The following is a 218,353-nucleotide window of genomic DNA, read 5'->3' as shown; positions in this document are numbered from 1 at the left end:
TTGTACTCATAAACATTTGTATACTGAATCATGTTGCGAATCATACTTACTGTTCATATTCTCTGGTTTGTGCTCAAGGAGGATTTTAGATAATGTGTGTTGCATCTGCCATATTTTGTTACTATTAGTCATTTTGAATGACTAATTGCATGTTGGTACGTGTGTATATTGCTTTAATACCCTGTAGTAGACACTATACTAGAAATTTCAGTTGAACACAGCCTGACATAGTGTGACAATTTTTCAAGTGCGAGATGTACGTCAGCTTGTGCGTCTGTGCATGTGTAACGCAGAAGTGAATCCAACCATGCCAACATACTCTTGATTGGTTATTATCCTATCCAAGATCGGGCGTTTGCATTTTAGTTTGAAATACGCGATATACGATCGCGGTTGGATCATGGACAGCTGTTGAAAGCTGTGTTCATTCAGTTGAAACTTCCAGTCTAGTCTAGTCACTAGTCTGTCCACTAGTCTATTCAGTGACGAAGGCTAATACCAAGTTTTTGCTTGTTAAAGCTAAGTGGAAGTTTAATGGTTTTGTGCATCTCATTCAAAATGGATCAAATTTACGTTGCCTTGTAACAACACTTAATTTATTGTGAATAATTGTATTTAAAAAGATGATTGCATTCTGAAAGAAGTCTTGTGCTGAGTTTTATAAAATAAAGTGAGATGATCAATTCCATTTGGTTTTGACTAACAAAACTTGAATATAATTTGATTAGCATATCTGATGAATTCAATCGCTGATATAAAAAGTAACAGGGGGTACAACTTCATCAAGCTTTCTGAGAATCAACCTTGATCCATACAAGGAAATATACCAAGAACCAAAATATTCTCACTAATAAGTATGTGGCATTTCAATGGAAATTGATTCTTGCAAATCTGTTTTGAAAGAAATAGATTGTAAATTGTCTGAAACAGGGTTGAACAAATATTTAAAAACCAATTGCTATATATATTTACCATTTTCAATCATCTAATCAAGATGCATAGATGTTTACTTAGCGGATGAGGTAGAGTTCAAACAGAGGCCTCATCGTCACATCCCTATAAATTTATAGCAAGTCAAACTCAATAATACCAATCTAGTCACTCAATCTGCTTCATCTTTGTCTGCTGAAGGCTTGTATACACCCGACATTGTTTTCTCTGTGATGCTATGTCTTTTTATTCTCTGTTAGTGACTTTCCACTGAAAGAATCAACTCTGTTTTACTTCCATTGTATACTTCTGTTCACCTCAAGTTTGGTAGTGATGTCAAAGGGTTTTTTTGCAGTTGGGCTGCAAGCATATCAACAAACTGCCCTTGTACGTATACTCAATTCATTCATGCTATGTGTGTAATTTAATACTTGCACCAGTGAAATACACACCTGGGTCACTACCGAACTTGAGGTGAGCCTAATTTAAGATGGCAGTTGGAGAGAGCAAAGCTGATGACTGAATGACCAGCATTGATTCCACATATCTTGCCAAGTAGAACCCTAACTTGCATCTAGCTACATCTATTGGGGAAAATGTATCCAAAATATGTCACACATTTCAAAAGGTAAAGTTACAAATCATTGCAGTGATAATCATGCATAATGGTTCTATATTTAGTATTGGTACTGAGATTGTATCAAAATGGGTTTTACTTACTACAGTTCAAGAATGATAATTCAATATATATTCATTGAAGCAGTTAATACAGAATGGTTAAATATAAATTAAAACTCAATGAATGCTTCCTTTTTATACATAGTGTTATTTGGCTGAAATATGTAATTTGTACATAATTACATGTATTTGCATACTTTACATAACATGTTTTAGCTAATGATTACTAAAAGTATATATTAAAGTGCAGAATATCATTTTGTTAGTTACTTGAGGATAGTTTCAGAATTTAATATAAGCTCCACTGGCTTTGACACTTACACATGCCCTGTTTATTGTGTGTCACAATCACATTTAGTTATTTATTTATTGCGAATTTGTTACAAAAAAAAAGAAAGTCCCCAATTGATTGGGTATTCATAACTTTGACCACAGTCCAATAAAAGCAAGAAAACTGATGTGAATGTGAGGAGAATTTTGTTGGCTACAGTATGATGCAAAATTTGTGTAAAAGCAAATCTGACTGATTGAGAAATTAATGATTGAATGAGGTTTGGCAAGATCTGAAAAATTCAAAAACATTACGCGGTGTAAAATAATCCACCCATCGAAAGTCAGCAGTGGCAGGTGTCTGCTATCAATCCGTTAACTGACCATCATCGTTGGGCAGGAAAAATCTCCTATGTGCTTGTGTGGCTCCTGAACATGTTTAAAACAAAACTGCCAACAGGTTATGTAGGTTTTGCTTAAAACATGTTCAGGGGCCAAGAACACATTGGAGATTTGCCCAATGACACCATGCTGACTGCTCTTTTCAAACTGGAGAGCATTTTATGTGGTTAGTATCCATTTAAATGTATTCTTTGACTTGGTAAGTGGTGTAAGTTTTTGAATCGCATGAAATGTTATTCACTCATTAATTCCTTAGCCATTCCTACTTAAACAAGTGTAGGGGCATGTTGCAGCGAACACATTTCTCTATACACCTATCCAACTTCGCCATGACTGTGGTGTCTCCAATGTAAAACTGTGGTGTCCTGAGGTTGGGGGTTCCATCCATTATTTATTGTGTGCTATGCAGAATTGTACCCGGGAATTTACACAAAAGTGATATTCAATACACAATCATGAATATTGAATTACGAATTAAATCTCCCGCTCGGGTACATCTGTGTTGCCATTAAAAGAGGGCCAAATACAGTAAACGCTTCTCGGATTGGTGTATATGTTCATCTAGATTTGATTAATTGTGCTCAAAGTACCACCCAATCAAATGGAAAGTTGATTTTTTTGATGTCTTTAGAATCGCATTCCTCAATACTTTACCAACATGTTTAGGAATGAGAATAATAAAAAGGTGCATGCACTTGTTACAGTGCCCTCAACAAAGCTATCTCTATAGACTGAAATAGAAACAAAATTTTTGCAATAAAAGATCATAAATTAAAAATGCACCTTAATTATTTCTTAAAATCATGTTATTCAAACATACAGGTGTGTCATTAATCAAGGCTTGTTATTATAAAATGTCTTGTTACATCGGTTATTAACCAAGGTGATTTTTGAATAAAGTAGCAATATTTATTAAGGCCACTGTAAATTATAATATTTTAGATGAAATCTTTCTGAAAATGGGAATTCGATTATTTTCTTTTCATAATAAATCCAGTCTCCTTGTTTTTAGGCCATTACTTTTTCAAATAGCTCAATAGAGACCATATTTCCATGTGTAGGCAATAGACCATTTGACATCATTGTTTATCAACAAAGGCGAGGGACTGGTCTATCGATATGCTTGAACGAACTGCTACACGGTTCAATGGCTTTCTTGTACTATATGAAATGTGGTGGGTGATTTAAAATGCACATGCCCTGAGCAAACTACGATGCATACGCACACTGCAGGGCAAAGAACAATGGAAATTACCATAATTCGCGCGCATGCTGCTGGGCAATGACGTCACATGTCAAGAGGTCTATTATATACACTTCAACAAAAATGTTTAAAGGAATGTAGATGCAAGGTGTAGGCATCTAGCATGGCTGTACTAGTTCTGAACTATAACAGCAGATAAATCAATAAATGTATACAAGGACAAATATTACTGCAAGCCAAATTTCATGCATATCTCAGGTTTATTTTATTTACTTATTTTTTAAATGTTCTTTTTTTGTTTTGTTTTTTAATTGAAAGCAAGATTTTATGACATACATGTATGTGAATAAAGATAATTGGTTCAGGTGATTGTACCATCAAGAGAGTTGGAAAACATTTTCCCAACATGGGGAAATATTCATAAGCGTAAGGCCACATACAAAATTAGAATTTGTTTCATGTCCCCACCTTTGTGGACAGTGGAGGATGGAGGTGGAGGTACAGCGTTTTTTGTGTTTGTTGCTAAATTGATGAAATACAGCAGATTTACATTACTAGCAGTTTTCAGCATCTGCCAGGAAAACAGTGAGGCCATTTTGTTTGTTAGATTATGAGGGGTTAGACTCCTTACAGTTACTGAAAAACACCTGCAAGTGATTTATGCTGACTAGCAAACTTGTTTAGCAGCATTAACATTTTTCTAATGTATTAAAAACTTGAAAATTGAAAAAAAGAAAGATATGAACTGATTCCAGAAATTGAGGAGGGAGGCGGACATGAAACTAATTAATTATTTTATTTGGCCTAATCATATGTAATTGTAACATAGACTTAGATTTTCTTCATCTTTATGGTATTGGTCTTCAAGCTCAACATAATTTGTAAATACCTTCAAATGGAATTTACCTGTAGTTTTCAAAGAAATTATAAACTTCCCATCAAAAATACTGTGCATTGTTTATACTTCAAAAAGTTGTTTGTATTGAAAGAAAAGTTCAAGAATAAAAAGGGTATGAAACTGCTTCATCATGATTACACATGAAAACCACTTCTATAGAAAACTTTGTTCTTGTGTGGTTGTAGTTGATCTTAAAATTTGCTGTACCAGTTATAGATGTATTTATTAACAGATAAATTACACAAAATCAAACTTAATCCTTATCTGTTAATGATGGATGGCTTGAATTGTGACACAAACTGATCAAAGTAACAAGCAAAAAAACACAAAAACAAAACAAAAGACCCCCCCCAAAAAAAAAACCCCAAAACAAACCAAAAACAAACAAACAAACAAAACAACAAGAAGAAGAAAATGGATGTATAACTTCGTTTAAGTATGTCAGGGTCTTGGGGATTTCAATATCATGAAGCTAAGATTGAAAACTTGAAAACTGAGCAAGTTAGTAATGGAATAAGAAATTTGTTTTTGTTTGTTTTTTTTTTTGTTATTTTGGCCTATGTTTGCTTGTTATTTTGCCCTATATCTCAATTTCATCATTTCCTACTTTGGTTTGAATATATCAGATTGTATCCCAATTATTCAATGAAGGGGAAAGAACAACATTGACATTCTCACTTTGGCCATTTCTAAAATATAATCATAATATTCATGTAGGGATACACAACACTCGGCTGGGACTACCATTGTCGGGATTACTATTCTCTTGGTCGGGCTGACGTCACAAAGGGGAAATAGCCATGTAAAACCAGTGTGCGCATGTGTAGTTCCCCTTTCTCGAGCTGGTTGCTATGCGAGCGCTTGTGCAAAGGGGATGAAGGGGACAATGTTCCCGGATGTCCGACCGAGTGAATGGTATGGATATGGTAGTGGTGGGGTAAAGACTCCCCTTTCTGTGCCTTTTCTGTTCATAAGACCCCTGTTTCAGCTAGTTTCGGTTATTAAGCCCTCTATCTTGCACCTTTTTTTGCATTTTCAGGCTCTATTTGAACCAAATTTGCAGAAAGTTTCAGCTCTAAAGGCACTACTTTTGAAAACATGTGCAGCACATACCAACAAACAAATTGACTTATGAACTTCTCAATTAGGCGAAAAAAAAAAAAAAAGAAAATCATGTTCTTTTTCCTGTACAAATGAATGCCGACCCAAATTTCAGAAATTTTGGGAACAATTTTTTTTTTTTTTCTCAAATTGCAAATTATTTACAGATTTTGGTGATTTTTGGGTCACTTCAAAAAAAAAAAAAAAAGGCCAATCGACTGACCCAACTTGAAAGGTCTGTCTGCCCGTAGAACAGGGTTTCTTTTTTTTTTGTCGCCTTACTGACAAGTTATTCTTCCCACAAACGTACCATTTAACATCCATTATCGCTACTTACATTTTACATGTACATCATGGTTATATAGACTTTTGCTCAAGTCAATACAATTGTTTTAATTATATACTTAACAATATCGAAAATATATCGGATATATACACTGGTAAACTAGCATTCTCAATCAGTATTATGTGAATATGATGCTTTTAAATAATAAATAAAGAAATGGAGCTCAGACAAATTGGCATTATAATAAAGGAGAGAAAAATCGGAACCGTTCATAATGTGACATTCATGATAGTCACTCTACTATAATTTTTTTCTTGTAAACTGAATTCAAAGATGCACTGCAAGGTATTTAATATTCCGTATTACATTTAACGATATATTAATACGCCCATCACTAAAATCACATACTTTGATTAAACGAAATGTCTCTTGCAAATCGTGGTGCTATACTCATTGATTGCTGTCTTTGCATAGCTTCACCATCACCATCGTCAGCTTCATCATCTTCCACTGTCCAGGGACAACATACTCTCTTACACAGCTGATACAGTATTATACCAAACTCAAGGAAGGTGATGATTGAGAAGCCGATGTAGAGACCTGCTGTTCCTCCAATATCACTAATCATGCTGTATTCCTTTTGAAAATATGGTTAGACAAAAACAAATTAGTACTGACAGTATAGAGGCCATGCAGCCAAAAGTGCTCAGTTTAGTTTATGATGTTTTAGGTGGTACTACACCCCTGATAAATTTTGTGACTAATTTTGCTTTTTCTCAAAAATAACTACACACTGGTAACAAAGGTTATGTATATAATAGGGGCAAGGAATCCAATTACTTCACTGAAATTTCAGTGATACAAGACAAGTGGTTCATTATGTACCGGTATGTTAAGAAATAAGGTACATTCTAGCGGTACCTCTTTTCTTATCATAAATAACGCATCGCTTGCTGAAATTCCAGTGCCCGGTTCCAGTGTAGTAACTGGATTCCTTGCCCCTATAATATACATAACTTTTGTTACCAGTGTGTTATTATTTTTTGAGAAAAATGCAAAAATAGTCACAAATTTATCAAGGGTGTAGTACCACCTTAAATGGACAAATCATAATATCAAAATCAGAAGAGTCTGGAAAATCTTCTTTAAAACTAAATGGAGTAGAAACTTCATATTTTTTAATATCTGTAAATGAAGTCATCACTTCATTCAGTTGTGCAGACCCAAAAAAAAGGTAATTTTTAGCTCATTGCGTAAACGCAATGCACTATAAGCATAGTCCAAATTTCTGCATGTTTTTTTCTTTCTCTTGCTACATCGTTTGAGCAATGGATCTGGTAATTTGAGGGGGCGATCTTTGCATGATTGTTCATGATGGTTACTTATTTAGCTAGGAAAATTCGGACGGAAAGTGTCATTTTTGGAGCATTTTGTTACGAAAATTTTTACCAAATTTCATGGAATAGTCTCCTATGCAGACTGTTTGTGGTGCTTTTCATATTACAAACACTGTACAAACTCCTTGATCTGGCGATTTTGTAAAAGAGTTGTTGAACTTTACTGCTTCAGTGCGGCTACAATGTTTGCTTTTCAGTGTTGCTTTGCCTTCAATAGATAAAGCACCAATTGGGCTTGTGCTGTCTATAGGCCCTTACTTTTGTGCACGAGCCATGAGCAACTAGTGTCTCAAATTCTCCCAATTTGTGCATATTCAGAACTACTGAGTAAATAAAATGAGGGCTAATACACTTAATTAGGCCAGGCAAACATGTTGCAAAACTTGTAATGATATCGAGAAGGCCATTATCTGCAATAGCTACCCTATAGACATTTGACAATTTCTGCATTCTACATTGTACATAATCTTAAAATAAAGCACCTGGCAGCTATTGCATTTAACCCTAGATCTGTATGTGTTTTTACAATTTTGGGTATAAGAGATTAAGTACACAGAGGTTTAGGGCAAGAAAACCCATAGGGATAGCAAGCATGCAGAGAAAATATATTACCCTTCCCAGAATCCTTTGCAACATAATACATCCCCTCATTCCAACAAAGGCTCCCACTACTTTGTACAGGTTTCATTTTTTTCATTTTTCATGTTTTCATTTTGAGAATAGACTGGCTGAACAAGGGTCGCTAGTCAAGAATTAAACATATTTTGCAAGATCTGGATGTGCTCTGTTTACTGAGCTATATTTTGTAGACCGTGGCACAACATAGCAAATCAGTACAGAATATTGAAATGGAAGAAATGCATTATGGGAAGTGTAAGATAATATAGCATAATATATTCACCACAATGGTTCTAGTTTTTCAATTAACACATTGAATGCTACAACATGTAATGGCTTAATTGGTCTTGCACAGATCATGTGCACTGTAAATATAAACCAGAAATGCAAGGAAATTTAATCAATTGACTATTAGCATAGAAGAAATTAATGTCCAGACTCTGTGTCTTTTTAACATATTAACACCTACTTGTTAGGTCAAGTTGTTGTATCAATATCAATAAAATAACTGAGCAACACAGATAATGGAATTATGTGTGGAGCAAATACCCTAATTCCAAACAGTAGATGATCATACAATCTGATTTAAAAAAAAATACACTCATGTTTAAAGGGCTGTAACTACAGATCTATAATAGGCTGTAAATGAAAATAGCATTAATAAAAATTCCTTTAAAAGGAACAGGGCGGGCAAATGAAAAATTGTCAAGAGAAATGAAAGAATGAGTATTAAAAACAGGGAAAATATGACACAACATCAATTTCCAATGGGGAAATAACACAAAATGTATAAACAAAGTTAAAAGATGGAGAAAAGAGTTTTTAACTTTTATGACGCTTATGTTATTCCCATTGGAGGTTGTGTCATATTTTCCCTGATTTTTATAATCTTATCAATTGCTTATCCTTTGGTTCCCTGCTGGTCAGTTGGAACATATTTTCCCTGTTTTCATATCAACCCTTCACATCATAACAGAAGACGTTTTATGTTAACATTTTATTTAAGACATTGTTATTAAATTTGTGTAGATAATAGTTAAAACATTTTCGTAATCATACCCCGGGGGGCACTCAACTTTGGAAGTGACGGTATGTGCCTGTCAATAGGCCCCCTCATTTGAAGTCGACTATACCCGATGACCCCTTTTTTAAAAGCCATACCCGATGGCCCCCCTTTTTTTAGTTGCGGCTACCCAATGACCCCCTTTTTTTGGTTGCGGCTACCCAATGACCCCCTTTTTTCTAGAATAGCATCATCAAAATGCAACCAAAAAATGCCGAAACTGTCAAATGTTGCTCCATTTTTTCAAAATTATGCCGAAATTTTCAAAATTTTGCTCCATTTTTAAGCAATGAACTATAGGCATGGTCCAGATTTCTGTATGTTTTTTACTTTCTCTTGCTACATCGTTTGAGCAATGGATCTGGTAATTTGAGGGATCGATCTTTGCATGATCGTTCATGATTGTTACTTATTTAGCAAGGAAAATTCGGACGGAAAGTGTGCTTTTTAGAGCATTTTGTTACGAAAATGTTTACCAAATTTCATAGAATAGTCTCCTTTGCAGACTGTTTGTGGTGCTGATCATATTACAAACACTGTAGAAACTCCTTGATCTGGCGATGCTGTTTCATTTTGTAAAAGAGATGTTGAATTTTGTTGCTTCAATGTTTGCTTTTCAGGGTTGCTTTACCTTACATTGGCAAGTCCATAGATATTGCACCAAGGCCAACTAATAACTACATGGTGCTACTATGTGCTAATAATGTGTATGTTTCCAATTGGGAGGTTTTGGGGGGACCAGTAAACAACTATAAAGGCTTAGCAGTCATAAAATACTGAGTAAATAAACTGAGAGCTAATTAAATACACTTAATTAGGTCAGGCAAACATGTTGGGAAAGTTGTAATGATATCGAGAAGGCCGTATCTGCAATAGCTACCCTATAGACATTTGACCATTTCTGCATTCTATATTGTACATAATCTTAAAAATAAAGCACTTGACAGCTATTGCATAAACCCTACCTATTTGTTTTACAATTTTGTATACATTGTATAAGAGATAAAGTACACATTAGGGGTTTAGGGCAAGAAAACCCTATCTGCAATAGCTGCAAGGTGTAAAATGTGTACAATATAGAATGCAGTAATTACCCAAATGTCTATGGAGAAGCTATCACTGCAAACCCAGAACGTCTAAATTCAGCAAAACTTCTAGTATTGGAGATTAGATATGAATAGAGTATTAGCCTTTGTTAAACTGATACTGGACAAAGTTACTTATGGAAACAATTATAGACAAATTCATGGTCTGCTAGCTCCCTCCCAATTTACCAGCCCAAATGGTTTGTTTTACACTTTTTCTGAAGATCACTATAAATAAACTATTATTCAATGTTGATTGTTGTACAACTACGAGGGGCAGTCAGTATGTTTTAAGAGTTGACTCGTGACATCATTTGTGGATTGTTTTCATGGCATTTCTCAATGATTACATAAACACTGTACCTTTGTCTTTCAAACAACACGTGTAAAAGTTATGTCGCAACCATGATTACGTAACAGCATTAGCATAAAATCAATGGTCTAGAGTCACCTGGTGAAATTGAGTCGTTTTTGTTCAGGGAAATAAGAGGCTGAAATGAGGTATTGTTGTATTTTCTATATTTTCTCGGGAGTTAAAGTATGGAGAATGCTGCCTTTTGGAACAGTAATAGAACACAAACTACCAGTTCATTTAACCATGTTTGTTGGGCTGTAAAGGTTTTAGTTTATTAAAAATGCGTGGTCAAATGTGTCTTATTTTTGATAAAAACAAGGTTTTTCTTTCTATAAAAATCTTGATATTGCCAAAAATAGCAAACGTGGAAATTTAAATTTTTTTGCCAGTTCTGTTGACTAATCGCCAAACATTAAAACGGAAATCTCCCTAGAAAATATTTGAATCTGTGATTAAAATATAACCGTTATTCTACCATTGTTACATTTATACAAAAAGTAGTGGTACATAAAGAGAGAACATCGTTTGAATGAGAAATTTATTTTTAAAACTTTTCTGTTCATTTCAGGTTGAGATCATCCATAAAAATTCATATGAATATTTAAATTCAAATTTTCATAGCATTTTGTAATATTTTAGGCCCTATTTACATGGAATTGTGCAATTTTTGTGCATTTCCACCATGTTGTATCGGTCATCCTACCTACGCATGCGCAGATTGTTGTTTAATTTGCACCAGTTATCATTGCACTGAGTACCAGCTCTCACACGTGACCAGCCATTAAATTTTAGTCTGTTTCATTTTGGAGATAATTAATGTCATTTGTAATAACTGCTTTTTCATTTTCGCCATTTTTGCAGAATAATTTTGCTTCCATTCAAGCCCTAAAGTTGTTGAAGTTTCCAGACGTCTAATTTTCACCCAAGTTTAATGGCAAGTCTCATATTTTACCACATGCAAACTGAGGACCTAGTGTTTATTCCTGCCTAAAACTAGCCATATGCACCTTGTACTTTTGCTGTTCTCGGACATTTTAAACACGTGTTTTTTCTGTAATTTAAAAAGCCCGCCTTTTTGCGTGATTTGCCAGTGTCCCTAGTCTATTGATTTTATGCTCATGCTGTTACGTAATCATGTGTATGATATAATTTTACATGTGTTGTTTGAAAGACAAAGGTACAGTGTTTATGTAATCATTGAGAAATGCCATGAAAACAATCCACATATGACGTCACGAGTCAACTCTTAAAACATACTGACTGCCCCTCGTATATGTAAAATTACTGTTAAAATTACTATTAATAACTTAACGATTGAGCTAATAATGAATCCCTCATTGTTACTGCCAAACCAATTTTAGAGGATCTGCTGAAATATAGGCACTTTGGGTTTGCAGTGTATGGTCCTAAACCCTCAATATAATTGTTTCTTGTTTTCCTTCTCACCCAGTTGTTTGTCTCCAAGATAAGTACTTAGTGGTCCAATTAACATTATTGTTATCTTATTGACTATGCAGCTCAAAAATTTGGCCCTGCTTTATATTAAGGTGAGACAGGTGTAATCGGTTTTTGTGTGAAGATCATAGAAATTCAAAACTTGGTACAAAGTAACTGATATAAACAAAAAATACTCAAATGTTAAGCATATTAATTAGCTAATTTGCATATTTAATTAGGGAAAATGAGCTACAGCACCATTGGTGCTCTTGTTACATGGGAATTTGTGTGAAAACTGACTTATGCATCATGGAAAGTGTATCAATTTATGAAGATGGATGTTTGATTTGATAAGATGACCTAATAATTTGTGACAAAAATGGGTGTAAATGGCCGTTCTCATTGAATTAAGTGATAATACTGGGGTAATGAAGTAAATCATGGTATAATTTATCCTGGAGGGACACTCATATTATGTGAGAGTGAATCAAGCACTTCTGGACTTACATTGACACCCAGCAAACACAAAATGTTCTTACATTTTTAAATGTTATTTAAAAATATGTTGGGTTATATAAAGATTATATATCTTTGTCAATGGTTAAATAACATTCTGTTATAATGTTTTGCATCACATTTTCAAAAATGTTTTATGAATGTTATTAAAAGTTATAACCCAGCATTTAAACCTTTTCTGTAAAACGTTGTGTGTTTGCTGGGCAGGTAACAAAGAGTGCCGAAAAAAATATGGGTCTGTGTGAAGTTATGCTTTGCGTTTGTAGTGACAAATTGTATTGTATGAACGCAGGGTCTTTGAATGATACCTAATCGACTCATTTATTTAAATAACACTCTGCAGCTACCACATTAAATCCTTAAAATGTCAATTTAGACAGCCACGAGTCAACACAATCCAAGACAAAGAGGGGAACTGTCTCACAGAAGAGGAAGACATACTAAAGAGGTGAACGGAGTATTACTCAGACCTTTACAATCACCAAACGGAGATCCTAGTGTAACCATAAGCCAGGAATCATCAAACAACGATGACTTTCCTGTCTTGAGGAGGAGGTGGAAGAAGCCATTAAATCACTTAAGAATGGAAAGGCTCGGGGGGTATACAATATTACAGCTGAGCTCATCAGGCATGGAGGCTAAATGACAAAACTGGTGATTGGCCAACACCATGGACTCAGTCGCTCATCATCACGCTCCCCAAGAAAGGCAGGCTGCAACAATGCCAGAACTACACAACCGTCAGTTTAATCGGTCACGCCAGTACGGTCATGCTAAAAGTCTTACTGAATAGACTGAAACCCCAGGCAGAAGAAATTATCTCTGAGGAGCAAGCCGGTTATATGAGTGGAAGATGCACAACCAAGCAAATATTTAATCTGCGTGTCCTGGCTGAGAAATAGAACCAACACCAGCTGGACATCTTCCATGTGTTCATTGACTTTAAGAAGGCCTTTGATCGTGTATGGCACAATGCACTGTGGGCCACAATGAAGATCTACAACATGGGCCAGAAGCTAATCAAATCAATCCAACTGTACAGTAAAGCCAGCAGCGCAGTACTTGCACGAGGCAAAATCGGAGAATGATTCCACATGTCAGTTGGCGTACGTCAAGGTTGTCTGCTATCTCCTACCTTGTTCAACATCTTCTTGGAAAGAATCATGACTGAAGCACTAAAAGACCATTGTGGAACAGTCAGCATGGGAGGCCAAACAATCACATACCTAATGTTTGCTGACGACATTGATGGATTAGCAAAATGAAGAAGAGCTTGCAGACCTCGTAAAGTGGCTGGACACAACATCAACCAGATATCATGGTATGGAGATAAGTGGAGAGAAGACAAAGCTGATGAAAAATAACGATAGAGAAATAAAAACAGCAATCCCAGTCAGTGGCCAGCAACTTGACACAGTGAAGAAATTCAAATATCTATGGGCCATAATCAGCCAAGAAGGTTCCAAACCAGAAATCCTCTCCAGAATTGCACAGACAACAGCTGCCCTGGCAAAACTGCAACCGATCTGGAGAGACAAAACATTACTCTGAACTCCCAAACTAAGGTTATTTTGTACGCATGCGAGTCGTGGACCCTGATTGCAGAACTACAGAGAATGATCCAAGCTGTAGAAATGAGATGCTTACGAAGGCTCCTCGGCATATCATAACACTGACCACATCACCAACGAGGAAGTGCGAAGAAGAATATCGCAACACATGAGAAATTACGAGGTTGTCCACTATTAAAAAGTGGTATGGCCATGTAACAAGATCCAGTGGCCTATCCAAGACGATCCTACAGGGAACAGTGCAGGGAAAGAGAAGAAGAGGCCGGCAGAGAAAGAGATGGATGGACAACATCGCAGAATGGACTGGGATGAACTTCTCACTGACTCAAACTCTGGCACACAACCGAGACAGATGGAGGATGGTGGTGGAAAGGTATGTCATGCAGTGTCCCTACGACCCAGGAGGGTTATGGGAGCAGTAAGCAAGCAACATTTATGGCTTTAAATCTGTAGTGTTGGCGACACCTACAGTGATGAATAGACAGAAACTATAAAAAAGACATGCTTATTATTGGCTAAAGAGGGATCGTTTATAATCTAAGGAATAATAAGATTAATACTAAAATTTGAAAGTTTTGTTTTGTGGTTAAAATGGAAACAATATTACTGTTATAATTGTGATGTACCCTGCATAATCCTTTATCATGAAATAGGGGAATGTACCTTTATACTCATGCAAGAGTTTGTGTATTATGACATCATGGGGAAAACCCAGATGAATGCAATAACATGAATCAAGACTAGTTATGTCAAAGGGGAAATCCGCTGATATCAGTATGTTGTAATAATGAACAATGATGGCAATGCCTATTATTAGAACATTGGGAAATCCCAGGTGGATTGCTATAAAGCATAATGTTCATAATAATTACAGGCAGACCTGTATCGATGTGATAGTAATGTGTGGTTGATGTAGCTTACTCTCAAAAATGAGAACATAACAATTAATTATGGATACTCAGGGAGTATTACAAAGTGTGGCCATGGAGAATTCCTACAGTGCTACAAGTTCAGCATTGGCTGAAATTATGGTTATGATTTCGGAGCTACGAAAATGGACCAAAGTAAGACATAGGGTCTACTGCGGATTGTGTCGGACTTTATGGAAAAGGTTATAATTATTATCATCTGGATACAGATCTGACAGGCTGCAAAAGCCTTTATCATTGAGACAGTTTATAGTGTTGATCTGGTCTAGCTAATATGCTTACAGTCAAATTCCTTCAAATAAAGGAAATTGCTAACAAGAAATATTTTATGTTGTCAATGTACTACTGTGTTGTCGGAGAAGATCTAGAATACGTCAAAGAACATACTTCTTCCAAGAAAGGAATATATATTCTTCTGTCGACTTGCTGAAGTCTGGTTTATGAAACAACCGGGGAAACAACACATCTGTCAATATAAGTGGGGAGAACTGCATCGCAGTCCTGCTTCCTGTGTGTGAAAGGTGGAAATAGCACCATTTTTGGAGAAAGCAGCGCAAGGATAAGCGTTTGGAGAAAGCAGCGCAAGGAGATAAGTGTTTGGAGAAAACAACGCCATTTTTGTGTGAGGATTTTATTCGCAAGGATATTAATTTTTTATCAATGCAAGTGTACAATGGACTTCGCTGATTTTCGCAGGACAAGTGAATAAGGATATATACATCAGCCGTCTACAACATTGCAAGAACTCTATCTTACTATCAAGAAGAAGAATGCTGGCTAAGTACTGATTAGTTTAAAGAATAATTATATTTGATTATTTTATATGTGCATTTGTTGTCATATATTGAACCAATTATATCTTACTTTCAATTAAAGACTTAGATTTTGTTAGCTTAATCAAACAGTGTATTTGTGTTGTGCATTCGTGTGAATTTGGGTAATAGGTGTTTTTGGCCTTGAGTAAGTGCGGCTCGTAACAAAATACATACGTTATATTCTGGACTCTCAGACGTCGTCGCATAGTTCAGTTGCTCATAAAACACTTGCAAATTCACCAAGTTATCCCTAAGAATATAAGAACAACACCACACAAAATAGGTTTAATGCATGTTTAAGCGAATTGGAATGAGCGTTTTGAGCGTTTCGACAGCATTTTTTGTGGGACATGAGAGCACATCAGACCTATCGAATTGCATTCTGAATACGAAGAATGTCTTTCTGATATCAAATAATTTTCATTTTATGAAATTCACGATATAATACAAATTTTATGACAAATTATTAAAATTTGATATTTTTCACATTTGGAGATATAACAGTCCTCGAAGTAAATTTTATAAATTTAATGATATAGTCTTAAAGTGTATGTAGCTGGGAGGAAAAGCCGACGATCAATTGAAAATTTTGCTACCTTTCATATTGAAGATATGGATTTTTTCCCCAAAAGACCTATTTTTTTTGGTGTTTTGGGAGAAAAAATCCATATCTTCAATACGAAAGGTCAAAATTTTCAATTGATCGTCGGCTTTTCATCCCACCTACACATGCTACATGTACATACACTTTAGGTAGAAATCATCAGATTTATAAAGTTTACTTCGAGTACTATTAAATATCAAATATATCAATTTTAATGATTTGCCATAAAATGTGTATTACATTGCGAATTTCAAAAAATCTAAATATTTGATATCAGAAGGCCATTCTTCGTATTCAGAATGCAATTCGATATGTCTGATGTGCTCTAATGTCCCACAATAAATACTGTCCAAACGTTCATACCCCTTCCCTTAAAGAACCCCAAAGTAAGATGTTTTGAAGACTAGCAAAAAACTTGTCAGTAAATATGACTTACTCTATAGTGGCTTTGTCATTGATGTTAAGAGTGGTTTCTGGTCGAATTGCGTGAATGTATCGTAGTAAATGTGGCTATGACAAAAGAAATACAATCGTGAAAACATGATCAAAACCCTCCAAAATATACAATAGGGAATTCAATGTGGAGGAGTGAAATATAATAGTTGTTCACCTTTTCAGGGGATTTTAAAGTAATATTGTGTTATTTCCCATGTATTTTTCCCGATATTTGTTTTTTGATCTTTCTCGGAGCCAATTGCTTGGATAATTTTTGGTTCATTTAGAAAAAATTGGAAAAACATTTCCTAAAATTACCTAAAATTTTGTATCCAAAAAGACAATGTTTTGCTCACTTCATACTCTATCAAAATGGTAACGATGCATTTTGTACATTTAAATATAGCATGGAGTTAACACAAATTATAACTTTGCCCTTTTTGGATACAGAATTGTATTTTTTTGTAAGTATTTTTTTAATTTTCAAAAAATCAACCACGAATGATTTTAGAATTTCCCAAAACGTATTTGGAGCCAATCAACGTGATTTGTGCCGCAAATAAAACATTTTTAGTATTATTTTATAGCAGCCTACATAGATGCCTTTTATACTGGATTTTCTGATTTACTGGGCTCCCGGAGGTGCTGCTCTGCCTCCCGGACCCGCGCCAAAATTATGGAAAACTAATGAAACTTTATCTTTTTGACCGTCAATAGGGAAACATCTCGAAGCGGTGTTGGTAATGAGGGGGGGGGGTTAACAGCTGTAAAATCATACTTAATACAAATTGGTGAAAAATGTTGCTCTTCTTCCCCCGCCCACACTTTTTAGATTTTTGAGGGCCATCCTGGCTGGAAAAAATAGATCAACCTTTTCGGGCTGTTGCTGCAAGGGCCGGCAAAATTTACATTTTCTTTAGCCCCCCCAGGTAGGAGCGGCCACGGTACGCCACTTCGCGCCGGTGCGTTAACCCTTCCCCCTCCTCAAGTTGCATCTCGGTTACTTACCCTGTAGACATTAGATGGCCATTTAGATTGTGACGTAGTCTTGCTGTATGCCCTTGAGCTAGAAATGACAATGTGAAATTGGGGCACGATGTTAAAAAGATGTTTTGTAACATTTAAATTTTTTTTTATTTGGCAACATTTTGTAAATAAGGGTCAAAAACGTGCGTTTTTAGGGATTTTTTTGCATGCAGTGACAATCAAGCCCGAAGATTTGTATACACCTACCTACATTGCTGCGCACAATCGCATCCCAATAATTCAGCATTTTGTAGATAATACATCAATTGCTTGCATGCATCTGTATGAAGTGTAAGTATGGTAAAGCAAAGGTGAAAAAAGTTGCATACCCACATCCTCCTTACAGTTGTAACTCACCAATCCCCTAAAATCTGATACCACCCTAACAGGTACCCCATCCCGATAACCATGGGCGTCAATCCCGAGGGGACAGGGGCCTCCTCATTTCGACAAAATGGCCCACTGTTTTTGTTCTTTTCAGCCAGTTTTTGACAATTCAGGCCGAATGCCCCTCCCCCCACGTTTCAAGCCGGATTGCCACTAATGCCTATAATGGACATATGCTTCTTCCAAAATAGTCCAGTCTGTTCCCGTGTCTGTTCGTTCCTGGCGTGAGGGCGAGGGGAGTTGATATTGTGCCCCCATCCCAAAATTTGGAGGGGACATGTCCCCCTGCCCCCCGGGATTGACGCCCATGCTTTGTGCACAGTACATGTCGGCACAGGAAAGGTTCCTGTGCTGAACTATAAAGTGAAATAAACAAATTAAAAACATGTCCTACGCAATAAACCTGCGTAATGAGTCCACTAATTTCAATGTTAACTTATAATTTTAGGTCTACGTACCTTGAGTCACATTGGTTATGAGACACGGTGTACCCTTCAGCAGAATCGTATCACTGCATCCGCAGTGAGTCTGAATATTCTCGTGAAGGCACGATTGAAGACACACCTGTGAAACATATTAATTAAAGACCCATTCAGTGATCCCAGCACAGGTGTAAAAAAAATTAAAAATGTTTATAAATTGCATAAGTCATTCAAATTGTCATTTGGTATTTTTGAAATGACAAATTTGGCAAAAAAACAAAGAAAACAGCAGTACTGACGAAGTTGACGCCCCATTCAAATTCATGTAGCTAATTTAGATACTGTCGGTATCTAAATTACAGATTAATGTAAAATGTCTTATTTTATCTTAAATACACGGCTTTTGGCTGAACCACTCGCAGGCTATGTTAGCACATCTATGACAATGACAAAGGTACCAAAATCTGAATTTTGATGATTTTTACGATAATCCGGATGAGCAAATCACTGAATTGGCCTTGATCAATTTGAACTGTTGAACATGTTGAAAGTTACAACTTCTCAATATCTAAGGGGTTGTGCAATAATTATGTGCCCTGGGAGAGGGTAGAATTGGGAGAGGGGAAGAAATTTTTAGGTAGCCAAAATGGAGGGGTTCAAGCAATTTTTGGCAAGCCGAGAGAGGGGGAGGGGTAAGCGATTTTTGGCACACATTCATGGCTTGCCTTTTAAATAAAGGGCCCTAAAAAGGCTTAGGAAAACATTTAAATAATTATGCAAATTTTCATGCTCGCTGTGCTCGTAATACATATCTGGAAAGGTTTGCAAATTGGGATCCCAAAAAAGTTTTTTTTTTGGGGGGGGGGGCGTGATTTTTGGCGGGCTGTTTTGAAACTTTACCAGGGGGATCATAATTATTGCACAGCAGCTGAGAGCGAGTTAGTGGCATAAGAGTTAAGTCATATGGTATCAAAGTGGCATAAACATAATGGGGATGTCAAAAATGTCATATTAATGTTGTTATGTAACTAAAGTTTGTTCGGTTTATATAAGGCGGAAAAAATAAGACTCATAACACCGTGTATTGATATTGAATGGCATGCACGCAGTTGGGCGCAATGCTTACGCTAGTTGTGCGTTGCGTAATGCGTGACTGGCGCACGCTTATGTGAACTTACGCGAGCGTGAGTTGGGACTTTATTGACGCGCGTAGTAACAAAAGCCAAATAATTTCCGCCTTATATAAACTTTAGGCGGTGCTCCGAGTAAAGTTACTATGCATCCAGGTATCGCCAGATTTATCAAATCCACAGATTAATATAGTGTAGCGCAATAAAAATATAATCATATAGCTACAAGGAGTAGACCCTATAAAACTTCAGGATTAACTTTCACTTCTTCATGACAAAACTTGTTTACAAATATCATTATATTTCACGTCTGATGATCCTGTCAATAAAACTCCCTACGGACCGTGATTGGTTAGTAGCGCGTTAAAGGGCTGTTGATTGATCTGGTGCCTCCATCGGAGAAAAGGAATAGCAGAAAATGCCGAATTATTTTTGTACTTTTACAAGGCAAAAAAGCATATTTTCTAGGCATTTTTGACATGGTGCCTATTTTCTAACTTTTGAGGCGGTTTGTATGTCTGAAGGTGAAAAACTTACCACGGGGCACGCTGTTTCCAGCCGAGTTCAGAAATTTCAATTCGTAAACAAACCGTATCTGAGCTTGGTTGACAGATGATGTCAGACGTGAACAAGTATCTTTATAATTTCCGACTTTTATCATGTGGGCTGGCCATTGCCCTGTTTAACAAGTGATGTCAAGTTAACTACCCCTTGCCCACTGAAATTTGACGACTCTTAAAAATAATGTTGAAACTAGGTTGCCGCTTTCCAACTGAAGAGTCGGTTGCCTTGAAAAGAGCCGTTGAAGTGCACTGCCTCTTGTCCAACAAATTGCTCTATGGCTTTTTTTTGCGTTAATCTTTCAGTGAACAAGGGGCAGTTGATTTTAATGACTCGCAATCTTTTCGGAAATGTCCTGTTATCCACTAAAAGATTGAATAAGTCAACGGATCTTTTAAGGACCACCAATGTTTCAGTGGGCAGGGAGGCGGTATGAATAACCATCATACATCCCCATCGAACAATATGATCATGATAGTATTTAACAGAAAAACGCAAATCACACAACATGGATGGGAAAATAAAATTAGGTTTACCTGTCGATCGTAGGCTTCACGGTCACTGTCAACAATTTCTCCATTTTTGATGATCTTGAAAGTTGTGTCTGGCCCATAACAGTTGCCATAGCGACCGCCTAATCGCGATATATTCTCCTAGAAACTCCAGAGAAAAAGCTTTATCAGCAACATTCACTAATAATAAATCAGTTAGGTATCGGCCCTTTTCGACTGACCCTAAAATGTGGCCAAAAATGCCGACCGACCCCGACTTTATAGCTTTAAGGGCAAAACCAATTTGTTTGCTTTAGGCCTTATTGGGCGCTGAAACTTGTTGATGTGATTATTTATTATATGTTTTCTAACAAATTATTGTATAATTTGTAATTCTAGACTTGGACAATACCAACAGCTTTCACACAAAAATATTTTTTAGCTATTTTCAACATTGACGTTTCTTTCTTTATAAAAGTACATATCTTGTTCTACTTTTTTGTTGTAGTTTTATTTATATTATAAAGTGTGTGTATATTTGTGTGAACATTGAGGGCGCTATTTATATATATTTTAATTAAATTTAGCCAAATAATAGTGTGTTATTCCTTTCATTTCACGATAAAGATTATAAAGAAAATTTCCTTGCTTTTTGTTATTCATATACTGATATATTGATGGTATAAAAAGACGGCGAAATATTTAATATTTTGCCCTTGAACAACAATAAATTATCTTTTCACGATTATAAAAAATAGGCTAAACATACTTTTTATAGAGATTGTTACACTCGAAAGGCCCTTTTCCACGTACTTACTCTCTTAAATGGAAAGATTGGGGTGAGGGAAAAGTCCAAATTAAGATTGAGAAATCAGTCTTAAAAATTGAAAAATCAAACTAAATTCCATTGCATTTTCAATCAAATTTTAGACTTTTCCCTCAACACAAGATTGATCTTTGGGTTTAAGATAGTATGATTAATGCTCCCATTGGTATAGCGAAGTTGTGTTTTCAAGGATCTTGATATTCTTATGGTGACCCGGAAAACAAAAAACGTCTTAATTTTGTTAGCTTAACTGATTACATGTTGCTCCCTAGGTCTTCATCCGCACGACCATCAGCTGGAATTACTCGCACTTAAAGCAATCGTAACTTATGACGTATCATAAGTTTTATTTCACTAAACTGACTTACGATCAGTACCCTTTGTAAGTAATATGGATTTACTGCAGGGACACTTCATATAGTTACGTCTAGTAAAGGGGTATTCGTAACTAACGAACGATTATTTGAGTTACGAATGGTTTAGTGAAATGACCCTGAGGGTGTCAAGACTTCATATTTGCAAAGAAGTAGCAGATCTAAGATCCAATTCTGCTTTATATGACTTACATAGCGTAGTCCGAGGGATGTAACTACACCAGGTTTTATAGTAATGCCGTTTTCTCCCGGTGATGGTCTCACATTACGAGGCGTTAATGTCACTCGTATTCCGGCCTCGGGCCCTGTTAAACTTATGTATTCATCTTGCTGTAAATTCATGATCAGTCTTAAGCCTGCAAAATGATGCAAATAGTATAGGTATATAGAAATACGGAATAAAGAAAGAGAGAAGAATATCGTGTTTATGAATATGAAATCCCTTGGGAAAAGTTGTTTGTTTAGATATTACAGGGAAAACCATGACCCACATGTAATTGAATATACATATACATTATACATATACATACATTAATTTGTAAACAAAAGGTATTACCCATATTTTATTTGAATTGCCTTACCATAGTTGGGTCCGGTCTTGGTAGAATACACATCTCTACCAGAAGGGTTATAATTGAAAGTGTAGCAGTTCCCGTAGTCATCCGATTCAAGTAGTGTAAAGTTCCTTTGGCAGATAAAGTAGCAAGATGACAAATTAATATGAGTACAAAACATATAGGATGGTATCGTGCAGTTTTTATATTTCTAATGATTACAAATATGTATATTTTGAACTTAGTTAGTTTCGTTTTTTAATGTTTTAATGATATCTAAATACCTCTCATCACATCCAGATTCATCATAAGTACATTCCAAAATAAAGTCATCAAATTGGTGGCCATAGTCGCGTATTTCAGCTCTAGTAAGATGCAGTACGTCCCGTAAGTCTTGATAATCGGGGTATTGACTAAACGTAAAGAAGCTCTTCCAATCAACAGGATCCTCACCCTGTTTGTAAAATAACGAAGTAAAGGCGTTTACAAATAATAAACAGCAACCGGACCTGTACCCAGGGGGCGCAACACGTAGGCTATTTATGAATTTGTCACAAACAATGCCATACTAATTGCCAAGTCTGTATATATATTTTTTTATAAACGAAAAGCCTCTTAACTATATTGTACACGATTGTGTGAAGTAAATACCTTTACACGACCAAACATATTTTCCTTGTAAAAGTTTGATTGAAAATACTCGAAAACATTCTCATCAGCGACAATGTTCAGGTACGGCTCATACCAGTATGGATCAGCAAAAGGGTCGTCTGCTTCAGGGGCAGTAGTATCTATAAGGTGAAAATATAACAAAGTAATGGTAACAGAGCTTGTAGTATGTTGACATTTTAATAAAATTGTCAATCATAATTCATTGTTTTCTGTTCCAGCGTGCGGGGTCCAAGTGTGAAATTTACTTAACCATAAGACAAAAGTACTTTTGTCCTTCGACACAGACAGAAACAAGGATACACATCACAATTATATGCCAATTCGCCGTAGAACAACCGGATCAACTACCATAGCAATAGGTTAAAACAATTTTTGAATATATCGCCCTGCACTAGTACGTTCAAGTGGTACCTCTGCATTGAACCATATCATACTGATTCACTCGCACCTGTAAGATTAGTATCTTCGAAAAGATCGATATTGTATTCAATCTATGATTGCAGACATACACAGGGCAGGACGATATCTTCAAAAATTGTTTCCTATTGCTATGGTATTTAATCCTGTTATATCATCACTTCTATGGTGAATATACGCTACTGTCCAGGAATACTGTGCGAGCTATTTAAATATAATTATCTTAGCTATAAAGCGGATGGTTGCTTCAAATATGGGTTACACAATATATATATAAATATGTTGCCATTAAAGATTTTAAGAAATGGGATATTATGTTGAAGGCTGACATTTTGAGATACATTCCATCGGTGAGATCGATGTTTCGTAACCACACAGAACTTAATCCACATTGACCAAATTCGTATCTCAAAAAGCCTCAAAATAGGGGTGTGGTTGCTTCATGTATTATAGGCGTTATACATACCACCAACACATCCATCTTCATCCTGATCATCACCACAGTCATTAACCGTATCACAACGGTAATACTCGGGAATACACACAGGCCGACCAGGACATTTCCAGTATCCGCTTGGGCAGGCTAACAAGTGAGCAAAATGAAGTGTTACTAGCATGAAAGTGTCAATGTATGCATTGTTATATTAACTCTACCACCCAACCCTGCAGGCTAACAAGTGAGCAAAATGAAGTGTTACTAGCATGAAAGTGTCAATGTATGCATTGTTAAATTAACCCTACCACCCAACCCTGCAGGCTAACAAGTGAGCAAAATGAAGTGTTACTAGCATGAAAGTGTCAATGTATACATTGTTATATTAACCCTACCACCCAAACCTGCAGGCTAACAAGTGAGCAAAATGAAGTGTTACTAGCATGAAAGTGTCAATGTATGCATTGTTATATTAACCCTATCACCCAACCGTGCAGGCTAACAAGTGAGCAAAATGAAGTGTTACTAGCATGAAAGTGTCAATGTATACATTGTTATATTAACCCTACCACTCAAACCTGCAGGCTAACAAGTGAGCAAAATGAAGTGTTACTAGCATGAAAGTGTCAATGTATGCATTGTTATATTAACCCTATCACCCAACCCTGCAGGCTAACAAGTGAGCAAATTGAAGTGTTACTAGCATGAAAGTGTCAATGTATACATTGTTATATTAACCCTATCACCCAACCCTGCAGGCTAACAAGTGAGCAAAATGAAGTGTTACTAGAACGAAAGTGTCAATGTATGCATTGTTATATTAACCCTACCACCCAACCGTGCAGGCTAACAAGTGAGCAAAATGAAGTGTTACTAGAACGAAAGTGTCAATGTATGCATTGTTATATTAACCCTACCACCCAACCGTGCAGGCTAACAAGTGAGCAAAATGAAGTGTTACTAGAACGAAAGTGTCAATGTATGCATTGTTATATTAACCCTACCACCCAACCGTGCAGGCTAACAAGTGAGCAAAATGAAGTGTTACTAGCACGAAAGTGTCAATGTATGCATTGTTATATTAACTATACCACCCAACCGTGCAGGCTAACAGGTGAGCAAAATTAAGTGTTTTCATATTCATATTCAATTTATTTCCATCAAAACCTATACATAATAACACCAACAACTTTATATAAAAACAAGATGGAGGAGGTGCAACTAAAAGCAAAAGCCTGAGAAAACGTTGCACCACCTGACAATTAAACACTCAAAAAATAAACAGACATACAAACAAGACATGACAAGAGCGGTGACCGAGAACACACACACAAAGAAAATATATATATGAGAAAATAATCATTTATATTACAGACATTTTGATCAATTAACTCATTCAAATCCAAACTCAGGGACCGCCAGTGGAATCGGACAGGTAGGCCATGTACCACACAAGAAGGCAAATGGCCCCAGAGGCCACCAGCGTCAAAGAGACCAAGAGGAAAACTACGTATACGAATACGAAATATTGAAGCGACAAAATTAATGAAAAATTACTAATATTTTGATTTAAATTAATTTAAAACTGGTATTATTTATCTGGAGGAGAGATGAAATGCTTTTTTTCGGAAAGAAAGCATTACTAGCATGAAAGTGTCAATGAATTCATTGTTAAAGTTACGTGTAACTCTTGAAATATTAATCTAAGTACACTAACATGCGGCGGTTTAAACAACATAACAAGGTGTATAAACCTGGCACCTAACAGCCCGAGTTTATTGGAATTTTTAAACAGTTCTTTAAAATATTTTTACAAGGCCAAAAAAAAAAAAGGTTCGTCTCAAAGCTTGCGCGCGCGTTTGTAAAATCCCACGATTTGACAAAAAACAAATGCGGAAATTTTTTTTATTTAAAAAAAAAATAAATTTTTTTAGTTTTTTCCAGAAAAAAATCGGCGAAAATCAGAATTTTTCTCAAAATACCATAAAAAAGTCGGGAATAAAAAAAAAAAAAAAAAAAAAAAAAAATCGCATTTCGCATTTGTTTTTAAATTTATCGTGAGCTTTGAGACAAACCTTTTTTTTTTACCCAAGCAACGTGTGAGCAGCATGAGGAGGAGGTTCCAGGCTGTTGTGGCTGCTAGTTGTTTGGAATTTTTAAACAGTTCTTTAAAATATTTTTACAAGCAACGTGTGACCAGGCTGATGAGCAGCATGAGGAGGAGGTTCCAGGCTGTTGTGGCTGCTAGTTGTTTGGAATTTTAAACAGTTCTTTAAAATATTTTTACAAGCAACGTATGACCAGGCTGATGAGCAGCATGAGGAGGAGGTTCCAGGCTGTTGTAGCTGCGTATGTTTTTACTCCCTCTATTGAGGTTAGTGACTGATGTTGTTTGATCACAGAATAATGATCAAATGGCACATTCTGTTTGAGACCCAACTACATTCACAAGACATGTACTCAACCGCGAAAAATGTGATTGTTACAAATGCGGTGTCATTCATTTTAAGGGGGGGGATCTGAACATCTGAACATGTCATAAATAATCTGAGATATAGATACTTGAAAAAAATTCCAGACCTTTTTTTTGGAGTGGATTATTGTTACCTTTATTATTATTATTATTATTATTATTATTATTATTATTATTATTATTATTATTATTATTATGCTCAGTTCAATGCAGTTTAAAACTTTTTAAATCAGTTATTAAATATTAAAATATGTGGCACATTGAGCTATTCCAGTTGAAATCCACACTTCCCCATGGAAGACACAACATTAATCTCCCACAGGGGGTGTATATTTCAAATGAAGTCACCCATTCAGGTAACCCCATTTGAAATTCACACTTCCTGAATGGATTTCATCTTGAATAACCCAATAAGAGGCATATTTACTTGTGATATTACAGAAACGTTCATCGAGACCAAATTCCTTGCAATCACGGAATCCGTCGCATTCTAGAGCTGTTGGGATACACTGGTTTTCAAATCTACACGGACGGTAACCAAGGTCGCATACTATATTCAAAATGTAAGAACATGCTATTAAAATCAGAAAACAAACCGACTGCTTAGTGCAAGAACAGGGTAATTGCAATAGCTGCCTTGTGAACATTTGGGCAATTTACACACAGTATATTATACTCATCTAGACATGGCAGCTATTGCACTTATCCACTTCTGGCACTAAGCAGTCAAAATGTTGAATATAATGAAAGCAGTTTCATCATACCCGTGTATTAGTTACTTGTGCATGTTATAATTTAAATCCACAATTTAAAATGCCCAAGCAATTCTCTGCCAATCTGGGTTCTACTCTACTTTAGTAGACCATTTTAATTTATCATCCCTCTAATCCATCTGCCCATGAAAACACTACCTATGCTGTTCTGATCCAACAGCTATAAATCTTTAACTGCACCTGAGAACCGCACCACCCTTAAGGTGGTACTACATCCCTCAATAAATTTTTGACTATTTTTTCATTTTTCTCAAAAACTAATAACACCCTGGTAACAAAGGTTATGTATATTATAGGGGCAACGAATCCGATTACTACACTGGAATTTCAGTGACCCAAGACAAGCGGTTCGACACTTGTGATAGAAAATGAGATACCGCTAGGATGTACCTCATTTCCTATCATATTTACTGAACCGCTTGTCTTGATTCACTGAAATTTCAGTGTAGTAATTGGATTCCTTGCCCCAATAATATACATAACTTTTGTTACCAGTGTGTTATTAGTTTTTGAGAAAAATGCAAAAATAGCCACAAATTTAGCACAGGGGTGTAGTACCCCCTTAAAAATGACTTTTTCTCTGGGCACAGCGGTCACTGGGGATATGTTGTGTTTTATGCATGGAATGGTATGAATTGTTTATCAAAAAGGGACTGCAAAGCAGTCTAGGTTCTTACAACTTGGTAAATCAACAAAGTAAACTTACATGTACCACTACAGTAGATCTCATCTGCTCCACTCGGGCAATCAGGAATGTTATTGCAAGTTTGCCAAAGTGGCAGCTCTTCGTTTGTATCAGGACACGTAAATGTCAAGTGCTCCAGATCTATTTCATCTGCAATACAAAGTGTAGTATAGGTAGTTTGGTGAAAGCTCAAAAGCTATTGCTCGAAGAAAAAAAAAGTGCCAACCGAGGTTCTTAATATTCTCGTACATTCTTTGGAGAACATACAAAAGAAGATTATTCAGCGGCCAAATATCATTTAATGGTTTCTTCTAAAAACATTAAGGGTCCCCCTGATGAGGTTCAAAACAATCCTTTTGAGTGAATAGGTTTCTTGGGTATACTTATAATTGTGTTGTTCTTTACAGAACACTTAACCGGACATAAGGAAAAGAGAATTCCTACTTTATCGTTGCAGGCACAGACTTTGTTATTCTTCTTATAGCACCCAGCTAACCATATGACTGTGTCTATATCAAAAACGCCTTAAAACGCACTTTGTTCTTCAGGCTAGAGCTGGATTTTGCTTCTATTGTACCACGTGTATTGTATTGTTGTTTTTACATTACATCTTGTTTTTCTTGTATTGTATTCATTACCGTATATTAAACTGACATAAGTGCTGTGTGCTTCGTATCTATACCAAAATGATATAAGAGCAAGGTAGTATCATACCACATTCATTTAAATACCGTTTTGTGTGTGAAGATAGTCTTCATAATTATGGTTTTTTTATACTAAATATGGAGTTTCTTTCAACAAGAGATTTATGGATAATGTAAGTTGATAACGTTATTTTTGCGGGCTTTGTGTTGGATTGACTATAATTCGCCGTAGAACTGATGTTATAACAGGCTTTAATAGCTAGGTTAAAACAATTTTTGAATATATCGCCCTTCACTACAAGCAGGTGGCACTCATCACCTGTGTATGTCAGCAATCATAGATTGAATACAATACCGATCATTCCAGCATGATATGAATATTCTATAGCAATATGATCCATGTCTTTATGCTTTGACATGCAGAGGTACTGTGTGAACATACTAGTGCAGATCGATATATTCAAAATTGTTTAAACCTATATGATAGTTAATCCTGTTACGTCATCACTTCTACGGCGAATAGCAATATCTTGAGAGAGTACCGTGTTGTGAGTTATGTATTGGCATTGCATTTTAATGTTAAAAAAATAACCCGGTCTACATGTTGTTGATCGGCCAAAAATACGATCGGCCGCGCTAGCAAAGAACATGCACAACTTTTCCAGTTTAAACAACGCAACCGTTTTGCAATAAATTGATATAAATTGTTCTTGAAACATTAACAACAGTTCACCTTACCTAGTGTCCCTGCACTACCAAAGGAAATTTCTGAAACAAAACGAATTAAAATCAAACAAATATAATAAGATTTAGATAAATCGGCATACAAAATACAACCATAATAAATCATCATCGTCATCGTCATAAGTCGTCATCCTCAGTATCATCATCTGGTACTGATAACGTTTCTATCTGCAGCTGCTGCTATACTAGTACCAATATCTTACCGATGGGTGAAGGCTTTTGAAATACATGCATTTTAAATGTACTTTGCCTTTTTGTGGGACATGAGAGCACCTCAGACGTATCTAATTGCATTCTGAATACGAAGCATGTCTTTCTGATATCAAATAATTTTCATTTTTTAAATTCACGATATAATACAAATTTTATGACAAATTATTAAAATTTGATATTTTTCAATTTTTGATATATAACAGTCCTCGAAATAAATTTTATAAATCTAATGATATATTCTTAAAGTGTATGTAGCTGGGAGGAAAAGCCGACGATCAATTGAAAATGTTGACCTTTTATATTGAAGATATGGATTTTTCCCCAAAAGACCTATTTTTTGGGTGTTTTGGACAAAAAATCCATATCTTCAATACGAAAGGTCAAAATTTTCAATTGATCGTCGGCTTTTCATCCCACCTACATACACTTTAAGTATAAATTATCAGATTTATAAAGTTTACTTCAAGTACTGTTAAATATCAAAAATATCAATTGTTAATGATTTGCCATAAAATGTGTATTACATTGCGAATTTCAAAAATTCAAAATTATTTGATATCAGAATGACATTCTTCGTATTCAGAATGCAATTCGATATGTCTGATGTGCTCTAATGTCCCAAAATAAATACTGTCTAAACGTTCATACCCCAGCCCTTAAATTATTCATTTTACATTAAAATTATGAATTTGTACTTCAAATTATGAATATTTTACCTTATAGTCAGGAATTGTACCTTAACATTATGAATTTTTACCATTTGACCTTTAATTATTGAGGACCCTGTGGTACTTCAGCCACCAATGAAATTATGTTGGTGCAATTGACTACTAATATTAATTATCATAGAATACTAGTGATGAAATTAAAATAGGAATTTATATCAAAGGTTACCTGACTCAGTGAAATCATCCTCGTCTGAAAAAGAAGGAACGAATCGAAAATACATTATAAGAATATGATTGCTGTTTACTGCAATAATGGTAAATTATTATATTTGAAATAATAGATGAAATAAAAGCATATCAAGTTTTAGTTTGTCCACGTCCATTTTATGTGACTATATATATAAACGGTAGTCCTTTCGTTACAATGGAGGGTCATCAAGTCTGATTATGTTAGGAAAAACTAGCAAAATATCGGTCAAAGTTGATCTTTCGGGTAGAAATTCTCCACTTTTCACACTTACGTTTCAGGGAGGGGGTCAACCTCATAACGAAAGCACTTGCATTTATCATGTTTATAGGATATCGTCAACTTTTGGTTCACGAGGTGATTGAAACATCTATAGTACCTTTACCTTTAGTGACGTCAGCGCGAAATTCAGTGGTCGCAGTATTAAATCGCGCGCGTTAAATAAAAAGGAAGTTTTTTTTTAAATTTCAAAATCTAATGGTGACCCGCAGGTCAAATTGCTAGAATTGTACATTAAACACAACTAAACAGACACAATACAATTTGCAGGCAGCAGCTAAATCAGCGTCAATATTGCAACATTGAAACAAACAACTATACAAACATCCAACCCAACCAAACTCCCAGTAGGCAATGAGGATAAAGTGCCTTCCCCAAGGACACAACACGTTGGCACGAGCGGGGCTCGAACTCGCAACCTATGGATTATGAGTCGGGCCCGGGAGTCGGGCGCCTTATCCACTCGGCCACACGTGCTCCCACTAAATAAATAAAAGCACTAGCGTACTGACACTCGCGTTTAAAGACGGTGTGTATATACGAATCCGAAACAACGACCTGCACGCATTGATGACACTGACTCGGATGATGGTAAATAAGACTATGAAAGCACTCAATAGAATTTGAAGGGCTCTACGCGTAAATAAAAAAGGCCGTGTTATTATAAAAAAAAACTTAGAAAGTGAATCAAATTAAAATTAATTACAGAGTACAGAGGAACTGTTTCAAAATAGATCGTCAAAGTCATGCAGGAAACTCCAGGTCATGCATTGCATTGGTTTGAATGAGGACTACTACTGGAACCAGCTTCTTTTGTTAGAAGCCACACATGAGTGAAGTGGATAACCTCCATAGGAAAAAAAACTAGCATTACCCACTCGGCTGTATCGATACCTGGGCTGTAGTGACGTCAAAATGATCGAAAATGGCCGCCCCGTCCCAATTTCAAGATGTTCTAACTTTATTTCTTTATAACGGAGACGTTTTTGTGCTTTAAAGGAACCAGGTATGTTTATCAATTCATAAACAATGATAATAGGGCAAAACACAACATGACCCGGGTGATCCTTTTAAAAAAAATCAAAACAGGTAGAAAAAAAACAAATCAAGTGTCTACGTCAAAATAAACCCCAACATAACCACAGTAACACGAACGTCCATATAAAACGGACACCACATTATACACTTGCATAAACATTATTTTATTGACCATGTTGACCTACCGTAATACTCAGTTTCTCGCTTCTTTCGAATCAAATCTGAAACAACAAATTAAAATTAATGCAGACAAAGTTTATATTTCATACAATAGAAAAACAAACGGAGTCGTAACTACAGAACATTTTGAATATTTATTTAAAAAGGAATTTCCTTGCACACACCTAAATGTAAATTAAAACGCAATATTCATAAGAGCCACCATTTACAACAGGACGGCTCTTTTCAGAGCCATATCTAGTCTTCAGTAAGTGTTTGGCTATCTAATTTGAAGAATTCGTTTCAGATCCACTATTAAAAACGGGAATCTAATTGCTTTAGGGGAATTATCCAGGAAAAGTACAAAGTCTTTATACCGACTCTGATCATAGTATATTACATACTCCTTCGCACGATTAAACGACGAGCGAATAATCTGTCATGACAAATATATCAAGTGTTCTACTTCTGCAGCAGCTTTACAGCCCCAATGTTTGTAGACTTCTTTTATTCGCATACGTGTACGTTATTGGACTACCGGAATGCCACGATTGATTTGTACTAGATCTTGAGTGGACTTAAACGTTGAAGACTCCAAACTTTGTGTTAACACTGACATTTCTTCTCCTCCGTCTCATTGGAATACATTCTTTTACTTTTCTGCCGATTGACTATTATTCAATATCTCACCTTGTATTTCCGCTTCTCTCCTCTTTCTAAGTCCTCCTGAATAGAAAATAAAAATAAATCAAACCTGTTGTTATCTCAGCTACTGTATTTCTATATTACCCGTGTTACACCACACAGTAGCTATAGCGACCGCAAAAATCTGCTCATAGAGGAAATATAGGGTCCACAACTTATAAGTTCCCCCTAAATACTTTTGAAAATAAATCGAAAAATGCAAACGTGTAAAAAAGTATTGGTAGCCTTATTTGTTTTACACCTATGGACCAACTTATAGCGTCACACGTCATTGCGTTCAGTCACAATGGTTTATTATGTTAAAAAAGAGACCGTTTTAAACAGTGTTAAAAGTTGCGTCTGAGTCCATAGGAATCAGCTCTCAAACAATACAGTAGGCCAGGTCTATTAGCTGCTATTCATGTGTTTGAAAACCTGACTGCTATGGACTCATGTGCAACTTTTAAAACAGCCTCTTTTCTTACACAATTAACCATTGTGACTGAACCCAATAACGTGTGACGCTATAATTTGGTCCATAGGTGTAAAACAAATAAGGCTACTAATATTGGTTGGCATAATTATGATTAAAAATTATGCCGCGAGATTGCGTGTCTGGCTGATGCCATTTAGTTCTTGAATTAAAGCCATATTATAACATTTGCTGAGGAGGACGCCCTCACTGAATTTTTTTAATTCCTTTTTTTACACGATTAAATTGTACTTTATTAAACCAATATAGCCTGCAAAAATCAAGACTCTAGGTGCTGTAGTTTTGTCAAAATCAGAGATTTTGAATAAAAGGCTGATTCAGCCCTTTATTATTACGATGGAATTGTTAGTCGAACGCATACACGATGTTCATAACACACAGTACTACGCGGCGTGCGCGACGGTGATATACACAACAAAGGGTCGTACCACAACATGACCGAAGGAGTGGTACGTATTGGCGACATGTGCGCTGGTAGTAAATTCAATTTTCTTTGCTTTGAAGTAGTTGTTCGGCTCAAAAATAAAGGGATATATCTGACAGTAAAGCTAACATTTTATGGCAAAGAAATGCTAATCTATTTTGTTTGAAAATGTTATAATATTGCTTTAATATGACAAAAAAGTTAGTGTACAAACCCGGTCCGTTTACGCACACGACACCAACATCAACAGTATGATCTGCTGTGGCACCATTTTCATGTAATTTAAAAACACAATCCAAAAGTGTGCTCTCCGGGCCCTGGCAATCTACAAATGATATCAATACGGGGCCAGTACCGGGTTGTCCTGACTGCGAAACGGAAACGGCCGCACCAAGACCAAGCATGTGGCATATGACTCGACCATCGTGAATATCCCACGATCCAGACGCATCCTGGACTGTGCCCCATGTGTCTCCTCGTTGAACCTCCACTCTTCCATCTGTCAGACGGACATTCAGTGTGATACCTGATAATAATAAGAGTGATATTATCATGTATATAGTATGCACAATAAAGTTCCCGTTTGTGAACATGATCCACAGCCAGCATGGCCAGCTGGGTAGATTTTGAATATCAATGTGACCACAATGTGCGCAAGCTAGGATGATCTCTTTAATTTCAGATGGTAAATGATGTACAAATATTACCAAGTTATGAAACGAAACAAATTGAAGGAAGGTAACCTTTCGATTCATGATTGCATTTTTGCTACCATTAACGTTTACAGCTACCATTCAATATCGTAGCATGGTCCCATTGTCCGCACTCACTACACATGTACTTAATTGAGTAAAGTAATATTGTGATGTGCACTCACGATAGATACAAATCATTCAAGGTTTAAGATATGGAAGGCTCAGGGCCGTTCCTAAGGATTTTGCCGCCCTAGACAAAGCCTCTCCCTGCCGCCCCACCAAAGCATACCAAAAAAGTGTTAAGGGGGGTACCAGTTGCGGATCTAGAGCAGTCAGAGGAGGGGGGGGGGGGCAATTTTAGAAAAAAAAAGAAGTGGCCATCTCGTCGCGCTTGCGTGACGCAGAGGTGCCCACTCAAAAGTTAAAAACTTTTGGAAAATGAAGACAGAATTGAAGCCATTTGGTGGACTATTTTTGCACTATTATTGTTTAAAATTTTAGTATGAAGAAGCCGAAAATTTGCGAAATGACGGTCCAATTGAAGACATTTGTAGATAAGTTTTAACCTTTATTGTATAAATTACCCGGTATTGCTTTACATGTAAACATAAAGTTGCACCTATTGACAGGTCAATTGAAGCGACTTTTTTCACTGTTATTGTATGAATAATTTTTATTGGTTTAAAATCTTTCTTGGGTCACCGTTGAACGCAAATAAGTCTTAATCCGCTTAGCTTAGAGAAGCTATGTTCACCACTGGCAACAGATACGGGAATGGTCAGAAAAATGCCCCGTTTTGATATGGCCACGCCCATCTCATGAATATGCAAACCGACCTTTGACCCTTGATGACCTTTGACACGGAATTGACCTTTGACACGGAATTGACCTTTGACACGGAAATGACGTCATCGTGACCTTTGACTGACCTCGGTTGACCTTTGACCCGGAAGTGACGTCATCGCGACCTTTGACCTTGGTTGGCCTTTGACCCGGAAGTGACGTCATCGTGACCGTTGACCTTGAACTCGGAAAATAATTGAAACAAAAGTCACCGTACATGTTTTGAAAATTATTTGGTAGGACTTTTTCTAACAAAATCAAACAGCTTCGAGGTTAGAGCGGTTTTTATAATTTTGCATTAATTGATTAATTGTCAACACACAGAGCTCCAGGCCCATTGGGGTTCGGGTATAGTGTTGAGAGGAATGTGGTTTTAGCACAGAGTATCGAGTATTTAGAAACGTATTTTGGAGAGACCTGAAGGGGAGGATCACATTCAGATTTTGTAGTATCCCTATGTATTGGTCCATTACCCATAGACGCAATAGAGGCTGTGGAACAGTCGATTATATATGAAATAATATTCATTTATATTTGAACAAATTTGCTTTGTGGTAAAAGGGTTTGTGGTAACACACACTTACCTTGATGACATGTTGTTGGATTAGCAACCGGTACCGTGCAATAGTCCCAATGGTTCGATTCCCCGGCAGCTGGATTTCCTAGTGGTTGACCCGTCTCCTCAATGAAACACCATGGGCCATTCCTAATCCCACCAGGATTTCTGCAAAAGTTGTGGTTACCTATAATTATACACAAGGGGAAATTTCCTTTGTAGTGTAGTCGCTGATGTCGCTTGAGATATGCAATTATGGTTCAAACAGAGTAATCAGTAGTCAGTGACAATAGCTAATATAAGCAAGAATCCGAATGTTCAAGTTCCAAGTTGTTAAGCTTATAGCATGTTCAGGCATAGCATTCGGTGCGGCCACGAGGTAGTGGCCAAGGCTTTGTGGCCGCCACGAAAGTCAGTGGTTAAGTTATGCAGTAGTGCCTTATTGACTTTATTGATTATCCAAATGTCACGGCTCTTGTGCGCTAGCAGGGTAGCGTATTGGTGGGCCAGCAGTGAGGTCTTTGGACAGAGGGTCCGCCTTATTAATCATACTGCAGTTACTGTCCGTTTTCCTATACATAATACACAGTGCTCTTTCCCATTGACGCGTGACCTCTACAAATAGCCTACGTTAAAAGAATGGGGATATGCCTAGTTAACGTCGCTGTGTGAAAAATAACCGGCCAATATTAAAAGTACTCTTCTAAAGTTCTAGAAAATATAGTTTTGTAACATGTCCTAAATTTTTAGCTAATTTAGATGTTTGGAAATATTCGTACTTTGGTGTTTTAGTTAATGTTATAGGTAATAGTACATTGCCTAGTTAACGTCGCTGTGTGAAAAATAACCGGCCAATATTAAAAGTACTCTTCTAAAATTCTAGACAATATAGTTTTGTAACATGTCCTAAATTTTTAGCTAATTTAGATGTTTGGAAATATTCGTACTTTGGTGTTTTAGGAATGATATGTAAACGACAGATAACACCAAAAAATATGAAGAAATTATTTCCAAACCGTGTTAAGTCTGCAAACCACCATGTTTCTCATTTTCAAGAACGCTGGTTAACAATAAGCAGAGTTTTGTGTCATTTCGTAAACAAAAGCCCACACAGAATTGTTCTCTAGCGCTCGCTTTATAATCGTTCACCCAACTGAAACTATAATCCCAACCATTGCTCCATTGTACGTGTAAAAGCAGAAACATATGATGTGTGTATTTAACCAGAGAAGATATGATTTAATCATTGAATAAGTTCATCAGGTTTGTAGATTAAATAAACAAGACATTTTTGAGTGACAAAACCAAGTGAAAATTAACTCACTACAATATTTCGTCCTTCACGTCGGAGGACTTCATCAGGTATGACTGATATGGTCATCTGATCCACTTTCCCGGGAGATGGGTTTCCGGTTGGGCTTAGACTCTTTCGCAGTCTTCAAAAGCGGATCATATACGTGGCTAAGGAAATATGTGCCCTCCTCTCTGTTTAAGGTCTTGCTCCCCCTTCTAAGCCCAACCGGAAACCCATCTCCCGGGAAAGTGGATCAGATGACCATATCAGTCATACCTGATGAAGTCCTCCGACGTGAAGGACGAAATATTGTAGTGAGTTAATTTTCACTTGGTTTTGTCACTCAAAAATGTCTTGTTTATTTAATCTACAAACCTGATGAACTTATTCAATGAAGTTAGAAATTTACACGGTCAACCAACGGTCAAGAAGATACGTGATTTGGAAAATGTAAACAAGAAAATCTCTAGAGACAAAAATCATCTGACTTTCACGCACCGCTGCAAGGATCTAAATCTAACGCCGGTAAGCCTGAAAAGATCATTGAAAAGGCGGAAAAAGAACTTGTTCGGGAACGCATTCGCGTGATCAGTAATAAATTAGTTTCCTTAAACAAAAAACACGTCGCCATAAACAAAGAATTAGAAACACTTGAACCGGAAGTGAAATCGCAAGTTGAGTTTCATGTAAACAATGCACGTGTGACGGAAAATGAAAAATGCAAAAGCCGTCAAATTACGAAGCTCGAGCGTTTGAAAGACGGAAATGAGAGAAAAATATCACCGTTAAAACGCCATGACAATGTAGACCTGTCAGCAAACCAACTTAAGAAATGGGTGACAAATCTGTCCAAGCACAAATTAACCCAACCGGAGGAGAAACTTTTGCAGAAAGGCTTGAACTTCGCGGTAAGTTGTGAACATATACCAAATGAAGAATTCATTGTAGCCACCGAGAAAGCGTGTAGTTATATTTCCGCTAATGATCGTGCAGCCCTGAGAGCTGAAGTTGTAGGTGTGCTCCGGAATGCAAAGCCTCCCCAGTCCAATGTTTCAAAAGAAGAAAGGGCGGCGATTAAGTCTTTAAAGAAAAATGATTCCATTCTTGTTATGGGCGCTGATAAAGGCAGGTCAACTGTTGTACTCGATAAGGAAGATTATGAGGAAAAAGTACATGAAATGTTGAAAGATGATAAGACTTATGAAACACTAAAAGCCGATCCCACTGCCAAGTATAAACGCAAGTTAATAGCCATCCTCACTAGACTCCAGAAAGAAAAGAAAATTGATGATGCTCAGTATAGGCTCTTATATCCTACCACGGCCAATACTCCGAGATTATATTGCACCACTAAAATTCACAAACCAGGCAATCCTATTCGGCCCATAGTGGATTACACGGACTCCCTTGGGTACGAAACGTCGAAAGCTTTAGCTGATTTACTGAACCCACTTGTTGGAAACACAGAACATCATGTGAAAAACTCAAAAGATTTAGCGGAGGAACTTAGTGGCGTTTACATAGAAGAGAACGAAATATTCAATTCCCACGATGTTGTCTCTCTTTTCACGAACACACCTATCAAAGAGACACTAGATATTATCAAACAAAGACTCGTCGCAGATAAAGATCTGAATAAGCGCACAAAACTCGATGTTGAGGACATCGTAGAGCTCCTGGAATTTATCTTGACCACCACATATTTTGAATTCCGAGGCAATGTTTATAGACAGCGTTTTGGTGCCGCGATGGGCAGTCCGGTCAGCCCTATCATAGCAAATTTGTTTATGGAGTTCCTTGAACAACAGGCAATTGCGACCGCGCCTATAGATTGTAAGCCGCGGCTCTGGCGCCGATATGTCGACGATGTTCTTGAAATAATCAACAACGGTCAAGTGCAAAATCTAACGGACCATCTCAATACAATAGACCCAACAGACAGTATCAAATTTACTTTCGAAAAAGAGAAAGATGGAAAAATTCCTTTCTTGGACACACTTATTATCAGAAAACCAGACGGCTCCATAAAACTCCTTGTGTACAGAAAACCCACCCATACTGATCAGTATCTTGATTTCAATTCCGAGCATCCTCTCCATCAAAAAATGGGAGTTATCAGAACCCTTTTTGATCGTATGAACTCTGTCGTCACAGAAACAAGTGATAAAATCAAAGAAGAAGAGCATATTCGCACAGCCCTTAAAAACTGTGGCTACCCGAAATGGACGATGGACAAAGTAAAAGATCAAATGCAAAACAAAATCCAAAACGCTGAAAAACCAATCTCTAAGAAAAGTAAGACCACTGATGAGAAAAGCAAAGGCATGGTGGTTATCCCATATGTTAATGGCGTGTCGGAGCGCATTCAAAGAATTTTCAAGAAACATAAGGTAGATACGGCCATGAAACCTCACCAAACTCTCAGGCGTATCTTAGTACACCCGAAGGACAAACGCGAGAAAGAAAAATCAGGCAATTGTATCTATGAAATTGGATGCCAAAACTGCGATCAGTCCTATGTCGGTGAAACATCTCGCATGTTTGGAACTAGGATGTCAGAACACAAAGCTGAAGTCAATAAGGCCACCAACAAAAAGTACACTCGATCTGAACGCAAGTTATCAGAAAAGAACAGACCAAATCAGCAATTTCTGATCATGTTGCCCGGGCCAACCACGTTATCAATTGGGATGATTCAAAGATCCTTGGGCGGGAGCACAACAAGAAGTCTAGAGAAGTTCGAGAAGCCATGGAGATTAGAAGAAGGGGGAGCAAGACCTTAAACAGAGAGGAGGGCACATATTTCCTTAGCCACGTATATGATCCGCTTTTGAAGACTGCGAAAGAGTCTAAGCCCAACCGGAAACCCATCTCCCGGGAAAGTGGATCAGATGACCATATCAGTCATACCTGATGAAGTCCACCGACGTGAAGGACGAAATATTGTAGTGAGTTAATTTTCACTTGGTTTTGTCACTCAAAAATGTCTTGTTTATGATTTAATCAGTTGAGCTGCTTTCAATGAGTGTTATCTTGGTTTAATAGCTTTTAATGGGGTTTAAGTCCTGCAAAGGTCGAATTGAATTCTACTGTAGACATGACTGCATCATGTCACAGGTCTACTCACGATCGTTCCGGCTAGGTACATAGTACTCAACTTCTTTGACCAACTCATCTTTTCCTGTTGCCCATAAAAGGTAACAGTCTGATGTGATGAGTTGCTAGTCTGATGAAACCACTATTATAGTGGTGAAACGTCACTAAAATCTGAGTAAAACATTATCATTTTATATTATTTAATCATCTTTATTCAAAATTACAACAAAGTTGCCTATGCAGAAGTCTAATACACATCATACTTCAGAAAGCAAAGTCGGAATCAACTGAAATTTTTGGAATAGGCCTTTTTCGTGGATATCTACTGAAAAAATGTCATAAAAAGAGGATGCTAGAATAAAAAAATACTCCTTCAATCAAATGACGTAATAATATTACAAAAGGTGTGTAAAATTAGCATTTTGTCCTTTGTCCATAATTTGTCCTTACCTATCAACGGATTATCCGTCTCAATTCCATAGGCTACTGGGAGGGGCGCATTCCATTTTACACATGGATCATTATTGGCACTAGTGGCAACAGTGCCTTTGTAGTCAGCTCCATTGGTATTGACGTAGCAATCAGTGAACACTAAAATAATCCAAATATTGGTAATTGGTGAAAATGTAATTATGAATGCCTACATTATGGTAAAGATAACTCAACTCAAATTATGTATAGGTTAAAAGGGCATTTCGTGATCCACAGCCTCATCCCCCCACTTTTCTCCAAAAAAAGTTGAGGTTTTCATACCACTGGAAACCTCTGGCTACATAATGTTTATGTACCAAAAATTTCTTGCAGATTAATTTGTTGACCAAAAATATCGTCAAATTTGAATTTCGTTCTGGTATACTAGAACAAACTTACTGCAGTGGCCTATGGAGCAGTATAATGCACATAATCATGCATAACTCGCTAACGCAAAATCAGAATCAACTGAAATTTTGGGAATAAGCTATTTTCGTGGATATCTATTGATAAATGTCATAAAAAGAGGATGCTAGGATCACGAAATCCTCCTTTAATATATGTGCATCACTTGTTGGGAGTGAAATTGTACAAAATAATGCCGCATCAACATCTCAGTACAAATTGATCAAAATAATGCACGCGTACTGAGACGGTGATGCGTCTAATGCACGAGCCCCGTTTGCTCTGATTGGTTCTCGCTATCTTAAAGTGTACAAAGAAACATTACATCGCCGTTTGTGGCGCAAAATCATTGGTATACAATTCCATTTCCATCCTGGTCTTAAAGCCTTAATGTACGATCTTTTTAAATTTTTAGATTTTTCTTTTTTCTTCTAAAATGATAATATGCAATCATTATGAAAGTTCCCAATACATTTGGACGCGAAAAACATTGGGAATTTGCAAAGAAACTACATCATAAACTTCACCTCTATCACTCGAAACATCTCGCACGATTTGGATTAGGACAGCGAGTGCGGCCTCCTACGCGGCTAGTTTGGTTACGCTCCCTCCACATGTGGAGGGAGCGTAACCAAGCTAGTTTTGTAGGAGACTACGGTTTGCGATCGTGGCCGACATAAAGTCATAATTTAAACATTTATGACTTTATGTCGGACCAACAGAAAATCGTCCCGTTTTACTACAAATAGGACGAATTTGACAGTTTGCTCATAGATTTAAATTAGAACATGTGTAAGTATTACAAATATGCCAAAAAATCGGTTTTGAAAAAAATAAAGGTAAATTCTGAAAAAAGATCGTACATTATGACTTTAATACGAAAGGCGGCATAATTAAACTATCCGTAAGAAAATGATCAAAAACTTAAGGGAACTGGAATGAGCGTTTTGAGCGTTTCGACAGCATTTTTTGTGGGACATGAGAGCACACCAGACCTATCGAATTGCATTCTGAATACGAAGAATGTCTTTCTGATATCAAATAATTTTCATTTTATGTAATTCACAATATAATACAAATTTTATGACAAATTATTAAAATTTGATATTTTTCACATTTTGGAGATATAACAGTCCTCGAAGTAAATTTTATAAATTTAATGATATAGTCTTAAAGTATATGTAGCTGGGAGGAAAAGCCGACGATCAATTGAACATTTTGACCTTTCATATTGAAGATATGGATTTTTTCCCCCAAAAGACCTATTTTTTTTGGTGTTTTGGGAAAAAAATCCATATCTTCAATACGAAAGGTCAAAATTTTCAATTGATCGTCGGCTTTTCATCCCACCTACATACACTTTAGGTAGAAATCATCAGATTTATAAAGTTTACTTCGAGTACTGTTAAATATCAAAAATATCAATTTTTAATGATTTGCCATAAAATGTGTATTACGAATTTCAAAAAATCAAAATTATTTGATATCAGAAGGCCATTCTTCGTATTCAGAATGCAATTCGATGTCTGATGTGCTCTAATGTCCCACAATAAATACTGTCCAAACGTTTATACCCCTTCCCTTAAGATGAAGTGTCATTTAATAAATTCAATACAAGGGATGCAACACTTTTGCCTCTACATGAAGGCCCACTTACCAGAAGTGCATGTCTGCGGCATTTCGTTGCTTACATCTGCGCATGTCAGTTGACCATTACATTCGAACTTAAGATAGTGGGCATATGCTGGGATATTATCGTTCCGTCCGGAACACTTCACAAATATTTCCACTGTTTAAAAACAAAGAAAGATGACATCGATATTGACAAGTGAAAATGGGTGCTATCATTGTCAGGTACGTTTAGATAGCGCCTTCGCAGTTTTTTTTCAAACGATTTAGTTATTTCGTTATCACACCACGTGGCTGCAAATAACAACGGCGTCGATATGAATAACCCTAACAGCTCCATTTTATTATACATTTGGGTGAAGTGGAATAAGCGAGATAAAGTGTCTTGCCCAGGGTCCAGGACACAATAAGTTGGTTCTGACAGGGTTCGAACCCACAACATTGCGATTCGGATCGATCGACATGGATCCATGTGATACACCGTGATATCAACCTACGCCACTATGTGAATTTTATAATGTATAGCCTTTTGTAAACATCTACCAAAAAGTAATTACCACCCATTAAATAACGGCCATTATTCCAAACCGGTTGATCATTGTGTCAAATTTGGGATATGCAGTCGAAGCAGAATTTATTTCTGCGTATTATGACACCTCATTAATTCGTGTTGTAATGATCCCAATATTGGTGTCGCAGCGTACATTTAAATGAAAGTAGCCCAACATTTGGAAGAGGTCAAAACATACTTTAATAAATAAAAAATGTCATTATTCACACCAGTGGTCATTGTTTACTTAATCCCATATCAAAACATTACAAGTTCAATGTCTATGTTCACAAGAAGTGGAAGACCAAGGGTTACATTCTGTTGAAAACACCTCCAATCAGTAAATTTGGAATATAACAACTTGCAATTGTAGGCCATTTAGGACCTTGTTGGTCAAAAATATTTAAATATTCATCTTAAAATTCCCCATTACGTGTGAAATCATGACAATTGCTATTAATTATCACATGTTTTGATCCGCTCCAAATGAAGAATAATCCAATGAGAGCTGAACAGATTTCCTTCAATGGTTAATGAATACAGGGCAATAGGATTTTGCTGCAACTTTCAAATCTTTATTAAAATGTACGCTGCGACATCAATAAGGGAACCATTGTAACCCAGTGGGCACACCTGACGTTGAAATCACGATCAAGATACCTACGAATCCTAGAAAGGTTTCGAAGATGGTATGTCAAGCTACAGCAAAGGTTTGTAGTATGGGCAGAAAATGACATGGACGAATCAAATATAATACCTAAATTGCGATGGATTGATTAACATATCACCAACACACAATGACACAGGACCCACAAAATGTTTCAGGTGGGACGGAGTGGCTACAGAGAGCTCTGTCTTGCTGTCATTGAGCTTAAGCATATTCCTCCTCATCCATTTCCCGAGAGCATCAACACAGCAAGACAGGTTATTCAGAGCAGCCACAATAGAAGAAGGGTCCTGGGGTTAAAATTTAAAATCTGCATACATGTGTTAATTCAAATCGAATGATCTAACTATACGACCAAGCGGCAGAACATACAAAGTAAAGCCAAGTGGTCCTAAAATAGACCCTTGTGGTAAACCAAACTCTAAAGACAGAGGGTCTGAAAGCACACCATTGATTAACACACTGCTTGATCTATTTGGAAGGTATGACCTGACCCACTGACGAACAGTACCCTGTATACCAAGATCAAATTCAAGCATGTTAATGAGGGTTTCATGGCTGAGAGTGTCAAAGGCACTGCTTAAGTCTAGCAACACCTTGGCGTTGAGCAAGATTTTTCATGTCATCCTTAACTCTCATGAGTGCCGCCTCAGTGCTATGTGACCATTATCTAAGGGGGTAATTACTTTTTGGTAGAAGTTTATATTACCTACCCGCGTCAGAAGGCGCATTTTCAGCATATTGCACACTACCGGGCAAACTCATGGTAGCAGCACAATTCACTGCATAGAGAGGCGTCTCATCTCCAGTTTCGGCAAGACAAGCTGAACAGAAATGGTGTCATAAAGCTTAAATTAATAGTGCATTAAAATAAAGTAGTCTGGGTGATTATCTGAAGCGTTTACATTTAGCATGAAGGGATTTTGAACATGAAATTTACTAACATTTGAAACATAAAATATAAGGCGGCTATACAAAGACCGCTATTTTATGCAGTCAGATATTTTTTAAAGCGCATTTTAAAAAATATCAAAGAAGTACAAAGCAAGAAGCATTGGACCAGCGAAAGCAAAATATTTTGTACCATTAGATCTGGCTTGGCTCAGGGACACGGACCCTACTCTGCTTGGCATATAGGCAGAAAAAGCCCACTAATATATTGAGGAGCAAGGTAACGTTAACATTGTAAAACATAACGGAGCAGTTATGAATACGGTATTGCATGGGGTTGAGGTTGGAGGTTCTGGCTGAACGAGGAGTTGAACAAATCAACCGAGCAGCGCACTTTTGGAGCTTTTAAAGTATGTTTCTTTCACCTTGAGTGATACCATATGGCACTATCATACCCAAGCCAGGAAGATATGAGGAAATATACTGCACGTCAAAGGGATACTTGGGTATACGATAAACGTTGCGAAGGTGGAAGTTAATAGACTTAGAAAGGGAGGTACTATAATCACACACTGCATGCATGGCAGGATCAAAATATCCGAACTTCCAAGAATGGAGAGATCAAAAGCAGCATACAGTTGTGTATCATCGGCGTACACATGGTATCTCAAATGAGGACGCTTTATGATATCAGCCACAGTAACAGGTTTTGTTTAAAAATTGAATATGGGAGGGCCCACTACTGAACCAAGAGGAACCCAAAAGTTCACCACATATTGCTCATCAAAGTAAATGCCGGAAATAGTTATACCATCAGTACGTCCCATAAGGTAGCTACCCCCTCCCCTCAAAAAAGCCGCTGTGTTAATAAACCGTGGTAAATAGTTTCGAAAGCAGATACGAAATCTAGAAGGACAATACAGTATAATAAACAGCCGTGTTGTCATGTCGTCGTTAGCTTTATGCATTATGTCATTTCTTACACGAAGAATAATCGCATGCACTTGTATACAGGGTGTAACAATAAAATTTGTACAATTGCATTTTGCCTTCTCAGGAAAAACCTAAAACAGTTATGGCCCAAATGTTATATGCAATACAATCAGTAATATCTTGGCTAAAAGAAGACGTTTAGTTGGTTTCTTTACTAGCTTGGGTTCAAAAGTTATGTCCGATTAATTAAAACGTCCAGAAAACGTGTTGGGCCACTTTTGTCATTTTTGTGCACATCAAGTTTGTACCGCTTATCGTGCATTAAACATCAAAGAACTGACACAAAAGTCGTGTTTCTTCATATAATTAACATGAACTTAATGATAATATGATCTTTCTTTAAAATCTATTAATGAAGTCGTGAAATTTCTTTCAAATTATCTTATAAATAAAGTAACTTCTCATATCCCTGAGATATAAGTACAAAACAATAGGATTTTGAAATTAAGTTCAGCTTGGCTTCTAGCTGTTCTGGGGCGACCACTATTGCCAGCATTTCTGTTAACAAATTCCACATATTTCTCATATGTAATTGTATGCCTTGATGGAAGACATGAGTTTGGAAAATGAGCTATAAACAATCTTATGGTTTTTGCTCGACTCCATGTGCTACCGAATGTCACAACCATAAAAATATGCTCTTCCAACGTGAATTGGGATTGAAGTTGTTGAGCTGCAGCCACGATTTCTAGTAAACATGGTAAATGAGGTTGTTATGTCAGTGATTAGTTGTGACTTTCAAAAACTAAAGGAGATATTCTATTATGTAATCATTTCTATCACTTCGAACACCCCATTATTTAAAACTACCTACCATAAGAGCATTGTCCATGGTTCCAACTCTATTTAGTCACTTTTGTAACAGTTTAGACAAAAGTGGCCCAAGCGGTTTTAAGACTAGGTTACATAATTGGCCATATCTTCATTTTTATACCTTCGATTTTATTGAAACAAAGTTTAGCTGGTGGCTAAAGAAATTATCTTGATAGACATATAAATATCAAACCACAACATAAGCGGCATACTTGTGTAATTCTATTTTCAAAATTGTACAAATTTTATTGTTACACCCTGTACTGTCAATACAAAAAAGGTTTATTCAAGTCATATCAACATAATCAAGTCGTGTAACGTTATTTCTACCTGTGTGCAGTTATTTCGGTCCAAGATACTTACTGCAGTCTTTTTCATCAGTCGGGTCGCCTCTTACACATGTTGGGTCTTCTCCTTCACATGTTGGTTCGCATGTTTGGAAAAAGTCACAGACATCGTATTCGTCAACACATTGCCACATATTGCCACACATTTGTTCGAATTCAGGATCACAACGAACTCTTCCTATAAGTTAAGAAAACAATTAGTTACAATCTGCACATTGTAATTCACAATTGAAGTTAAAGCCATATTATAACATTTTCATACAAAATAGATAAGCATTTCTTTGCCATAAAATATTAGCTTTTACGGTCAGATGTATTCCCTTTTATTTTTGAGCCGAACAACTAAGGCAAAGCAAAGAAAATTGGAATTTACTACCAGCGGCGATATCGCCAATACGTAATATGGTACGATCGTTTGTTGTGTAGATCACCGTCCCGCAAGCCATGTACGTACTTTGTTACGACATGGTTACTGCATGCGACTAATAATTCCATCGTAATAATAAAACGACATGCGTTTTATTCAAATCTCGGAATTTAACAAAACTACAGCACCTAGAGCCTTGATTTTTGTAGGGTATGTTGGTTTTTTAGTGATATAATCGTGTAAAAGAGAAGAATTTTGAAAAATATTGTGGGCGTCCTCCTCAGCGAATGATATAATATGGCTGTAATACATATTCGTGCATGAAAGGGATTTAGTCTCAAGCAACCGAATGTATTTAATTAAAAAAAAAGTAAACATAAAGAGATAATGTAAACACATATTCAATCAATCAATCAATCAATCAATCAATCAATCAATCAATCAATCAATCAATCAATCAATCAATCAATCAATCAATCAACCAATCAATCAATCAATCAATCAATACTTTACCACAATCCATCTCATCCATCCTATTTGAACAGTCCGGATACTGATCACACTTGTATTGCTCTGGTATGCATTCTCCATTTTGACAATCAAATTCCCCATAAATGCATTCCTCCGGTGCATCTGGGAATCAAGTTGTAATTTACTGTAATTATTATATTGCGTTACTTTTGTATTCTGAATATTCTCAATAAACGCCCACAACAGAAATACAGTGTATTAATTTAAAAGCAGACCAAATCATCAATAATTAATTCAAAATCACTATACGGTGATTGATTAGGGTCAGGCTTAGAGTTAGGGGTTAGGGTTAAGGATTAGTTTATACACCGTGTTAAGGTGCGATAAATATTCTACAGTTATTCCGTTTTTATTCATTAGTACATTTTTATACAACCGAGTTAATCGGTCACTTCATGTACCGAATATAAAACATTTTGAATGAAACAGCTAAAAAAGTCTATCACAATGAATTGATGACAAACCACCAACCTGCAGGTTTAAGGTAATTGCACGCATCACTGCCTTTGACTTCGTCATCGGCTAAGTCACAATCCTGTACACCATCGCACAAAAATCGTGCGGGAATGCACTTTTCGGGGAACGAATCATCACAAACATAGCCACCGTCACAGTCATTTGCCAAATCAGCTGTGGATTAAATTGTGTAACAACTTATAACACTCAAAATAATGTACACGTTAAAATTTAGTTACTCCTACCATATGGAAAACAATCAGTAATGGATGCAATCAGAATTTGGGATTAAACCTTCATTGCCATTTGATTAAGCATTGAATTTTCTCTGTCATGACCTAAAGCTTTTTAGCTTGATTGAGCATTTTGCTTGGGTTTTGTCTTGTCCCACCAGGACCAAAGTATGTCTCCATATAGTCAGTTTAAACAAAACACGAAGATCAAGTCTTTGGATAGAATGTAAGAAACATAATATCGGAGACAAAGAAAATGTGAGAGACGGCAGGGTCGTGTCAAGTAATAAGGATAATATTAAGGGACAGTGCTGGCGAGATGCGGGGTTGATCCTAATTCGGATTAGAGATTGCGATGTTCGATACGCGGAACGTGCGTTCAATACGTGCATTTATACGTACATTCATGTATTACACAAGACTCTACCAACGATTTGCATACTGCTGTTCAGTCCTGACCAAAATGTTTGTTACTAAAATTTGATAAACAGGGTGGCGTCTATGCAGATTTTAAGTGGTCTCTGTTAATTTGGCATACATTTGATTTTAAAACAGGGCTCATGTGTTTTTCACAGTGCTCCCCGAATATTAGTATTGCATAAAACTAATATTTCGGTAGATTAAGGACCACTACATGCATTATTCCACTTATGCGTGGAGTGATTACAGGTCCCGGGGTTACAGGTATCATACAGGGTGATTTAAAATGAACTGTACCCAACTTCACCCATTTTTTAATATATATTTGCGGAGATTGTACATATCACAAAAACTATCATAGAAAGCAGTGATAAGTGTTCTGTAGTAGAAATTTTGAATTTTGATAATAAGTGGTTTTAGTTAGAAGATATCTCATTTTCAGTTTATCATCCAATTTTTAGACCAACACACGGAACTATATAAGTTTATCCGTGTTCTCTACCGCAGTAACAAAATGCAACTACCATGACTACGTACATGTACAGCAAAACCAAGACAAATGTTATTTTGCATTATTAAATCAATAATATTGATATTCAATTACAATGTTAGGTTTGCAAATATTACATGTTAAATAATTCATGTAGAACATGAAATTGTAGAGGGCAATTTGAATTCAAATAGAAATGGTGCTGGTACAATATCCATTAACTCGTAATTGATACCTGATTTTTTCACCAATAATAGGAAATAGCCTTCTACCCTATTACAGCTTGCAATATAAAATTATTTAAATGTCGGTAAGTATTTAATTTTAATTGTATTTATTTATCAATTCATCTTATTTTCATTTTTAAATAAGCATGCGCAATTTATGTTGAACGAAAGTGTCTCAGGGCAGTTGAGTGAGCAAAATACTGCAGAACAGATAGTTTGAATAAAATACTCATCTGTGTGCAACATCGTTTTTGGTGTGTTTTCTAAAAATGTACTTTTCTTCAAAACCATTTGAGGTAAAGACATGAATTTTTCACCAATACTAGGAAACATACTATCCTGTTACAGCTTACAAACACAAATTATTTAAATGTCGGTAAGTATTTTGTTTTAATTTTTGAAGTTGGGTACAGTTCATTTTAAATCACCCTGTATCAATCAACGAGTGAACGGAAGAAACAATAATGCTCTCAATAAACGTACGGTACATTATAAGCCTATACTGTCCTTTCATGCAATCATTTTAATACATAAGTCATTAAAGCTCAGTGAAGAGTCGAAAGATGTACTCATGAAAAATACACTTTTACAGTCTTTATCATTAAGGTAAAAAAAATGAAATAATGAAAAGTAATATTAACTTCAAGAAAACATTTATTTTATATTTTATTACAAATTTGGTTGTGAAACTTACGACAGTATTCTTCATCGCTCTCATCTACGCAGTTAGAATTACCATCGCAGACTGAGTTTCGTCCTATGCAACCACCTTGCTTGATGCATTTGAATTCATTCGTACGACATGCTGTCAATAAGAAAACAAAATCAAGGCCCCAGTTAGCAGAATATGCCCACATTCTGATTCATCACTGAACATAAATTGAAATCAAAGAAATAAATTGAAATGTGTTATTTTCTAATTTTTGTACAATTATCAGTGGCGTAGATTTCTTTTTGACATGGGGGGGGGGGGGAATGGGGTTGGAAACAGCAGCGCCTTATGGCGACAGAATAAGTTAATGATACAAATGCGCGCGAAGCGAGCGAAAAATTTTGCTATTTTTAAGCTAAACTGATGAAATATGGTGCAAAAGTGGAATAAATTTGTACTTTTGGGGCTAAAATGGGCAAATATGAGGTTAATTTGGTCAGAAACTTATATTCAGGCGTCAACATTGGGGGATGATTGTATGGAGCATCCCCCTGGCAAAATATTGGGGGAGGGATAAATAGCCCCCATCCCCCCGGGATCTACGCCTATGACAATTATATTATTTCCCATGCTTTAAAAATATAAAAAATCATAAATTATCATTCTTACTGCAATCCCATTCATCCTCTCCGTCATAACACGTTTTGGTTCCATCACATTTCATTTGGTCTCGAATACAATAACCTACATTGCTTCCCTTGTTGCATTTAAATTGACCAGCACCACAGGGTCCTAAAACATGCGTTACAACGATAAAACTTGTTAGTCATTAATATCAGGCCTTTATCTGTTCAAATGCTTGTATGTTTTTCAGGAAGATGTTCATTTAAGGTTTGAAGAAAATATACGTACATTTCATCTTGTTAAAACCAAAAGTTATTTAATGAGCTGACAATTTCGACCATCTTGGACGTGATGTTCTTCAGAGCGATGTTTATCGTTCCAACTTTCTTACACCAACAGAGGGCGCACCAGCGTGCGGATCATATACGTGACTAAGATAACGTGACCCCTTATACAAAAGACTCCCGCGCGTTTGCATTCTTTCTCGAGGAGTTGAATAAGGAAGAGGCACATGATCTTAGTCACGTATACGATCCTCTTCTGGGCGCTAGTGCATGCGCCTTCTGTTGGTGTACAGAAGTTAGATCGACAAACATCACTATAAGAAGACGGCCATCGCGGTCGAAACTGGCAGGTCAAAAAATCTTTGGCTTTGACAAGATAAAATGTTGCTGTAAAATGTGTCAAAATGTGCAGAATAAGTAATGCAAAAATATATATTTTAAAATGCAAAGATACTTTTTGTACGCAGTTTATAATTATAAATTACATTTATACATACCATAGGTGCAGTTCTTTTCGTCCGACTTGTCTTTACAATGATCTACTCCGTCGCATAGTAGGTAGGAACGTACGCATAGATATTCATTATCGCAAAGAAAATCACCCTCCTGACAGGGAACTAAAGAAAGAATACAATAACAGATGTCATCATCATGTACCTTTTTAGTTACCCCGCCATAATTATGGAACTCTCTCTCCCTTAAAAGAGCATTTCGTGATCCACAGCATCATCCCCCTACTTTTCTCAAAAAAAGGTTGAGATTTTTATGTCACTGGAAACCTTTGTCTACGTAATGGTTATGTACAAACAATTTCTTGCAGATTAATTCGTTTAGCAAAGATATCATGAAATTTGAGTTTCGTTCTGGTATACCAAATTACAACACATTGTCTATGGAGCAGTGTAATACACATAATCATGCATAACTCGCAAACGCAAAATCAGAATCAACTGAAATTTTGAGAATAAGCTTTTTTCGTGGATATCTACTGAAAAATGTCATAAAAGAAGAATGCAGGGATCACGAAATACTCCTTTAAGTCATACGATGCTCTGTTTAAGTCCACATAAAAAAACTTGCTCAGGACGCATTTGTTTTAATTATACATATATTCGTGTTCGATATTTTCTTTTTGCTTCATATATTTTCCTGTATTGTATTTACATGTACATGTATTGATATGTATTTATGTTCTGAGTTAGGAAGCAGTGGATTTTAGCAAATTCGGAGCGGAGGTCCGGTCATGTTAGAGTAACGGGCTTCTTTCACTTTCAATGTGTGGTTACGTACCCAGGCTACGATACAAAACCGTTCTGTTTTGAGAAAAGAACCGTAATAGCAGCTGAATCAATCGGTCGTTTAAAAAAATAAGTGTTGATGTTGGTTTTGATCACGTGGTTTCCTATTACCCTGCCTAAGCTCTTAACTGACAGCATTAACAATACATTTGTCTGTACCCTTTATTAGGAACTTTAAAGTTATAGAAAGCCGTTTCGGTTTTCTTTTCAGTTTGTTACATATCGGTATCCGCAGGAAATCCGGTTTGAAGTCACCTTTATCAAAGTATACCAAAGAAGTTTCTCAATTATTGCGCAGTGCAATATTCACGAGCAGAGAAGTCGAACAAGTCAATCTACATTTGAAAGCGTGGGTTCGATTTTCAGATTAGCCTATTTGCCTCTGAACAAATATAGACCATCGAAATATTTCTACCCAGAGTATAAAAGAATAGACACTTGAAGCCTACTCGAGTGTCTATTCATTATGCATATCGCATACACGAGGATCGATTGAAGATTGAAGCTATAATTACTTCCAGCATAGAATATGTAGACTTTTATTCAACTAAGTTTTTTATTGCTCGAAGAAATGAGAAGTATTGAGGGCCTCGCTTTGGAACAAATCTCTCATTATGGCTTTAAAGTTGGCACACTTACTGTAGTAAGGCAGCGGAGTTAAGTCATCAACGTAGAGAACATGCCTGTGTTTGGATTTCGCAATAGCTGATCTCCTTAAACTATTTAAGTTGCATACCGTAACAGCGGGAAATTCTAGTTGAGTTTGTGTAGTGATGGTCACCTAAATGCAAAATTGTGACAAATGGAATTTAATTTTGGATATCAAACCATATATCAAACTAAACACACTATTTTGTACATTCTGTTGACTTCATTTCTTAACCAAGCAGATGACAAATAGGTTTGTGATCATTAAAGATATTCTTGATCTTTAATTAGTTTTTCATTTTTTTTTACAGAAATGAATGATTATGTACCACATGCCACAATGTATTTCATTGCACGTTTAATCACGAGTGGATCCTTTATCATGTTTGTTGGTGCACATATGCAATGAACAGCCTCTTGGAAGCATCTTACATAATGCATCACTGTAAAAATGCTTCGTAACAATTAGTTTTCAAATTGTTCCAACTTTCTAAAGCACATTATTTGGGCTATGTGTCATAGTTTTGTCAGAATTGTGGTTTTGATTGGTTCCGACAACCAATTTTGTCAAAATCAACTCGCGAATGTACCCATGAATGGATGGTTTTGCAAGCCACAATAGAAATATCGATTATTTCTGCTGGTTATATGTGACCGTCCACGGCAAATGAGCCGTAAATTCCTCCCCCGGTCAATTTTGTTTTATTTCGTGTTTAAAAAATAAACATCATAAACTTAAAAATGGTATATCATTTGACTTCAAACGATATCCAGAAGCGGGGTTATGGTTTGTTAAACTTTGCTCCTTCAACAAAATTATAGCTTTTTTAGTTTCTCTGTGTGTCTCTTTTTCCACATTGCTGGCAATAAATATCAATCAGTCATAATTGGCGGTCATTTCAAATCATCCCCAAGTCAACGAGGTTTAAGAAGGTTCTCTCATTGTTAATTGTTGGTTATGCATACCTATACAAAATACAATGCCTGGTAACCCACCACTTGAAAAGGATTTAGCAAAAGCAAATAAAGACCAGAGCTATTAAAAGTTCTATAGCCATCTAAGGTAGAAGCTTATTATCCACTTCAATAATAGGATTATTGATTGGTGTTGTGACTATCAAAATAAGACAGATGTCGCGCCAGCTTAAGTGACCGATGAATACAACCTTCGTACACATTTTACACCGTAACTCGGAATACAATTTAGGGAATTTACGGCTCGTTTGTGCTGCCGGGTCACATATTACAAATGAAGTACTGGTTGGACATAGTATCAGTCGCAAGTGAAAAAAGGTGAAATCAAAATTGATATTCTGACAAAATTTATAATATATAGACCCACACGATGTGCCTTACAGAGAGGTGGTAAATAATGTATCTTCCTTTAGCGAACTTTATTAGTTTGAAACGCAAAAAAGTTAATTAAAAAAAAGCTCACGGGCGAAGTTGAGGCCTGTAAAATCAACAATCTTACACTGAAAGACACAATTTCATGCCTGATTTCAACACCCAATTTAAAAAAAATAATGTCCAAGCACTATGTTTTTAAATGACATTGCTGAAGAAAAAAAATATTATGCTATGCATAACAATAGAAGCTGGTCAGTGGCGTACTGAGTGTATTCAATACTGCGACAAAATAAATTGGGGAAGCAGATGTGAGATATATGACATAAAGCATGCCAAAATATTACATTCATACAAGTACTAGTACTTTGTCATGAATTCAAAAGAAAGTCTTTAGTTTGATTTTTGACCGATTACTATCGCGGACGGTATAGTGATATGTACATGCATGATAATTTTATATAAGTAAAAAATATTGGATGAATCTTACCTCGGTAACCGTACCAAATGCAATAAATCGAGCGACCAAGCCTTCCATTTGCCAGATGAAAGCAGCAATTGCTCCCAACACGATCAATGTCCATATAATCCGCCCAATTATTGACGATGCAGTATAGATATGTACAAAACCATGGGCAGAAGTTACATTGGTGGCGAAGTAACCAAAACTGTTGTCAATATCCCTCACGCTACCTATTCTTGGTTTCTCGCTCTCATTTTCTGCTATTGTCGTTAAAGGGCGTGGCTCTTGTGATGGTTGTTGTTTAGTTGGGAATCCCGCTAGAGAACTCTCTCTTCTTCTTGTTGGCCAAAATCCAGGAGGTCTGTAAGTGCAATGTTACAGATTACAAAATAAGAAGGAAATACACTTCGGTTATAGATTTAAAGAAATGAGGGATTTGGTAAAATTCTGAAATTTATTTATATATAAATTGATATTCTGACCACTAAATACAAAATCTATTTGCGAAATACTACATTATATTAATGTTAATTATTATGTAAAGCGAATGGTAAAAACAGCTAACCCGCCTAACAAAGTAGGCGAGATTTAAAAAAAGTTCTCGTGAAAAAAATTATTGTCTCGGCTCTCGGTTACCCCATACGTTACTCGTGGTTGCGATGGTAATATACAGGTAGACTAGGCGACTGTACCAATATTGAGCTATAATGTTGTATGGTTTAAAAGGAGTGTTTTTAGTCACCAGTATGCTTCGACTATATTTATAAATACGTATTTATAAATACGCACGTGACAAATATCGCGCTGCCATAACAGCTTGTAGACAGTAAGTCTCGAAGTGACCGGATGGTCTTCATATACATTTGAATGCAAAGGCGGTAAACAACACGAGGCTAATGTGCAGCAAAATTGTCTATTTTGGTCAACTTTGTGATTATATTGTAAAAGTTTCTGTCGATAACAAAATCTGAATCCCCCCTGTGTAATAATTTTGCTATTCAATTAATAGCTACATTTGCTGATATTTATCTAATGAGTTCCTACAGTTCCCATCCTCTGTTCAATTGCATGAGGATTTGGTTACGCTTGCTGGTCTTGGTATGTCGTGCCCATGGGTCACGTGCGTATTTATTACGTATTTACGAGTATAGTCGAAGGCAGCTGGTCACTGTGGTCAAGCCTGTGGGTTGGTATCCCCACATTTGTTTGTTTGCTTTATTTATATGAATATGTTTGTGTAAACACACATACATATCGGGTCATCCTTTTGTTGTGATCACACAGTTTTCTTTTTTAGCCCCGAGAGATAAAGAAGATAATTAACTGCTCGTTGTTGCCTTTGTCTTTGGTTTTGTATTGCATAATTCTCTGGTTTATAGACGAATCCAATTTCACGTATTCCTATACCTCAATGGCAGCCATTAGCTAGGTCCCCGTCGGCTCTATCTCACCTAAAATGTGAAATGATGCGGCCTTGGAGGGTATTTTAAATTGCATTCTATCACCCGTGTTACACGTAGACAAAAGAATGATGACAGTTTACAACACTAAAGAATCTAACATCGAATTGTAAGCGTGTTTAATCCACCCAATTGGGCACTCACAATACCAGTTTGGTGCATGCGGGGACCCAATAATGGCCGACCAAATCCTGACCATGATCTGGCCTGCTCGTTGGATTCGTCTATAGTTAATCATACTCTCTAGTCATTTGTCACATATTTAAGTTGGTCTTAAAGTATCCTTGAGTTCCAAATCTTTATTGTCAATTGTCATGCTTGTTGTAGAGAACACAACAGAATACATGGTTAAAAACCAATTATATTCTTTATAGTCTCTCTTTTTGTAGAGCTCCAGGTTTAATTTGAGAATTAGATTTGATAAATATTTAACCTACAGATATTTTGACTACTTTATAAAATCTTGTAATTTTATCTGCTGAACATGCTTTTCAAATTTATTTTACAAAGACAACGCGCCATATGAAGATTCAAATGTGATTCCACATTAAAACTGGAACTCTGTTAAAGTTGATATAATGATATCACATTTTTTCTTGAACCAATCATTTTTATACACGTGGTTGCCGTCATTTTAATTTCTTTAACCACATTATTGAATCATTGACCACTATACTGGCAGAATTCCCTAACATTATTTTTAGTTCTAAGAAAGTATATGTCATCCAATGAAGGTGCATTTTATGAAACTATGGCGGTAATTGTGCTTGCTGATTTTTATTTCTGCATATTATAAGCAATAAAACATAATATAAAACAGTTAAAGATTGATTTTATTTTTGAGCATCTGGGCACTTTCTTTATACCTCAGGGGATATTTTAACGTGTCTCCTGGCACATCAGTGCAGTGAGATTAAAGATCCGTGCAGTGACAATTAAAAATCCGTGCTTAGAATATGCAGTAGAGAGGTATATCCCATTTTTCGGTCACTTTTTAACTAAAAATGTCAGATTTTTGCGCACTTTTGATCGCACTGAACACTTCGTCAACACTTCCTTTTCTTGAAAACCACATTTGCCAAATGAATATAGAAAAAGTGTGGTAACTGCTACATCAGAGCAGGCGCGGACATGGGCCCACACCCTAACTGAGTGAATTGACAACAGGACGTAGTATAACCTTGGCTTGATAACACCAAACATCTTCAAGACTGTGAACGTCCTTAAAATATTGACGCAGATCAAGCCAGGTAGCGTCCACATTCGGCCATGGTTTTCAATCTCTCATTATGAAATCTCTTGAAATCAACTGTTGCTATTGAAGCATCTTTTAAGTTTTAGTAACATTTGTTATATTTATTTTAATCATTTTAAGCCATTTCCATACAAAACCTGAAAGAATTCAGGGAACCCATAAATAAACCCATAAATTTTGCTTTATATTATCTGAAATTAAGTCCAGTTAAGCACACATCCCACGACAAGTAACTATAAAACCAAGTTTAGATGTGACCATTGTTACATTACATATCACAGTTCAAGCTTTTGTACAATTTTAAACTCCTGAAAAGCATGTACAAGAAACTTATGTTTTGCCTTATATTATTGGAAATTAAGTCCACTTCAGAGAACATCTCACGACGCAGGTAGTTGCAAAATTAAATATAAATTTTTATCACTGTTACACTATAATAGATAAAAGCTTTTAGAGCTTTTAAGAATTCCTTCGTTAGTGAAAAACGTGTTAAATATCGTAATGTGAAAATGGCCTGTAAACACGCATCCGCACACAATGATGTTGTCAACTACATGGTATATGGTAACCTGTTTGATGAAAAGGAAGTACAAAAAAAAAGTTTTGACTCATATTGTCTGAAATTAAGGGATCTAAAATGAGCGTTTATTGGGTTTCGACAGTATTTTTTGTGGGACATGAGAGCACCTCAGACCTATCGAATTGCATTCTGAATACGAAGCATGTCTTTCTGATATCAAATAATTTTCATTTTGTGAAAATCACAATATAATACAAATTTTATGACAAATTATAAAAATTTGATATTTTTCAAATTTTTGATATATAACAGTCCTCGAAGTAAATTATATAAATCTAATGATATATTCTTAAAGTGTATGTAGCAGGAGGAAAAAGCCGACGGTCAATTGAAAATTTTGACCTTTCATATTGAAAATATGGATTTTTTCCCACAAAGACCTACTTTTTTTGGGTGTTTTGGGAAAAAAATCCATATCTTCAATACGAAAGGTCAAAATTTTCAATTGATCGTCGGCTTTTCATCCCACCTACATACACTTTAAGTATAAATCATCAGATTTATAAAGTTTACTTCAAGTACTGTTAAATATCAAAAATATCAATTTTAATGATTTGCCATAAAATGTGTATTAAATTGCGAATTTCAAAAATCAAAATTATTTGATATCAGAATGACATTCTTCGTATTCAGAGTGCAATTCGATATGTCTGATGTGCTCTGATGTCCCAAAATAAATACTGTCCAAACGTTCATACCCCAGCCCTTAAGTTCAGTTCAGAGCACATCTTACGGCTCATCTCATGTAGCTATAATTTTTGCTGACAACATTTCATTCCAAAGGTCATCCATCTACTAGTGTATAATGGTAATTCTAATTCCAACAGTGCTGCCATTAAATGGTACGCGGGATAGGATACCATCTATAGCTGATTCGATGTTGACCCTAATATCCATTAAGCTGATGAGATTTTTAAATGAAAATTACTTTGAAAGTCAGTAATTATTGCTGAATGATATTTTCTATATACATTAACCAATCATTAATGGATAATTTCGCCACAACATTGACGTACTATAACGAAAGGTATGGGCTGGTACAATTTGTGACCCTACTTATCATACCCTACTTTTCATACCCCACCTGACCCGACCTATTCTTTAAGTTTTGTTAGATATTCGCAGTGTATCCAGAAGGTAATCAAATACTGAACAATTAACCCAGCAAACACAAACACGTTTTAAAAACGTTTTAAATAAGTTATATTGTGGCGTTTGGCTTAGGTAAAAGCGTTTTTATAACATTAAAATGTCGGGTTATATAAAGATCATGAAAACGTTTTAAAACGTTTTGTATGAAAACACACTACAACAATATTTTAACAATGTTTTCAAAATGCTATTGTAAACTATTATTGCAACCTTATTTGCCAAATATTTTGTCAACACTTTATGTAAAACTATTTGCACCCAGCAAACACAGAAATGTTCTTAAAATGTTTTTTACAAAACGTTTTAATAACATTTAAATGTCGGGTTATATAAAGGTCGTGAAAACATTTTTAAACGTTATTGTAAATATTTTGGGCAAACATTTTTGCAAAATATTTTTCAACCACAAAATAACATTCTGTTTAGAACGATTTGTACCAAGTTTTCAAAAATGTTTTTGTAATGTTATTAAAACGTTTTTATACCCTTTATATAACTCGACATTTAAATGTTTTCTGTAAAACATTTGTGTTTGCTGTGCAGTAAATTACCAACAAATGTTATTTAATGTTATGAAAACGTTTTATACCATTAATGTGCCCTTTATATAACCCGACATTTAAACGTTTTCTGACAACCTTTTGCGAATGATGTCGAAAACGTTTTGTGTTTGCTGGGACCATACACATTTCCTTTATTATCGATAAAAACAGAATTTTCAAGTATTTTTTATCGCAAATTTCAAATCCTCGTTCAGCGATATTCAGATACAAAATTGTGGTTAGCATTGATGAGTTGTGAGCCCTATGCAATACTAATCGTTCGGAGTAATCGATACAATGATTATAATAATTTGGAACGTTTACCACTAATAAACAGTACAGCGACAACTTCGTGACCTCTTTTGTTGAAATTTTAGCCGGCAAACGCGTTTTATCAAAATAGCTCCAGAAATAGAAGACACGGGTCGTATATTGCTCCATTTACGTACCATGACCACAGATAAGATATCAAACATTTGTGTAAAGCAACAAATAACGTGTAAAAGTTGAATTATATGGAAAATAAAAAAGCTTGAACATGCCCAAAGTAGCCGGGAAAATGAGAAAAATTCCATGTCACGATCATGCTAGGAATATTGATAGTAGTTTGGTTGCATGAATAGGACCGCGCCCTTAAATAGTGTTTCTATTTTAACGTGGCGGCTATAATAGTGTTCATCGGTTATCGTAGAATGGGGTTTACAATATTTCTATCGGATTACCCGTAATGCATCATTTATAAACATTAAATAATAATAATAATAATAATAATAATAATAATAATAATAATAATAATAATAATAATAATAATAATAATAATAATAATAATAATAACACATTGCATTGTAGGAAATAAGGCAACCTATACAATAAATCTACAAAAGCAACAGTAAAATTTCCAGTCCCCTTTTTTAAAAGATACCATGACTTACCCTTGTACCATTCCGCCCGGATCATTGTACATAGGATTTCTGACAATCCAGCCATCAGGCAGGCCCCAATTCCTCCATCCAGCGTACATTATGAACAAATACTGTACACACCTACTTGATATTCAGTGATATATGTTGTAGTATAATGACATCAACTAGGTATAAGACAGATACGTTTTATTCTGAGAATACCAGAAACATGTCACGCATCATGTAATCAACTGAATTTTGTATTTTTAAAACGTTTTCAACGAAATCATTTGGTTTCATAAGGCATCTGAAAAGTCATTTTATAATCGTAATTAGAATTAATAAAGCGCTAAGTACAAGCAGAATAATTTCTAAGTGGTCGTTAAAAGCAGTGATAAACTCAGTAATTGTATCAATTAATAGTCAATAGCGTCATATTTATTTACTGTATAGATGAGAATAACGTGAAGTAATCGTTATTAGTGGTTGAAATTTAACAGTATACATATTATGTTGGAATGTAAAAATGTTTAAAAGTGCAATGTCATTTTAGGACGGTCAATCAAAACATTCTGACTCGTCCCTCTTTGGGAACCTCTCGTTACGTTTATGTATATAATAAGGCCGATCAGTCCACTATTATATTTGTGCCCTTTTTGTGGATGAAATAGTAAATGAAAACAAGATTTAGTTGATCTGAAGTGAAGACATCAGTGGATCAATTTCAAGTTAATCGAATATCTTTTAGTTATAATTGAACTTTTTGAATTGAAGCTAACATCAAGAAATAAACACATCACAATAAATAAGTCCTCTTCTCAACATTTCGTCATAACATCGTAAGATAAAATTTTGTACCAATAAAACTAACTTAGAAATAATTATATGACTGTTTACTAAGTGTTGTGATGAAATGTTGAGAGGGTGGGGGGCTTATTTCTTGCGATATGTTTACAAAATGGTTCTCAGATACCGGAAAATCACGCGGAGAAAAAGTGGATCCCACTGGACATTCGTAGGAAGCCATCGGCCAAGATGTCGAGAAGCGTAAAGTTGTGAGAGATGTTTGATTTGCCAATAAAAGAATTTGTCCGATATTAGAATCTACAATCCTACAAATGAATCTAGATCATATATGATTCTCAACAAGTTTCAAAATTCAGGAATTTACTGTGTATAGCTGGCACTCCAATATTCAATTATTTATAGGTTAATGAACGCGTATTACTTGTTGGGAGAGAAATCAGCGCAAGTGAAGAAAGAAAAATGCGTGATTTTTCTGTTTTTGTAACGAATTATCACTAAATATGTTGGAAAATAGAAAGAAATATAAATGCATCAACCCGCCCGAAAAATGAATCAATCCTACGCGACGCGAACGCGCGAGAAACACTGCGCGTAGTACGCGGAATGCACAATATACACAATAAATGCATGTTTCGTATTTTTCTAACGCTTGCTCTGATTGGTTCTTGCTATCAAAGAGTGTATGAAGAGTTGTTTCAAGAGGCTCCAAACAAATACAAAACTTTTTTGTTTTGCCAGTAAACGTTTCAATGATCAAACATTTCAAAAGCACTGCGCGGATTTTCCGTGAATGCAATTTATATACACAATCAATACAATCCCCGTACAGCTTTCCTGATTGGCTGGTATTTATAGAAGTGTATGAAACACACCATGCAGACTGTTTGTTTTAAATTGTTTTATTAAAAAACATGATCGTATACAGGTCTCAATTCGTTCGTGTTATCACATTACTCGTGATATTCATAGTAATATGGGATCAGTCACCCACCTTTGCACAGTTTAGGTCTTTTTAGGGAAAAAATGTGTATCTTCAAAACAAAAGGTCAAAACTTTTCAAATGATCGTCGGTGTTTCCTCCCAGCTACACACTATTATAAATGCCAAGGTTTATCCTTGTTAAGTTAAGTATAGCCGAGTTACAGGGCGAAAGGGTATTCAATATCTTGGTATTAAACATACCCAAGTTACGAGAGCTTAAACAAATTCAGTTTTTGGTCCCGTACAATGGTTCAGTGGAATGATCTCTCACTAAACACTCTCAACATCATCAATATTTCAGCTTTCAAAACAGCTATAAGGGAAGGGGTATGAATGTTTGGACAGTATTTATTGTGGGACATTAGAGCACATCAGACATATCGAATTGCATTCTGAATACGAAGAATGGCCTTCGGATATCAAATGATTTTGATTTTTGAATTCGCAATGTAATACACATTTTATGGCAAATCATTAAAATTGATATTTTTGATATTTAACAGTACTCGAAGTAAACTTTATAAATCTGATGATTTATACCTAAAGTGTATGTGGGTGGGATGAAAAGCCGACGATCAATTGAAAACTTTGACCTTTCGTATTGAAGATATGGATTTTTTTCCCAAAACACCCAAAAAATTTAGGTATATTTTTGGAAAAAAATCAATATCTTCAATATGAAAGGTCATAATTTTCAATTGATCGTCGGCTTTTCCTCCCAGCTACATACACTTTAAGACTATATCATTAAATTTATAAAATTTACTTCGAGGAATCTTATATCTCCAAAATGTGAAAAATATCAAATTTTAATATTTGTCATAAAATGTGTATTATATCGTGAATTTCATAAAATGAAAATTATTTGATATCAGAAAGAAATTCTTCGTATTCAGAATGCAATTCGATAGGTCTGATGTGCTCTCATGTCCCACAATTTTTTTTAAAATTTATTTATTTATTTATAACATTTGGCCAGGCAGATCCAATATTGATTACATAATAAATTGAAGGATTGGCCTTACATTAAAATCAGAAACATTACTAGAAAATACATATAATCAATACAGAATAAAATAAAACAAAACATAAATTAAGTGAACTGGTTAGAGGAGGTGGGACTGGATGGCGAATTTGAAGGCCTGGAGGGAAGAAGCATTGACAATAGCTTCAGGGAGGTAATTCCAGATGGAGGAGGCAAACGGATAAAATGATCAAAACGCTCATTCCAGTTCACTTAAGTAACAATTATTTTTTTAGTGTCTATACACCTATCCGACTTCGCCATTACTGCGGTGTCCCTGATGTAAAACTGCGGTGTCCTGAGGTCGGGGTTCCATCCATTATTTATTTTGTGCTATATAGTATTGTACCCGGGAATTGTACACAACAGTGATATTCAATACACAATCATGAGTATTGAATTACGAATTAAATCTCCCGCTCTGGTACATCTGTGTTGCCGTCAATAGAGGGCCAAATACAGTAAACGCTTCTCGGATTGGTGTATATACTCGTATGTATGTGTTTTCTTTCCTTCAATACCACCACACTGTTCTCAATTAGATATTACTTCGGCAACGTTTTTGAGTATGAGATAGATGTAGATGTAGATGCAGATGGGCGTAGTGCAGAAAATTTAAATGTCTAATGCGGAGTCAGGAGATGTTTGGTTCAGAGTATATATCAAGGCGGCTTTATTATTGGAGTCAAATGTTTTATCTGGTTTTGGTAGGTTCATGAAATGATGATGACAGCTACGCAGAAGTAAATGATGAATTTACAAAAGCAACAGTAAAATGTTCAGTCCCTTTATTTGAAGATATCATGAATTACTCTAGTAGCACCCCGCCCGGATCATTGTACATAGGATTTATGACAATCCAGCTATCAGACAGGCTCCAATTCCTCCAACCAGCATACATTATGACAAATACTGTACACACCTACTTGATGTTCAGTGATAATTATTTTGTTGTATACAGTGTGGTCCAAAACCAACTTTACTCACAGTTAAAAAATCTGTTTCAAGTTCTTGTTGCATACCGTAAACGTTCGCCTAATGGCGCTATGGAGTTTATAGAAATGAGAGAGCGCCCTCCCTGTAAAAGCCCAGTATCATCACTGAAAATTAAGGGCGCGTGTAGTTAAAGCGTGAAACCTATCGACACATTCAATTATGACCAAGGTCAAACAACGATATTCATGATAATGTGGTAATCATTCAGCTATTACGTAGTGGCCCAGTTAGCAGAGCATCAGACGAGGATAGAGTGAACTTTAGATGGTCTCCCATGCAGAAATTTCTGACAAATTTGCTTTAGAATGTCTGTCAATGTTTTTTTCTTTCTGATTTGGGGAAATAGTATCTCTTTTTGTTTAAAATCTGTTAATTTGTATTTGTTTAGGTACTTTTTTTTCTCTATTCTGTTGATTTTATCTTTATCTTTTTTTATTTATTTATTTATTTATTTATTTATTTTATTTGTTTGTGTCTTTTTTTTTTTTTTTTTTTGTTTCTCTGTTGGTTTTATTTCTTTTCTTTTCATTTTGCTTTGTTTCTCTTGTATTTAACAATTAATATATGGAGTGTTATTTCTTTGGTATTATGGGTTCTCCCTGAAATTATATAAAAGCAATATTAATTATTATTGTTATTGTTAAGTTCGTCGGTTTTTATTAAATAGTATAAAACCCTCACATATCAAATTTGTACCGACTTCTCTATACATGTTTGCACCCAGATTCTTTTGTCGCGAGCGACAACTCTTTCAATTCGCTCGAGTGTCTTTGACTGTGCTTCAGTGGTTATGAAAGGATTCAAAAGATAACCTCTGCCCTAATAATCCCAAGCTTTTGTCTGAAACTGCTCCACGGAGGATGTTTTATTATAGTTCAGTCTTCGGTTACGTGTAAAGCGATTATCATTATATGGACTATATCACGCATTTTAATGAACTTAAAAGTTCTGAACCTGGATCATAATAATCGCTATACAAAAATTGCTTGACTCCGATACCACGGAGTAACGCAACCACTTCGTGGTCTGATGGATATGCTCTGTTGTCTGGTCTACTAGGGTTCGATCCTTTTAATAAAATGAAAAAAAACCCAGCTGAGCTATGAATAAATCAATAAAGTAAATAATACACTATAGCCTTGTTCACACAGTCGGACTTAAACCACTTAATACCGGACTTAAATTGCGTCGGTAATAGTATCGGGTATAAGTGGCAGTCCCTCATTTCAAATATATAGTTTTGGTTTCTCTTTTGTTCAGAAACCAAAAATCAAGGGATTAAAAAGTAGAGCTGATCTGGTCTGTAATCATAACACTATTATGCTGGGAGGACACAGTATAGGGTATATAACCAGAAGTATACAATAGCCTATTGTGCTAACATAATTATTATCATGATTGATATCGGAAATCTATCCCGCGGACGACAGTTGATGCTCTCTGTCGACGGTAGGTGGCATATTACACTCACGAGTTCTACATGTAGGCCTAGAAATCATATACATGCGCGTATATTGAAGGATGGGGTGGGGTGGGGGATTTGTTTGTTTGTATGAAACATAAACGATGCATGGAGATGATTTGATTATGAATTAGTTTATTATCCCCGGAAGCACAACCCATACCTCTTTAAGAGGGGGCTCCCTCCCTATATAACCACATCTTCCCTAAATTACCCCTTTCCCCTCCTCCTCCCCTACATTCGATATCTTCATCTCGAGCTCTCCTCCCCTTCTCTTTCACTTCCAATGCTCTCTCTCATATGTTTCTCTCTCTCCCGGCCCATATCCCCTTGCCCTCCACCCCCCCAACAAACACACACACACACACATCACACATCTCTTCTCCCCTCTATCTTCTACTTTTTGCAGTAAAAATTGCTTCAGTAAAAGTCATTAGGTTATTAGGTTATTAGAGGTCATATAATGGCCTTCCATCGATTCTGGTACATGGGATTAAGGACATGAATCGATTTTGTTTATAGCACCTATACAATTACAATAGTTGCCCTTTTGTAATGTCGAATGCAAATATTTCGATGGTCTATATATTTTCACAGTGAAATCAGCTTAGGCTGATTTCGTAGTCTCTTGTCAATGCTTTCAAACTAAATCAATGCTTTCAAATGTAGACTGCTTTGTTCGACTTCTCTGCTCGTGAATATTGCACTGCGAAATTTAAACATTTCTTTTGTATACTTAGATCACGTAACTCGAAAATCCTGTAATTTTATTTGTCACACCACTTATAAGAAACTGAAACCAAAACCGAAACTACCTGCCACAAATGTTTAGTTTTAAACAAAAGGTAGAAACAATGAGTTCGATATCTTGTGATTCAAGTGGTTAGGCAGGACAATAGGAAACCACGTGACCAAAACCAAAACCAAAACTAAAACTATATATTTGAAATGAGGCAGTGTGAATGAGCGTCGGATATAACTATATCCGACGTAATGTGGTTTAAATCCGACAATTTAAATCCGAAGATGACCAGGGTTAAGAGCTGTTAAGACCGATCGAAACGTTACGATCGGTAATAGTACTTACGTGTGAACACTGAACAGCGCTTTTGGGCTGTCGGATATAACTGTGACCTTTCACCTTTCTGCGTGATTCAGCGTGAAGAACACTTCCGGGTTAAATTAAATCACTCGCGCAACTGATTTGAAGCAGAGTATAAATATTGTGACCAGTGAGAGATAAAACAAAATCATCATGGATGCAGGTGCGAATATCAAACGCAATAGAGGAATGAACTGGCAAGAGAAGGAGACATTAGCTCTGCTGACCATTTCCGGTTAGTTATGACCGGTAATAGCTCGGATATAAACACGTCGGACATAGAGCTATTGCCGACTCGTCGTGTTCACACAGTCGGACTATTACCGGACTTAAATTACGTCGGTAATAGTATCGGATATAAGTGGCAGTGTGAATGAGCGTCGGAAAAAAAAAAATTACTATATCCGACGTAATGTGCTTTAAATCCGACAATTTAAGGCTGAAGATGACCAGAGTTAAGAGCTGTTAAGACCGATCGAAACGTTACGTCCGGTAATAGTAATTACGTGTGGACACGCAGCACTATTGGGCTGTCGGATATAATTGTGAGTAGGCCTATATCACTCGCGGAAAATTTTAAGCAGAGTAATTTATGGCTGCAGGTGCAAATATTAATATAAACTAGCGGGATGCAGGCCTTGCCGTTTAGATTTTAAAGGCGAGTGGTTAATCACTCGCTAGCATGATTGTAGGCGAGTGGTCGAATTTTCACAAATATCACTTATTTAGGAAATAATCAAGTAGAGTTTCTGTCTTGACACGGTATTTATGTACATTTATGTTGAAATGCGCGCGAAGCGCGCTAACATTTTCACTTTCTACGCTTGGAGGAGTACAGCATCGATTAAATACTGAAATGGCTGATTCAGTGGCTGATTTTGGGAGATTCGCAGCGAGTGATATTTAGTGTCTATGGCGAGTTTGGGCGAGCGGCGGCGAGCGAGAGCGATCGCTCGTCTCAAACGGCAAGGCCTGGGGATGCGATTATTTTTTTCGGACATCACCGTTAGATGAGTAAATGGGAGCGTTCACTATAACAGGAAGAATTACTGAACAGGTAGAATCATTGAAAATGAACATTAAAATCTGTTCTTTCTTACATTTCCTTTTAGCTTCTTTTTTATTTGCTGCTTGTGATTTCCCGTTTTCATAGAGGGGTCAATTGGAATGACAAGGAAACATTGGCTATACTCAAAATTTGGAGAGACACGGAAAGTATTTCTTGGATAAAAAAAAAGCTTTGGGAGGAGCAATTGACCATCCTTATTGGGATAACCTACACGAGTTTCGGGGGGCGGTAGCAAATGTTAACCCCAGAGGGTTCAGTGGGGGGGGGCAGTATGGCCCTGGATGTAGATGGAGATGAAATTTATTAAGCCATAAGCATGATAACAGAAAGGCATGCAATTGCATTTTATAAGATGATTAGGGGGTCCCAAATATATACGGAAAGAAAAATAGGGGTGTCATAAAATATTTTTGATGACCAAAATGTAGGGAGTCACAACACAGCATGACTACAGATAGTGTGTTTATTTTATTCAAAAAGACTGATGCCTGGTTTTTTTTGGGGGTGTAAACGGTGGGGGGTCATAAAATATTTGCTGCCGAAATAGGGGAGGTCGCAATTTTATTGGGCCAAAAGAAGAAAGAAGGGATTTATGACCGGTAATAGGCTTTAACGGACATAACACGTCGGGCATACGCTGGCGAAGTTACGTCATTTATCGGATTAATTACCATAGCAATAGGTGAAAACAATTTTGAACATTTCGCGCTGTACTACAAGCAGGTTGCACTCATCACCTGTATGTCTGCAATCATAGATTGAATACAATACCGGTCTTTTCAAAGATACTAATCTTACAGGTGCAACTAATCAGCATGATTCACCTATTGCTATGGTAGTTAATCCGATTATTACGTAACTTCGCCAGCGTATAGCGCTATTGCCGACAAATGTGGACGCACTAAGGGATTAGCGGAAATATTTAATTCGATCGGACATAAGCCTAGATAAAATATTACCGGTAATAAGTGCATGTGTGAACACATCTTTTGTATAGTTACACCAGGAAAGTTGAAAAAGAAGGAGGAAGAACGGAATTATATCCTTGAGATAATCCCGTAGGTTATCCTGTCGCACCTATTCATAGTCCTTTATTCTCAAGTAGTTACACATCTACTTGAAAGTAGCCTTTGATGTGATGTGCCTTGCCGACTACGGTTGATTAATTTTCACTCCAGAATTGAAACCATATCCAATGTTTCTATAGATAATTCCTTGAAAGTATGACACGTGTGTGTTAAGAACCTGATGTTGCTCTGCAGGGATACCGCACGTGGATACTATAAGAAAGAAATGTAGTTTTGTACAGATTCCAAAAAATCCGCCCATTTTGGAATATATATTAATTATTTAGGAGAGTGTTTTAGGATTTTGTTAGAAACGGATGATTTTTGATCATCTATATGTTATTGTTTTAATGTATTTTCCTGTCATTTCCTGCAAACCTAATAAAGATATTTTGATAATTGAAAATAGTCTGTATCATAAATCGTAGAGGTTGAAAGCGTAACCAAGCGTGCAAAATTATTATTTGCCATGGAACTTCGGTCATATTTTATTTGAAATAAACTGGATGTTAGGATCTGCATGCATGGTATGCATGGTATTGATGGTATACAGACACTGACCTTTCCCTAAAACCAGTAAGCAGCAACTTGTGTATCACACCCGTCATGGGTTCGAACCCTTTTGTTGTATTTTATTGTTAAACCTAAATAGCGTGATTGCTTTTGAATGAGCGGCAACACACATATTTTGTTTGAGGATAGCTGGATCTATCTCCTTCTTTTACATCTTCTCTGGTTACACAATTTGAAACATTGAGGACGTATATTTTTGCAAAGGATTTATCTTGGTCATTTTTAACTGTTACGTGTAAGGCGATTACCATTATGTGGACCGCGCATTGATAGGTACCAGGTGTAGCAAATTTGGTCCCACCGCGGTTTTCGTTGCCGTTTGGAATTATGTTTCGTAGTGACTATTTATCTAAAAAATGATAAAAATAAACTACAACAATAAAAACGAATCATAATATTCATTCCAAAAATGGAGACATAAAAATTTATTGACGCTTCTTCACATCAAATAGGGTCAGTGATCAAGATTTGAACCAGTACCCTGAATCATTTAAGGCGCACGCTCTGCTGACTGAGCTAACGGGTCAGACAGAAACACAGTGTCATTTTGAACAGAAGAATATTCACACACTATGAAAAAAATACAATGGCAGATTTACCAAAATGAGTTAGGTATGAATCGATCTGCAAATTAAGGACAATGACATTTTGAGAAAGAATACCTGACCCTTCCCCCCCCAAAAAAAAATTACCAAAACATTTACCACTCTAGTAATTCTTTCTTTCTTTGGGTTTAATGGCGCCTTCAGCTACTATGGCTATTTGCGCCACTCTAGTAATTATTAACCTAGAGCGTTTTTATAGTGAGCCAGATTATTCGGCTATATTAGCGTATAAGTATACTGCAAAATCAACAGAGGTTATCATATCAGCGACCGCTATACCTTGTTTAGGACTTTCAAAAGAAGTACCTGCATGTGCAACCATCATTGTTTCAAATTAGCCCGCCAAAGTCTTGCAGGTAACTTCGAGGTCGTGCATTGAATTGCTTTGAATAAGGTATACTACGGGAACAGTCGTTAGAAGTCACACATGAGTAAAGTGGGTAACCTCTATTGTTATTGCAGTATAATCTTTCCGCATACAGCCACTATAATCACACTCCATGTAACCATGGAAGAAGGAGCGTGTTTATAGTGAGCCAGATTATCCGGTATTTAGAGTATAAGTACATCTTATACGGTATTGGTCGCCACTATAAACAGACCAATAGCGCTATTTGCCGCACATATTATACGGAACTGATATCCTTCGATATCGATGGATATTGCAGTATATTCATTCCGTATACGGCCACTATAAACAGACAGGGATTAACGATACCGTTATTCAAGGAAGTGGAACAGGGTTGTATAACTCTCCCAGCTCAAATTTATCACTGTAATAACACATCACCTACAAATATGGTACAGTACTGTAGCAATAATGTTAAAAAATAGGCCGGTATCGTTCCGACGGCAAACTATTTGAAACTGTGAAAATATTTGTGCCTCCCACATTGCATTGCGGTGACCTCGAACACGCAGAGTTCAACCACCTCGGATTCAAAATAGCGCTATTGGTTGCCACTATAAACAGCGGAGATAACGGATAAGTCACATTCCATCCTAATCCCATATGCGTATAAGGATACCGTATAAATACCGTACACCACTATAAACACGCTCAAAGAGATGAGAAGGAACCACAACGACTTCGATCGGCCAAGTTTTAATCCGCTTATCTATTGACGCATGAAAAGAAAAGCTATCCATGGTACTTACTTTCATGTATGATCCATTTACCGCGATCGATGCTTGGCGAAATTATTACTGGAAAAAACTATAACAGACCCATCCAAGAACAAACAAACGCTACCCAGAAGTAAGATTATGGAATTTCACTGATGCTCTGAACATGTATAGTAGCTTTGTTTTGGGATCTACAGTCAAACTGTTTTCTTGATCGTGTTGTGTAGAAAATGTCTTTAACACATCGAAAAGGTCATCAAAATCGGCCGGTTTTTTGCTGAGTTTCATCTTTAGCAAATAAGGTAAGATTTTGGTGACTTTAACGATGAAAAATAGATGCAAAATGTTCTTAAATAATGCACAATGTTCCGGTTGAGTCCGGTACATGAAACCTGTTTAATTTAATAGTTTATATGTGTATAATCGTAACTAGCTAACTCGTTTCAGTGCCAAAGACTGCCAACTCTGAGAAAAAAGTCATCAAAGTTCGGGAAAATTGGGCGAAATGGAAGAAAAAGATGTAGGCCATCAATGACCGATGATCACGTCACCAGAGAAAATCCTATAGAGTGCTTGCACGGAAGGTCATTAGTTCAAATCATCCTTCAGACACGCTCCAGAAGACATGCAAATACATGGAGTACAATACCAATCACCTATTTAACGCGGGATATTGATCGAAGTAAATCCTCATGAATAACAATGTCAATTAAATGTCGGTAAAGGGAGTGGACAAAGTGAATGCGTTCGTTGTGGTTCCTTCTTATCTCTTTCTTCCATGATGTAACCTAACTAACCTAACTGTTTGATCACGTCACGAAAGTTTGTTTCTGAATCATTATATGTCGAGGTTGCAGACTCTAACAACACGTATCCTTAATGCTGTTAGGATTTTGCAAGGATGGCGCTCTCTCATTTCTATAAAGTCCATAGCGCCATTAGGCGAACGTTTACGGTATCCTAAAAGAACATCTTTCTAGAAGTATTGGTGAAAAAATCACCTTTTTGGTAAATTATCCCATAAGCCTTTGCGAGTACACCTGAGAACTCGTCATTTGACGTCACGCTGCCTTGCAATGTGCAGTAACGATGTTCGATAAACGATGTGTGCATCGACGCAGATCAGCGTGACGTGAGAAAGAATGTAAATTACAAATGTGGCACCCGTTTAAGGGGGTACTACACCCCTCGATAAATTTGTGTCTATTTTTGCATTTTGCTCAAAAACTAATAACACAGTGGTAAAAAAAGTTATGTATATTATAGGGGCGTGGAATCCAATTACTACACTGGAATTGCAGTGACCCAAGACAAGCGGTTCGTTATTTATGATAAGAAATAAGGTACCGTTAGGATGTACCTCATTTCCTATCATATATACTGAACCGCTTGTCTTGAGTCACTAAAATTTCAGTGTAGTAATCGGATTCCTTGCCCCAATAATATACATAACTTTTGTTACCAGTGTGTTATTATTTTTTGAGAAAAATGCCAAAATAGTCACAAATTTACGACAGGGGTGTAGTACCCCCTTAAAGGTAGAGGGTCCAAATAATGTTTGTCCACACGTTAGCCTACGGGATTCGTCATATGCGGTGCAATTTCGAACTTGCGTGAATAAAAAATGATACAAACGCATCATACTCAAGAATCAAGAGAATCAACTTAACTTACAGCGTTGGAAAATGGATGAATTTAGGAGAATAAAATTCTTGCAAGCAAAATAATTTTAGATGAGTCGCCGCAAGAATAGATTCTCTGTCTCAAATCGATTCTCGCAACGACTCGTCTAAAATTATTCCGACTGTGCATGCTCTGTGTCATTGTGGCCTACATGCATGTATAAAATCATTTTCTTTTAATTTATTTTATAGAGTTATATAAAATTGGTGAAGGAAATTTGTGAGTATTATCAGCGGTTTCATTTTATCTTGAATTTATCGTAAGTGCAGAATTCACTAATAATACCCGTAATCATGCCTTTATTATCAATTATACCTGAATTTTGCAATAAAACATGCATTAGTATAGGGCCTAAGTATTTTAGAAAGCAAATTAAATAGGATTGTAACATAAATTATGTCCAAAACATAAAAGGTCTTGCGAATATTGGGCTATTCCATTTGAAATCCACACTACCCCTGTGGAAAATTTTGGAAATATCTTCCATAGGGGGAGTATGTTTTACAAATGTAATTGGTCAGAGGTAATCATTTTGAAACCCATACTCCCCCTGTATAATGGTTTTACATGTCGGGAGCACGTGTGGCCGAGTGGATAAGGCGCCCGACTCATAATACATAGGTTGTGAGTTCGAGCCCCGCTCGTGCCAACGTGTTGTGTCCTTGGGCAAGGCACTTTATCCTCATTGCCTACTGGGGGATGGGGTTGGGTTGGATTGGATGTTTGTATAGTTGTTTGTTTCAATGTTGCAATATTGGCGCTGATTAAGCTGCTGCCTGCAAATTGCATTGTGTCTGTTTAGTTGTGTTTAATGTTCAATTCTAACAATTTGACCTGCGGGTCACCATTAGAGTTTGAAAAAAAAAAAAAAAAATACATCTTCCACAACTGGAGTGAGTTTTACAAATGGAAGTTTCCCAATTGTCTATTCTATTCAAAGTTGATACTCCCTCTATGGCAGACTGTAGCTAAATCTTCCACAGGGGTAGTGTGGATTTTAAATGGAATAGCCCATTAACAACTTAATTGCAGTGATGCGACAGGTTATGTCGGAGGGAATGATGTGTGAGCCATCACGAAGTATAGCTTATTGGCGGATTAATTTTCTGTCTCTTTAATTTAGAATAATATGTTATTTTTTTTAAAGATTAACATAAATTTATACGTATTTAACTTCCCGTTCCGGAATTCCATCTGAAAATTGCAACGTGCCTGCTTACCATCACGTCCGTGGGGAGAAATGCCTGATGTATAATCTGTGACGCAGCAGCCAAGGGTTTACGCGTGGACAAACTGCAATACTATGGAGGAGAGTCTGCGTATAAAGTATTCATTTATGAAAAAACATCTACAACTTTCATCAATACAAATTAACTACTATTACATGATTATAACAAATACAATGATTCAATATTACGCTTGATTGTATATTAAGGTGAAATTTGTTTTGGTTAAGAAAATTAAATAAATGTATTATAATCACAAAACACCAATCTAGAGGTTCTGAAAAGAATATCGCATTCTTGTATAAGTGATATACAGTTTACATCAACTACACATAAAATACTATTCATGGAAAATCATTTCCATCATCAGCCGCAATATTTTGATATACAGGGTGTCCCAAAGAAACAGAACCCTCATTACGCTCTCTTTTTCCCTGTTTCTGAAAAATTGATCAAATATATTTTGGTATGTAAATAAACCCATATTCATTAGCTTTAACAAACCGAAAAAAATATTTCAATCGGCATACAACATTAGAAGATATGCTCTTTTAAAGAAATGTAGCCGTTTTCACTCTGTCGACGCGAGACGCGGAGGAGGTTTGGCTGCTTCGAAGATTGAAAAGGAGTACGCATACCATGCATGAATATCCACATTCCTCAATGATAGTTTATAAAATAACAAACTTTATTTAGGACATGGGCATTACCGGTGGGCTTACGGGTTATGGATTTTTTAAAGTGTCGTTAACTTGTCGGCAAAATTGATATGGAATGAGACTACTCTTGCTATACTTGGAATTACTTATTTTTATGTTATTTATGTCTTTTTGATTTATTGTATTTTTTACTTTCTTTGTTGTGTCTTACTTTTTTGCAACAATAGTCATTTCGTGTTTTTTTTGGATAAAAGGTAGTCCTGATAAAAATTCCTTTAAAAGGAATAGGGTGAGCAAATTAATTGTCAAGATAAAGGTATAGTTCCATATTGATAAGTCTAAGTATAAAATAAAAAACATGTTTCGCGTCCAGGTTTTTGAAAAAAAGGAGGAGGAGGGGCCTTTTTATTTTGTATCGCAGAATCGATGTAAATACCCATATTTAGAGCTATTTTAGCGTGCACAATAATGCCTGCAAAAAGGAGGAGGCCTCTTTTTATTTGTTGTTCTGAGGGGTAGGCCCCTCTAACGATCTCAAAACCTTCCAAATTGTTTCTTGTATATTGGGAAGGCTATAGAAAGCATCTCAACATCATAGACATAAATTTTAAAAAGTTATAACTGAATTTCAAAATATAACAATATAATTGAAGAAACCTCCAAAAAGGAAGCGTGAGGGGACGTGAAACATGTTTATTTTTTTATTTGGCCTAATGCAGTATTACTTCGATTTTCACTTGTCATCATTAGCAGAGGAGTGAAATTTTGATTGAAAGAATTAAGGGATCTAAAATGAGCGTTTATTGCGTTTCGACAGTATTTTTTGTGGGACATGAAAGCACCTCGGACCTATCGAATTGCATTCTGAATACGAAGCATGTCTTTCTGATATCAAATAATTTTCATTTTTTGAAAATCACAATATAATACAAATTTGATATATTTTTCAAATTTTTGATATATAACAGTCCTCGAAGTAAATTATATAAATCTAATGATATATTCTTAAAGTGTATGTAGCAGGAGGAAAAGCCGACGGTCAATTGAAAATTTTGACCTTTCATATTGAAGATATGGATTTTTTCCCAAAAGACCTAATTTTTTTGGTGTTTTGGGAAAAAAAATCCATATCTTCAATACGAAAGGTCAAAATTTTCAATTGATCGTCGGCTTTTCATCCCACCTACATACACTTTAAGTATAAATCATCAGATTTATAAAGTTTACTTCAAGTACTGTTAAATATCAAAAATATCAATTTTTAATGATTTGCCATAAAATGTGTATTAAATTGCGAATTTCAAAAATCAAAATTATTTGATATCAGAATGACATTCTTCGTATTCAGAATGCAATTCGATATGTCTGATGTGCTCTGATGTCCCAAAATAAATACTGTCCAAACGTTCATACCCCAGCCCTTAAACTAAGGGACGCACCGTTTAATACTGAGGGGGAGGGGTAGGAAGTTGGGGTCGGGGAAAGAATTTTTTGTCGCAAAAGGCGGCAGATTTTTTTAATATCATGCACTTATACACAGTTTGGTGTGGAAGGGTTTTTTAGAGTTAGTGGGGAAAGTTTTTGTTTTTGCTCATGTAGTGGGTTAATTTTGTTTTTTTGAAAAACTTCCAACCCCCACCCTGAGAATCTAATGGTGCGTCCCTAAGAAGGTTTGCGTTGGAAGTTATATAAATGACGAAGAGACCAAGGAGAGCAATCACAATAGGACAACAAAATAAAAAAATAAAAAACCCTACACCATAGGACTGTACGGTACAGGCTACTTTTTAGTAACCCACCTTTTTAGGACTACACAACAAAATAGCCGTATGGCATTTTCCGATATACTCGGTTAGTTTTGTGGGGTTCATTATCGAACCAAACGGTTTTAGCTTGTATTTATATTATATATCAACATAGGCCTATTTGTGATATTTCAAGCATTTTAAAATTTCAAAATAATCCCATTCAATTATACGGCTGACGATGAAAATTTACTGAATTTAGAGAATGCAATGCGGCCACCACCTGATATTTAGAGGAGTATGCCAATTAAACAATGAATCACCACTCACGACTCGAGGTCAAAACCATTATGTAAATAAGATAATGGCGACATGAGTTCATTATTATGTAAATAAGGTGTCATTGTTCAGTGTTTGCATGCGATCTCAAAAAAGGACATGTTGACATAACTATGAGGCTATTAATGTAGCCCAACTGTATGTAAAATCTGGCAATACCGCTAAATCTTAAAGAAATGAAAATATCTGTTGCAATTTTCGGATTTGCATAAAAGTAATTCTAGTTCATCCAAGTTGTAAAACAATTATTTCTTTTAATACAAACACATTCCTTGGTAAAACAACTTTATAGCACTGTTTGTATATCAACATGAAGTAGTAATGACACATTTAAATGTACACTATCGCCTCTGTAGTTTTCTGATTACATAGACAGCACGGTTATTTTATTTTTATTCTGCAACGCTGTGAGGAAATAAGTAGACCAAAACCCATCGCAATAACGCGAGAAATGCTGCGCATAAAAGGGCGGTTTGATTTGTCTTTGGTTCTTCTGAAGTGAGTTTACTGTGCTGTTCTGCCCTCTACCTGGTTGCCTCCTTGACGAATACATGTTTCAGCCCTGGTCCTCATTGCATCAAGTGCGTTACGTGCCCACCTTGTGCGCCGGATACTTGTGAATGCAGCAGTAACACGGTTGCAAAGATGTTGGAGGGTAGCTGGTGATCCTCGCTCATAGTGAATGCGCTCCAAAGCCTAATGCAATTAACTTTCCATTTTAATCTTTGATGTAGCCAAACTTCATCCGTGGACAGAGTGGAAATGGGTACATTTTTTTAAAAGGGCATATCTTGAACAATTGTGAGCCGATTGAAACAATTGCTTTGGTTTCTTAAATTATATATATATTTGATCAACTGTTCAAGAATAAGAGAAAAAGGGGGCCACAAAGAGGGTTCTGTTTTTTGGGACACCTTGTATTTATATTTAATATTTAAATATATTTAATATATATATTTAATTTATTTATATTAAAATAAATACCCAATGAAAGGGTAACTCGGAAATAGCATAACGAGAACCATATTAGACTAAAAATATTAAACTGTGCTTTTGTAGTTGTTGGTGTAGAATGTCGTCGTCGTCGTCATCCTATGGGTCATGACTGACCCGTTGTGAACCTTTTGATGATGTTGTTCCAACTGTGCCTGTCCAATGCAAGACGGCAAGCATTCGTAAGGGATAGTCCATCCGGAGCTTCTGTCTGCCTCTTCTGCGATGTCCTTTAACTTGACCCTGAACTATTATCTTCTCCAAGTTGTCACCATTTCTTCTTGAAATGTCACCAAAGTACTGCAATTTGTTGCAATCAATCGTCTGGCATACGGCATACTGAACATTTGACATACTCACCAAGTTGACTTCTGACAAATTTATTTGTTTCGTGCTCTTTCCATGAAATTCTCAGCATTTTTCGCCAGCACCATTTTTCAAAGTCTCGAGTCCTGGATCGTTTGGCATACTGCACATTTGACATGCTCACCAAGTTGACTTCTGACAAATTTATTTGTTTCGTGCTCTTTCCATGAAATTCTCAGCATCTTTCGCCAGCACCACATTTCAAAGGCCCGAGTCCTGGATCTGTCTGCCCTTCCGACAGCACATGTTTCATATCCATAAAGCAATGGGAAATACCAGGGCATTCATGATGCTTATTTTGGTTGCTCTAGAAACTACTCTGTCTTTCCAAATGTCGGTAAAGGCAATAATGAGTGATCCAAGAAATCTATGCCCTCTCCATCAGCTTTTAACTGCTGGTCTGCTTTCCATTCACAAATCATGGCCTTTGTCTTTTTGACATCAAGGACGGCATACTCCTCACTAGCTTCCTTTATCCTGTTTATTAGGTCTTGAAATTCAGTTGCTGTTCTTGCAATGAGGGTGTTGTCATCAGCGTACCTAAGGTTATTTATTTGTCTACCTTTGATTGATACCCTTCCAAAGATTTTTGGAAGGCGAAAAGGGCCGCACAAAGACCTACGCAATAGCGATCTTTTACACATCTTGATGTACATGCCGTCTACTTCTACCATTTAATCCGGTAGCCTTTTGTTTGTTCGACTTGGCAAACTTTGGCCTAATCCTAACCCTACTGCCCAAACCTTAAGTAATCTGATCTATATCATATATCAATAAGCGGTAATCTGATATTACCGTAGTCACAAGTACGTACCAATGCACCCATAGTGCAGCCTACCACATTGGTTGGAATATTGCATGTCATTCACAGACATTCACTACATTCACTACATTATTTTTTTAATGTTTTATACTAAACTCCTCAAAAAGTTTGGAAACTTTCAAAAACGGCTGTATATCAGAACGTATATTGAAATCTATCTCCATATTGTTTCATATAATCAGTGAAAACATTGTTCTCTTCTGTCAACAATGACACCTCATTTGTGACGATAACTTATTCCACTACTGAGTAACTTTCCTTGACAGACAGAGAGGTCTCAAAGAAAATGTGCCAAACTGATCATTATCTGCGCTCATCTCATTGCTTTGAATGAATGAATGAATGAATGAGTGGGTTAATGCATGAATAAAAGAATGAATGAAAAGTTTGTTGCAGTATATCATTTCTGCAAAACCTTGACCGAACGCAGTTCTACAGGATGATAACGCTCGACTACACAGGGCTTGTAAACGACTTCCTGCAAGGAGAAGGAATTCAACGCATGGATGGCCAGCCAATAACCCGGACTTCTTAAATCCTAAAGAACATCTCTGGGACCAACTTGGTCGGGTTGTGCGCACTAGAGTGACAGATCAAACCACCTTGACTGGTTTAAGACAGATCTTGCTTGAAGAGTGGAATGTCATCCATCCAGGTTGATAAGAAATATGAGAAGAAGATGCAATGCTGTTGTGAGCGTATATGGGTTCTCGACTCGTTATTGATTTTGTTTTTGTTTTAAGGGGGTACTACACCCCTGCCCAATTTTGTGCCTATTTTTACATTTTTCTCAAAAATTACAGCGCATTGGAGACAAGTAAGATATGTATATTATAGGAGCAAGGACCACAACTACTGTACTGGAAATTTTATTTCAGCACAGACAACAGTTGTGGAGTTACAGTCCAAAATGAGGGAAAACCAATATTTGATCAATAAATCAATAACTACTTGCTTTGAGTTGCTGAATTTTCAGTACAGTAGTTGTAGTCCTTGCCCCTATCATATACATATCTTACTTGTCACCAATGTGATAAAATTTTTGAAAAAAAAAGCAAAAATAGGGACAAAATTGGCCAGGGGTGTAGTACCCCTTAATGAAACAGTATGATATTCCTTACTCATGTTTACTGATGCAAATAGCACAGACAATGGCAGATTTGGCATATTTTGTTTGAGACCTCCTTGTCTTTCAAAGACAGTTACTCAACCATAAAATAAGTTATGGTCACAAATTTGGTGTCATTTTTGACAGAAAAGAACAATGTTTGTATTGATATTAAACAATAATAGAATTAGATTTCAAATATTTCAAATATATAGCAGTTTTGGAAAGTTTACAAACTTTTTTTGAGGAGTTTGCTTCTTTAGCATGACATCAATTTTAGAATAAACAAGGACTTTGTTAGTGTTAGATGTAAACAAAAGATCTTTGTAGCTTTAGAATGTATGGTTACGATATATTTTATTCTAGAAATTATTTATAATATACTAGAACATGGACATTCCATATTGTTGTTGGAATGCCATCGGGTATTGCTCTGGAAACTGCTGTGGGAAAAATCCAGGTGGTGGTTGTTGCGGTTGTTGCCCCCGTCGAAATGGATGCCTCCGTCGAATTCGAAATGGAAGCTCTTGTCTCGCTCGTCCTCTTAAGCAAAATCTCTTAACCAATTCTATCACAAGTACGCCGAATTCTAAGAATGTTATAAGCGAAAAACCAATATAGAGACCAGCCGTTCCTCCTACATCACTAAATAAACTCTCCACCTGAGAAGTAATATCAATGAAACAGTAGATAAACAGGGAATTAGGTGCTAATATATATTTGGATCAATAATGGCTTTTATTACATCTTCTCTGATTTAGCATTCAATGAAGACATCATCATTGTTGTGTGTTGGGGTTGTTCGTGTAACAGCACCGGCGTGTCCAGGATCTGTTCCTGCGGGGGCTCAGAGGGGCATTCATTGTTAAGCGGTGGGCTTAATGGCTAAAATCGCCAACAAACGGCTGATTTTACATAATTTTTAACAAAGTGCGAGGGGGGGGGGGGCTTCAGCCCTCAAAGCACCCCACACGCCACTCAAGGGTGTGGCATGTGGTGTGCTAGTGGTAACTGCGATTATGCGTATCAGGTCAATGCGAATGAACGTTCTTTTGCAGGATTAGTATGAAGGGGGAACTTCTATTTCTTCTGTATTGCTTCCTTGGTGGATTTCCTTGTGATATTGGATATAAATCAAGAAGAGTGATTATCTCTTTAAGGGGGTACTACACCCCTGCCCAATTTTGTGCCTATTTTTGCATTTGTCTCAAAAACCATAACGCATTGGTGACAAGTAAGATATGTCTATTATAGGGGCAAGGATTGCACTGGAAATTTTATTTCAGCACAGATAGCAGTTGTGGAGTTACAGTCAAAAATTAGGGAAAACCAATATTTGATCAATAAATCAATAACTACTTGCCTTCAGTTGCTGAATTTTCAGTGCAGTAGTTGTAGTCCTTGCCCCTATAATATACATATCTTACTTGTCACCAATGCACTATAATTTTTGTGAAAAATGCAAAAATAGGCACAAAATTGGCCAGGGGTGTAGTACCCCCTTAACCATTCAGTGCAAAATGAATACATACCGAGTACGCTGGTACCTCTTTGGTTGTTGCGTAATTCAACTGTTCAAAAAAGACTTCCAGTCGGACTAAGTTATCACTACAAACAAACCGGATCACAAAATAATAAATTACATTTGCTACTTATAATTATAGTAGAATATAATTACGACTGAATTATGTCAACTTATGTAGCTGGAGTGAAATGATGCCTTTTTTAGAAGATTGGTTTAACACAAGTTTCTTCGAATATTCGAAATAATCAGTATTGCTACTTACTCTATACTTGTTCGATCATTAATATTTGCTGTTGAAATTGGATTTATTGCGTGTATGAATCGAAGTAAATGATCCTGAAAAGAAAAGTGAAAATGTAAGTAAGTCATCCATCGCATGTCTCTAAAGAATCTGCGCCACTAGAAATCTTTATATCATTTCATCAAATGCAGTTAGGGACCGTTCACAAACACTTGTATGGGGGGGCTGATGCAAACAAATTTTATCGCGAAATTTTTTCGGGCCCCCTTTACAGACCTAAAAATTTCAGGGCCCCCCTTTTGACATGAAAATTATGGGTCAACCCCATAGAAAAGCATATAAACTCAATTTTCCCAGGAAAATTTGTTGTCATTTTTTTCAGGGCCCCCCCCCTTAGGAGGGTCAAAAAATGTCAGGGCCCCCTTTTTGCATCAGCCCCCCTTACAAGTGTTTGTGAACGGTCCCTTAATACCGAAAACACAATTTGAAAGGAATTGAACACTAAAATCATCTGAGTATCAAACTGTTAATATTTCCTATACCAGTGGCGTAGCGTGGGTCATCATATTGGGGGGTCTGAATTTTGGTGGGGGACCGGGTCTGATTGGAGGGGGGACAAGCCGTTTTTCGGCCAATTTCCTATGGGATTTAAATTTTTTTTAGATCGATTGGGGGAGGGCCAGTGCCTAACACCTGCTTAAAATAAAGTAAGATGGAATTTACTAACGAGAAATACCATTATGTTCATCCGTATCCATTAGATCGGATGCATATCTGAGCACATTCAACTAATTTTACTTCAGTGGATTCAGCGTGTCATTCTTAAGGAACCTAATCCCCTTTCGTGTTCAATTTTTAGAATTTACATCAGCGCTAATCATGATTACTTACTCTGTAGACGTTTGACGGCCACTTGGATGTTGACGTAGTTTTGGTATACGTTTTAGAACTGCGATAAAAAGAACAATGTTGTATCATTCGTTCATACTGTTTTCTTGGCAATGGCATATGGTGTACAGGGCTCAGAAACACATGGCCAATGTCCGATATTTTCAAAAATGACATATTGGTATCAAAATTTCCTGAAACAAACTCTCTTTCCACTAACACAAAGCCATATCTCCGTTAAATTGTCAATATTCTTTTTCTCAAAATAAACTTACGACTTTGTGTCTTTAATCACTCGATATATATATAGTAGTCATTTTACCACATTGGCACTAGGTAAGCGCAAGCTGTATTGATGTGTTACGATAAAGACTAAAACCGGTCTTCTTTCTTCGAAAAAATATAAAAAAGGCTGTTTAATGTTTTTTGATACTATTTATGGTATTAAATACAAACCTGCATTGATTTGGACATCCGCATTTAAGTAAGTCACTTTGATGAAGAATCCGCATCACCTGTTTACAAACATCTGTAGAGTGAATGATATATATAAAAAAAACAAGGAGCTTAGATATGAAGGAGAATGTATGGTGGTATCAAAGACTGAAAGCCCAACATGCATATTGAAGGTGAAAGATCAAAGAATTAAGCAAGTTTCCTCCTTCAACTATCTTGGCAGTCTAATCACAGAAGATGCAAGATGTATTAAGGAGGTTAAGAGAAGGATTGCACTGGCTAAGTCTGCGTTCTCAAAATTAGGCAAGATCTTAAAAAACAGTGCCCTCAGTATAGAGACCAGAATTCGGGTACTCAACTGCTATGTCGTCCCTGTATTAATGTATGGAAGTGAAGCATGGTCAATAACAACAGACATTAAAAGAAGATTGGAGAGCTGCGAGATGTGGTTCCTTAGAAGAATGATGAAGATCCCGTGGACTGATAAAGTGTCTAATGACGATGTCCTAAGTAGAGCAAATGTGAACAGGAAGCTGTTACGTGAAATCAGAGTTAAGCAGCTCAAATTCCTTGGTCATATCCTCAGAAAGGATGGTTTCGAGAACCTAGTATTGACAGGGAGAATAGAAGGAACAAGGAGCAGAGGCAGGAAGAGAGTGATGTGGTTATCAAATCTGAAAGACTGGCTAAAAGAAAGGGGAGCTGAACATAAAGCGACAGAGCTTCTGGAGATGGCTTATAACAGAGAATTGTGGCATGACATGATCGTCAACGTCTTAGGATATGGCACCTAGAGAGAGAGATGAATAAAACACCTTAAATCGTCGGTCGCAACACATAGTGGCGTACGTGAATGACAAAATACGTCTCCGAGCAAAACGTTTTTGAAGGATATGCCACTAGTAACGGAGTCGATACTCGTCCACTTTATCTCTCAGTGGCCCAATTCCATTTAAAATTGAAGTTTAAGGTTCAAACCATTACACTGTATCTTTAATAGGAAACAGGGAAAAACTATTATAGGACAATAGCCAGCTCTAAACCTATACGCCACTATGTGAAACGGAAAGTTTGAAAAATCACTCTACGCCACTAGGTGTTGCGACCGACGAAATGATAGAGTTGCCTGATTGTACAGCTGTAGGTGTCGATCGCACGACTCCATGAGCATTTATTGGCAACAATTTCCAATATGTCAGCCCTCTAATCAGACACAATAAACGCCGCAGTGCGTTGACAGAAATATTAGATATTTTAGAACACACAACGTTCCAATGGTGGCGGGCCTGAATTCGTGAGCTTTTATTCGGCCCGAATTTAACGGGATATCTACGCGCAATCTGTTCTGGTAAACATTACCTTGTGTAGTATTGGAAACATGACATCTGGGCCCTTTCAGTTGTATTGTATCTGAACACTGACAGAATTTCAATATGTTCTTATGAAGACAAGTGCGGAGGCATACCTTATAATAAATGAAAAATAGAAAAACGAGAAACATTTTTAGTTAATCATTAATGGGCAAATTTCAAACCATGCTTCTACATGTATAAAATTAAACAGTTAATAATTGTGTTAAGAAACAATTATTTTAATAGTAAGTTATGTGCCACAATAAGGAAATCTTGCATTGTAATTGGAACAAAGAATATATATTTGACTTACTAATGAACCACGACAGATTTCATCTAAAAGAGAGCTATAGATATACATACACAATATGCTGAGCGCGGATAGCTAACAATACTACAACCATACCGCGGAATGTGGGCATGTTGCCTATGGTGGTTGATTCTAGTAAGGTGTGCGTGAGCGGACGCAAAAAGCGCGTGCGTACTCAAAGAGACTTTGCGCGTATGTTGAGCGATGTCGCCAGGTCTGAACGTACCGGCGCGGCGGCGTCTGCTGAATTCAAGTACGCTGAGAGAACACGGCTTTGGAATATTCTAATTTATATACCTCATGTATAGATGCCTGTAATCTGATTGGTTGAAAGTGCGGTCATTGAATTAGCTATGCTCCCTTTGAGTTGCGAATTCCAAACGTACGTATTGTCAGCCCGTAGATCTATTCAAAATCCCGTCACACGAGAGTACGTTTGGAAATCGCAACCTCTCTTTTTTTTATACTATTGACCGGGCAATAGTAATTCTAAAATCTCTTTTGAATACTATCGCTGTTTACAATGCGTCACCACTGCCAAGTGTGACATTAAGACTGTAGTAGAGACTGATTTTGTTTTGGCGATGCCAACACCGCGAGTTCACCGAGCTGGTTCAAACAAAACAAGCAAGCACAAATTGTGGCCAAAAAGGACTGAATCAGAAGCGAAGTGCGGTTCCAACGTGTTGATGAACCGGATGAAGATAATCTACCAGCTGTGTGAATTATGCAGTGCAGTAAAAATACGAATGGAAGCTTAAAATCGTCAAAACTAGGCTTATGGCTAAGCTTCAAAATCATCGTCACGGACATTGAATTCTAGAAAAATCACACTGAACGTGGCCATTATATCGATTGATAACACCGCAAATATGAGGATCATCTGGAGGAAATAGTTCGTACGAATAAACAAATGCTTGCCCCTGAATCCAACCATAGTTCTACACACGAATAGCAGTAATGAGTATATTTATACTTGTGTCACATAGAAAGGAAAACGATCATAGTGGGCTTTTTTTCGTTTTTGAAATGAAAACGATAAACGATCATAGTGGGCCTTAGTCGTTTTTCTTGGTTGAAAATGAAAAATTAAAAACGACTGGCTGGTCATATAGACAAATCCAACGAGCCAAGTCATTTGGTCGGCCATGTTTGGGTCCCCGCAGCACCAAACTGGTGTTGTGACTGCCCAATCGGGTGGATTTAAAGCCGCTTAAAATTCGATGTTAGAATCTTTTGTGTTGTAAACTGTCATCATTCTTTTGTCTACGTGTAACACGGCCGCATCATTTCACATTTTAGGTGAGATGGAGCCGACGGGGACCTAAATATGGCGGCCATTGAGGTGTAGGAATGCGTGAAATTGGATTCGTCTATACACGGACCTGCTTAATTATATAAATGCTTTCGTATTTCTGTTGTTTCTACATGGATTGTTTGGGCCGAAATGAAAAAAATCAATTGTCTTAGGTAAGATCATAACATTTTATGGTCGGTTAGGTTACGTCAATACAAAATCTTTTTAGTCATATATCAATAAACGTTTTAAAATAGGCAGTTTTATCATGACAAACAAGCAAGTTAGGAGGGAAATAATTAAACCCACCTGTCTATCATACGCTTCGTTGTCTGATTGTACGATTTCACCACGCTCCAAGATTTCCATTTTTGTGTCTGGTGAGGCGCAGTCACCATAGAGACCTCCTAATCTGGATATATTTTCCTAGGAGAGAAACATTCATGAACTGTGTTACTCAGAAAGTTTAATTAAATGCTTGTAACTTTACTCATCGTTCTTTCAATCAGGCAGATCTCAATAAACTAACCCTCTCAGACATCAACCCATTTTCTTCATAACTCATCACTTCTGATTAGTGCTTGCAGAAACATGTAATATTAACAATGAGGGCGCTATTTATTTTAAGTTTGCATATTCATACGTGGTATAGACTTTAAAACTGCACAATGATTAGTAAAACGGACAAATTCAATGACAATAAGATCACAAACGAATTGCTAAATTATAAAATAACCACACAAAATCCACAAATAGTGTGCGAATATTTTATTTGATAACTGGTATATGCATTACTCAATACTAAAGTTGATTTATAAAAATCAACCAAAGAGCAGTAACACATAATAATAATAATTAACCTTCGTCTTACGAATGTGGTGCGGTTCTTGGGGGCTCAAGTTTTGTCATCAGTCATAATAAAACGCTAATGTGTGTTCACCCAAACCCAAATAACTTAATATAATCGTAAATTGATCCTTTGCGCTCATTTTAGTGATACAATGGTTACACCACCATACCATCTGACCTGGCCCAATGATCAGTTTGTGTTTTTAGCAGAAAATCATTTCTCCTATAATTATGTACATCACCTTGGTCTGGGGCGGACATTTTAAAAATGAATTTAGAAGAGCAGCAACGACATCACTTGCATTACATTCCAGATGTTAAATCTACAAAATCTGTGCAAAATTTGAGGAAATTCGCACGAGTCGGTTTTATTTTAGGGCCATTTGTCTATAACTGGTCTTTACATGTAGCCCTATGGAGAGAGTGCCCGTTGAGGGCGCTATAACCCCCATTTTAGGAACAAAAATGTGATTTTAAAAAACGGACTCGTGCGAATTTTCTAAAATGTTCAGAGTATGTAGTATGAACATGTAGAAATATAATCAAGTAGTTGACCTACCTGCTCTTCTCCGAAAAAATAAAAAGTCCTATACCTCAATGATAATGAAACCTAGGTGACGTACATAGCCAGAATGTCCCAATATCGGGAGAGCGAGCTTACATTATGACGTCATAGCAGCATGACGTGGGAATGTTTGTACTTATTTTTGGTTTCACTTTATAAAGAAAGGGGAGTGCAACAGCCCCTCAATTTCGGAGCTCGTGTTACAAAAAATGGCTCGGTTGGTAGGACGTCAAACTGATACTTACAAAACGAAGCGCAATAGAGCTAACTACACCAGGTCGAATTGTTATACCATCTTCATCAGGTCTTGGTCGAACATCAGGCGGTGTTATGGTGACTCGAACGCCTGCTTCACGACCGCCTAAACTAATGTATTCATCTTGTTGTAAATTCAGTGTCATTCGTAATCCTTGAAGTGTTCGTAAAAAAACGAAAACAATTAGTAATTGGAATTTTTCAACTTATTTACACAAGCAAACAATTAGTTTTTAGGATATTTACGTGTAATATAACGTATTCAGGTGTGTAGCGAGTGGGTGGACCGTGGGGCACCGAGCAAAAGTGAAAATAAAAGAAGTATGGATAGGGCTGATATAGAAGATGTTAAAAGGGTCCCGCACTGCGCCTTGTCCAAGGGCCCCCGAGGCTCTTGTTACGTCATGGCCGTATTTAGAAATGAGCTCTTCTACAGTTAACATTATAGTGCAACGTTTTCTCTTCGCGATAAATCGGCGGGTATCGGCAAACCGCACTAAGACATCGAAGTTTATATTCGCTATCGTAGACATGACGTCATATTGTTGACCCCGGGGCGTTACCATAGCGACTGGATCACGCTTTCGTGAGAACCGCAATGGCGATATCAATGTATGGAATTTATATATCAAATATTTAAATTACCAGTCATATTTAAGACCTGAAACCTCATGATTTCAGAAGGAAAACATCTTGCAAATGCTTACTAGGCAGTGAAACCCATAAGAAATGGCTAAAACTTGATTTTCAAACAGCAGAACATCGACGTGTACAGTGTAGATAGCGTTGTCATGCAACCGCTTGATCCATCACTACGGAAGTAGTTGTGACCTCGGCAGGAAGTGACGTCGGACTACGATAGCGAATTCTGACTGATCTCAAGATTGTTACTTCGTATGTTGTGTTTATTTGCTCTTTGTATGATGTTATGCGGCATTGCGTTTTACGAATACATTTTCAAGTATTATATGACCACTATATTAAAGCATAGTAATATTCCAGCTTCAATGTAAACTTCACGAACTATGTTTAGCCTGAAATATTCGAATGCATACCTATGTATTAATGCTCTGCGTGCTATCCATGCGCTTCAACAGGAAAAGTTGAAATTTTGAGATATTTTCTCAAAATATCAAGAGCTATCTTCGGAACCACTGCACCAATACTAGGCGTGTTTGTACTCATTTTAATGCATTTTTCAAGCTGATTCCAAATATGGTCATGAAAATTAACATTTCTGACATTTTTGAATTTTTTTAATTTTTTTGAAACATGTCGTCTGCAGTCGACACCCGCGTGAAGAGAGTTAAACTACAACTTTTTGACTTACCATTTGTGGCCCCTGTCTGTGTTGATACATAATGAAATTCTGGGTTGAAGTTGAATGTATAACAATTGCCGTATTGGTCAGTTTCGAACCACGTAAAGTTACTAAAATGTGAAAAAAAGATCAATAAGATACAATTATCCACTTAATAATGCATTATAATTATACATGGTTCAAAAGAAATATTCCCCCCTAAAATTACAAAACATTTCTTTGCATAACTTGACGTATATTTTGTTGATTAAAAAAATTCAAAAAGCTGTGAATAGAAAAATCATTTTGCTACCCTCCCATTTCCAAAAACAATTTTGTTGGTCAAAAAATAATCACATTTTCTGAAAATATGCTTTCAACATACTATGCATGTAATGTACGAGGATTGATTTAATAGTGTTTTTGTTTTCTTGCATTTTCATGTATACGATTACCCAGTCAACCGTGCAATCATCTTATAGTATAAAACAAGAATTCATTGACATGTACGGGTTTTTTCTAGGTTTAATTTGAGCCGGTGTTTCAAAAATGGTAAAATCAATTTAGGAGTTACAAAACATTTCTTTGCATAACTTGGCATTCATTTTGTTGATTTGAAAAATTCAAAATTCTGTGAATAGAAGAAACATTTTGCTACCCTCCCAAAGTAATTTCTCCTGCCTAGTGATTTTATCATTTTGAAACAACTGCTGATTAAAAAGTTCAATGAAAACCTCATTTATGTCAAAATTAGCTTTAAAAAAATCATAATTTTGCACTACATGATGGTTGCATGGGTGACTAAGAGATCCGAGATAGGAAGGTGAAGCAAAAAAATTTCAATTGTATTGCTAGGATTGATTTAAAATCAATCCTCCTAACATTGATATCGAAAATGTTTTGTACATTACATGTATGGGATGTTGAAAAGTTTTTTAAAGCATCATTTTTGAGCAATGTGATTATTTTTGGCCAAAACAAAAAAAATTGAGAAGAAAGAACTTTAAGAGGGTAGGAAAACGATTCTTTTATTCACAGGTTTTTACATTTTGTAAATTAACGAAATGTTTATGCAAAGAAATGTTCTGTAATTTTAGGGGGTGGGGGGGTTAAACAATTCATTTAAGGTAAGGGTCATACCAGAGCAATCCTCACAAACTGTAGTGTTGATCTCGTTCTCCCTGACTGTTTAGGCTAAAATGCCCTGCCTTAAGTGGTAGCCACTCCAAAGGGCTACTCATACCACAATAAGTATCATACACCGGCTCCCATTTTTACACTGGGTGTAGAGGGACAATGAAGGTAAATATTCATAACACGAACCCATAACTTTGCGATCAGATAATCTTCTTATGTAGGTCTATTTTGCAAAATGCTATACAAAGGACCAGGTCCATGCCTACTTTATTGATATACCATTCACAAGTACAAATCATAACAAAATGCAGATTCCCTACTTTTGGCATTCCAGCTGGTCATATGTACATTCCAGGATAAAATCTTCTACTTGATGCCCATATTCACTTATTTCCCTCCGAGTTATTTTGAAGACTTCTAATAAATCTGAGTAATCGGCAGTACTGCTAAAAGTGAAAAAACTTTTCCAGTCAACAGGATCTTCGCCCTGTAAAAAACGAAGACACAAATAATTGGATTAAATCAATGAAGAACGCGTCGACGGCATAGTATACTGTTGCGCAGTATCTTTTAAATGTTTCAATGTAAGGGAAAGTGGAGGTACACGATATCCAAAGCAAATGTTTCCATGTAAGGGTAAGTGGAGGTACTCGATATCCAAAGCAATTCTTTCTCTGTCCTCGGAATGACCAGGCAACTAATTGGTTTTACTGCCAGAGTCATATGTGACACACAATGGAGTATTAGGTAATTACATCAGCTCACTTGCAGACGACCGCTTTTAAAAGGTCATCTTCGCCTCAAACAATTGTCAAATGTTTACAGTTTTAACATTGTGTCATGCGGGAAGATGTTATTGACCATAATATTGGTGTAAATTTTAACCGATTCACACAAGCAAATTGATTTCACACTTACGTGTAATTTTCGTGACTTATCCAAGCTCACTTCTTCAGCTCTCTGATGGATTGCTGGTACTAGACGTGGTAGCGCGAATCGGATCACGTGACCTGGGTATTGATCCCAAATCACTAGACCCATCAGCTTCTTGTAGGCGGGGGGAGTTATTGCCCATAGTTTGGTTAAATGAGTTATTACTTATTTCAGTTAAACCACTGGTAGAATATGAAACATTCTTATGGGGATCTGCAGCGTAATACGATTCGCTGATTAATTCAATCGCGCTGCATACTGAGGCAGGGTTGATAACGATATACAAACCTTAGTACGATGAAATGACTTGGCCTGATAATAGTCATCTTCAAATCGGCGGAAGAAATCTTCACTGGCAAATCCAGTATAAGGTAAATACCAATCTTTGTCTTCAAAAGGGTTCGGTGTTTCAGCAGATTCGACTTTAATATGAATGAATACATTAGAATGTTAAGAAATGATGAATCAGGTGACAAATAATGGTATATTTGATGAATTAAAAAAAATAGTATCACAAAAATGTGAATGTTGTTGTCCTCTGTTGAATCTTCACAACTTCTAGCTCTAGCATTTATATTAATGATAAAATGAAACTCCGAAAGGTATAATTTATATTATACAGATTATATATAACTTATATATTCCTGAACCATGATTGAATAATGTATTCTATTGTAAAATAAGATAGACGTCATACACTTTTTAACATTGACTGCTCTTTCTTTAAATATCAGGTTTTACGATGACAGGTAATTTTGAATCCTGCCCATTGGTCCAATACAGCAATTAATGAAATGTATCTGAAGTATATCAGGTATTGGGAATTCAGTGGTACTAGATATGATTCAATGCACATTATTTCTAACTCGTAAAGTGAGGTGTGACTATGGTTATATTTCCAGAACGGAGGGGTTGATTATCTCACGCACGTTTTTGGAGCGTCAAGCCGATCAATCGATACAAATCGCTGAGTCGAGTTGAAGAAATCTCAACTTTTGAGCGATATCGCTTGACACGTGAATGCATCAACCAATCATTTACAAACAACTGGGCCTATATTTTGCTCATTAATTTACCTTTCTCTATTATTAACTTTCAGTCATGAATTGATTCGAAGCAATAACTATTGATGTTCTAAAAATGTATTTTGTGGCATTTATAATATTTGAATTGTCGTCTGCCATGCATCGCAAATTAAATTCGGCGATTTCCCATCGCTTTCCAAAAGCGGTGCATCGCAATCGATTGTGTTCAAATTCTCACTTTCTTGCCCACACTCCGCCCCTTTTTGCTTCATTCAATAGTCTCACAGTTTATGATATCCACAAATTGCAGAAAGCAATTTTCATGTATAAATTTTATAATGATCTTCTACCAGATATTTTTGCAAATTATGTTATTAAAGCCAGTACGATCCATACACATAATACTAGGTCATCTGATATGTATAGAGCATATCATTTTAAAAATGTTTTAGCCCGTAACACTGCCAGACGACAAGGTCCTATACTATGGAATAATATTAGTTTAATACAATTCTTTTTAGTACAATTCTGTCCGAGACACCCTGTACCAGTGTGCAAAGCAAAGCCCATAGCCTATTGAATTGTTTTACATAGAGAAAGTACTAGATATACCAACGTACTGTTTGTGCAATTTTCCTCATCTCTCCAATCCCCACAATCGTTGACGGTGTCACAGCGATTATATAATGGTATACAGAATGGTCTGCTCGGACACTTCCAATAGTTACTGGGACATTCTATCAAATCAAACACCACGGAAAATGAAAACGATGAGAAATATATGTACTGATCGATACCATTGTCTATTAAATATAACAGATATTACTTATTGTCTTGTCCTCCATTAAGGGGGGCCGATCTTTTGTGCGTAATTATAGAGGGCCAGGGGATTCACTCTATCATTAAAAATATTATTTGAAGAAGTCAAAGAGCCCTAGGAATAAAAACTGTAGTGTAATTCACGCCAGATACAATTTCTTTATACAACAAAAATTAATTTTTTTTTTTTTTCAAAAAAAACAAACGTTTTATATCAATTTTAAATTTAGCCTGAATCCGTAAATATGGTACCTCTCGCCCTTTTTTAGGTCAAGGCTATTTTTACCATTATGCAGCGAACCATTGTTGAAGCTATTTCACATACATGTACAAAACATTCTAGAGAAAGAATGAGGACATATAGTGTTGACATATCTTTTGTTGATTTCGAATGATAATGTCATGAAGTCGTAAATTTTAAGGTCAAATTCCTAAAACAAAAACAAAACATTGCGACGCAGATAATTCCCGACTTACGCAATTTCATCATCACATCAGTGTCTTTATTATTTGTTTGAAACCTTTCCCAAACGTTCGTGCTATTTATGCATAAAACGGCTAATCTATCTTTACAAAACGCGTCTTTTTTAGTAAACAAAAGGCTAAAGATGGCATTATGAGATTTATCTTTTATCATTACACTCATCCGCTCAACTGCCACGGTGGCCGAGTGGTAAAGCGCTAGACGCGTAATCGAAGGAAGTTTAGAATCGCTGGTTCGAGTCCCAACGAAGCCTGTGGAAACTTTTTTTTCTTCAAAATTCATGATCGTATTCCGAAATGAGTCACTTGTCGGTAAATCATGTATCGTATCCTTAAGTGTTCTTAACTGGAGTCTCTTTTAAAGCGTTTGTGTTCTTACCCAAATGTCTTTAGGTACGAATTTACATGTCACAATTTACAGGTCTGTCCAGGCTGAATACGCAAGCGTGAAGTGAATTTCATCCTTCAATGAAACGCCTGAATATCCAATCAATCAATACGATATTGTTGTACAATCGCTGAACAACCTTTGTTCAACAGCTGTAGCTCCGTAAGAAAAAACGTTTAATAGAATCAGCTAAATCCGTTGTTACTAATATTATTCCTCCAAAGAATTAAAGTAAATTAAATCCATCCTTTGTGGTCATAGTGAGGAAAAATGTTCACCAACCACTTCATCCGTTTGTTGGGTTGACTATTATCAAAACGACAAGAAAGGGGGGATTATTCTGAAAATGTTACCTTTAACTTGGTCATGTTGGTAGTTAGGTTAAACTATTTTTAGAATTATTTATCAATTCCTTTCATATTCAGTAGACACGAACGTGTGATTTTTTGCCGAAAATCAATTTTGCCAATACTTTTGTTCGACGTAGAATCGGCTCTCACCTTCTATGTTACAAAATGCTTCATCCATTCCATACAAACAATCATCTGTGCCATCACACTCAAACTCTGGTTCAATGCATGTATCTGATAATCTACATGGCCGGAAGTGTAGATCACACACTAGAAATAATTATAATAATTATAGAACCAAAAATTAGAACACAATTCATTCAAATAATAGCATTTTCAAACAGTACATATTTTAAGAACTATCGCTACCATTACACACTCCATGACAAAAATTAAATTAAAATCTCAACATAATTATAACTCACACAAAACTTTTTGATATGGCTGTAAAGATTACAAATAGGTCTACTTTGTAAGATATGATACAATATGTCAAGGATGCTTTGGAAGTTGGTTTTGAGAAATCCCGGTGAGAAATAAAGTAATTGCATATCTCTGCAGAGAATATGGATTAACACAAGTCTGCAGGCCTCCTTTTCTTAATAATTTTTTATCAGTTATATGGATAGTGTCTTCCCAACACATAGAAACTAAATTTGCAATTTTATGCACCTGTCTTTTAAAGGCCTCAAAACCATTGAAAATAAGGTCTGTCGACTCATTCCGAGGTTTTGTTGGAACGAGTATCATATTGATTTGAACTTACAAACATCTTTTTTTAAAACCCACATGCAATTTGCAAGTTGAGATAGAGAGAGAGAGAGAGATAGAGAGAGAGAGAGAGAGAGAGAGAGAGAGTTAGAGATATCGAGGAGGGACGGAGGGAGAAAGCGGAGTTGCGGAGGGAGAGAACGAACAACAGAAGCCTTACATCTTTCAGGTGGTCCACAAAATATTTCATCTGAACCATCTTCGCAATCCGGATAATTGTTACACGTTTGCCATAGCGGGATAGTTGCACCCGTTAGACCGCATTGAAATGTTCCTGCTTTCCCATCGACGAGCATGCCTATGTTTAATTAAAAACAGAGGCATATTTTATTTTGATTTCTGTAAACTTGATAGATTAATCTACATGCACAAGATTTTTAATGCAACATTTGAATCGTACAAAAGACACAATATGAGAGCACTGTGGCCTAACGTTTAGGGTGTTCATCACCCATGCACAAAACGTTTTCTACATTATTCGAAAAAGCAAAAAAATCCCGTTTAAATGTGGGCTATATAAAGGTTATCATATCAGGATTCATAAAGGGTTCTCATAACATTCAAAATATATTTTGAAAACTTAATGCACAATTTATATAATAACATAATGTTATTTATGTGTTGCCGAAATATTTGGAAAATTTGCAAAAACTATTTTACCATAACATTAATATGTTGTTGTAGCGTGTTTTCATACAAAATGTTTTAAAACGTTTACATGACCTTGATAAAACTCAACATTTAATGTTATTCAAAGGTTTTTACCAAAGCAAAACTAAAAATCAAACCCGTTTGTGTTTACAAGGTTGTTTAGTAGACCATGAGATCTTACCATGCTTACTGAAAAGTGACGATTTGTTAAACGATATAGTGCCGAGTATTCTTTATTATAATTGTTGTATCAAAACTAACATTTTGACATCTCTTTCGTCAAAATCGGTTTATCTTTATGTTGTTGATCCTGTTTGACCTTTTTGGTAATAACTCGAGAACGATGCATTCTAGATAGGTCAAACTATGCAGGTCAAACTACATTTCCGGAATGCCTAGGAGAATACATTGTTATTTTTTACCATGATTAAAGCGCGTTTGTAGTTTGACCTCTATACAAAGTTCAGTAACCTTTGGCAGAGTTATTGCCGAATTACGCGAAGTTTAACGACACTTTTTGGTAAGATCTCGTGGACTACTCAGTGCTCGAATGCCCGTTTCATGTTATTACCTATTATTAGGTACAAAGTTACCGAAAGAGATAACAATTTTTACATTTTTCGCCACATGAGCAATTTATTTGAGGTCCGGAAAAGTTATTTGTTTTGTTTTCTTTATGGAAATCACCACCAATTTATCGTGAGGTTTTAATATTTTGCCTAGTGGTTAACGTGTTAGTTAAAACAATACAATAGGATTACGTAATCAAATAAATTTGACATTGTATTTTGATTCATTGACACAAAATTGAAACAATTTTTTTAATCAAGAAAAATTAATTTCTACCATTCAGTTTTGTTCCAACTTAAATTTGAAATTTGAATTCAGAACAATAGCTGCAATGAATGCATTATGTATTTCAGTACCTGATCAGGTAATTTGACTCAATACAGCTCTAATAGGCCAGTAAAATCAGCTGAAAAGGTCAAAAAAATTGCAACATGAAATTTTTTTGCGGAAAACATTTCTATTAGGTGCCCTTATCAATATACTAAAAGTCTACCAAAATCAACCTTTGTGAAATATGGATAAATCGATTTTTTTTCAAAATGGCCTCCAAAATGATTAAAATGGTGGAAACAATATAGAAAACAGACTCACTATGTCACTTATTAGTAATAGTAACACGATTCCTTTGTTTCAAGCTATGCTTCGAGGGTCTGAAATAAGATTAATCACTTTTTCTCACTTGTTAAGTTTTCAAAATGGCCGCCAAAATAGCTGGAACGGTCATTATTCCATCACTAAATATGGAATTAAATAATTAGCACTTGTAAACACAAACTGATAGTTTGGGACCACAAGAAACCCTCTGTACCACAGAAAAGCTTTTAAAAACCCCAGAGGAACGGGGATGCCCAGTATCACCAAACCCTAACGACAGTCGCCCCACCAACGCACGTTTCTTGTGACCCTCTACGTATGAACGTATGACAATCTTGAGGGGTGGAACGCCTAAAACGCGGGTTCGTGAGAGGTAAGTATTATGCGCTTGCGTATCTCCCTCTCACTTCTGAGTGGGGTAAACACTGAGCAACTCTACTTACCTCCCACGATCTCTTTACGCGCAATGTATCCTCTCAGAGCCCTCACTGGGCGTGACGGTTTCATCACATATACCCCACAATGAGAACCAGATCAGTGAGGCACATCGGGTAACGAGTAGAGGGCAGGGCATGGTCTGGTTCTTGTCCAGGAACCCAGCCCGGGGAATGATAGAGACTACCTCAGTGGTGAAGCGTAGGTGGTCCTCGTCTATAGACAGAACATGTACATAACTGAACAATGTCGACCGCAGGCCACTGCCATCAAGAACACAGTGGGTTCGAAGGCCTTGGGTAGCACCACCATGAAGTCTCATTCCGGAACCAGGGAGCGAACTGGCGGTCTTTCTGTCACCATGCTCTTAATGAGCTCCACAAGTGCTGGACTCGATAAGACCGTCATATACCCCCCCCCCTCAAGTCATGATGAATCGGTAAAATGGCAGTATTGTATGCTTAAGCGGTACGAGGCATACGGTCCCCGTGGTAAGGAAATCGGTGACTTGTAGAATCGGCGAAGTCGCGAATCGTAAGTCTGTCTAGTTGACTGTTGCCTTGCCTTTCAGCAAGCGCAGCAACCGAATATTAATGGCCCGCGGTCTGGGCGGACTGGCGGAAGTACGCCAAACAGTCAGGTGGAGGTTGTTAATCACCTCCATCTGTACCTGGTGCCGGTGGCGTGGCGGAACTGTGAGAAGATCTACTCGGCATAGACGACTGACTGGTTCTCCCACGAGAAGATCCAGGAGCTTGGGCCAGAGAAAGCGGCTAAAAGGAGTAATCAGTTCCAAGAATTAGCTATCTTCAGCAGAACCAGAAGGATCATGGCAATGGGAGGGAAGGCATTATACCGAATATGCCCTCCCATGGTGAACCGGCCTACCGCCCTTAATCCCGGGTGAAGTAAGGCGGAAGCTAATGGTTCTGATGGGACGATCTAACCTCTGAAAGATGGACCGATGCATGCATACTACTGCGTGAGGTGCCACTCAATTAGAAAAGAGAGATGAGGACTGACCCACCCCGACAAGCAATCGGCGAGTCAACCCCGTCCGAAGCTCCGTACCACCTCTACTGACACTACAGAAGAAGGGACACTGTCTCCCTGCAAATGCTGATAGCTGGAACTTTTGGTGCCCCTCCCTGTTGATGTAAAACGCAACGGTCATGCTGTCATACTGAGTTGATTTATCCACCAGGAGAGGCAGGAGTGGAGCTGTCGAGGGACCGGAATTATGAGGCTCCGAGGATGCCGCCACGCTTGCAACTGCCCGAGAAAGTAGCTCTGTATCTCCCTCGTACGCAAGTGGCAGCTCCGAACGCTGGCCACCAGCCCTAATAGGCGAAGCCACACCCGAGCCTGAACCGATGCCGCCTGCCTGATAATCAGAGCGCATAATCAAACATCAGCGATCCTCAAGCCTATGGGAGAGACCCGGACCCTGGCGAAGTATATCGTCGCCCCCAGAATTATTCAAGTGGAACAGTAAAAATAAGTTACAGTCATATTGCAGTCATGCTGACAATTAAATCACCTTTTCGAATCACCCCTGATTTATAGGTCTTTAGAATCGACCCTGCAGCTCTTTGTGGGAGAAATGTTTGACGACGCTGTATTGAATGTTATATTAGGACCGTCCATCCAATTACCATTCAAATATTTACTCTAAAGTATCCGATACACATAATATGTGGATCATAACTTACATGTACTATTTTAATGCTGATTCAGCTTCTATGGTGAAAAGTTGATTGCCCTGGCTGTATTCACAACTCATAATGAACGTATTTGGCGGCCATTTTGAAATTTTGAACAAAAACTACGCAGACAAATAAATATTTATGAAACGGTAAGGGCATAAGAGCATTTGTAGGTCAAAATGTCACCCAATTCCCACATGGACACTCATATAATATTGAAATCACAACTGTCTATTTTTTACGACATTTTGGCTGCCATTTTGAAAAAGTCAATTTTACACATCTTTCGCAGAGGTTGATTTTGGTAGACTTTGAGTATGTTAAAATAGAGACTTAAGAGCAACATTTTCATAACTAACGTGTACTATTTTGATACTGATTCAGCTTCTATGGTGAAAAGTTGATTGCCCTGTCTGTATTCACAACCCATAATGAACGTATTTGGCGGCCATTTTGAAATTTTGAACAAAAACTTCGCAGACAAATAAATATTTATGAAACGGTTAGGGCATAAGAGCATTTATAGGTCAAAATGTCACCCAATTCCCACATGGACACTCATATAATATTGAAATCACAACTGTCTATTTTTTACGACATTTTGGCTGCCATTTTGAAAAAGTCAATTTTACACATCTTTCGCAGAGGTTGATTTTGGTAGACTTTGAGTATGTTAAAATAGAGACTTAAGTGCAACATTTTCCGAAAATAGAATTCGTGTTGCAATTATTTTGACCTTTGGAGATTTTGGGGCTGATTTTTACTGGCCTAGGCCAGTAAAATCAGCTGAAAAGGTCAAAAAAATTGCAACATGAAATTTTTTTGCGGAAAACATTTCTATTAGGTGCCCTTATCAATATACTAAAAGTCTACCAAAATCAACCTTTGTGAAATATGGATAAATCGATTTTTTTCAAAATGGCCTCCAAAATGATTAAAATGGTGGAAACAATATAGAAAACAGACTCACTATGTCACTTATTAGTAATAGTAACACGATTCCTTTGTTTCAAGCTATGCTTCGAGGGTCTGAAATAAGATTAATCACTTTTTCTCACTTGTTAAGTTTTCAAAATGGCCGCCAAAATAGCTGGAACGGTCATTATTCCATCACTAAATATGGAATTAAATAATTAGCACTTGTAAACACAAACTGATAGTTTGGGACCACAAGAAACCCTCTGTACCACAGAAAAAGCTTTTAAAAAACCCCAGAGGAACGGGGATGCCCAGTATCACCAAACCCTAACGACAGTCGCCCCACCAACGCACGTTTCTTGTGACCCTCTACGTATGAACGTATGACAATCTTGAGGGGTGGAACGCCTAAAACGCGGGTTCGTGAGAGGTAAGTATTATGCGCTTGCGTATCTCCCTCTCACTTCTGAGTGGGGTAAACACTGAGCAACTCTACTTACCTCCCACGATCTCTTTACGCGCAATGTATCCTCTCAGAGCCCTCACTGGGCGTGACGGTTTCATCACATATACCCCACAATGAGAACCAGATCAGTGAGGCACATCGGGTAACGAGTAGAGGGCAGGGCATGGTCTGGTTCTTGTCCAGGAACCCAGCCCGGGGAATGATAGAGACTACCTCAGTGGTGAAGCGTAGGTGGTCCTCGTCTATAGACAGAACATGTACATAACTGAACAATGTCGACCGCAGGCCACTGCCATCAAGAACACAGTGGGTTCGAAGGCCTTGGGTAGCACCACCATGAAGTCTCATTCCGGAACCAGGGAGCGAACTGGCGGTCTTTCTGTCACCATGCTCTTAATGAGCTCCACAAGTGCTGGACTCGATAAGACCGTCATATACCCCCCCCCCTCAAGTCATGATGAATCGGTAAAATGGCAGTATTGTATGCTTAAGCGGTACGAGGCATACGGTCCCCGTGGTAAGGAAATCGGTGACTTGTAGAATCGGCGAAGTCGCGAATCGTAAGTCTGTCTAGTTGACTGTTGCCTTGCCTTTCAGCAAGCGCAGCAACCGAATATTAATGGCCCGCGGTCTGGGCGGACTGGCGGAAGTACGCCAAACAGTCAGGTGGAGGTTGTTAATCACCTCCATCTGTACCTGGTGCCGGTGGCGTGGCGGAACTGTGAGAAGATCTACTCGGCATAGACGACTGACTGGTTCTCCCACGAGAAGATCCAGGAGCTTGGGCCAGAGAAAGCGGCTAAAAGGAGTAATCAGTTCCAAGAATTAGCTATCTTCAGCAGAACCAGAAGGATCATGGCAATGGGAGGGAAGGCATTATACCGAATATGCCTCCCATGGTGAACCGGCCTACCGCCCTTAATCCCGGGTGAAGTAAGGCGGAAGCTAATGGTTCTGATGGGACGATCTAACCTCTGAAAGATGGACCGATGCATGCATACTACTGCGTGAGGTGCCACTCAATTAGAAAAGAGAGATGAGGACTGACCCACCCCGACAAGCAATCGGCGAGTCAACCCCGTCCGAAGCTCCGTACCACCTCTACTGACACTACAGAAGAAGGGACACTGTCTCCCTGCAAATGCTGATAGCTGAACTTTTGGTGCCCCTCCCTGTTGATGTAAAACGCAACGGTCATGCTGTCATACTGAGTTGATTTATCCACCAGGAGAGGCAGGAGTGGAGCTGTCGAGGGACCGGAATTATGAGGCTCCGAGGATGCCGCCACGCTTGCAACTGCCCGAGAAAGTAGCTCTGTATCTCCCTCGTACGCAAGTGGCAGCTCCGAACGCTGGCCACCAGCCCTAATAGGCGAAGCCACACCCGAGCCTGAACCGATGCCGCCTGCCTGATAATCAGAGCGCATAATCAAACATCAGCGATCCTCAAGCCTATGGGAGAGACCCGGACCCTGGCGAAGTATATCGTCGCCCCAGAATTATTCAAGTGGAACAGTAAAAATAAGTTACAGTCATATTGCAGTCATGCTGACAATTAAATCACCTTTTCGAATCACCCCTGATTTATAGGTCTTTAGAATCGACCCTGCAGCTCTTTGTGGGAGAAATGTTTGACGACGCTGTATTGAATGTTATATTAGGACCGTCCATCCAATTACCATTCAAATATTTACTCTAAAGTATCCGATACACATAATATGTGGATCATAACTTACATGTACTATTTTAATGCTGATTCAGCTTCTATGGTGAAAAGTTGATTGCCCTGGCTGTATTCACAACTCATAATGAACGTATTTGGCGGCCATTTTGAAATTTTGAACAAAAACTACGCAGACAAATAAATATTTATGAAACGGTAAGGGCATAAGAGCATTTGTAGGTCAAAATGTCACCCAATTCCCACATGGACACTCATATAATATTGAAATCACAACTGTCTATTTTTTACGACATTTTGGCTGCCATTTTGAAAAAGTCAATTTTACACATCTTTCGCAGAGGTTGATTTTGGTAGACTTTGAGTATGTTAAAATAGAGACTTAAGAGCAACATTTTCATAACTAACGTGTACTATTTTGATACTGATTCAGCTTCTATGGTGAAAAGTTGATTGCCCTGTCTGTATTCACAACCCATAATGAACGTATTTGGCGGCCATTTTGAAATTTTGAACAAAAACTTCGCAGACAAATAAATATTTATGAAACGGTTAGGGCATAAGAGCATTTATAGGTCAAAATGTCACCCAATTCCCACATGGACACTCATATAATATTGAAATCACAACTGTCTATTTTTTACGACATTTTGGCTGCCATTTTGAAAAAGTCAATTTTACACATCTTTCGCAGAGGTTGATTTTGGTAGACTTTGAGTATGTTAAAATAGAGACTTAAGTGCAACATTTTCCGAAAATAGAATTCGTGTTGCAATTATTTTGACCTTTGGAGATTTTGGGGCTGATTTTTACTGGCCTATAACGTGTCTAAGGCGCTATATTTACATTTATTATTTCATAATATTCTTCACCTACCTAATTCGTCGTCACTTGCAAAGTCGAATTCTGAAATTAAACCAGTAAGAATTTCTGTTATTTCTCCAATAAAATATCGCATAGGTATACCAGTACAGTCAGTCTAGTCTGAAGTACAAAGTACCGACGCGGACGCAAAATTGGGCCGACTTTGAAGGCACACATACCTGCAGCAGAGACGCACCACTGCGCGCTGTTTACTCGCTGTATACGCGAGCGTTGTCACTTTGTACTTCGGAGTGGACAAACTGTAGACCAAATACCAACTGCATGACAAGCATGCACTCTCACAGCCAGTGAATGTGATCCATATTGTAATGTCGTATTATAAAGTGTGGCGCACCAAACCATCGTGCCACGTAAGTTGGCAGGTTTTCCCCACAGACATTTTTCAGGGATAAAATGGGGACGGCAAAGAGTAAAATGGGACAAAAATGGACAATAGTGACGACAATTTAGCATTGCCCCTCCAAATCGAGCAAACGACTACGCCCCTGTAAGTTGATGGAAATTTGGTGAGCTCAATAACAATCTAAAAGCACGGTAATGTTTTCGTTTACTTTTTTCTAATGCCTTAACTTTAGCTGTTCCCTGTTCTATAGAAATAAGTATTGAGCCCGAGGTAATTTGCTGATCGTTCTGTCCCAGTGTCTTTCTTCTAAGTAGCGGTGTTGTCGACAAGGCTGTTGTCGACAATAATGTCGACAAAGCAAATTCCTAATTGTCGACAAGCATAAACCAATTATCGACAAAAATAATAGCGTGTCATACTAAAGAAATAGGACTACTATTTGTAATAATAAAACTGAGCTGCGTATGTGGGCTAGGCCTATGGTAATATTTTGATGTAAATAAACAACGCTTTGATGCATTGCTTTGTCGACAGCTTGACGATGTCGGATCTCGAGATTTGATGATTGTCGACAATGAACATTATACTCGACAACAGCACTAATTTTAAGAGAGACGTAGCCACGCCCATTTAAAGTTACACGCGCTGATTTGGTAATAGCTACGCCAGACACAGATTAGTATAATGGGCCTATTCAGTGATTTGCTCATCGGGATTATCGTAAAAATCACCAATAGATTTGGGCACCTATGTTAGTGCATAGATGTACTAACATAGCCTGCTTAGTACAGGACGCTACTAGGGGTAATATTTGAGTTGCAATTTGCTACAATCTTGCTGCATTAGTGGAACTAATGATTTTTTGCATCCTTACCCCTCAAATGATAAAACTAGATTTCGGGTTTTTTATGCTCCCTATGCTTCCCACGAGGGGTCGAAGGTCAAAATGGCGGCCAAAATGTAACGTTTGCTCTATCATGTTATAATAGACCTCAAATTATTCCTCCCATTGCTAGGAATATAAAAGTCAATTGTCTTATTGCAGTAGGGTGCTTAGTTCAGGAGGCATAGAGTAAATTAAGTCAAATATCTCATGCATAGAGATCAAATTTTCAAAATGCACTCATTCAATCGCGTCTCAAATTACTCCTCTCGACAAACGAAATAGGAAAATAATTTGTTTGAGAAATATATAACCTCAGAATCGAATGAAATCATGGGTCAAAGGTTATGCATGTACATATTTCTAACTCTGAAGGGGATATGACAATACAAATTGCACCAAAATGGTAAAATAAGTATGTTTGTGATTTCTTATGTTAAGGGGAGTAATTTGACACCGGTTTCGATGAAATTAGACCATTTTTTAATTTTGACCTCTGTGTATGACAGTTTTGACATTTTGACCTATTCGACCTTTAAGGATGCCCAAAAAACATTGGTTCCACAAATGTAGCAAAAGAAAATCCCAAACCCATAGCGCCCGGGTGTACTAAATAGTGGTTAAGCTGGAAGACGTTTATTAAAGACAAACAAAGACACTTTTATTTGAATGGGGCTTCAACTTTGTCAATACTGCTGTTTTTCTTATTTTATTGTTTCAGTCATTTCAAGATACCTAATGACGATTTTAATGACTTATCCTTCACTTTAAGGCAATTATTTATACACAATTTTTTTTCGCTTAAGCTGGGATCACTGAATATAAGCCTTTAAAGTGAGCTTATTTCGTACACTCCATCCTATGGGGTAGATTTAGTGCTGGTTTAGACCTGACGTGGCCAAGTTTATTTCTGACTTCAGTTTATTTCATGTTCATATTACATTGCCTGGTTGGCAGATGTAAAACAAATGTGGGTGTGCATAATGATACATACATTAAAAAACAGAAAAAAAAGAAAAAAACCAAAACAAAACCCAACAACAACAACGACAACAAAACACAAAAAGCAAAGCAAAACAAACAATCAATCAAATGTATCTAATACATGTGTAATATTACTCATGCATACGTTGAGATATCAACACCCATTATACACCTACATCAAAATGCCTCCACCACAACTACAACCACCACATCCACCACCACATCCAAACACCACCACAACTATCACCGTCCGCCGACATATCACCGTAAGACTATATACAGTGGACTTCGATTGTATATATAAATGCGCATATATAAATGCGCACGTGACATCTACAAGTCGCCATACCGTATTAAACGATATAAGGTACCCGGATGTACATAAACTCCCCGTGCAAAAGTATAGGGGAAAATGACAGGTCGCAAGGAAAATTGCTTTTGCAAAATAGTGGCATTGCTTGCAAAGGGTAAAATAACTTGACCCGAAAGATAAACTCTTTATTAACGTTTTCCATCACGGAAAAAAAATTAACTACGGAAAAGCTAGATATAGCTGATTTACAAACTTATATTTCATAATTTCCGTGCTAAATGGGCGTGCCAATTGGCCATATCTATGACGTAGTGCTGGTTTCATACTACCATGCTGCTTGCCGCCGAGCGGCGTGACACACGCGCATTGTAGACAAACAGACACAATCAAGACTTGTGAATGGCTGATAAGTCATGCCTCTTGTCGCAACGGCATGAAAGTATGAAAGGGACATGATTCACATGATTGGCTTTAAGGTCAGAACTGTGCAGGCGGCGGATGACATGATCGAGCCGGCAACTTGTGAAACCGCCCGGCCGTATGGCATTTTCCAATATAGTCGGTTAATTTTGTGGGGTTCATTATCTAACCCCAGCGGTTTTAGCTTGTATTTATATTATTTATCAACATAGGCCTATTTGTTTGTGATATTTGAAGCGTTTTAAAATTTCAAAATAATCCCATTCAATTACACGGTTGACGATGAAAATTTACTGAATTTAGAGAATGCAATGCGGCCACCACCTGGAACTGTGGTCGCAATTTCAGTGATTGACAGTGAGGTAACACGAACATGGCACTGGCCATCTGGTCACGTGCGCATTTATATATGCGCATTTATATTGTTACGAGCCGTACTTGACTCAAGGCCAAAATCACCTTTTACCCGAACTCACACGAATGCACAACACAAATACACTGTTCGTTTAAGCTAACAAAATCTAAGTCTTTAATTGAAAGCAAGTTTCGTTTGGTACAATATAGTGACTACAAATGCACATATACATTAATCAAATATAATCACTCTTTATCTATTTTGAACTTAGCCAGCATTCTTCTTCTTGGTGATCATAAAGTTCTTGTAATGTTCTGGACGACTGATGTAATATATCCCTATTCACTTGTCCTGCGACAATCAGCGAATTCCTTTGTACACTTGCATTGATAACTCCTTGCGTATAAAATCCTTACACGAAAATGGTGTTCTCCAAACTCGTTTACAACTCCTTGCGCAATTCTCCTATACTAAACTCCTTGCGCCGTCCTCCTATGCTAAACTCCTTGCGCCGTTCTCCTATGCTAAACTCCTTGCGCAGTTCTCCAAATTTAACTCCTTGCGCTGCTTTCTCCAAACTTGGTGCTATTTCCACCTTTCACACAATATCTTCAGGGAGCAGGACTGCGATGCAGTTGTCCCCACTTATTTTGACAGTTGCGTTGAATCAAAATACCAGACTTCAGCAAGTCGACAGAAGAATATATTTCCTTTCTTGGAAGAATAACGTTCTTTGACGTATTCTAGATCTTCTCCGACAACACTGGTAAATAGTAGCACTTTGACTATATAAAATATTTCTGGTTTGTAATTTCCTTTCTTTCAAGGAATTGGACTGTAAGCATAGCCCAGATCAACACTATCAACTGTGACAATAATTGTGTTTACATTTCTTATATATCAAGCATGGGAAAAACCCCATTCTATTATGGGCCATTTACTACCTTCACATTATGCTCAATTTGGGAAATTCCAAAGTCTTAATTATAACATAAACCTTTCACATGACATCACTTCCTGCTGTGAAATCCCATTACATCACTTCCTGAGGGGAATCCCATATATGATGTCATCTCTTTACAATCTGAAGGGGTTTCCAAATATTCCAAATTAGATATGATTCAACTTGTTTTGCTCAATTTGAGAGGGGAATTCCCCTAAAATGTCATCACTCATGTAACTTTGTAAACAAAGATAAATCATCAAATTAAATTACTCAGGGCACATCACACCCTCCCCCTTAAAAGAAGAAAGTTTGAATGTAATGAAAACTTTCTTAAATGTTTTCTTCTGTTACATCAACTTCAACATAATATTAACTTCGAGTGCTTAACTCAACATACACAGTGACTACTTGTCACACAAGTTCCTTCTTAAAGGAATTTTTGCTTGTCAGTTTTTATGCAATTCTGGACAAGGCATCAGCCATTACATTGTCTTTTCCCTTAATATGTTTGATGTCCAGATTGTACTCTTGCAAGGTCAAACTCCACCTCACCAGTCTTTGGTTTTTGTTCTTCATCCTGTTGATGAAGGTGAGGGGATTGTGATCTGTGAAAACAAGCACAGGGTATACTGTGGTACCCAAATACACATCAAAATGTAGCAGTGCTAATAGCAATGCTAGACACTCCTTCTCAATTGTGGAGTTATTTCTCTGGTGCTTGTTGAATTTCCTTGAAAAGTAACAAATGGGGTGATCTATTTGATCTTCACCCTCTTGCATCACAACACCTCCACAGCCTATGTCACTGGCATCAACAGTCAACTTAAACTGCTTCTGAAAATCAGGTGCAGTAAGTACTGGTGAACTCATGAGTATAGATTTGACTTTGTGAAAAGCATTTTCACACTGTTCTGACCAAATGAATTTTGCATCTTTCTTCAACAAATCAGTCAAAGGACTTGCTATCTCTGAAAAGTTTGGACAGAACTTTCTATAATAGCCAACCATTCCTAGAAATCTCATGAGTGTCTTCTTGTTTACAGGTGTGGGGTATTGCTCAATTGCTTCAACTTTGGCTTTGATAGGTTTCTCCTGACCTTGACCTACAACATATCCCAAGTATGTGACTGTGGCATGGCAAAACTCACTTTTTACCAGATTGACTGTTAACTGTACTTCAGACAGCTTCTTAAACAATTGATGGAGTTGTTCCATGTGTTGTTCCCAAGTTTGACTGTAAACAATCAAATCATCTACATACGCTTCACATCCCTCTATGTCTGCCACAATTTGATTTACCATTCTCGGAAATGTTGCAGGTGCATTTTTCAACCCAAATGGCATAACTTTGTATTGGTAAAGACCAAATGGTGTACAAAAGGCAGAAATCTCTTTGGCACGGTCTGTGAGTGGAACCTGCCAGTACCCTTTCAAAAGATCAAATTTGCTAACAAATTTTGCATTCCCAATTTTGTCAATGCAATCATCAATTCTTGGAATTGGGTATGAGTCTGTCTTTGAATGAACATTTGCAGCTCTCATGTCTGCGACCAATCGGTATGAACCATCAGGCTTGGAACAAGAATGCATGGTGAACTCCACTCACTACTACTTGGTTCTATGATATCATTGTCTAGCATGTAATTGATCTCATTTTTGAGATGTTCCATTTTCAATGGATTGACTCTGTAAGGATGCTGCTTAATTGGTTTAGTTTCACCAACATCTACATCATGAAATGCAGCAGTTGTTCTACTTGGCGTATCAGGAAATATATTGTCAAATTTGTGAATCAAATTTGCAATTTGACTTTGTTGATCTTGAGAAAGATGACCTAACTTTGAGTCCAAATTAGTGAGCACATCAGAATTGTTCAATTTTACATTATACTCTTTGTGCTCCAGCTCTTTATCCTGGTCAAATGTGACATCAGAATTGTCATCTTTACTCTTGTCTACATTGGCGATTTTGTCTACATCGGCATGTTTGTCTACATTAGCATGTTTTACTGTACACACAGGTTTTGGAATGCCACTGTCACTTCTTTCAACATACTCTTTGAGCATATTTATGTGGCATAACTGCCTGCTCTTGCGTCTACCAGGAGTCTTGATAATATAATCCACTTCACCCACTTTTGACTCTACCTCACATGGGCCATGATATCTGGCTTGTAATGGGTGTCCTGGAATTGGAAACAATACTAGAACTTTGTCACCTGGTTTGAACACTCTTTCTCTGGCATGCTTATCATACCATTGTTTCATTTTGGCCTGACCCTGTTTCAAGTTTTCCTTGGCGATATCAGTTGCTCTGTTAAGCCTATGCTTAAAATTGGAGACATAATCCAATAAATTGATATCTGATTTCTCATTGAGCCACTTTTCTTTCAACAACTTTAAGGGTCCGCGTACTGTGTGTCCAAACACTAACTCAAAAGGACTAAATCCTAAAGTTTCCCGAACAGCTTCCCTAGCAGCAAACAACAACAAGTGTACTCCCTCATCCCAGTCCCTCTGAAATTCCAAACAATATGTCCTGATCATGTTTTTCAATGTTTGGTGGAACCTTTCTAGTGCACCTTGTGATTCTGGATGGTATGCACTTGAGGTATACTGTTCTATACCTAATTGATACATGACCTGCTGAAATACTCCAGAAGTAAAGTTTGATCCCTGGTCTGACTGTATGGACTTGGGGAGCCCCACAAATGTGAAGAACTTGGTTAAAGCTTTCACTATGGTCACTGCTTTAATATTTCTCAATGGTATGGCTTCAGGAAAGCGTGTTGACGCACACATAATTGTCAGAAGGTACTGATTACCTGACACTCCTTTGACTGGCAATTCGTGTCTAACTCCTATGGTTACAGGACCAGAAACCAAGTCAGATGTCAAGTTAATTTTGTGGAGAGGTACATTAAGTATTTCCATCCCAATACCCTGGATCAAAGCATTACCAGCTGAACTATCCTCATTAAAGGGCAAAGTTCCTTCCAGAATCATAGACCGTGCACAACACGTATCTCGCACAATCTTAATGGGCTTTGGACTACCATTATCACCAAGTGATACTACTCCCTCTAACACAAATGGTTCAAATTCTTCACACACCTTGTCTGTCTCACCTCCCTTTTGTGGGAATTCTTGTTTCCTGATTTGACTGACTTGTTTCTTTGACTCAAGTGACACTGCACATCCTACAGTATTACTAGCAGTTTGCTGCTGTTTTTGTGCATCTTGTTTGGCTTTTAAGCTCCGACACGTGGTCACTGTATGTCCTGGTTTCTTACAGAAATTGCAAACTAATTGGGATTTAAATTCAGTCCCACCTGTTGGTCTGGTACCTGAACTCCACGGGGTCCCTCTACCACCAGCACTATGCTGTGAATTAGACCAGGATCTGTGATTAGACTGAGATCTCCCTTCTTGTGTACCACCCTGATTTGCTCTAGGTTGGTTATGGCTGAACCTGTTTGAATAACTTCTGTTATGACTAAATCTACTCGCATTCAATTTGTGAGTTAAGCCATAGTCGTCCGCCATTGTCGCCGCCTCATTTAGCGTCTTAATTTTGCTAGCGCTTTCATCCAAATGGGTTTTAATGTCAACGTGGACACATTTCTTGAACTCTTCTATAAGAACTAATTGCTTAAGTTGGCCGAAATCATCTTTGACTTCTTTTGACCCAAGCCACCTGTCAAACATTTGTTCTTTTACTCTAGCAAATTCTACATGCGTTTGATCTGCTTGCTTTCTTGAATCTCTGAACTTTCAATTGTCTGTATGCTTCAGGCACCAGTTCATAGGCCTTAAGGACTGCTTGTTTGACTTCTTCATAATTATTACATTTCTTTATTGGTAGAGCTGAGTAAGTCTCCCTGGCCGTCCCCACAAAACTACTTTGTAACAGTAGGGTCCAATGCTCTGGAGGCCATTTCAAATTTGTAGCTACCTTTTCAAAATGTTGAAAATACTCGTCAACTTCTTTCTCTTTGAATTTAGGCACAAGCTTTACATACTTTGTAACATCAAAGCCTGACTTTGACTTTGAGGAGAAACTTGATGAGTATTTGTCACCTAGCTTAGCCAACTTCTCTTGTTCAAACTCAATTTCTTTTTCTTTCAAATGTGCTTCCAGCGCCATCTTTTCATGGCGCGCTTTGTCTTCCATTGCCATTTTCTGTTTCTCCATATCTAATCTATAATATGATTCAACTTGTTTTGCTCAATTTGTGAGGGGAATTCCCCTAAAATGTCATCACTCATGTAACTTTGTAAACAAAGATAAATCATCAAATTAAATTACTCAGGGCACATCACAATATATACAACCGAAGTCCACTGATATAGAACCACGGCAGTGGTCAGTCACATCTTATGATCTATCTACCTTGTATAGCTATTTTTCCGAGCAGTGTATAGAAAGGAAAAACAACTGTCCTCTGCATCTATTTATAATAATTCCGCCTTAAATTAAGCGAACAACGCTTCAAAATAATGCGTCTTGTTGACAAACAAACAACTACATTATACCGTGTTCTTACCAAGTGGAGGAGAAGACGCAGTTTCATATCGGTTTCCGGGTTTTCTGTATGTAGTTTAAAAGGCTATGCTATAACTATTATGTGCAAATAAAAAGCTAGATCCCTGTAACAGTTTTCACTTTTTTTGGAATTTCAACATTATAATTAGTGCACAGATTTCCAACATGTAAAGGAGATGTTAAGGAATAGGATGGAAACAGGTGATTCACCGCTGCTGTGGATTTTTTTAAATGAAACATGCTTTTGTAGGATGGAAAAAAATTATTAGGAATATTAGACAATTACGGATAAAGCAAAGCTTTCCACCATGTCCGATGGTATCAGAGAGAACTTCAACTTTTAGCCCCATTTGTGAAATGTTATGCGAGTATTTGCATTTGTGTAGAATAGCTCAGCAAACACAAAACATTTTTGACATCATTCGCAAAAGGTTAGAAAAGGTTGCCAGGTTATATTAAATGTCGGGTTATATAAAGGGAATATAAAGGGTATAAAACGTTTTCATAACATTCAAAAACGTTTGTTGATAACTTACTGCAAATATTCTATTTAACATACATGTTTAAGTGTTAACAGAATATTTGGTAAATAGGTGAGTATGGTATAGGGAAATGATTAGATGGTAGAATAGATATTTGACCATCCCAAGAAGTAACGCCAGGTATATATAAAGTTATTATCATCACTTATCTTACCCAAGTTGTAATCACCACCTGGAAAAAGAAAAGACAAAAGAACCACGCCACAAATATCAAAACCAGGCCAGAAATGTCCAGGATATGGCATATGAAAACACCAAACAACAAGGGACAAGCAATTGAAAAGCATAGACATGGCCTCTGCTGAATCAAAACTTTTATTGTCAAAATACGCGTTTTTATTGTTTAAAACTATATTTTGGCTAACAGCAAGTTTTAAGAAAATCAAACTATCTTTTGAATTTCTTATTTAACCCCAGATTACGAAACGTCTTAGCTCTGAATCCTTAAAGTTGGTTCTTTTTAAAAGTTTCATGAAAATCTGGAATGAAAATATTCAGACAATCTGAAGACGTTTACGTGACCTCCATTTTTATGACACCAAAGACTATGTCTATCCTCTATTCTTTCCCCCTGTTTCTTATAATTGAAGACAGAGATAAAAAGATTAAAATGCGTCTGACGTCATCAATTAAACTCGAGCACGGTTTGTTTACAAGTGTCGGGATGATGAGTTGCTGAACCCGGCGGTAAAACCGGCCGCCTTATTAGAGAGATTGCGGAGAGGCGTTCACTGGAAACGCCATACGGGTTACGTGTTTCGGCATTTTGCGGGCGACCGTCATAATGCCGTTCGCCGCGAAAATCAAATACAATACATTCATGGTGGCGCTATGCCGAAACAAATATACTATAGATGCCATGCATGCTTTTCTCGATTGGATCCAAACAAAGGATTTGAACCGGTGTCCTTCACCGCAATCATGGCGCAGTCCAGTCTATTCAATCAAATGTTGTCATCAACCTATTTGATCGTAGTGCATTGCTATGTGTGTGAGAGTGTCGCGGTAGATTGCAGTCATGCTTTTGTTGAATGCATTTGAGTAGTCATATGCACAACATCTATAAAGAGAATCACCCATTCACCCTTGGGTGCATCGAACCCACATTTGTATTGGTATGCAAATACGACTGGCTGCAATCAGTCCAGTTTAGAATATAGCATCGATGTTTTCCGGCCTTTTTTAAACGAGTATTTTTAACAGGTGTATGTCATTTGTCATGTTTGTCTAAATAACGAAAAACAAGAGTTTGGTGTCGGATGGCGAAGCGAGTAGGCCTATGATTAGTAAAAACCTGAGTTTATACAGATTGTACGAATTTGAATCCACTGATGAGATTCTTGGACAATGTTCAAAATGTGATATGATGATTTGATGATCGAAATACACGTTTCCTTTTTTGATTTCACATGAATTGAAGCAATGTTCGGACAATTTTATTGTACATTAAATGTTATATTTTGACGCTATTATTCAAACCAAGGACATTATGCTTTGACTCGATTGCAAAATTTGATTTATTTTGTATAGGTCGTATTAAAACACCAAATTGGCAAATCTGAGAAATCTATTCCTTTGGGATATTTTTGGAACCCGATACTAGTATCACTATGGACCACAAGAGCATCATCCCAATGGCATAGTCCAATAATCTCAATTACATAATCATAGTGCAAAATTTGACCTCAAGTTGCAGAGTATGAGTTTTTTTTTCATTCAATGAATATATTGGGATTTAACACACTGTTTAAGAACTGTTCCCCTAATAGATAAGCATATTGTTGATCCTAGTGTATACACATACATGGAAGACACGACCCCGGGGCACTCCAACTTTGGAGGTGACGCGTATGTAGGGCTGTTAAGACCCCTTTTCAGCATCGCTGTCACCCAAAGACCCCATATTTTTTACGAACACATGTTCTGTCACCCGAAGACCCCTTATTTTTTCATTTGATCTGTCACCCAAAGACCTTTACTTGTTCAATTTAACAGCAACTTTCATTTATCACTGATTTTGTCACTTATTTTGATAAAACAAAGAAACTTGAAGCCATTTAGAACTAGAAATTCGATTTTCGAGGTTTCTGTTGCGCTGTTTTGACTCTCACCCAAAGATTCCAGTTAAAAAAAGTCATGTTCTCACCCAATGACCCCATATTTTTTACATTTTGCTCTCACCGAATGCCAAAAATCATGCTCTCACCCACTGACCCCATATTTTTTGTATTTTGCTCTCACCGAATGCCCCTTAGTGCGAAAGTGCCAGCCCTACACATATATCCATTTCAAATTGAAGTACCCCCCCCCCGGACACGACCTTATCCAAAGGGCTTGTAGACTTCAATGGAGTCGCCCATTCAGGTAAAGCAATTTGAAATACATACTCCCTCTGCCCGGGGGCACTCCCACTTTGGAGGTGACGCGTATGTAGGGTTGTTAAGACCCCCTTTTCCAGCACCGCTGTCACCCTAAGACCCCATATTTGTTATGAGCACATGCTCTTGTCACCAAAAGACCCCATAGCTGTCCTTTCGATCTGGCACCCAAATACCCTTATATTTTCATTTGATCACCAACAAGTCATGTATCGCTGATTTTGTTACATTTTGCTCTCACCGAAAGCCAAACACATGCTCTCACCCAATGACCCCATATTTTGTATATTTTGCTCTCACCGAATGTCGCTTACTGCGAAAGTGCCAGCCCTACACCTATATCCATTTCATATTGAAGTGCCCCCAGGTCCCTGTGCAAAAGAATAATATCTTCAATGGGGTTCTGGATATCAAATGGAACAGCCCAATACGCATTCCGCATGGTGCGCTGCCACGGGCCAAATCAATAAATTGCTGACACACTCTATTCGCTACTTGCACGGTTCCGCCATTATGCACTATGTGCGGGGAGAGCCTCGAACTGGCAGCATACATGAAAGGAAGAATTATGTAACCTTACACAGAACGTTATGACTAGTTCAATTCCCATTCATGTATGCTGCCAGTTCGAGGCTCTCCCGCACATAGTGCATAATGGCGGAACTGTGCAAGTAGCGAATACGCTAACGAAGTTACGTGATTAATCGGATTAACTACCATAGCAATAGGTACAAACAATTTTGAATATACCGCGCTGCACTACAAGCAGGTTGCACTCATCACCTGTCGTCAATCATATAATAGATTGAATACAATACCGCTCTTTACAAAGAGACTAATCTTACAGGTGCAAGTGATTAGCATTTCTTTGACATCTATGGTTAATGCAGAGGTACTGCATGAACGTAGTAGTGCAGCGCGATATAATCAAAAATTGTTTGTACCTATTGCTATGGTAGTTAATCCTATTATTACGTAACTTCGCCAACGTATTCGCCGTCGAAGTGACGTAATAATCGGATTAACTACCATAGCAATAGATAAATTCAATTTTGAATAAATCACCCTACACTACAAGCAGGTTGCACTCATCACCTGTTTATGTCTGCAATCACAGATTGAATACAATACCGCTTTTTTAAAGATACGGTAGCTTACAGGTGCGAGTGATCAGCATTTCTTTGACATATAATTATGGTTCAATGCATATTCAAACATTGTATTTATCTATTGCTATGGTACTTTTCATGTGTTATCAATATTTTATTGACTAATTTAACTGGGTAATTTTAGACATAGCTTGACTCACCCATGTGAGTCAAGGCTGAACTCATCTTTGTTAGTCACATTGACTCTATGTCTAAAATGACCCAGTTGAGTGAGTCAATAAAACGTTTTACTGACTCACTTAACTGGGACATTTTAGACATAGGGCTGGACACGTGTTTATGAGTCACTGTGACTCGGATTTGGGTTTCAGTGCCTATATGCACCTAATGCTATAGCTATTTTGGTATTGTTCTGATGATTACAACACTTAATATGCAGCAAAAAGTGAATTTTTTAGTTGTTTTCAGTAATCACATATGTTTGATCCCTACATGATCTTGAACTCAAAATCGGTTACCCATAGGCACCAGCTAATGTCAATGCTTATGTGTCCGTCACATCTCTGTGCCATGTAATATGTAGGAAAAGAAGCATTTTGAAGCTGTTTGTTATGTACCGGAAATACACCCTTAATGACCTTTGACCCCAAATCTATGTTTACCCTATAGGCCCCGGCTAGCTATAGCCAAATCTCATTACTGTGCCATGGAACATGTGAGAAGAAGCATTTTTGGTAAAATTACTCAACCGTGATCTTTTACCCCAATTGGGTCATGCCAAATGCAACGGCTGGGGCAGTGAAGCTTTTGCCCAAGTTTGGAAGTTTGGTTATAACTGGTCCAAAAATTAAGGATCTACAGTATATTATATATATCAAATGTTGACATATGAAAATGGGCGGAATGGACCAATGTCGTACCAGAATTCATGGGGTGGGGTGTCAGGGTGGCACCAAACATGTTTAGGGGCACTTCACCTGATCAGGTGCCACAAAACGTTTACCGGCAATATTCAAATGGGATTTTCTAAATTTTTAAATAGATTGTGGGCACGTGGGCACATGCCCCTGTGACGCTACGGTACTGCAATAAACAAACGAAAAAAGAAAAGAAAAGGAGAATAATACAGTATAAGTGAATTACACAGGGGCAGAAATAAAGGACTAGTGGCAAATGGTGGTCATAGACCACAAACCTAGCTGGGACTTGCTGGTGTTGTGGAGGTATCTGACACCTGCAAATGTTCCAAAATGTTCCCCTGGTCATGAGGTTTGTTGTCACCGAGTTTGAGTCCCGTACTCCTTACAGATGTCCAGAAAATGCAATTTTTAGATTTGACCCCAGATGACTTTTGACATGACCCCTGCAAAATGTTCCAAAATGTTCCCCTGGTCATCTAGTCTGTTTGAGCCCCATACCCCTTACATATATCTAGAAAATGAAATTATAAGATTTGACCCAAGATAACCTTTGACCCCTGCAAAGTGTTCCAAAATGTTCCCCTAGTCATTAATTTTGTTGTCAGCAAGTTTGAGCCCTGTACCCCTTACAGATGTCCAGGAAATGCGTTTCTAAAATTTGACCTCTGCATGACCTTTGACCTGACCTCTGCAAAATGTGCCCCTGGTCATGAGATTTGTTGTTACCGAGTTTGAGCCCCATACCCCATACAGATGTCCAGATCATGCAATTGTAAGATTTAGCCCCTTAATCACCTTTGACCCCAATTCTGTATACAAGTTATAGGCGTATGGTATAGCCGATGCCATATATGCAAATGACATCATTGTACTATAATTATAATATGTAGCATTAGTAGCATTTTGAAGGTATTTGGTTAAATACCGGAAATTCCACCTTAATGACCTTTGACCCCAATTCTGTTTAGACCCTATGGGCACTGGATATAGCCGATACATATGTGCAAGTTACGTAATTGTAGGGTGTAACATGTAGGAGGAGGAGCATTTTAAAGTTTGTTGCCAGAAGAAGAAAGAAGAATCGGATAGAAAACAGTACCTAGCTCGGGGTTGTAAACCCCAGCTAGGTAAAAAAGGCCTAACACAATAGAGACTTATTAGTACATAAAGTGTTCATACAATATTTAAATGTTTGCAAAATAACATTTTACAAAATTGCTTTTCCTACAGTACCGTGACCTTTACATTCCCTGGTATTTTAATAAAATTTTATCAAAATGTTTTAACCAAAACACGTGATCATGTTTTAAAAATATTTTGATGTTTGCTGAATAGTATCCATAAGCAAAACACTCTGACAGCTGTTTAACACAACGAAAAAGCAAGGCGAAAAATGGCGTTGCATGAACTTCTGTCCCCCGTACAAAAAAGAAATTCAACGGCAAATTTACCGTAACACGACTCGATCTTGCCTAAAACGCCTCTTCGCAAGCTGATTTTTGGACGGCATTTTCCACACAGAAATGAATAGGTAATCTTCCCGTTCGAATTCGCGTCGAAAAAAATCGAAATTTACTCACCTCTTCTGGTCTATACTAGGTCAAATTGTAACCCCCAAAATGGATTTTATTACATGTCGGACTCTACTTGCTCTATTAGGATACTTTGATTCGCTTCATAATAAGACAAACATAACATTTTTCTGCATTTTATAATGCGTCTTTTTGTCATTTTGGAACGTCATTTTTTGCTACCAACCGCAACGTAATCGCCTTACGGTAATTCCACGATTGACCAATTCACAATAGATTTCACCCTCTAGAGGGCACACTAACCTATTTTTGACTAATGTAGTTTGCCGTTCCCGTTCCCGTTTCACGTTTCACGTAAATTTCGCAATCTCTCTATTGTTAATTATGCACCTTCAAACATACAAACCATTTCAAAAGTTAGGTCTTTATAGTAGAAAACTTTCTTTCCTGAAGGCACCATGTCAACATTGACTAGAAAAGTTGCTTTTCGCTTTGTAGAAGTATGTAATTTTCGCCATTTTTTGCTATTCCCTTTCTCCGATCGGCACCAGATAAATCGACCTTCCTTTTACGCGCTAATTAACCAATCAAGTATCGTAGGAATTTGGTTGACAGTGACGTCAGACGCGTTTTAGTCTTTTTTTTTATCTCTTTTTCTTCAATAATACCTATCTCTCTTTCTCTTTATAGATCCACGTACCCATTATTTGTCTCTTAAGCCGCTCATTGAATTCTGCATACACATCTGAAAATAAAAGGCACAATATTTTGTTTGGCTGATAGACTTGATAATAATAGAATCGAATAGAATAATATGTGTGTCTTTCCTGTTGAGAGCAGTTCCATCAATTTCAATTTTATTATAGTGAATGGTGATAGATCCTGATACTGCCATGGAAATAATGTGTCTCGTTTTGATGAATGGTATAGAGATGGGCGGTATCAAACGTTGCTTAATGTGGCACGGACGTAACCGTACAAAATATTTTTAAGAACTTCACAGGTATGAATGTACCTAGTGTCGTATTGCCCATAAATTGTTTGCAGTGATACTTTCTGCATATGACAATAATCCACTAATAGTCCTCCCCATGCGCGTATTTTTTTTTTTTTTTTGTCTTTGGGGGCGCCAGCCCCCCGGGGGCAAAGTAAGGGGGCGGCAAAAACGAAGGGGCGGCGGAAGAAGAAGGGTGGCAAAAAACAGGGGCGGCAAAAACGAAGTGGGCGGCAAAACGAATTAGCAATTTATTTTTTTTGCTCTTCACTTTTTCTTCTTCAGCCCCCAGGGTTAGGGGCGGCCACGGTACGCCACTGCTCCCAGCATACTTTGTTGCCGAATTCGACTGCTTCGATAATTTGCTTGCGTCTTATATTGGTATGAAATCAAGATTAGATATAACACAAAACTGTTGTTTTGGCATTTTCGTTTCGGTGACGTGAATATACAGTTCTTGGGTTAAACTTGCAGACACACAAGCAAACATGTTGACAATCAAACAAACACACGGAAAATGACCAGAACAAAATAGTCTTGACATATAAACATCTCAAAAAAAGTAATTGACCCCCTTAAATAATGACCATTATTCAAAAACGGGTGATTGTATTACAAATCATATGCGTTGGAGGCATAATTTATTTCTTCACATTTTGACACCTCATTTGTAGCAATTGACTAAATATTGACGTCACAGCGTACATTTAAATCAATGTAGCCCAAGATCTGAAAGTTGCAGTAAATTCTATTGATTTTGCATTCAGTGTAATGGAATTAAATCTGTATAATTATATCTGAGTGTTTTTGTATTGTAAAAAATTTGTATGTAAGTGCAACTTTCAAATCTGGACCTCACTACATTAAATTAACCGGTGTTTTATTGTTTTCTGGGCTATCGTATCAAATGAGGTGTCAAAATGCGCAGCAATAAATTCTGCTTCCAACGCATTTGTCAGATTTGCAATACAATATCCCCTTTTTGAATAATGGCCATTATTTAAGGGGAGTTAATTACTTTTTTTGAGATGTTTATTATGAGAGTAATACTTACCTATTTCAACATTTTCATGTATTTCCGTTTCTCGTTTCTTTCGTCCGACTGAATGAGAGTTAAACAAATTGTAGATTATTCTATCGTACAAAATATTTTGAGAACTGCACAGGCATGAAGTATCGGGTTGTTCATAAAATATTTGTAGTGACACTTTTTGCAGATTACAATAACCCATTAATAGCCCTTCGTTTCGGTGAAAATAATCTACAGCACTTGTGTTAAACATGCAAACACATAAGCAAATAGATTGACATATATATTGAGAGTAGTACCTATTCCAACATTTTCATGTATTTCCGTTTCTCGTTTCTTTCGTCCGAATGAATGAAAGTATAAATAATTGCAGATTATACATTTTAAATCCCAATTTAGTTTAACATGTTCCAACTGATGCCTATTTTAAACCAACAAAGTGTTGCGTTCATTTTATCATTTGCATTATTTTGATTTATCACAATATATTTTACATGCTTACATTGCCTCAGCATACTTTACAGGAATTCGCTAACCAATGTGGCCGAAGACACACTGTATCGTCGGAAACTTAATTGTTTAGGTATTTTAACGCCATAACTAAATATCACTAAATAACTGGTGTGGTTGAGGAATAAATCAGCTATCACATACTTTTTGAATCTTGACAATTGACCACACCGTTCTTTTTTACGAAACTCCCTCATTTTCAAGCCTTTCCACGGATTTAAATACCAATCGATGATCTGTATTCGCAGTACTGATCACGGCGCATCATCAGCGCATGAGGCGTCTATTGTCATTGATAGATATTTGACTCCTTGGAACGGATTGAAAATGAGGTAGTCTCGTAACATTCTTTATTTCAAAAACGGAGTGGTCAATTGTCAAAATTTAAAATTATATGGGATAGCTGATTTATTCCTCAACCACAGCGGTTATTTAGTTATGTTTGAAGTACGCGTTGAAATACCCAAAAAAATCAGTTCCTGACGATACAGTTGTTTCTGGGACACCTGCAAAAGATATTGCGAAGCAGGGACTTGCAGCTACAAAGTGCACATCCTATAGATACCATACATTTAACAATTACAGCCAGAACCAGCTGTCAGCAGTTTGAAATTCTACGATATAGTTTCGCTTTTACATGGTTCACTTATTTACGATACTTACATTCTGAGCATGTTGCTCCAACATCGTAAGTATGATCACCGGACCCCGGAGCTGCTGCTGTGTACACACAATCTAATAAAGTCACTTCTTCGCCATTGCAGTCTATATCGGAAATCAAAACCGGGCCATTAGCAGCAGTAGTCCCAGTATTTCCTGCACCCACGATGGCTTGCGTGGCCGTACCCAAGCCGAGCATTCGGCACATCACATTGGCCTCAGCTATGTCCCACGATTGGTCGCTGATTGTGCCCCATTGACCACTATGGAGTATTTCAAGTCTGCTATTTTCCAGGCGTACATCTTCAAAGCTGATCCCTATTGTTGATAAGGAGTTATGCATTAAACACATTATCAAAAAACGCCAAAAAACAACAGCAACAAAACAACAACAACAACAAAACAAAAAACAATAACAAACAGACACAAATCGTGAACATTAATAATGGCTTAATGCATGAAATAGATAAGGTATATACATTTATAATTGAGATTAGAAATAATCGGACCATGCCGAACCGGAATTACGGACTGGACTGGACCAGACCGATGTTAAGACATGAATTTCTCAAACAACGGCGGAAAAATATCGGCGTGTGTGGTCATGAAATAGCCGGGTAAAAGGACTGATCAACGTGCTGTCTCTTCGGAACCGTCTTCTTATATCCTTAAAATACTGATCTCAATCAAACATTATGCATTCAATAGGTCATACGACCCTAATCAGATATTAACATCGTGTATACTCGCAGTTATCTGGAACTAATTGTATGAAATAAAGATGAATGAATGAATGTATTAAATTGGATATGGTCAAACCAGAAACATTCACCTTTTGGTTAAATGAAATTACCGACAATTTGGCCAACACCTTTGGCCTTCAGCTGGATGGATGACCTATAGTGTGGTATATCGGCGAGGAATTGCTTGATGACCCGTTCCCAACCGTATGTGACAGATTAATTCTAACGTGGGACGCCTTCTCTAACAGCAGTTGAGGGACGATTGTACGGCTCGTACCCCTACCGCTTTTTTGACTCCCGTTCGAACTAACGTTGTCTATGTCACAATTCTAACCACTGGCCTCAAGACTGGACATGCGACTCTGCCGGTGTTGACCGGTTCACCTATGTAAAGGTAAATTTTCTGCACTATTGATCTTCAGCGCACTGAACACTCTACACTACACCATTTATGCGATCCTTAGTTTGCTTGCCCTTCGAGTGCATAAGCGATTGCCCTTCGGGTGCATAAGCAATTGCCGCAGGATATTGGTTGGCCAAACGTGTGTAGTGATACCATGATCGAGGTCAATTCTCTTTAACTTCTCCGAAACAACACCATGATAGGGATTGGCAAGTCTTGGTACCAGATGATGTGGTGCCTCTTTTAGCTGTTGTAGTGTCTTGATCACCACGATTAACACGATTAAGGGCTTTGTAAATGCCCAGTCATTGAAACCACACCTCATTTTCAAGGCATGGCGCAAATGTTGGTGCTCAGTGATCCTTTATGATTATGGTATCAGCCCTGTGGTAAAGAGTGTTCACCATACCCAAGTTTCTAGACCAATGTGTGGTTCGAGCTGAACAAATGCTGATCAGTGTTCGTTAGTTTGCGAAATACCGATACTGAGAGAGTGTGTCTGATGGACAATAAATTTCCCTCTTTGGATTGCTTGGTTACTGTCAACCAAGATCGAACTTTGTGTTTTCAAATAAATTTAACTTGCACAAGTACATTTCGTCAAGTCACAAGTCCTGGATTTGATATGTTACATTACCTGGGTGACAAGAAAGCTTCTTATCTTCGTCTGGTACTGAACAATATTGCCACTGTATACCCTGACCAGCTAAAACAAAACGAATGAGAGTGTGTGTTTATTTTATGACGATGTAGAGGTTAGATGATTTGTAATTTTCTTGTGCTTCAAATACATGTAAGTTGGCTACTAGTGTTATAAGGGACACGCAGCGGTTTGCAAAATCAGATCATACACTAAACTTGATTAAAATCAAATGTTGGCTCTTTTTGAACAAACATAATTTTTTGTAAATGTGAAAGCAATTTAGATACAAAAATTGTACTACATGGCAGGATAAAAGTATGTCTTTCATTATTGACGATGGTTGTCGGTGAGCCGTGTCGCTATGATGTAATAGATATTAACAATGCTCAAAACGCGTTATTTGTAACTTTACAAATACTTACCTTCTGTTTGCCTTTTTCTTCGTCGATTGTACTCTGTACGAAAGAAAATATTACTCACTCAATTACTCAACCTAATACCAGATTTATTATAGTCACTTCTCTGTTTAATGGGGAGATATATACGGTGTGGTGCCACATTTTTCTTGAAGCAATAGACCTACTTTTTGAATGTTTATGTTTTATGGATTTATATTTATAACTTTACAAATACCTACCTTCTGTTTGCCTTTTTCTTCGTCGATTGTACTCTATACGAAAGAAAAAATGCTCATGTTGAATTATTTATATGTCCAACCTAATACCAGATTCATTATAGTCACTTCTCTGTTTAATGGGGAGATATATACGGTGTGGTGCCATATTTCTTGAAGCAATATACCTACTTTTTGAATGTTTATGTTTTTTCATGCATTTGTAATTGTAACTTTCAAATACCTACCTTGTAGTTCCCTTTTTCTACGTCGATTGTACTCTGTATCAAATTAAAAAAAACCCATGTTGAATTATTCCTAAGTTAGTACCACATTTATGATAGTCAAATCTCTGTTTAATTAGAATATATTTACGGTGTGGTGCAACATTCCATGAAGCAATAAACTAGCTTTTGAAAGTTTTACGTGTCTTCATGCAGGTATCTATTCGCCGTAGAAGTGACGTAATAAATCGGAATAACTACCATAGTAACATATGAATACAATTTTGACTATATCGCCCTGCACTACGCAGATTGAACTCACCACCTGTGTATGTCAATATTCATATCTTTTTAGGTGCGAGTGATCAGCATGGTATGGTTCAATGCATAGGTACCGCGAGAACGTCGTAGTATTGCTATAGTAGTTGATCCGATTATTACGTCACTTCTACAGCGAATAGTCCAAAGATAACTAAAGCCATTACCTTTGAGTATATCATGTATATTGCTTTTCCGTTTCCTTCTTACAGCTGTGAAAAAACCGAAAAGAATAACATTAATGTTGATGGTCCAAACCACCACAACCACCACCACCACCATCACCACTACCCCCACCCACCTTTGTTTCATAACCACTATGGTATAGGACATTTTTTGATTTAGCTATAGCCACCTCGCCAGAAGTATTTATTTATGTTTGTACTTGCTCAAGTAGCATTCGATGCAAATTTTGTTACACAATTCGATGCGGTACTTTTTATGAGCAAGAACAATAATAGTATTAGTAATAATAATTTTCATAGATTAAATGCTACCAATAAACAATTAAGGGTTCAGATAGCGACGTTTCACGCATTTTTTGTGGGATCTGAGAGCACACATCAGATATATCAAATTGCATTTTTAAAACGTGGAATTTCCTTCTGATATCGAATAATATTGATTTTTTGAAATTCACGATATACATATATAATACACATTAGGCCTTTATGGAAAATGAATATTTTTTAAATATTTGTATCAATCTAATGATATGTACTTTGAAAATTTTTACCTTTCATATAAGATATAGATTTTTTCCAAAAAACCTGAAAAAAACATTATGTCTTTATTTATTTGATATCAGAAAGACATTCCTCGTTTTAAAAATGCAATTTGATATGCCTGATGTTCTCTCAGGTCCCACCAAAAAGTACGTGAAAACGTCGCTATCCGAGTTCTTAAACCATTTACAACTATTGTCAACAGAAAACAACAAATAAATGATTACTTTAACCCAAGTTTATGTTTAAAAATGAATGTCATGACAAGAACGATCGGCGTATGCGTTTAGGAGAAAATAAAAACAAAACATAACAAATAATGCTGTAACGACGATTTATCATTTTAATTATAGTTATTAAATTCTTCTGTTGTGAACTTGATGTCAGGATCTAATGAATTTAGGTGATTTGTAAACTCCTGCGCGTATTGTTCGTATCGTCGACATAACGGAACCACCACAATGGGGGGGGGGGGGGTTGGAGCTGATCTTATGGCTGCCTGTTCTAATTGTTCCATATACAAGTTGCAGCCGATCGGGGATACCCATGACCCTATAGCCGCGCCATAGATTTGTTGGTAATAATGTCCATTGTATACTAAGTAAGTACAATTTAAACACACTTCGAGGAGTTTATTAACATGCTTAGCCGACAGGCGTGTCCGATCAAGTTACGGGGGCCAATACAAGTTACCCAGCGTGTACAACCAAGGGGCAACTTGGGTTGCCAGTCTCCTGATGAAGTTCAAAGTTGTGACCGAAAATTTGAGGTACGTCTTAATTTTGTGTTGAGATCGTGGGTTAAAAATGATTAATTATGAAGTCTACCAACATAGATGAACTTTCACATTTAGACTTTTTTTTATATCAGATAACATGCTTACATCGATTTTGACCTAACTTGGTCACAATGATCATTGACCGTGCACCTACATGCCACATGAAACTTGTGGGGTCAAAGGTCACGCAGGGGTCATAGGGTTCAGACGTGATTTCTTCTCAAAATGCATCTTCTCCCACAAATAACGCAGGACAGTGACGCCACTTACACACATGCATTATTATTACCCAGTGTCTATGGAGTGTACACATATTTGGGGTCAAAGGTCATTAAGGGGTCATTTCCGGTATAAAACAAAAAATCGGTAACGGTATGTTCACACATGAATTGTGGTTACCGAGTGTTTATGTGGTATTTTTTTTTATTTCGGGTTAAAGGTCATTAAGAGGTCATTTCCGATATAAAACGAAATACCTTTATAATGCATCTTCTCCCATAAATTACGTAGGACAGTGATGCCACTTACACACATGCATTGTTATTGCCCAGTGTCTATGGGTGTGCAAAATTTCGGGTCAAAGGTCATTAAAGGGTCACTTCCGGTTTAAAACGAAAAACCTTCAAAAATGATCAGTTAAGGAAAACATAGCAAAGTAACAGTATGTTCACACATCTTCATCTTCATGAAGGTCATTAAGGGGTCACTTCCGGTCTGAAAAAAATTCAAAATGTCCCTTCTGCCACAAATAATATGGCAAAGTGATGCCACGTGTACACATGCATTGGAATTAGCCAATGTCTATGGGGTTTTAATATATTTTGGGGTCAAAGGTCATTAAGGGGTCAAACACGGCTGTGTTCGTGGTTTTAGACCACAGCTATGTCTAGTTCTTTCTTCTTCTTTCTACTGGCAACACATTTCAAAATGCTTCTCTTACATGTTACATCCTACAATGACGTCACTTACACATATGCATCGGCTATATCCAGTGTCTATAGGGTGTTCACAGATTTGAGGTCAAAGGTCATTAAGGGGTCATTTCCGGTATATAACCAAATACCTTAAAAATGCTTCTCTTGCCACAAATTACATAGCACGATGACGTTACTTACACATATGCATCGGCTATATCCAGTGACGATAGGGTGTTCACAGATTTGGGGTCAAATTTCATTAAGGGCTCATTTCCGGTATAAAACGAGATATCTTCAAAATGCTTCTTCTGCCACAAACTGCATAGCACGATGACGTCACTTGCACATATGCATCGGCTATATCAAGTGTCTATAAGGTATTCACTAAATTGGGGTCAAAGGTCATTAAGGGGTCATTTCCTGTTAAAAATAAAAAACTTCACAAATTCATATTTGCTACATGTAAGATTGTGTGTTGATGCCACAAATCCTAAACATGTTAGAAATATTTATGACCTCAAAGGTCAAAGTTTATGGGTCAAAGGTCAAATTTTAAAATTGGTCCAATCGAGCTCGAATTCAACATGTATGATCCTTACGACATTCCTAACATGTTTAAAATATTTATGACCCCAAAGGTCAAAGTTTAGGGGTCAAAGGTCAAATGTTAAAATTGGTCTGATCAAGCTCAAATTCAACAGGATTGACCCTTACAACATTCTAAACACGTTAAAAATATTTATGACCATAAAGGGCAAAGTTTAGGGGGTCATTTCGTCAAAGGTCATTTAGGGGTCATTTCTGATTAACGGCTACGGTATGTTCACCCATGAATTGCTGTTACGCGGTGTATATGTGGTATTTTGGCTGGCCGGCTTGTTCGTGTTGTATGCAACACTAGTTATCTATTTTTCTGTCACCTATCAATAACCAGTTAAAATAAACCAATTCATTTAGTTTGAAAAAGACAAAGAGTTGTCGCGTCGAAAGCTCACAACAATTTTAGTTAAGTGTATCGGTTTAAACTCTGTCAATATCATTTATTTTGATAAAATAGAATATATATAATTTGCATAAAAGTAGTTTCAATCACTAGAGGTTATCCAATTTACTCATGTGTGACTTCTAACAAAGGCGCTGGTTCCCGTAGTATTCCTCATTCAAACAAATTCGATGCACGACCTCGGAGTTACTTGCATGACTTTGGCGGGTTATTTTGAAACAGTCATGGTTGCACATGCAGGTACTTCTTTTGAAAATCCTAAACAAGGTATAGCAATCGTTGATAGGATATGCAGCTTATAAAACACGGATAATTAAAAAACAAGCTTTTGATTAAACTGTTGATTAAACATGTTAAATGTATTTAAAAGAAATATACTAACCTTCACAATTAGGATCCGTCGTTGGGTTACAATCTGGCATGTCTTCAGTACCTAAAAGTATTGAGAGCAAATTAATGCGTGCTTTAAAAACAGGCAAAGCATCAGTAAAGTATTGCGCAACAGAAAGTAGTAAATTTTACCTCTATATTGGCTCTATATTGATTCATTATTTAAATTTAAATTTATTTTGGTGTTCTATCATCAGTTCATGAAAATGTGCATGGGGAGGGTCTTCAAACATTTTGTAAGGGGATGTGCCACGTAGACTTTCGGATGCTGACTTTCTCTATTTATTTGCTGTCTTTGCAACCCTTCAGTGTACCAGTTTTTCACAAAAAAAGGACATAGCGGGTACTTTTGCCCAAATCTGGGTGTACACAGATTTGGGGTCAAAGGTAATTAAGGGCCATTTACAGATTTGGGGTCAAAGGTAATTAAGGGCCATTTCCAGTATAAAACGAAAAATCTTTGAAAAAATTATTAGCTAAGAAAAAAATAGGGCAGTAACGGTATGTTCACACATGAATTGTGGTTACCAAGTGTATATGTGGTATTTTTTTATATTTCGGGTCAAAGGTCATTAAGGGGTCATTTCAATGCTAAAATTTAAAAAATCTTTAAAAATTAATATTTGCTACATATAAGATTGTATGTTGATGCCATTTGCACAGAAATGATCTTTAACAAATCAAAGGTCAAAGTTTATGGGTCAAAGGTCACATTTTAAAATTGGTCCAATCGAGCTCGAATTCAACAGGTATGATCCTTTCGACATTCCTAACATGTTTAAAATATTTATGACTCCAAAGGTCAAAGTTTAGGGGTCAAAGGTCAAATGTTAAAATTGGTCTGATCGAGCTCAAATTCAACAGGAATGACCCTTACAGCATTGTAAACACGTTAAAAATATTTATGACCCTAAAGGTCAAAGTTTAGGGGTCATTTCGTCAAAGGTCATTTAGGGGTCATTTCTGCTCAACGGCTACGGTATACTCACCCATGAATTGCTGTTACGTGGTGTATATGTGGTATTTTGGCTGGCCGGCTTGTTCGTGTTGTATGCAACACTAGTTATCGATTTTCTGTCACATATCAATAACCAGTCAATAAACCAATTCCTTTAGTTTGATAAAGACAAAGAGTCGTCGCGTCGAAAGCTCACAACAATTTTAGTTGTGTGTATCGGTTTAAACTCTGTTTATCATTTATTTTGATAAAATAGCATATACATAATTTGCATAAAAGTAGTTTCAATCACTAGAGGTTATCCACTTTACTCATGTGTGACTTCTAACAAAAGGCGCTGGTTCCCGACGTATTCCTCATTCAAACCAATTCGATGCACGACCTCGGAGTTACTTGCATGACTTTGGCGGGCTATTTTGAAACAGTCATGGTTGCACATGCAGGTACTTTGAAAATCCTGAACAAGGTATAGCAATCGTTGATAGGATATGCAGCTTATAGAACACGGATAATTTAAAAACACGCTTTTGATTGAACTGTCGATTAAACATGTTAAATGTATTTAAAAGAAATATACTAACCTTCACAATTAGGATCCGTCGTTGGGTTACAATCTGGCATGTCTTCAGTACCTAAAAGTATTGAGAGCAAATTAATGCGTGCTTTAAAAACTTCCGATTTAGACAGGCAAAGCATCAGTAAAATATTGCGCAACAGAAAGTAGTAAATTTTACCTCTATATTGGCTCTATATTGATTCATTATTTAAATTTAAATTTATTTTGGTGTTCTATCATCAGTTCATGAAAATGTGCATGGGGAGGCTCTTCAAACATTTTGTAAGGGGATGTGCCACGTAGACTTTCGGATGCTGACTTTCTCTATTTATTTGCTGTCTTTGCAACCCTTCAGTGTACCAGTTTTTCACAAAAAAGGACTTAGCGGGTACTTTTGCCCAAATGCGCAATTGAGCACATTAGGCTTCATTTAAAACACACCCATTGATATTGCTGAAAACATAGAATAAAATCCCCATACATTTTCAAACAGAGAGAATCCCCTCTGGGATAACGGTTCCATTAAAATAATTCTGGAAATGTGATTTTCAAAGACACAATAATACATTTAGGTTTACATCACGAGATTGATAAAATTGGGACATACCCGTGAGAATAGAAGCATCTAGTTTTACGTTTTCTGGTGGAAAAAGTCACGATTTATATACGTTTTACAATTAATATCCAGAGCATCAGATCCAAGGTATTCATCTACTTAGGGATCTGGAATGAGCGTTTCGAAAGTATTTTTGTAGGACATGAGAGCTTATCAGGCATATCGAGTTGCATTCTGAATACGAAGAATGTCTTTCTGATATCAAATAATTTTCTTTTTTTGAAATTCACGATATAATACAAATTTTATGACAAATTATTAAAATTTTATATTTTTCACATTTTTTATATAACAGTCCTCGAAGTAAATTTTGTAAATCTAATGAGTTATTCTTAAAGTGTATGTAACTGGGAGGAAAAACCGACGATCAATTGAACATTTTGACCTTTCATATTGAAGATATGGATTTTTCCCCCAAAAGACCTAATTTTTTTAGTTGTTTTTGGAAAATAAATCCATATTTTCAATACTAAAGGTCAAAATTTTCAATTGATCGTCAGCTTTTTATCCCACCTACATACACTAAGTTTAAATCATCAGATTTATAAAGTTTACTTCGAGTACTGTTAAATATAAAAAAATATCAATTTTTAAAATGTGTGTAAGCCTATTACATTGCGAATTTCAAAACATCAAAATTATTTGATATCAGAAGGACATTCTTCGTATTCAGAATATGTCTGATGTGCTCTAATGTCCCACAATAAATAATGTCCAAACGTTCATACCCCATCCCTTAAGGGAGTGTACTGTACCTTCTGCACACATTATAGGATTTTCATCTCGAGCATTAGAACTGCAATCTACAACATCATCACAAACTAAATCCAAAGAAATACATTCTCCTACTTCACATCTGAATTCATCAGCAGAACAGGCCCCTGTAGTGGTATCTTGTCATAATATCATTTATTTTGATAAAATAGAATTTAAATAATTTGCAGAAAAGTAGTTTCAATAAATTATTTAAAAACACGCTTTTGTTCAAAGCAAAGCTATTGGTTTGAGCTAAATAGAATTTGACCATGTCATGAATGTGGACAGCTTTGCGTAATTATTTCATTAACATTATTTGAGGTATGCGTATTAAATGTGCCTTACAATACCCAAATACCATTTATTTACATGCATACCTGGGCAGGGGACGGCGAATATATTTACCTTTGCAATTCTGGGATGAAAAGCCGACGATCAATTGAAAATTTTGACCTTTCATATTGAAGATATATACATATATATATATATTCCCCAAAAGACCTATTTGTTGGGGTTTTTTTTTTGGGGGGGGGGGATCTATATCTTAAATACGAAAGGTCAAAATTTTCAATTGATCGTCGGCTTTTCATCCCAGTCACATACACTTTAAGTACATATCATTAGATTTATAAAGTTTACTTAAAGTTTATTATTTAAAAATAGGTATTTATTCCCAATGTTGACTCTTACTTGAAAGGTTTCACACGCAAGAGCATTTAAAATATTAAAAGCGAAATAATACGTGCTTTTTACGTTTTTGCATAAAACCAACTACTATTTAGACGGAAAAGAACCAGTAAAATTGTGTAAAATAGGCACAGTGGCACCTAATTTGACAGTTTTGATTCACTATTTACACTAACATCATTTTGATGTATGGGTGTTTAGTGTCCCTTACAATATGCGAACACTATTTATTCATATGCACAACTGGACAGGAGACGCCGAATATGTGGTTCCAATTAATTATTATAAACACGCTTTTTGCTCAAACTGTCAATCAAAATATCATTAAGAAATGCTTACCTTCACAATTAGGATCCGTCGGGTCGCATTCGGTAATATCTAAAATAAAAGCAATAATTTGAAAGTTGTTATTTATTATTTACGTATGCGTGTTAAATAGCACAATTGTCCTATTATGGGCTTTGTTTTCAAAACCAGTGAATCGAATTAAGTTGTGAATACTCTCAACCATCTGGGAATCGTACGTAAACGAGAGATAAGATTAACTCTAGTCAACCAGATAACCTTCAGCTGGGTTGTGATGTTAAACCTCGCCAAATGACGTCACAAGGTGACGTCATCGGGAGTCAAGGTGTTTAACATCACAACCCAGTTGAAGGTCAGTCAAAGATATTTTACTTTAGTAAAACCTAGATACGCTGATGCCTATACTGATGCACGGCAGTGAACGTAACCGTTCCGGCTGAAATCCAGAAATGACGTCATTTGTTCTGGCGCTGCCACTTCCGGGTAACGCGGGAGAAGAACATGCCTTTTGCAAACAAAATGGACGACTCGTCCCAGCCCCTTTCCAGCGAAAATACAGCTTATTTAGCCAATGTGAACATGGGGTCATCGGTTATAATATTTTCCTATCATATTGGACTAACACGTCAGCTATATGGTATTTCACGATATAACAGTAATAAAAAGAAAACGGCAAACGTTCGTTCGTCGGATGTTTGACGAAGTAACCAGCTCTAATGACGTCACTATGTAAACAACATAGAGGTATACATAATTAATTAGGTAATACCAAATATGGAGGTATCCAAAAGTATGCTAATTAGAACAGGTTAGAAGGCACGACGAATCAGAATACGATCCTGGTATCCAATGCTATGCAAATGAGTTGAAGGAGGTTACGTGAACATGTAAACTAATGCGACTCTTGTGTATACCGACCTCTGTGAGGTCAGTGGTTCTGGCCGCCACGTTGGTTGCTCCAAGAGCTTCCAAGGTATGTTTATCTGGTTGATTAAAGTTAATCGTATCTCTCAGTGAATCGAATGTTTTGAAATTTTTACACAAAGTAGAACAACAAGGGGGTTTACCATTTCTGTACGCAAATTTCGTAATTTCTTCATTATGTTGAGAATTATGGTGCAATGTTATGGTAAAAATAGGCATTTGGTTCGAACTGTCAATCAAAATATCATTTAAAAAACTTTTACCTTGACAATTCGGATTCGTCGGGTCGCACTCAGTCGTATCTGAAATAATTTACAAGAATATTAATGTGTGTAATTTCCGAGTTTGAATACTTTTAACCAAGTTTGTAATAGCCAAACACGATGTACCAGTAAGGTGTTGTTATTATGAAGTAAACACACTTTTCTCTGTGTTGACTCTTAGTTGATAGGTTTCACACGGCAAGAGCATCTAAAAGTATTAAAAGTAAAAATAATATGTGCTTTTTGTGATTTAGACCGTCAAAGCAAAAGTAATATTGTGCTGATTAGGCAATTGTACCTGGGTAGTGATGTCTAATTTACCAGTTTAGAAATCGATTATTTATACTAACATTATTTTGATGCAAGCATATTAAGTGCTCCCATATAGAATTTAATGGTGCACCTCGGAATATGCAAACAGCGTTAATTTACATGCACAACTGAACAGGAGACGTCGAATAGGCAGTTCTAATTAATTATTATAAACACGCTTTTTGCTTTGCACAAACATTCAATCAAAATATCATTAACAAAACTATTACCTTGGCAATCCAACGGTGTGCACCCGGGAGTTTCTAAAAATAAATAGCAAGAAAATTTGAAAGTTGTTATCTATTATTTACACTAACATTTTGATGTATGCGTATTAAATAGCACTAGTGTCATATCATGGGCTTTGGTTTCTAAAACCAGAAAATCGAATAAATTGACATTTTCACACTATAAGGGGGGGGGTATCATCTTTGTAAGCAAATTTCGTATTTTCTTCATATTTTAAGAACTGTCGTACAATATTATTATAAAAATAAGCATTTTGCTCGAAATATCATAATCAAAACTTTGAACTTGATAATTTAATAGGATTTATCGAGTCGGACTCGGGCGCATCCAAAATAATTACAAGAAAATTAAAGTATGTGATTTTGGAGTTTCCAACTATGCTTGTTATATAGTCAAACTCCATGTACCAGTAAGCTGTTGTTGTTGTGTAGAAAGAAAATATATTATTCTCTATGTTGACTCTTACGTGTTGATGTATGGGTGTTTAGTGTGCATTACAATATATAAGCACCATTAATTTACAAGCACAACAGGACAAGAGATGACGAATATGTGATTTGTAGTAATTATTATAGACACGGCTTTTGCTCAAACTGTCAATCAAAATATAATTAATAAAACTGTTACCTAGGCAATTTATAGGATCCGTCGGGTCGCACACGGTAGTACCTGAAATAATAGCAAGAACATTTGAAAGTTGTTATTTATTATTTACACGAACATCCCTTGCATGCGTGTTAAATAGCACTAGTGTCATACCATGGGCTTTGTTTTCAAAACCAGAAAATAAGAATTGATTAATTACATTGACATTTTCACACAATGTAGAACAATAAGGGGGGTTTAACATTTCTGTAAGCGAATTTCGTATTTTATTTCATATGTTGAGAATTGCGATACAATATTACAATAAAAATGGGCATTTAGTTCGAACTGTCAATTAGAATGTTATTAACAAAACTTTTACCTAGGCAATAAGGATCCATCGGGTCACACTCGGTAGTATCTGAAATAATAGTAAGAAAATTTGAAAGTTGTTATTTATTATTTACGCTATGCTTGATGTATGCGTATTAAATAGCACTAGTGTCATATCATGGACTTTGGTTTCTAAAACCAGTGAATCGAATGTATTTACATTTTCACACAATAAGGGGGGGGGGGGTTATCATTTCTGTAAGCGAATTTCGTATTTTCTTCATATGTTCAGAATTGTGGAACAATATTGCAATAAAAATGTGCATTTAGTTCGAACTGTCAATCAAAATTGGGCATCCAGAATTATTACAAGAAAATTAATGTGTGTAATGTTTGAGTTTGAATACTTTTAACTACGTTTGAGATAGTCAAACACGATGTACCAGTAAGCTGTTGTCATTATATAGAAAATAGATTTTCCGCTATGTTTACTCTTACTTGAAAGGTTTCGCACGCAAGAAATTATTATGAAAAGAAAGCAAAATAATAAGTGCGTTATGCGTTTTCGTATTTAAACTTATACGATTTAGACAGTCAAAGCCACAGTAATATTGTGTTGATATGAATAGATATTAGGCAATTGTACCCGAGTAGTGATACCTAACTTAACACTTTAGAAACTAATTATTTACACTAACTTTATTTTGATGCAAGCAAGTGCACCTTGCAATATGCAAACAGCATTCATACGGTATACATGCACGAGTGGACAGGAGACGGCGAATAGGTAGTTCCAATTAATTATTATATACACACCTTTTGCTCAAACTGTCAATCAAAATATCATTAACAAAACTTTTACCTTCGCAATCCAACGGGCCGCACCCGGGAGTATCTAATATTGCGCTGATGTGAATAGCGAATAGGCAATTGTACCAGTTATGATTCATTATTTGCACTAACATCATTTTGATGTATGCCTGTTAAGTGTTTCTTACAACATGCAAACACTATTTATTTATATGCACTACCGGACATTGAAAGGCGAATAGCCGGTTCCAAGTAGTTATTATAAACACGTTTTTTGTCAAACTCTCGATTAAAATATCATTAACACAACTTTACCTTGGCAATCAGGATCCATCGGGTCGCACCCGTTAGTATCTAAAATAATAGCAAGAAAATTTGAAAGTTGTTATGTATTATTCACACTATCATCATTTTGATGTATGCGTGTTAAATAGCACTAGTGTCATATCATGGGCTTTGTTTTCAAAACCAGTAAATCGAATAACAATAATACAATAAACAATAAACGGAATTTATATAGCGCCTTAGCATAAGTATGAACAAAGCGCTTTACAATGATCTTAAAAGTACAACTTACACTACATCTTAGGCTACAATGAAATGTACAAGTTAATTAAAAAGAAAAAACTTAGTTTGGAAATAAATGGGTTTTCAGATTAGATTTAAAAGTGGCCAGACTAAGTGAAGTACAAAGTTTTACAGGTAATTGGTTCCAGAGAGCTGGCACAGAATTGCAGAAGGCATTATCCCCATATGTTGTGTGAGTTCTATTACATTCAAGCAGACTGCCATCAGCCTGTGACCGTAGGAACATACCATCAGAAAAAAGTGAGATTTTAGAAGATTTTGTATGTACAGTGGTGTTGTTTCATGTCTACTTTTATAAGCGAATGTGAGTAGTTTGTAGGTAATACGCTCATTTACTGGAAGCCAGTGAAGCTCTTTCAGAAGAGGAGTGGTGTGTTCCATACGGTTTGCAATATATTGACATTTTCACACAATGTAACAATAAGGGGGGGGGGGGTTACCATTCAGTAAGCGAATTTCGCATATTTTGTTGAAAATTGTGGTATAATACGGTATAAATTATAATTATAATATAGTATAGTATATTTTAATTACACACAAATCTTGGCCCTTTTCTGTTTGAGAATTTCGTTTTTTTTTCATATTTTGAGAATTGTGGTACAATAATTTTATCCAAATAGACTGTCAATCAAAATATCATTAACAAAACTTTAACCTTGAAAAATAGGATTTATCGAGTCGGACTTGGGCGCATCCAAAATAATTACAAGAAAATTTAAGTATGTGATTTTGGAGTTTGCATACTTTTAACTGTATGCTTCTTATATAGTCAAACACCATGTACCAGTAAGCTGTTGTTATAATCTAGAAAGTAAATATATTATTCTCTATGTAGACTCTTACTTGAACGGTTTCACACGCCAGAGCATCTAAAATTATTAAAAGCGAAATAATATGTGCTTTTTGCGTTTTCGCATAAAAACAAACTACCATTAAGACAGGCAAAGCACCAGTAATATTGTGCTGATGTGAATAGCGAATAGGCAATTGTACCAGTTTTGATTCATTATTTACACTAACATCATTTTGATGTATGCGTGTTAAGTGTGTCTTACAACATGCAAACACTATTTATTTAAATGCACAACTGGACATTAAAAGGCGAATAGCCGGTTCCAAGTAGTTATTATAAACACGTTTTTTGTCAAACTCTCGATTAAAATATCATTAACACAACTTTTACCTTGGCAATCAGGATCCATCGGGTCGCACCCGTTAGTATCTAAAATAATAGCAAGAAAATTTGAAAGTTGTTATGTATTATTCACACTATCATCATTTTGATGTATGCGTGTTAAATAGCATTAGTGCCATATCATGGGCTTTGTTTTCAAAACCAGTAAATCGAATAACAATAATACAATAAACAATAAACGAAATTTATATAGCGCCTTAGCATAAGTATGAACAAAGCGCTTTACAATGATCTTAAAAGTACAACTTACACTACATCTTAGGCTACAATAAAATGTACAACTTAATTAAAAATAAAAAAACTTAGTTTGGAAATAAATGGGTTTTCAGATTACATTAAAAAGTGGCCAGACTAGGTGAAGTACGAAGTTTTACAGGTAATTGGTTCCAGTGAGCTGACACAGAATTGCAGAAGGCATTATCCCCATATGTTGTGTGAGTTCTATTACATTCAAGCAGACTGCCATCAGCATGTGACCGTAGGAACATACCATCAGAAAATGTGTGAGATTTTAGAAGATTTTGTATGTACAGTGGTGTTGTTTCATGTCTACTTTTATAAGCGAATGTGAGTAGTTTGTAGGTAATACGCTCATTTACTGGAAGCCAGTGAAGCTCTTTCAGCAGAGGAGTGGTGTGTTACATACGGTTTGCAATATATTGACATTTTCACACAATGTAACAATAAGGGGGGGTTACCATTTCTGTAAGCTAATTTCGCATATTTTGTTGAGAATTGTGGTATAATACGGTATAAATTATAATTATAATATAGTATAGTATATTTTAATTACACACAAATCATGGCCCTTAGGCCAAATTACAAGTGGTTTACAATATTAAAAAACATTAAAAAATACAGTATCAATATTAACAAGGAAAAGCAATAAAAATAAAATATTGCACTTATTCATCACATCATTCAAAACATTATAAATACACCCTATTAAAAGGGTAAAATTGGCACAATATTACCAGATCTAAAAGGTCAGAATATGCAAAACAGTTCAGGGCACTTATTCAACAAGTTGATAAAGTATGAAAATGCGCTGTTTTTGAAACGATTGGTCCTTGCATAAAGTTGAGAGATTTGATTTGCATTGCGAAGGACCCTGCCATGACTTTCCAGTCTGTTAGGAGGGATGAGATCTTTTGTTCGAATAGAAGCAGAAAGTCCTTCGGCCAACTTACGACAATGGTCCTCCCTCCTATCAGCTAGAGAGTCTCGCTGGCAAAGATTAAGTGCGTTATCATAACCATCATACAATTTACCCAGAACTATTTTGCAAGTTCTTTTTTTTGCAGCTGCTCCAAAGTATGATCTTGAGTTGTGGTGGGGGAAGAATGCCAAACTACATCCGCGTATTCAAGTAATGGTGAAACCTATCCTTTGTAACTTGAACATAATTCCTGGGTATTTAAACCAAACCTTTTAAAGATCCTAAGCATATACAACCGACGATTGGTTTTGTACACAATTTCAGCAATGTTTCTATCCCATTTGAGGTTGTCCTGCATCCAAATACCCAAAATAATTGTCTCAGAAACAAAGTTTTTAATTTTTGATTTTTGATGATATCATATTTAGTTTTTTGATATTTTTGATGTTATTGTGTGCAATGTTTAAAAGCTTTAAAGGATCCCTTTGGAAATAAGCCCTTTTTAGGGCTTAAAGGGTTATCCTATGCATATCTGCAATTGTATTGTATATTGTAATTTTAAATGTAATTTTATTGTCTTTTTTATATTCTATGTTTTTATAATGTGAACTCTGTAAATTGAATGATATGCATAAATAAACTCAAATCAAATCAAATCAAGTTGAGAGGAATTTCATTGATTATTGAACATTATTGGGTGGATTCCTCTTAAAGGAGACCTGTAGGGCTTGACATTTCAAAGGATTAAGTTTCAGATTATTATTGGCAGACCATTCACTGAATTCATCTAAAACATCTTAAATATGGCTGGATTTGGGATGGATACAGTTCTCAACAATTGTCACATTATCAACATATTTCCAACATTTTATTTTAGGCACACTACTTGATACAGCATCATTGATTATAATCTGAAAGCCTATTGGGCCTAGTTTTGTACCTTGTGGGAGACCACCATTTACAGTTTTGTAATCAAAAAGAACATATTTATAACGAACACACTGTTGCTTATTGCTGACATAGCCAGACAATCATGGCACAATAGACTCACGGACTCCTATATGGATAAATTTCTCCATAAACAGAGTATGGTCGATCAAGTCAAATGCTTTTGAGAAATCTGTGAGTACCACCTTGCCAACGTTGCTGGCCTTGTCAGCGCCTTGATGAAGAAAGTGAAGCATGCTAATTAAATAATGCGAGGTGGACACACCGTTGACATTACCAAACTATTGGTGGTCAATTATTTGACTTACATCTTCCAAAACCCAATTACATATAAAACCTTCCCCGATTTTCGTTATCCGTGTTGCCTGTTGGATTTTAACTTTAAATGACATTTTTGTGGTGAATCGACACTGAAGAACTAGAAGAGGACATCATTTTGGTAAGTAATTAAACTTTGTTAAAGTTCAAAATCAAGGCCTACATGTATGCAGTTAAAAGCTTGTAGGCCTTGTCAGTTCAGGAAATCTTTTAACCAATCAAATGAGAAGAATCTATATATTCGGTATATAAAACAAATATTGGCTGCTTAATTCGGGAGGAGTCAAAAATTATAGGCCCTTGGTGATGGTTTTGACATCACCTCGGGCCTATCATTCTAAGGTCGGTTCATAGTGAATATTCGAAGGTGAATATTCGGCTTCGAATACTTTTTGTGACGTCAAAATATATACGGCAACGAATAAAATATGATGACACGCCGAGTTGAATCGGATTAAATATCGCGCAACTGATAGCGAGATACTATTGATTTATATGAAAGGCTCGAGGTCACCTGAATATCGTTCGACGAACGATGATTTCAAAAATCCCCAATGAAAATTAAGGGATCTGAAATGAGCGTTTTGACAGTATTTTTGTGGGACATGAGAGCATGTCATACATATCGAATTACATTATGAATACGAAGAATGTCTTTCTGATATCAAATAATTTTCATTTTTTGAAATTCACGAGATAATACAAATTTTATGACAAATTATTAAAATTTGATATTTTTCACATATTGATATATAACAGTCCTCGAAGTAAATATTATAAATCTAATGATATTTTCTTAAAGTGTATGTAGCTGGGAGGAAAAGCCGACGATCAATTGAAAATGTTGCCCTTACATATTAAAGATATGGATTTTTTTTTTTTTTTTTCCTAATTTTTTTGTTGTTTTTTTTATTTTTCATATTTTCAATACGAAAGGTCAAAATTGTCAATTGATTGTCGGCTTTTCATCCCACCTACATACACTATAAGTATAAATCATCAGATTTATAAAGTTTAATTTGAGGACTGTTAAATATCAAAGTTTAATTTGAGGACTGTTAAATATCAAAAATATCAATTTTTAATCATATGCCATAAAATGTGTATTTCATTGCGAATTTCAAAAAATCAAAATTATTTGATATCAAAAGGACATTCTTCGTATTCAGAATCCTATTCGATATGCCTGATGTGCTCTAATGTCCCACAATAAATATGCCTACTTTTACATAAATAATGTTTGGTCGGCCCCAGTTCTAGGTCCCCATATGCATCTGCCCCTGGCAGAGGATGTGTGAGGGTCTGGGGGTGGTAAATCATTGGTTATTGATATAAAAATGCGTTTGCCATGGAGGTTCACCCATTTTTGTCATCTTTTCCGCACTAGCGGAATTTTTGACGTTTTTGGCACCTATAAACGATGTTATTTTGGGCGGAATAAAGATGCGTTGTTATCAGTCAAATTCATAATTATAATTAATAATTAAGAGGGAAAAATAAGTAATATGTAGGAATGTATATATAGCGCTTTGCAATGAATATCTTCATAAACTATGCAGAACAACCAAAACCACGAGCGTTGGTACCCTATCATTGCGTGTTCTTTTAAAATAAATTCTTGTTTATTTCTATAATTTGTGAATCAGGCATTAAAACACACTTAGGCCCTAGCAATGTAGGCCTACACAAGTTCGGAACGAGACTTTTTTATCATTTGACGCGTATTTCGGTCAAATGCCAACATTGATTGCTCAATGAATCATGAAATGAGAGCAATACTACTTTGATGATACCGATCTCAAGTGGATATCAGCCAATGAAAAAAGTATTCACCGGAAATATATTTGTGGGAGTTGAATTTTGTTGAACTCGACATATATTTGGGGGGGTCACCGTGGGTGGTCTCATATATAACACTTGTGAGGGCTGTCATATTTGTCGTCGCTTCAATCATATCTTATGATATTTATATATTTATTTATTTATTTATTTATTTATTTATTTATTTATTTATTTATTTATTTATTTATTTATTTATTTATTTATTTAATTATTTATGTATTTATTGACTTATTTATTTATTTTTTATTTATTTATTTATTTATCGATTGACTCATTCATTTCTTGATTTGCTTTGCAGTTGAAACCTATACAAGAAGGTATGGGTCAACCTCTGCCCCTGTTACAGGCAGGTCGTAAATGCCCCGAAAAGCATATCTTGTTGACACCTATTCAGGTCAGGGGAGAAACCAGACCTGACCTTCCGGGGGGGGGGGGGCAAGATTGAAAAATCCCCAATTTCTGATCAAATGTTTTAGTATTTATGTTCGAGAGAAAGCTCGCTTGCCACAAAGCGTTAAACGGGTGGAGTCGGTGGGGTCCAGGGGCGAAGCCCAGGCGGGGGTCAAGGGGGCTGAGCGCCATGAAGCTCCTGGTTTTTGGCATATCAGTGTTTCCCAATTTTTGACTCTTCTTCCAGGTTTTTTGTGTCCGGGGGGCAGCTTGCACCCCCGGCCCCCACTGGTTATGCCACTGCTCCTATTTAGACCCATTTATACAGACATTAAATCATGACAATAGTTCAATGGAGTTTACTTATTATGATTTTATTAACTTTGTTAAAGAAATTCTCTAAATTTTGCTTACCTTGGTCAACGGGCAATACTTGTTAACAGTCGGGCTACGCTGTGAATTGTAGAAATATATCTTTCTCCGGTTCATAGTTTTATATTCGAAGCCGCATATATTTTGACGCCCAAAACGTATTCGAAGCCGAATATTCGCCTTCGAATATTCACTTTGAACCGGCCTTAACTGTGCCCCTCATAGCAGTCAATATTAATATTAATTACTATAAACAAGCTTTTTGCTCAAACTGTCAGTCAAAATGTCATTAACAAAACTTTCACCTGGACAATAAGGATCCGTCGAGTAGCACTCGGTACTATCTAAAATAATGACGATGTATGAGTGTTAAATCGCACCGGTGTCACATCATGGAGAATCGAATCTAATGAAATTTTCATATAAGGTATTTTCTTCATATTTTGAGAATTATGGTACAAACCTCCCAACAGACAGTTTTTATTAGGCCAGCCTGTACACGCGTAAGTAGTGTGTCGTAGACGGCGAGTAGTTATATACTTTCAATTAGTTATTATAAAAAAACTATCAATCAAAATATCACGAACAAAATTTTAAACCTTGACAACTAGGATCCACCGGGTTGCACTCGGGACTACACAAAATTGCTACCAAAATTAATGTGTGCAAGTTTGGTACTTCGGACTATGATTTTGATAGTCAAACACCAGTAAGCTCTATTATTGTGTAAAAGGTAAAAACATTTTCTCTAGTGTTGACTTTACACGCATAAGTATGGTAGGGTGTGTGGGACGGAGCACCAAACTTTGGTAATTGCGGAAAATAGGGCCTCTGAACTGCAATTTCAATATATATCTTTGTGGAGCTCTAAGAGATTCCACAGCTTTTTTGAACTTTGAGCCAAAGAGTTACAATTGTGGGAGTGTTACTCAAGGTGAGGCTAAAGAACCGGAAGATGATCCGCAACAAATAGATCTTCAGAACTGCCGTGGAGCCTGAAAAAGGGAACCCTGAACGCTCAACCATACCACCTTTACATGTGAGTGCCTCCGGACTCTTACGTTAAAGGTTTCAGACGCAGGAGTTTCAAAAATGGTGTTATTGTGCAAAAAGTAAAAAGTAGTCCAATACTTATAAATTCATATTAACGCCTAATTTGACAGTTTTGATTCATTATTCACGCTTACATAATTTTGATGTATGTGTGTTATGCCTTCATTTGCAAATATCATTTATTTATACACATAACTGGTTAGCAGACGACGATAGACAGTTGCAACTAATTATTCATAAAACAGATTTTTTTGGTTAAAGCTGCCAATCAAAAGATCACGTAGAAATATTACCTTGACAATGAGTATTTGCAGGCCATTCATCTTCACCACCAAGGCAGTCTTCAAAACCATCACAAACAAACGTCATAGGTATACATTCTCCATCTCTACATCTCAACTCATTATTAGAACATGGCATGAAAGTATTATCTATAAAATTTTAAAAAAAAGTTTGGTTCTGTCCTTATTTGATTTCTTATGTCTAAAACAAATATAATCACAGGTCACAGGCTGTGTAATACAAATCTGTACGGGGACGGGTGAAACAACCGGTTTCTTTTTTGACCGTGCAAAAAAATCTTCACCCTTTTATATATTCCAGATATTGGAACATCCGAATGTAAACTTTAAAATGTTTAATCACGTGATGTGAATTCAACGAATCACAGGACCAGAAATCCCAATATTGTTTTTAGGTGTTTGAAATTGCGTCTAGAGAAATTCTGGGAACACTCTCTGCCGATAGTTGTCGAACTACATCGTGCATAGTACGTCTGATCTCAGCGAGAAATGGTTCAGATTGTGTGACCGCCATTTGTCAAGTGATATAACAGCGTCCGTCGTACGTTTTGATCGAATTTGCGATACCGTCCATCACTAGTCACGGTCTTAATGGTCTTAGACGTCTAAGAATAATCTTAGGCGTTTAAGATTTCATTGGTCAATAATTAAATACGCCTAAGATGATTGGCTGTTGGGATTTCTGGTCCTGTGATTCGTTGATTTAAGTCTACCGCGAATTTCTTAGACGCCTAAGAATGCATCGTAGACGTCTTAGATTGTATCTTAGACGTCTAAGGTTAGGCGTATTATCTTAAGCGCATTTTGAAGGTATATATGGCGGAAACCTTCTAAATACGCCTAAGATAATACGCCCAACCTTGGACGTCTAAGAATTTGGCGGTAGACTTAAATCAACGAATCACAGGACCAGAAATCCCAAAAAGCCAATCATCTTACGCGTATTTAATTATTGACCAATGAAATCTTAGATGCCTAAGATTTTACACGACTAAAATTTCTTACACGTCTAAGATTAAATTGTAGTGATGGACGATATCACCAATGTGATATCTTGCAAAAACACCTTGGAGGTCTACTATTACAGATAACATGCGCAGTGTCGATCGTATAAAAGTACAGAGGGATCAGTTCAGTTCAGTTCAGTTTATATATAAGTTACGAATATTGTATTCACTATTATCAAGGAAGTGCCATTATAATCCGGTAGAATTATGGCAAATTGCCGCCCCATTTTGTATCAGGTACATGTTGACAAATAACACAATCACCAACCAAGCCAACACAGCCTGCAACATCAGCTACACCTGCACTCATAGAAATGTTGTTGGCGCAATTCAAAAGGAGTAAGTTTGGACAACTCAAAAATAGTGTAAAAGTTGCCAAAACAAAATTCATTTTAGTTATCCGAACTTAAAAAATGCTGAAAGAGCTCAAAAAGTTCCGTCAACTAATCAACTTTGTTGGCATTACTTAAAAAGTTGATGTAAGTCGTTGCGTCCACTTTTTAAGTAATGCCAACTTCTGAATTCAAGTTCAGGGAACTTAGAAAAATAAACAAGGTTCAAAGAACCAATTGAATACATGAATACAAAACCCATCCAAGTCCATGGGAAGTGATTTTGAGAGAAAAACCTGTGTATCATTTTAAATCCTTAAGTTAGATTTACCTGGTCAATATGGTAAGTTGTACGTGCAAATAAGTGAATTAAACTGTATAAAGTATGACGATTAGCATTTCAGGGACTTTGTAGGGTTCATTTTAAATTTTGGACTTGTGTGGTTTTTTTTATCATATACAAAGACAACAACGTTGGAATGAGATTACCACTAGTAAGATAATACAAAATAAAGCACACAGGTATGTATAATGTTGATAAGCATTCTGCCTTTATTAAACCCTTTTTTTTTCAAAAGTCACTCTCCAGCAATGAATGTGTTACAAGTGGACTTTTATACATACTGGATTTCAATCACAAGTTACAAGACTCAAATCACGGAATTGGGTGGTTCTTTCATACATGCTATTTCTCACATGCTCAATAGACACAGATGATGAATTTGAGTTGTTCTTTCATACATATGACAGGCCTATGTATAGCAACAATTTCCCATGCTTAACTCATTTTGGCCAACGTATGGACTTGGGTGGGTTTTGTATTCATATATTCAATTAGTTTAGTTATTGTAACTCAACATGTAAGTTGATGTAACTCGTTCATATTAAGTTACTGGTACTGGTATTGCTTTGAGTTATTCCAATTTGGTACTTTGTTACTTAATTCACGTAATTGGATCATATTGGCACAATTAGCAGTATTCAAATATTTATTTTTGTAATCAGTGCAAAATTTTGTATACTATAGCACACCTCTAGAAAATTAATGCTAACCTAGGCTAGTTTCATTTTCTGAGTTGTAACAACTCAATAAAGTAAGTGCAAATGAGTGCGACCAACATAATAATATCGAGTCAGCGTTACTCAAAATTGTACGCGTTGGCATTACTCGGAAAATTGACAAGATTAAAATGTTTCAGCCAGTGCTGCACACATTTTTCAGCATTCTCATTGTAAACTGCTAAGTCAGCAGTTGTGCATGTTTGCTCCAGTTGAGGGCAACACAGTAAGTGATCCATTGTTTGTGGTTCTGTTCCACATTCGCAGGTTACATCTGTGTTCTTTCGATATCCCCATTTGCTGAGGTTGACTTTACATCTTCCTACACCAGACCTTAACCTATTAAGGCATTTCCATTCAACCCAACTTGCATCTGCACCAGGTGGTAGTTCTTCGCCAACAGGAATATTCAAAATTGGTGGGTGATTTGTAGATCTCTCCTCCCATTTTGCTACTCTTTACTGTTGGCTGATGTTTCAAGTGGAGTTACACTTTTCAGGAAGCTATCTCTGGACTTTAGACGACTTTCTGGGGGGACATGCCCAAACAGGGGATGTCTTACATCAGTGGCTTGGCGCTGGCGTTCTTTCATGCTTGCTACGTTACGTCTAACATCTGGTGGCGCTATACCTGCTAGAGTGTACAGGTTCTCAGTTGGTGTTGCTCGAAGACATCCTGTTATCAGGCGACAGCTAGCATTCAGGGCTGGATCCACCTTCTTTGCATGAGGCGATCTCTCCCATACAGGGCATGCATACTCTGCTGTTGAGTAGCATAGAGCCAAGGCCGTTGCCTTCAGAGTGTGAGCACTTGCACCCCAGCTTGTTCCGGTGAGGTTACTCAAGATGTTGTTTCTTGCACTGACTTTCATCTTTGTCTTCTCAACATGAATATAGGAGAGACACCTATCCAGAGTAACTCCAAGATAGACAGGGTGTTCACAGTGTTCAAGCGCTGTACCAGACCAGGTGACCTTGAGATGGCGCTTTGCTTCACGGTTGCGTATTAAAATGGAAGGCACAAACCTGTGTCTTTGATGGGTTGGCTCTATGAGTGTGGGTATGGCTAACAACCGGGTCAACAACAACAGGCGCCAGTGACAAGTGACACCGGCCTAAACAGCTAGCGTCCGTCGTACATTTAGATCGAATTTGCGATACCGTCCATCACTAGTCACGGTAAATGGTCAATCTTGGACGTGTAAAACAATTTTAGGCGTCTAAGATTTCATTGGTCAATAATTGAATACGCCCAATATGATTGGTTGTTTGGGATTTCTGATCCTGTGATTCGTTGATTTAAGTCTACGGCGAATTTCTTAGACGCCTAAGATTGCATCTTAGACGCCTAAGAATGCATCTTAGTATCTTAGACGTCTAAGGTTAGGCGTATTATATTAGGCGTATTATCTTAGGCGTATTTTGAAGGTATCCGACATCCATACACCGGTGCCCTTAAATTCGGCTAAAATCACTTCATCCTCCCCTTTTCTCCTGCAAACATTGTTCTTGCCCATCCACGCTTTTGGCCTGCCAACAAATGTTTCCCCATATAATTCATCTCCAGGAACTTACCACCATTGTCCATTGATACAGATCCACGAAGCAATCGTAGATGTTCAATAAAACCTCTTTCTTCTGTCATTCTTTCGAGAAAAGTAAACGGGTCCCGCGGAACGTTCCAAAAGCAAATGAATTCCGTAATCACACTACCTTCCCTGAAAAAAAAAGAACATGGTTCAATGAACGCCCGCGTGAAAAAAACAAAAACAAAAATAATAACAACAACAGCACCAGGGTGGGTTCAGAAGGGGATCAAAAGCATGCAGTCAGCATATTTAAGTCCCTACGCCCACCATTCTCGATCCGCCTCCGACCATCATCGCCAAAAATCAGCACCAAAAACAAAACCGACACTACCACCACCGCTGCCACCACCACCACCACCACCACCACCACCACCACCACCACCACCACCACCACCACCACCACCACCATCACCACCACCACAACCACCATGTCTATTGCCACTTAATTTACCGTACCGGTATTTTGTTTCTACAGATAGAATACTACTAGTTTGAGTATAGTTTATTTGTCATGTTACCTGAAACTATGACTTGTGTCGATTAAAAGCATGCAAAAACAGCCTATTTTAGCCAGTTATAGTCTCTACGCCCCTAACTAACCATAAAAGCGCAATTATTTATAGCACGCTACGCACAGACAATCCACACGCACATCACGCTTAATATTATATTTAGGTGGTCGCTGACCACTACGGCCCCACATCATTACATAACAACGACTCAGGAACTTTGCTGCTTAGAAGCGCACACCCTAGACCTTTCACAATTAATTTCCCAGGCAGGATCAGCTCACCAACTTTCGTACAGGGTACAACAAGACATCTAGCAGTAATAGGCAGGTCCATACCAGGAAAAGACTGACACTTTTTGTTATCAGAACCATACTTGGCACATATGTTGCTTGGGTAAAAAGGAAAAAAAGAAGCACACGGGCCATCTCGATTTTTTTCCTGAATCCAAAATGGCGGCCAAAATCCCCAAATTGAAATCCATAATAACACATGTCTACAGTCTTAGAATGTTATGGAACTATTTTATTTTACCTTTAAATTATATACATAATTGTTTAACAACAAAACATTGGAAATACCGGCTAACCATATGACCCAAAATAACAAACTCTATTTCACTACCTTTGAAAACAATTATGAAATGACACAGCAAATCCATGTGTCATTATGGTCATACCGTCATAGTATACAACTTCTTAAACTTCAAAGGTGCTGAAGCATATGATGATTAAAATAGATCTAGGGGCCACTGCAAAAGTGTATTTGAGTCTAAAATGGCGGCCAAATTCAAACGGGTCAATCCATGCTAGATTTTTTCATGTTACGTCAATCAAACAATTATTTTAGGCCTAATTAGTATTTCTCATTCATTTGAATTAGAAAGTTTCATGTTCAGTTATCATAGTTTTGTTCAATTCTCATCGCTTTGAAAGAATTCTCATTTTAAATTTACACTAGTAACAGCAGTAATACCACCCACCACTATCACCATCGCTACAAACAATACAAAATCTGCAGCACCAGTACAAATGCTACCCACCTACCCTTCTGCCTATAAAATGTATTGATGGTATAAAGCAATGTCATTGTTTAGATATTATTTATTCAGCCTTTATTAAATTGTCTGATAAGTTTTAACTCCGTGTCTTAAAAGCAACTAAACGTTTGAGCGCAAGATGACAGGGGTATCGTGAGTGACTATCCGAGTATCACATAACGAAAGTTGAAGTTTTCATATTTTTCGTTATAATTTGTATTTTCCTCTTATTTTTTTCTTATAATAGAGTTCTTGGTGGTAACAAATAAACGAAAATGGTCATTTTGTGAATGCATTTCTGCACGCTCCATCACTAATAACAATCTTTTGCATTTTGCGTTTTGTTGAGTTGAAATCGCTGCTATGTTAAAATACTGTAAGAATGCGATATTTCCACTTCTGATTGAACTCTTGGAATAAATCTGCCATGCTACAATGGTAATGAACCTGGTGCATGTTGTATTATGTCACGTAAACAGCTTGCTCAGGAATGCATGGAATACGAGCTAAGTACGCTAATTTGGAACATGACATTCACAGGGGTACAAATAAAGGGAACATAATTAGATTATGTCATGCAAAGGACTTTATATTTGCATTACCTTAGATTTTTCAAAGATCTACATGGATGCTACTATAGTATGAATACTACATGCGATACCAGTTTCAACATAATATAATTGTCATATAATATAGTAGCTAAATGCACAGCTGAAAGAGTGCTCAATACCTAGGTAGAGCAAAAATACATAAATTTAACACATTTCCATGATATGGGTTGGTACCCTGGGTTTCACGTCCGTTTTCTACGGGCGATCATCAACCAACTGATTATTTCTTTTTTACACGGCTTGTTACCTTTCTCCTATGACGACAAGTCGACATGAGTTCAGATTTCTTATTTAAAGTGTTTTGATTATTGATGATTTCGATTTTCTCCTCTAAGCAAAGGTTGCATAACCCCGATTGACGCATCGATGTATTTGACCTTTTTACTATGTCCCATCGAATTTCAAAGTCCCTTTCCTCTTTCTTTAATTTCCATACAAACTTGGAAAGTTCTGTTTCAGTTGAGTATTTTTCGTGCCGGAATGATTTAGTATGATTATGGTAACGTGTTTTAAATGGGCCACCAGATAGGCCTACATATACATTTTTTGTGTCATCTGATGACACCGTAGCTTTGTATATTATGGAACTGACGAGGCCATTCCCACGGAGTGGACATGACCCTTTGACCCTACAATTGCACATTTTTTGGGCGTGGTTTCCTGTTTTTCATTCCTGATTACTCTGGTGTTGTGCGCTTTGATTTTGCTTTGCATGTTGGGCATGCAAGAGTAACTCATTTTTACTGTACTTCTGTTAAAGATCTTGTTAAGGGCATGACCACGTGGGAAGTGCCTGTCAATTAATCTTAAGAAAGTTTTTCCCACATTAGTTTTCACGACTAATGTGACAATATAATTGTCATGTTACCTGAAACTCATGACCTGTGTGCGTATAAAGTCCGACCCAAATTCCTCTGCCATCACGTTGTCCATCTGAAATAATTTTAAAACAAATATTTCGTTTCTATTTGGGGAGTAGTATACTGCGCCAATAAAGTATCCTTACACTTGGAAAAATAATCACAATTTCAAAACTGAACAATATTGGGAGAATTTTTTTTATAGATGCACTCTCTAACCTGCACATTTTAACACCACATTGAATCTAATGTGACCTCAAGAAGTAAAGTTACAAACAATTGAATAGACGAAGGTCCAGTTTTAAAAGTGACAAACTGGCCTATACAAGGCGCAAAAAGATTCCAACAAGCGAGACAAAGAGACATCACAGTTTCCTCAATAAAGCGTTATTTAAAGCAGTTTTTATTTAAGTTTTTGCTTTTCTGTACTTTTCATATCTTTCATTTTATTTGAATAGGCCAGTTTGTCACTTTTAAAACGGGACCTTCGTCTTATCAAATGCTTGTAACTTTACTTCTTGAAGTTACATTGGATTCAAGTGGTGTCATAATGTGCAAGATTGTGATTATTTTTCCAAGTGTAAGGATACTTTATTGGCGCAGTATAGATGTGAACAGAACTTAACTTATATCGGCGTGTTTACCATCGAAAAGGTTAGAATATTTGTTTTGCTTAAAACTTCATACCTCTGTTTCAAACTGAGTTGCCATGTTTCCAAATGCTTGAGATGTTGGATCAGTCAAAGCATCGTTAAATGGTTCATCCAATGTTATAGACGCAATCGTGAATTCATTTTCTGGAGAAACAAGAAATATCAAATAGAGAAAAATTGTTATTACATGTCTTTTTACATAATCAAGAACCTAGACGTAGGACAGTAGGCAGCGCTTTAGCGAGATGGTGAGAAAAAGTGTTCATAAAAACAAGCGCAGTAATTAATAGTGTGTCACGCACAGGTATAAATAGGGATAACCATCAAAATTTCATGTTGCCCCTATTGCTACAAAAGATCATTTTCTGGATAGAACTCATCAATAGAAGTATTGTGGTGGTTAAATGGTCAAAATCGGTCAAAAACTATTCGAATTATGAATTTTCAAAGTTTCCCATTCTGACCGGTCATTGGAACGAAATGAAATGACAAGGTCCAAAAATAGCAATTGGGAGCAAAATTGGCATAATCATATATTTACCTTTATATATTTCTTTATTTTAACATATATGCAAACATGAAACAAGCATATTGTGAAAGTATCAAAGGGGTTTCTTATGAAATGGCACTTTACTAGTCAATGGCATCAATTATTTTTTCAAACCGAGGCATTGAAATCATGCATTTAGAAAACATTTGGCAAAAATCATCCAAGATGGCCGATATGGCACAAAATCAAAATTGCACTAAGTACAGGTGAACTTTTTTTTTCACAACCAAAAATTTCAATGTTATTGGGTTTAATATGACCAATTAGTAGGTGTATGCAAAGAAAATCTTAAGTGTCATTGAAGGTCATTGACTCATTCACAACAATAGAGGTTATCCACTTCACTCATCATGCTCATGTGTGACTTCTAACAAAAGGTGCTGGTTCCCGTAGTATTCCTTATTCAATACAATTCAATGCATGACCTCGAAGTTAGCTGCATGACTTTCGCGGGCTATTTTGAAACAGTTATGGTTGCACATTCAGGTACTTCTTTTGAAAGTTCTAAACAAGGTATAGCCAGCAGCAAGTTGTAGATGGTATAGGCCTAAATATAAGAAAACGTTTAGGGTTGAAATCAGGTGAACATTACATCGAATGAGCACGAAACTTCACATTTATGTTCAGAAAGGTGTCTTCTTAGCATGATTCGAAAGGAGTATGGAAATTTCAAAGGGAAGCTGGTGATTTAATTTGTAACTCGATCTACTTGTTCAATTTTGTAACCTTTTTACAGAGGGTATGATAGAGGTATTACTGGCAACTCTGCCAAATTACAGCTCAGTAGGCCACGTTGTTCACCTGATCTTATTGACATGAATATTTTGTGCCATTCTTGAGCAGTGCTGAACTCAGCCACTGGCAATTAAGCGCACTGTGGCGATGGACCAATTTTGACTCGCACTTACAGGAAAATAAAATAAGTTATGTTGCTGTAATTTGCAAGATAGTTACAAAACATAATTGGCATTAACATCCCCAATTTTTACAGAAAAATTATGAAAAAAAAGAATGAGCTCAATTTAGAAATATCTGTGCAAGCAGTGCACAGTTGAGCTCCCTGCATGTCTATGGGAGTGTTCTAATGAAGTTGATGGTTCATTGGTCATCCCTAGTATAAACCTACAAGCCGCATCAAACTTTGCAGGAATTAGTTACATGGTTTCTTCATTTTCAACTAAAATTTTTTTTATTTCAAATAAAGCAATTTATAAACAATTTCAATTTTTTCACACTTGCGATGGGGTCACTGAATGGGTCTTGAATGAGCGCACATCACATAGTCAGTAAGCAGGTATTCCTTGTCCAGGGGAATTTTAAAGCTAGATTGATTATTTCATGATGAGGAAATACACAGACTACTTTGCTTCGCCATACACCTATGTACCAGGGTCTATACCAATTGATCTAATTTGACTTCATCATTGTTCATTATGAATCATAATTTTAAAGAAAACCCAGGAATTCTATTTTATCATCTGTGATTTTACTGACCTGTACCTCCTGTGTTATCACCTGAAGCAGGCGTATTAATAATATCTTCAGGTGCTTCAACCCCGCTGATAAAATTACCAGAGTCCATTATGAAACACCACGGAGCTGTCTTATAACCTCCCGGATTACGACAATAACTATGGGCACCAAGAAGAGGAAATCGCTCTTCAGTGTAGCCATAATTAGTCGCTAAATCGGTTGTCCACAACACGCAATCATCGCCAGATGTTGTTGTTTGAACACGTCCTTTGTAGTCTGCGCCATTGGAATTCACATAGCAACTACTTAGTACTAGAGATGAAAAGGAAAGTAGTATTGTCATAATTAAAAACAACAACCCGAAAACAGACCATGAGACCAGGGATCCATTTACATTTTAACAGTTCGTAAAGTTACGAATACCCACGTAACTTTACTAAGAGTCCCTGTTGCATGTTGTAAATCCCTATTACTTACGAAGGAAACCGTTCGTAAGTAAGTTTAGTAAAATAGATCTTCCGACTTGTCGTAAGTTACGAACATATCGTTGGCCATGTCTATCAGTATTCAAGTGGGCCAAGTCGACTGGGAAATTTCTCGGTCGTCTGGGTAAAACCCGAGCGACTGGTTGTTTTAACCAATGAGCGCAAATAACCCACTCGTTCTTATTTCATTCCACTCGAACGACATACTCACTAAATCGGACCGCACACTTTCAGTCTATGTTTCACTCGACCGGGATAAGAAAATCACACGCATTTTATTAAGATGGCATGATGGCAAATGAAGTTGCTGCATTGCCATACCTGTACACGCTCTACTACCTTATGATTATACAGCCATGCTAGTATTTTTGAGCTGTATATACATGGAAAAGGTATACACTTGGAATATTAATATTTATAAAATGTTGGTTCAAAATTATAGGAATAGGCCTTCTCAGCCTGCAGCACCCTGTAATTTCATCCATCCATGTATTGCATTCGACGTGTCTTATATAATTTTAAAATAACAATCTCACATTAATAAAGCGACAGTGTTTAGACAATTATCACTGCGATGCCTTTTGAAAATAATACAAATAACATGCTATGGGTAATCCCGCAAATATATTCACGTTCACAGTATTTTAATTCCGAGCCAGATAATGCTGTAGAGATCGGAATACCCGTGTAAACATTCCCCAGAACATTTATGGCGTGGCTACTACCGGTTATTACGGAAGCTTAAAAGTGCCACCGTAATCTGTAAAAAAGTCGAGATAATTATCCCGGTAAGCCGTCTTCCTAGTGACGAAAAGATGAGATTACAGGATCCTGGTTCTGGTCAAGTCGACTTCCTAGTGACCAGAAGATGAGATAACAAGATCCTGGATCTGGTCTAATCGACTTCCGACTTGACCATATCCAGGATCTTGTTATCTCATCTTCTGGTCACAAGGAAGTCGACTTGACCAGATCCAGGATCTTGTTATCTCATCTTCTGGTCACTAGGAAGTCGATTTGACCAGATCAAGAATCTTGTTATCTCATCTTCTGGTCACAAGGAAGTCGAGTTGACCAGATCCAGGATCTTGTTATATCATCTTCTGGTCACTAGGAAGTCGATTTGACCAGATCCAGGATCTTGTTATCTCATCTTCTGGTCACTAGGAAGTCGACTTGACCAGAACCAGGATCTTGTAATCTCATCTTTTCGTCACTAGTAAGTTGACTTGATCAGGTCCAGGATCTTGTTATCTCATCTTCTGGTCACTAGGAAGTCGACTTGATCAGGTCCAGGATCTTGTTATCTCATCTTTTTGTCACTAGTAAGTTGACTTGATCAGGTCCAGGATCTTGTTATCTCATCTTCTGGTCACAAGGAAGTCGACTTGACCATATCCAGGATCTTGTTATCTCATCTTTTCACCACTAGGAAGTCGGCTTACCGGGATAATTATCTCGACTTTTTTACAGATTACGGTGGCACTTTTAAGCTTCCGTAGGTTATACCAGATAGCCAACAACATTATCATGCTCTATCCACGTGGCTCTTTCACAACCTCCACACTCTGTGGGCGGGTCAAAAGTCCGGTCGCATGGAAATTCACTGAGTCGATAATCTTGACCGAATGGAAAACATTACGACCGAATGGGCTCATTGTATGATTGGCTAAGACGCTCGATCGTGCAGATTTAGCCCGGTCGACCAAGAAAAATCCCACTCGACCGGGCCCACTCAAAATACTGATAGATATGGCTATACGAACGATTTCAAGACTTTCCAATGCACACCTGGTTAACACAAGGGGTATAATATTTGTCTTAACAATATTGTTTCATAACAGAGGCCCCCAAAGGTCATAATAATAGTGAGCAGGTCCGTTTACTTCCAGTCACTTCATTGATGTGCATTGATTGTGGGTGGTTGTGAGCTGGTCTATATATATAATATATAGCCACGTGCCAAGACTCGGTAAGATAATTGACTTATTGTCAGCATTATGTCAACATGACGATTCAAATTATCTCGCCAAGACAACTTACAAAAAAAGTCAACATGGCAAGACAAGTTATCATTCCAAGTCGACACACCAAAAAAATGGATGTCGCCTTGGCGAAAAAAGTATCACCCTAAGTCAACTCAAACAAATGGATGTCGTCATGGCAGGATAATGTGTTGCGTCAAGTTGACTTAACAAGCAATGTAAGTCAACATGTTTAGATAAAGGATCATACCAAGCAAGAGTAACCTTAGTTTTAATGTAACATTGACCAAAAGTAACCTTAATGTTATTTGACAACACAGAATATAATTATATTCTACTTTTGATATTAATGTTTTCAATCTTTACCCCTCTATCAGGGGCTAATTTATAGTTTAATCTTGTTGGATATCCATATTTGTTATGTCGACATCCCCTTTTTGGCGAAGTCAACTTGACGTGATAACATATCTTACAATCTCGACATCCATTTTTACTAAGTCGACTTCGCATGTTAATTTATTTTATCATTATCTACATACCCTTTTGTTAAGCAAATAATTGGTGTGATGATTTATCTTACCATGTCAACATTCACATCCATTTTGGCGGGTTGATTTAAATATTGCAATGGCAACATGGATTTTAACTAAGTTGACTTGGCGCGATAATTTATCTTGACATGTTAATATAATGCTGATAAGAAGTCGACATGGCAAGATGATTACCATGCCAAGTCGTGGCACTTAGACGCTTCCGTAGAACTTGCATTTTGCAAACTCCATGTTGATATAGATAAGGCCTAAAAAATGTTCGATTGGCGTAAAAATGTTTGATTGGCGTAAACCGATCTACCCTAAAATTAGGACTTTTTTGGCAAATAAACACCAATAAAATTATAAATATAAAAAAGGAAATAAAAAAATCAATCTAAAAATGAAGAAGAAAAAAGATCCAACTCAATTATCCAAAGCAATTTACAGCTTTATAAGTTGCATTTTTAACTTCTTAGCACAAAGAATGTCCTTGAATATACTAAAAAAGAAAGAAGAAAAAAAATCCTACCGACCTATCCTAATTTTGTTTTGTTTTTTTTTTCTTCTAATGTTACGCCAATCAAACAATTTTATTTAGACCTTAGGTGGTACTACACCCCTGATACATTTTGTGACTAATTTTGCATTTTTCTCAAAAAATAACTACACACTGGAAACTAAAGTTATGTATCAGGGGCAAGGAATCCAATTACTTCACTGAAATTTTAGTGATTCAAGACAAGTGGTTCATTATAATGTGTTAAGAAATGTGATACATTTTAGCGGTACCTCTTTTCTTATCATAAATAATCTACCGCTTGTCTTTAGTCACTGAAATTCCAGTGTAGTAACTGGATTCCTTGCCCCTATAAAATACATAAGTTTTGTTACCAATGTGTTATTAATTTTTGAGAAAAATGCAAAAATAGTCACAAATTTATCAAGGGGTGTAGTATCAACTTAACATAATACCTGTGGTACAAGTTTCAAGTAGCTGTGTTTCACTGTCTTCACACGTCAATCGTCCAGTACAGTCAAATGCTTGATGCCAAGTATCGTGCGCATCAGCAGGCCACCTTTCATTAGAACATTGTATAGCTTGAATAAAGAATAAGACATAATAATGTCACTTGTGCACTTTAACATTTTGAATGTAAAAAATAAGATTTGGTATTTTGTACGTTGTCAAAATAAATGCAATAGGATAAATCTTCGAAAAATCTCCAAAATTGGGAAATTTGATATTTTAATGAAAATATTTAAAAACCACAACTAAAAATGGAAATTGGATCTTTCGAATTTTTTGTTTGATATGAAAATCACTTAATACCCTTTATTAAAGTGGTACATTAAACTTAGATCTATTTTGGTAAACATGGATACTTGGTATTAATATTTGCTGAATTTTGCTTACAAACGATCAAGCTTCTTAAGGGCACAGTCAAATGCATGTGAGTAATCTAATATGAACAAGAAATGTCTTTAAAGGGCAGTTCTATTGCTCGGACAACATCATATCATTGGCAAGCTAATATTATGAGGACAATGAAAATGACTCCTTTCTTGAGAAAATAAGACGTTTAAAATTGATATTCCGCAAAAACCAACTTAAGCGGTGAGTTCCTTCGAACGAGACAGATTTGGCCTAGAAAAACGGTGATGTCATGAAATGAGATGTGCCCGCTGTGAGAAAATGGACTATAAGGCTGCGTTCACATAGAAGTATACTATTCGGGTATATACGGTGCACGTTTTGCAGGTTCACGCGTATAGCTTAAATCGAGCAAGGCAATTTCATAGTACCGGGTCACATAAGGCTACGATCGCATAGAAGTATACTATTCGGTATACGATGCACGTTTTGCAGGTGGACGCGTATAGCTTAAATCGAGCAAGGTAATTTCATAGTACCGGGTCACATAAGAGCTATTCGAAAAGGCCGTATACCTGCGTTTAGTATAGTATAGTGGGAATCGCGCGTGTTCGATTTTAGTGCAGCGTATACCGTCCAAATTTTAAAAACCTAAACCATATGTGGGTAAATTCATTTTTTTAATAGATGCACTATCTAATTCCGCACATTATGACACCTCATTGAATGCAATGTGACCTCAAGAAGTAAAGTTACAAGCATTTGATAAGACGAAGAAAATGGGTAAACTGACATACTCGCTGTTCGCTATACGAAATACGCTCATTCGATCAGGCTGAGTTCACATAGTATACCGGGATAGTCATAGGGCCTGCACTTTGGCTCGTTTTTTTGCAGGTTTACATGGTCCAATAATCACAAAATGACTGACATGTGGTAACAAAGGAAGCAGTCACTGCAATTTGATTATGTCCCATATGATTGGCCATTCAAGACACCCTGTGAATATACTATAGCGGCCTTTTCAAAATATAATACCTGTTTGCTTGACTGCATTGACAATACCCGGGAACAATACACACAGTATATATGCATTGGACAAACTTTTTACAATAAGCATGATAAGTGATAATGTGACCTCCAGATTTATACATCGTTCGTCTCGCACACTGACAACATTTGATTGAATGGACTGTCGGCTACTGGGCCGTGATTACGGTGAAGGACACCGGTTCAAATCCTTTGTTTGGAGCCAATCGATAAAAGCATGCAGGGCCTCTATACCCATGTACAGTTTATCCCTACATAACCTATGTCTTGAATACGCTGGCAAAGTTATGTAATAATCGGATTAATACTATATAGCAGTAGGTAAAAACAAGTTTGGAATAATCCGCGCTATACGCCGTAGAAGTGACGTCATAATCGGATTAACTACCATAGCAATAGATGAATACAATTTTTGAATATACCGCGCTGCACTGCAGTAGGTTGCACTCATCACCTGTCTTCAATCATATAATAGATTGAATACAATACCGCTCTTTTCAAATAGACTAATCTTACAGGTGCAATCTATGGTTCAATGCATCGGTACCGCATGAACGTTGTAGTGCGGGGCGATATAGCCAAAATTGTATTCATCTATTGCTATGGTAGTTAATCCGATTAACTACGTCACTTCTACGGCGTATAAAGTCCCATTCAGTGATCCCAGCGAAAGTGAAAAAAAAAAAAATCAAATCGTTACGTTTATAGATTTTTTTAATGAAAAACAAATGGCAAAAAAACAAAACAGGAAAACGACAGTATTGACGAAGTTGAAGCCCATTCAAATACATGTAGCTAATTTATATACTGTCAGTACCGGTATATAAATTACAGACTCACGTAAATGCATTATTTTTTGTCTTAGACACACGGCTTTCGGCTGAACCACTGCACTAGCAAGCTATGTTAGCACATCTGACAATGACGAAAGGTACAAAATCAGCCATAGGCCTTTAGATAGCAGAAGACACCAAAGTGGTGTTTTATGACCTTTGACATTCTTTTGTGGCGAGTGACATGGTCTTTCAATTCACGCCGAGTGTCCTTGACAGGTTTGACTATGCTTCAGTGGTCATGAAAGAATTCAAAAGATAACCTCTGCCCCAATAATCCCAAGCAATTGTCTGAAACTGCTCCTCGGATCATAAGAACTCAGTCCTCAAATGATAGTCATAATAATGTCCAAAATATAAAAATTACTGACTATCATTGAAGACTGAGTTCCGCAATCTAGTATCAAAAATCTGAATTTTGATGATTTTTACGATCGTCGGGATGAAAAAAAAATCAAAAAATCACTGAATGGGCCTTTAGTTCCCTCCTCTCCTTACCCTGGCAATATAAATCAAAGAAAAAAAAAAAAAAAAAAAAACAAGAAAAGAAAAAAAAAAAAGACAAAGAAAATTAACCAAATTAAGGGATCTGGAATGAGCGTTTTGAGCGTTTCGATAGTATTTTTGTGGGACATGAGAGCACATCAGACATATCGAATTGCATTCTGAATACGAAGAATGTCTTTCTGATATCAAATAAATTTCATTGTTTGAAATTCACGATATAATACAAATTTTATGACAAATTATTAAAATTTGATATTTTTCACATTTTTGATATATAACAGTAAATATCATAAATCTAATGTTATATTCTTAAACAGTCCTTGGCATACCATACATGTATAGGCCTATGTATAGTAAATTTGTCTGATTTATCTGTTTTGTGCTGTTTAAGCAAATAGTTAAACATAATTTCCATAAAATGTAAGCTTTTACTGTCAGATATGTCCCCTTTTAATTTTGAGCAGAACAAGTGAGGTAAAGCAAAGAAAATGGGAATTTACTACTACTAGCGCCAATGAATGTTATACGATTGTAAAACGGTACGATCCTCTGGGGGTGTGTGGGTGTGTGTGTGTGTGTGTCCTGCGCGCGTATTTTTTTCTGCAACTATAACGGGACGCAATACGATACCGGTATGTTATAAGAATCAAACTTACAAGAAAGATGGCTCTTGTCAAATCCTACAATTCTGGCAGAGAAATATGCATATTTGCATTAAATTTTTAATTAATTGACATAATTGATTAATTAATAAATATTTTATTTAATGATTTACCATAATTCCAAATATGTCAAACAATATGTCAAATTAAAGCTAATGAAATGCTTTATAAATTGGTCACAGCGCATTTTGAAGAATGCATTTATGAGTTAGTACTTTAGTTACATGATTTTTGCTATACACGCATAGGAGCTGTACTTTTAAAATCCGCGCCTAATCAATAATAATAGTCTTTCACTCCATTGTCAAAGTACTGTGCTCCCTGTAGCATTATGGAGTGACCAGGTCCTAGAGTGTGATGGTTTTGTAGCAGATGACAGTGCTCATACAAGCCTGTCAAGGTCAGTTAGTAGCCACTTGCTGAATGGATGGCCATTATCAACTATCAAAGAGATGCCTTGTGCAGCTGCCAATCACAGTAGAGGTGTGATAACATTTTGTTAAAAACCCAAATGTGATATAAGGACAATGCTGTGCATGTTGGTACTTAATTGTTTGGATTCTTACGTTGAAATTCCCTTTTATTAGTATTTTTATGTGTAGTGTATAGTGGTCATAAATTATATAGCTTTTAAATTTTGGGCATTTTTGCTCTGTTGCACTGTACCATTATGGAATTTGAGTAAATCAATTACCAACACAAGCAGGTATACAGTGTATTATTTTATTTTTATTTCGTATCTCAGGAGCACAGCTCACTTGGTAAGGCATCAGAATTTGGTACACTAGCGCTTCGAACTTTAAATCGGAAGGTGGTGAGTTCGAGCCTCATCACGGTCACATTAATTTTATAAACCAAATATTGTTCGAACTTTTCATATTTGTTTTTCTTTTATTGTTTCTTTTCTTTGTCTTTTTTTTTTTTCTTGTTTTCTTTTTTTTTTTTTTTTTTTCTTTGATTCATATTGCCAGTGTAAGGAGAGGAGGAACTAACGGCCCATTCAGTGATTTTTTTCATCCGGACGATCGTAAAAATCATCAAAATTCAGATTTTGTACAAGACTGCAGGAACTCAGTCTTCAATGATATAGTCAGTAATAATCTTTTGGTCATTATATGACTATCATCATTTGACGACTGAGTTCTTATGATACATCATCCGAAGAGCAGTTTCAGACAATTGAATATATGAATACAAAAGCCACCTAAGTCCATACTTTGGCCAAATTGAGTTAAGCATGGGAAATTGTTGCTATACATAGGCCTGTCATATGCATGAAAGAACAACTCAAATTCATTATCTGTGTCTATTGGGCATGTGAAAAATAGCATGTATGAATGAATCATCCAATTCCATGATTTGTGTCTTGTAACACATTGATTGAAATCCAGTATGTATAAAAGTCCACTTGTAACACATTCATTGCTAGAGAATGACTTTTGAACAAAAATGGGTTTAATAAAGGAAAGTGTGTGGTTTATATTACATGGCAGAATGCTTATCAACATCATACATACCTGTGTGCTTTATTTTGTATTATCTTACTAGTGGTAATCTCATTCTAACATTGTTGTCTTTGTATATGATTCAAAAACCACCTAAGTCCAAAATTTAAAATGAACCCCACGAAGTCCCTGAAATGCTAATCGTCATACCTAATACAGGTTAATCCACTCATTTGCACGTAAAACTTACCATATTGACCAGGTAAATCTAACTGAAGGAATTAAAATGATACACGGGTTTTTCTCTCAAAATAACTTCGCATGGACTTAGGTGGCTTTTGTATTCATGTATTCAATTGCTTGGGATTGTTGGGGCAGAGGTTATCTTTTGAATTCTTTCATGACCACTGAAGCAGAGTTAAACCTGTCAAGGACACTCGGCGTGAATTGAACTGATCATGTCACTCGCCACAAAAGGAATGTCAAAGGTCATAAAACATCAACTTGGTGTCTTCTGCTAGTGGTTCAGCCCTAAGCCGTGTAGGCCTATTTAAGACAAACATAATGCATTTACGTGAATCTGTAATTTATGCTGACAGTATATATAAATTAGCTACATGTAATTGAATGGGGCTTCAACTTCGTCAATACTGCCGTTTTCTTGGGTTTTTTGCCCATTGTTTTCATTAAATTTTTTTATAAAAGTAACAATTTGATTTCTTTTTTCACTTTCGCTGGGATCACTGAATGGGGCTTTGCAACGCGATATATTCAAAACTTGTATTCACCTACTGTTATAGCATTAATCCGATTATTACACAACCTCGCCAGCGTATTCAAGACATCCAATGCAAATAATCACCTAGATTATGACGTATCATACCATAAATATGGCGGAGTACTCAAATTCATTCAACAAAAGCATGATTACAAGCTATTGCAATCTACCGCGACAGCTCGTCTCACACACATAACAAATGCACTATACGATCAAATAGGTTGACGACAACGTTTGATTGAATGCACTGCATTGCGCCATGATTACGGTGAAGGACACCGGTTCAATTCCTTTGTATGGAGCCAATCAATAATTTCACGCACATCCTCTATTATTGCCCAATTATTTCCCGGGATGATTGCACACTGTAAAAGAGCTATTGTTATAATGTTTGATGAAATCGTGTTTAACTACCGTATTTGCTTAAGAACGGCACAATACAGATAAAGCAGGCAGATTTACTACATGTGGTACATGTATATGGTCAATTCCAGCCAAAGCGGGCCAAAATTCTCTCTGGGGGCAATATTGAAAATGTTTTCCTTTTCAATTCTAGACTTATCAAATGAGACGATCATGTCTAGTGAATCATCAGGTAGAAGTGCCATCGGATTGAAAAATAACTTTTCTTGCTAGACCAAATAAAGTGTTAAATGCGCATATGCATGTTACCCACGAATTCAAGCATTTTTCACCTGTTGTACGCCATAAAATTTCACTTTCTTTAATATCTTTCAATATTTTATGTGTGACTCATATACACTAGAAATCGGTGAAGACTTTGAACGTAAAATAGAATTTTATTACATATATCTACAAAGAAATATTTTGGTTATTACAAATTTTAAGAAAGAACCAGGTGTACAGTTAAGATTGTGTCAATTCTTCTAACTCTTTCCAAAGTGGCTGTCATTTAACATTACTGTATTATTTCGAAAGATTAGAATAAATGCTTCATATAAATATAAAGTTAGATTTTGTATCTCGTCGCAGGATGAGGATCTCGGATGGATTCGTGGGTAACAGCGTCTGGAAAATAGCAATTCCTATTAATTTTTTTTAAATAAAAATAAAAATACTTTTCCGTATGTCAATAATTCAGGCTGCAATGGCACTAAAATGAATTTTAATCAAAATACAGACTACATGGAATATTTAGAATGGATCATTATGGCATTTTAGGTATAAAAATTTTGAGAATAATGAAGTTTCCAAATTTAAATAGACAGAGCAAACAGTTTTATATTATTATTTTAGTAAAGTCATTCCATATTTTCATGCAGCAATATTCTATTAACTCGTGTTTGACAGTTCCTATGAACTAAAACACTATCAATACATTGTTAACTATAATTTAAGTAGGGATTCGGGGTAACCAAAATGTTCGTGGGTAACACATATTTGAAGGTATGTATTGGTAAGCGGCAAAATAGAAAATATTACAGAAGGTTGGAAACCACCATGCGGTTATTCCTCCATTGTGTTTCAATGATTCCTGGTTCTCTAACCAATTGCATTTACCCAAAAAATGGTAATTTAGGATAATCAATCAAAACTTCATGATGCAGCTTCAGTATACCTTCAAGAGGACGCTATTAAACAGGACTGTTTTGGAACCTATTTCGCATGTTTTCAAAATGTTAAGATGCATAAGAAACATATAATTTACGAGTAAATCCTTGGATTCGTGGGTAACGCCGAATTCGTGGGTAAAGCTATAAGTACAATAGTACCGTTTGGGGTTTGCGTTTCTTAGGTGTATAAACTGTAAGTACTGTCAAAATTATAGCATACCCATGGCTTGAATATGTGCTGATTTAAACTTAAAATAAACAATCTCCTTATTTTTCAAGGTTAGCATCTATTCGGGATTCGTGGGTAACAAAAGTTTAAACCGTCGTAGATTCTTTTTTAAAGCGGTGAACGTATTTTTACGATTTACAATTTTAAGCGCTTGTCAAACTAAATTCAGTGTCCAAAGTCATTAAATGTTAATTTAAGTTATGGCAATTATATTTGCTGGACTCGTGGGTAACAGTTGATACGTGGGTAACGTCAAATTTGATTTTATGGAATTTTATGGGTAAAACGTATTTGCATAAAATAATCACTTGGACCTCAGAATTATAGAACGAAACTTCGTTTCATGATATAGTCATTTATGGCATATTCACTTAACATTTTTCAGAACGATCATTTTATTTTTGATACGCGGGTAACAAAATTATTAGCCAAATTGACTTAATGGCCTCTAGAGTCCACAAACTTTGGTGGAATTCAATCGTTTTACACATGATGAGAGATCATGCAAACGTCTTTCTAACGGTAATAATTTCATTTTGATTGAAGGACATTCAATGAAATATATGGTGCTTTATCTTTGAATTCGTGGGTAACGCCACTTCATTTAAGCTATCATAACTTGTCCCCTGGTATGACTTGCTAGTAAAGGCCTATATGCACAAAGAGAGCACATTGGACGTGACATGATATGCTCCATCAATGACGTGATTTCCTTTATTAATGACATTTTAAAGTGGAAAGTTAACATAGAGAGAATTTTGTCCCGTTTTCGCTGGAATTGACCATATACATATAGGGAATGTGTGTGAGTCGAGTATTACCTAATTATAATAGGGGCGTATCCAAAAATGAATTCACGCCCCTTTCAAATGTCGAGCCAAGGTGCAGGCCCTATGATACTCCTATATGAACTCAGCCTGATCGAATGAGCGTATTTCGTATAGCGAATACCGTATACCGTATACTTCTATGTGAACTCAGCCTAAACGCGCTCAATGGACAGAACGTATACTGTTGTTGTTCACAGAAAAAAATCCAAATTAAGTATTACAAATTTAATGGTTTTTAAACATATGGATAAAATCAGCCGCTTTTTTTTTTTTTAGATAATTGTGATATTACAATTCATAATGTATATCAATATCATGAGAAATATTAGGCCTAACAAATAAATACATAATTTGAGCTTAGAATTTCATCTGAGACTAGCATATAAACCGTGTTAAGTCCACAAATTCATGTATCTGATTTCCCTGTATATTGCAATGCTATAGTTTCAATTGGATGAAATATTACAAAGGAAACGCATAGTAACAATACTGTGTGGCTTTGTTCCCGAAATGGGAACAATAGTGTGTAAATTGTTATGCAGCATTGTTATGGTAAATTATAGTACAACTCATTTTTGTTAATGTCAAACTTGTCAAAGTGATTGTGATTGTGATTGTATGATGAGAGCACGATAAAGTGCCCGCTTCATTTACCTACGTCATCAGCCAAACGGGGGGAGAACACGTACGCTTCAAACGGGGAAGAACACGTACGAGGCTGAAACTTTACCCACACAATATCTCCTTTTTCAGGAGAAATACGCACAAAAAAATTGCAACAAGTGTCAACTTGTAATGTCATAATTATTCTCTTCGAATAGAGATAAACTTGTTTTGCAATAGACCTGCCCTGTAAATAAATAAATTGGCAACATGGGAAACGTAGCCCCCTCCCTCCCAAGATTTGTATACCCATACAAAACCTACACACTTAAAAAATTCAACTTATATCCCTTTTTGTCCTGTAAACGGAACTATCTCCCAAACAACCATTTTCCCGACTCATGGTTCTAATAGGAACCAAAAAAGTTCTTTCAGCTTTTTTGGTTCTTTATAGAACAATTTTTATGGTTTTAGAACTTTGAAAGAACAATTTCAATATAAAGGACGAAATAGGTTCTAAGTCGAATACTTTTATTTTAAGAGTGTAGGACTATATAATGTTTGTGAAAATAAACTCTTTTGCAGATTCGATCGGTTTACAAAGATATCGTCCATTTTACATTCCGGCTGTCATCAGCCAGACATTTAAAACACAGTTTTATGCGTTATTCACAAATTCAATGTTTGAATCAACTTAAATCTTGGAAATAACCCTTTTCTTTTATGGATATAGGTACTGAGTCATACACTGTTTCTTTAACAATGGAAGTCTAACAGCTTATGGCACATATGAACATGAAAAAAGGCAAGCCATAAAATGAACACCCATTGTTTTCAAATCTGTATACTATTCCAATGAAAATTTGAGGTTAAAACTGTTCGAGGAAGATAGTATTTAGAAAACAGGGTGCAGAAGATGACCTTTAACCCTCATAAGAGTTCTATGACTATGTACCCCGGAACGTGTACATGTAATGCCTTGCAGAAAACTTACCTTTAGTGCTAACATCTTCATTACCCCAATTGACTGTTTCATTCTCGGATATATAACCACCACAGCTGACAGTCTGAAGAACTTCGTCATTGGCATAATTATAAGTAAAACACGCTGAACAGGTTAAGATAAACGAAAACAAAAATTGCTTTTATCATGTTTATCGTGAAATCATCTATGTTGCCTTTCGTTCACAGAAATTATGAACCGAGCTCAGTTATTGAACTACACAGTAAATATGGTAAAATTATGTAGATTTTCCAATCAAATCGCAATGAACAATTTTTTATACAATTAATGGGTCGGACTGTTCTTTCAATGGCAAAAACAGAATCCTTAATATTGCTTAGATTTGACAAATTTTGAAATTTGTGCCCGCGAAAGCGGCCATTTTTGTTTTATGCAAATTAACAATTTCCCAGTGTACCTTCTTATCAATTTTTGATAAGTTGTTGGAGATACCTTTTAGAGATTAAGTGGTCAATTGTCAAAATTCAATAAGTATCTGATAGTTAATGCAGTGCTCAACCCTATCATTTACTTAGTTATGTTTGGTTTGGGCATTAAAACGGCCAAACAATTAAGTTTCCGACCGACGATATAGTTCTTCCAGGGACACCCTGTAGTTCGCAGGTTGCCCTCATGACCGTGTATGTTTGCAATTATAGATTAAATGCAATACCGCTCTTTTCAAAGACACTAATCTTACAGGTGTGATTGATCAGCATGATATGGATATTCAAAGATATATAGTATGCACCCATTGCTATGGTAATTAATCCGGTTACCTAACTAATTCGCCGTTGAAGTGGTGATGTAGCAGGATTAACTATCATAGCAATGGGTTTAAACAATATTTGAATATATTTCACTTCACTAGTACGTTCATGTGGTACCCCAGCATTGAATCACATATGTCAAAGAACAGGAATAAAAGCTACAATCAAAGAAATAAATAGTTGGCATACTTTGACAATATGATGTATCTTTGAAAAGAGCGGTATTTTGTTCAATCTATGATTGCGAACATACACAGGTGATGAGTGCAACCTACTCGTAGTGCAGGGCGATATATTCAAAATTTGGTAGTTAATCCTGTTACATCATCATAGGCGTCGTAATACAAGTACACAATCATTGGGCTATTTCATTTGAAATCCACACTCCCCCCGTGGAAGATTTTGGAAATATCTTCCACAGGGGGAGTATGAATTTCAAATGAATTGAACACATTAGTAGCTCCATTTGAAACTCTCTCTCCCTCAATCAGTGGAAGATTCAGGTTGAATCTTTCTCAGAGGGTGTATGAAATTTAAATGGAGCTGCATAATGTGTTCATTCCATTTGAAATTCATACTTCCTATGTGGAAGATATTTCTAAAATCTTCCACAGGGATAGTGTGGATTTTAAATGGAATAGCCCATTGTTACAAAAATGTTATTATCTTACAGCAGTTTCGTTCATCGGTTCGCTGCACTTCATTATCACAGTCAGCAACAAAATTGCATGTCTCAGAGGAATGCAAACATTGGTAGCCATTTAGGCACATGAACTCGTTGTCTGCGCATCGGATTTGTCGCTCTGTTTAAATATCAATTAAATACATATAAGAATTATTTGTCAGTCTGTTTATGGGCTGGGATATGAATGTTCAGGGCAGGTTTTTTTTTGTGGGAAGTGAGAGCACATCAATTCAATTCAATTCAATTCAATTCAATTCAAGAAACATTTATATATTTCACAACTTCAACAATATATAGTATAAATGACAAATGCCATAATTTTCAAACCAATTACATACAAAGCAAAGTAGTGAATCCGATCACAAGCCCACTGATGACAGTCGAATGTTTTTTGAAATTTGCGATGTAATACACATTTTATGGCAGATGTCTCCATTAACCGCGCGGGCGCGGGCTAAATATTCATTGTTGTGTGTCGGATGGTTGTCCAAAATATTTGTTAGATAGAAAATATGCTTTCAATGAGTTAAAGCCTTAATGTACGATCTTTTTAAATTTTTAGATTTTTCTTTTTTTCTTCTAAAATTATAATATGCAATCATTATGAAAGTTCCCAATACATTTGGACGCGAAAAACATTGGGAATTTGCAAAGAAACAACATCATAAACTTCACCTCTATCCCTCGAAACATCTCGCACTATTTGGATTAGGACAGCGGCCTCAGAGTTAGTCTCCTACGCGGCCAGTTTGGTTACGCTCCCTCCACATGTGGAGGAGCGTAACCAAGCTATTTTGTACGAGACTACGGTTTGCGATCGTGGCCGACATAAAGTCATAATCTAAAAAATTATGACTTTATGTCGGACCAACAGAAAATCGTCCCGTTTTACTACAAATAGGACGATATTTATGCAACATTGCTCTGTTATTAACAAATTATTTATTATTATTAACAAAACAGCTGTGCGGACAGACTGGTATTGTGATAACCAATGGCGTTCTCGTAAAAATATTATAACTTATTATTACTATAACTTGTTATGAATTTCCGTCTTATAAGATTAACAGTTATATATTAAAACATAATTTTGGTAAACTTTGTGAATAAAAACAAACAAAGAAAAAACAACTGATGCTATAATGTGTACCTCCGCACGTTGCCACAGACTCGTCAAGTGCGTTGTCGCAATCAGGAGATTTATCACACACATACGCTGGATCTATACATTGTCCGTTTCCACAGTCGAATTGAGTCTCAGTACACCCAACCGGAGCAGCTAAAACAAAAGAAATACAGTATGAAATACGGATGATAAATTCTGTAGCGCAAATAACATGAATAATACATTTCCCCTATGAAGCAATTAACATACCGACTTTTGCACATCATTTTGGTAGGACCTGAGAGCACATCAGACACACCAAATTGTAATCGCATTTTGAATACGCGGAATGTCCTTCTGATATCAAATAATTGAGATTTGTTTTAATTCGCGATATAATATGTGACCGTACACCACGAATGAGCCGTAAATGTCCTCAATTGTATTCTGAGTTACAGTGTAAAATGGGCATGAAGGTCATATTCATAGGTATTTCAATTTGGTGCTACGTGTATCTCATTAAATGAGGTACACGAAGCACCAAATTGAGGTATAGATGAATACGACCTTCATGCCCATTTTACACGGTAACTCAGAATACAATTGAGGACATTTACGGCTCATTCGTGGTGTACGGTCACATATAGGCCTAAATTTTATGGCAAATTATTGAAAACATAATAAGGACAGAATTTTAACTTCATTATTTGTTTTTGTCGAAAATTATCTCAAATCTCTTTCGTGAAGTGTTTTTTTTATAGCAAATCAGGACAACGGTTTAAGTTATATCTTGCGCTTGTAATTGTTACTCCGCTTTAAACGTTGTCCTGATTTGCTATGGTGCGAGAGGTTGCGGGTTAAACCCTGGTGGTGCCTAGTACGTTCTCGTGGAAAATTTGAGACTGCTAATTGTCTCATTGTGACCCGTACGAAACTCGGGGAGCTGATCCTGGTTGAGAAGGTTATTTTTGGAATGTCAATGTGCGCTCTTGAAGCTGCAAAATCCCTGTTGTTGTTAAATGGTTTATGGAATGAAATGGGGCCGTAGTGGCCAGCGACAACCTGTAAAGTGTGCTGAGGCTTGTGGATCAACGTCTAGGCGTTGCGCCTGTGCGTAGCGCACTATAAATCACTGCGTTAAAAAAAAAATACTCTACTATTTATGATTTTGTAAAAGTCTTATTTATATCTCAGCAATGGGACGTAAATCCGTAACCCGCTTTTCCTGGTAAGCTATCAGTAAGGTTAGGTCGACCTGCCATGATGAGCAGAAATACTGCAAAATACGCGCGTTTTACTATTTCCCATGTGACACGGGCAGTAGCGTAGCCAGCAGGGGGGGCAGAGTGCCCCCCCTGACAAAAAATGAAAGAAAAAAAAGTGCCCCTCTGACAAAAAATAAAAGGGAAAATCAGGAGGGCAAAGGACAAGAAAAGGGGCAAGGAGCCCTTTTCTACCGAAATTCAGCCCGAAAATACACAATTTTTCCGCGCTACGCGCACATATTGCAAGGTTTAAGCCCTTTCCATCCTGATAAAGGGCGAAAATAGTGTAAAATACCAACATCGTCCAAATAAAGCCTTTTGTCTCTATGTATTGTATGATGCAACAGTAATTTTTTCGTTCTGTGCCCCAAAATTTTTATTTTGCCCCCCCTGACCAAAAAAGCTGGCTACGCCCCTGGACACGGGGCCTATTTAGATATTTAGAAATGAGAAGTTTGGGTCGTATCCTAAAGGAATCTGTTAATACATGTTTCATGTTTAAAGATTAACGCTTACGTGCTGGTTTTAGGTTGCATGCAAAAGGTTCTGCTTCGTCGGAGCCATCCGCACAATCATTGTATCCATCACAAAGGAATATGTTCCATATGCAGTTTTTTTGCTCTAGCCCCAGTTGGCGTATAATTTTCAGTTGTTCCGCATATGAAAGCATCTTGACCAGCTGTACAATTCGCTATAAATACGAAAGAAAAAATGTAATTATTTTACACTCAAACAATAAAACATGAACATACTCCACGTAACAAAATAGGGAGAGAATAATTCCAGCAAACAGAATAACGAATAGTTTCGGGAACAAAAATAAATGAATAGGGATTCTATTCAAAAAAAAAAATAGTACGAAATTAGAGTGTGGGGTCTTTTGGAGATGGGATAAGGGTCACATACGATGGTAAACTTTAGACGGGGGAACAGCTTATTTATCCAAGGGACCATTAGATTTTAGATCCGTGTCTGACGACCGGCGCGCCGGTCGCCGCGGCGTCAGATTTGTATTCTCAGCCAGATATTGCCTTTTGGCAAATATTATAATATTTTCATACAAAACAGATTATAGTATTTCTTTACCATAAAATGTTAACTTTTACTGTCAGATATACCACCTTTTAATTTTGAGCCGAACAACAAAGGCAAAGCAAAGAATATTGGAATTTGCTACCAGCGCCGATGTCACCAATACGTATCATATCACTCCTTCGGTTGTGTTAAGGTACGATCCTTTGTTGTGTAGATCACCGTTCCGCACGCCATGTACGTGCTGTGTAATGAACAACGCGTATGCGTTCGACTAATATTTCCAACGACGGTTCCTGCGTTTTATTCAAAACTACAGCACCTAGGGTCTTGATTTTTGCAGGGTATATTGGTTTAATAAACTGAATTGGGTATGTTGGTTTAATAAACTGAATAAACAGAATTTTGAAAAATATTGAGGGCGGCCTCCTCAGCAAATGTTATAATATGGCTTTTACTGAGTATCCTGGTAGATATAGATGTACATAAACAAAATAACTACGTATAGTTATTTATACTCTTTTGAGTACGACAACTTACGACAATTCACTTCGTCACTATTATCCAGGCAATCAAACGTTCCGTCACACGTTTCAGACTTTTGGATACATCCTCCTCGTTCCACGCATTTAAATTCATTGTCTTTACAATCTATATATTTAATATTAAATGATAGCAAATTGCATTAATGTGAGGGAAGAAATCATGAGAATGGAATAACTACAATTCAGCAAGTGGGGTAAGTGTGTGGCGTTGTATGTAAGGTGTTACATAACCGTGGTATCTGGACTGAAGACTATTTTGGTAGGCTGATAATCGATCATCCTGAGAAGAAGTCTAGAGATCGCGCTTTTCATAATCTTCACTGACCCACAAGCTCATTCGCTGAACAGTTTGTAATGATAATGTAGATAAGTGTCATGATCTTAAGCTTTATTATCGCTACCACAGCCAGTTTTATAGCGGAATCAAATTGACTGCGGAGGAGATTAAATGGACGGGTCATTCTGCCATGCAAATTAGTTAGTGTAAATCGCCTGCTAGAGCGTTTGGATAATCTGTTTTGATAGGTCTTCTGTCTACCTCTCCGTTTGTAAACAGACAAGGAGGACAAAATTGTCATTCACGCCGAATAGGAAAGTAAAGGGGTTGTACACCTACTAGTCGGGTGGGTCATAATATATCAATTTTATGAATACTTGCCACAGTCCCATTCATCTTCCCCATCGTAGCAATTAGACCACCTATTACACTCCAGATTGCGATCAATACAGTACCCATCATGACTGCCATTATTGCACTTGAATTGAGTGGGACCACAAGTACCTGAAAAGTGGAATAGAACGTAGTAGGAATGATGCCGTCTGCCTACACAGTAGACTTATTAGTAACATACAAAATAATACAATGACTACAACACAGCGCGTATTTCAAAAAGCAATACAATCCAAAGAAACAAATATATATTACACAAACCTAGCCTCTCCTTCGGCTAATGTGTCCACATTTGACATGTTTAACGAATACGCTGATAATGTATTTTGTGCCCCATATCATAAGGTAATTAGATAATTACGACAGAAATGATGTGGTATGGGATACGTATACCACCAGCAGTATTAAAGAGTCCACACGTGAAAAGCGAGGCAGAAGAACTCTTTGCATTCTTCTGCAAGGTTTCAACATTACACTGCTCAGTTTGAAAAGTGATCTTCATTATATCTTGCACTTGTGTGTATTTGTGACATGTTCATATCTATTGACAGCTAATGTATTCCCGTTTACAATGACACCACATTTGAAACAATCACCATTTTCACGGCTGAGTACACGTCTTGTGAATGTAGTGGGGTCTCAAACAGAATGGGCAGAATTGACCATTATTCTGTGCAGCAAGATGCAATCCGATAATCTTCGCAATCTGGGACCTAAAGCAATCCTCCAAGAAGAAAATGAATGCCCCCACAGAGCCAAGGAAATCAACGACTACCTACAGAATATGGGAGTAGAGAGAATGGAATGGCCTGGCATCAGCCCATACCTCAACCCGATTCAACACTTGTGGGACCAGTTTCGTGTTGTGCGTGCCAGAGTAGGCAATGCAAAAACATTGAATGATCTGCGACGAATCCTGGTTAAATGGAATGTCATCCCACAGCAACGTGTGACCAGGCTGATGTGCAGCATGAGGAGGTACCAGGCTGTTCTGGCTGCGCGTGGCTTTCCCACCCGCTATTGAGGTTAGTGACTCATTGTTGTTTGAGCACAGAATATTGATCAATTTGGCACACACTGTTTGAAACCCCACTATAATCACAAGACGTGTATTCAGCCGTAAAAGTGTGATTATTTTAAATGTGGTATCATTGTAATTTTGAATAAATTAGCTGTCCATTTATATTCAACACGATATGAACATGTCACAAATAATCTGAGATATAGATGCTTGAAAAAACTTTCCAAACTTTTCTTAAGAAGTTTATGTAACTATCCAAAAAGACATTCCAGAGTCCAAGGTAGACTATAGAACCTTTCTGTCACTATATGTGAGAGAAGTCAGATAATCTTAAAGGGACCATTGAAAGAAAAACATATTTGGTATCAAAATAAAGCTAATAACATATAGAATCCATTTCTAAAATGATAAACACAATTGTCCTTTATTTTACCCCCCAAATCAGCAAATAAAGACAAAGCGCCCAATGTCGCGTCATTCCGCCCAATTCATATGTGCAGAGACACGTGGCAACCCCTGTGACGTCAAAGTGGTTATCCTTTCCGCTGCATGGCAACACTGCATAGTCCAGACTTGGTCCTAAACCAACGCATGAACGTGTTTACAGCAATGAACTTTTATGTGCCTTTTAGGCCTAACAAGTATATTAATTAAAAAGATATTATAATATAAATTACAAAGCTACAATGACTTCTATGATAGGCCTATAAATTCTAGCTAGGCCTACAAAATTGGCCAACAACGGGGAAACATAGGCCTAAGTAAGTTGGACCTAGGCCTTCATATTGACAAAGCGCGGGTGACAAAGTCAAAGCTGTCGTTTGCAAGAGAGAGTATACGTTTTGACTGAGGCATTCTGATATAGCAACTCTTTACTTATATTTCCTCTGAAATATCTGGTGAGGATAGGAAAGAGAAGGCAATGATGTTTTGGGTTAGCCCATGACATGCGACTTAATTTCTTTAGGCCTAATTAGCCTACCTCCCGGTATGCGGCCTAGGTTAGGCCGTATAAAATTAATATTTTGGTTCTCGTCCAGAGGATTTTCATGAAATGATGAGGGAGGGAGGTGTTTATTTTTCAGTGTAAAATCAGCATTGTCTGCAGTTTTCGGTCTTTTCCAACTGCTCGAGGAAACGATGACGCACTTTTTTTTTTCAAATGTGAGATTCTGAGGGATAAACCCCCTAGAGTAGGCCCTACCACAAAAAGACTTGGAAGTGGTTCTTGTTCTCTAATAAACTTATTTATAGGGCGGGATTTATAGGCTATGTATGAAAAATTCATAAATCATTCCAAAGTCTAAAATAATTGAAAAATCTAAAAAATAAAAATCTGACAAATCCCAGAAATTGAGGAGGGAGGGGACGAGAACCAAAACATTAATTTTATAGGCCTACGGCCTTATTAAACATTAAGTTTAACTTCAAGCCCCTGGCGGCCCAAAGACTCATGTGAACTCGATCACGCAGATTTTCTTCGGGATCTCCAGTTTCCTCCTGCTTCTCAAAAATGGGTGATTAGTTGTTTGGTTATCAAAACCTTCCTTCACCCAATGAAATTTTTGGGGCTGAAAAGATAATTGGTGGATGTTACAATCCAAGTGCGGCTAGATTTGCGACAGGTTCGGCAGCATCCAGCCTAGATGATGCGATCTGATTGTGATAAGTACCATGGCAGCGAAATTGCAGCGCTTTGAACCCTCCGAGATCTGGGAAAAGGCGTTATTATATAAAAGCCGAAATTGATTTTTTATTTATTTTTAAAAGCATATATGAAAAATGAGAAACAAATTTGAAGATAGAACCACGAGAGGAAGATATAAAGGCCACTCCAAACAATCAAATGAACAATATTTACTGTCAGCCTTTAGTTTACGTTATGGAAATGCTTATAGACCTAATCCAATCTCAACTCTCACTGATACTTAGACTAGTCTTAGTCTATTTTTGATAAATAAAAATACGTTATTAATCATGATGAACGCATTCAGCATGTTCAGTTGAACTCGAAATTATACTGATATTTGTTACATCAAAATACTAGTATAAAATGGTTATGAAAATATTTATATAATTATATTTGTGACAGTAAAAGTAAAGTATACGTATAGGCTTATATTATTGAATTCAACATATCATAATGGCATAACTATAATGGAATTTCAATACGGAACAATTCTAATTTTAGAATCTGCCAGTTTATTACCATGATTACGAGTTAAAATCAATTGGGAAGCTAACATACAGAGGGAGTACGGTGACTGAAAAGATGATCAGTTGTGAAAATCTATCAATTATGCACAAATTAATTAAATCGGAGTTTTAAGATATCCAGAGTATGCACAATCATGACAATGGGCTAGTGGACTACGGAGTAGGCCTAGTCTAACTGATACTTGAAAGTGCAAAGTGTCCGAGCGTTTTATCAAAGGTAGGCCTACAGTTACAAAGTTTATGTTGATTGGGTAAATCTTGTAAAATACAGCGCGCCTGGCTGGATATTTCGTTTTTAGAAATGACTGACATCAATTTCGCATAGCCCACACTGAAAACAAAAACTCGTATTATGTAAGCTGAACTAAGCTTTTGTTTAGTAGGACCACTAGTTTCCCCTGGTAAACTAGTTTTTAATGTCGGACTAAACGTCCATCTAGTATGCTTGGCTAGTACAGCATGCAGTGAGGGAAATTGTTAGTACGGACATGCCGAACTATGCCAAATGATGGTACTTTACTAATAGGCCTAAGTGAAAATTAGTTGCACCGCAAAAGTTGGTCCAACTAACTTTTCTGGCTTTACGAATTGGTAGAACGAATCATGGTTGTGGGCCGTACCAAGGGTTGTACTAAAGTTGAATTTACCGCCCTTTTGATCACATGACATGACTCTTATGACAAATTAAGCTAGTAGAGCTAGTCTCTACTAGCTTATAGACGACATTTCACACATGCAGCTGTAGACATAGCACATCTTGCGTCTTGAGATGGACATTTTAGCCCCGATTCTAGCCCGTTAGAAATGGTCGAAGAAATGGAAAGGTATGTTTTATTGACATTTTCCCAAGCTTGTTTTTGAATAACTTACAAACCGTTATAATTTGAAATGAGATTGTAAATCGGAACACAAATGTCATGATCATGGACCGTGGGTTTGTGCATGCATGGTTGAGGCTGCCATGGCTGCCGAATTCGTGGAAACCTTCATCATGCTGTGTGTAGTAGAAAACAGGGCTCAAAAAACGGGGCCAAATCTGTTTTTCAAATTCTAACCATGCTAAAACGGTTTGTAAGTTATTAAAAAATACAAGGTTGGGAAAAAAGGTCAATAAAACGTAAGTTTCCATATCTTCGACCACTTCTACCGGGCTAGAATTGGGCTAGTTCCACAGACTAGTTCAGTTAGCTGAACTAGTCGAACATTAGTACAGAATGCCCTATTAAAAAAAATAGTCGTACTTGACATCGTTTTTGATAGTAGAGCCCATTAGTAGAACACCCCAATATATTAGTAGAGTCCCTAGTAAGCTCTAGTAGGTCTAGTTGAACTAATTTATTATATTAGTAGGTCAAGGTTGAACTAGTATTTTGATAGTTAAGTCCCTAGTGTATCCTGACCTACTAACATATAGTTTAGTCAAGTCCAGCCGTATTAGTTACAGGTTAGTCGTACTTGACATTGTTTTAACTAACTTAGTCACCCCAAGTTTCGTTTTCAGTGCAGGCCTACCCCGGTCTTAACCATCCATGGATTAAAATAATTAGTGTAGGCCTATAATATTTCCCATTTGATGTTTGTAGCATAGGCCCTATAGGCTTTTTGAAGGCCTATGTATGTTTATAGGCGCTCCTCGTAATTTATTTCAAGTGCCAACGGCTCAAATAATATTGGCAAGTCTCCCGTATAACACATGGTAGGCCTATAGGGGAATAAATTTGCAAAATAAAAGGGCCTAGGCCTACTTTGCATTGTTTGGGGTATGAAAATAAGCACTTTTGAAAGTTAACTTATGGAAGAAAAAGCTTTTTTATACCAATTGTCAGGTTTTGAAAAAAAAAAATCATCTCTTGAATATCTTTTAAGGTAGGTCCTACGGAAAAAAAACATAGGTCTATAATAATAATGCCCATGGGAGGTGCTCGCGCCAACACATCATCTGCAATTTATGTGTTGCGACAAATCTTGGCGATATTCCCCTCAACATCGTCACTATAGGCCTATCATACCTACTCATAATTAGTTTTATGGTTTTATATATGCCATGTAGGGCCTACATAAAGTCATCGGAATCATGGTCATGTTGACCGGGGATTGAATTTATGAATAAGTAAAATAATAAGCTGCATATGCTTGATGATGATCAAAAGCCTTTGCATCGGGGCCTGAGATTGGAATTCCAGTTTCCTTTCTCACGAAGTAAGGGCTAAGAGTAAAATTGTACAATTGTGATTGGGAGTGGCCTTCTCTCTTTTCTCTTTTTCCTAGCTATTTTCTTCCATTTCTTGCTTTGTTTATCAAAGCTATCTAGGCCAGCATGCATATATTAGCCTACACTGGCTATCCAGGCTTGTGCATTTGTATGAGCTTGGAACGGTCCATGGTTTTCCATGGATTAGCATGTGTTCCTCACGGACCAACCTGGGTAAACAACAAACAAACAAAAACAATTGATCGTCACGCCCGCTTCCTTTTGCAAGGCATTGCAATTGAGGGAGTCTGTTTAATGCTATTTTCTTTATTATAAGGGAAAACTTTTTTTAAATGTTTCAAAAGTTAATAATAGTTTAGATTTGCTTCTGTCCAATAAGCATTTCAATTTAGAGGCTTTGTTTTAATCATCCTCTCAGAGAACCATCAAATAACAAGAGCCTCGATCCTATCATCCTCCTCTACAAATTACACAACTAGTAATAATGTCCGGGAATAATACATAGGCCTAAATGATCCATTTGCATTGTAAAAAATAACTAATAAATGATAAATAAAAAGGCCCTCCAGTTCCTCTTTTTGATAACATGTGGACAATCAACTGGAATTTTGTTTTTACTTGACCTTTAAATAATTATAAGTGGTTGTATTACCATGATTATTGCATCTGATATTTAGATCGCGATCGCTGTTGTCAAATTATCCCGGCAAAAATGTCAACGCAACACAAAACGCGTAACCACAATGACGTCATCAGGAAAGCGCCCAATTTTCTACTTTTGATAAATGATGCGCGATGTAGCGTCGGAAGGGGGTAAATCGAGTACGTTGTTTTCATTGTATTTTTATTTCTAAAATAGTTAGTTCTTCAATTGTTTTAGATACTGATTCTATATTTTATGGGCTTTATTTTGATACCAAATCATATTTTCTTTCAATGGTCCCTTTAAACCAATATAAAAGATTTGCCTTAAAACACACACCATCTTTGCAGTAAATTTTAGTATATTATATCAATTTAGCATGGTAACAGTTACTATTTCTGTCATTTGCCATACTTAATGAAGGCAATATTTACTTCATTATGTCTAAGAAATTCGTTTCACAACTTAAATCTTAATACATGCCGCAATGCTTTTTGTTTTTGTCTCAGCAGCTCAATTTTATGAACTTTGGTAACTTTAGAATTATATGCAAGTAGAAATGAAAGCATTAATTACTCCACACAATAGATTGTATCCCATCCCATTTTACAGTTTTATCATGATGCAGGAATGAGAATTCTCTTTTTCCACTTAAAACATATTAAAAGATAAATAAAATTAAATACATGTGCATGTCAATGGTTTTATCATAGTAAAATACTCCTAGTAACTTGTTGGGAGAGATATTAGACAAAATAATGCCCGCGGGCTGATATTGATGCGTCTAATGCATGAACCCGAAGGGAGAGTGCATTAGACGCATCAACATCAGCTATTGATTTACATGTACAGCTCTCTTCCCTAGTAAAAGTGGCTCTGTGATTTTACACTTAAATAAACATATCTCAAAATTGGAACAAGTAAATTGAACAGAACAAACGGCATTTGAGAGCTAAGACTGCGTCCATGACGTTGATGCAAGCATCATGTCACAACGGTATTTTCTAATTGCCAAAGAGGACGCTTTTTACTTGCACAATTTTTTTTTTGAGACAGGCTGTATAACCTTTAGATGAGTTAACTTGTAACGTTATTGCCTAGCAGTAAGCGCACGATTCATTACAATTCCCATTGTGTTTTGCCTGGCAGTATGCGTGCGCATCATATTTTGTTCAGGACTCGTGATTTTAAAAGTCCCGCCACATCACAATAAGGCTGTAGAACAGTTTAGTGGCTAGGCAGTTCTCTCAAGCATATCGATATACCAATCACTTGCGTTTGTTGATAAACAATGAATAATGGGCCATTCCATAAAATAGGCGCACACCCCCTGTAGAGGAGAAGTGCACAAGTTTGTTGTACAAGTCTATTTGAAAGAGCACATGCGAAGGCCATTTGTATTGAACTTTCGATGGTGGACGTTACTATAACATGAGACCGATCCCGTTTATCTGACGAAATGTGCAACTGACAGCAAACAGCCTGAAAATATATTTGAAAGTGCGTCATATATTGTTCGAATAAAAATCAGCCTCTAGACTGGGGAGCTTAGTAGTCAATGATAGTTCTCTTCTAGCCATTATTTTGATGATGGTCAATTAAAGGTTGGCAACTATATTTGGTAGTTCACAGCATCTTGCGAATGATAGTGAGCTTTGGCCAAAATTGCATTGATCATTTCATAGAGAGCGTGTAGAAGAATTCAAATATCACAGATATACTTTTGTAGGTCCTGTGGTTCTTGAGTAATGCCATAAAGAAGGCTGAAACAACAACACTTTTGTAAAACGGACATAACTTATTAACAACAATAAATCAAGCAAGTTTTCAAAGTATATGATTAGTAGAATGAATCTTTGCAAAACATGAAAGTGCTATTGTCAATAATATATTGATTTAGATAATTAAGTGCAATATCAGATATTTATTTAGTAGTGTTGGCCACGGTCAAAAATTTTTTTCTTGCTGAGGTGAAAGGACTTTGGTTGGAGGTTACAAAAATGCATTTCGAAAATTCAGCTGAAGTCCGTTGCCATGACAACGGCCCGATTTGTGTTTTTTACAATTTTCGCCTATTTTGGAGCTAAAAAAGTGAAAATTGCCCTTAAAAGGGTGCCTCGTTGCCTTAATATACAAGTTGGTATTTAAAAATATATGGTATCATAAAAAAGCCCCATCCTTGTTCTATCTACAAACGAAGTTGTGTTTAGAGATTAGTTTTTTAAATATCGATTTCGGGCCTGGCAACAATGCAAGTTTTTCAAATTAGAAAAATGCCATTTTTACCGATTTTGGCGATACGAAAAAAATTACTTTTGCGCTCACCTAGGATTTTGTCGTTATGGTTTTTGGTAGAACATACCTTGCCCCCAACATATCTAATAAGAACAGCTTGGGAAAATTTATTTCTCTAAGGAAGGTGTTGCCAGAAAAACATACATTTTGTAAAAATTCAATTGATTTACATGTACAGCTCTCTTCCCTAGTAAAAGTGGCTCTGTGATTTTACACTTAAATAAACATATCTCAAAATTGGAACAAGCAAATTGAACAGAACAAACGGCATTTGAGAGCTAAGACTGCGTCCATGACGTTGATGCAAGCATCATGTCACAACGGTATTTTCTAATTGCCAAAGAGGACGCTTTTTACTTGCACAATTTTTTTTTGAGACAGGCTGTATAACCTTTAGATGAGTTAACTTGTAACGTTATTGCCTAGCAGTAAGCGCACGATTCATTACAATTCCCATTGTGTTTTGCCTGGCAGTATGCGTGCGCATCATATTTTGTTCAGGACTCGTGATTTTAAAAGTCCCGCCACATCACAATAAGGCTGTAGAACAGTTTAGTGGCTAGGCAGTTCTCTCAAGCATATCGATATACCAATCACTTGCGTTTGTTGATAAACAATGAATAATGGGCCATTCCATAAAATAGGCGCACACCCCCTGTAGAGGAGAAGTGCACAAGTTTGTTGTACAAGTCCATTTGAAAGAGCACATGCGAAGGCCATTTGTATTGAACTTTCGATGGTGGACGTTACTATAACATGAGACCGATCCCGTTTATCTGACGAAATGTGCAACTGACAGCAAACAGCCTGAAAATATATTTGAAAGTGCGTCATATATTGTTCGAATAAAATCAGCCTCTAGACTGGGGAGCTTAGTAGTCAATGATAGTTAGCTTCTAGCCATTATTTTGATGATGGTCAATTAAAGGTTGGCAACTATATTTGGTAGTTCACAGCATCTTGCGAATGATAGTGAGCTTTGGCCAAAATTGCATTGATCATTTCATAGAGAGCGTGTAGAAGAATTCAAATATCACAGATATACTTTTGTAGGTCCTGTGGTTCTTGAGTAATGCCATAAAGAAGGCTGAAACAACAACACTTTTGTAAAACGGACATAACTTATTAACAACAATAAATCAAGCAAGTTTTCAAAGTATATGATTAGTAGAATGAATCTTTGCAAAACATGAAAGTGCTATTTGTCAATAATATATTGATTTAGATAATTAAGTGCAATATCAGATATTTATTTAGTAGTGTTGGCCACGGTCAAAAAATTTTTTCTTGCTGAGGTGAAAGGACTTTGGTTGGAGGTTACAACAATGCATTTCGAAAATTCAGCTGAAGTCCGTTGCCATGACAACGGCCCGATTTGTGTTTTTACAATTTTCGCCTATTTTGGAGCTAAAAAGTGAAAATTGCCCTTAAAAGGGTGCCTCGTTGCCTTAATATACAAGTTGGTATTTAAAAATATATGGTATCATAAAAAAGCCCCATCCTTGTTCTATCTACAAACGAAGTTGTGTTTAGAGATTAGTTTTTTAAATATCGATTTCGGGCTTGGCAACACTGCAAGTTTTTCAAATTAGAAAAATGCCGTTTTTTACCGATTTTGGCGATACGAAAAAATTACTTTTGCGCTCACCTAGGATTTTGTCGTTATGGTTTTTGGTAGAACATACCTTGCCCCCAACATATCTAATAAGAACAGCTTGGGAAAATTTATTTCTCTAAGGAAGGTGTTGCCAGAAAAACATACATTTTGTCAAAATTCAAAATTCTCATAAAAAGAAAATTTGCTGCATTTTGCCCTAGATTTAGCACATGTGATGTAATGAGTTGTATGTAGAGTCAGTTTATCATCATGGTCAACTATTCTGAATGTTTCGAAACAATAAATGAAGTTTAATTTTAATGCGGTGTTGCCAGATGCCCAAAATTATGAAAGCTACATTACGCCAAATAGCCCAAATAGGTCTAAGTTTTCATGTATGAATCTAGTCAATCCAGTTAAATCACGGTCTATTATTATAAATCATTTTATCATAATTTCACCTGGAAACAAAAAAGTTCATCATACAGTGTTGCCAGATGCCAAAAAGTAGAAAAGATATGTAATCTGGTTTACCCTGTGTACTCTGTGTTTTCAATATATACAATTCTGGTTAACCCTGGGCACCATATTTTCATAAAAGGAATTTTTTTAATTTGCCCCGAATTTAGTACATGTGATGTAATGAATTGTATGTAGAGTCACATTATCATCATGGACAACTATTCTATATGTTTCGAAACTTTAATTTAAATGCAGTGTTGCCAGATGCCTAAACTATAAAAAATATGACAAGTTTTTATGTATGATAAACAATTTCTTTGATGATGCATCTAAAATACAATTAATTTATAATAAATTACGATATGACCCCTTTAACCATGTTAACCTATCTGTCTGTCAGTTGTGAATGTTTAACATAGTGTTGCCAGATGCCAAATACTAGCAGACATAGGAGGATTTTGTAAAAAATACACCATACATGAGCTTTTTAAACCTTGTACTTTACTTAAGGGAAGGGGTATGAACGTTTGGACAGTATTTATTGTGGGACATTAGAGCACATCAGACATATTGAATTGCATTCTGAATACGAAGAATGGCCTCCTGATATCAAATAATTTACATTTTTTGAAATTCGCAATGTAATACACATTTTATGGCAAATTATTAAAAATTGATATTTTTGATATTTAACAGTACTCAAAGTAAACTTTATAAATCTGATGATTTCTACCTAAAGTGTATGTAGGTGGGATGAAAAGCCGACAATCAATTGAAAATTTTGACCTTTCGTATTGAAGATATGGATTTTTTCTCCCAAAACACCAAAAAAAAAAATGGGTCTTTTGGGAAAAAACATCCATATCTTCAATATGAAAGGTCAAAATTTTCAATTGATCGTCGGCTTTTCCTCCCAGCTACATACACTTTAAGACTATATCATTAAATTTATAAAATTTACTTCGAGGGCTGTTATATCTCCAAAATGTGAAAAATATCAAATTTTAATAATTTGTCATAAAATTTGTATTATATCGTGAATTTCATAAAATGAAAATTATTTGATATCAGAAAGACATTCTTCGTATTCAGAATACAATTCAATATGTCTGATGTGCTCTCACAAAAGATGTATGTCCCACAAAAAATGCTGTCGAAACGCTCAAAACGCTCATTCCAGTTCCCTTAACCACTTTAACATTGACATAAACTTTCCAGTAAACATGTTTACAAACAATATAAGTCCTCAGTATCGCCAATTTTCATTTTCATTTCAGATATTGCTGAAAAGTTGGAAAAGAAATTGGCCAATCAAATCTTTTCAATACACGTACACTCTTTACCAGTGTTCCAATTTCATGATTATATGACCAGGTATTTGATCAAAAAGTGTTCCCAGAACATAAGTTTGAGTTTCACAAGACATTCTTGATGTACAGGCGTGGGGTATACTTGAAGTGCAGGTATCTGAAGAGGGAAGCAACAGGTTACCTCCAAATCACAGCAGCAGGTAGTGGCTGGGCCGCCGAGTGTGAATAATTATGTATTTTTTTTGGGAGGTTCGTGTTTGTTTTAAATTTTGGAGCGTTTTTCCCAAAAATTTAACATTTTTGGTGATATTTCAAAAAAGCGACATGCCAAAGACAAATCGTTGGGCACATACTTTGTTATTGATAATGCAGTTCGTTTCCGCATACCTTTGTTACCATTCGCTTTGGTGATTTACTAATATTATCAATTTTGTGACTGCAATTTGGCGTTTTTAATACGTTTTAAGTTAACCAAGAAATTAAGAAAAATATCTGGTCAAGGTCGTTTCAGAATTTCATTCTGATCTTCGGCTTTTGCAGGCAACAGAATGCAGATTGGATCACGATCGATGTCGTATTCCTCTATGTGGGTCCCTTGATGATAAAATTATTTTGAATTCCTTGTAACAACATACAAATTTTCGTCCGAAAACAGGGGACCGTTCACAAACACTTGTATGTGAGCGAGAGTGAACGATTTCTTTGTCCGTCGTCTTTGTCTCTTATGTCCTTCTTTGTACCTGTTGATTATATATGTTGTACCTGCTGTTAAAAAAAAATATATATATTGATTTTCATGTAAAGGTTCATTCATAATTGTTGGGAACTGGTGGTCCATTGTGTATGTTTTTTCTCCCTCTGCCAGTTCCAAGTACAGGGAATAAAAATAAAAAAACACTTGTAAGGAGGGCATGATGCAAAAAAAATTCATCGCGAAAATTTTTCGGCCCCCCCCCCTTACAGACCTCAAAAATTTCAATGCCCCCCCCTTTTTAATATGAAAATTATGGGTCAACCCCATAGAAAAGCATATAAACTCAATTTTCCCAGGAAAATTTCTGGTCATTTTTTTCAGGCCCCCCCCCTTAGGAGGGTCAAAATTTTTCAGCCCCCCTTTTGCATCAGGCCCCCTAACAGTGTTTGTGAACGGTCCCCAGTGTTTCAGTTTAAACAAATAGTTTAAGGGTCATAATTATCATAATTTATTATAATGTAATTGTATTTTAGATGCATCATCAAAGAAATTGTTTATCATACATAAAAACTGGTCCTATTTTTCATAGTTTATACATCTGGCAACACTGCAAGTTAAAGTTTCGAAACATAGAGAATAGTTGTCCATGGTGATAATGTGACTCTACATACAATTCATTACATCACATGTACTAAATTCGGGGCAAATTGGAAAAAATGTCCTTTTATCTGTTTATGGAAATAGAGTGCGCACGGTAAACCAAAAATGGTATTAAAACCACAGGGTGCACAGGGTAAACCAGAATTGTACCTTTCCTACTTTTTGGCATCTGGCAACACTGTATGATGAACTTTTTTGTTTCCAAACATTCAAAACAGGTGAAAATTATAATAAAATGATTTATAATAATAGACTGTGATTTGACTGGATTGACTAGATTCATACATGAAAACTTAGACTTATTTGGGCTATTTGGCGTAAGGTAGCTTTCATAATTTTGGGCATCTGGCAACACCGCATTAAAATTGAACTTCATTTATTGTTTCGAAACATTCAGAATAGTTGACCATGATGATAAACTGACTCTACATACAACTCATTACATCACATGTGCTGAATCTAGGGCAAAATGCAGCAAATTTTCTTTTTATGAGAATTTTGAATTTTTACAAAATGTATGTTTTTCTGGCAACACCTTCCTTAGAGAAATAAATTTCCCCAAGCTGTTCTTATTATTATATGTTGGGGGCAAGGTATGTTCTACCAATAACCATAACGACAAAATCCTAGGTGAGCGCGAAAGTTAATTTTTCATATCGCCAAAATCGGTAAAAAATGGCATTTTTCAAATTTGAAAAACTTGCAGTGTTGCCAGGCCCGAAATCGGTATTTAAAAAACGAATCTCTAAACACAACTTCGTTTGGAGATAGAACAAGGATGGGGCTTTTTTATGATACAATTTATTTTTAAATACCAACTTGTATATTAAGGCAACAAGGCGTCCTTTTAAGGGCAATTTTCACTTTTTTAGCTCCAAAATAGGCGAAAATTGTATAAAACACAAATCGGGCCGTTGCCATGGCAACGGACTTCAGCTGAATTTTCGAAATGCATTTTCGTAACCTCCAACCAAAGTCCTTTCACCTCAGCAAGAAAATTTTTTTTGACCGTGGCCAACCCTACTAAATAAATATCTGATATTGCACTTAATATCGATTTTTTGGTTGCTTCGACAAACAAAACATAGTCTTCCCTTAAGTAAAATAGTGGGCGAACCTCGACAAAATAATTATTGGAACATCAATGTTTTTGCTCAGTAGTGACTCTAAACATCCTCCTGAACAACATATCCAAAAAGGACAAAATAATGGACATGGGGGGAAATGGTAATGTGCATACTCTAAACATCCTCCTGAACAACATATCCAAACAGGACAACATAATGGACATTGGGGGAAATGGTAATGTGCATACTCTAAACATCCTCCTGAACAACATATCCAAAAAGGACAAAATAATGGACATGGGGGGAAATGGAAATGTGCAAACTCTAAACATCCTCCTGAACAACATATCCAAAAGGACAAAATAATGGACATGGGGGAAATGGTAATGTGCATACTCTAAACATCCTCCTGAACAACATATCCAAAAGGACAAAATAATGGACATGGGGGAAATGGTAATGTGCATACTCTAAACATCCTCCTGAACAACATATCCAAAAAGGACAAAATAATGGACATGGAAATGGTAATGTGCATACTCTAAACATCCTCCTGAACAACATATCCAAAAAGGACAAAATAATGGACATGGGGGGAAATGGTAATGTGCATACTCTAAACATCCTCCTGAACAACATATCCAAAAAGGACAAAATAATGGACATGGGGGGGAATGGTAATGTGCATACTCTAAACATCCTCCTGAACAACATATCCAAAAAGGACAAAATAATGGACATGGGGGGAAATGGTAATGTGCATACTCTAAACATCCTCCTGAACAACATATCCAACAAGGACAAAATAATGGACATGGGGGAAATGGTAATGTGCATACTCTAAACATCCTCCTGAACAACATATCCAAAAAGGACAAAATAATGGACATGGGGGAAATGGTAATGTGCATACTCTAAACATCCTCCTGAACAACATATCCAAAAAGGACAAAATATTGGACATGGGGGGAAATGGTAATGTGCATACTCTAAACATCCTCCTGAACAACATATCCAAAAAGGACAAAATAATGGACATGGGGGGAAATGGTAATGTGCATACTCTAAACATCCTCCTGAACAACATATCCAAAAAGGACAAAATAATGGACATGGGGGAAATGGTAATGTGCATACTCTAAACATCCTCCTGAACAACATATCCAAAAAGGACAAAATAATGGACATGGGGGAAATGGTAATGTCCATACTCTAAACATCCTCCTGAACAACATATCCAAAAAGGACAAAATAATGGACATGGGGGGAAATGGTAATGTGCATACTCTAAACATCCTCCTGAACAACATATCCAAAAAGGACAAAATAATGGACATGGGGGGAAATGGTAATGTGCATACTCTAAACATCCTCCTGAACAACATATCCAAAAAGGACAAAATAATGGACATGGGGGGAAATGGTAATGTGCATACTCTAAACATCCTCCTGAACAACATATCCAAAAAAGGACAAAATAATGGACATGGGGGGAAATGGTAATGTGCATACTCTAAACATCCTCCTGAACAACATATCCAAAAAAGGACAAAATAATGGACATGGGGGGAAATGGTAATGTGCATACTCTAAACATCCTCCTGAACAACATATCAAAAAAGGACAAAATAATGGACATGGGGGGAAATGGTAATGTGCATACTCTAAACATCCTCCTGAAAAACATATCCAAAAAGGACAAAATAATGGACATGGGGGGAAATGGTAATGTACATACTCTAAACATCCTCCTGAACAACATATCCAAAAAGGACAAAATAATGGACATGGGGGGAAATGGTAATGTGCATACTCTAAACATCCTCCTGAACAACATATCCAAAAGGACAAAATAATGGACATGGGGGAAATGGTAATGTGCATACTCTAAACATCCTCCTGAACAACATATCCAAAAAAGGACAAAATAATGGACATAGGGGGAAATGGTAATGTGCATACTCTAAACATCCTCCTGAACAACATATCCAAAAAAGGACAAAATAATGGACATAGGGGGAAATGGTAATGTGCATACTCTAAACATCCTCCTGAACAACATATCCAAAAAAGGACAAAATAATGGACATGGGGGGAAATGGTAATGTGCATACTCTAAACATCCTCCTGAACAACATATCCAAAAAGGACACAATAATGGACATGGGGGGAAATGGTAATGTGCATACTCTAAACATCCTCCTGAACAACATATCCAAAAGGACAAAATAATGGACATGGGGGAAATGGTAATGTGCATACTCTAAACATCCTCCTGAACAACATATCCAAAAAGGACAAAATAATGGACATGGGGGGGATGGTAATGTGCATACTCTAAACATCCTCCTGAACAACATATCCAAAAAGGACAAAATAATGGACATGGGGGAAATGGTAATGTGCATACTCTAAACATCCTCCTGAACAACATATCCAAAAAGGACAAAATAATGGACATGGGGGAAATGGTAATGTGCATACTCTAAACATCCTCCTGAACAACATATCCAAAAAGGACAAAATAATGGACATGGGGGAAATGGTAATGTGCATACTCTAAACATCCTCCTGAACAACATATCCAAAAAGGACAAAATAATGGACATGGGGGAAATGGTAATGTGCATACTCTAAACATCCTCCTGAACAACATATCCAAAAGGACAAAATAATGGACATGGGGGGAAATGGTAATGTGCATACTCTAAACATCCTCCTGAACAACATATCCAAAAAAGGACAAAATAATGGACATGGGGGGAAATGGTAATGTGCATACTCTAAACATCCTCCTGAACAACATATCCAAAAAGGACAAAATAATGGACATGGGGGAAATGGTAATGTGCATACTCTAAACATCCTCCTGAACAACATATCCAAAAAGGACAAAATAATGGACATGGGGGAAATGGTAATGTGCATACTCTAAACATCCTCCTGAACAAATACTAATGGACATGGGGGAAATGGTAATGTGCATACTCTAAACATCCTCCTGAACAACATATCCAAAAAGGACAAAATAATGGACATGGGGGAAATGGTAATGTGCATACTCTAAACATCCTCCTGAACAACATATCCAAAAAAGGACAAAATAATGGACATGGGGGGAAATGGTAATGTGCATACTCTAAACATCCTCCTGAACAACATATCCAAAAAGGACAAAATAATGGACATGGGGGGAAATGGTAATGTGCATACCCTAAACATCCTCCTGAACAACATATCCAAAAAGGACAAAATAATGGACATGGGGGAAATGGTAATGTGCATACTCTAAACATCCTCCTGAACAACATATCCAAAAAGGACAAAAATAATGGGACATGGGGGGAAATGTTAATGTGCATACTCTAAACATCCTCCTGAACAACATATCCAAAAAGGACAAAATAATGGACATGGGGGAAATGGTAATGTGCATACTCTAAACATCCTCCTGAACAACATATCCAAAAAGGACAAAATAATGGACATGGGGGAAATGGTAATGTACATACTCTAAACATCCTCCTGAACAACATATCCAAAAAGGACAAAATAATGGACATTGGGGGAAATGGTAATGTGCATACTCTAAACATCCTCCTGAACAACATATCCAAAAGGACAAAATAATGGACATGGGGGGAAATGGTAATGTGCATACTCTAAACATCCTCCTGAACAACATATCCAAAAAGGACAGAATAATGGACATGGGGGGAAATGGTAATGTGCATACTCTAAACATCCTCCTGAACAACATATCCAAAAAAGGACAAAATAATGGACATGGGGGGAAATGGTAATGTGCATACTCTAAACATCCTCCTGAACAACATATCCAAAAAGGACAAAATAATGGACATGGGGAAATGGTAATGTGCATACCCTAAACATCCTCCTGAACAACATAACCAAAAAGGAAAAAATAATTGACATGGGGAAATGGTAATGTGCATACTCTAAACATCCTCCTGAACAACATATCCAAAAAGGACAAAATAATGGACATGGGGGGAAATGTTAATGTGCATACTCTAAACATCCTCCTGAACAACATATCCAAAAAGGACAAAATAATGGACATGGGGGAAATGGTAATGTGCATACTCTAAACATCCTCCTGAACAACATATCCAAAAAAGGACAAAATAATGGACATGGGGGGAAATGGTAATGTACATACTCTAAACATCCTCCTGAACAACATATCCAAAAAGGACAAAATAATGGACATGGGGAAATGGTAATGTGCATACTCTAAACATCCTCCTGAACAACATATCCAAAAAAGGTCAAAATAATGGAAATAGGGGGAAATGGTAATGTGCATACTCTAAACATCCTCCTGAACAACATATCCAAAAAAGGACAAAATAATGGACATGGGGAAATGGTAATGTGCATACTCTAAACATCCTCCTGAACAACATATCCAAAAAGGACAAAATAATGGACATGGGGGGAAATGGTAATGTGCATACTCTAAACATCCTCCTGAACAACATATCCAAAAAAGGACAAAATAATGGACATGGGGGGAAATGGTAATGTGCATACTCTAAACATCCTCCTGAACAACATATCAAAAAAAGGACAAAATAATGGACATGGGGGGAAATGGTAATGTGCATACTCTAAACATCCTCCTGAACAACATATCCAAAAAGGACAAAATAATGGACATGGGGGAAATGGTAATGTACATACTCTAAACATCCTCCTGAACAACATATCCAAAAAGGACAAAATAATGGACATGGGGAAATGGTAATGTGCATACTCTAAACATCCTCCTGAACAACATATCCAAAAAGGACAAAATAATGGACATGGGGGGAAATGGTAATGTGCATACTCTAAACATCCTCCTGAACAACATATCCAAAAAAGGACAAAATAATGGACATAGGGGGAAATGGTAATGTGCATACTCTAAACATCCTCCTGAACAACATATCCAAAAAAGGACAAAATAATGGACATGGGGGGAAATGGTAATGTGCATACTCTAAACATCCTCCTGAACAACATATCCAAAAAGGACAAAATAATGGACATGGGGAAATGGTAATGTGCATACTCTAAACATCCTCCTGAACAACATATCCAAAAAGGCATTTTGGACATGGGGTAAAATGGTAATTTGCATATATTCAAAATGGCCGCTAATATAGGGCTCAAATTTCAAAATTGGGCGAATATGGATAAAAATCATCTAATTGTATTCCTTTCATTATTAAGATTCAGAAAAAGTAGTTTGACCTATTCCGATGTACAGTGCTTGAGTTATAGGCATCAATGTCAAATGTCAAATTTTGGTCTCCATCATTGTCCACAGGGGTAAAAAATCAAAATGCTCCGATCAAAGTGGTACAAAAGATTAATCAATTGCTTTACAAAAATTACGCAAAAGGCCGCCGCCGCCGATTTCTTGATCTCCGGAATTTAATAATTACTACCGGTTGTGTTCAGTATAGGCCTAGAGGTTGCAATATCATTATAACGCATCCCAAAAAGAAAGTACCCAGTTTGATTTTGGTCCATAAATCAAAGATGAGGTCTTAATCAAGACCTACCAAAAGTATGGTACAGCTGAATTTATTTCGCACAGTTTGATACCTCATTTGTCCAAATCGATACAGAATTGATGACACGATGACCTTTTAAATGCAATCACCTCAATTTTAAAAGTTTCAGTAGGCCTAATCCCTATTGATGTGGTTTTCCTGCTTCTCAAGATTCTTCATAAAGGTACACAATAAACAGAGACGGTATAAGAATGTTTGACTTCACTTCATGTGTTTTATTCAATACAGAAGCTATTTTACTCCTTCCTCAATGTTTTACCATTCACTCTTCACAGTCAATATCTGGTATGTCCTCCTGCTGCATCAATGACTGCCAGACATCTGCGGCGCATGCTCTCAGCGAGACATCTGATGCGCCCTGGCCTTGATCTATCGCTGCCCATATTTCATGATTTATCATGTTGAGTAGCAGGGCCAAATCAATAGAAATTTACTGCAACTTCTACAATTGAGGCGATTGCATTCAAAAGATCATTGTGTCATTAATTCTGTATCGCTTTGGACAAATGAGGTATCACAATATGCAGAATAAATTTATCTGTAATATACTTTTGGTAGGTCTTGATTTAAAACCCCGTCTTTGACTTATGGACCAAAATAAAACTGGATGCTTTCTTTTTGGGATGCCTTTATATTTTGTGTTATCCTTATCATCTACTTATAATTAAAGACAGAGATAAAAACAATTTATCGCGTCTGATGTCACTGTCAATTACGATCCTTGATTGGTTTACACAGGTTAATCAGCGCGTAAAAGGAAGACCGATCTATCTGGTGCTGATCGGAGAAAAGGAATAGCAGCAAATGGCGAAAAATTCCGTACTTTTACAAGTCAAAAAGCAGCTTTTCTAGGCATTGTCGACATGGTGCCTTCACCAAAGAAAGTTTCCTACTATAATGACCTAACTTTTGAGATGGTTTGCATGTCGAAAGGTGCAAAATTAACAATAAGGCGCCCGGTTATAAATCCGCGTTCAGCAAGTCATCATCACGACACTTGTAAACAAACCGTGTTCGAATTTGATTGACAGATGACGTCAGACGCGATAAATTCTTTTTATCTATGTCTTTAATTATAGTTGTCAACTTACCATAGAAGCAATCTGCTTCATCGCTGAAATCTTGGCAATGATTGATCCCATCACACTTGAGATACGATCGTACACACAGTTCCCCGTTGTCACACATGAAGTCCTCCGGGTCACAAGGAACTAAAATGGACCAAGGAAGTAAATATGGATGAGAAATGATTGTACGATAGGGAAAAATAAAGCATTATCTGAGAAAGGTATGTCATTCAAATTGCTTCGATCCTATGATCGACCGTCGATGCTTGCCCGGTCTATAGTATTTGTGAAATATCAATTGATAATGTACAAACATCTGATTTTGGTATGTAATGTATTGACCAAACCAATTTCACTATTAAGTCTAATTAGTAGATTATTCATTAATTACCGATATTACCGATATCGAGGCTGCAACAACGGTTGATCATAGGTTTGAACCACTCACGGTGTAAAGGAACAGTCTCTTTGAGGTGTGAACTTTACAGCTACGAGAAGTGTGTTCTTTCATATCGAAGGTGACGGTTGATGGTCTGTAAACTCAAGTCCCCCATTTTCATCATCATAGTCAACTACAGAACCCATTTTTTTACAAACTCATGTTTTGTAATTAAAACCCATTATTACACCTTAAATCTGTCACATCCATTTTTTCTATGCCAACCATTGCATTCAGTACCCACTTCTGTTAATAATATACAAATGTTGAATATTTATTTATATACAAATACAATGTACAATTATATCGAAAATTTAAAAAAAATTGAATTATTTGATATTTGGTGTGTCTGTCTGATGAGATCTCAGGCCCCACACAAATACTGTGTAAACGTTGCTATCCGATCCCTTGACGAATAAAAACATTCAATATTTCTTCAATATCACTCATAAAAAAATCCTTATTCTTTACTTTATCAATCAAAGGAAAACAGAATAAAAAATATCTGAACTATATTTATTTTAGAAGTAACACCCACACCTATCCCAGCAAACACAAAAACGTTTTAAAAACGTTTTAAATAAGTTATATTTTGGCTTTTGGTTTAGGTAAAAACGTTTTAATAATATTAAAATGTCGGGTTATATAAATGTCATGATAACGTTTTAAAACGTTTTGTATGAAAACACACTACAACAATATTTTTAAAATGTGTTCAAAATGCTATTGTAAACTATTTTTGCAAACTTTTTTTGCCAAATATTTTGTCAACACTTAAATAACATTATGTGAAAATAATTGCACCCAGCAAACACACAAATGTTCTTAAAATGTTTTTTTCAAAACGTTTTAATAACATTTAAATGTCGGGTTATATAAAGGTTATGACAACGTTTTTAAAACGTTATTGGAAATGTTTTGGGCAAACATTTTTCTCAAAATGTTTTTTTAACCTCAAAATAACATTCTGTTTAGAATGTTTTGCATCAAGTTTTCAAAAATGTTTTTGGAATGTTATTAAACCGTTTTTATACCCTTTATATGACCCGACATCTAAACGTTTTTTGTGTTGCTGGGCAGTAGATTATCCAAAAATGTTTTTAATGTTATGAAAACGTTTTGTACCCTTTATATAACCCGACATTTAAACATTTTCTGACAACCTTTTATAACCTTTTGCGAATGATGTCGAAAACGTTTTGTGTTTGCTGGGATAATAGTTGGCGAGTCGAGGTACGTGATCAAATTTAGCTACTCACCGTAATATGGCAACGGCGTTAGATCATCAATAAATATCAGTTGTTTATGTCTGGATTTGAGTACTTCAGATCTTCTAACTCTGTTGGTATTGCACACAGTTACTGCAGGGAAATCTAAAGCTGCTTTGGAGAAAATCTGGACCTATAGTTAGAAATAACATGCATTTAAAATTCATCAAAATTCAGATTATGGCACCTATAGTGTTATGAACATCTAAAAAAAGTAACTAACCCCCTTAAATAATGACCATTATTCAAAAACAGTCGATTGTATTACAAATCTGTAATTTTGACAACTCATTTGTAGCAATTGACTAGATATTGACGTCACAGGGTACATTTAAATCAATGTAATCCAAGATTTGAAAGTTGCAGTAAATTGTATTGATTTTGTATTCAGTATAATGGAAGGAAATCTGTATAATGATATCTGCGTGTTTTTGTATTGTATGTAAGTGCAACTTTCAAATCCGGACCTCACTACATTGAATCGACCGGTGTTTTATTGTTTTCTGGGCTATCGTATCAAATGAGGTGTCAAAATGCGCAGAAATAAATTATGCTTACAACGCATTTTACAAATTTATAATACAAAAGCCCCTTTTTGAATAATGGCTGATATTTAAGGGGGTTAGTTACTTTTTTTAGATGTTTATATGCCCTATGCTAATATAATCTGCTGAAAACTGCTAGTGGTTAAAGCCATATTATAACATTTCTGTAAAAATAGATTAGTATTCATTTTCCATAAAATGTTAGCTTTTACTGTCAGATATGTCCCCTTTTAATTTTGAGCCGAACAAGTGAGGTAAAGCATAGAAAATTGGAATTTACTACTAAGGCCCATGCACGTTACTCCCGCGGTTGTAATACAGTACGATCCTCGGTGGGTGTGTGTGTATGTGTATCCCGCACTCCGTGTACGTACTGTGCATACGTGTTCGACTAATATTTCCATCGTAATAATAAAACGCCGGTTCCATCGTTTTATTCAAAATCTCGGATTTTGACAAAACTACAGCTCCTAAAGTCTTGATTTTTGCACAGTATCTTTATTGACTAAAGTACATTACAATCGTGTAAAAACCAGAAAAAAAAAATGAGGGCGTTCTCATAGTATGATACCTAACAGTCCTGATGAACTTATTCAAGGAACATGCTTAATGTTTCACCTTTTATTGGTCCATTCATGCATAAATCATATAGGTTTACTATTAAAGGGGAACAAAAAAAACCCCAAGTTATTGAACATGATCATAGATTGTTCTGGTGGCATCATCCAATTTGCATTCATCATGTCAATCCTTACCTCTGTTGCCACATTGAATTCGGCAAAGGTTCTGATAAGCTTTTGCATAGTGTAGATATAGCCGCCTATTGCTGCAAGAAAAACTAGAGTCCAGAAAGTCCTTGCTAAAATGGATCCAGCGTTGTATATGTTTGGCAGTCCGTGAGCTGTAGAATATTCAGTGGCAAATTTTCCCACAGTGTTATCAATGTCTTTCAAGCTGCCTTTTGCAGGTTTTGGTTTACCGTCGTCTTCTTGTTGAGGATTAGTGAATGGATTGGATGGATCTTGAGGAAATCCGTTGCCTGACCTGTCAGTTAGAGAAATGAATACTGGTTATTCTTAGTCAGTGGGAGTGGTCTAGTTCGTAGACACATTTTTGATTGGACAATCGCAAGATTTCGGGTGCCGTTTATCAGGCCGTAGACGACCCCACGTCATCATGCGTCTTGATAATGCCTTACACGCGTGTAGAGGTGCGCGTATGTATTGCGCTGTAATGCGTAGACTAGTGCGGAATACGCGACGCGCTAGCAGTACGCGCAACAGAATACGTGATATTGTAAACAAGTTTCGTTCATTTTATAATGAGGGGAGTTTTATGACGGTAACTTAGAAAATAAAAAAAAAAATTGTTTACAGTTATTAAAATAATATTTAACTGACTAAGAATGAGAATAAACGATAGGAATTTTTATTTTGCCTATCCTCTACCTATGATAGACGACAGGCAGGTCCAATATTTTTATCGTAGTGGATACCGGCTGCGCCGGCATCCACTACTCAAAATATTGGACCTGCCTGTCGTCTATCACACGGTAGAGGATAGGCAAAATAAAAATTCCTATAGTTTATTCTCTAAATCTGCTTCTCATAACATGTATATCTACAAGGGGATGACTATCATATCACCATATACGCTAAAGATTCCTTTGACGATTTGTCATATATTACCAAAGTTGTCAGTAAGAATTGGATACAATTTGAAGGGAATTGTAACGTAATGTTCTGCAGGTAAAGTTTATTCGGCTTCATTGTGAGCGTGGTCGCGTGTGTAAACCCGACAGTTTTTTTTTTAAGTCGACGAGCTCGATTTAATACTACGTGCATTGGAAACACACCGACGAAACTCTCCCAAAACAATCCGAATGGGCTACTGTATTACAGTAAGCCAAAAAATTAATGAGGTACCAGTCACGTTCACCCCTGTATATTCTAAATAAAGGCAGATATGCCATAATTGGAACCAACAGCCAATAGCTGCATCTTTTAGCTCAAATTTAAGACCTCATTCGTTGAAACTGTTCAAGAAATAAAGACACGGCAATCCAAAAACCCAAGGAAGATGTAAATTTAAAAGTTGCAGTTCACCCCATTTCATGCCCTATTGTACACAAAGCGTTCGCGAACAAGATAACGAGCGTCGTGCTTTCATTGATTAGCACGCAAAACCAGCGTCGTGCTTTCATTGATTAGAACACAAAAGTGCAACTTTTTATTTTTTATCTTCATTAGGTTTTAGATCACCGTTTCTTTAATTCTCAACCAATTTCAACAAATAAGGTCTGAAATCAGAGCTAAAGAGTACAGGCATTGGCTTCATGATCTGATCATCATAATTGTCAGATTCAGATGTCAGAAACTCATACATTTCACATGTATCCCCACACCCCTGCAAACACCATAAAACAAATTCTCTCATGTACACAGACCCATCACACACATGCACCACATACATCTGCACAACCATCATAATTATACTAAGTATCTCCCGTCCCAATTACATACTTTCACACCCCCACAATCAGCCCCACACCCAAACACACGCACCACAGGCAACTTCATTCAATACAACGGAAAATAATGAATAACAAGATATTGCACTTAGATTGGACCAGCCAAATTGGTCATCAAGATAAAAATGCTGCTACATAATCAAGATTCTTATAAAACACTTGAGAATGTTCTTGTAATCTTATTGGTTCTTACCCGTGTGATATGACACGATATCACACACTTTAGCGAGTGTGTGTCGACGCGATACTCGTACGCGCTATTTGAACCAATCGGAGGTACATAGCAACAACGGGAATGATTGATTTTAAGCCCTAGGTAATTCCTTGTAAAATGTAGGATTTAATTTGATTAAAATTTGCTATACTTATGATTAATATATTTACTTGAATTGAAGTGTTTAAGAATGAGAATAAAAGTATTGTTTTTAGCCGCTGCCGTGCATCTATCGTCTCATATAACACGCGAAATCATTATATTTGGCGTAAAACAACTCGGCTTTGTCTCGTTGTTTTACTTATAATGATGATGTCGCCCGTCTTATATGAGACGATAGATGCCTTATTTATTCTCTAATTAAAACACATCAACAATGAAAGACACTAATAGAACACCTCCAGCTATTTTATCATAATCATCATCAAGATCGTCACCATCAAGATCGTCACCATCATTTCCGTCCCATTAGTTTATTTCAAATGATCTTTACTTCAAATAATGTGCTGTTGTTGGTTTGTTGAAAAAAAGTATTAGATTTTTGATATGTAAAAGGTAATTAACATCAGATGGTTTGACGCCAATATAGCTATTAATCTCTACAGTCTGTCCACATAGAAGTACAAACAAAATATGTGGCATCGGGGGTCGATGCTTCGCGTCATACGCACTGCGTGTTTAAAAACGCGACGCGTAAAGAGTGTGGGACGCGAGCTCAGCAAGTACAAATCGCGTAGCAGTTGGCGAGCCAAAGAAGATTTTACGCACGCACGCATTGCACCGAAATAATTATTCTCATACCTCAAGTTTCCGAGGTCTATTTACTTTGTATTTCTATGTGAACAGACTGTAGCTTGAAGGTCTGAAAATCCGGATTTGAAGCTATTTTAGTCTTATTTTCTTAGACTAGTCAATTAAAAGAGAACAATTTTGAAATTTGAATAAAACAAAAGTGGCCGCTAATGCAGGGCTCAAATTACAAAATTCAGACGGTCATCAGAGTATTGACATAGAGGAAATGTCATGTTTTTTCGTCTCTGTTTTCTTTATTTACTTCTATCAGATGGAATATTTAAGGTCAGGTTTGGATCAAAGCTACAATCCTCGAAAAAGACCTTGGAACACTTTAGGCATCTTAAATAAAATCAAACGTGGAGTTTTAATGTGGATAAAAATGTTCAATATTGGGTAGTAGAAGAAAGCTGGGCCTTCAATTAACACTTTTCCCTCCCCCCCCCCATCATTCAATGTTGCGACACTTTGGAGACATACATAACACATTTGCACGTCTCAACATTGCACGGGGAGTGGGGATTCATTTTCTCCTAAAGACGCTTAAAAGCTTTCTTCTAATACCCAATATTGAAGATTTTTTTATCCATAATAAAAATACACGTTTGATTTTATTCAAAATGCCTAACGTGTTCCATGGACGTTTTTCGAGGATTGTCTGAGCCATTCGCAAAAAGTAACGTCTGATTTTAAACTTTTGGCTGTAACTTTAAAAGCTGCTCGATAGAATCACTCCAAAATGTTCATGCATATTAATAACTATATACATGAGTATAAAATGAAACAACCAATTGTATCATTTAGTCCTGGCCCTGTCCTTCAGACCCGTATACAATTTTAACAACACAATTGGGGAGAAATGTTTCTGCTGTAACCTTCAAAGCCATTTACCATTGATAAGTTTGAATATTTAATGTGTTAAATGCTGTTTTAATGCCACTCTAACCCATTTTTTGAGTGAAAAATGTATTTTGAAGGCCATTTTGGACCTCATAATCGGCGCCATTTTGGATTAAAAACATATTAGCAACATCATTTAGGGAGAAATGTTTCTGCTATAACCCTCAAAGCCATTTTTCATCGATTATTTTGAATATTTATCGCTTATAATGCTGTTTCAATGACACTCTAACCCATTTTTTTAGTGAAAAAAACATTTTGGCGGCATTAATCCAGCCTCTATGTTACAGAGGTTCTAATTGATGACATTTTACTTGGTTAATAGTGGTTGCTATGGCTGCCATCTGGTTTGGTGTGACTTCGACTTCAGACAACCATGATATCACATCATTTAATCAAACAGCCTTGATTTAGCGAAGTTACACACCTTAATTGCTCTTCTGGATCAAATAATTATTGAGATATTGTCATCTCACCTGGTTAATGTGAATATTTATATGGTTGCTATGGGCGGCCATCTTAGATTGTGGGTGTCCTAGTAGCCTGAGTCCCTGGCCTCTCACTCACAAAATGGCGGACAAACATGGCGGCGGCTCGTTCGAGGCCTGAGAACGATACGTGCATTTTTCATGGAGGACTTTTTCATGCGCGCCGACGTTTTTTTGACGGCGCGATAAATATCCACATATGGACTTATATAGTCCATATATAGAACACATAGTCCATATATGGACTTCTATAGTCTATATATGGAGATCAAACAACGTAGCGCCATTTCGTCGGAATTTTGAACACCGATGTCGAAATTCAATCACGGCGCCGTGTGGAAGACACATTTTGTACAGGAATTTAACAGGATATACCGATTTGTGGAATAATAAACAAGGTATAATGAACGGCAAGTGTTCAAACATCGCTTGGACCAAACTGGAAGTGAAGAAAGAGTTGAACATAATCCGATTTGGAAGAATTTATGTGGATAGTTACCGGGAGTGCCGCTGTGTGCAGTATTATGAGTACACACATGACACATGCATGACATGCATGCTATACTTTTACCCCGGACTTTAACATGTCATGATGGTGATGATGGTTGTTTTTTACCTACTGTCTGCATGGTCTGAGCCCAGCTGAGTGACGACATATTTAATCAGCTCTATTCTAGTATAAAACAAGTTCATTCTTACGGCAGTGTGCTTTCTTATGGTCTGTCTGCATCTCACATTGTCTCAAGTTGCCGTGCAAAAATGGACATCTCCAATTCAATGCATCATGCATGCAGACCGTCATGACCGTGCGTAAATAAATGTAGCCTGTTACTTCTGACTAGGCCTCAGTGGCATACACGGCATCACATTGATTGTACTTGTAGACAGGCCTAGCATCTGACTTGGCAAGAGAATACTGCTACTTGACAATATCGTCGCACCAACCGACAGTGTCACTGCAATCATGCAATGATCAAAACCCTGAGACTTCCATGCAAGGTCATTATGTCATGAATGTTGTACCCTGGATAAATCAGTTGATTTGCTATTTACTGTGCCTGATGTCATGATTATTGCCCAGGATTGTTGCATGCCTACAACTTCCAACATGTCCAGGGTCATGAGGTATACTCATGGACATGGTACTGGCACTGACTGGAGTTTTACGCTGATGTTGACAGTGACTGTGACAGTGTTACCATGGCCATGTCATCATCATTATTGACTGTGTACTGACTGTGACATGGACATGGACATGAGTAGGCCTACTATTTGCCGAGATCTGACTGTACAAGCACCAATGCCGCCAATGGCATGTACCGCATGAGTATACAATGTGTCATCATGTTAGTAGCTGCAGGCCTACGAAAGGAAAACGGTAAGCAAAAACATGACAACAATTCAATTGTGGCCTATAGTTGAACATGATGTCCTCTCCTCTCCCGTATGAGGTTTGGACTATAATTAGGCCCTAGCCCCTGTTGGCCTAAAATATACTACTAGCAAGTCATGACTGTAGTATACTAAAAGTCCTAGCATATTCACCCCCCCGAGCGTTAGTATGCTGGCATGAGCTGCATCCATGACATTTTTTTCCATTATTTTCATGGAAAGAAAGTCAACTATTTATGGAAATTTAATATCAAAATTTAAATTTAACCTATCAAAATGCCAGACACGCCCTGCTGTTTAGCAGTGATAGCTAAACGTAATAAGGGAGATGTCATTTTCTTCGGCAGAGGGGGTCATGAATATGTAAAAAAAATTATGACCCCCTATTGCGGGCAAATTTTTTTATGACCCCCTAAAAGAATGCATGCGGAGCGCGCGAACATTTTTAGTCACCAACCTTCAATAATTCTATAAAGCCCTATTTTGGGTGTTAACAAATTATAACCCCTATATTTGGTCTAAAATTGTATGACCCCCTTCCAGTATATTCATGACCCCCCTTAGGGGGCTGTCATTTTCTACGGAAGGGGGTGGGTCATGACTCATGAATTATGTCGGTGACCGGAGTAAATTTTTCATGACCCCCTATCGCGGGCTGAATTTTTACAACCCCCTATCTCAGGTCGAAAATATTTATGCCCGCCCCCCTTCCGCCTACACAGACTGACTACAAATTATTCATCACTGGAACTAAGGGGGCTGTCATTTTCTTCAGAAGGGGGGTCATGAATATACTGGGGGGGGGGGTCATAGAATTTTGAGACCAAAAATTTTTTAACAACCAAAATAGGGGGTTATAGAATTATTAAGGGCTGGTGACTCAACATTTGTGCGCGCTGCGCGCGCATTCCTTAGCTTCAAAACCAAAATGTGTGCGCAATCTTTTGTTATACAATGCAAGATTTTTGCGCGCTCCGCGTTCCTTCTTTACACTTACGATCAAAATTTTTAACACGTTTCGCACACTCCGCTCTAAAATTTGGGTACGCTCCGCGCCTTACTTCCGGCCATGAATAATTTGTCTTCAGTCTGTATAGGCGGAAGGGGGTCATAAAAATGTTTGACCGGCGATAGGGGGTTGTAAGAAATTTAGCTCGCGATAGGGGGGTCGTAAAAAAATTGACTCCGGTCACCGACATATTCATGACCCCCCCTGCCGAAGAAAAATGACATCCCCCACAAGGCACAAAGCGCGCAAAAACTTAAATGCGAAGAAAGTGTGTGGAGCGTGTTAAAATTTTGACTGTAGGCCTAAGTGTAAAAGGTGCGCGGAGCGCGCCAAAATTTTGAATCATATAACTATAGATTGTGCATACATTTTGATCGTAAGTTGAAAGATTGCCCGCGCAACGCGCGAAAATTTTGGGTCACCAGCCCTTAATAATTCTATAACCCGATTACCCCCCTAATTTTGGTGTAAAAAATTATAACCCCCCCCCTAATTTTGGTCAAAAATGCTATGACACCCTCCAGTATATTCATGACCCACCCCCTTTCAAAGAAAATGACAGCCCCTAAATAACCCGAATTACGACCATGTACAGTACAAATGATGTACGTACCTGGGAATACAAATATTTCTAATTTCTTTTCATTTTAATCAAAACAAACTCAAATGATTTTTTTTTTTTTCTAAAATCTACTGTTAAAAGAAGGCTAAGCATTTTTCTGATTTTGACATGGTCTTGACAGGTACCGGTATTAAATTTGTATGTATGAATGAAATACAATAAAATATTAGATCAAGTCGCATCATCACGCAACAAAAATTATGCGACCGGAATTTAAAACATTTCATTTGACTTTCTATTTTACTGTGGGTGCACCGTAAAACTCGGTTGTACATTCTCTACGGCGCGGCATATATATTAAAGCGTGGACTGTGTTATAAATATTGTTCACTGTAACTGCAAAAATAAGAAACAAGCCTACCATCCATTTTGAAGTAATTAAAAAACAAGTTCACAACAACAACAAAAACACAAAAATCAATGGAGCCTTCGGGCGACACACAAGCACTTTATTTGTTTTCATGTTCGACGGCTTCGGCAAGGTAAGTTTGGGCTGTTTATTTAGCATGAAATTTGTTACACACGATGATGAACCACAAAATTGAACGAGGGCCTAACCCCCTAAGTTTAAACTAAATTAAAGAAAACAAAGCAAAAATATGCCCAATTAAAACCGGACCGACATAATGGCCGAGTGAAAATTGAAGAAGTCAGAGTATTAAACAGAATCAGAATGGTGAAAGGAAAAGAAGCAATAGGCTTATTTAAAACTAAACAGTATTTATACTATTATATAATACTGATAGGGAATATAAATCGCAGGAAAGAAAGCAATTATCATACAAAAAGAAAAGTTTAAAATTCATTAAATTTCCTTTAAAAACAGTTGTTTTATTCACGGGCGAGTCGGAAGATAATTTACCCGCGGAAATTTCCTTAAATGGCAATGCGCCATGCGACGCGAAGCGCGCGAAGGCGCACGCGTTTTATTAATGAGCTCGAAAGTCCTCCACGCTCAGAACACGTTTGGTGTTCAGTCCTCGTATACAGCACAGTGCAACGGCCGTGCGTATATTCGAGACTGGAGGATTTAGTCTAGGTGTCCTAGACCCGGGGGTCCTAGACATCAGACAACCATGACACCCTCTTCATTCAATTAGACAGTCTTGATTTCATAGGATAGAGACCTAAATGGCCCTTGCAGGTCAAGCAGATTCTGAATTTCATCTGGCTAATATGATGATTATCTGGTTGCTATGGGCGGCCATCTTAAATTCCAGGTGTCCTAGACCTCGGACAACCATGAAACCCCCTTCATTTAATCAGACAGCATTGATTTAGTGGGGATAGACACCTCAATCACCCCTCTAGGTCAAATAGTTTCAGAGTTATTGTCATTATACCTGGTTCATAAGTACATTTTGGCGGCCAATTTGAAAAACGGCCATATACAGAGTTTGCCCGGGTTTGGAATTTTCCACCTAGTAGAATTTGTAAGACCTATGCATACCCTACTCGAATCAACATTCAAACTTTCTTCCTGAAAAATTGTATACGGGTATGTAGGACAGGGCCAGGACTAATTAGGGAATGGTCAATTCAATATGCCGTGAAATTAATGATTCACATGCGTTTCGTCTGAGACGATCAAAGTGTTCTTTTTTCATTGAATAAAACAACAACAACAACAACAAAAAAAAAAAAACAAACAAAAAACAAAAACAAACTACATGAGAGTTTATTTGTACACTTTGCTATGTGCATTTTCAATATAGTGCCACGATAGTAAATCGTTCCATTGAATCACACAATGATTTGACTATTTACTATGGTCTAATACTGAATATTAACACACGAAATTCATAATTTGGGCCTATACTTCTATTTGTAAAATATTTTAATATTTGATAATTTTTAATAACATCACTAGGCTACTTATTAGCTAATTTCGCTGATGACACTGGTGACGCATAATTACAACACGAGACCTCTTTGAAAGCAATTTTTCAACATACGACTCGATTATTACACCAATCATTTTCGCTGAAAATTTAATACAAGTTGAAGTTAGTTAATGTCTATCATTACAGAAAAGCCCGGGAGAAAAGCATTTAGCCCTCGTTTACTCACAATAATTTTATTGTAGATATAACCATTTAAGTGATCGTGACATGCATTTTTCTAATTTTTAAGTTAATTTGCGCACCATAAACATTATTTTTCCACAATAATTCAACTTTTATACGTTATTGATCATGTTGTTTGCCTTATACTCATGTTTCATACTTTATATATGAGCTCAATACGAAAAATTCAGCGAGAAGTGACTCGCGTATTCCACTCTTTGAGTGTTTTCCAAAAGGCCGTATTCACCGGCTTTTTTTCACCATTTTTTTTACTTAACAACAGAAGTGAGCTAAGTTGCCGTTGTACTGATTCTGAAATATGAATATAAGTTTTAGAAACCTACATTATCTATGTCATGATGATTGCATGGTTTGTTTTAGAATCATTAATGCCATGGGATATTTATTTGACCGCTCCCAAAACGATAATTTATTTTTAATTTTCTGCCATGGGATATTTATTTGACCACTCCCTAAACGATGAAGTGTTTTATTTTCTGCCATGGGATATTTATTTGACCACTCCCTAAACGATGAAGTGTTTTGTTTTGTACTCGCATCAATCATAGCCCATCTATAAATTGATATTCCTGGACAATTTGGTGTGATTCCATCAAACGGTTTAAAAGTTATAGCCAAAAGTTTAAAACCATGTTATTTTTTGCGATTGGCTCAGACAATCCTCGAAAAACGTCCTTGGAACACGTAAGGTATCTTTAATAAAAATATTCAATATTGGGTATTAGAAGAAAACTGGGCCTTCAATTAACATTTTTCCCTTCCCCGCCCCATCATTCAATGTTGCGACACTTTGGAGACACACTGAACATATTGGCAACGTCTCAACATTGCACGGGGAGTGAGGGATTCATTTTCCCCTGAAGACGCTTACAGGCGGCATAGGACACGCGACACGTGACGTTCGAGGCTGGCGAAAATACAAGGCTGGCAACCCCATTCAAAATAGACGGTTAGCAGTTATAAATTGAAAAACAACATACTTACAGTGGGGTACTTTGTCGAACCCCAACGGTTTTAGAGTAATATAATTTTGCTTTGACACCACATAACAAATTTAGAACTGTTTGTGAAGATTTCATGATTATGTGTTAATCCAATGGCGACGTCAAAAATGGCGATATCGCATCCGCCACCGCCTGGACGCTTAAATGTTTCAAGACTTTTTCGAGGATTGTATATAGGTCATCCTCAGATATGTCTTGCTTGGAGTACCCCTCTCTGGATTGCATTAAGTTGGAAATAGTGCAGTGATGTTTATGAAATTAAAATCAAGTTCGTGAATGATAATTTTAAAAGATAATAAAAAAACCCATTTATTTACCCATCAGGTTGTCCAAACAGCCATTGTGATCTGTACGTTGGAAATTCCTGGTTATCAATCGCAGGGAAACCTAGAAATCATGAAAAATATAAATATATAGTAAATAGTGAATAATAAATAAAGATAAATAAATAAATCAATCAATCAATCAATCAATCAATCAATCAATCAATCAATCAATCAATCAATCAATAAATAAATAAATAAATAAATAAATAAATAAAAAAATAAAAAAATAACTGACTGACTGACTGAATAAATTAATAAATAATAATAATGATAATAATAATAATAATAATAATAATAATAATAATAATAATAATAATAATAATAATAATATAAAACAAATTATTGATTAGATAACATTCTAGTTGAATTGAGACATTTGTGTATAATTAAAATATTTCAAACATAATTTACTGTTCAAAAATTGAGTACATTATAACCATGTGAGAGTGAATCTTGATTATGTTTTTGCACTTATGTAGGATCCTTTGTAACCAATTTATTTGGTATTTAACTTCCAATGTTCATTTCACACAACAAACACAAGAATGTTGGGTTATTATGATATAAAGATTATAAAAACATAGGCTGGCCAGATTATGCGTGATTTTTCTCGGTAGAGAGAAAACTCCAAAACTTCGTTTAGATATAATATTGGTGAGACACATAACTAAAGAACCACAAGACTTATGCAAAATATAAATGCATTTATTGGCTTTTCTGATTCATTTCCACTCAGATCAAATGTATATTCATTTCATAAAAAGTAACTGCAGGTGTTAGTTACAGGCCCATTCAGTGATTTGCTCACCCGGACGATCGTAAAAATCATCAATCAGATTTTTGTACCTTTGTCATTGTCATAGATGTGCTAACATAGCCTGCGAGTGGTTCAGCCGAAAGCCATGTATTTAAGACAAAATAAGACATTTTACACGAATCTGTAATTTAGATACTGACAGTATCTAAATTAGCTACATGCATTTAAATGGGGCTTCAACTTCGTCTGTACTGCTGTTTTCTTCGTTTTTTGCCAAATTTGAATGACTTATCCTTCACTTTTAAGTAATTTATAAACAATTCTAATTTTTTACACTTGCGTTGGGATCACTGAATGGGTCTTTAAATGTCTAAAACTTGACAAATATAAGTCCTGCCATGCCATTCGCCTTAAGGGCTGGGGTATGAACGTTTGGACAGTATTATTTGTGGGACATTAGAGCACATCAGACATATCGAATTGCATTCTGAATACGAAGAATGTCGTTCTGATATCAAATAATTTTGATTTTTTGAAATTCGCAATTTAATACACATTTTATGGCAAATCATTAAAATTGATATTTTTTATATTTAACAGTACTTGAAGTAAACTTTATAAATCTGATGATTTATACTTAAAGTGTATGTAGGTGGGATGAAAAGCCGACGATCAATTGAAAATTTTGACCTTTCGTATTAATAATATGGATTTTTTTCCCCAAGATACCAAAAAAAATTAGATATTTTTGGGAAAAAATCCATATCTTCAATATGAAAGGTCAAAATTTTCAATTGACCGTCGGCTTTTCCTCCCTGCTACATACACTTTAAGAATATGTCATTAGATTTATATAATTTACTTCGAGGACTGTTATATATCAAAATTTGAAAAATATCTAATTTTTATAATTTGTCATAAAATTTGTATTATATTGTGATTTTCAAAAATGAAAATTATTTGATATCAGAAAGACATGCTTCGTATTCAGAATGCAATTCGATAGGTCTGAGGTGCTCTCATGTCCCACAAAAATACTGTTGAAACGCAATAAACGCTCATTTTAGATCCCTTAAACGTTTATAATTTGTACGGGAATTTGTATAGCCTAGTATTTAACCGTTTTCTGGACACCTTTGTGCACCCAAGTTATTTTCACAGTAACAAACAAAGACTGAGCAACTCACTTCAATGGGAAAATTATGACTAGCCAAAACCCATACGCACGATTTAACACTTGTATTATTTTTGAAGGGTCATTTATTTCCAGTTTATCTTGGTTGCTCAACCAGCAATTTACACGCCCATGAACAAGAACAATAATCTGACATTTAACTCGCTTCATACGGCTGTTGATTGCAGACAAGTGATAATTTTCTTTTTAAAAATCAAATATTTCATAATTGTTAATTTAGATGAACATATTTGGAATCAGCATGAAAAATGCAATAAAATGAGTACAAGCAAGTCTGGTATTGATTAAGTGCTTCTTAAGATAGCTCTTGGACTTTGGACTTTTTATGGCTAGCACGCAGAGCATTTACGTACTATGACGGTTGCAGTTTTGCTGTATCACCGTGCTCGCGTACGTATTGCACACAATGCGAAAAATAAACTTTTCTTAGCTTGAAAAAAATCTTCAGGCGAGTGGTATGGTAGAAGCCATATTCTTCAGTTAACCATTTAAAGGCGGGCTATTCAGTGATCCCACCGAAAGCGTAAAAATTAAAATGAAGTATAAATTGCGCAAAAAATGAAGGATACGTCATTAAAATTGTCATTAGGTAATTGTGAAATTAAACATTTGGTAAAAGACGAGCAAAACATCAGTATTGACAAAGTTGAAGCCCATTCAAATACATTTCTCTACGTAAGTATAGAGAAATTAAAGATTCAAATAAAATGTCTTATTAATTCTTTCTTACAGGACTTTTGACTAGCAAGTTGTGTTAGCATGACACTAACAAATGTGCACAATCTTAATTTCATGACTTTTATGATCTCCCGGATTACCAAATAACTCAGTAGGCCTTCAACTAAAAAAAATGCAGTGTACTTCTGAAAGGAAATGAGTCTATTGGTCAATCGCTTTTGTCTTGTGGCTCTTAGACGATTAAGGGATGTATAGAGGACGGGAACCTGGTTTGGATTCCAGAGGGAGTGTGCCTGTAAGAGACACATCCATCAGAAAATGACTAGCTCAGATCGCGCGCCAAATAAGTTAGCAGTTCAGAAATTGCAATTATTTCCTAGCCTTGAAAAAATAGGCAGAACTGAGAATCGAACTCGAGACCTCGGCATTGTGAAACTCTGTGGATGACCACTAAGGCATCTAACAATTAGCTGTGAGGAATTTTATAGTAATCCTTGATATTGCTAAATATAATAAATCAATACTGATATTTATTTAATGTACGATGTTATTCAAATAGACATTCTATAGAAACTCGGAATATGTGAAATGGATATCAATCAAGTTTTCAAGTTATTTAAAACAATCAATAATAACTAATTAATCTACCAAATAAGTAAATAAATCAGTAAATAAACAAATAAAAAATAGGCATAAGTAAATAAATACACAATGCAGAATGCAGTTAGTATTTTAGCTACAAAATTCCAAACATTCTGTTATTTATAATTGCGGCCATACACGCAAAAGGGCTGTGCTTTTAATATCTGCGCCTAATCAATAATGGGTCTTTCACTCCATTGTCAAACTACTGCGTTCCCTGTTCTTTACATCTTCTCTGGTATTGACCAAGTCTTAAAAACAATTTGATACCTTACTTTACGGGCTCTGAGCATACTTTTATCTGACATTGCTGGAAACAAATACAATTATTTTTTTATTTAACCGAGAAAATGAATTACAGTCTAAAAAGGTGTACCTCAGAATTAGGTTATTAAACATGTAGTTTCAGTTTTTCACTGTAAAATTAATTTTCTCGGCCAAAATGAAAAGTAATAATTTTACTTTAAATAAATGTGAGGAAAAAACTGTAATGTTTGGTGCTGTATATTTTTTCAAACGCTGGTGTTAAACTTAGGTATGAAAATGTGGCTTCTAGTGTAAGATTTTCGATTTTCACAGGCTTCAACTTGAGCTAGCTTTTTTGAGGATCAACGTTTTTGCTTTGCAAAGTAACATAATTCGTCAATGAAAGATATTTCCCAACTTTCTAAAGCACATCATAATAGGCTAATATCATAGTTTTGTCAGAATTTCGTTTTTGATTGCATCGTTTTTCAATTTTGACTATCAATTTTTGTCAAAATCAACTCGCGAATACACCCATTGATGGATGATTTTGCAGGCCACAATAGAAATGTCGATTATGTCATATCAATTGGTAAGCGCTCTTTAGCAAATTCATAGTTCATTGCATTTACAACCGTATAACAAAACAGGCGATAATAATAACTTTTTGCAATTCAAAGAGAATTGGTAATTGCTCATAATAATGACGCTAGTATATAGACTATAAGTGTGTTCTTTCACTTAATGATTTTAGTGCAAGAGTTTTGATTTTTATAGGCCTTAACATCGCCCGTGAGCTTTTTTCGGAATTATTTTTTTCCAATAAAATATTGATTTTGATTTTTTTGGCTGCTTTGACCACTAATACCTCGTGTACCCTTAATACTTGTATTTCGAAAGCAACCAGCAGAAATAAACCATATTTCTATTGTGGCTTGCAGAATCATTCATCCATGGGTATATTTACGCGTTGATTTTGAAAAAAATTCAATTGGAAGTGGAGAATGGTGAAATCAATCTGACAAAACTATGATAGCCCACAATGATGTGCGTTAGATAGTTGGGAAAAATCCTTCATTAGCGACCTATGCTACTTTGAAAAGCTAAAAATTTCATCAAAAAAGAAACGAAAAAAGAAGCTCATGTGCCAAGTTGAAGCCTGTTAAAATCGAAAATCTTACACTAGAAGACTAAATCTCAGGCCTACGTTTAACAACAGGATTTGGAAAAAGTGTACAGTATCAAGCATTATGGTTTTGTTCTGATATCTACTGAAACAATGAAAATTATTACTTGTAATTTCAAATTTTTACTCATTTCAATACCGAATTCAATCGCTTCTACAGCCGATTTAAGTGACTGAGCGGGTCTTGTTTAACAATAGCCAGCAGGGGACTAGCGTTCTAAAAGGTGCAACAGGCACATTATGCAGAAATAAACATGCAGCTCATACTGATAGTATAGCTCATAGCAACTAATTTATACTGTTGCGATTTGGTAGTTCACATCATCTTGCGAATGGTAGTGAGCTTCAGCAAAAATTGCATTGATCATTTCATATCACAGATATACTTTTGGTACCGGTAGGTCCTGTGGTTCTTCAGTTATGTTGTAAAGAGGACTGAAACAGCAACACTTTTGTTCAACGTACATAACTCATTAACATCAATAACTTGCTGTGTAAACTGTTAATTTTTCAAACAATGTTGATTTTCGAATTATGGTCTAAGAATTGCAAGGTTAAACTGAAATTTTGGTGTTTTTGGTATTGTTGGTCGAAGCAGCCAAAAAATTATCTGAATCAATTTATTTTTGAAAAATAACACTTTGGTGTTTTGCAAAAGTTCATTCTACAAATCATATACTTTCAGAACTTGCTTAATATATTGTTGTTAATGAGTTATGTACGTTTTACAAAAGTGTTGTTGTTTCAGGCCTCTTTAGAACATAACTCAAGAACCACAGGACCTACAAAAGTATATCTGTGATATTTGAATTCTTCTACACGCTCGCTATGAATTGAGCAATGCAATTTTGCTAAAGCTCACTACCATTCGCAAGATGCTGTGAACTATTTTTTTTCTGCTGATTCGACCAACAATACATCGTACACCCTTAAAAAATTCAATCTGAAGTTAGGTCTTTAAATAAGTTAATATGATTTACACAAAAAGGTCGAGTTATATATTAGCTTAAAACCTGCTTGGATAATGATGACTTTAAAAATACCAATGTGTCCCCAAATACAAAAATATCGGTTAGAAACATTTAATTCTGTTCTAAGCCCACAAAATGTTAAGGAACTTCTAACTAGATTTTGTCTAGAGACAAGAATGTTATAAGTAAGTCATTTGAAAATGCTGTCTGTGAAAATTAAAGAATTATTAACTATGGCAACATTTTTTTTTAAATCGAAAACTCCAGTTTGAATTGTTAGTGAAATCATTAATAAAAGCATTTTCCGTGAGTAAAACGATTGCTTTTTATTTGATGAATATAATTTCTTAAAAGAAGGATGTATTAAATAAATTTAATAGAAACCGTTACCATGGCTCATTCCTCATATTTTCCTGCAGCGTTAGTAGCCTGTCAATTTATGAATTGAGCAATGCAATTTTTGCTAAAGCTCACTACCATTCGCAAGATGCTGTGAACTACTTTTTTTCTGCTGATTCGACCAACAATACATCGTATACCCTTAAGAAATTCAATCTGAAGTTAGGTCTTTAAATAAGTTAATATGATTTACACAAAAAGGTCGAGTTATATATTAGTTTAAAACCTGCTTGGATAATGATGACTTTAAAAATACCAATGTGTCCCCAAATACAAAAATATCGGTTAGAAACATTTAATTCTGTTCTAAGCCCACAAAATGTTAAGGAACTTCTAACTAGATTTTGTCTAGAGACAAGAATGTTATAAGTAAGTCATTTGAAAATGCTGTCTGTGAAAATTAAAGAATTATTAACTATGGCAACATTTTTTTTAAATCGAAAACTCCAGTTTGAATTGTTAGTGAAATCATTAATAAAAGCATTTTCCGTGAGTAAAACGGTTGCATTTTATTTGATGAATATAATTTCTTAAAAGAAGGATAAATCAAATAACTTTTATAGAAACCGTTACCATGGCTCATTCCTCATATTTTCCTGCAGCGTTAGTAGCCTGTTAATTTAATTCCAATGTTGTCACGTAATCAAGTATGTGTCATCATCATGTAAAATACATGTGTGGTTTGAAAAAACAAAGCTACAGCCTTTATGTAGTGTAATACCATACCACTGACCACTGACATTGTTTTTAAAAATGTTATAAACTAAAAGATTATATGATTTTATTGGAATAGTTATTATAATTCTTGCGAATAAAGTTCATGATAATAAATGAAAGAGTTAGAGGTGGTAACTGGATATTTTCATTTTGGTGTTAGTGCAAGACATTGTAAATGACTTACGATGTCCAGGAACCCAGCAAAGACAAAAATGTTTTAAAAACGTTTTAAATAAGTTATATTTTGGGTTTTGGTTTATGTAAAGACGTTTTAATAACATTAAAATGTCGGGTTATATAGAGGACATGAAATCGTTTTAAAACGTTTTGTATGAAAACACACTACAACAATATTTTTTAAATGTTTTCGAAATGTCATTGTCAACTATTATTTCAAACATTTTTGGCCAAATATCTTGTCAACACTTAAATAACATTATGTTAAAATATTTGCACCCAGCAAACACAGAAATGTTCTTAAAATGTTTTTTACAAAACGTTTTAATAACATTTAAATGTCGGGTTATATAAAGGTCGTGAAAACATTTTAAAAACGTTATTGTAAATATTTTGGGCAAACATTTTTTGCAAAATATTTTTCAACCCCAAAATAACATTCTGTTTAGAATGATTTGTACCAAGTTTTCAAAAATGTTTTTGGAATGTTATTAAAACGTTTTTATACCCTTTATATAACCCGACATTTAAATGTTTTCTGTAAAACATTTGTGTTTGCTGTGCAGTAAATTACCAACAAATGTTATTTAATGTTATGAAAACGTTTTATACCATTAATGTACCCTTTAAATAACCCGACATTTAAACGTTTTCTGACAACCTTTTATAACCTTTTGCGAATGATGTCGAAAACGTTTTGTGTTTGTTGGGAATACACAGCTAAGAGCTAAGTTTCTACATATATTAATGATGTTATACTTATACATGTGGTAGAGCCTATAATTTTCTAAATAGTGATAGTGGAATGGTTTTTTTCCAAAAAGTAAACTTGTTTTCCCTGGGATCAACTGAACCTACAAGTACAAATGATGTATGGTAGAATATGTTGATTTCCAGACACCGTAAGTAAAATTCCGCGTTAAAAAACGGCAAATTTTTCTCATATACGAGTCTCATCTATTTTTTTTATCCACATTATAGGTGGGTAAAATCATCGCATATATAAATGTCATAGTGCGAATTTTCAACATAACTGTATAATGTAGTTTATCATAGTTTCATTTGTGGCTGTAAAAATCGAAAATTTACTAAGATATATATCATATATCTAAATTTTAATATAGGCCTAATTTAAAAATTTTTTCAAAAATTATAGCGCATCAAGTGACAAGTAAGATATGTATATTATAGGGGCAAGGACTACAACTACTGCACTGGAAATTTTATTTCAGCACATACAACAGTTGTGGAGTTACATTCAAAAATGAGGAAAAACCAATATTTGATCAATAAATCAATAACTACCCAGCAAACACAAAACGTTTTTGGCATCATTTGCAAAAGGTTATAAAAAGTTGTCAGAAAACGTTTAAATGTCGGGTTATTTAAAGGGTATATAAAGGGTATAAAATGTTTTCATAATATAAAAAAAAAAAATTTGATAACACACTGCAAATATTTTAACATAATGTTATTTTTAAAAGTGTTGACAAAATATATGGCAAAAATTATTTGCAAAAAATAGTTTTACAATAACATTTTGAAAACATTTTAAAAATGTTGTGGTAGTGTGTTTTCATACAAAACGTTTTAAAACGTTTCCATCACCTTTATATAACCCGACATTTTAATGTTATTAAAACGTTTTTACCCAAACCAAAACCCAAAATATAACTTGTTTAAAATGTTTTTAAAACGTTTTTGTGTTTGCTGGGTACTTGCCTTGAGTTGCTGAATTTCAGTGCAGTAGTTGTAGCCTTGCCCCTATAATATACATATCTTACTTGTCACCAATGTGCTATATTTTTTTAGAAAAATGCAAAAATAGGCACAAAATTGGCCAGGGGTGTAGTACCCCCTTAAAGATGAAAGAGAAACGATTTTTTTGGGAAAAGTTGAAACCACATTTTGCGTGACTTCTTCGCTAAGTGAACGGCATTACGGGTTCATTAATTGAATGGTCTTCACGCTTTATTGAATGGCGAGGTCACTGGCAGCGTTCTGCCTCATTATTCAACGAAAACATTTTTTTAAAGATTACATAAATCTAAACATGCATAAATTGTGTACTCTTTTAAAGGAGCATTTCTTGATCATAACAGTCCTATTTTATGACATATTTTAGAAGATATCCACGAGAAAAATCTTACTCTCAACATTTCAATTGACTCCCCGAGTTTGCGTTTGTGAGCTATGCATGATTATGTGTATTACACTGCTCCATAGACAATGTGTTGTAATTTCGTTCTGGTGTACCAGAACGTAATTAAATATTAGACGATATTTTTGCTGAACGAATTAATCTGCAAGAATTTTATGTACATAAACATTATGTAGCCAGATGTTTCCAGTGGTATATAAATCTCAACTTTTTTTGGAGAAAAGTTGAGGATAATGCTGTGGATCACGAAATGCCCTTTTAAACAACCTTTTCCTTGATATTGCCGTACTCGTCGGGGTAGGTTGTTACAGTTCCGAATTACTAGTGTCAAAGAAGGAATGTCATTGGCAACATCAACCCCTATCATACTGATCGACAGTCTATTGGAATCAATCCTATAATGCTTCATTCGCTGCATTAGTTAACATAATTGTTTGGAAACCTCTTGTTGAGAAACTATTTTAAAATTAAATTAAATGGTAAAATAGTAACGTTTGCACGGTATTTTTTGTGGGACATAAGTATGATATGTACTTAAAGTGTATGTAGCTGGAAGGAAAAGCCGTCCATCATTTGGAAATTGGGAAAAAATGTATATCTTCAAGACGAAAGGTCAAAATTTTCAATTGATGAGTCCTTTAATTGCAGTACATGCAAAGTCTTATCGGACATTTCAGTAATGTCAGATACCTTTGGCTTTAAACATTACACTGCTTAGAGTTGAGTGTACAATGGACTGATTTTGAAAAAGCACTTAACAGGTTGGTGCTCCAAGTAATCGAAATGTCAGGCGATGTTTGTCTGTAGTAGTAGTAGTAGTAGTAGTAGTAGTAGTAGTAGTAGTAGTAGTAGTAGTAGTAGTAAGTAGTAGTAATAGTAGTAGTAGTAGTAGTAGTAATAGTAGTAGTAGTAGTAGTAGTAGTTCTGATCACAAAATTGTAGTAGTTTTGATCACAAAATTGTAGTAGTTTTGATCACAAAATTGTAGTAGTTTTGATCATAAAATTGCAGCAGCTTTGATCACAAAATTGTAGTAGTTTTGATCACAAAATAGTAGCAGTTTTGATCACAAAATAGTAGCAGTTTTGATCACAAAATTGTAGTAGTTTTGATCACAAAATTGTAGTAGTTTTGATTACAAAATTGTAGTAGTTTTGATCACAAAATTGTAGTAGTTTTGATCACAAAATTGTAGT

General features: G+C 36.5%; 4 protein-coding genes across 4 annotated transcripts; all 4 read right to left on the bottom strand.

Moving 5' to 3' along the window:
* Positions 1-4,251: 4,251 nt before the first annotated feature.
* Positions 4,252-37,742, bottom strand: LOC140149559 (uncharacterized). The gene is made up of 21 exons (XM_072171638.1): positions 37,727-37,742; positions 35,534-35,692; positions 33,626-33,937; positions 32,501-32,536; positions 31,837-31,872; positions 30,314-30,337; positions 29,201-29,230; positions 27,840-27,968; positions 26,788-26,910; positions 23,921-24,037; positions 23,017-23,156; positions 22,650-22,819; positions 22,393-22,496; positions 22,004-22,167; positions 20,657-20,773; positions 18,466-18,571; positions 17,828-17,900; positions 17,603-17,660; positions 16,596-16,669; positions 15,730-15,805; positions 4,252-6,406 (listed from the first exon to the last, which is right to left on the bottom strand). Exons 1-21 carry the CDS (start codon positions 37,740-37,742, stop codon positions 6,170-6,172), a joined length of 2,301 nt encoding a protein of 766 aa, XP_072027739.1. The 3' UTR covers positions 4,252-6,169.
* A 2,176-nt stretch (positions 37,743-39,918) lies between these two features.
* LOC140149558 (uncharacterized) lies at positions 39,919-60,818 on the bottom strand. The gene is made up of 13 exons (XM_072171637.1): positions 60,623-60,818; positions 54,729-55,062; positions 52,883-53,024; positions 51,443-51,562; positions 50,707-50,829; positions 50,080-50,190; positions 48,031-48,189; positions 47,542-47,661; positions 46,678-46,839; positions 44,331-44,441; positions 42,429-42,560; positions 40,346-40,486; positions 39,919-39,980 (listed from the first exon to the last, which is right to left on the bottom strand). The coding sequence occupies exons 1-13, from the start codon at positions 60,709-60,711 to the stop codon at positions 39,919-39,921; spliced, it is 1,806 nt and encodes a 601-aa protein (XP_072027738.1). The 5' UTR covers positions 60,712-60,818.
* Positions 60,819-80,511: 19,693 nt separating this feature from the next.
* LOC140150927 (uncharacterized) lies at positions 80,512-134,707 on the bottom strand. Its single transcript, XM_072173084.1, has 31 exons — positions 134,670-134,707; positions 134,024-134,056; positions 133,482-133,520; positions 132,328-132,366; positions 131,301-131,426; positions 129,955-130,005; positions 128,408-128,458; positions 124,770-124,814; positions 124,309-124,341; positions 124,085-124,117; positions 123,870-123,902; positions 123,442-123,510; positions 121,662-121,976; positions 120,513-120,560; positions 119,165-119,209; positions 112,680-112,697; positions 103,186-103,215; positions 95,450-95,587; positions 94,669-94,788; positions 93,099-93,215; positions 91,742-91,875; positions 90,841-91,007; positions 89,414-89,514; positions 88,074-88,237; positions 86,724-86,840; positions 84,815-84,920; positions 83,456-83,528; positions 83,003-83,060; positions 82,133-82,206; positions 81,878-81,953; positions 80,512-81,007 (listed from the first exon to the last, which is right to left on the bottom strand). The coding sequence occupies exons 5-31, from the start codon at positions 131,311-131,313 to the stop codon at positions 80,729-80,731; spliced, it is 2,508 nt and encodes an 835-aa protein (XP_072029185.1). The 5' UTR covers positions 131,314-131,426; positions 132,328-132,366; positions 133,482-133,520; positions 134,024-134,056; positions 134,670-134,707; the 3' UTR covers positions 80,512-80,728.
* Positions 134,708-134,965: 258 nt separating this feature from the next.
* LOC140150214 (uncharacterized) lies at positions 134,966-173,015 on the bottom strand. Its single transcript, XM_072172220.1, has 14 exons — positions 172,905-173,015; positions 171,849-172,023; positions 170,113-170,241; positions 168,949-169,080; positions 167,499-167,612; positions 157,594-157,719; positions 153,640-153,930; positions 151,630-151,739; positions 150,951-151,015; positions 147,910-148,052; positions 143,929-144,066; positions 137,542-137,580; positions 136,086-136,124; positions 134,966-135,048 (listed from the first exon to the last, which is right to left on the bottom strand). The coding sequence occupies exons 2-14, from the start codon at positions 172,000-172,002 to the stop codon at positions 134,966-134,968; spliced, it is 1,563 nt and encodes a 520-aa protein (XP_072028321.1). The 5' UTR covers positions 172,003-172,023; positions 172,905-173,015.
* Between the last annotated feature and the right edge of the window lie 45,338 nt (positions 173,016-218,353).

The sequence above is a fragment of the Amphiura filiformis genome, chromosome 4, assembly GCF_039555335.1.
Source record: "Amphiura filiformis chromosome 4, Afil_fr2py, whole genome shotgun sequence".
In the NCBI taxonomy this organism is placed as follows: Eukaryota; Metazoa; Echinodermata; class Ophiuroidea; order Amphilepidida; family Amphiuridae; genus Amphiura; species Amphiura filiformis.
The sequence above is the reverse complement of the archived record's forward strand: the minus strand, read 5'-3'. Positions and strand labels throughout refer to the sequence as shown.

What these genes read in the sequence shown, in the direction of transcription:
- LOC140149559 (XM_072171638.1), bottom strand. An exon ending in TCCAACAACATGTCATCAAG is followed by an intron (nt 33,938 to 35,533) that starts GTAAGTGTGTGT and finishes TATTATTATCAG; the next exon opens with GTATCACACTGAATGTCCGT. An exon ending in GCGAGAAACTGAGTATTACG is followed by an intron (nt 30,338 to 31,836) that starts GTAGGTCAACAT and finishes CTTCTTTTTCAG; the next exon opens with ACGAGGATGATTTCACTGAG.
- LOC140149558 (XM_072171637.1), bottom strand. Translation starts at nt 60,711, where the DNA reads ATGTACGCTGGATGGAGGAATTGGGGCCTGCCTGATGGCTGGATTGTC. An exon ending in CATTTGGTACGGTTACCGAG is followed by an intron (nt 53,025 to 54,728) that starts GTAAGATTCATC and finishes TTTTGCATTTAG; the next exon opens with GTGACCATCACTACACAAAC. An exon ending in AGAGGATGAATGGGATTGCA is followed by an intron (nt 50,191 to 50,706) that starts GTAAGAATGATA and finishes TCTTATTGACAG; the next exon opens with CATGTCGTACGAATGAATTC.
- LOC140150927 (XM_072173084.1), bottom strand. An exon ending in AAGAAAAAGGCAAACAGAAG is followed by an intron (nt 123,903 to 124,084) that starts GTAGGTATTTGT and finishes TCTTTCGTACAG; the next exon opens with AGTACAATCGACGAAGAAAA. An exon ending in AAGAGGTACCAGCGTACTCG is followed by an intron (nt 81,008 to 81,877) that starts GTATGTATTCAT and finishes ATTACTTCTCAG; the next exon opens with GTGGAGAGTTTATTTAGTGA.
- LOC140150214 (XM_072172220.1), bottom strand. Translation starts at nt 172,002, where the DNA reads ATGCTTTCATATGCGGAACAACTGAAAATTATACGCCAACTGGGGCTA. An exon ending in TGTATCAATGGACAATGGTG is followed by an intron (nt 144,067 to 147,909) that starts GTAAGTTCCTGG and finishes AAAATTTTATAG; the next exon opens with ATAATACTTTCATGCCATGT. An exon ending in GATGGATCCTGATTGCCAAG is followed by an intron (nt 136,125 to 137,541) that starts GTAAAAGTTGTG and finishes CTATTATTTTAG; the next exon opens with ATACTAACGGGTGCGACCCG.